Source organism: Ambystoma mexicanum, chromosome 7q (assembly GCF_040938575.1).
Source record: "Ambystoma mexicanum isolate Mex_15411 chromosome 7q, UKY_AmexF1_1, whole genome shotgun sequence".
Taxonomy (NCBI): domain Eukaryota; kingdom Metazoa; phylum Chordata; class Amphibia; order Caudata; family Ambystomatidae; genus Ambystoma; species Ambystoma mexicanum.
This window is the reverse complement of record NC_090941.1, coordinates 1,159,051,936-1,159,324,131: the sequence shown is the minus strand read 5'-3', so window position 1 is coordinate 1,159,324,131 and position 272,196 is coordinate 1,159,051,936. Positions and strand designations below refer to the sequence as shown.

Here is a 272,196-nt window from a genome sequence, read left to right as displayed (position 1 = left end):
TTTGCATGGAAGAAAAGAAAGAAAGAAAGAAAGAAAGAAAGAAAGAAAGAAAGAAAGAAAGAAAGAAAGAAAGAAAGAAAGAAAGAAAGAAAGAAAGAAAGAAAGAAAGAAAGAAAGAAAGAAAGAAAGAAAGAAAGAAAGAAAGAAAGCTGGCTCATATCAGAAAACCTTTGTACCATGAAAAATGCAGTTTGGCATGTTATTAGCAGCAGAGCAAAAATTGTCCCGAGTGCAAGGATGTGGCGGTAACTGTGCCGTTGATACCGGTGGGTTGCCGCTGAACCCGAAATGATGTACCAGCGCCGGACTTCCCGGTGCCACCAGGGGATTACAAACCCCGTGGCCCGGAAAATCAGGCGCCTGTACATTGTAAGTCTGTGGTCCCCACTCTATGGCAGTGGGGACCACGGAAGCACCCTTCCGTGAAAACTGGCAGGTCTGACCTCCTGTGCGGGATGGCACCCACCTACAGAGTTTTAATGTGCCGGTCCAGAAACAGCGTTGCCAGTTAGTTTACCGGCACCGTTGTTTCCGGACTGGCTCACTTGGAATGAGGCCCAAAGTCATTTCATTTTACCAACAGTGCAAACTTTGCCCTAGTGCTAATACCATGCAACCTTGCACTTGCTGTGGTGCAAGGTTTCTGTAATCTGGCCCCTGGAGTGGGTAATGCATGTGTGCAACAGGCATAATCAGCAGAAGTGGGCACATTTTCCTGATGTCACACTGTTTTCCTGTTTTGCAATTTCTCATCTACGGGTATTAGCATCTATTAGACAATTGAAGGGACATGATGACCGCCCACAGAGATTGAACGGGGCATCTCATTGTCCTGAGCTTAGATCGCGCCTGGGCAAGGCAGGAAGTGTTGTGTCTACTTCCCGATGGCCTTATAGTGCCATCGAGCCTGTTTTCTTTGGAGGTCTTGAGGCAGTGAGGCAAGCAACTTTGCAGTTTTTCAAATGTTAATAGAATTTACAGGGCTTAAGGAGAAACCTTAGTTCCGGAACGGTTTCCTTTTAAAATAAAAGTGTAGGAAGAAGTTGAAGGTTGCATTTCAGTGCAATGCACTGAACATTCGCTTAAATAATAGGTGTGTTTGTTTGGGGGTTTGGACTGTGTGTGGGAGGGGCACAGCGATGGGGTTTGTGGAGAGTGGAGCAGACTGGCAAGAAACATAGCTCCACTACTTCTTTTCGTACACTTCGACCACTGACTGTCCAGCTTCTATGGGTGACTCCCCTCCCCCTCCATTCTTCTGACTCCCCTACAACATCTCTTTCTACAAACATTTTGTCCTTAATCCTCGAGGGGCTTTGGACGTCCGCCCCGGCTCCCTGACTAAGACTTAAAGACTCATAACAAATGGTAATGCGTGAAAGATTATCTGTTTGTGTTTCAATGTTTGACAAAGGCATGCTTCATATGCAATGGCAGGAACACATTCTTTTCTGCCTAAAATACACGTGTTTTGGTCTATTTAATATGAACATGTAAAAATAAGGCAGTTAGTTTAAAACTGTTTTCTTTGATATAGTTAAATGTCATTTAGGAAACATAGATTTATGCTGTTAACTGCCACTTTGCAGTCCAACACAGACACGTTAATAACATATTGTCCAAACCAATGGTCTCTTAAGTGAGCCATCATTTGTTGTGGGCTGTAATCAAAGGTCCCAAACCAACGGAACTGAAGGGCCCACTGGGGAAATGGCCTGCCTGCATTCAGACGCCTGATTGTGAACGCTATTATTGGGCGGCACCGGCACACACTTTGTGAGACCGCATGTCCAAGTTGAACAGGCTTTGATGACAGCCAGCTTGCTAAGAGCAGTAATTGTGGGAGAGCTCTGGGTCCCACCGGACATGCTAAATGTGGTGCTGATCACATATATGATATGGAAAAGGATGGCCGGGAGGTGCAGCATCCCCGGCCTGAACTCACCCCTCCTGTCAGCGAAGCACATCGCTGGGTTACTCATAACGATTGAGCAGGTTATATTTGCAATGGACAGATACGCTAAGAATGTAGACCTTGGGTGACTTGTTTGTAGATTTTATTTTTGTTTACAATTTGATAAGCAAAAGAACAGGGAGCCGTCTCGGCCCTTGACATATTCCTGTATTTTCGGCTCTGATACACTTTCAAGACATTCTTTCCCACATTCCCAGCACAGCCACTAGTATGGCATCTACTACGGGGTGATCGAAGACACAAGGGGAAGGTCGGTTGATTTAATGGATCTATAGTGATCTGATGAAAGATGGGACCGGAGGGATGGAGATCCCGAAGAGGAGGTGGGAAACAACCACAGGAGATACCGCTGATGAAGAAGAGAGGGCCTATATTATGTGGCAAATCCAGACGGTTTCCCTCAATTCTAAGTATAAACATATCCATTTCAATGTTGTACACTAGGTGTACCACACCCCAGCCAGACTACACAGACACTTCCCTTCCATCCCAGATGCATGCATTAGATGCGGCTACATCCCAACAGGCTTCCTCCACCTGGCGTGGGAGTGCCCGAGGGTAGGTCAGTTCTGGTCCGAGGTGCTGCCCAAGATTTCACTGATCGTTGGGCAACCTCTGGAGATTGAGCCCACTCACTGCACGATTGGGATGTACAAAACCTCTATAGTCTGCTGTGAGGCGACTAGCGGGATTGCTTTTAGCACTAGTGTGCAGGTGAGTTGCCATGGCATGGGGGAGGGGTCACCCCCCCCACTCAGTATTCAGTTGTGGCTCCAGGATGTTGTCTACTGTCATGACATGGAAACTGCCTTCATCAGGACTCTTCCCGTACATGCATGTCCCCCAGACGTTTGGGGTCCTTATGTTCAGTATATGATAACTGTTGCAGATTGATAAAAAGGTACAAGCTGATAATGTTAAGTAATGCTTTGTATCCTCACCAATGTGACTCATATGTGCTGCTGTCATTGTGTATACATCGAGGACACAGGGCGGAGGGGGAATTGGACTTCATGTTGTGTTGTTTGTTGATGTTGACAAATGCAAAAAGAAAGTATTAAAAAATATATCGAAAGCCCACTAGGAGATGTAAACAAACGGTTTGTGGGTGCCATGAGGCCACAGCGCAGAGCTATGGGTAAAGGTTGAGCTAGTGCCTCCTCTTGATCATTTACAGTACTGTTGAAGTCATGAGATAGGCATATTGGCCGTCCTTCAAGATGTTGTTAGTTGCTTCTTTTTAACGGCTTCCAAGATCTGAGCTACCTGAGTGTGTCAGAATAAACATGCTGTTAGTGGCTTGGGCTTCAGCTCATGGATGGGTGGTCTAGAGCCATCCCTGTGTACACTTTGTAAATCCAGAGCGGGAGAGAAAGTAATTTTCTACAGTGATGGGAGACACTTTTCCAACCAAGACGCTGGGCTGATCCTTCAACTTTTTCCAGCATTCCGAACAGTCTGATTTTATTTAGTCTATTTCTTTCCTCCTATTCAGTGACGCGGCTTCCAGCTCCGACGGTCTGCCTTAGAGCCTGTCTTAGAGTTGCTCCCTGCCCTCAGGTCTGTCTTTCAAAGGGGGCATTCTCTCTTTCTCTCTTCTGAATGTCCAAACTGCTCCATAAATAGGCTAATTTTATAGGCAATCAATTTCCTCATGGACCACTTGGGTGTGCCCATCGATTGATGACCTGGTTTTTTGAATGATAGGAAATTGATCCAAGACAATACTGTGGCGGTTCTGTGAGTGTACATTCATCTTGGAGGAGGATATTGAACCTTGGCTGGGAGATGAAGCTTTCCTCTTCCTGTCATCATGTTGTAGTGCTTTCTTCAATTACATATTGTCAACAGTTACTTACAGGTTGTCTAGTACAGTAGTGTACATTCTTTCACAGCAATCTGCTTAAATACATTTTTTATCAACAGCATTTAGACATTCCTAAAGGTAGGTACTACATATACTCTTTATGCGCCGTGTCTGTTCCAAGATGGCCGCAGACTTTACTATAGAGGAGGCAGCAAAGTAATGGAATAGGGACTACTTCAGTGTGGTTTCGTTATCTCCTTCTCTTATCGGTGCAGCAGATAAAGGGCTAACAGCTTTCACGACTTGGCTCCTCGCCTCTCCTGATCCACGGTGCCTACGCTGTCCACACAAGGACTCTATCACCTCCCTCATCAATTCACTTGTGCAGCCAATGCTGGTGCACCACGTCGACCCTTTGCTTTGGCTCCTCTGGTCACGGCAGGCTTCAATAGTCCTCCTTCCTCTGGAACGCCACACCACCAAATCACTGTGGCTCCAGGGGACCTCCGCCTCCTCCCTGCTCTGGAACGCCACCCCTCCACATCACTGTGGCTCCCGGAGACCTCCGCCTCCTTCCTCCTCTGTAATGCCAAACCACCACATCACTGTGGCTCCCGGAGACCTCCGCCTCCTCCCTCCTCTGGAACGCCGCACCTCCACATCACTGTGGCTCCCGGAGACCTCTGCCTCCTCCCTGCTCTGGAACGCCGCACCTCCACATCACTGTGGCTCCCGGAGACCTCTGCCTCCTCCCTGCTCTGGAACGCCGCACCTCCACATCACTGTGGCTCCCGGAGACCTCCGCCTCCTCCCCCCTCTGGAATGCCACACCACCACATCACTGTGGCTCCCGGAGACCTCCGCCTCCTCCCTCCTCTGGAACGCCACACCGCCACATCACTGTGGCTCCCGGAGACCTCCGCCTCCTCCCTCCTCTGGAACGCCACACCGCCACATCACTGTGGCTCCCGGAGACCTCCGCCTCCTCCTTCCTCTGGAACGCCACACCACAAAATCACTATGGCTCCAGGGGACCTCCGCCTCCTCCCTGCTCTGGAACACCACACTACCACATCACTGTGGCTCCCGGAGACCTCTGCCTCCTCCCTGCTCTGGAACGCCGCACCTCCACATCACTGTGGCTCCCGGAGACCTCCGCCTCCTTCCTCCTCTGTAATGCCAAACCACCACATCACTGTGGCTCCCGGAGACCTCCGCCTCCTCCCCCCTCTGGAATGCCACACCACCACATCACTGTGGCTCCCGGAGACCTCCGCCTCCTCCCTCCTCTGGAACGCCACACCACCACATCACTGTGGCTCCCGGAGACCTCTGCCTCCTCCCCCCTCTGGAACGCCACACCGCCACATCACTGTGGCTCCCGGAGACCTCCGCCTCCTCCCTCCTCTGGAACGCCACACCGCCACATCACTGTGGCTCCCGGAGACCTCCGCCTCCTCCCTCCTCTGGAGCGCCACACCACCACATCACTGTGGCTCCCGGAGACCTCCGCCTCCTCCCTCCTCTGGAATGCCACACCACCACATCTCTGTGGCTCCCGGAGACCTCCGCCTCCTTCTTCCTCTGTAATGCCAAACCGCCACATCACTGTGGCTCCCGAAGACCTCCGCCTCCTCCCCCCTCTGGAATGCCACACCGCCACATCACTGTGGCTCCCGGAGACCTCCGCCTCCTCCCTCCTCTGGAGCGCCACACCACCACATCACTGTGGCTCCCGGAGACCTCTGTCTCCTCCCTCCTCTGGAATGCCACACCGCCACATCACTGTGGCTCCCGGAGACCTCTGCCTCCTCCCTCCTCTGGAACGCCACACCGCCACATCACTGTGGCTCCTGGAGACCTCTGCCTCCTCCCCCCTCTGGAACGCCACACCGCCACATCACTGTGGCTCCCGGAGACCTCCGCCTCCTCCCTCCTCTGGAACGCCACACCGCCACATCACTGTGGCTCCCGGAGACCTCTGCCTCCTCCTTCCTCTGGAACGCCACACCGCCACATCACTGTGGCTCCTGGAGACCTCTGCCTCCTCCCCCCTCTGGAATGCCACACCGCCACATCACTGTGGCTCCCGGAGACCTCTGCCTCCTCCCTCCTCTGGAGCGCCACACCGCCACATCACTGTGGCTCCCGGAGACCTCTGCCTCCTCCCTCCTCATCGTCCATTATGGAGCACCTATAAAGGTAGGTGAGCTCTCTTAAAGAGGGGCATCCACTGAGATATGGAGCAGATGTAAGTTTGGCGTACAGTTCCCTGGGCATAACTGGCCATCTTGTGGGCAATGGACCAAGCCTGCAAAGCTCTCGTCCTAGTTTAGGCCTCATGTTATACCACTTGGTGTGCAAAATGGGTCTGTTGGTTCAGCTCTTTCTATTAAATGTGATTGAAGGGAACCCCAAGAATGTAGAGGATTTTAGCATGTTGCTTGGCATGTTATGTTGCGTGCGGTTGAACATGCTACCGGGTGTTCCGAGTTTGATGCATTCCTAAATAAGTAGCGACTTCAGCAGTTTTAGTGATTTTGATGTATGTTCACAAGTGACCAGAAATAGGTTGTATACTTTGTTCTGAACAAGGTGCCGTTCTTTTAGCTGCTGTTTTGGCAGCCCCAGATAAAGGGTCTTGCATAAATCCGATTTGCTTGGCTTTAGGGACTACAGGATGCAAAGTGCTTGAATTAGAAATGTCAAAGAAAAAAAGGTGTGACGAGTCAGTATGTATCATTACTTCTGTGGACCATAGACACATGCTAAAGTCACTCTTTTGAGTTGATGGATTCACTGGCAGCAGCGAACATAGTCTTGCACATGTAAGAGAGGATGGAGGCAGAAGGAAGACAGCAAGAAGGCAAGATGGGGAGCTATCAGCAGACGCAGGGCAGCAGGATTGCTGGAGGTTCTGGAACACCCCCTCCGGTGATGCGGGCACAGCTCTCTCTCTCGGTCGCATTCCTCACCCAGCAACTATGGAAATGTGGGTACTCTTTGCAGGCTGCAGGTTAATAGGATGATGTTGGCGAAACAAAATCCACACTTTTCTTTGGAACTACACCTTTGTTCATTCTTAGTACTTATTTGATACTGTCTTGTCTTAAACTTCTCCCAGGTGGTAAGTGGTTAATCTTTGTATAAGAATGCCAGATAGCTCAATGGCTCAATGCACCACCTGCGTGGAGATTTGCTCAGCCTCTCCATTACCGGCTTGAATTTGGCAGGCCAGCTATGCTAATGCCCACATTCTGTATGTGTCTGGCTCTGAAACATGGTCAGATGGCATTGGCATAGTGCCATAACAGTTTGCATCAAGATATTTGTATCTGAACTTAAGAACTTGGAAGCAAGGTTATATATGTACCTCGAGACATTTGCACAGGTCAGATCCACAGTGCTTTCTCCTCGCCTGCACTGACTGCTAGAGGGCACTTGCACAGTGCAAATAAACCCAGAGAGGTCTCCAGAAGCAGCTTCTGAAGGATCAGGCCGACTCTAATCCTTAGTAATTGAACGATGTTGCTTGGTGCTGTGTCACATGATCGCACGCAGTTACGCTACACATCTCCCCATGCTGTGTTCAGAGCACAGCGGGACCTGTCAGACTAACATCAGTGAACACATCCTCATTGTCGCGCGGTGCTGTGCTACCAGGCCTCCATCCACACGCTCCATAACACCGGCAACGAGGACGTCCAGGACGCGCATCTGCCAGTCCAGCAGACCTGCAGTGTCTGGACTTCCGATTACCACAGCCTGCTGTCACTCAGCCCGCCACTAGCATGCACTGTGTTCTACATGAGCCAGTAAGAGGCTCCTCAGGCATTCAGTTGATGGCCTCTGCCTTAATTATTGGGACATCCCAGCCTACTCCTGCCCCCACAGTCCCAAACAAGGCCACCACAAAACAAGGGAAGGTGAAGCTCTCCCCGCAGAGAGCTCGTGCTCCACCCTCATCCGCTGTTCACAGCGGGTTGTGGCGCCCCTCTCCAGGAGTGCCTGTGCACCGGATGTGCAGCAACAGCGGATCCACCACCACCGCCTGTGCACCCATCCTCGTCAGCCCACTCCCTTGACAGGTCCCACATCCCACAGGGAAGATGTCTGCCGATGACGCTGCCGCGCCTGCACCACAACCAGAGGGGGGAACATCTCATCAACGGCGGTCACTCGCGCCTCTGTGTGAGTTCAACGTAGACAGGCAGCCAGCCAACTTGAGGCTGTGGTGGGAATGCCTGGACATGTACTTTAAGGCCACTGGGAAAAAGGATGACCTAACGAAGAAATGCACGCCGATATATTCAGCAGGCCCAGTGGCCCACAAGCTATTTGAGACTCTGCACTCCTCCGATGACTCAGACGGTGCTGCTGTCATATTACTTAGCTCCCATGGTTAAAAACAATTACGAAAAAGAGTAATGAGAGCCTTGACAAATACCACAGTCGCCTGAGGCAGCTAGCCTCAACCTGTGCCTGGGAAAATGAGGCGGAAGAGGTGAGGCTCCAAATCATCATTGAATGCCGTTCTGTTCAACTGCAGAGGCAAATCCTTCGCAAACCAGGACTGACCCTCCCCAGGATCATTGAAATTGGAAGGTCTCATGCGGTGGCAGAATCAGGGCCTCCAAAATGGAGTCTGCGTTGAAGTCAGTCAAGCTAGAAGAGGAAAAACAGTCGCCGAAAAGCCAAGGATCAAGAGGCGCCTGGCGACAAAGGAATCACTGGAACCCCTCTATCCAAGCACTCTGCCCATAATGTGGGTATGACCTCCCCGGCACAGAGCTCGAAAGGCGGTACCCCACCCCTGAACTGAGAGGGCCCCCAGATACGCCTACAGGACTACGACCTAGGCACTAGAAATCAGACATCAGAAGAAGTCAAAGACCGTAGCCTTTGAGTGGCTTTGAGGTCAGTACAATAATTTGGCGTTTCTAATACATGTGTTCTGTTTGCCAGGTCACCAGGTAAAAGTTTGTTGTTATATGAATTGGGAGGAGTGTTGCTAGACTAGTTCAGTAGGGCGTAGGATCGGGGAGGCAGCGAGCGACTGGGCAATCAGAGTAGTAGATTCTGCGCACACAGTACTGTGTGACACGTTCAGTTATTAGAAAGTGGGGCACCACCCGCAACAGGTCACTGAATCCGGCCACAGTTTCTGGCGCTACTTGCATCAGTTGTGTAGACATAATGGAGACAGGGTGTTTTGGCATGGCATGCTTGGTGTTGCCACTATATTGCATCCTAGCCCTGTGAAGTGCTGTGATAGCTTCCCTCCCCTGCACCGCTGCTGGAGGGGGTGGTGGTTGCAGCTAGTTTGCTAGCAGGTTCCGCACGAGAAGGGGCCCCATTTGCTGGTAAATATTCTTGTGCCAGTAGCAGACATTAGCCTGAGGCTGTCATTCCAAGGGCACAGCAGTTGCCTTTTACTTTCTGCACACAGTTTACCCTCTTCCGACCAAGCTCTCCCCCCCATATCAGCCTTTCTCTGATGGCAGGGTAAAATAGTCCCTCACCCAGGCCCATGTGGACTGTCTAGTGGGGTGGAGGTCACTGCTTTGTGGGACCCCTCATGTGTTTGGCTTGCCACCTCTGCAATGGCAGGTGCAGACATATTCTCTGTGTATACCATCTACTTCTCCCCCTACTCCTTCTCAGGTAGTTCCACCACGTGCAGGGGCATGTCCCCAACCTGATCCTCTCCCAGGTCCTCCTGATGGACCTTCCCCTTGTCTTGAATGAACTGGCTCTGCTGGTTGGGGACCGCTTCCTCCTAAATATCCATCACCCAGATAGGAGCTGCCTCATAACATTCCTTTCAGTAGCTTGCTGCAAACACCCCCACCCCGATATGGGGAACACGCCCTACATAACCTTCCCTGGCATGCCTCTGTGGGGGCCTCAGGGTGTGCAAGAAGGGCACATAAAAGGGAAAAGACAGGGGAGTAGAGGATACATTTATGTTATATTGGGGAAATTAGCATCACACTGAACAAGCACTAAAACAAAGGGGCACAAATAAGTCCAACAAACTAGACAAACACATTCACACCAGACAGTTATAACTCGCAAACCTGTGTGAAAATGTGCTACAATTATCCAAAACCCCTCACACCATGCTCCAAGTGTAAGCATTTTCTGTGCCCCTCTTCACTAACAGTCTAGCCAATACCATTACAGAATATTCCCCACAGTGGGAATCACAGATTACATTTAGACAGATGTATAAACATACAATTATTTATTTTTGAACAAAACACAATATATAAAAATGACTACTAGTAGGTATCTTTTCACACAACACTATAAAACTAAATGCATACATGCATTCACTTTGTTATAGGGTATGATACACATCAGAAGCTCCTGCAAAGGAAAGGTTAAAACAATATTATGTACAAAAAGGTCCACAGAGCAGAGATGGCCCCTAACTAATATTGTCCAGCCTTACGTAGTTTGGGGCCTTTTGCCCAATAGTTCAGGTTAAAGTTCCACAGAAGGTAGGAGGCAGAAGAAAAATGCAGGTAGGGGCTCTGGGGTCCAGTGAAGGGTTCTTATGGTTAGGGTTCAAGTTGGACTAATGCCTTAAAGTAACCCCAATGGTCAGATGTCTTGTGCAAGCAAGCAATTGCTAAGACAAAAGTGTTATAATTAAGCTGTACTATAAGCCCATTGATTTATAATGGGAGTATAGGGGTAGGTTAGAAACTCTGTAACTTACCCTCGTATTCTGATTCGTCCCCAAACTTGGCAGGACAAAAAAGAGGCTCCGAAGTTGCTTTTCCCGCCGAAAGTCACAGTCCATGATTCACAGGGGTTTCAGGTTTGAGCCGATCTCCGTTTGTTGTATTTTACTATTGCAAGGACTCTTCCTCAAAGAATGCAGAAAGACCAAATGCAGCACCTCTCTCAGGACTGGACTTGGGTCACATAAGCTATTTTGGATGGTGGTCATCTCAGTAGGGAGACGCAAAAAGACTCTGCACCCGCTGTCAGACTTTCCCTCCTATCTCGGGTCCCATCCTTGATGCTATGGTGCAGGAATTTCGCAGGAGGTAGTCTCATAGGGCCAGCTGCGGATCCCCCATATTTCAGGCCAAAACTTGGTACGGTGACGCCAGCAGCACGGCAGCTCAAAAGCAAAGCTGGTCAGCCACAGGGCAGTTCCAGGGCACTTCCAAAGGCTTCCTTTGGCGGGGCGCCGAGCAGATATAGGGAATAGATGGTCCCTCCACTTCAAGGGTCGCAGCTCCTTCCCAGGACTACTAAAGATCACAAGTGAGACTGGGCTCCTCCAGGACAGCAGCAGAAGTTGTTCACCAGGCCTCCTTCAGTCAGGTCTCAAGTTTCTTCGCATGTCTCACAGCTGGACAGGATACTTGGCGCTTTCAGGTTTCTCCAGGTTCTCTGAAGAATCGCTGCAGGGGTCTTCTCTTTTCTTATCCTAAAAGCCAGGTAAGATCTGAAACTCCCACTAGCCAATAGCAGGACTAGCCCACATACACCCCAGCAGTGGTCCAATCATGGGTCAAAGAGTCATTGTCCAGAAGATTAGGAGGAATATATGTGCAGCAAGAGCTGTCTATGTTCTGTCGCCACCCCTGCCCCCCTCCCCGCCCCCCTGCAGCCAATGCTGTGCTGGAAGGAGGTCCAAAATATACCTTTTTTGACAAGGTCAATTATCTCTGTGTTACTTGGATCCCCAAATGGAGCTTAGTTGACCAAGTTAATAATCGTCCTTCTTCTGCCGCCACATCATGAGATGCATGTTCCCTTACATCCCAGACACAGCAGATGCTGTGGTGGTTGGTCAATGGGCATTCATGACCAGAGTATGCCAATGGATTGTTTGCTGGATTTTCAAACTATCTGTTGAACTATCCCAGAACAACACAAATGTGGCTGTTCATCTTATGTTCACACTGACCAGATGAGCTTTTCAGCAACTGCCTATACAATACATCACTTTTAAGATTCTGTGTCCCATTTTTAAGTGCATTCCCAAAAAATATCCCCTTTAGCAGCCTGTCTGCCTACTTTGCACTACACCTTTACATTTGCCTCTTGCTATATAAACAGAGGAGACAGACACGCTTTCACACTGGGCCTTCGCCTGCAGAACAAGTGTTCCGCTCCTCCTTCAGTCCGTGAAGTCCTTCTGAGTCTTTCAAAAAGATTTGAAAAGCTATTTCTTCTCATAAACATATCCTGTTCCTCAGCTACAATTATTCACAGCTAGCTTCTTCTTGGAATTGTATTCCATCTGTGCACAGATGCAGTTATTAGTGTCTGGTAACTTGTAGTGTTGCACCCAATACATTCCCAATCAATCAATCAATTCATCAAATAACAATCCAATGGCTAGAAAAAAATACAATACTGTTATCTATGCCAATGATTGCTCTACTTGCCTGTGTCTCCGCTATGCTTTTTCATTGTGTTGGTTCTATAGAGTCTTATCTGTGCACCCCCCTCCACCGTGCAGCTTGTAAGGGCCTACCCTCTGATAGTAGGGGCTGCCATTCACTATGCTTCCCATCCCCCTTTCACCCATGGCATGCCTTTCCCCCCTGTCAGCCTGTCCAGCTGGGCAGCACATCCATCTAAAGTGGGGTAATGAAATGTCCCAGAGCAGAGGTAGTGAGTAGTGTCAGGCACGAGGCAAAAGTGAGCTGGACAATTCCATGTCACCACGTATTGGGCCTCATTACAAGTCTGGTGGTATCTGGGTGCTAAATCCGCCCAGATACCACCAAACTGAATTACCGTTACCGCCACTTGGTCCAGCGGAATTTCCGCCGGATTACAAGTGGCGGTGGCGGTGTAATTCCCCATTGGACTCAATGGGGCTTTTTTGGTGGAATTACCGTGGCGGAATTACCACTGAGTTAATTTAGCCGATTCGGCCAATTTTTCTGCAGTTATGTGGAGTCTTTACCTCTGGGAATCCTCCACTTCAGGCCAAAATTCGGAAATTCGGAAATTTGGTGTAGTGTTAAAGTTGGCGGTAAGCCCGACTGTCTGGCTCTAAGTAGGAGGTGATCCTCTAGTAATTGATGCACACGTACATATGCAATGCGGCCTGGTATCTTGAGGAGGAAGGGCACGGTATTGATGGGGCGGTAGTTAGTAGGCATAGCTGGGTCTAGAGAGGGTTTTTTAAGGACTGGCGTGGCCCAGGCTGATTTGATACTGCTGGGGACGTGGCATGCTTTGAAGGAAGCAGTGAAAAAAGTCTGTAATAATGGCGGTCACGGTGGAGGGGCAGTGCTTGCTGATATGCGCGGGCAGGCATCTCCCTTGCAGTGGGAGGGTTTTAGTGTTTGGATGGTCCCCAAGGCCATCATCTGAGATACTTGGGAGAAGGAGAAGGGGACAGTAGTAGCTGGTATAGCTGGGGCTAATCCTCTTTGGGTGGCCAGAGTGGTGAGTTTGGCTGCAAGTTGCATTTTCTGGAGGTTGATTTTATTGGAAAGTATGTCGATGTTATTAGCAAAGGCATCTTGAACTGTGGAGCACCAGTGATGATCAAGTCTAGTGTGGGTATTGGGTACCACAGGAGTCTCCGATTCTCTTAGTATGGTGAAGAGCTCTTTAGTATCGGAACTCGCGTTTGAGGGTCATAGGTAGGTCCCCGATGATTACTCCTACCTTGGTCTATGAGGATTAAGTGTGACCAAGAGAGAGGCTCACTCCCTTCTGAACGGAAATGAGAACATTTAAAAGAAAACAAGCACAGTCAGAGGACCCACAGTGGTATCTTTGTGAACTCGGAAGCACTGCATCACAGTGCAAAAGGGACCCCCAATGGCTCTCCAGGCCCCCTGTCAGTGTATGCCAAAATAGGGAATAATTATATATTTTCTTTACCTGCCCTACTCTGAGGAGATCAAGCAAACATTAAACGGTATCTTGAATATTATTTTACTTAGAATTCTGCAGGTGTTTTTTTGGCATGTTAGTACTCATTCCAAATTAAAGGTGCACAAGCAAACAGGGCGGTTCCACTTTTTGACTGAAGTGATGCATGTGTTTGCACAGCCAGCACTCACACTCAGACAGGGAAGTACACGGCGTCTTGGATGTGTTTGTCTGCCCATACACAGGGTGGGGAGGCATTGCAAATCCTTCCACTTCTCTTGCCAGGGCACTGCGACCTTTCGCAATCCCAGACACTTCCAGCCCATTTTAATACAAAGGGTCAACAATCATTCTTGGGCTGTTTTAGGAATTGTATCCACTTGATTGTAGACCCAGGCAAACATATTAGTGCACACTCTGACCAAATCGTGTATTTCTGCGGAACTTTCTAAGCCTATCAGGGGAGCTGCTTCTGCGAGTTTAGCCTTGCAGTCTATAGAAGGCTCCAACAGTGAGCAGTCTTGTAGACAGAAGCCGGAGGTTGCTGGCGGTTCGACTGACGTAGCTAGACAGAGAAAACACACATGAATTGTTGTGTATCTTTTACAATTCCAGAGTTAGTTAGAAGCACATTACCTTCGGAGGCTGTGTAACACGCATGTCTTCTATTAGGGACTAGAGAGTAGACGTGCCTACCTTGAGTGTCCACAGCCTCATAGACCATGGACATGCAAGAGGATGGGCAGCTGCTCTGTGCCCTGGAGAGGTTAGACCTGTCTGCTAAATGACAGGCATCCATCTTGCATGTAGCCTCGTCTGCCAGCCTTTCCCTCTAGGTACTACAGTATTGCAGCCAGAGGGTTAGAAGGCACTTCACCCCGCTATCTCTTGGACAGAAGAGGGGGAGATGTAGATTGCATCAGTGCAGAGTAGGAAGACATGGGAGGCATCTGGTCCCCACCCACTGATGCTCACAAGGCAGACGATGCCACAGATCCATAGGAAAGGGTGCTACATACAAGCCTGGAAGCCTGAAAGTGCAAGACAGAGTGGGTGGTTTCATAGTGTCAGACTTGGGCTCAGACTGTTGTGCTTGTGGGTCTTGCCAGGTTTGAAAGCGACGAATCGCAATGATCCCTGCAGCGAGTCAGTGTCGTCAGTGTTGTGTCGGGTGCTTCATGCGGTTCGAAGGCAGCGTCATGCTCCCTTGTGTGATTGCCTCGAGGCCCAGTTTGGGTCTTGAGCACTCCATTGCCAGGCCCATCCTGGGCTGTCCCTTGCCTGGACCTTCCTCCTCTCCCCCTCCTGCTCCCTCCTACTGTCTGACTACTAGGTCACATGATCAGAGCATATATCTTCAGGGGATCCTCCATGGCAGCCTTGGCCAATGGCACCTCCATCACCTGTGTTCCTGTTTGCCCTGGGCACCCAGCAAGCCTTTAAAAGCTGTCTGCAGCAACCTCCAGGTAAGAGAAAACAATTTGATCTCATATTCACTGTTGTGTTTTGTGACCTCTTGACACTCCCTTGTATCTACCTGAACTATAGCGTTACCACGGTTAATGTCTTGTTGCAATCTTGAGTTTTTGCCATTATGTTACATCTCACTGCACTCTGAGTACCCCCTTGTGTTGAAATGAGCCACGTCTGAAGATAGCCACTGTTCAATATTTTTTAACATAGCCTTTGCTTCATACATAGCTGCATTTTTAGTATGGCCGCTGTGTATTTTAGAGATCACCCATGTGTCATAGTTAGCTGCATTATAGAGTACATCCACTGTGCATTTTAGAGATCACCCATGTGTCATATTTAACTGCAGTTTAGAGTGCATCCACTGTGTTATATTTAGTTCCTTTTTTGAGTATAGACACTAGTACATTTCATCTGGAATAGCGAGTACATCCACTGTGTCATATTTGTCCACTTTTTTGCGTTTACCCACTATTATATTTAGCTGCATTTTGAGTATAGTCTCGGAGTATAATCTAGCCTGGCTTAAAGCTCACCCCGATGTATACATATCTGACTTTGAGTATAGCCACTGTAGACTATTCAGATTCAGTTTAGAGCACACCCTCTCTGTTATATTTATATGCATTTTGAGTACAGCCACAGTGTTATACTTAGCTGCTTTTTTGAGTATATCTGCTGAGTATTATTTAGTTGCATTCCTGAGTATAGCAACTGAGAAATGTAGCTGCATTTCTGAGTATAGCCACCAAGTTTAATTCAGCTGCAGTTTGAATACAGCCGTACATTTGATTCACCCACTTCTAAACCCAGCTTCATCTACAAAACTTAGAAACCAGCCAAGACACACGGGTATGTATCACAGTCCATGGAAGATAGCAGAAGGCACGGCCACTCACACGCACACATCTGTTATCATACAATACTCTAAGACACATCACCCAACACCTCTGCCACAGGAATGCAGCTATCCCCATGGCAGCAACCCAGTCTAGCTGCACATATAATGAGATGTCTGCTCTCACATATTCTCCAGACTACCTCACATCAACCATCCACATGCCAGCTTGACATGGGTAGCTAGCAGGGGGTAGCTAGCAGGGGGTAGCTAGCAGGGACTTGGCCACCTCTACTTATTTTCGTATTGGCTAAAATTCACATAAACATTCCAAAGCTATCTGTCAATGTACAAGGGAACCACATTATTTATTTTGCAAAACATGGTCAGCTATTGAATGACAAATTAGACTGCATCATAAAACAGGTTAACGGATGTGATCTGGAAAGGTTATATTCCCCAGATGACTTTGTGAATTCTATTTGGCATCACAATCCACCTCGATCTAAACCAATAAATAATGTTAAAATCCACATCCACGCATTCCATCTACTGACTCATGCCAAAAACAAGTTTTTTTAAAAACTTGCACTCCCTAAAATCAGCACATCTTGATTCAAAGTCCTTTCTTGCGAAAATGTCAAGGCTAATCAATAGTTACAAACACTGTTTGCGTGAGAATAGAATGCGGAAGAACATTCAAGAGGGGAAAAATATGTTAAATTCCCTCTTACATTCTCATGTAAAAAATATTTGGGCTTTAATACGTTCCACAAATGGGTAAAATATTTCACTGACCATAACTGTGCCTCCTCGTGTCTCGACTTGATCATTGAGGACTAAACACCATGGTCTCTCAATATTTGTTAAGATGATTTATTGAACACAATTGTACACTCTTCTAAATCTCGTGTGGCCGGTCCGAATGCATAAACAAATAACAACTCAGGATCAGAACCAGAAATCTGGGCAGGAATATTAGGCAATCTCTTCGAACAAATAATCAAAAACCAAAAATTCCCGGCCTCTTGGAAACGAGCAATAGTCATCCCCATCTATAAGAAGGGTCTCAGATCAGATCCTGCAAACTATCGGCCTATTGCCTTGATGGATTGAGAAAGCAAGATCTTCGCTAGATTATTATTGCTGGACCTCGAAGCATGGGTTGACAGCAAGGGAATCCTGTCCAGATTTGAAGTTAGTTTCCGTAAAGGCCTCTCCACATTATGGAATGACACAATACTTAACACCATAAAGGATCAGTCATATAAGACCAGTGCTCATCCTACTTACATAGCACTAATTGATCTATCTGAAGCCTTTGACCTTGTCAACAGATCCAAACTTTGGTACAAATTGAGATCCTGGGGCATCCCAGAAAACTCGTTGCAACTTCTCATTGCTATGCATTTTAACACTACTATTAGGATCTGTCTAAATGAAGCTTGCGATCTATCCTCCACTATTCCCATAACTAAAGGAGTTAGGCAAGGCTGCCTCTGAGCCGCCCTTCTTTTTAGCTTATATTTGTCTGATTTGGTCCCCTTTCTTTCACTTTTGTTTCCCCTCTCATTGGGGATACCAAAATCCATCTGTTGGCATATGCAGGTGACATTGACATTATTGGCTAGGGAAAGTAGGGTATTTTCATCTTTATTTTGAATAAACACTTTTAGAAATGAGGAACCCTGGTCTGTCTCATCCTTCTGACCAGCCACAGCATCTTGGTCTCCTGTTTTGGCGAGTGGGTGTGCACTCCTTGCATGCAAGATGGTGAGCAGGTGCAAGTGGATCTTGGTCACCTGGCCAAAGCCCCGCCCACCTGGCGCATTCCTGGTTACCTCTCTTTTTCCCCACTTAGCAAACCCCGCCCAACTGGTGCCTTCCTGGTTGCCACTCTTTTTCCCCACTTAGCAAGCCCCGCCCACCTGGTGCCTTCCTGGTTGCCACTCTTTTTCCCCACTTAGCAAGCCCCGCCCACCTGGTGCCTTCCTGGTTGCTGCTCTTTTTCCCCACTTAGCAAGCCCCGCCCACCTGGTGCCTTCCTGGTTGCTGCTCTTTTTCCCCACTTAGCAAGCCCCGCCCACCTGGTGCCTTCCTGGTTGCTGCTCTTTTTCCCTACTTAAGGAGTCCTCCAGCCTCTTTTCCTTTGCAGATGGGGAGTAGGTGCAAGTGGATCTTGGTCACCTGGCCTAAGCACCGCCCACCTTCTTAACCCTGCCTCTTCCTTCCTTCTCTTAACTTTTAGGTCAAGGGCGTCTCTCGCCTGGGCGTCCAAAGCGAAGGGCAGTCGAAGAAAAGGGGAATTTCTGTTTGGACCTGTTCAGCCCAGGAGGATCCAGGGACCGAACCTCTGCACAAACAGCAGGTAAGCATGCACCCATTTGTGTTTACTCCTTCTGTCCCCACAGGCAATCCCCACCCATCTGGTCCCCCCGTGATGTTCCCTTGAGCCCCCCTTCTCGCACACAGGTGTTGTCTGTTTTGCTTGATTCTTCTACCCTGCTCCCCACTCTGCAGGAATCTGTCCTGATACATTCTGGTTTCACCATCACTGTCTCGGGGCCAATGCTGGATTTGACTTTTATGGACTTCATTGATTCACGGTGTGTCACCCTTCTCATGGTGGCCCTGAATCATGCTGTTCCCATCTTCATCTTGTATCCTGGCTTGCAACATTATGTGTTACTACTGACTTCTGCAATTATATCCGCTCTCCTCTCTTGCTTCTCCACTCTTTTTGACTGCTTACTCTCTGTTCTCTTCTCCTCTCCCTTTCTCCCTTTTCCTATCTCCTCCCCTCCGCCCCTTACTTTCCTCTTTGCACTTACTCTATCAGAATTGTCCCTGGACCTAGTATGATAGCAACTTCGTCTGTCTCGTCCACCCTCCCCTTCCTTGTCACCCCCCCTGCACTAACTGAAATGCCACTTGTTTTGTTCCTCCCCTACCTTTCTGTACCCCTCCCCCTCATCTCTTGTTTTTCTTTGCCTCTACCAGAAATGTCGTCAGGCCTCATACTGTAGTCGATTGTCTGTTTCCATTTCCTTCCCACTCTCCCCCTCCCTTCCTTGTCTTAGCTCTTGCACTATCTGAAATGTCGTCAGGCTGAGCATGATAGCTAATTTCACATCCTTACTGTTCATGGCCTGTAAGAATGTCATTGGGCCTGATCACGAGCTCGGCGGTAATGCTAACGCTATTAGCGCGGGGGCTACTAGCGCGACAGCCATAGCTCCCGGCGCTAATAGCGCAGGATCACGAGTTGGGCGGACTTGGAAGTCCCCATTCCCCATTGAGCCCATTCCCCATTGGGCTCAATGGGGAAAATTCACGCTCTTACCGCCGGCGGATTTCCCGCCGGCGTTAATAGCGCAAATTTTGGGCGGATTTCCCTCCAGCCAAGAGCTGGGGCGAAATCTGCCAAAGTCCTGATTCGGCGGACCCTTAAATCCGGCGGTAATAGTGCTACTGCCGGATTTAAAGGTTACCGCCGAGGTTGTGATCAGGCCCATTGTCTTTTCCCTTATTCCCTCCCTTGCCTTTAAGCGCTTTGAAACACATTGTGTATAGGTGCTATATAAATAAACTATCATATCATATCATCTGCTCATCAACCAGAAACCTGGGGTGATAATGGCCAACAGCTCAAGGTACGAGCAACGTGCAGAGGCACGATCACTTGCTTAACACTTTAGGTCAACATAAATGATCATTTTAAAATGTTTTCAGCAATATTCATGTACCGCTGGCGTATTCATTTAATAAAGACATCCAAACGATACAACCTTTGAAATATTTACAACATTTGAAAGATTTGTAGCAGGAGGTCACATGCATTGGCAACGCCAATTCTTTTTGTCGCATGCATTTGTTTTTTGCATTTTACATGCAGAGGCATGCATTTGTGTAGAATCCATAGCAAAAGGGTCCAGCTCAAAGAAGATGAAAGCAACCTAAAGAACCGGCCACCACTTGACTCAATGAGCTGTTATCATCTGCTGGCAGATTAGAACTTCTGGGATTTTACATCAGCAGCTGAGGCACGAAGCCTGCAGGTTACACAGCCTTCAACGGATCCCCATAACATGCTATTAATTTCTGAACCATCTTGCCACACGTCTTCGATAGTGCTAAAATGCAAATTCAAATCCCAATTTTATCAACTATTAATGATGTCCAACAGAACAGTATTGCCCCTAACAATCCATTAACTATGGTGATAAAAAGTAGGGGCGTACTACTCCGAAATAGAATAAAGACATAGGGCCTCATTACGAGAATGGAGGTAATGAAAAAAGGAAGGCGGAATGGAAATAGCGGCATTGTTAACGGGTCCGGGTCATTACGACCCGACAACCCACCAATACCGGCAGGGACGCGAACACGTGCCCCTTCGGGGAGCAAATACCGGCATGCCGGTAATTGGAGGACATCACAAACCACGCGGGCATGCAAATAGCGGCATCCCGAAGGCGGTAATCAGGGGCTGCACCATGGCGGTCATGCAGGCATCACGGACTACCCGTAAACAGCAACCAGCAATCAAGTCAACTGCCACAGGTGCATACAATCACCACAGGTGGACTCAATGGAGATTGGCCCAGTGTAAAAGGAGTACACCCACACACCACACTGCTTCCTACAGCAAAATGATACCACTTGCTGTTGCAATCATGGCACTGGAGGACATGCCTATGCTGCTACAACTACAGCAACAACAGCAACTACAACAACAACTACAGCAGCAACAACAGGCAGCACAGAGGAGACGCAGGAGGAGAAGGAGGGCGAGACAGGCCCAGCAATTACCACCAGTGCAGCCAGTAGTTCCTCATAGGCAGCCACCAATCCCTCGCATCAGACCCAGGCCATTCAATCTAACCCCTGAGCAGATCCACACCCTGTACCGGTTGGACCGGGACACCATCACCACCACAGTGCACATGATAGGCAATGACATTGCCAGCCTCATAGAAACATGCACTGCCACCCCCCGCTACTAAAGGGGGTGTCTGTGCTCCACTTCCTGGCCACAGGCACTACCAGCACACAGTGGGCCAGCTGCATGGCATTTTGCAACCACTATTTTCACGCATGCTGAACCAAGTGCTGGATGCCCTCCTGAAGCACGCTAGCACCCACATATCCCTACCATGGACTGGCCAGGAGATAGCTGACACCAAAGTAGGCTTCCATGCACTGGCAGGCATGCCCAATTGTGTTGGTGCGTTGGACTGCACCCATGTAGAATTGGTAGTCCCCCATGCCGTAGAGGCGGTGTAGCGCAATCACAAGCTATACCCCTCCATCAATGTGCAGATGGTATGTGACTCTAGCAAGATCATCACACATTGCTGCGCCCGATTTCCCGGATCAACACATGATTCCATGGTTTGCGTAACTCCACACTACCTTGCTACATGGAGCGACATGCTGGACCACGTGCCTGGCTGCTTGGTGAGTTGCCTGACTGGCTCATGGCAATGCTTTGGGGTAGTGATGTGTGGGGATGCATACCCCACCTGGGTGGGAATGGGTGGATGCATACACCACCTGGGTGGGAATGGTGGGGGTGCATACTCCACCTGGGTGGGAAAGGGGGGGTGCATACTCCACCTGGGTGGGAATGGGTCGGGTGCATACTCCACCTGGGTGGGAAAGGGGGGGTGCATACTCCACCTGGGTGGGAATGGGCCGGGTGCATACTCCACCTGTGTGGGAATGGGGGGGTGCATACTCCACCTGGGTGGAAGGGGGGGGTGAATACTCCACCTGGGTGGGAATGGGGGGTGCATACTGCACCTGGGTGGGAATGGGAGGATGCATACTCCACCTGGGTGGGAAGGGGGGGGGTGAATACTCCACCTGGGTGGGAATGGGGCGGGTGCATACTCCACCTGGGTGGGAATGGGGGGATGCATACTCCACCTGGGTGGGAATGGGGGGGATGCATACTCCACCTGGGTGGGAATGGGGGGGATGCATACTCCACCTGGGTAGGAATGGGGGGATGCATACTCCACCTGGGTGGGAATGGGGGGGATGCATACTCCACCTGGATGGGAAAGGGGGGTTCATACTCCACCTGGGTAGGAATGGGGGGATGCATACTCCACCTGGGTGGGAATGGGGGGGATGCATACTCCACCTGGGTGAGAAAGGGGGGTGCATACTCCACCTGGGTGGGAATGGACAGTGAGTGGAGTATGCACGCAGAGCTAAACACTCCTGGCCTGTACCTCCCAACCCCAACATTACACATCACTGGCACACATTTGACCATTTACGTATATCAATGACAACATGTAAGACGCACAACCTGCCCACCATGTGATGTGTATGTCAAGCAATGCATGACTAAGCAGGATCGCAACTGTGCCAATGTGGCTAGTGTGACCATGCACAGTGTAGTATACACAGCATAAATGGGAGGCTAAACATTATCGTACAACCACAGTACATCCGCCACAGCATGCATTATTTCACCCTTCATCGTCTATTGAATGCCATCCAGACTACCACACCACATAGCAGTATAGTATGCATCTAGATTACATTTGCGCATACGTACAGAGACATGTGCATATCCACACTAAATAGCTGTGGGCATGACTGTGAATCCTGAAGTTGCAGCTCAGAGTGACACACACCTATTTGTATTTGCTTGCAGGTGATGGAGGATATCCCTTGAAGCCGTGGCTAATTACCCCTGTGCGGAAACCGCGGAACAGCCATGAAGAGGAGTACAATCGGGTTCACACCCGTACCCGTGTTGTGATTGAGCAGACCTTTGGCCTGTTGAAGGCGTGGCTCCACTGCCTAAGCAGGTCTGGTGGAGCACTCCTTTATAGGCCTGAGAAGGTGGCCTGTGTCATGCTGCACAACCTGTGCGTCCGGAGAAATGTACCACTGCCACCTGACATTGACACCGGGTGAGGATGATGAGGATGGAGATGGAGGAGAAGCAGCACCTCTGCCAGTACGTGATGCACAGGATGGCTATACAGTACGCTAATCACTGATTCATGAATACTTCTGAACCACAGGGACTCTGATAGATATGTGTCAGTGACACACTGGGTCCATGTGGACATGAACACAGGGAATGTTTGGAGTTGGGCACTGAACACTGTCATACATTAAATGGATACACATGAAATGAACTCCTTCTCGTAGTATGCGCAGGGCTGGGGGGTCCAGAGGAAGTGGGGACAGAGAAAGCAGGTGTGTTGGCTGGTGAGGAGTAGGTGGGGATGTCCACTCCTGCTGCAAGTCGTGGCTGCTGCATGTGCAGCAAGATGGATGTCAGGACCTGTGTGATGGCCCCCAGACAGTCTCTCATCAACACTGCCAAGGCATTGACTGCGGCTGTGTTGGCCGTTATGGTGGCTGTGGTCCCCGCTATGGCTGTGGCTATCTCCCGCCTGGTGTCCTCGCTATCTGCAATGTATTGGTGCAGCTGGTCCAACATTGACTCCTGTCGGGCCTCCACCCTCACCAGCTGTACCTCAAGGCTGTTGGTGGGAGCAGCAGTGGTCGAGGTTGCTGTCACGGGGCCTGCATTATCAGGGATGGGGCTCAGGTCGGAATCGTGCAGGCAGGGATCGGCACTGCTGTAGGTGGATGAGGGCTCAGTTTAGGGTGGGGGGTGGACACGGGGCTTAGGGTGTGTGCACATGCCACATGCGTGACTCCTTCCTGGTCCACATACTCCTCCACGTCATCTTCGGTGGTGGCCAGTGGTTCTAGGGCCTCATCTTCCACTGATGTAGGTGTGGGCAGCTGGGTGTCCACAGTGTTAGGTCCACTGGGTGTAGGTGTGGGCTGCAAGGCTGCCCTGGAGGTGGTGGTGTCGGTTGCCGTTTTCTGTGGCCGGGACGTGGATGCCCTTGTGGTGGTATCCTGGCTGGCATCTTCTCCATCGGTGCTTGAGGGGGTAGAAGAGACGCAGGGCATCAGTGATGGTGTTACATGCTAGATGCATCATATGGTGCTGTGGAGTATTTCATTTATCATGCATTCATGTCTTACAGGTGTATCACACAGGGTAGTATGAGGGGGCATTTTGGCATTTGCTGCCTTGTATTGGGGTTTGTGTGATGTATTACGTGTGTGTTGGCTGTGTGTTGGTAATGGGATTGGCACTCATCATGCTTTTCAGTGTGGCAGGGTTTGGCCCTCCATCTGCATAAGGATATGTTAATGTGTGTGTTGGCACATGCATTGCCTTGCCTTTGCATTGGGGTTTGTGTGATGTATTACATGGGCACGGTCCGTGTGTGTTGGCTGTGTGTTGGTAATGGGATTGGCACTCAGCATGCATTTCAGTGTGGCAGGGTTTGGCCCTCCATCTGCATAAGGATATGTTCATGTGGGTGTTGGGACATGCATTGCCTTGCCTAGACTCTCTTCCACATCACTGGTGCTACGTCATGGTTTCCCCTGCAGAGATCTGCAGGGTCACTCACCTCCTTCTGCTGATGTTGCCACACCTGTCTCCATCTCCCCAAATCCCTCGATGGACTCCATATTGATGAAGGTGCTTGCCGTCTCCTCCCAGGTTGTCAGTTTGGCAGGAGAGTGGGGACCCCCGCCTGTAGCTATGGCCTCACTCCTGTTGCTTGCAAGGATATTACAGACCCTGAGGCGGAGGTCATCCCAACTCTTCTTGCAATCCCTCACTGTCTGTGGGGTGGTTCCAACAGCGGAGACCTTGCAGGCTACCTCCTGCCAGATCTCCTTCTTGCGCTGCTGCACCTCACGCTTCAGGTTCTGATCTTTTATCACATCAGCATGTGCGGCAAGGGTATCCGCAAGCATGTTCAATTCTGCATCAGAAAAGTGTTTTTTCCACAGGCGGGGGATAGTCTTCAGGGTTGCCTTGGACATGGTGTAAGTTTTGCCACTGGTCTCTCCTGTAAACTACTGTTGGTTTGGGAGGATTTCAATGGATTGTGTTTTTAAAGATGGCCGCCGGCGCATTTCCCGTTCCGACGCAATGATGTTACTTCCAGGTCCGGTATTACGAGCCCGGTATTAGCATGTTGTTATTACCGGGTCGGTATTAAGGGTTCCTCCTAGGCGGAGGCGGTGTCTGCGGGTCCCGTGATGGCACTATCGGGGGGTTGGAGGGTCTTTAGTGGCTTGCTGGTATGGCCATTACCGGCATGGGGGTGCCGTGGGTGCTCGAGCACTCGTAATCACCCGCTATTAGCGGTGTCATACAAGCACGGACCCGCTCGTATCTCCATGCCGGTAATGACCCCGTTTTTACCGCGCTATTCGTAATGAGGCCCATACACATATGAGACCATGTACAGGGAGGCATGTACTGCTTAGTAACTAATATTAAGGAGAAGGACTGGGAATAAAGAAAAGGGAAAAGACTGGGACGATGGAGAAAATGACTGCAGAGGAGTACTGTGGTAAAAGGAGGTGTGTGATAAAAGAAAAGAAGGAAAATGAAGATTGATTGGGATGAAGAAGACATTAAATGACTAAGGTAAAGGAGAAGGAGAAGGAGTGGGGAAAAGGAGAATGAGAGGGATCAAGGAGTCAAATAAGTACTTGGGTAAGGGAGAAGGTCTTGATAAAACAGAAGGGCTGTGACAATGAGAAGGACCTAGACGAAGGAGAATGAGAAGGCCTGAGGCAGAGGAGAAGTATTGGGGTACGAGAGAAGGAGAAAGAATGAACAAGTAAAAACTGCAAAACATGAGAGGATAGACTGGGAGGAATGATGATTGAACTACAAGGAAGTATAAGGACTGAGATGAAGGAGAAGGACTTGGATGAAGGAGAAAAGGAAGGACCTGTTTAAATAAAGAAGAAGAAGTATGACTGGAGGAAAATGGACTTGGACAAGTGAGAAAGACAATGATGGAAGGAAAATGTAATGCACTCAGACAGAGAAGAAGGAGAAGGTTTGGAGCAAATGAGAAGGAGTAAGAATATGAGAAAAAAAGAGGGACAGTGAAGAAAGAGAAGGAGAAGGACGGGGGCAAATAATAAGTAGAACGCATAGAATGTAGGTGATGGAGAAGGTTTGGGATGAAGGAGAAGAAGTTGGATGAAAGAGAGGGACTGGGATGAATGACTAGAAAGGCTCATGTGAAGAGGAAAGAAGGTGAAAGACTTGGAAGAAGGAACAAGGTGAAGGACTTGGACAATGGATGAAGAGTGCGACAGAGGAGAAGGATTATTACAATAAAGGAGAATTAGGTGTGGAATAAAAAGAAGAAGTGAGACAAAGGAGAAGGAGAGGTGCTGGGATGAAGGGGAGGGATAACAACTGTGGCAACTGAGAAAAAGTGGGACAAAGGAGAAAGAGAAGGGATGGAACAATTAAAAGGAAGAACCGGAAAAAGTCTGAGACAGGCTTTGGTGTAGGGCAACGATTTTAACAAATGAAAAGGACACGTGGGGTAACGAAAAAGTAGAAGGAATATGATGAAGCAAAAGTAGGAGTGGGATAAAGAAAAATGACTGCAACGAAGGAAAAGAAGTACTTGGATGAAGGAAAATGACTTAAGAGAATGACTGAGGCAAAGGAGAAAGAGAAGGACTGGTACAAAGCTGAACAGCTGGGATAAGAGAGAATGAGAAGGTATAGGATAAAATGATGATAATAATAATAATAATAATAATAATAATAATAATAATAATAATAATAATAATAATAATAATAATAATAATAATAATAGAGAAGGGCTGTGACAAAGCAGAAGGAGCTATGGGTGGAAGGAGCAGAATGACTCTGACGGGGAAAGGGCTACGATGAATGGAAGGACTGGGACAAAGGAGTATTAGAAAGTATGTGAAGAAGGAAAAGTAGAATAAAGGAGTAGAACTGGGATGAAGGATACAAATTACAGGGATAAAGGAGAAGAACTGGTAGCAAGGTGAAGCGCGGGCAGGAAGGAGAAGCAGGACTAGGATGAATGTGAAGGTATTGGACAAAGGAGAAGACTCACAGTGAAGGAGGAAAGGGAAAGCAGAGAAAGACTGGGGTGAATGAGAAGGATTGTAATGAAGGAAACTGAGCAGGGGTGTGTTACATGAGAAGAAGGGGAATGTATTAGAATTATTCAGATGAAGAATAAGTCAAATGACTGAAGTAAAGTAGAAGTAAAAAAAGGAGGAAGGAGAAAATGGAGGAAGGAGAAGCAATGGGACAGCGGAGGGATAGAACAAACAAGGAGATAGATTGGGAGAAAGGAGAATGAGAAATACTTGGCCAAACAAGACATGGATCACTAAAAACAGGCTTGCTGTGGGCCAATCCACTGTAGTAGTTTGCCATTATAAAGAGGGGGGTGGGGGGCTTAACTAGTTCTGATTCATGTATGTACGCTCAGAAGGAAAAAGATCACTGGAACTCTGTTGGGAAAACAGTCTGTTCCGAAGCGTTCTACTAGAGAGTTGAAGACAGAAGGCTCCAAGGCTTAGGAAATATCTGTTACCCGCACTTCCGAAAGGGCACAATTGGGGTGACCATGTGGGTGCACCAGGCAGACTGTAACTGAGACACAGCCCAGGATCCGGCTCACTGGAGGTTTCAGAACCCTGTAAGTATGCTCTAGAAACCTAGTGGTTGGGAAGTGCAGTAAGAAAGGACTCACCTGGCCCGGGGAGATCCTGGAATGGATCTTCCCGTCACCCAGAAGTCGTGGACAAGCTCTATATCCTATTTCCCAGCGTTGATACATTTTGAGCTAGCCTGGCCACTTTGAGACTATTTTAGAGCTTCTGTGAACATCAGCAGCTGTTTTTGACACTCAACAATTTCTGATCTGCTGTTGATCGGCCCAGCTGCTGACTCGTCCCATAACCTATCTGCGCTCCAGCACCTTTGGGCTCATCACTGTGAAATTACTGCAGCTTGCTGTTGGACCTCCTTGACTGACTCAACTGATTGAGATGCAAACTCAACCCATTGCTTACCCGTGCATCCCCGAGCTAGACAATTATCACTGCAGAGACTGCACCAGACCATGAGACAGCTTTAAGCAACTCGTGCTCGCTCAACGGCGCCATCTGCTCAGAAACACAGATTTGAAAGTCTTTGATGATTAATCAAGCCAGTAAAAGGCCCAAGAATCCTTTCTCATAGTGTTGAACCACCAAGACAATCAATGATAGTGTTTCCAGTGGTCTGGCGCCACTGGGCTCCCTTGAAGAGCCAGCGGAGGCTAATAATACCGCGGCCCCCAGCCTGTTCTAGATACCTTTAAGTACTTGTGACCTTTTCCCTCAAAGTCTGCCTTCTCTGTATTTCCTTCAGATGGATGTCTCTTTAGTGTTTTATTTTCTGATGCACATTCCTCCTATTCTTGCAGAACCTTACTGGGGCATTCTTGTATTTTTGGACCACTGCACCTTTATTTTCTGTTTTTCATCTGTACCAGCTCACCCACCTCCTGAAGAGTGTAGCCTTCCCACTGACAACATTCCCCTTTATGATTGATAGCAATGCAGGTTTAGCAGTAGTGGGGGGTGAGTAGGCATTTTAGACACTACTCATCCCTGTTCTCCTGCAGCAGATGCCATTTCATCTTTCACACACATGCACACACACAACCCCCCCCACACACACACACACACAACCCCCCCCCACACACACACACACGGTATGACACATACTACATGTCTGCCACGACAAGGAACACGATTGCAAATAATTAAGCATGAGAAAGAGAAAGCCACTTTGCAAAGCCAATGACTGTATTTTAATAGCCAATGTTTAAATAATTGTGAATATCCTTAAACTGAGCCAGAAAAAGTGTTACAAAGGATTAAAAACAGATATATTCCAAGCAGGCAGGCATGGGGTGGTGGTTTTATGTCGAAAGTCATCAGAAAATGGTCACCCACCGTGAGGCATCATAGAATTGATCAGAAAATGGCCACTTCTCCAGACTGAGACATCGGGAAAGGGGCACTCAACACAGTGTCAAACATCTGGAGGTAGCATTATGAATCCCTCTGGGTACAGTGGTCCGGCATCTGGAGGTGGCACTATTGGTCCATCTGGGTACGGTGGTCTGGCATCTGGAGGTGGCACTATTGGTCTGCCTGGGTACGGTGGTCCGGCATCTGGAGGTGGCACTATTGGTACTTTTGGGTACGGTGGCTTGGTAGCTGGACGTGGAAATATTGGTCCGTCTGGGTACGGTGGTTTATAGGGAGAGATACCTGCACACAGAAACACATAAGGTTAACAAGGACATAAGGAAATGGTTTATTTGTCTAGTGTCACAGATGTGTGCCGCAATGCTAAGAAGCACTTGTTCATTTAGTGAATGACACAGGATTAGGGCATGCAAATATCCACAGCAAACATGGTGATTATGTAAATACTTAAATAAACATATATAACCAATGTCAGTCAGTCAGCTATGTTTATCTCGGAAAATGAACCAAATTCCATAAAAGTACAACACACGAATATAAATATTATAACATTAAAATAATCACATACAAAATAAATGTTCCAATAATGAATACATTCTTATAAATCAAGTAACAATGAAAAGCTTGTTCTTCATAAGGCGGGTCCATACTGTGTACTGTCACTTATTAATGATGAACCTTTTGCTCCTTACACAATGTGCACGTTCAATTTAGAGATAACCTACATTTGCTGAGTATTGGTCAGGGAGAAAGAGTAGAGTATGGAGCTCAAGATTGGTCAGGGGGTACGAGTAGAGTATGGAACTCAAGATTGGTCAGAGGGTACGAGTAGAGTATGGAACTCAAGATTGGTCAGAGGGTACGAGTGGAGTATGGAACTCAAGATTGGTCAGAGGGTACGAGTGGAGTATGGAACTCAAGATTGGTCAGAGGGTACGAGTAGAGTATGGAACTCAAGATTGGTCAGAGAGTACGAGTAGAGTATGGAACTCAAGATGGGTCAGAGGGTACGAGTAGAGTATGGAACTCAAGATTGGTCAGAGGGTACGAGTAGAGTATGGAACTCAAGATTGGTCAGAGGGTACGAGTAGAGTATGGAACTCAAGATTGGTCAGAGGGTACGAGTAGAGTATGGAACTCAAGATTGGTCAGAGGGTACGAGTAGAGTATGGAACTCAAGATTGGTCAGGGGGTACGAGTGGAGTATGGAACTCAAGGCCATCTCTACGCAGATAGTACTTACATTTCTAAAAAAAAGGGAATTAAGCACCTTCTTGCTGAGCTGTAAAATGTGCAGAACAGATAAAAAGTGAATTAAGTCTTCATTTGAAATATTGTTATGAAGACGATTGCCATTACACCCTGGCCTGGTATTCCATCGTCTATTGGATGTGGCTCAGGGTAGGATTGGCCCCTCAGCCTTTCCGTGGCCGGGCCGAAATAGTCGTGGGGAGTGGGGGCTGGTTTGGGAGAAAATAAATTGATTTTTTTTTGTTCAATTCTTTTTTTCACAAAGCCTTCTTAGGTCGATAAATGAGTACCAACACAGGTTGGGTGATTTTGTATGCATATTTGTTCTATAAAAAAGAGCTTAAGCAAAAGTGCTATACAATACCATATCATCATTTGGCCTTGGACGTCTGCTTGAATTCACAGTAATTTAATGTACTTAGGAACAATGCTATTTGATGCCACTTCCTGTTTTGTCAAGAGGTGAAGGGTTGTGTTTCATCGCTTCCCGGGATGTCACTTTGGGGTAGGGTGAAATGACATCACTTCCGGTGATGTCATCAGAGGTCAAGGGTCGCGAGGCGAGGGGTGGGCCACTTTTCTTTTTTAGGTGACCGGGCCTATTTCTTGTCCCAGTCCGACATTTTTAGTTTTGTGCAAAGTGCTCTGTGCCTTAACTTGACCAACCAGTCCATATATGTATTGTCATTCAATATCACTGTAGGTTAAACAGGCTGGACCTGTTCTCTCGGCTTCCCCATAGCCAATAACATTTGCTGTCGCATCTCCCTGTGTGTTACTCTCATGCCTGCCTCATTAAGAGCCTCGTCTTAACAAGAGCAGCTGGAAGAAGATACCATGTTTCAAACAAGCTGCCGTGTTCATTTTAGATTGGTGTGTTCCCATAGTTTAGCCCAACATTAAAGAGGGCCGAGGGCAGTCATGTCTGTAATGCAACTAAGGGTTAGTTCTCGGTGAAGTGGGCAGGCAGGGCACTGGAGGGTGTCATAGGGTGCGAAAGGACTCTCCTGGGTGAGATGATGATTCTGGCATGAAGGCCACATGTGAGAACTGTAGCTAGCAATTCAGTATAAATCACATGATACTTCCTAAGGTGATCTGAAGTGGATATATTGTTTGGGTGCTTGCTCAGGTCTGCCTTTGTGCTGGCCATTTTGCGCCCAACAAAGGTCACTTGGTTCCTCCACGTTAACCTTTCTGCCACCCAAACACCTGTTAAGAGAAACGTCAGCTGCACAAACTAATGTTTTGTTATTAATTATTTGCTTAGTACGTTTTATTCAGTCTGCTCTTTCCTCGCTTAAGAATTACACATTGGAAGTTCTTTACGTTTCATTACAATTGCAGTATTAAACACCCTGTTTCTTGCAGTATTCCTATCATCTGTAAAGCCTGTTGGATTGCCACGGCATCCTGAACACCTGGCTCTGCAAATTAGATGCTTTGCATATGACCCAGCTTCAGAGAAAGCACAATTCGGAAGGGTGCCCATTGCCTTCCCAAAAAACGTAATTCTTACAAGTCCTACATTTAGAAAGGAAATATCAATATGGGATTGATTTAACACACATATCCAAATTTAATCCAGATGATTGATTTCTTGCAAAAATCATTAATTAGTGAAATCTAAGGATTATGTTGTGTGCAGCACCCAAATACAGAAGCTAATCCTCATTACTCTTAACCCGCACATTCGTCGCAGTCCTGATGAAATGACGGCTCTGTGCTTTCCCAGACTAAAACCATTCCAGAATGTCCCCCTGCTCTCTTAGCGGATTATAAAGCCCCGCCCATTATGGTCCTCTTCCTGTGTTCTTAGTATTCCCAGATAAGGAGGCAGAAGAAGGCTGGAGGGAGAGACAAAACGGACTAGGAAGAGAGGGGTGACGATTACATGTCCTTCTGCCCACCCATGTCTCATTGCAGTCCTGACTTAAGGAAGACATACACAGCAGGCCATGATGGCTTTGGGCAACCGTGCGCTATGCAAGTACTCATAACATAACATAACGTGTCCACGGTCGCTGGAGGAAGCCATTTATGAAAAAGCCCTTTAGGAAGGATCCGCGCGATGCACAAGTGACCCGAGCATTTGAGAGAGAGTCTTCACATGACATCTCAACTACTCTTGGAATAAACATGGATCTACGCAGACATACTGGTAGCTGTGTTTGTAAGTGTGCTATGAGCATTGTCTAGGAGGTAGCGCTACCTGTGGCAAATGAGTCTGGTGACACTTGGGATGATGAACAGATTTCCATTCAACCAATGCCACTAAAATGCCCGCCTTGACATGCTGAGAGAAGCCCTGAACATTTCAAGGTACCTGCCCTGTGCAGGATATTATATTATAGTGATCGACAAATAATATCCTTACCGCTGAGGAGCCGTTGTTGAAAGCTACTCACCCATGAGTTGCTTCACTGATCTCTGGAGGATAGCTCAGGGAGCTACGTGCTTGCCTTGGAAGCAAGACGACATGGAGCACCAAAGGGTCGATCCATGGGTCCGCGCTTAGAAACCTCTGGGTATTAAGCGCGTTATAAATAACCCATCATATCATAAGTACGCCCCGTATCCCACCGAAGCAAAATGTGCCTTGGACTGGCCACCCCATGAGCGTGGCTACCAGATCTTATCAGGCAATACCTGAAGTTAATATCTGCCCCTGATAGTTGGTATGGACTTGTATTGATGGGTAGTCATGGACCATGAAGCAACACATTCAGAATGACCCTCCACGAGCAAGTATTTACAGCATGAAAACAGTCAAGGAATATGAGTCATTAGACTTCCCTGCAGACACCGCAAACATTCAGAAATATATTTTCAATGAAAAAACCTTGGTTAAGCGACAGTTCAATGTGATTAGATTTAAGGTAACACAACCCCAGAAATTCAGCAATCACATTTCGAGCAAGTCCACCTTAGCTGTGTGCCCCCTGTTGTGCAGACTATAACCACAATGATGACATTTCAGGGGTTATTGCATTGAATCTGGTCACCATTATCTCTTCCTTAACCAAGGTGTTTTTCACTGAATTTCAAAGGTTTTGTTGATAGGTATTTTTCATGTGAAATGAGATCACCTTAGCTCTCTTCTAACTAATTTTTTTTCACTGGATTTCAAGGGTTTTATTATACAATAGTTTCTTCGTGGCCCATTAGCCATGGCCTTCGGCTGTGGCCACTGAACATTTGCACCAATAGGTTTCTTTAGGGCCCATTAGCCAAGGCCTTTGGCTGGAAGATTTCCGCATCACCTACCTCGATGACGTTGTTGTATTCAGCAATACCAGGGAAAACCATCTACCTGACTTGGAACAGGTGCTTCAAGCCATGCGGATGGGTGTGCAATCACCAGATAGCATAGGGTACTGTAACTTACCTCAGACACTAGGTTGGTGGTGGTAAGAAAGAGCCTCTTCAGGCCAAAGTCCAGGCAGTGATGGACTGGGACGTCCCAACAACCCAGACTCACGTGAGGGTCTTATTGGGCATCATGGGCTATTACCAGCCATTTATAAAGGGGAACAGGAATCTAGCCCTTCCCGTGAACGATGCATATTCCAAGAAGCTGCGGAAAAAGGTCACTTGGACCCCTGCCTGTCAGTAATCCATCCACATCTTGAAGGCTGTCTTGTGCAAGGCCCTGGTTCTTGAGATTAGCAGATTTCGACAAAGAGGTTGCAAATTTGGAATTGGTGCGGTGCTAGCACAACTGAACTCTGTGGGAGGAGAACAATCTTGTGCATACCTGAATAGGCACTTGCCCATGCGAGGGCGCGACAAGGCCACCATTGGAAAAGAGGTGTCTGTGGTAGTTTGGGTGGTATAGAAGCTGAAAACCTACATCTTTGGGTCTCACTTCACTGTCCAAACCGACCACAGATCTCCGAGGTGGCTTGTGGCCATGCATGGCAAGAACACCAAGTTACTGCTTTGGGCCATTTCCCTACAAGGATCAGACATGTACATCCACCACAAATCGAGGGTGCAGCACTCCAATGGGTACCTATGTGGCTGGGGAATGGGGGGGCATGTTGAGTAATCACCAGCTGGCACTGGTGCAAATCCAGGGCTTTTTTGATTGTTAGTACCTAAATTGATGCAGCTGGTTTCTTCTCCAGATAACATGCTAACCAGATCCCTCTGTGTCACAATTCCCTGCCAAAAGCTAGTGCACTTGTGCCCGGCTTCATCAGTAGCCTGGTCCACAGTACGCGCTCGGCTAGTGGTGTAGAGCAGGCTCAAAGTTCACAAGATGCCCATCCGACTGCCACAGTGACGGCAAAGTCACTGCAGCAGAGGGGCAACATTTAAGATATGCCCCCTGGATCCAAACTATGACAATCATGAGGTCCCCATGCTGGTGGCAGGGTCATTCTGAGAATAAGCTATGCCTGAGTTTAGGCATAGTTCATGGCAGAACTTGTGATCATTGCCACCACAAACCAATTAATATTGCACAGCCCTCAGCTCTTGTGAGTCAGCTCTGCGGTGAAAGGGAATGTATATTAGGGTCAGACTGGCCAATAATGCCACCCGGCAGGACAGAAACCAAGAGGATTTGATTCTTTGATTGAATCAATTCTCTTTGTGAAGGCCGGTAACCCACTTCCCTAGAAACTACCACACAGAAGGCAGCAACCCTGTGTCCAGGTATAAAGGGGGCACACCCATTCAGGAGGAGTCATCACATACCAGGGTACTGCATATCTAAAGGTCTTTTGTTGTCAATACCAGGTAACTCAGGCGAGAGTAGGATAAGCAGCAGTGCTCTGGGCAATGAAAGAAGCCTTCCACCATCTTGTTTCTCCCTTTCTCTCATGCTCTTTCCTGTCTCCTCCGCTTCCCCTGGAGCAAAGCACTTTGGATGCAAGATCAAGAGAGCAAAGTTCACTCCCGCCAGGAGCAGGGATCGGTCCCCTAAAGCAGGCTAACTTTAGAAAAATCAATTGAAGACTTATGCCCTTAAAAGAAGGAGTTGCAAATGCTTCCAAGAGAATACCTTCCATTCCTTGAGGATCCTTTAAGGCTGAAGAGATATTCTGTGGACTCTCGCCTGGACTTCCTTTGGGACAGATGCAATGTTCAAAGCTCTCTGCCAAGTTGAAGAAGGGGCCGTCCAAGACAAAATGATTATCTTATCCTAACCACTCCCACAGACGATCAAGAGTGACCAGTGCTGTGGACTAGGACCAACCTATCCGCAACAGATCTTAAATGCCAGAAGAGCAGACTCTGAAGTGGAGTATCCTGTCCCTTAGTCATTTCTAAAGGCCTCACAGCAACCCAGAGGGCCAGACCAGCCAAAGCTCCCTGTTCATCTGCACCAAACCAGTCAGTGTTCCCGGGATTCTGAACGAGATGGTAGGAGCAGGTGCTGGTGTCTGTGTTCCTCCAACCTTCCAAATGATTGCTCTGCATCTCGATCAGCCTGACACTAGACCTTGTCCTAGCAGAGTCCGTCAACTGCCAAGCCTGCAGAATCTGCTCAATGCTGGAAATGGGACCGAATCTCTGGAGTGGCACTCGTTGGTCCTAACTGGAGGTTACTACATGGCTCGGCCCAGCTAGCCCGTCACCACCGCCTCATTGCTTGTACCTCAATTCCCCCTTGATCCCCAATTTAGAAATGCCGCCCGCTGACTTGTCCTTCTGGAGTGTCACTCCCCACTCTCTGGCTGTGGCCAAAGCCTGACTCTGCCTGGCCAACACAGAATCATTCTTGGGACTGCCACAACCTGCAGTACTTGTAACACTGCCGTTCGACCACATCAAGCACACGCATTTGACCCGACTCAGTGCTTGCGTGCAGCCAGGGACTCTGCGATCCTACATGCCCAACTGAACCTGACCAGTTCGCATTAGTGTCCAACCTGGGTCTGATGTGGCAGCCCACCAAGAACCGAATTCAGGTACTGTGACACTGAACTGTCCCTCCTCCACCCTCTATATTCCTCCCCCGGTCCAACTGGGCCCTAGAGATCGGTGCGGTCACGACCGTCCCTGTCTTCCCCAAGATATCCTTTTTGGTAGTAACTTACCTACCATCACTGGGACTAAACTGAAGTGCTACTTCCTCCAGTCGGATGCATCCTATCTGTTCTTCATTTGGTGTGGGTTTTTGTACAGTTTTTTTTATTCACTCTACATGCAGATGGTGTGTTTAATTGAAGTATATATATTGTTATAGAGCACTGGCAAGAGAGAACATGGCGTACGAGAGGTTATTCAAAAAATGAAACAGAGCAGAGGCAAGAGGTGGCATTAATAACTTAATTGCAATGAACATTCACTTAATAAATGATATTTCTCATACTAGTGGGGTCTATTTCCTGACATGGGAATGTGCCAAGAAGCCATTTCCACTGTGTATTTAGAATACCTGGCCATTGGTCGACACATCTCAGGACACAGTTTTCCGGACAGCACTTCTTATTCCATGAACATTGTTCTTCATTAGAACACTGGTGTGGGAACGATGGCTGGAGTAAAGGACCTCGCGATCTACATCCTGGATCTGGTGGACACCTGCCAGAGGGGGGCCCTGTCATAAAACATGAAATAGATGGTCAAGCCACGTGCATGGACACACTTGTATGATGCAAGCTACTGAGGACAAACATGGACACAGTCATATGATGCAAGCCAATGAGGACTAACCGATGCTTTATAGTTTTGTAAAGCAACAATTTGTAACATCGCACTTTGAGCACTCAGAAATAACACAGTAGGGACAGTAATAACAGTGTGGGGGGGGGGTCAGACAAACAATAATAGGGACATTGAAGTTCAACAATAACAGTGCAACAATGTTCATGTCTAGTTAACATAAAGGTAAACCACATATGAGGAGCGCTACAATGGGGGTCCGGCTCCCAGAACATTTTGATCCCACCCCACCTAATCCAGAAATTAAAATAAACTGTGTGAAAAGTCATAAGGTTAAGCCCACATGTAATCACGTGCTGGACGTCAGTTCTCCATTCAAATAATGTTGCCGGACAGTTAAATTTCACCTTTGTGATAGAAACGTCTTCAAGACATTTTTGGATCTAATAAATGAGGGTTCCTGGCTGAAAGGCCGAAGGAAGAGCGTTACATCTATTCCTTCTATTGTATTTATTTATTTATTTATGTATTTATTTATTTATTTACATTTTTATAGCGCACCCAATGCCCATGGGCATCAGGGCGCACACAGAAAAACAACAAGGCAAGGTCAAAGAATCAGTGGCCAGGAGGTAGGATCAAGTAGACCCATCCTTAACCTGGATTAAGATTGAATAGATGATGTTGAACTGGGCGAGGGTGTTGACCAAGTGTATAGGGGAGGGCATTCCAGAGCAAGAGAGCATGAATATCAAAGGTTGTCCCACCAAACTGAGCTATCTTCTATCTAGGCTGAACAAGCGTTGGATATGCAGAGGATTGGAGTTGGGTTCCTGAGGTGAGGACAGGTGTTGGGTGGGCAGAGGATTGGAGTTGTGTTCCTGAGGTGTGGACAGGTGTTGGGTGGGCAAAGGATCAGAGTTGTCTCCCTGAGGTGTGGAAAGGTGTTGGATGGGCAGAGGATTGGAGTTGGGTTCCTGAGGTGTGGACAGTTGTTGGATGGGCAGAGGATTGGAGTTGTCTCCCTGAGGTGTGGACAGGTGTTGGATGGGCAGAGGATTGGAGTTGTCTCCCTGAGTTGTGGACAGGTGTTGGATGGGCAGAGGATTGGAGTTGTCTCCCTGAGGTGTGGACAGGTGTTGGATGGACAGAGGATTGGAGTTGGGTTCCTGAGGTGTGGACAGGTGTTGGATGGGCAGAGGATTGGAGTTGGGTTCCTGAGGTGTGGACAGCTGTTGGATGGGCAGAGGATTGGAGTTGGGTTCCTGAATTGTGGACAGGTGTTCGGTGGGCAGAGGATTGGAGTTGGGTTACTGAGGTGTGGACACGTGTTTGATGGGCAGAGGATTGGAGTTGGGTTCCTGAGGTGTGGACAGGTGTTGGATGGGCAGAGGATTTGAGTTGTTTCCCTGAGGTGTGGACAGGTGTTGGATATGCAGAGGTTTGGAGTTGGGTTCCTGAGGTGAGGACAGATGTTGGATGGGCAGAGGATTGGAGTTGGGTTCTTGAGGTGTGAACAGGTGTTGGATGGGCAGATGATTGGAGTTGGCTCCCTGAGGTGTGGACAGGTGTTGGATGGGCAGAGGATTGGAGTTGAGTTCCTGAGGTGTGGACAGGTGTTGGATGGGCAGAGGATTGGAGTTGAGTTCCTGAGGTGTGGACAGGTGTTGGATGGGCAGAGGATTGGAGTTGGGTTCCTGAGGTGTGAACAGGTGTTGGATGGGCAGAGGATTGGAGTTGTCTCCCTGAAGTGTGGACAGGTGTTGGATTGACAGAGGATTGGAGTTGGGTTCCTGAGGTGTGGACAGGTGTTGGATGGGCAGAGGATTGGAGTTGGGTTCCTGAGGTGTGAACAGGTGTTGGATGGGCAGAGGATTGGAGTTGTCTCCCTGAAGTGTGGACAGGTGTTGGATTGACAGAGGATTGGAGTTGGGTTCCTGAGGTGTGGACAGGTGTTGGATGGGCAGAGGATTGGAGTTGGGTTCCTGAGGTGTGGACAGGTGTTGGATGGGCAGAGGATTGGTGTTGGGTTCCTGAGGTATGGACAGGTGTTGCATAGGCAGAGGATTGGAGTTGTGTTCCTGAGGTGTGGACAGGTGTTGGATATGAAGAGGATTGGTATTGTCTCCCTGTGGTGTGGACAGGTGTTGTATGGGCAGAGGATTTGGAGTTGTCTCCCTGAGGTGTGGACAGGAGTTGGATGGGCAGAGGATTGGAGTTGGGTTCCTGAGGTGTGTACAGGTGTTGGATGGGCAGAGGATTTGAGTTGTCTCACTGAGGTTGTGGGATGTATTTACCCATGCATCCTAGCCCTACCTCAAAACTGTGCAGTACTGACATGAAAACATCATGATGGCCAGAGCTTCCCAGAAAATGCACAGGGAAATGCATGAAGAATAGGCTGCCACTCATTTTTGCCGATGTTATGGGCACAGAAGGACACTGCCTAAAACCACCATTGGACTACCCGCACAGTAGTCTGAAACCATTGGGAATGGCAATGCTGATTGCCAAATGCAACCTAGAATTGTGGGGAATTCATTTCTTAAATCCCAAAAATGGGTGCAGTACCAGTACTCACCACTATCCAAAAGCCGGCGTTTTAAAACCACTCTGTTTCCCTGAAGGCAAGTCAAAATGCCTATTTTCAAACATTGCAATATGTGCAAAATATTTACTGAACACCAGCAGACATTTGGCAGAATGGAGTTTTGTGTGCCTACAAAATCTGGGAAATGAAGATCATAAGACAAGGTTTATAACAAGACTGGCTGCGCTGTGGATTTCAGCAGTTTAAGTTGCACTGGATTGAAAGACACTAAAAAAAAAAATCTAAATGTTTAAATTGACTGAGTGACCTACTTTTGAGTGTCACATAGGTTGCAATTGTTTAAATGTCATAGTTTTGCACTTAGAATCAGCATTCTAGCTGCATGTGTAAAATTGCAAGTTAATTTAAAAAGCAACAAATAACATGACAGTAGCTGAAAGTCTGGCTTAAGGAACTTGATTCTGCCTGGCAACTACCCCCATCAGCAGTGAAACTTGAGTCACCACTGTGTTCCCAGGCCAACCTTCCTTTTGCTGCCCACACTAAGGATATGCCATCTATCTGATAACTGAATTACCTGGGCTCTGCAAGAGAGTGGACAAAGCCCTCTTCACTCAGGCAAAGGTTTTTATTACCGCAGTCGTAAAATGTAGCTTCCTCTTGGCAAGAGCTGGGAGGGGCACTGCCTGTGAGAGCAAGCTGGCTTGGCAGAAACTGGAAAGACTGGTTTCTATACCATGTGACCTGGGAAACCACACCCCTTTGGAGCCAGAACATAACTTTAAAAAGATGAATAACTCATAGAGCGGACATGTGAAAATTTTATAAATGACACCATAATTCTTGTGATTTTTCTGCCCACATTTTAAGAGGTTTTTCGACCCGGTGGCGTGTTCAGGGGGGTTTTAGCGGAAAAGTGGATATAACTCTAAATGTATGCATGTTAAAAATCTGAAACTTCATCAGTTAATGTCCGTACTCCCGGCACACATGTATGTAAAGTTGGGTCAATGTCAGAAATTGCAAAATCAGTTAAAAAGTGAAATATGTGCCAGTTCTGAATGCAAGCTCCCAGGAAGAGCAGAGTTTGAACAGGGGATACCTCCTGTAATGCATGATGGGTGCATATGATTTTAAAACAATATGTACCTCTGCAAATATGTATTTGTTTCAAATCTAGATTTGTGTGTAAGTTGACAGGAGGAGTGGACTTTCTGCAGGCTGTAAAATGACATCACTCTGACTCACAGTTCATTCCCCAATCAAATGATAAATGGAAGTTTGACCAATTAGAAGCTGAGAGAGAGGTAGGGTCAGTGATGCTAGAACACACCCACATTCTAAACACATAAAAGCAGACACATAAGGACAGATAGGACCTTCCAAATCCATCTGCAGCGGGACGCTCTGCCGGAAAAATCCATACTTACCTCCATACAACATCCAGAGATCCAGACTTCAAATTCATCAATCTATCCAGAACTAAGAGACCAGACCAAAGAGAAAGCAGTGCTGTACCCAGAGAGACCCAGACCAGCAGAGAGAGTGACCAGAGCCCAGTCTAAAACCCTGACCAGATCCGTGATGAGGCCCATTTAATTCAAGAATATAGTGTGAGTACCCAGCAGAACTGTGTAGAACCAATCTCTTAGTTTAAATTCATCTAATTCAATCTATTTAACCTAAGTAGAACTGCCTCCTAGCTGTCACCTGTCATTTCTAGTTGCAAGCTGCACTTGTCATTTTGAGCTTTTGAAATTTGCAAACCCAAAAACGACCTTTATTAAATCGCTCATATCTCCGCGACCGTTTGGGCTAGAGACTTGCAGTAACTTTCCTCTGATAGCTTAGAATCGTAGCTTTGAATCGCACCAAGAACCGCATTCCTACCCCTGATAGTTTTACCGCAATCGCGGAACACGCATCCGCGAATTTTACCGCGATTTGCAATTTCTTCACAGGTAAAAACTGCTGCTGCTTGCCTTCAATTTGGCAGAAATTCGTTTAACCTGCTAACTATCCCTGCATCATTGCTAGTGTGAGCCTGGACTAATATTAACTAGATACCACTCACCCTGAACCTCTGAAAGGGAATCAAAAAGCATTTCCAGCATATTTCTCATCCATTGCTAGCACATATCAAAGCATTTGGGCCTGTGTTTTCAAAACTCCTATCTGTGTTTTAAACTTCGGTTGTCTAAGCTTGGGGGGGGATTGAACTGATTACATTGATTGCATTTCTGAGAACTGTGTGCTTTCCTCCCATTCCCTTGCATTGCATAAAGAGGGGGGGAGTGAATAGCCAGAGAAAAGTGATTACATTGTTTTGTTGAAATCATATTGAGTATTTTCTATACTGCATTTCATTCATTCAACCTTGCATTTCCTTGAACCCTATAAAGCATTTTCTACCACATTATACTTCTGTACCTATTTACCAGTGTGCTACCTTATCCATTTCATCTCCACTCCTTAGTAATTATAAAGAAGTGTGCTAGTGCCAGACTATCCATTATTGATCTTTATCATATCAGATTAAGTGTGCTATTCAATTATTAATTTATTATAAAGTATCATATATATATCTATTGTTTAAATCATCAAATAAACCCTTTTAACTTGCAAAACAGAACTACTTCTTGGCTCAGTGGGGTCAGGGGGATTCCAAGAGAGGGGTGTTATATAAGGGTAGTCATCCAGAACGCATGAACTGGACCTAAAGATATATCAATAAGGGTTTTCATTCAGTATTATAGACTAGGCGTTGACTTAGCTGTAGGGTTGAATTGAATCCTCTTACAAATTGGGGGCTCGAGCCGAGACGTTGGGTTAGATTTACCACTTGTGCAGCTTAATACAGTGTGCTAACTGACGGGATACATACATCCGGTCGGATCACCACGCTGCATTACGCTGTGAAGCATTCCTCAAAAGGGACACTCCAAGAAAAGTTCTGTTCTGCAAAAATAAAATACAAACTTCTGTAAGTCAGGACAGAGACCAATCTCTAGAATGACGACCTTAGTAGACATGAAAATGGCCAGAGAGCACCTCTTGCATAAGCTATTTGTGAGAGGTGAATGGACCGAACAGGGCCAGGATGCGTGGTTGCAGGCCATCACACAACAGGTCACTGAAACAGGGTCAGATATATATAGAGATCAGGGTCCCTTACATGTGGCCCTGAGTGAACTATACATGGCTCCTAAAGCCAAAGATGAACACAATAAGATTGCCAGGATAGCAGCATACCTGTTCCTATACATGGGAGACATGCAGGATAGATGTGCTGAAAGCCAAAATCTGGCAAAATAGGCAACAGATGGCATTACAGAAGGCCCAATCTGATCTGGACTCTTCTGAGCAAAGGCTGCACAGAAGCCAGGAGTCAGAAAATGAGACCAGACAGTACATCACTAAAATAAAGGAGGATATGGATGTGCTGCAAAAGGAAAAGTCAGAACAGGATACCAGATTTCTGGCCCTGCAGAAGGAGCACCAAGACAGTTTGGACTCCTTACTGCAGAGCCAGAAAAAGCTGGAGCAACAATTAGACTTTAACAGGGCATGCACGGAGCAGGTAGCCACCCTGCAAAGTCATCTAGATAGAGTGAAGGTAGAGAGCAACAAGCTGATTTTGAAAGACCTGGATACCCAGGCAGAGTTTGATGAAGAACGCCAGAAAGCTGGTGCCTTCCAAAGGCAAAGGGACGACCTGGCGGCACAAATGCAGGCTCTTAGTCAGGAAAGAGACGCCTTAGGCCAGGAAGTCTGCCATTTAAAAAGAAAAATGGAAGAAAATCACCCTGCCCACCAGGGACTGGGTGATCTCCAAAAAGAACACCAGAACTTGTTAGAGCACACCAGGAGGGTGGAGGATGCTCTAGCAAGAAAGGAGCAGGCCAATAGGGACACAGCTCAGGAGGTAACCCTCCTGCAGCAAAGACTGGCCCAGTTCTCCAGGACCAACCAGGAAGCACAGAGGGAAAACGAGGCCCTCTGTGAACACAATGATAGGCTCCAGCAACAGGTAGCGATGCAGGAGAAACTGATAGAGTCCAGTAAGGCCTTAACTGAAGAACTGAAGGCACAAATGCAGGCTCTTGCATTGCAACAGGGAGCAGGGGCGGATAGAGATGAGGTTCGCTGGGAAAGGGAAACCCCGGAGCATAACCTCAGGAGCCCTAGTACCAGAGGCCCTCATACCTCTCAGTCCCTGGACTCTGCCACCCCCATGTTCCCTGGCGCACATGAGCACAGGGCCACAGGGATGGCAGATTACTATCCAGCTAAGAGTATGGGGCTCATAGGCCAGAACCACTCAGGAATGGAGGGGTGGGCATCCGGGTATGGGCACCCAAGTACAGTACAGTTCAATGGGGAACCCCAGGAGAGTAGGCCCATTAAGGGCATCCTGAAAACCTCTGCCCAGTTAGGTCAGTGGAGGGGGTACCCATCAAATCCTGGCAGCAAGGAGGAATCTGAAGACCCCTCTGAACTGCGCAGGACACAGGAGACCAGGTCCCCACATTCTGCCAGCCATTCCCAGGCTCGCAGAATCCGGGAAAACCTGGAAGAACAGACAGGAACCTCTGGGAGCAGTGCCTCTGAGTCCGAGGAAGAATGGACAAGGGTTACCCGAACCAAAAAGGCCAATAAGGCAAAAAGGGCCTTGCTTAAGGACCCTTTAAAGCAGATTAAGGCGATCAGGAGCGTCATCACGCCTTACCATAAGAACGCTAAGTATTCTGTTTGGGAGCACTTAGAGTTGTTTGAGCAAATGATGGAGACTTTCCATATGAAGGACAGCCAAAGCTGTATTCAATATGTAAAGTGGACCTTCTCCCCGGAATACTCCAGTTTCTTTGCGGGGCTGGAGGACCAAAATCATTTAAGATGGTCCACATATAAGGCGGCCATCCTGAAACATTTTTCTGTTCACAGATATCCTCAAGAGGCTCGCAAGGCGGCCTACAATTTGCAATGTGGGAAGGATCAGGCCCCACGAGAATTTGTGCAGGAGTTAAAGCGTGCTTTTGCGCAAACCACCAGAAGGGTGCGCACAGATAGTAGAGAGTTTGTCAATACGTTTTTCCATGCCTTGCCCAAATATATAATGACCCAGCTCGTGAGAGATTTTCATGAGAAAAGATCTTTAGACTGGGTCATTGAACAGGCTACCCGGATCTATGAGGTGCAGAAGCCCATAGAAAATAAAAGCAATGCCCAGAAAAACCCCAAAGCCAACAGCACCCCTGCTGCTGCCAAGGTGGCAGAGGTAAAGGTCACCCCTGTTTTGGATTTGGAGATGGGGGGGCCTAAAAACCTACCTGCACCTAATAATGCTAGGCCCAGAAGGTCCTCGGGCCAGTCACAGACAGGGAGCCAGGGAGGCAGCCCCACAAATGGGGTCCCTCGCTCTCCTGACTATGTAAGTCCTCGCTACAAAGGTAACAGACCCCTCCTGGGTTATGTGTGGCCTCCTCCAGCCCAAGGGGGGGGATCCAGCCAAGCACCTAACCCAGGGAACTTCCCTCCAAACTTCCCACCGGAGGGCAGAAATTTACCAAACCCTGGGCAGAACTTTTTCCCCAGATATCCACCCGACTTTCAGCCCCAAAACCATCCATCCTTCTTTCCCCAATTCCCTGAGCCCAGACCACTGAATCCGGGAGAGGGGAGGCCAAGGGTGGAGGGGTACCCAAATCTTCCCAACCCGGGGTATTACCAGAGGAGGGACAGCTACCCTTCCCGGGATCAGCCCAGGGGAGAAAACAGGGCCCCGTATCAGCCTGAGCGGGTTTCCCAGTTAGAGCGCCAGGTTCAAAACATGGCGCGGGATATGGGTCATATACTGAGGGCGCAGCAGAACCCTCAGATCAGCATGCCGGCGCAGAACGCACCCAACTCTGGACCTGGTGCTCCAGAACAATGACGGGGGCAGCACCCCGATAACTCACCGGTTCCCAGGGAGGAGGCACAAAGGGAAGGGGGGTGTAAAGCCTTGGAGGAAGCTTCCTTCCTCACTTGTAAACAGCCCCTGGAAACCCAGGAACCGGAAACGAAATCTCTTGCCCCTGAAAGTCTGCCTCCTAAGGAGCAGAGGGGGGGTAGGAGAAACAAAAGACCCAAACAGACTCAGGTTGAGGAGGAGGTACAGATCTTCCAATTTGAGGGAGAGGGATCCTCAGAGGATCCTGAGAAAAGGATCTTCTCCTTCAGAGAGGGGGGAACTCCTCCCAAAGAAAAATGGGTCCCTAGGGATGCAAATCCAGACTGGGGAGATGTGGAGACTGAGCTACCGCCGCCCACCATCTCATCCCAGAACCAACAGCAAGAAAATCCCCTGGTTCTAACCCATCCTGGTGACTGCCTCCAAAAAGGGGGGGGCGGCCCGGAACCGGAGCCAGGGGAACCCACAATGGCTCTGATCTCCAGTTGCCAACATTTTCTTTCAGATTCCCAAGACTCTCCACAGAATTCTGCCCAAATCTCTTCGCTATCGATGTCCAAAACCAGAAAGTTAGCCCACCAGTTGTCCAAAAATGTACATTATCTGTGCCCCCTTGAGGAGAAGGAGGGAAGATATTATGCCCCGGTACAAGTACAGGGGCAGGGTACAATCTCGGCACTGGTGGACACTGGATCTCAAGCTACCCTTCTGTCCAGAAGGGCCTTTGATGAACTGAATGCAGGAAGGGGAGAGGATTACCAAATTCCTCTCACCTCTCTTCCGGGACAACTACAGAACTTTGACGGGAAGGAAATTCCCGTTGAGGGGACTGCAGACTTGGACATTAAAATTGGGCGACACAAGTTGAAACACCCGGTCATAGTTGTGACCCCGGAGGGCACCCCTTGTTTACTAGGGAATGACCTCCTGAGAAGGTTGTCACCCCTAATAGATTGCGTAAACAAGGTCCTCTGGACCCAGACTAGCCGACCAATAAAATTAAAACAGAGTGTCAACCATGTTAGTTTAAACGGCACATGCCACATGGTTGAACAAAAATCAGACCAAGTAGAATTCCACTTCCAGAACAACCAAATTCCAGACGTGACAGTAATAGCAGTAGGACAACAGACTGGTGATGGGGGGTCCTCTCTATTTCTGAAAATCAACCTTCCTTCCAGTCTAAAGTGGTATTCCACGCTGGAAGGAAACACTCTGAAATTCTATACTAATCCACAATCAGAAACTCCCACTCCTATAGTCCAGAAAGATGTGAAATCAGCTCAGAGTCTGGCTGATATTCAGCAAATTGGAGAGCAGTTGTTCATCCCTGTTCAGTTAAATGATGGGAAGGACTCTGTTCTCGCTCGAGTGTGTGTGAACAACGGTAAGAGCTTCATCAGCGAAGCCATGTTCCGCCAACTCCCAAAAGATCCAGCCATTCCCACCTTCAAACTGATAGACAAATGGGAGATGGACCTGGAAGCACCTAATTCCAAACATCTCCTGCCAAGCAGGTGTATGCTCAAAATCTCCATTGGCAACAAGAGCATAGTCCATAATTGTTGGGTCGTGCGAGACGTCACTGCCGCCTTTTACTTAGGCAGTGACATTCTCAATCGCTTTGCCATTAGTTTGGACCTAATAAACTTCAAAGCTTGGTCCCGATTAGCGGATAATCCCATGGGCTTTGATGATCCAGAAAAAGCATTTAGGTCAGCTCAATTGCTACCTTATGCAGTTGAAATTCAGGTTAAAGAGGAAGTCACCATCCCAGAAAGGACCCGACAATTCTCCCTGGAAGTGAAAGTTAAAAGGGGACAAGAGTTGAAAAACCCTGATGCTTACATACATCTAAATGCTTCTCTCCAACAGCAAGGGTTGGGGGTAAACCCAACTCCATTAGTCAACCTAGAACATGACACCATTCCAATAGAGGTGGATAACAGCGACTTAAAGAGTATTACTCTAGCCGCAGGCACCATTGTTGGAATGGCGGTTGATGACCGACATTTTTCCATGGATTTAGGTAACGAACTGTTAGGACCAATCCCCAAGGACTGTTTTGACAGTGACAGTGATGACAATACAACACCAGACAGGATTTTTACCCGGCATGGGGGGAACTTCCTGGTGTACACTTCCTGCCCCTATGGTAAGGAAGATGTGACTTGTGACTTCAGGAGGGATGAGGTGATTTTCCAGGTACATGAGGGCTGCCTTTCCCACCTGAAGCCTCCGGTCCAAATCAGCACTCTGACCAGGGACTTCTCCACCCAGTTGGAGGAGACCGCTGAGATAGCCAAACCAGAAGTCTTTCCAGGCTTCAGGCAGATGGTGGAAGAGAGAGTCAACCTAGCTGATGCCTGTGTGACTCTGGAACAAAAGCAAAAGTTGAAACAAGTTTTCTTGGATTTCCAAGATCTCTTTGCGGTAGACTCATATGACTGTGGTCGCACCGACATCCACACCACAACAATCCCCACGGACCCTGGCATGACTCCTGTGTTTGTGAAGCAATATCGCTTGCCTCTCGCATCAATGGAGTCCCTTACTGAAATAATTAAGAACCTTGAGTCCCGGGGAATAATCCGTCCAGTCCACAGCACCTTCAATAATCCGGTGCTGGGGATATTAAAGCCAAACGGCCAGTGGAGACTCTGCGCCGACCTCAGGGAGCTCAACAAACGGGTCCATACTTCCCGATGGCCTCTGCCCTACATTGACCAAGGGCTGGCCCAGATCCAGGGGTCACAGGTATTCACTGCAATAGACCTGACCAATGGATACTGGACCGTGCCTGTCAGCAGGGAGGACCAATACAAACTGGCTTTTACCTTTGGGGGCCAGCAGTATACATGGACCCGGACTCCCTTCGGATACCTCAACTCCGGCAATGAATTCAACATTTTCCTACATAAGGCCATGCCCGACCTGGGTGCGAGGGGTAACCTGGCTTATGTAGATGATGTCCTCATCAAAAGTTCATCTGTGGAGGAACATATAGCGGAGATCCGTTATGTTCTGACACAGTTGAGGGCCGCCGGAGCAAAACTTTCCTTTCAGAAAGCACAGTGGTGTAGAACCCGTGTTAATTTCTTGGGGCATGAGATTACTCCTCAGGGTCTTTGTCCCCAGGAAAAGAAAGTGGAAGCACTTCAGAAACTGAAAGACCCCACAACCCTGCGGGAACTAAGGAGCCTCCTTGGACTGACTAATTACAGCAGAAAGTTCATTGAGGGCTACGCAGAGATCACCAGACCCCTGATTCATCTCCTGAAGGGGGGGGTCAAGTGGGAATGGGGTCCAGAACAAGCCGAGGCAGTAAAACAACTCAAGAGAAGCCTCTCACAAGCGCCTTGCCTAGCTTACCCTGTCAGAAACAAGGAGTTCTTCCTGGAGACAGGGTTCTCTAATACGTGCTTGACGGCAGTATTATACCAAAAGCATGACAAGGTCAATAAAGTAATCTCCTATGCGAGCAAAACTTTATCCTCTGTGGAGGAAAAATTCAACGATTGTGAGAAGGCACTCCTGGCAACGGTGTGGGCATTGAAGAATTACCGCCCGTTTATCCAGGGGGAACACATCATAGTGGAGACTCCACACCAGCCTCTGCAATATCTCCAAAGTGACAGAATCCGGGCCGGAAATGTGAGTAATTCCCGAATTACTTCCTGGATTCTGTCAATGCAAGGCTTTCCTGTGGAGGTCAGATATGGCCAAAACAAGAAGAGTCCCCTCGCGCAAGGTCTGGCTGACTTGCATGATTGTGCCAGAGAAAACTGTCTCGAGGACGAAAGTCTAAAAATAAAGGACAACATGGAGGCATACCTTAATTCCCCACACAAAGTCTTTGAAGAGGACAAGTGTGAGGGAATGCCCACTGTGTATGTGGATGGATGCTCTTACCATGTTGACAACAACGGGGAGAAAGAACTAGTGGCCGGCGTAGGGAATGCATGGGTGAATGAGTCCCCAGAACCCTCCGCCGGATACAAAATTGGTCCCCGAAGTAGTCAGGTGGCAGAATTGATGGCTGTGCATCAAGCCATCCTCACTGCTGTCCAGCATCAACTCCACGAACTGGTCATAATCACAGATTCGGATTATGTACGGAACGGGTTCGTGGAGCACCTGGTTAATTGGAAAACCAGAGGCATGTTATGTGCTAACAACAAACCCTTGAAACATGGGAAGTTGATCCAAAACATTGATGATCTGGTCACCTCGAATGAGATGACCATTTATTGGAAGAAGATCAAGGGTCATTCCAAAGTAGAGGGACCAGACAAAACTGGAAATGACTTAGCTGATCAGCTGGCCAAAACCGGGGCCATCCAAGGGGATCTAATTGAGATTGAGTCCCTGTTGGGGGAAATCCAGGTCACTGCCATCACTAGGTCCCAGACAAATGCTCACAACGACCTTTCAATTGCACAATGGAGTAAGGAGACCCCTGATGCTGATTTGATTACTGCTCAGAAGGGGGATCCAATAATTGGTAAATTTTACCAGCACCTTGAGGACCCTGAGAACTTTCCCCTGACGGATACCGATTACATTGGGAAAGAGGACCTAAGAGTGTTGATGAAATGTCCAAAAATGTTCCGGAACCAAGACGGTTTGCTGGTAAGGAAATCCAAAGCTGGCCACGATCAGTGGGTGGTTCCTACCTCATTCCAAAGCCTGATGTTAAGTCACGCCCATGATGCGGCCACTGCCGGTCATGGGGGTTTCACACAACATTGGAAATCTTAAGAGAGGTTGCATACTGGCCACACATGGGCCAGGACCTCAACCAATATTTGAAGGGTTGTCTTGTGTGTGCACAATTTCAGCCGACATCCCTCACACACCGGGCGCCTTTCCAAAAGAGGGGAATGACACTGCCATGGTCAGATTTACAAATCGACTTTGTAGGCCCTGTGATTCGCTTGGCTAGGGGGAATAAGTACATGTTGACCGTGACATGCTTGTTTACCAAGTGGGTGGAATGTCTCCCAGCCCCAAATTGCAAGGCAGAAACTGCAGCTGCCTTGATGATTAACCACATCTTTTCCCGTTTTGGTCTACCTCAAAGGATTGAGTCAGACAGAGGTAGCCACTTCACCAGTGAAGTAATGACAAAGATGTGGGAGAAACTGGGGGTCAAGAGAAAGCTGCATATTGCTTATAGACCAGCTTCTTTTGGGGCAGTAGAGAGATATAACCGGACAATTGTGAGCATATTAAAGAAGTTTGTGGCAGATTCTGGGCCAAGTTGGGATATCCGATTACCTCTGGTCCTAATGGCCATCAGATCTACCCCTTCATCTGCAACCAAAATGTCACCATTTGAGTTGATGACTGGGCGCAAGATGGTGCTTCCTCAGCATTTGCTCTACAGGACCCAAGAGCAGACACTGATAAATGCCTCCACTACTCATGAGTATGTAGAGAATTTAAGGAAACACCTTCAACATGCTTTTGCTTATGCTCAGCGGAATCTAGAAAGATCAGCTGATAGCATGAAGACCCATTATGACCTGAAAACTTCCTGGAAGGAATATCAGGTGGGAGACCGGGTCTATCTATACAACTTCCAAAGGAACCAGGCCAAGCAGCGCAAATTTTTGCCTACATGGAAGGGACCCTTTGAGATCGTCGATAAGATCTCCCCTGTGGCCTACAAGATCCGCATCCCCAAAGGCGGTTCGGCAGAGGGGGAAGACAAGTGGGTACACATAAACCAGTTGAAATGTTGCCATCCCAGGCACACTCTGCAACAACTGGAGGAATCCTCTGGAATCCTAGCGGGTACTGTATCAGACTAATTCAGTTCCAATCATAAAACATACTGTGATTTGCATGAAACTGTCTCTTAGTTATACTGTTTTTATTTTTTCAAAATAAGAATGTAATGTTTCGTGATGATGAAATGCATATGCTGCCCCACTATCTCAACAGTGGTGGAAAAAAAAAAAAAAAAAAAAAAAAATCGTCTATGAGTAGATATTGCCTCTTTTCCTTTGTCGTCCTAGGAGAAAGAAAACCTGAAGACGGGCCAAGGAGGATGATACGGAGACCGGGAACGAAGATCCAATGGGCCCAGTGGACCGCCCAATATTCCCATCAGGACCGGCGAGGAGAACTGATCGATCAGTACCGGATGGAGGAAAAGATGCTGAACTGTGCCATCTATTGGAAGAAGATGAGGAAACATCCCAGATCTTGCGAGTCCCATCAGTGAAACCGAATGGCCATCGCAAGAGGGGGGCTTGTGGGATGTATTTACCCATGCATCCTAGCCCTACCTCAAAACTGTGCAGTACTGACATGAAAACATCATGATGGCCAGAGCTTCCCAGAAAATGCACAGGGAAATGCATGAAGAATAGGCTGCCACTCATTTTTGCCGATGTTATGGGCACAGAAGGACACTGCCTAAAACCACCATTGGACTACCCGCACAGTAGTCTGAAACCATTGGGAATGGCAATGCTGATTGCCAAATGCAACCTAGAATTGTGGGGAATTCATTTCTTAAATCCCAAAAATGGGTGCAGTACCAGTACTCACCACTATCCAAAAGCCGGCGTTTTAAAACCACTCTGTTTCCCTGAAGGCAAGTCAAAATGCCTATTTTCAAACATTGCAATATGTGCAAAATATTTACTGAACACCAGCAGACATTTGGCAGAATGGAGTTTTGTGTGCCTACAAAATCTGGGAAATGAAGATCATAAGACAAGGTTTATAACAAGACTGGCTGCGCTGTGGATTTCAGCAGTTTAAGTTGCACTGGATTGAAAGACACTAAAAAAAAAAATCTAAATGTTTAAATTGACTGAGTGACCTACTTTTGAGTGTCACATAGGTTGCAATTGTTTAAATGTCATAGTTTTGCACTTAGAATCAGCATTCTAGCTGCATGTGTAAAATTGCAAGTTAATTTAAAAAGCAACAAATAACATGACAGTAGCTGAAAGTCTGGCTTAAGGAACTTGATTCTGCCTGGCAACTACCCCCATCAGCAGTGAAACTTGAGTCACCACTGTGTTCCCAGGCCAACCTTCCTTTTGCTGCCCACACTAAGGATATGCCATCTATCTGATAACTGAATTACCTGGGCTCTGCAAGAGAGTGGACAAAGCCCTCTTCACTCAGGCAAAGGTTTTTATTACCGCAGTCGTAAAATGTAGCTTCCTCTTGGCAAGAGCTGGGAGGGGCACTGCCTGTGAGAGCAAGCTGGCTTGGCAGAAACTGGAAAGACTGGTTTCTATACCATGTGACCTGGGAAACCACACCCCTTTGGAGCCAGAACATAACTTTAAAAAGATGAATAACTCATAGAGCGGACATGTGAAAATTTTATAAATGACACCATAATTCTTGTGATTTTTCTGCCCACATTTTAAGAGGTTTTTCGACCCGGTGGCGTGTTCAGGGGGGTTTTAGCGGAAAAGTGGATATAACTCTAAATGTATGCATGTTAAAAATCTGAAACTTCATCAGTTAATGTCCGTACTCCCGGCACACATGTATGTAAAGTTGGGTCAATGTCAGAAATTGCAAAATCAGTTAAAAAGTGAAATATGTGCCAGTTCTGAATGCAAGCTCCCAGGAAGAGCAGAGTTTGAACAAGGGATACCTCCTGTAATGCATGATGGGTGCATATGATTTTAAAACAATATGTACCTCTGCAAATATGGATTTGTTTCAAATCTAGATTTGTGTGTAAGTTGACAGGAGGAGTGGACTTTCTGCAGGCTGTAAAATGACATCACTCTGACTCACAGTTCATTCCCCAATCAAATGATAAATGGAAGTTTGACCAATTAGAAGCTGAGAGAGAGGTAGGGTCAGTGATGCTAGAACACACCCACATTCTAAACACATAAAAGCAGACACATAAGGACAGATAGGACCTTCCAAATCCATCTGCAGCGGGACGCTCTGCCGGAAAAATCCATACTTACCTCCATACAACATCCAGAGATCCAGACTTCAAATTCATCAATCTATCCAGAACTAAGAGACCAGACCAAAGAGAAAGCAGTGCTGTACCCAGAGAGACCCAGACCAGCAGAGAGAGTGACCAGAGCCCAGTCTAAAACCCTGACCAGATCCGTGATGAGGCCCATTTAATTCAAGAATATAGTGTGAGTACCCAGCAGAACTGTGTAGAACCAATCTCTTAGTTTAAATTCATCTAATTCAATCTATTTAACCTAAGTAGAACTGCCTCCTAGCTGTCACCTGTCATTTCTAGTTGCAAGCTGCACTTGTCATTTTGAGCTTTTGAAATTTGCAAACCCAAAAACGACCTTTATTAAATCGCTCATATCTCCGCGACCGTTTGGGCTAGAGACTTGCAGTAACTTTCCTCTGATAGCTTAGAATCGTAGCTTTGAATCGCACCAAGAACCGCATTCCTACCCCTGATAGTTTTACCGCAATCGCGGAACACGCATCCGCGAATTTTACCGCGATTTGCAATTTCTTCACATGTAAAAACTGCTGCTGCTTGCCTTCCATTTGCCAGAAATTCGTTTAACCTGCTAACTATCCCTGCATCATTGCTAGTGTGAGCCTGGACTAATATTAACTAGATACCACTCACCCTGAACCTCTGAAAGGGAATCAAAAAGCATTTCCAGCATATTTCTCATCCATTGCTAGCACATATCAAAGCATTTGGGCCTGTGTTTTCAAAACTCCTATCTGTGTTTTAAACTTCGGTTGTCTAAGCTTGGGGGGGGATTGAACTGATTACATTGATTGCATTTCTGAGAACTGTGTGCTTTCCTCCCATTCCCTTGCATTGCATAAAGAGGGGGGGAGTGAATAGCCAGAGAAAAGTGATTACATTGTTTTGTTGAAATCATATTGAGTATTTTCTATACTGCATTTCATTCATTCAACCTTGCATTTCCTTGAACCCTATAAAGCATTTTCTACCACATTATACTTCTGTACCTATTTACCAGTGTGCTACCTTATCCATTTCATCTCAACTCCTTAGTAATTATAAAGAAGTGTGCTAGTGCCAGACTATCCATTATTGATCTTTATCATATCAGATTAAGTGTGCTATTCAATTATTAATTTATTATAAAGTATCATATATATATCTATTGTTTAAATCATCAAATAAACCCTTTTAACTTGCAAAACAGAACTACTTCTTGGCTCAGTGGGGTCAGGGGGATTCCAAGAGAGGGGTGTTATATAAGGGTAGTCATCCAGAACGCATGAACTGGACCTAAAGATATATCAATAAGGGTTTTCATTCAGTATTATAGACTAGGCGTTGACTTAGCTGTAGGGTTGAATTGAATCCTCTTACAAATTGGGGGCTCGAGCCGAGACGTTGGGTTAGATTTACCACTTGTGCAGCTTAATACAGTGTGCTAACTGACGGGATACATACATCCGGTCGGATCACCACGCTGCATTACGCTGTGAAGCATTCCTCAAAAGGGACACTCCAAGAAAAGTTCTGTTCTGCAAAAATAAAATACAAACTTCTGTAAGTCAGGACAGAGACCAATCTCTAGAATGACGACCTTAGTAGACATGAAAATGGCCAGAGAGCACCTCTTGCATAAGCTATTTGTGAGAGGTGAATGGACCGAACAGGGCCAGGATGCGTGGTTGCAGGCCATCACACAACAGGTCACTGAAACAGGGTCAGATATATATAGAGATCAGGGTCCCTTACATGTGGCCCTGAGTGAACTATATATGGCTCCTAAAGCCAAAGATGAACACAATAAGATTGCCAGGATAGCAGCATACCTGTACCTATATATGGGAGACATGCAGGATAGATGTGCGGAAAGCCAAAATCTGGCAAATAGGCAACAGATGGTGTTAGAGAAGGCCCAATCTGACCTGGTCTCTTCTGAGCAGAGGCTGCAGAGGAGCCAGGAGTCAGAAAATGACAGCAGACGGTACATCACTAAAATAAAGGAGGATATGGATAGACTGCAACAGGAAAAGGCTGACCAGGATACCAGATTTCTGGCCCTGCAGAAGGAGCACCAAGACAGTTTGGACTCCTTACTGCAGAGCCAGAAAAAGCTGGAGCAACAATTAGACTTTAACAGGGCATGCACGGAGCAGGTAGCCACCCTGCAAAGTCATCTAGATAGAGTGAAGGTAGAGAGCAACAAGCTGATTTTGAAAGACCTGGATACCCAGGCAGAGTTTGATGAGGAGCGCCAGAAAGCTGGTGCCTTCCAAAGGCAAAGGGACGACCTGGCAGCACAAATGCAGGCTCTTAGTCAGGAAAGAGACGCCTTAGGCCAGGAAGTCTGCCATTTAAAAAGAAAAATGGAAGAAAATCACCCTGCCCACCAGGGACTGGGTGATCTCCAAAAAGAACACCAGAACTTGTTAGAGCACACCAGGAGGGTGGAGGATGCTCTAGCAAGAAAGGAGCAGGCCAATAGGGACACAGCTCAGGAGGTAACCCTCCTGCAGCAAAGACTGGCCCAGTTCTCCAGGACCAACCAGGAAGCACAGAGGGAAAACGAGGCCCTCTGTGAACACAATGATAGGCTCCAACAACAGGTAGCGATGCAGGAGAGACTGATAGAGTCCAGTAAGGCCTTAACTGAAGAACTGAAGGCACAAATGCAGGCTCTTGCATTGCAACAGGGAGCAGGGGCGGATAGAGATGAGGTTCGCTGGGAAAGGGAAACCCCGGAGCATAACCTCAGGAGCCCTAGTACCAGAGGCCCTCATACCTCTCAGTCCCTGGACTCTGCCACCCCCATGTTCCCTGGCGCACATGAGCACAGGGCCACAGGGATGGCAGATTACTATCCAGCTAAGAGTATGGGGCTCATAGGCCAGAACCACTCAGGAATGGAGGGGTGGGCATCCGGGTATGGGCACCCAAGTACAGTACAGTTCAATGGGGAACCCCAGGAGAGTAGGCCCATTAAGGGCATCCTGAAAACCTCTGCCCAGTTAGGTCAGTGGAGGGGGTACCCATCAAATCCTGGCAGCAAGGAGGAATCTGAAGACCCCTCTGAACTGCGCAGGACACAGGAGACCAGGTCCCCACATTCTGCCAGCCATTCCCAGGCTCGCAGAATCCGGGAAAACCTGGAAGAACAGACGGGAACCTCTGGGAGCAGTGCCTCTGAGTCCGAGGAAGAATGGACAAGGGTTACCCGAACCAAAAAGGCCAATAAGGCAAAAAGGGCCTTGCTTAAGGACCCTTTAAAGCAGATTAAGGCGATCAGGAGCGTCATCACGCCTTACCATAAGAACGCTAAGTATTCTGTTTGGGAGCACTTAGAGTTGTTTGAGCAAATGATGGAGACTTTCCATATGAAGGACAGCCAAAGCTGTATTCAATATGTAAAGTGGACCTTCTCCCCGGAATACTCCAGTTTCTTTGCGGGGCTGGAGGACCAAAATCATTTAAGATGGTCCACATATAAGGCGGCCATCCTGAAACATTTTTCTGTTCACAGAAATCCTCAAGAGGCTCGCAAGGCGGCCTACAATTTGCAATGTGGGAAGGATCAGGCCCCACGAGAATTTGTGCAGGAGTTAAAGCGTGCTTTTGCGCAAACCACCAGAAGGGTGCGCACAGATAGTAGAGAGTTTGTCAATACGTTTTTCCATGCCTTGCCCAAATATATAATGACCCAGCTCGTGAGAGATTTTCATGAGAAAAGATCTTTAGACTGGGTCATTGAACAGGCTACCCGGATCTATGAGGTGCAGAAGCCCATAGAAAATAAAAGCAATGCCCAGAAAAACCCCAAAGCCAACAGCACCCCTGCTGCTGCCAAGGTGGCAGAGGTAAAGGTCACCCCCGTTTTGGATTTGGAGATGGGGGGGCCTAAAAACCTACCTGCACCTAATAATGCTAGGCCCAGAAGGTCCTCGGGCCAGTCACAGACAGGGAGCCAGGGAGGCAGCCCCACAAATGGGGTCCCTCGCTCTCCTGACTATGTAAGTCCTCGCTACAAAGGTAACAGACCCATCCTGGGTTATGTGTGGACTCCTCCAGCCCAAGGGGGGGGGATCCAGCCAAGCACCTAACCCAGGGAACTTCCCTCCAAACTTCCCACCGGAGGGCAGAAATTTACCAAACCCTGGGCAGAACTTTTTCCCCAGATATCCACTCGACTTTCAGCCCCAAAACCATCCATCCTTCTTTCCCCAATTCCCTGAGCCCAGACCACTGAATCCGGGAGAGGGGAGGCCAAGGGTGGAGGGGTACCCAAATCTTCCCAACCCGGGGTATTACCAGAGGAGGGACAGCTACCCTTCCCGGGATCAGCCCAGGGGAGAAAACAGGGCCCCGTATCAGCCTGAGCGGGTTTCCCAGTTAGAGCGCCAGGTTCAAAACATGGCGCGGGATATGGGTCATATACTGAGGGCGCAGCAGAACCCTCAGATCAGCATGCCGGCGCAGAACGCACCCAACTCTGGACCTGGTGCTCCAGAACAATGACGGGGGCAGCACCCCGATAACTCACCGGTTCCCAGGGAGGAGGCACAAAGGGAAGGGGGGTGTAAAGCCTTGGAGGAAGCTTCCTTCCTCACTTGTAAACAGCCCCTGGAAACCCAGGAACCGGAAACGAAATCTCTTGCCCCTGAAAGTCTGCCTCCTAAGGAGCAGAGGGGGGGTAGGAGAAACAAAAGACCCAAACAGACTCAGGTTGAGGAGGAGGTACAGATCTTCCAATTTGAGGGAGAGGGATCCTCAGAGGATCCTGAGAAAAGGATCTTCTCCTTCAGAGAGGGGGGAACTCCTCCCAAAGAAAAATGGGTCCCTAGGGATGCAAATCCAGACTGGGGAGATGTGGAGACTGAGCTACCGCCGCCCACCATCTCATCCCAGAACCAACAGCAAGAAAATCCCCTGGTTCTAACCCATCCTGGTGACTGCCTCCAAAAAGGGGGGGGCGGCCCGGAACCGGAGCCAGGGGAACCCACAATGGCTCTGATCTCCAGTTGCCAACATTTTCTTTCAGATTCCCAAGACTCTCCACAGAATTCTGCCCAAATCTCTTCGCTATCGATGTCCAAAACCAGAAAGTTAGCCCACCAGTTGTCCAAAAATGTACATTATCTGTGCCCCCTTGAGGAGAAGGAGGGAAGATATTATGCCCCGGTACAAGTACAGGGGCAGGGTACAATCTCGGCACTGGTGGACACTGGATCTCAAGCTACCCTTCTGTCCAGAAGGGCCTTTGATGAACTGAATGCAGGAAGGGGAGAGGATTACCAAATTCCTCTCACCTCTCTTCCGGGACAACTACAGAACTTTGACGGGAAGGAAATTCCCGTTGAGGGGACTGCAGACTTGGACATTAAAATTGGGCGACACAAGTTGAAACACCCGGTCATAGTTGTGACCCCGGAGGGCACCCCTTGTTTACTAGGGAATGACCTCCTGAGAAGGTTGTCACCCCTAATAGATTGCGTAAACAAGGTCCTCTGGACCCAGACTAGCCGACCAATAAAATTAAAACAGAGTGTCAACCATGTTAGTTTAAACGGCACATGCCACATGGTTGAACAAAAATCAGACCAAGTAGAATTCCACTTCCAGAACAACCAAATTCCAGACGTGACAGTAATAGCAGTAGGACAACAGACTGGTGATGGGGGGTCCTCTCTATTTCTGAAAATCAACCTTCCTTCCAGTCTAAAGTGGTATTCCACGCTGGAAGGAAACACTCTGAAATTCTATACTAATCCACAATCAGAAACTCCCACTCCTATAGTCCAGAAAGATGTGAAATCAGCTCAGAGTCTGGCTGATATTCAGCAAATTGGAGAGCAGTTGTTCATCCCTGTTCAGTTAAATGATGGGAAGGACTCTGTTCTCGCTCGAGTGTGTGTGAACAACGGTAAGAGCTTCATCAGCGAAGCCATGTTCCGCCAACTCCCAAAAGATCCAGCCATTCCCACCTTCAAACTGATAGACAAATGGGAGATGGACCTGGAAGCACCTAATTCCAAACATCTCCTGCCAAGCAGGTGTATGCTCAAAATCTCCATTGGCAACAAGAGCATAGTCCATAATTGTTGGGTCGTGCGAGACGTCACTGCCGCCTTTTACTTAGGCAGTGACATTCTCAATCGCTTTGCCATTAGTTTGGACCTAATAAACTTCAAAGCTTGGTCCCGATTAGCGGATAATCCCATGGGCTTTGATGATCCAGAAAAAGCATTTAGGTCAGCTCAATTGCTACCTTATGCAGTTGAAATTCAGGTTAAAGAGGAAGTCACCATCCCAGAAAGGACCCGACAATTCTCCCTGGAAGTGAAAGTTAAAAGGGGACAAGAGTTGAAAAACCCTGATGCTTACATACATCTAAATGCTTCTCTCCAACAGCAAGGGTTGGGGGTAAACCCAACTCCATTAGTCAACCTAGAACATGACACCATTCCAATAGAGGTGGATAACAGCGACTTAAAGAGTATTACTCTAGCCGCAGGCACCATTGTTGGAATGGCGGTTGATGACCGACATTTTTCCATGGATTTAGGTAACGAACTGTTAGGACCAATCCCCAAGGACTGTTTTGACAGTGACAGTGATGACAATACAACACCAGACAGGATTTTTACCCGGCATGGGGGGAACTTCCTGGTGTACACTTCCTGCCCCTATGGTAAGGAAGATGTGACTTGTGACTTCAGGAGGGATGAGGTGATTTTCCAGGTACATGAGGGCTGCCTTTCCCACCTGAAGCCTCCGGTCCAAATCAGCACTCTGACCAGGGACTTCTCCACCCAGTTGGAGGAGACCGCTGAGATAGCCAAACCAGAAGTCTTTCCAGGCTTCAGGCAGATGGTGGAAGAGAGAGTCAACCTAGCTGATGCCTGTGTGACTCTGGAACAAAAGCAAAAGTTGAAACAAGTTTTCTTGGATTTCCAAGATCTCTTTGCGGTAGACTCATATGACTGTGGTCGCACCGACATCCACACCACAACAATCCCCACGGACCCTGGCATGACTCCTGTGTTTGTGAAGCAATATCGCTTGCCTCTCGCATCAATGGAGTCCCTTACTGAAATAATTAAGAACCTTGAGTCCCGGGGAATAATCCGTCCAGTCCACAGCACCTTCAATAATCCGGTGCTGGGGATATTAAAGCCAAACGGCCAGTGGAGACTCTGCGCCGACCTCAGGGAGCTCAACAAACGGGTCCATACTTCCCGATGGCCTCTGCCCTACATTGACCAAGGGCTGGCCCAGATCCAGGGGTCACAGGTATTCACTGCAATAGACCTGACCAATGGATACTGGACCGTGCCTGTCAGCAGGGAGGACCAATACAAACTGGCTTTTACCTTTGGGGGCCAGCAGTATACATGGACCCGGACTCCCTTCGGATACCTCAACTCCGGCAATGAATTCAACATTTTCCTACATAAGGCCATGCCCGACCTGGGTGCGAGGGGTAACCTGGCTTATGTAGATGATGTCCTCATCAAAAGTTCATCTGTGGAGGAACATATAGCGGAGATCCGTTATGTTCTGACACAGTTGAGGGCCGCCGGAGCAAAACTTTCCTTTCAGAAAGCACAGTGGTGTAGAACCCGTGTTAATTTCTTGGGGCATGAGATTACTCCTCAGGGTCTTTGTCCCCAGGAAAAGAAAGTGGAAGCACTTCAGAAACTGAAAGACCCCACAACCCTGCGGGAACTAAGGAGCCTCCTTGGACTGACTAATTACAGCAGAAAGTTCATTGAGGGCTACGCAGAGATCACCAGACCCCTGATTCATCTCCTGAAGGGGGGGGTCAAGTGGGAATGGGGTCCAGAACAAGCCGAGGCAGTAAAACAACTCAAGAGAAGCCTCTCACAAGCGCCTTGCCTAGCTTACCCTGTCAGAAACAAGGAGTTCTTCCTGGAGACAGGGTTCTCTAATACGTGCTTGACGGCAGTATTATACCAAAAGCATGACAAGGTCAATAAAGTAATCTCCTATGCGAGCAAAACTTTATCCTCTGTGGAGGAAAAATTCAACGATTGTGAGAAGGCACTCCTGGCAACGGTGTGGGCATTGAAGAATTACCGCCCGTTTATCCAGGGGGAACACATCATAGTGGAGACTCCACACCAGCCTCTGCAATATCTCCAAAGTGACAGAATCCGGGCCGGAAATGTGAGTAATTCCCGAATTACTTCCTGGATTCTGTCAATGCAAGGCTTTCCTGTGGAGGTCAGATATGGCCAAAACAAGAAGAGTCCCCTCGCGCAAGGTCTGGCTGACTTGCATGATTGTGCCAGAGAAAACTGTCTCGAGGACGAAAGTCTAAAAATAAAGGACAACATGGAGGCATACCTTAATTCCCCACACAAAGTCTTTGAAGAGGACAAGTGTGAGGGAATGCCCACTGTGTATGTGGATGGATGCTCTTACCATGTTGACAACAACGGGGAGAAAGAACTAGTGGCCGGCGTAGGGAATGCATGGGTGAATGAGTCCCCAGAACCCTCCGCCAGATACAAAATTGGTCCCCGAAGTAGTCAGGTGGCAGAATTGATGGCTGTGCATCAAGCCATCCTCACTGCTGTCCAGCATCAACTCCACGAACTGGTCATAATCACAGATTCGGATTATGTACGGAACGGGTTCGTGGAGCACCTGGTTAATTGGAAAACCAGAGGCATGTTATGTGCTAACAACAAACCCTTGAAACATGGGAAGTTGATCCAAAACATTGATGATCTGGTCACCTCGAATGAGATGACCATTTATTGGAAGAAGATCAAGGGTCATTCCAAAGTAGAGGGACCAGACAAAACTGGAAATGACTTAGCTGATCAGCTGGCCAAAACCGGGGCCATCCAAGGGGATCTAATTGAGATTGAGTCCCTGTTGGGGGAAATCCAGGTCACTGCCATCACTAGGTCCCAGACAAATGCTCACAACGACCTTTCAATTGCACAATGGAGTAAGGAGACCCCTGATGCTGATTTGATTACTGCTCAGAAGGGGGATCCAATAATTGGTAAATTTTACCAGCACCTTGAGGACCCTGAGAACTTTCCCCTGACGGATACCGATTACATTGGGAAAGAGGACCTAAGAGTGTTGATGAAATGTCCAAAAATGTTCCGGAACCAAGACGGTTTGCTGGTAAGGAAATCCAAAGCTGGCCACGATCAGTGGGTGGTTCCTACCTCATTCCAAAGCCTGATGTTAAGTCACGCCCATGATGCGGCCACTGCCGGTCACAGGGGGTTTCACACAACATTGGAAATCTTAAGAGAGGTTGCATACTGGCCACACATGGGCCAGGACCTCAACCAATATTTGAAGGGTTGTCTTGTGTGTGCACAATTTCAGCCGACATCCCTCACACACCGGGCGCCTTTCCAAAAGAGGGGAATGACACTGCCATGGTCAGATTTACAAATCGACTTTGTAGGCCCTGTGATTCGCTTGGCTAGGGGGAATAAGTACATGTTGACCGTGACATGCTTGTTTACCAAGTGGGTGGAATGTCTCCCAGCCCCAAATTGCAAGGCAGAAACTGCAGCTGCCTTGATGATTAACCACATCTTTTCCCGTTTTGGTCTACCTCAAAGGATTGAGTCAGACAGAGGTAGCCACTTCACCAGTGAAGTAATGACAAAGATGTGGGAGAAACTGGGGGTCAAGAGAAAGCTGCATATTGCTTATAGACCAGCTTCTTTTGGGGCAGTAGAGAGATATAACCGGACAATTGTGAGCATATTAAAGAAGTTTGTGGCAGATTCTGGGCCAAGTTGGGATATCCGATTACCTCTGGTCCTAATGGCCATCAGATCTACCCCTTCATCTGCAACCAAAATGTCACCATTTGAGTTGATGACTGGGCGCAAGATGGTGCTTCCTCAGCATTTGCTCTACAGGACCCAAGAGCAGACACTGATAAATGCCTCCACTACTCATGAGTATGTAGAGAATTTAAGGAAACACCTTCAACATGCTTTTGCTTATGCTCAGCGGAATCTAGAAAGATCAGCTGATAGCATGAAGACCCATTATGACCTGAAAACTTCCTGGAAGGAATATCAGGTGGGAGACCGGGTCTATCTATACAACTTCCAAAGGAACCAGGCCAAGCAGCGCAAATTTTTGCCTACATGGAAGGGACCCTTTGAGATCGTCGATAAGATCTCCCCTGTGGCCTACAAGATCCGCATCCCCAAAGGCGGTTCGGCAGAGGGGGAAGACAAGTGGGTACACATAAACCAGTTGAAATGTTGCCATCCCAGGCACACTCTGCAACAACTGGAGGAATCCTCTGGAATCCTAGCGGGTACTGTATCAGACTAATTCAGTTCCAATCATAAAACATACTGTGATTTGCATGAAACTGTCTCTTAGTTATACTGTTTTTATTTTTTCAAAATAAGAATGTAATGTTTCGTGATGATGAAATGCATATGCTGCCCCACTATCTCAACAGTGGTGGAAAAAAAAAAAAAAAAAAAAAAAAATCGTCTATGAGTAGATATTGCCTCTTTTCCTTTGTCGTCCTAGGAGAAAGAAAACCTGAAGACGGGCCAAGGAGGATGATACGGAGACCGGGAACGAAGATCCAATGGGCCCAGTGGACCGCCCAATATTCCCATCAGGACCGGCGAGGAGAACTGATCGATCAGTACCGGATGGAGGAAAAGATGCTGAACTGTGCCATCTATTGGAAGAAGATGAGGAAACATCCCAGATCTTGCGAGTCCCATCAGTGAAACCGAATGGCCATCGCAAGAGGGGGGCTTGTGGGATGTATTTACCCATGCATCCTAGCCCTACCTCAAAACTGTGCAGTACTGACATGAAAACATCATGATGGCCAGAGCTTCCCAGAAAATGCACAGGGAAATGCATGAAGAATAGGCTGCCACTCATTTTTGCCGATGTTATGGGCACAGAAGGACACTGCCTAAAACCACCATTGGACTACCCGCACAGTAGTCTGAAACCATTGGGAATGGCAATGCTGATTGCCAAATGCAACCTAGAATTGTGGGGAATTCATTTCTTAAATCCCAAAAATGGGTGCAGTACCAGTACTCACCACTATCCAAAAGCCGGCGTTTTAAAACCACTCTGTTTCCCTGAAGGCAAGTCAAAATGCCTATTTTCAAACATTGCAATATGTGCAAAATATTTACTGAACACCAGCAGACATTTGGCAGAATGGAGTTTTGTGTGCCTACAAAATCTGGGAAATGAAGATCATAAGACAAGGTTTATAACAAGACTGGCTGCGCTGTGGATTTCAGCAGTTTAAGTTGCACTGGATTGAAAGACACTAAAAAAAAAAATCTAAATGTTTAAATTGACTGAGTGACCTACTTTTGAGTGTCACATAGGTTGCAATTGTTTAAATGTCATAGTTTTGCACTTAGAATCAGCATTCTAGCTGCATGTGTAAAATTGCAAGTTAATTTAAAAAGCAACAAATAACATGACAGTAGCTGAAAGTCTGGCTTAAGGAACTTGATTCTGCCTGGCAACTACCCCCATCAGCAGTGAAACTTGAGTCACCACTGTGTTCCCAGGCCAACCTTCCTTTTGCTGCCCACACTAAGGATATGCCATCTATCTGATAACTGAATTACCTGGGCTCTGCAAGAGAGTGGACAAAGCCCTCTTCACTCAGGCAAAGGTTTTTATTACCGCAGTCGTAAAATGTAGCTTCCTCTTGGCAAGAGCTGGGAGGGGCACTGCCTGTGAGAGCAAGCTGGCTTGGCAGAAACTGGAAAGACTGGTTTCTATACCATGTGACCTGGGAAACCACACCCCTTTGGAGCCAGAACATAACTTTAAAAAGATGAATAACTCATAGAGCGGACATGTGAAAATTTTATAAATGACACCATAATTCTTGTGATTTTTCTGCCCACATTTTAAGAGGTTTTTCGACCCGGTGGCGTGTTCAGGGGGGTTTTAGCGGAAAAGTGGATATAACTCTAAATGTATGCATGTTAAAAATCTGAAACTTCATCAGTTAATGTCCGTACTCCCGGCACACATGTATGTAAAGTTGGGTCAATGTCAGAAATTGCAAAATCAGTTAAAAAGTGAAATATGTGCCAGTTCTGAATGCAAGCTCCCAGGAAGAGCAGAGTTTGAACAGGGGATACCTCCTGTAATGCATGATGGGTGCATATGATTTTAAAACAATATGTACCTCTGCAAATATGGATTTGTTTCAAATCTAGATTTGTGTGTAAGTTGACAGGAGGAGTGGACTTTCTGCAGGCTGTAAAATGACATCACTCTGACTCACAGTTCATTCCCCAATCAAATGATAAATGGAAGTTTGACCAATTAGAAGCTGAGAGAGAGGTAGGGTCAGTGATGCTAGAACACACCCACATTCTAAACACATAAAAGCAGACACATAAGGACAGATAGGACCTTCCAAATCCATCTGCAGCGGGACGCTCTGCCGGAAAAATCCATACTTACCTCCATACAACATCCAGAGATCCAGACTTCAAATTCATCAATCTATCCAGAACTAAGAGACCAGACCAAAGAGAAAGCAGTGCTGTACCCAGAGAGACCCAGACCAGCAGAGAGAGTGACCAGAGCCCAGTCTAAAACCCTGACCAGATCCGTGATGAGGCCCATTTAATTCAAGAATATAGTGTGAGTACCCAGCAGAACTGTGTAGAACCAATCTCTTAGTTTAAATTCATCTAATTCAATCTATTTAACCTAAGTAGAACTGCCTCCTAGCTGTCACCTGTCATTTCTAGTTGCAAGCTGCACTTGTCATTTTGAGCTTTTGAAATTTGCAAACCCAAAAATGACCTTTATTAAATCGCTCATATCTCCGCGACCGTTTGGGCTAGAGACTTGCAGTAACTTTCCTCTGATAGCTTAGAATCGTAGCTTTGAATCGCACCAAGAACCGCATTCCTACCCCTGATAGTTTTACCGCAATCGCGGAACACGCATCCGCGAATTTTACCGCGATTTGCAATTTCTTCACATGTAAAAACTGCTGCTGCTTGCCTTCCATTTGCCAGAAATTCGTTTAACCTGCTAACTATCCCTGCATCATTGCTAGTGTGAGCCTGGACTAATATTAACTAGATACCACTCACCCTGAACCTCTGAAAGGGAATCAAAAAGCATTTCCAGCATATTTCTCATCCATTGCTAGCACATATCAAAGCATTTGGGCCTGTGTTTTCAAAACTCCTATCTGTGTTTTAAACTTCGGTTGTCTAAGCTTGGGGGGGGATTGAACTGATTACATTGATTGCATTTCTGAGAACTGTGTGCTTTCCTCCCATTCCCTTGCATTGCATAAAGAGGGGGGGAGTGAATAGCCAGAGAAAAGTGATTACATTGTTTTGTTGAAATCATATTGAGTATTTTCTATACTGCATTTCATTCATTCAACCTTGCATTTCCTTGAACCCTATAAAGCATTTTCTACCACATTATACTTCTGTACCTATTTACCAGTGTGCTACCTTATCCATTTCATCTCAACTCCTTAGTAATTATAAAGAAGTGTGCTAGTGCCAGACTATCCATTATTGATCTTTATCATATCAGATTAAGTGTGCTATTCAATTATTAATTTATTATAAAGTATCATATATATATCTATTGTTTAAATCATCAAATAAACCCTTTTAACTTGCAAAACAGAACTACTTCTTGGCTCAGTGGGGTCAGGGGGATTCCAAGAGAGGGGTGTTATATAAGGGTAGTCATCCAGAACGCATGAACTGGACCTAAAGATATATCAATAAGGGTTTTCATTCAGTATTATAGACTAGGCGTTGACTTAGCTGTAGGGTTGAATTGAATCCTCTTACAAATTTGGGGCTCGAGCCGAGACGTTGGGTTAGATTTACCACTTGTGCAGCTTAATACAGTGTGCTAACTGACGGGATACATACATCCGGTCGGATCACCACGCTGCATTACGCTGTGAAGCATTCCTCAAAAGGGACACTCCAAGAAAAGTTCTGTTCTGCAAAAATAAAATACAAACTTCTGTAAGTCAGGACAGAGACCAATCTCTAGAATGACGACCTTAGTAGACATGAAAATGGCCAGAGAGCACCTCTTGCATAAGCTATTTGTGAGAGGTGAATGGACCGAACAGGGCCAGGATGCGTGGTTGCAGGCCATCACACAACAGGTCACTGAAACAGGGTCAGATATATATAGAGATCAGGGTCCCTTACATGTGGCCCTGAGTGAACTATATATGGCTCCTAAAGCCAAAGATGAACACAATAAGATTGCCAGGATAGCAGCATACCTGTACCTATATATGGGAGACATGCAGGATAGATGTGCGGAAAGCCAAAATCTGGCAAATAGGCAACAGATGGTGTTAGAGAAGGCCCAATCTGACCTGGTCTCTTCTGAGCAGAGGCTGCAGAGGAGCCAGGAGTCAGAAAATGACAGCAGACGGTACATCACTAAAATAAAGGAGGATATGGATAGACTGCAACAGGAAAAGGCTGACCAGGATACCAGATTTCTGGCCCTGCAGAAGGAGCACCAAGACAGTTTGGACTCCTTACTGCAGAGCCAGAAAAATCTGGAGCAACAATTAGACTTTAACAGGGCATGCACAGAGCAGGTAGCCACCCTGCAAAGTCATCTAGATAGAGTGAAGGTAGAGAGCAACAAGCTGATCTTGAAAGACCTGGATACCCAGGCAGAGTTTGATGAGGAGCGCCAGAAAGCTGGTGCCTTCCAAAGGCAAAGGGACGACCTGGCGGCACAAATGCAGGCTCTTAGTCAGGAAAGAGACGCCTTAGGCCAGGAAGTCTGCCATTTAAAAAGAAAAATGGAAGAAAATCACCCTGCCCACCAGGGACTGGGTGATCTCCAAAAAGAACACCAGAACTTGTTAGAGCACACCAGGAGGGTGGAGGATGCTCTAGCAAGAAAGGAGCAGGCCAATAGGGACACAGCTCAGGAGGTAACCCTCCTGCAGCAAAGACTGGCCCAGTTCTCCAGGACCAACCAGGAAGCACAGAGGGAAAACGAGGCCCTCTGTGAACACAATGATAGGCTCCAACAACAGGTAGCGATGCAGGAGAGACTGATAGAGTCCAGTAAGGCCTTAACTGAAGAACTGAAGGCACAAATGCAGGCTCTTGCATTGCAACAGGGAGCAGGGGCGGATAGAGATGAGGTTCGCTGGGAAAGGGAAACCCCGGAGCATAACCTCAGGAGCCCTAGTACCAGAGGCCCTCATACCTCTCAGTCCCTGGACTCTGCCACCCCCATGTTCCCTGGCGCACATGAGCACAGGGCCACAGGGATGGCAGATTACTATCCAGCTAAGAGTATGGGGCTCATAGGCCAGAACCACTCAGGAATGGAGGGGTGGGCATCCGGGTATGGGCACCCAAGTACAGTACAGTTCAATGGGGAACCCCAGGAGAGTAGGCCCATTAAGGGCATCCTGAAAACCTCTGGCCAGTTAGGTCAGTGGAGGGGGTACCCATCAAATCCTGGCAGCAAGGAGGAATCTGAAGACCCCTCTGAACTGCGCAGGACACAGGAGACCAGGTCCCCACATTCTGCCAGCCATTCCCAGGCTCGCAGAATCCGGGAAAACCTGGAAGAACAGACGGGAACCTCTGGGAGCAGTGCCTCTGAGTCCGAGGAAGAATGGACAAGGGTTACCCGAACCAAAAAGGCCAATAAGGCAAAAAGGGCCTTGCTTAAGGACCCTTTAAAGCAGATTAAGGCGATCAGGAGCGTCATCACGCCTTACCATAAGAACGCTAAGTATTCTGTTTGGGAGCACTTAGAGTTGTTTGAGCAAATGATGGAGACTTTCCATATGAAGGACAGCCAAAGCTGTATTCAATATGTAAAGTGGACCTTCTCCCCGGAATACTCCAGTTTCTTTGCGGGGCTGGAGGACCAAAATCATTTAAGATGGTCCACATATAAGGCGGCCATCCTGAAACATTTTTCTGTTCACAGAAATCCTCAAGAGGCTCGCAAGGCGGCCTACAATTTGCAATGTGGGAAGGATCAGGCCCCACGAGAATTTGTGCAGGAGTTAAAGCGTGCTTTTGCGCAAACCACCAGAAGGGTGCGCACAGATAGTAGAGAGTTTGTCAATACGTTTTTCCATGCCTTGCCCAAATATATAATGACCCAGCTCGTGAGAGATTTTCATGAGAAAAGATCTTTAGACTGGGTCATTGAACAGGCTACCCGGATCTATGAGGTGCAGAAGCCCATAGAAAATAAAAGCAATGCCCAGAAAAACCCCAAAGCCAACAGCACCCCTGCTGCTGCCAAGGTGGCAGAGGTAAAGGTCACCCCCGTTTTGGATTTGGAGATGGGGGGGCCTAAAAACCTACCTGCACCTAATAATGCTAGGCCCAGAAGGTCCTCGGGCCAGTCACAGACAGGGAGCCAGGGAGGCAGCCCCACAAATGGGGTCCCTCGCTCTCCTGACTATGTAAGTCCTCGCTACAAAGGTAACAGACCCATCCTGGGTTATGTGTGGACTCCTCCAGCCCAAGGGGGGGGATCCAGCCAAGCACCTAACTCAGGGAACTTCCCTCCAAACTTCCCACCGGAGGGCAGAAATTTACCAAACCCTGGGCAGAACTTTTTCCCCAGATATCCACTCGACTTTCAGCCCCAAAACCATCCATCCTTCTTTCCCCAATTCCCTGAGCCCAGACCACTGAATCCGGGAGAGGGGAGGCCAAGGGTGGAGGGGTACCCAAATCTTCCCAACCCGGGGTATTACCAGAGGAGGGACAGCTACCCTTCCCGGGATCAGCCCAGGGGAGAAAACAGGGCCCCGTATCAGCCTGAGCGGGTTTCCCAGTTAGAGCGCCAGGTTCAAAACATGGCGCGGGATATGGGTCATATACTGAGGGCGCAGCAGAACCCTCAGATCAGCATGCCGGCGCAGAACGCACCCAACTCTGGACCTGGTGCTCCAGAACAATGACGGGGGCAGCACCCCGATAACTCACCGGTTCCCAGGGAGGAGGCACAAAGGGAAGGGGGGTGTAAAGCCTTGGAGGAAGCTTCCTTCCTCACTTGTAAACAGCCCCTGGAAACCCAGGAACCGGAAACGAAATCTCTTGCCCCTGAAAGTCTGCCTCCTAAGGAGCAGAGGGGGGGTAGGAGAAACAAAAGACCCAAACAGACTCAGGTTGAGGAGGAGGTACAGATCTTCCAATTTGAGGGAGAGGGATCCTCAGAGGATCCTGAGAAAAGGATCTTCTCCTTCAGAGAGGGGGGAACTCCTCCCAAAGAAAAATGGGTCCCTAGGGATGCAAATCCAGACTGGGGAGATGTGGAGACTGAGCTACCGCCGCCCACCATCTCATCCCAGAACCAACAGCAAGAAAATCCCCTGGTTCTAACCCATCCTGGTGACTGCCTCCAAAAAGGGGGGGGCGGCCCGGAACCGGAGCCAGGGGAACCCACAATGGCTCTGATCTCCAGTTGCCAACATTTTCTTTCAGATTCCCAAGACTCTCCACAGAATTCTGCCCAAATCTCTTCGCTATCGATGTCCAAAACCAGAAAGTTAGCCCACCAGTTGTCCAAAAATGTACATTATCTGTGCCCCCTTGAGGAGAAGGAGGGAAGATATTATGCCTGCCCCGGTACAAGTACAGGGGCAGGGTACAATCTCGGCACTGGTGGACACTGGATCTCAAGCTACCCTTCTGTCCAGAAGGGCCTTTGATGAACTGAATGCAGGAAGGGGAGAGGATTACCAAATTCCTCTCACCTCTCTTCCGGGACAACTACAGAACTTTGACGGGAAGGAAATTCCCGTTGAGGGGACTGCAGACTTGGACATTAAAATTGGGCGACACAAGTTGAAACACCCGGTCATAGTTGTGACCCCGGAGGGCACCCCTTGTTTACTAGGGAATGACCTCCTGAGAAGGTTGTCACCCCTAATAGATTGCGTAAACAAGGTCCTCTGGACCCAGACTAGCCGACCAATAAAATTAACCATGTTAGTTTAAACGGCACATGCCACATGGTTGAACAAAAATCAGACCAAGTAGAATTCCACTTCCAGAACAACCAAATTCCAGACGTGACAGTAATAGCAGTAGGACAACAGACTGGTGATGGGGGGTCCTCTCTATTTCTGAAAATCAACCTTCCTTCCAGTCTAAAGTGTTATTCCACGCTGGAAGGAAACACTCTGAAATTCTATACTAATCCACAATCAGAAAATCCCACTCCTATAGTCCAGAAAGATGTGAAATCAGCTCAGAGTCTGGCTGATATTCAGCAAATTGGAGAGCAGTTGTTCATCCCTGTTCAGTTAAATGATGGGAAGGACTCTGTTCTCGCTCGAGTGTGTGTGAACAACGGTAAGAGCTTCATCAGCGAAGCCATGTTCCGCCAACTCCCAAAAGATCCAGCCATTCCCACCTTCAAACTGATAGACAAATGGGAGATGGACCTGGAAGCACCTAATTCCAAACATCTCCTGCCAAGCATGTGTATGCTCAAAATCTCCATTGGCAACAAGAGCATAGTCCATAATTGTTGGGTCGTGCGAGACGTCACTGCCGCCTTTTACTTAGGCAGTGACATTCTCAATCGCTTTGCCATTAGTTTGGACCTAATAAACTTCAAAGCTTGGTCCCGATTAGCGGATAATCCCATGGGCTTTGATGATCCAGAAAAAGCATTTAGGTCAGCTCAATTGCTACCTTATGCAGTTGAAATTCAGGTTAAAGAGGAAGTCACCATCCCAGAAAGGACCCGACAATTCTCCCTGGAAGTGAAAGTTAAAAGGGGACAAGAGTTGAAAAACCCTGATGCTTACATACATCTAAATGCTTCTCTCCAACAGCAAGGGTTGGGGGTAAACCCAACTCCATTAGTCAACCTAGAACATGACACCATTCCAATAGAGGTGGATAACAGCGACTTAAAGAGTATTACTCTAGCCGCAGGCACCATTGTTGGAATGGCGGTTGATGACCGACATTTTTCCATGGATTTAGGTAACGAACTGTTAGGACCAATCCCCAAGGACTGTTTTGACAGTGACAGTGATGACAATACAACACCAGACAGGATTTTTACCCGGCATGGGGGGAACTTCCTGGTGTACACTTCCTACCCCTATGGTAAGGAAGATGTGACTTGTGACTTCAGGAGGGATGAGGTGATTTTCCAGGTACATGAGGGCTGCCTTTCCCACCTGAAGCCTCCGGTCCAAATCAGCACTCTGACCAGGGACTTCTCCACCCAGTTGGAGGAGACCGCTGAGATAGCCAAACCAGAAGTCTTTCCAGGCTTCAGGCAGATGGTGGAAGAGAGAGTCAACCTAGCTGATGCCTGTGTGACTCTGGAACAAAAGCAAAAGTTGAAACAAGTTTTCTTGGATTTCCAAGATCTCTTTGCGGTAGACTCATATGACTGTGGTCGCACCGACATCCACACCACAACAATCCCCACGGACCCTGGCATGACTCCTGTGTTTGTGAAGCAATATCGCTTGCCTCTCGCATCAATGGAGTCCCTTACTGAAATAATTAAGAACCTTGAGTCCCGGGGAATAATCCGTCCAGTCCACAGCACCTTCAATAATCCGGTGCTGGGGATATTAAAGCCAAACGGCCAGTGGAGACTCTGCGCCGACCTCAGGGAGCTCAACAAACGGGTCCATACTTCCCGATGGCCTCTGCCCTACATTGACCAAGGGCTGGCCCAGATCCAGGGGTCACAGGTATTCACTGCAATAGACCTGACCAATGGATACTGGACCGTGCCTGTCAGCAGGGAGGACCAATACAAACTGGCTTTTACCTTTGGGGGCCAGCAGTATACATGGACCCGGACTCCCTTCGGATACCTCAACTCCGGCAATGAATTCAACATTTTCCTACATAAGGCCATGCCCGACCTGGGTGCGAGGGGTAACCTGGCTTATGTAGATGATGTCCTCATCAAAAGTTCATCTGTGGAGGAACATATAGCGGAGATCCGTTATGTTCTGACACAGTTGAGGGCCGCCGGAGCAAAACTTTCCTTTCAGAAAGCACAGTGGTGTAGAACCCGTGTTAATTTCTTGGGGCATGAGATTACTCCTCAGGGTCTTTGTCCCCAGGAAAAGAAAGTGGAAGCACTTCAGAAACTGAAAGACCCCACAACCCTGCGGGAACTAAGGAGCCTCCTTGGACTGACTAATTACAGCAGAAAGTTCATTGAGGGCTACGCAGAGATCACCAGACCCCTGATTCATCTCCTGAAGGGGGGGGTCAAGTGGGAATGGGGTCCAGAACAAGCCGAGGCAGTAAAACAACTCAAGAGAAGCCTCTCACAAGCGCCTTGCCTAGCTTACCCTGTCAGAAACAAGGAGTTCTTCCTGGAGACAGGGTTCTCTAATACGTGCTTGACGGCAGTATTATACCAAAAGCATGACAAGGTCAATAAAGTAATCTCCTATGCGAGCAAAACTTTATCCTCTGTGGAGGAAAAATTCAATGATTGTGAGAAGGCACTCCTGGCAACGGTGTGGGCATTGAAGAATTACCGCCCGTTTATCCAGGGGGAACACATCATAGTGGAGACTCCACACCAGCCTCTGCAATATCTCCAAAGTGACAGAATCCGGGCCGGAAATGTGAGTAATTCCCGAATTACTTCCTGGATTCTGTCAATGCAAGGCTTTCCTGTGGAGGTCAGATATGGCCAAAACAAGAAGAGTCCCCTCGCGCAAGGTCTGGCTGACTTGCATGATTGTGCCAGAGAAAACTGTCTCGAGGACGAAAGTCTAAAAATAAAGGACAACATGGAGGCATACCTTAATTCCCCACACAAAGTCTTTGAAGAGGACAAGTGTGAGGGAATGCCCACTGTGTATGTGGATGGATGCTCTTACCATGTTGACAACAACGGGGAGAAAGAACTAGTGGCCGGCGTAGGGAATGCATGGGTGAATGAGTCCCCAGAACCCTCCGCCGGATACAAAATTGGTCCCCGAAGTAGTCAGGTGGCAGAATTGATGGCTGTGCATCAAGCCATCCTCACTGCTGTCCAGCATCAACTCCACGAACTGGTCATAATCACAGATTCGGATTATGTACGGAACGGGTTCGTGGAGCACCTGGTTAATTGGAAAACCAGAGGCATGTTATGTGCTAACAACAAACCCTTGAAACATGGGAAGTTGATCCAAAACATTGATGATCTGGTCACCTCGAATGAGATGACCATTTATTGGAAGAAGATCAAGGGTCATTCCAAAGTAGAGGGACCAGACAAAACTGGAAATGACTTAGCTGATCAGCTGGCCAAAACCGGGGCCATCCAAGGGGATCTAATTGAGATTGAGTCCCTGTTGGGGGAAATCCAGGTCACTGCCATCACTAGGTCCCAGACAAATGCTCACAACGACCTTTCAATTGCACAATGGAGTAAGGAGACCCCTGATGCTGATTTGATTACTGCTCAGAAGGGGGATCCAATAATTGGTAAATTTTACCAGCACCTTGAGGACCCTGAGAACTTTCCCCTGACGGATACCGATTACATTGGGAAAGAGGACCTAAGAGTGTTGATGAAATGTCCAAAAATGTTCCGGATCCAAGACGGTTTGCTGGTAAGGAAATCCAAAGCTGGCCACGATCAGTGGGTGGTTCCTACCTCATTCCAAAGCCTGATGTTAAGTCACGCCCATGATGCGGCCACTGCCGGTCACAGGGGGTTTCACACAACATTGGAAATCTTAAGAGAGGTTGCATACTGGCCACACATGGGCCAGGACCTCAACCAATATTTGAAGGGTAGTCTTGTGTGTGCACAATTTCAGCCGACATCCCTCACACACCGGGCGCCTTTCCAAAAGAGGGGAATGACACTGCCATGGTCAGATTTACAAATCGACTTTGTAGGCCCTGTGATTCGCTCGGCTAGGGGGAATAAGTACATGTTGACCGTGACATGCTTGTTTACCAAGTGGGTGGAATGTCTCCCAGCCCCAAATTGCAAGGCAGAAACTGCAGCTGCCTTGATGATTAACCACATCTTTTCCCGTTTTGGTCTACCTCAAAGGATTGAGTCAGACAGAGGTAGCCACTTCACCAGTGAAGTAATGACAAAGATGTGGGAGATACTGGGGGTCAAGAGAAAGCTGCATATTGCTTATAGACCAGCTTCTTCTGGGGCAGTAGAGAGATATAACCGGACAATTGTGAGCATATTAAAGAAGTTTGTGGCAGATTCTGGGCCAAGTTGGGATATCCGATTACCTCTGGTCCTAATGGCCATCAGATCTACCCCTTCATCTGCAACCAAAATGTCACCATTTGAGTTGATGACTGGGCGCAAGATGGTGCTTCCTCAGCATTTGCTCTACAGGACCCAAGAGCAGACACTGATAAATGCCTCCACTACTCATGAGTATGTAGAGAATTTAAGGAAACACCTTCAACATGCTTTTGCTTATGCTCAGCGGAATCTAGAAAGATCAGCTGATAGCATGAAGACCCATTATGACCTGAAAACTTCCAGGAAGGAATATCAGGTGGGAGACCGGGTCTATCTATACAACTTCCAAAGGAACCAGGCCAAGCAGCGCAAATTTTTGCCTACATGGAAGGGACCCTTTGAGATCGTCGATAAGATCTCCCCTGTGGCCTACAAGATCCGCATCCCCAAAGGCGGTTCGGCAGAGGGGGAAGACAAGTGGGTACACATAAACCAGTTGAAATGTTGCCATCCCAGGCACACTCTGCAACAACTGGAGGAATCCTCTGGAATCCTAGCGGGTACTGTATCAGACTAATTCAGTTCCAATCATAAAACATACTGTGATTTGCATGAAACTGTCTCTTAGTTATACTGTTTTTATTTTTTCAAAATAAGAATGTAATGTTTCGTGATGATGAAATGCATATGCTGCCCCACTATCTCAACAGTGGTGGAAAAAAAAAAAAAAAAAAAAAAAAATCGTCTATGAGTAGATATTGCCTCTTTTCCTTTGTCGTCCTAGGAGAAAGAAAACCTGAAGACGGGCCAAGGAGGATGATACGGAGACCGGGAACGAAGATCCAATGGGCCCAGTGGACCGCCCAATATTCCCATCAGGACCGGCGAGGAGAACTGATCGATCAGTACCGGATGGAGGAAAAGATGCTGAACTGTGCCATCTATTGGAAGAAGATGAGGAAACATCCCAGATCTTGCGAGTCCCATCAGTGAAACCGAATGGCCATCGCAAGAGGGGGGCTTGTGGGATGTATTTACCCATGCATCCTAGCCCTACCTCAAAACTGTGCAGTACTGACATGAAAACATCATGATGGCCAGAGCTTCCCAGAAAATGCACAGGGAAATGCATGAAGAATAGGCTGCCACTCATTTTTCCCGATGTTATGGGCACAGAAGGACACTGCCTAAAACCACCATTGGACTACCCGCACAGTAGTCTGAAACCATTGGGAATGGCAATGCTGATTGCCAAATGCAACCTAGAATTGTGGGGAATTCATTCCTTAAATCCCAAAAATGGGTGCAGTACCAGTACTCACCACTATCCAAAAGCCGGCGTTTTAAAACCACTCTGTTTCCCTGAAGGCAAGTCAAAATGCCTATTTTCAAACATTGCAATATGTGCAAAATATTTACTGAACACCAGCAGACATTTGGCAGAATGGAGTTTTGTGTGCCTACAAAATCTGGGAAATGAAGATCATAAGACAAGGTTTATAACAAGACTGGCTGCGCTGTGGATTTCAGCAGTTTAAGTTGCACTGGATTGAAAGACACTAAAAAAAAAAATCTAAATGTTTAAATTGACTGAGTGACCTACTTTTGAGTGTCACATAGGTTGCAATTGTTTAAATGTCATAGTTTTGCACTTAGAATCAGCATTCTAGCTGCATGTGTAAAATTGCAAGTTAATTTAAAAAGCAACAAATAACATGACAGTAGCTGAAAGTCTGGCTTAAGGAACTTGATTCTGCCTGGCAACTACCCCCATCAGCAGTGAAACTTGAGTCACCACTGTGTTCCCAGGCCAACCTTCCTTTTGCTGCCCACACTAAGGATATGCCATCTATCTGATAACTGAATTACCTGGGCTCTGCAAGAGAGTGGACAAAGCCCTCTTCACTCAGGCAAAGGTTTTTATTACCGCAGTCGTAAAATGTAGCTTCCTCTTGGCAAGAGCTGGGAGGGGCACTGCCTGTGAGAGCAAGCTGGCTTGGCAGAAACTGGAAAGACTGGTTTCTATACCATGTGACCTGGGAAACCACACCCCTTTGGAGCCAGAACATAACTTTAAAAAGATGAATAACTCATAGAGCGGACATGTGAAAATTTTATAAATGACACCATAATTCTTGTGATTTTTCTGCCCACATTTTAAGAGGTTTTTCGACCCGGTGGCGTGTTCAGGGGGGTTTTAGCGGAAAAGTGGATATAACTCTAAATGTATGCATGTTAAAAATCTGAAACTTCATCAGTTAATGTCCGTACTCCCGGCACACATGTATGTAAAGTTGGGTCAATGTCAGAAATTGCAAAATCAGTTAAAAAGTGAAATATGTGCCAGTTCTGAATGCAAGCTCCCAGGAAGAGCAGAGTTTGAACAGGGGATACCTCCTGTAATGCATGATGGGTGCATATGATTTTAAAACAATATGTACCTCTGCAAATATGGATTTGTTTCAAATCTAGATTTGTGTGTAAGTTGACAGGAGGAGTGGACTTTCTGCAGGCTGTAAAATGACATCACTCTGACTCACAGTTCATTCCCCAATCAAATGATAAATGGAAGTTTGACCAATTAGAAGCTGAGAGAGAGGTAGGGTCAGTGATGCTAGAACACACCCACATTCTAAACACATAAAAGCAGACACATAAGGACAGATAGGACCTTCCAAATCCATCTGCAGCGGGACGCTCTGCCGGAAAAATCCATACTTACCTCCATACAACATCCAGAGATCCAGACTTCAAATTCATCAATCTATCCAGAACTAAGAGACCAGACCAAAGAGAAAGCAGTGCTGTACCCAGAGAGACCCAGACCAGCAGAGAGAGTGACCAGAGCCCAGTCTAAAACCCTGACCAGATCCGTGATGAGGCCCATTTAATTCAAGAATATAGTGTGAGTACCCAGCAGAACTGTGTAGAACCAATCTCTTAGTTTAAATTCATCTAATTCAATCTATTTAACCTAAGTAGAACTGCCTCCTAGCTGTCACCTGTCATTTCTAGTTGCAAGCTGCACTTGTCATTTTGAGCATTTGAAATTTGCAAACCCAAAAACGACCTTTATTAAATCGCTCATATCTCCGCGACCGTTTGGGCTAGAGACTTGCAGTAACTTTCCTCTGATAGCTTAGAATCGTAGCTTTGAATCGCACCAAGAACCGCATTCCTACCCCTGATAGTTTTACCGCAATCGCGGAACACGCATCCGCGAATTTTACCGCGATTTGCAATTTCTTCACATGTAAAAACTGCTGCTGCTTGCCTTCCATTTGCCAGAAATTCGTTTAACCTGCTAACTATCCCTGCATCATTGCTAGTGTGAGCCTGGACTAATATTAACTAGATACCACTCACCCTGAACCTCTGAAAGGGAATCAAAAAGCATTTCCAGCATATTTCTCATCCATTGCTAGCACATATCAAAGCATTTGGGCCTGTGTTTTCAAAACTCCTATCTGTGTTTTAAACTTCGGTTGTCTAAGCTTGGGGGGGGGATTGAACTGATTACATTGATTGCATTTCTGAGAACTGTGTGCTTTCCTCCCATTCCCTTGCATTGCATAAAGAGGGGGGGAGTGAATAGCCAGAGAAAAGTGATTACATTGTTTTGTTGAAATCATATTGAGTATTTTCTATACTGCATTTCATTCATTCAACCTTGCATTTCCTTGAACCCTATAAAGCATTTTCTACCACATTATACTTCTGTACCTATTTACCAGTGTGCTACCTTATCCATTTCATCTCAACTCCTTAGTAATTATAAAGAAGTGTGCTAGTGCCAGACTATCCATTATTGATCTTTATCATATCAGATTAAGTGTGCTATTCAATTATTAATTTATTATAAAGTATCATATATATATCTATTGTTTAAATCATCAAATAAACCCTTTTAACTTGCAAAACAGAACTACTTCTTGTCTCAGTGGGGTCAGGGGGATTCCAAGAGAGGGGTGCTATATAAGGGTAGTCATCCAGAACGCATGAACTGGACCTAAAGATATATCAATAAGGGTTTTCATTCAGTATTATAGACTAGGCGTTGACTTAGCTGTAGGGTTGAATTGAATCCTCTTACAAGGTGTGGACAGGTGTTGGATATACAGAGGATTGGAGTTGAGTTCCTGAGGTGTGGATATGTGTTGGATGGGCAGAGGATTGGAGTTGGGTTCCTGAGGTGTGGACAGGTGTTCGATGGGCAGAGGATAGGAGTTGTCTCCCTGAGGTGTGGACAGGTGTTGGATGGGCAGAGGATTGGAGTTGGGTTCCTGAGGTGTGGACAGGTGTTGGATGGGCAGAGGATTGGAGTTGTCTCCCTGAGGTGTGGACAGGTGTTGTATGGGCAGAGGATTTGGAGTTGTCTCCCTGAGGTGTGGACAGGAGTTGGATGGGCAGAGGATTGGAGTTGGGTTCCTGAGGTGCGTACAGGTGTTGGATGGGCAGAGGATTGGAGTTGTCTCCCTGAGGTGTGGACAGGTGTTGGATATACAGAGGATTGGAGTTGGGTTCCTGAGGTGTGGACAGGTGTTGGATGGGCAGAGGATTGGAGTTGAGTTCCTGAGGTGTGGATATGTGTTGGATGGGCAGAGGATTGGAGTTGGGTTCCTGAGGTGTGGACAGGTGTTCGATGGGCAGAGGATAGGAGTTGTCTCCCTGAGGTGTGGACAGGTGTTGGATGGGCAGAGGATTGGAGTTGGGTTCCTGAGGTGTGGACAGGTGTTGGATGGGCAGAGGATTGGAGTTGTCTCCCTGAGGTGTGGACAGGTGTTGGATGGGCAGAGGATAGGAGTTGGGTTCCTGAGGTGTGGACAGGTGTTGGATGGGCAGAGGATTGTAGTTGGGTTCCTGAGGTGTGGACAGGTGTTGGGTGGGCAGAGGATTGGAGTTGTCTCCCTGAGGTGTGGACAGGTGTTGGATATGCAGAGGATTGGAGTTGTCTCCCTGAGGTGTGGACAGGTGTTGGATATACAGAGGATTGGAGTTGGGTTCCTGAGGTGTGGACAGGTGTTGGATGGGCAGAGGATTGGAGTTGAGTTCCTGAGGTGTGGATATGTGTAGGATGGGCAGAGGATTGGAGTTGGGTCCGTGAGGTGTGGACAGGTGTTGGATGGGCAGAGGATAGGAGTTGTCTCCCTGAGGTGTGGACAGGTGTTGGATGGGCAGAGGATTGGAGTTGTTTCCCTCAGGTGTGGACAGGTGTTGGATATGCAGAAGATTGGAGTTGTGTCCCTGAGGTGTGGACTGGTGTTGGATATACAGAGGATTGGAGTTTGGTTCCTGAGGTGTGAACAGGTGTTGGATGGGCAGATGATTGGAGTTGGCACCCTGAGGTGTGGACAGGTGTTGGATGGGCAAAGGATTGGAGTTGGGTTCCTGAGGTGTGGACAGGTGTTGGATGGGCAGAGGATTGGAGTTGAGTTCCTGAGGTGTGGATATGTGTTGGATGGGCAGAGGATTGGAGTTGGGTTCCTGAGGTGTGGACAGGTGTTGGATATGCAGAGGATTGGAGTTGTCTCCCTGAGGTGTGGACAGGTGTTGGATGGGCAGAGGATTGGAGTTGGGTTCCTGAGGTGTGGACAGGTGTTGGATGGGCAGAGGATTGGAGTTGTCTCCCTGAGGTGTGGACAGGTGTTGGATGGGCAGAGGATAGGAGTTGGGTTCCTGAGGTGTGGACAGGTGTTGGATGGGCAGAGGATTGTAGTTGGGTTCCTGAGGTGTGGACAGGTGTTGGGTGGGCAGAGGATTGGAGTTGTCTCCCTGAGGTGTGGACAGGTGTTGGATATGCAGAGGATTGGAGTTGTCTCCCTGAGGTGTGGACAGGTGTTGGATATACAGAGGATTGGAGTTGGGTTCCTGAGGTGTGGACAGGTGTTGGATGGGCAGAGGATTGGAGTTGAGTTCCTGAGGTGTGGATATGTGTAGGATGGGCAGAGGATTGGAGTTGGGTCCATGAGGTGTGGACAGGTGTTGGATGGGCAGAGGATAGGAGTTGTCTCCCTGAGGTGTGGACAGGTGTTGGATATGCAGAAGATTGGAGTTGTGTCCCTGAGGTGTGGACTGGTGTTGGATATACAGAGGATTGGAGTTTGGTTCCTGAGGTGTGAACAGGTGTTGGATGGGCAGATGATTGGAGTTGGCTCCCTGAGGTGTGGACAGGTGTTGGATGGGCAAAGGATTGGAGTTGGGTTCCTGAGGTGTGGACAGGTGTTGGATGGGCAGAGGATTGGAGTTGAGTTCCTGAGGTGTGGATATGTGTTGGATGGGCAGAGGATTGGAGTTGGGTTCCTGAGGTGTGGACAGGTGTTGGATATGCAGAGGATTGGAGTTGTCTCCCTGAGGTGTGGACAGGTGTTGGATGGGCAGAGGATTGGAGTTGTTTCCCTCAGGTGTGGACAGGTGTTGGATATGCAGACGATTGGAGTTGTGTCCCTGAGGTGTGGACTGGTGTTGGATATACAGAGGATTGGAGTTGGGTTCCTGAGGTGTGGACAGGTGTTGGATGGGCAGAGGATTGGAGTTGAGTTCCTGAGGTGTGGATATGTGTTGGATGGGCAGAGGATTGGAGTTAGGTTCCTGAGGTGTGGACAGGTGTTGGATGGGCAGAGGATAGGAGTTGTCTCCCTGAGGTGTGGACAGGTGTTGGATGGGCAGAGGATTGGAGTTGGGTTCCTGAGGTGTGGACAGGTGTTGGATGGGCAGAGGATTGGAGTTGTCTCCCTGAGGTGTGGACAGGTGTTGGATGGGCAGAGGATAGGAGTTGTCTCCCTGAGGTGTGGACAGGTGTTGGATGGGCAGAGGATTGGAGTTGGGTTACTGAGGTGTGGACTGGTGTTGGATTGGCAGAGGATTGGAGTTGTCTCCCTGAGGTGTGGACAGGTGTCGGATGGGCAGAGGATTGGAGTTGGGTTCCTGAGGTGTGGACAGGTGTTGGATGGGCAGAGGATTGTAGTTGGGTTCCTGAGGTGTGGACAGGTGTTGGGTGGGCAGAGGATTGGAGTTGTCTCCCTGAGGTGTGGACAGGTGTTGGATATGCAGAGGATTGGAGTTGTCTCCCTGAGGTGTGGACAGGTGTTGGATATACAGAGGATTGGAGTTGGGTTCCTGAGATGTGGACAGGTGTTGGATGGGCAGAGGATTGGAGATGAGTTCCTGAGGTGTGGATATGTGTTGGATGGGCAGAGGATTGGAGTTGGGTTCGTGAGGTGTGGACAGGTGTTGGATGGGCAGAGGATAGGAGTTGTCTCCCTGAGGTGTGGACAGGGTTTGGATGGGCAGAGGATTGGAGTTGGGTTCCTGAGGTGTGGACAGGTGTTGGATGGGCAGAGGATTGGAGTTGTCTCCCTGAGGTGTGGACAGGTGTTGGATGGACAGAGGATTGGAGTTGGGTTCCTGAAGTGTGGACAGGTGTTGGATGGGCAGAGGATTGGAGTTGGGTTCCTGTGGTGTGGACAGGTGTTGGATGGGCAGAGGATTGGAGTTGGTTTCCTGAGGTGTGGACAGGTGTTGGATGGGCAGAGGATTGGAGTTGGGTTACTGAGGTGTGGACAGGTGTTGGATGGGCAGAGGATTTGAGTTGGGTTCCTTAGGTGTGGACAGGTGTTGGATGGGCAGAGGATTTGAGTTGTTTCCCTGAGGTGTGGACAGGTGTTGGATATGCAGAGGTTTGGAGTTGGGTTCCTGAGGTGAGGACAGGTGTTGGATGGGCTGAGGATTGGAGTTGGGTTCCTGAGGTGTGGACAGGTGTTGGATGGGCAGATGATTGGAGTTGGCTCCCTGAGGTGTGGACAGGTGTTGGATGGGCAGAGGATGGGAGTTGGGTTCCTGAGGTGTGGACAGGTGTTGGATGGGCACAGGATTGGAGTTGGGTTACTGAGGTGTGGACTGGTGTTGGATTGGCAGAGGATTGGCGTTGTCTCCCTGAGGTGTGGACAGGTGTTGGATGGGCTAAGGATTGGAGTTGGGTTCCTGAGGTGTGGACAGGTGGTGGATGGGCAGAGGATTGGAGTTGTCTCCCTGAGGTGTGGACAGGTGTTGGATATGCAGAGGATTGGACTTGTCACCCTGAGGTGTGGACAGGTGTTAGATATACAGAGGATTGGAGTTGGGTTCCTGAGGTGTGGACAGGTGTTGGATGGGCAGAGGATTGGAGTTGGGTTCCTGAGGTGTGGACATGTGTTGGATGGGCAGAGGATTGGAGTTGGGTTCCTGAGGTGTGGACAGGTGTTGGATGGGCAGAGATTAGGAGTTGTCTCCCTGAGGTGTGGACAGGTGTTGGATGGGCAGAGGATTAGAGTTGGGTTCCTGAGGTGTGGACAGGTGTTGGATGGGCAGAGGATTGGAGTTGGGTTCCTGCGGTGGTGACAGGTGTTGGATGGGCAGATGCTTCTAGTTGGGTTCCTGAAGTGTGGACAGGTGTTGGATGGTGTAACGCTCACCTGGTTCCGTCGGAGGCGCTGGTCTTGGGCTGGGCGCTGCAAACGTCTTCAAAGTTAGGCGTAGGGTTCGTTTGGCTCCCGGATTTGGCCCCTTGCTCACCGAAAGCTTGACCTGCAGAGTGAGGTGTCTGCAAGTGGAAAATCAAGGTATTAGTGGCTGGAAGGATGGGAGAAGTTCTAGCCCCTCTCTCCCTTTCTCCCCGTGGTACTCAGATGATTGTTGTGCTCACCTTAAGTAAGTGAATGTTGAGCTCTCCATCCTGCGTCTTGTGCAGGGGCGCGGGGTCCAGTTACTTCACTGGATGTGAGTTCCGCCTCTTGATTGCAGAGGGAAGGTGAGAGCGATGCCGCCGTTTTGCTGCACGAGCGTGACTTGTAAGTATTAAAGTTCTCCTTGGATTGCTCTCTTTAAATGTCTTTTTCCTTATGTCTATGTCTTTTGCTTTTAGGATGCTGTCGATGCCCAAGAAGATGCTCTCCCAGATTCGTGGCAGAGAGCGTAACAAGAAGATGGTGAATTCGAAGGCACGTAAGTAGGAAGACTGCTTTAGGGCCGTAGAATGCACCTTAATGTCCCCTTTTGTTTTTACAGGTGCCGGAATGCAGCGCGAACAAAGTTGGAGCAAGCGCAACACAGGTAAGCAGTATTGTAACTGAACGTTACTAACCAATGTTCTTTGTCTTTGCAGGCCCGATGCCGGACGCGGAATGCAGAAAAGAAAACGACTTGGATGCTGCCGATGGCTCGGGTGAGTTGAAGCGCTAACTTTGCCTTTGTCTAACCTGTGCCTTTTGTTTTGCAGGAGCTGCTGAAGATTGAAGATTGGTTCCCAGCAGGTAATTTTCGTAACTACAGGATCCGGAGCTGAAGATTCGCTGGAGCTGACGCGGTGAGCGTCCTGCTGCAGATGCAGAATAACGCGAAGCATGTGGTACCAATCGGGTGTGGTTTAAATAGCCCATAGGAGTACTTAGGTGTCTTCTTCCACCGCAGCCGCGCCCAGGTAAAAGAGTTCCTGCTTCCAGAAGAGTTCCAGCATCAGTAATCCAGGGAGTGGTGCCTGCCCCACCCAGAAAGAAAAGTAGTCCCTGTTAGAAGAGAGTAAAGCATCATCTGGCTGGTAAGTAAGCAGCATGGTCTGCTTCAGGTAGGTTCACCCAAGCACTTTTACACTTGATATGAGCCCGGCGCTTTCTGTGCCGGGACGGGTCCTTACTATGAGCCTGGCACCACCGGTGCCAGGACAAGGTCCAAAAGGTCCCTATTGGGACTTGCTGGTGCCGATAAGGCATGTTATGAGCCTGTTTCCAAGGGTGTTGGGTAGGTCCTGACTCCTTGAAAGCAGTGATCATGACAGCACCCCCCCTCAAGGCCCCTCCCAAATTTGTTCCCTCCGGGGGTCTTGGTTTATCAGGAAAAGTTCGATGAAATTTCTTAACCAGACGGGGTGCATGAACATGTTCCGACGGTTCCCAAGATCGTTCCTGGGGGCCATAACCTTTCCAGTCAATCAAATAGTATAATTTAGATTTGGAAATCTTGGAGTCTAATATGTCTTGTATTTTGAATTCTAGTTCTCCGTCCACGAGAATAGGGTCTGGAGATTTGGTCAAATGGGTTCCAGGTTGCATGGGTTTCAGTAGTGAAACATGGAAAACTGGATGTATTTTCATATGAGCAGGTAGGCCCAATTTTACCGCCACTGGATTGATTATGGCAGTGATTGGGTAAGGCCCCAGGTATCGTGGATTGAAAGTACGCGGTCCTTTTAGGGGTAAATGTTTGGTGGACAGCCAGACCTGATCTCCCACAAGATATTGAGGAGCTTCCTTTCGATGTAGATCCGCACTCTTTTTATATTGTTCCTTGGCCTGCTTAAGGTGAGATGTGGCCTCCTTAAAGGCTTGAGTGATTGTCGAATGCAGATGATCTACAGCGGGTGTTCCAAGAGTCTGAGGTGGGTCAAGATTTGAGGTGCGAGGGTGGATTCCATATGAAAGAAAAAACAGAGTTTTTCCTGTTCCGGCGTGGACTGAGTTATTATAAGCGTACTCCGCAATCCAGAGAATGTCTTTCCAAGTGCCCTCTGATTGTTGTAACATGCAGCGTAGATACTGTTCCAAGGTTTGATTGGTCCTCTCGGTCTGCCCGTCGGTCTGGGGATGGTGGCTGGTCGACAGCCTTATGTCAATTTGGGCTAGACGACAACAACTCCGCCAGAAGTGAGAAATAAATTGACTCCCTCTATCTGAGATTAAAATTGAAGGAAAGCCGTGCAACCGAACGATGTTTTCGAGAAATTCTCGGGCCAAAATTGGAGCTGTAGGTAACCCTTTCAATGGGATGAAATGAGCCATTTTCGAGAATAGGTCCACAATCACTAAGATTGTATTAAATCCGGAGCATGGTGGTAAATCCGTGATGAAGTCCATGGAGAGAGTATGCCATGGATGTGGAGGAATGTCTATTGGATGTAGGAGACCTGCTGGTTTCTCCTTCTGGCCTTTGCTTTGAGCGCACACGCCACAAGAATTAATGAAGTCCTTAATGTCCTTTCTCCAAGATGGCCACCAAAAATGTCTCTTTATCTTTTCCAACGTTTTGGTAATGCCGGGATGTCCTTCCATTAAGGAGTCATGGTAACAAGAGATCACCTGTCTTTGGAAATCGGTACATGGTAGATATAATCTTCCTCGAAAGTATAATAGGTTCTTATCCATTGTGAAATCATTTCCCTTGAGCTGCCAGTCTTGCACTTCTGCTGGAGTCAGAAGATCTTTAACTTTAGTTTCAATGTCTTCAATGGATTGTGCATCTATTAAACCCAGGATTCTCTGTTCCGGAATTATAGGTACGGGTTCAAGATTGGTCGTGAGTTCATCTACTCCAATTCGGGAGAGAGCGTCTGCTTTACCATTCTTGTTGCCTGGTCGGTAAGTTATCACAAAGTCGAATTCGGCGAAAAACAATGCCCAGCGAAGTTGTCTAGAGGATTGAGCTTTGGCTGATTTAAGGTACTGTAAATTACGATGATCCGTGATGACGGTGACTGTGTGTCGGGCTCCCAAGAGATAATGCCGCCAAGCTTTAAAGGCGGACTTAATCGCCAAAAGTTCCTTATCTGTGATGGTATAGTTGATTTCAGGAGCTGAAAATTTGCGGGACCAAAATGCCACTGGGTGTAACTGATTTGTTTCCGGGTCTCTTTGCGAAAGCACTGCTCCCATTGCGAGACTGGAAGCATCAGTCTCTACGATATAGGGAAGTTCCGGGCGAGGATGTTTTAGAACTGGAGCCGAGGTGAATTTTGTTTTTAGTTCCAGAAAGGCTTGTTCAGCCTCTGTAGACCACTCGAAACGTTTATTCTTTCTGAGGAGGGCTGTAATGGGTTGGACAACTCGAGAAAAATCTGGGATAAATCTTCGATAAAAGTTAGCAAAGCCCAACATGCTTTGAACTCCTTTCACTGACGTTGGTGAGGGCCACTTAATGATAGCGTCCACTTTTCTTGAGTCCATGTGGACTCCATTTGGTGACAAAATGAATCCCAAAAATTCGACCTCCGTGACGTGAAAAACGCATTTTTCCAATTTTGCAAAGAGTCTGTGTTTTCGGAGCCGCTCCAGTACTGCGGTGACATGTTTTCGATGTTCCGCCTCAGAGGACGAGTAGACCAGAATGTCATCAATATAGACAACTACACATACATCAATGAGCTCTCTGAGGACGTCATTCATAAAATACTGAAAGGCTGCCGGAGTGTTGCAAAGCCCAAAGGGCATTACTTGATACTCGAACAGTCCATATTTAGTACGAAAGGCCGTCTTCCATTCATCGCCCTCCTTTATTCGTACTAAATGGTAAGCTCCTCTGAGGTCCAGCTTTGTGTAGATACAGGCACTTTTAACTTGGTCAAGAAGTTCAGGGATCAATGGTAACGGATATCTGTTCTTAATCGTAATCTGGTTCAAGGCACGGTAATCTATGCATGTTCTTAGGTCTCCCTCTTTTTTTGGCACGAAGAACAAAGCTGAAGAGGCTGGGGACTTCGAGGGACGGATAAATCCATTAGCCAGGTACTGATCCAAATACTGCCTTAGGTGAAGATTTTCAGGTTCTGTGAGGGCATAAATTCGACTGCATGGAGGAGTGGATCCTGGAACCAAGTCTATTTGGCAGTCGTATGATCTGTGAGGAGGCAGTGAATTAGCTTGATCTTTTCGAAAGACATCCTGAAATTCCCGGTATTCAGGAGGCAGGTGAGGACTCTCAGAAGCAGTTGCAGCTAGTTTCGTGGGGGGCTGCGGATAGCAGGTAGGTGCGCATTCTGGAAACCGGATTGTCTTTGCTCGCCAATCAATTTGAGGATTGTGTTTTTCCAGCCAAGGGATTCCCAGGATAACTTGAAACTGTGGAGCCTTGATCACGTCAAACACGATTTTCTCTTGATGTCCATCTTGGCTTACCAACGTCACTTCCATGGTGGTGTGAGTAACTGGTCCGGAAGCTATTTCCGTACCATCCACGGTGGTGATGACGTCTTTCACCGACTTAGGACAAAGAGACAGATTCATCCTGGCGGCCAATTCACAGTCCACGTAATTGCCGATTGCGCCACTATCAATGTATGCTTTAATGGCATGCATACGATTGGGTTGTTCCGGACTCACGAGGACCATGGGCATGGTAAAATGCGAGGTCAAAGAACTGGTTTTTACGCTCGGCAAGCGGACCTCTACACTTGTCGGGCGAGGTCGTTTTCCGACTCTGAACCTTTGGCACCCTTATCGGAAGCTCCTACTGTCTTCTTCTTTGGTTTCACTGGACAATCTTGGAGGAAGTGCCCTGAGTTCCCGCAATAGAGGCACAATTGTAGTTGTCTTCTCCTTTCTCTTTCCTTTTGGGTTAGAGGTCCTTTCACCACCCCAATCTGCATGGGTTCCACGGTATCATTTCCTTTAACGGAGCTCTGTGGTCTTGAAAAAACTTGATTTTCAAACCTGGAATGATCGGCTTTTCGATTTTGTATCCTATGATCTAATTGCACCACCAGATCAATGTATTCGGAACAGTCTTGTGGTGGATTCACCACCTGGGCCAGAACGTCTTTAAGTTCTCCACGAAGGCCTCTATAGAAAAGGGTGATTCTCTTATCCTCAGGCCATCCGGTTTCAACCACTAGTCTGTTAAATGATGCAATGTAGGCCAGAAGATCTTGATTGCCCTGTCGTAGTGAAAGAAGTTCATTGTCCAGAGCCTGTCCCTGAGAATGCCTTGCGAACAATCTTTCCATACTAGCTTGGAAGTCCTGGAAATTATAAAGGATAGGGTTATCCTGAGTCACTAAAGGAATAGACCAATCTGCGGCGCTGCCACTAAGATTTGAGAGCACAGAGGCTACCTTAGCCTGGTCTGTTGGAAAAGCAGCAGGTCTACATAGAAAGTGCAAACGACACTGATTGATGAACACAGCAAACCTTTTCGGATCACCTGAAAAGCGTTCGGGCGGAGCCAAAGGTACATTTCCTGGTAGATTGATTTGCACCGGATAAGAGGAAGCCGTTGGGGCTTGGCTTCCACCAGGGGTAGGCAGAGGAGTCTGTCCCGCTTGGGCTTGTAACAATTGTCTAGCCAAGTCGTCTGTTCGCTCCTTAGAAATCACTAGCTCTCTCCTTAGGGCATTTGTTTCCTGGCGTGCTGCGTGTACTTCTGCTCTCAACTCCCCGAGCAACTGGGCCAATTGGTCTGTGTCTGAAGTCTCCATTGCGCCTGGGCGGGAAATGTTTGGGAGGCTTCGCGTTCTGTAACGCTCACCTGGTTCCCTCGGAGGCGCTGGTCTTGGGCTGGGCGCTGCAAACGTCTTCAAAGTTAGGCGTAGGGTTCGTTTGGCTCCCGGATTTGGCCCCTTGCTCACCGAAAGCTTGACCTGCAGAGTGAGGTGTCTGCAAGTGGAAAATCAAGGTATTAGTGGCTGGAAGGATGGGAGAAGTTCTAGCCCCTCTCTCCCTTTCTCCCCGTGGTACTCAGATGATTGTTGTGCTCACCTTAAGTAAGTGAATGTTGAGCTCTCCATCCTGCGTCTTGTGCAGGGGCGCGGGGTCCAGTTACTTCACTGGATGTGAGTTCCGCCTCTTGATTGCAGAGGGAAGGTGAGAGCGATGCCGCCGTTTTGCTGCACGAGCGTGACTTGTAAGTATTAAAGTTCTCCTTGGATTGCTCTCTTTAAATGTCTTTTTCCTTATGTCTATGTCTTTTGCTTTTAGGATGCTGTCGATGCCCAAGAAGATGCTCTCCCAGATTCGTGGCAGAGAGCGTAACAAGAAGATGGTGAATTCGAAGGCACGTAAGTAGGAAGGCTGCTTTAGGGCCGTAGAATGCACCTTAATGTCCCCTTTTGTTTTTACAGGTGCCGGAATGCAGCGCGAACAAAGTTGGAGCAAGCGCAACACAGGTAAGCAGTATTGTAACTGAACGTTACTAACCAATGTTCTTTGTCTTTGCAGGCCCGATGCCGGACGCGGAATGCAGAAAAGAAAACGACTTGGATGCTGCCGAAGGCTCGGGTGAGTTGAAGCGCTAACTTTGCCTTTGTCTAACCTGTGCCTTTTGTTTTGCAGGAGCTGCTGAAGATTGAAGATTGGTTCCCAGCAGGTAATTTTCGTAACTACAGGATCCGGAGCTGAAGATTCGCTGGAGCTGACGCGGTGAGCGTCCTGCTGCAGATGCAGAATAACGCGAAGCATGTGGTACCAATCGGGTGTGGTTTAAATAGCCCATAGGAGTACTTAGGTGTCTTCTTCCACCGCAGCCGCGCCCAGGTAAAAGAGTTCCTGCTTCCAGAAGAGTTCCAGCATCAGTAATCCAGGGAGTGGTGCCTGCCCCACCCAGAAAGAAAAGTAGTCCCTGTTAGAAGAGAGTAAAGCATCATCTGGCTGGTAAGTAAGCAGCATGGTCTGCTTCAGGTAGGTTCACCCAAGCACTTTTACACTTGATATGAGCCCGGCGCTTCCTGTGCCGGGACGGGTCCTTACTATGAGCCTGGCACCACCGGTGCCAGGACAAGGTCCAAAAGGTCCCTATTGGGACTTGCTGGTGCCGATAAGGCATGTTATGAGCCTGTTTCCAAGGGTGTTGGGTAGGTCCTGACTCCTTGAAAGCAGTGATCATGACAGATGGGCAGAGGATTGGAGTTGAGTTCCTGAGGTGTGGACAGTTGTTGGATGGGCAGATGATTGGAGTTGGGTTCCTGAAGTGTGGACAGGTGTTGGATGGGCAGAGGATAGGAGTTGTCTCCCTGCGGTGTGGACAGGTGTTGGATGGGCAGAGGATTGGAGTTGGGTTCCTGAGGTGTGGACAGGTGTTGGATGGGCAGAGGATTGGAGTTGGGTTCCTGAGGTGTGGACAGGTGTTGGATGGGCAGAGGATTGGAGTTGGGTTCCTGAGGTGTGGACAGGTGTTGGATGGGCAGAGGATTGGAGTTGTCTCCCTGAGGTGTGGACAGGTGTTGGATGGGCAGAGGATTGGAGTTGGGTTCCTGAGGTGTGGACAGGTGTTGGATGGGCAGAGGATTGGAGTTGGGTTCCTGCGGTGTGGACAGGTGTTGGATGGGCATAGGATTGGAGTTGTCTTCCTGAGGTGTGGACAGGTGTTGGATGGGCAGAGGATTGGAATTGGGTTCCTGATGTGTGGACAGGTGCTGGATGGGCAGAGGATTGTAGTTGGGTTTCTGAGGTGTGGACAGGTGTTGGATGGGCAGAGGATTGGAGTTGAGTTCCTGAGGTGAAGACAGGTGTTGGATGGGCAGAGGATCTGAGTTGGGTTCCTGAGGTGTGGACAGGTGTTGGATGGGCAGAGGATTGGAGTTGGGTTCCTGAGGTGTGGACAGGTGTTGGATGGGCAGAGGATTTGAGTTGTCTCCCTGAAGTGTGGACAGGTGTTGGATTGGCAGAGGATTGGAGTTGGGTTCCTGAGGTGTGGACAGGTATTGGATGGGAAGAGGATTGGAGTTGGGTTCCTGAGGTGTGGACAGGTGTTGGATATGCAGAGGATTGGAGTTGTCTCCCTGAGGTGTGGACTGGTGTTGGATTGGCAGAGGATTTGAGTTGGGTTCCTGAGGTGTGGACAGGTGTTGGATTGACAGAGGATTGGAGTTGGGTTCCTGAGGTGTGGACAGGTGTTGGATGGGCAGAGGTTTGGAGTTGGGTTCCTGAGGTGTGGACAGGTGTTGGATATGCAGAGGATTGGAGTTGTCTCCCTGAGGTGTGGACAGGTGTTGGATGGGCAGAGGATTGGAGTTGGGTTCCTGAGGTGTGGACAGGTGTTGGATGGGCATAGGATTGGAGTTGTCTCCCTGGGGTGTGGACAGGTGTTGGATGGGCAGAGGATTTGAGTTGGGTTCCTGAGGTGTGGACAGGTGTTGGATCGGCAGAGGATTGGAGTTGGGTTCCTGAGGTGTGGACAGGTGTTGGATGGGCAGAGGATTGGAGTTGTCTCCCTGAGGTGTGGACAGGTGTTGGATGGGCAGAGGATTGGAGTTGGGTTCCTGAGGTGTGGACAGGTGTTGGATGGGCAGAGGACTGGAGTTGGGTTCCTGAGGTGTGGACAGGTGTTGGATGGGCATAGGATTGGAGTTGTCTCCCTGAGGTGTGGACAGGTGTTGGATGGGCAGAGGATTGGAGTTGGGTTCCTGAGGTGTGGACAGGTGTTGGATGGGCAGAGGATTGGAGTTGGGTTTCTGAGGTGTGGACAGGTGTTGGATGGGCAGAGGATTGGAGTTGGGTTCCTGAGGTGAAGACAGGTGTTGGATGGGCAGAGGATTGGAGTTGGGTTCCTGAGGTGTGGACAGGTGTTGGATGGGCAGAGGATTGGAGTTGGGTTCCTGAGGTGTGGACAGGTGGTGGATGGGCAGAGGATTGGAGTTGGGTTCCTGAGGTGTGGACAGGTGTTGGATGGGCAGAGGATTTGAGTTGTCTCCCTGAAGTGTGGACAGGTGTTGGATTGGCAGAGGATTGGAGTTGGGTTCTTGAGGTGTGGACAGGTATTGGATGGGAAGAGGATTGGAGTTGGGTTCCTGAGGTGTGGACAGGTGTTGGATATGCAGAGGATTGGAGTTGTCTCCCTGAGGTGTGGACTGGTGTTGGATTGGTAGAGGATTTGAGTGGGGTTCCTGAGGTGTGGACAGGTGTTGGATTGACAGAGGATTGGAGTTGGGTTCCTGAGGTGTGGACAGGTGTTGGATGGGAAGAGGTTTGGAGTTGGGTTCCTGAGGTGTGGACAGGTGTTGGATATGCAGAGGATTGGAGTTGTCTCCCTGAGGTGTGGACAGGTGTTGGATGGGCAGAGGATTGGAGTTGGGTTCCTGAGGTGTGGACAGGTGTTGGGTGGGCATAGGATTGGAGTTTTCTCCCTAAGGTGTGGACAGGTGTTGGATGGGCAGATGATTGGAGTTGGGTTCCTGAGGTGTGGACAGGTGTTGGATGGGCAGAGGATTGGAGTTGGGTTCCTGAGGTGTGGACAGGTGTTGGATGGGCAGAGGATTTGAGTTGTCTCCCTGAAGTGTGGGCAGGTGTTGGATTGGCAGAGGATTGGAGTTGGGTTCCTGAGGTGTGGACAGGTGTTGGATGGGCAGAGGATTGGAGTTGGGTTCCTGAGGTGTGGACAGGTGTTGGATGGGCAGAGGATTGGAGTTGGGTTCCTGAGGTGTGGACAGGTGTTGGATGGGCAGAGGATTGAAGTTGTCTCCCTGAAGTGTGGGCAGGTGTTGGATTGGCAGAGGATTGGAGTTGGGTTCCTGAGGTGTGGACAGGTGTTGGATGGGCAGAGGATTGGAGTTGGGTTCCTGAGGTGTGGACAGGTGTTGGATGGGCAGAGGATTGGAGTTGGGTTCCTGAGGTGTGGACAGGTGTTGGATGGGCAGAGGATTGGAGTTGGGTTCCTGAGGTGTGGACAGGTGTTGGATGGGCAGAGGATTTGAGTTGTCTCCCTGAAGTGTGGACAGGTGTTGGATTGGCAGAGGATTGGAGTTGGGTCCCTGAGGTGTGGACAGGTATTGGATGGGAAGAGGATTGGAGATGGGTTCCTGAGGTGTGGACAGGTGTTGGATATGCAGAGGATTGGAGTTGTCTCCCTGAGGTGTGGACTGGTGTTGGATTGGCAGAGGATTTGAGTTGGGTTCCTGAGGTGTGGACAGGTGTTGGATGGGCAGAGGATTTGAGTTGTCTCCCTGAAGTGTGGGCAGGTGTTGGATTGGCAGAGGATTGGAGTTGGGTTCCTGAGGTGTGGACAGGTGTTGGATGGGCAGAGGATTGGAGTTGGGTTCCTGAGGTGTGGACAGGTGTTGGATGGGCAGAGGATTGGAGTTGGGTTCCTGAGGTGTGGACAGGTGTTGGATGGGCAGAGGATTGAAGTTGTCTCCCTGAAGTGTGGGCAGGTGTTGGATTGGCAGAGGATTGGAGTTGGGTTCCTGAGGTGTGGACAGGTGTTGGATGGGCAGAGGATTGGAGTTGGGTTCCTGAGGTGTGGACAGGTGTTGGATGGGCAGAGGATTGGAGTTGGGTTCCTGAGGTGTGGACAGGTGTTGGATGGGCAGAGGATTGGAGTTGGGTTCCTGAGGTGTGGACAGGTGTTGGATGGGCAGAGGATTTGAGTTGTCTCCCTGAAGTGTGGACAGGTGTTGGATTGGCAGAGGATTGGAGTTGGGTCCCTGAGGTGTGGACAGGTATTGGATGGGAAGAGGATTGGAGATGGGTTCCTGAGGTGTGGACAGGTGTTGGATATGCAGAGGATTGGAGTTGTCTCCCTGAGGTGTGGACTGGTGTTGGATTGGCAGAGGATTTGAGTTGGGTTCCTGAGGTGTGGACAGGTGTTGGATTGACAGAGGATTGGAGTTGGGTTCCTGAGGTGTGGACAGGTGTTGGATGGGCAGAGGTTTGGAGTTGGGTTCCTGAGGTGTGGACAGGTGTTGGATATGCAGAGGATTGGAGTTGTCTCCCAGAGGTGTGGACAGGTGTTGGATGGGCATAGGATTGGAGTTGGGTTCCTGAGGTGTGGACAGGTGTTGGATGGGCATGGGATTGGAGTTGTCTCCCTGAGGTGTGTACAGGTGTTGGATGGGCAGAGGATTTGAGTTGGGTTCCTGAGGGGTGGACAGGTGTTGGATGGGCAGAGGATTGGAGTTGGGTTCCTGAGGTGTGGACAGGTGTTGGATGGGCAGAGGATTGGAGTTGTCTCCCTGAGGTGTGGACAGGTGTTGGATGGGCAGATAATTGGAGTTAGGTTCCTGAGGTGTGGACAGGTGTTGGATGGGCAGAGGATTGGAGTTGGGTTCCTGAGGTGTGGACAGGTGTTGGATGGGCATAGGATTGGAGTTGTCTCCCTGAGGTGTGGACAGGTGTTGGATGGGCAGAGGATTGGAGTTGGGTTCCTGAGGTGTGGACAGGTGTTGGATGGGCAGAGGATTGGAGTTGGGTTTCTGACAGGTGTTGGATGGGCAGAGGATTGGAGTTGGGTTCCTGAGGTGAAGCCAGGTGTTGGATGGGCAGAGGATTGGAGTTGGGTTCCTGAGGTGTGGACAGGTGTTGGATGGGCAGAGGATTGGAGTTGGGTTCCTGAGGTGTGGACAGGTGTTGGATGGGTAGAGGATTGGAGTTGGGTTCCTGAGGTGTGGACAGGTGTTGGATGGGCAGAGGATTTGCGTTGTCTCCCTGAAGTGTGGACAGGTGTTGGATTGGCAGAGGATTGGAGTTGGGTTCCTGAGGTGTGGACAGGTATTGGATGGGAAGAGGATTGGAGTTGGGTTCCTGAGGTGTGGACAGGTGTTGGATATGCAGAGGGTTGGAGTTGTCTCCCTGAGGTATGGACTGGTGTTGGATTGGCAGAGGATTTGAGAAGATTTGAGTGGGGTTCCTGAGGTGTGGACCGGTGTTGGATTGACAGAGGATTGGAGTTGGGTTCCTGAGGTGTGGACAGGTGTTGGATGGGCAGAGGTTTGGAGTTGGGTTCCTGAGGTGTGGACAGGTGTTGGATATGCAGAGGATTGGAGTTGTCTCCCTGAGGTGTGGACAGGTGTTGGATGGGCAGAGGATTGGAGTTGGGTTCCTGAGGTGTGGACAGGTGTTGGATGGGCATAGGATTGGAGTTTTCTCCCTGAGGTGTGGACAGGTGTTGGATGGGCAGAGGATTGGAGTTGGGTTCCTGAGGTGTGGACAGGTGTTGGATGGGCAGAGGATTGGAGTTGGGTTTCTGAGGTGTGGACAGGTGTTGGATGGGCAGAGGATTGGAGTTGGGTTCCTGAGGTGAGGACAGGTGTTGGATGGGCAGAGGATTGGAGTTGGGTTCCTGAGGTGTGGACAGGTGTTGGATGGGCAGAGGATTGGCGTTGGGTTCCTGAGGTGTGGACAGGTGTTGGATGGGCAGAGGATTGGCGTTGGGATCCTGAGGTGTGGACAGGTGTTGGATGGGCAGAGGATTTGAGTTGTCTCCCTGAAGTGTGGGCAGGTGTTGGATTGGCAGAGGATTGGAGTTGGGTTCCTGAGCTGTGGACAGGTGTTGGATGGGAAGAGGATTGAAGTTGGGTTCCTGAGGTGTGAACAGGTGTTGGATATGCAGAGGATTGGAGTTGTCTACCTGAGGTGTGGACAGGTGTTGGATTGGCAGAGCATTTGAGTTGGGTTCCTGAGGTGTGGACAGGTGTTGGATTGGCAGAGGATGGGAGTTGGGTTCCTGAGGTGTTGACAGGTGTTGGATGGGCAGAGGATTGGAGTTGGGTTCCTGAGGTGTGGACAGGTGTTGGATATGCAGAGGATTGGAGTTGTCTACCTGAGGTGTGGACTGGTGTTGGATTGACAGAGGATTGGAGTTGTCTCCCTGAAGTGTGGACAGGTGTTGGATTGGCAGAGGATTGGAGTTGGGTTCCTGAGGTTTGGACAGGTGTTGGATGGCCAGAGGATTGGAGTTGTCTCCCTGAGGTGTGGACATGTGTTGGATGGGCAGAGGATTGGAGTTGTCTCCCTGAGGTGTGGACAGGTGTTGGATGGACAGAGGATTGGAGTTGGGTTCCTGAAGTGTGGACAGGTGTTGGATGGGCAGAGGATTGGAGTTAGGTTCCTGAGGTGTGGACATGTGTTGGATGGGCAGAGGATTGGAGTTGGTTTCCTGAGGTGTGGACAGGTGTTGGATGGGCAGAGGATAGGAGTTGTCTCCCTGAGGTATGGACAGGTGTTGGATGGGCAGAGGATTGGAGTTGGGTTCCTGAGGTGTGGACAGGTGTTGGATGGGCAGAGGATTGGAGTTGGGTTCCTGCGGTATGGACAGGTGTTGGGTGGGCAGATGCTTGGAGTTGGGTTCCTGAAGTGTGGACAGGTGTTGGATGAGCAGAGGATTTGCGTTGTCTCCCTGAAGTGTGGACAGGTGTTGGATTGGCAGAGGATTGGAGTTGGGTTCCTGAGGTGTGGACAGGTATTGGATGGGAAGAGGATTGGAGTTGGGTTCCTGAGGTGTGGACAGGTGTTGGATATGCAGAGGGTTGGAGTTGTCTCCCTGAGGTATGGACTGGTGTTGGATTGGCAGAGGATTTGAGAAGATTTGAGTGGGGTTCCTGAGGTGTGGACCGGTGTTGGATTGACAGAGGATTGGAGTTGGGTTCCTGAGGTGTGGACAGGTGTTGGATGGGCAGAGGTTTGGAGTTGGGTTCCTGAGGTGTGGACAGGTGTTGGAAATGCAGAGGATTGGAGTTGTCTCCCTGAGGTGTGGACAGGTGTTGGATGGGCAGAGGATTGGAGTTGGGTTCCTGAGGTGTGGACAGGTGTTGGATGGGCATAGGATTGGAGTTTTCTCCCTGAGGTGTGGACAGGTGTTGGATGGGCAGAGGATTGGAGTTGGGTTCCTGAGGTGTGGACAGGTGTTGGATGGGCAGAGGATTGGAGTTGGGTTTTTGAGGTGTGGACAGGTGTTGGATGGGCAGAGGATTGGAGTTGGGTTCCTGAGGTGAGGACAGGTGTTGGATGGGAAGAGGATTGGAGTTGGGTTCCTGAGGTGTGGACAGGTGTTGGATGGGCAGAGGATTGGCGTTGGGTTCCTGAGGTGTGGACAGGTGTTGGATGGGCAGAGGATTGGCGTTGGGATCCTGAGGTGTGGACAGGTGTTGGATGGGCAGAGGATTTGAGTTGTCTCCCTGAAGTGTGGGCAGGTGTTGGATTGGCAGAGGATTGGAGTTGGGTTCCTGAGGTGTGGACAGGTGTTGGATGGGAAGAGGATTGAAGTTGGGTTCCTGAGGTGTGGACAGGTGTTGGATATGCAGAGGATTGGAGTTGTCTACCTGAGGTGTGGACAGGTGTTGGATTGGCAGAGGATTTGAGTTGGGTTCCTGAGGTGTGGACAGGTGTTGGATTGGCAGAGGATGGGAGTTGGGTTCCTGAGGTGTTGACAGGTGTTGGATGGGCAGAGGATTGGAGTTGGGTTCCTGAGGTGTGGACAGGTGTTGGATTTGCAGAGGATTGGAGTTGTCTACCTGAGGTGTGGACTGGTGTTGGATTGACAGAGGATTGGAGTTGTCTCCCTGAAGTGTGGACAGGTGTTGGATTGGCAGAGGATTGGAGTTGGGTTCCTGAGGTTTGGACAGGTGTTGGATGGCCAGAGGATTGGAGTTGTCTCCCTGAGGTGTGGACATGTGTTGGATGGGCAGAGGATTGGAGTTGTCTCCCTGAGGTGTGGACAGGTGTTGGATGGACAGAGGATTGGAGTTGGGTTCCTGAAGTGTGGACAGGTGTTGGATGGGCAGAGGATTGGAGTTAGGTTCCTGAGGTGTGGACATGTGTTGGATGGGCAGAGGATTGGAGTTGGTTTCCTGAGGTGTGGACAGGTGTTGGATGGGCAGAGGATAGGAGTTGTCTCCCTGAGGTATGGACAGGTGTTGGATGGGCAGAGGATTGGAGTTGGGTTCCTGAGGTGTGGACAGGTGTTGGATGGGCAGAGGATTGGAGTTGGGTTCCTGCGGTATGGGCAGGTGTTGGGTGGGCAGATGCTTGGAGTTGGGTTCCTGAAGTGTGGACAGGTGTTGGATGAGCAGAGGATTGGAGTTGAGTTCCTGAGGTGTGGACAGTTGTTGGATGGGCAGATTATTGGAGTTGGGTTCCTGAAATGTGGACAGGTGTTGGATGGGCAGAGGATAGGAGTTGTCTCCCTGCGGTGTGGACAGGTGTTGGATGGGCAGAGGATTGGAGTTGGGTTCCTGAGGTGTGGACAGGTGTTGGATGGGCAGAGGATTGGAGTTGGGTTCCTGAGGTGTGGACAGGTGTTGGATGGGCAGAGGATTGGAGTTGTCTCCCTGAGGTGTGGACAGGTGTTGGATAGGCAGAGGATTGGAGTTAGGTTCCTGAGGTGTGGACAGGTGTTGGATGGGCAGAGGATTGGAGTTGGGTTCCTGAGGTGTGGACAGGTGTTGGATGGGCATAAGATTGGAGTTGTCTCCCTGAGGTGTGGACAGGTGTTGGATGGGCAGAGGATTGGAGTTGTCTCCCTGAGGTGTGGACAGGTGCTGGATGGGCAGAGGATTGGAGTTAGGTTCCTGAGGTGTGGACAGGTTTTGGATGGGCAGAGGATTGGAGTTGGGTTCCTGAGGTGTGGACAGGTGTTGGATGGGCATAGGATTGGAGTTGTCTCCCTGAGGTGTGGACAGGTGTTGGATGGGCAGAGGATTGGAGTTGGGTTCCTGAGGTGTGGACAGGTGTTGGATGGGCAGAGGATTGGAGTTGGGTTCCTGAGGTGAAGACAGGTGTTGGATGGGCAGAGGATTGGAGTTGGGTTCCTGAGGTGTGGACAGGTGTTGGATGGGCATAGGATTGGAGTTGTCTCCCTGAGGTGTGGACAGGTGTTGGATGGGCAGAGGATTGGAGTTGGGTTTCTGAGGTGTGGACAGGTGTTTGATGGGCAGAGGATTGGAGTTGGGTTCCTGAGGTGAAGACAGGTGTTGGATGGGCAGAGGATTGGAATTGGGTTCCTGAGGTGTGGACAGGTGTTGGATGGGCAGAGGATTGGAGTTGGGTTCCTGAGGTGTGGACAGGTGTTGGATTGGCAGAGGATTGGAGTTGGGTTCCTGAGGTGTGGACAGGTATTGGACGGGAAGAGGATTGGAGTTGGGTTCCTGAGGTGTGGACAGGTGTTGGATATGCAGAGGGTTGGAGTTGTCTCCCTGAGGTGTGGACTGGTGTTGGATTGGCAGAGGATTTGAGTGGGGTTCCTGAGGTGTTGACAGGTGTTGGATTGACAGAGGATTGGAGTTGGGTTCCTGAGGTGTGGACAGGTGTTGGATGGGCAGAGGTTTGGAGTTGGGTTCCTGAGGTGTGGACAGGTGTTGGATATGCAGAGGATTGGAGTTGTCTCCCTGAGGTGTGGACAGGTGTTGGATGGGCAGAGGATTGGAGTTGGGTTCCTGAGGTGTGGACAGGTGTTGGATGGGCATAGGATTGGAGTTTTCTCCCTGAGGTGTGGACAGGTGTTGGATGGGCAGAGGATTGGAGTTGGGTTCCTGAGGTGTGGACAGGTGTTGGATGGGCAGAGGATTGGAGTTGGGTTTCTGAGGTGTGGACAGGTGTTGGATGGGCAGAGGATTGGAGTTGGGTTCCTGAGGTGAGGACAGGTGTTGGATGGGCAGAGGATTGGAGTTGGGTTCCTGAGGTGTGGACAGGTGTTGGATGGGCAGAGGATTGGAGTTGGGTTCCTGAGGTGTGGACAGGTGTTGGATGGGCAGAGGATTGGCGTTGGGATCCTGAGGTGTGGACAGGTGTTGGATGGGCAGAGGATTTGAGTTGTCTCCCTGAAGTGTGGGCAGGTGTTGGATTGGCAGAGGATTGGAGTTGGGTTCCTGAGGTGTGGACAGGTGTTGGATATGCAGAGGATTGGAGTTGTCTACCTGAGGTGTGGACAGGTGTTGGATTGGCAGAGGATTTGAGTTGGGTTCCTGAGGTGTGGACAGGTGTTGGATTGGCAGAGGATGGGATTTGGGTTCCTGAGGTGTTGACAGGTGTTGGATGGGCAGAGGATTGGAGTTGGGTTCCTGAGGTGTGGACAGGTGTTGGATATGCAGAGGATTGGAGTTGTCTGCCTGAGGTGTGGACTGGTGTTGGATTGACAGAGGATTGGAGTTGTCTCCCTGAAGTGTGGACAGGTGTTGGATTGGCAGAGGATTGGAGTTGGGTTCCTGAAGTTTGGACAGGTGTTGGATGGCCAGAGGATTGGAGTTGTCTCCCTGAGGTGTGGACATGTGTTGGATGGGCAGAGGATTGGAGTTGTCTCCCTGAGGTGTGGACAGGTGTTGGATGGACAGAGGATTGGAGTTGGGTTCCTGAAGTGTGGACAGGTGTTGGATGGGCAGAGGATTGGAGTTGGGTTCCTGAGGTGTGGACATGTGTTGGATGGGCAGAGGATTGGAGTTGGTTTCCTGAGGTGTGGACAGGTGTTGGATGGGCAGAGGATAGGAGTTGTCTCCCTGAGGTGTGGACAGGTGTTGGATGGGCAGAGGATTGGAGTTGGGTTCCTGAGGTGTGGACAGGTGTTGGATGGGCAGAGGATTGGAGTTGGGTTCCTGCGGTGTGGACAGGTGTTGGGTGGGCAGATGCTTGGAGTTGGGTTCCTGAAGTGTGGACAGGTGTTGGATAGGCAGAGGATTGGAGTTGAGTTCCTGAGGTGTGGACAGTTGTTGGATGGACAGATGATTGGAGTTGGGTTCCTGAAATGTGGACAGGTGTTGGATGGGCAGAGGATAGGAGTTGTCTCCCTGCGGTGTGGACAGGTGTTGGATGGGCAGAGGATTGGAGTTGGGTTCCTGAGGTGTGGACAGGTGTTGGATGGGCAGAGGATTTGAGTTGGGTTCCTGAGGTGTGGACAGGTGTTGGATGGGCAGAGGATTGGAGTTGGGTTCCTGAGGTGTGGACAGGTGTTGGATGGGCAGAGGATTGGAGTTGTCTCCCTGAGGTGTGGACAGGTGTTGGATAGGCAGAGGATTGGAGTTAGGTTCCTGAGGTGTGGACAGGTGTTGGATGGGCAGAGGATTGGAGTTGGGTTCCTGAGGTGTGGACAGGTGTTGGATGGGCATAAGATTGGAGTTGTCTCCCTGAGGTGTGGACAGGTGTTGGATGGGCAGAGGATTGGAGTTGGGTTCCTGAGGTGTGGACAGGTGTTGGATGGGCAGAGGATTGGAGTTGGATTTCTGAGGTGTGGACTGTTGTTGGATGGGCACAGGATTGGAGTTGGGTTCCTGAGGTGAAGACAGGTGTTGGATGGGCAGAGGATTGGAGTTGGGTTCCTGAGGTGTGGACAGGTGTTGGATGGGCAGAGGATTGGAGTTGGGTTCCTGAGGTGTGGACAGGTGTTGGATGGGCTGAGGATTGGAGTTGGGTTCCTGAGGTGTGGACGGGTGTTGGATGGGCAGAGGATTTGAGTTGTCTCCCTGAAGTGTGGACAGGTGTTGGATTGGCAGAGGATCGGAGTTGGGTTCCTGAGGTGTGGACAGGTATTGCATGGGAAGAGTATTGGAGTTGGGTTCCTGAGGTGTGGACAGGTGTTGGATATGCAGAGGATTGGAGTTGTCTCCCTGAGGTGTGGACTGGTGTTGGATTGGCAGAGGATTTGAGTGGGGTTCCTGAGGTGTGGACAGGTGTTGGATTGACAGAGGATTGGAGTTGGGTTCCTGAGGTGTGGACAGGTGTTGGATGGGCAGAGGTTTGGAGTTGGGTTCCTGAGGTGTGGACAGGTGTTGGATATGCAGAGGATTGGAGTTGTCTCCCTGAGGTGTGGATAGGTGTTGGATGGGCAGAGGATTGGAGTTGGGTTCCTGAGGTGTGGACAGGTGTTGGATGGGCATAGGATTGGAGTTGTCTCCCTGAGGTGTGGACAGGTGTTGGATGGGCAGAGGATTGGAGTTGGGTTCCTGAGGTGTGGACAGGTGTTGGGTGGGCAGATGATTGGAGTTGGGTTTCTGAGGTGTGGACAGGTGTTGGATGGGCAGAGGATTGGAGTTGGGTTCCTGAGGTGAGGACAGGTGTTGGATGGGCAGAGGATTGGAGTTGAGTCCCTGAGGTGTGGACAGGTGTTGGATGGGCAGAGGATTGGAGTTGGGTTCCTGAGGTGTGGACAGATGTTGGATGGGCAGAGGATTGGCGTTGGGATCCTGAGGTGTGGACAGGTGTTGGATGGGCAGAGTATTTGAGTTGTCTCCCTGAAGTGTGGGCAGGTGTTGGATTGGCAGAGGATTGGAGTTGGGTTCCTGAGGTGTGGACAGGTGTTGGATGGGAAGAGGATTGGAGTTGGGTTCCTGAGGTGTGGACAGGTGTTGGATTGGCAGAGGATTTGAGTTGGGTTCCTGAGGTGTGGTCAGGTGTTGGATTGGCAGAGGATGGGAGTTGGGTTCCTGAGGTGTTGACAGGTGTTGGATGGGCAGAGGATTGGAGTTGGGTTCCTGAGTTGTGGACAGGTGTTGGATATGCAGAGGATTGGAGTTGTCTACCTGAGGTGTGGACTGGTGATGGATTGACAGAGGATTGGAGTTGTCTCCCTGAAGTGTGGACAGGTGTTGGATTGGCAGAGGATTGGAGTTGGGTTCCTGAGGTTTGGACAGGTGTTGGATGGCCAGAGGATTGGAGTTGTCTCCCTGAGGTGTGGACAGGTGTTGGATGGGCAGAGGATTGGAGTTGCCTCCCTGAGGTGTGGACAGGTGTTGGATGGACAGAGGATTGGAGTTGGGTTCCTGAAGTGTGGACAGGTGTTGGATGGGCAGAGGATTGGAGTTGGGTTCCTGAGGTGTGGAGAGCTGTTTGATGGGCAGAGGATTGGAGTTGGGTTCCTGAGGTGTGGACTGGTGTTGGGTGGGCAGAGGATTGGAGTTGGGTTACTGAGGTGTGGACAGGTGTTTGATGGGCAGAGGATTGGAGTTGGGTTCCTGAGGTGTGGACAGGTGTTGGATGGGTGGAGGATTTGAGTTGTTTCCCTGAGGTGTGGACAGGTGTTGGATATGCAGAGGTTTGGAGTTGGGTTCCTGAGGTGAGGACAGGTGTTGGATGGGCAGAGGATTGAAGTTGGGTTACTGAGGTGTGAACAGGTGTTGGATGGGCATATGATTGGAGTTGGCTCCCTGAGGTGTGGACAGGTGTTGGATGGGCAGAGGATTGGACTTGGGTTCCGGAGGTGTGGACAGGTGTTGGATGGGCAGAGGATTGGAGTTGGGTTACTGAGGTGTGGACTGGTGTTGGATTGGCAGAGGATTGGAGTTGTCTCCCTGAGGTGTGGACAGGTGTCTGTTGGGCAGAGGATTGGAGTTGGGTTCCTGAGGTGTGGACAGGTGTTGGGTGGGCAGAGGATTGGAGCTGTCTCCCTGAGGTGTGGACAGGTGTTGGATATGCAGAGGATTGGAGTTGTCTACCTGAGGTGTGGACTGGTGTTGGATTGACAGAGGATTGGAGTTGTCTCCCTGAAGTGTGGACAGGTGTTGGATTGGCAGAGGATTGGAATTGGGTTCCTGAGGTTTGGACAGGTGTTGGATGGGCAGAGGATTGGAGTTGTCTCCCTGAGGTGTGGAGAGGTGTTGGATGGGCAGATGATTGGAGTTGTCTCCCTGAGGTGTGGACAGGTGTTGGATGGACAGAGGATTGGAGTTGGGTTCCTGAAGTGTGGACAGGTGTTGGATGGGCAGAGGATTGGAGTTGGGTTCCTGAGGTGTGGACAGCTGTTGGATGGGCAGAGGATTGGAGTTGGGTTCCTGAGGTGTGGACAGGTGTTGGGTAGGCAGATGATTGGCGTTGTCTCCCTGAGGTGTGGACAGGTGTTGGATGGGCAGAGGATTGGAGTTGGGTTCCTGAGGTGTGGACAGGTGTTGGATGGGCAGAGGATTGGAGTTGGGTTCCTGAGGTGAGGACAGGTGTTGGATGGGCAGAGGATTGGAGTTGGGTTCCTGAGGTGTGGACAGGTGTTGGATGGGCAGAGGATTGGAGTTGGGTTCCTGAGGTGTGGACAGGTGTTGGATGGGCAGAGGATTGGCGTTGGGATCCTGAGGTGTGGACAGGTGTTGGATGGGCAGAGTATTTGAGTTGTCTCCCTGAAGTGTGGGCAGGTGTTGGATTGGCAGAGGATTGGAGTTGGGTTCCTGAGGTGTGGACAGGTGTTGGATGGGAAGAGGATTGGAGTTGGGTTCCTGAGGTGTGGACAGGTGTTGGATATGCAGAGGATTGGAGTTGTCTACCTGAGGTGTGGACAGGTGTTGGATTGGCAGAGGATTTGAGTTGGGTTCCTGAGGTGTGGACAGGTGTTGGATTGGCAGAGGATGGGAGTTGGGTTCCTGAGGTGTTGACAGGTGTTGGATGGGCAGAGGATTGGAGTTGGGTTCCTGAGGTGTGGACAGGTGTTGGATATGCAGAGGATTGGAGTTGTCTACCTGAGGTGTGGACTGGTGATGGATTGACAGAGGATTGGAGTTGTCTCCCTGAAGTGTGGACAGGTGTTGGATTGGCAGAGGATTGGAGTTGGGTTCCCGAGGTTTGGACAGGTGTTGGATGGCCAGAGGATTGGAGTAGTCTCCCTGAGGTGTGGACAGGTGTTGGATGGGCAGAGGATTGGAGTTGTCTCCCTGAGGTGTGGACAGGTGTTGGATGGACAGAGGATTGGAGTTGGGTTCCTGAAGTGTGGACAGGTGTTGGATGGGCAGAGGATTGGAGTTGGGTTCCTGAGGTGTGGAGAGCTGTTTGATGGGCAGAGGATTGGAGTTGGGTTCCTGAGGTGTGGACAGGTGTTGGGTGGGCAGAGGATTGGAGTTGGGTTACTGAGGTGTGGACAGGTGTTTGATGGGCAGAGGATTGGAGTTGGGTTCCTGAGGTGTGGACAGGTGTTGGATGGGCAGAGGATTTGAGTTGTTTCCCTGAGGTGTGGACAGGTGTTGGATATGCAGAGGTTTGGAGTTGGGTTCCTGAGGTGAGGACAGGTGTTGGATGGGCAGAGGATTGAAGTTTGGTTACTGAGGTGTGAACAGGTGTTGGATGGGCATATGATTGGAGTTGGCTCCCTGAGGTGTGGACAGGTATTGGATGGGCAGAGGATTGGACTTGGGTTCCTGAGGTGTGGACAGGTGTTGGATGGGCAGAGGATTGGAGTTGGGTTCCTGAGGTGTGGACAGGTGTTGGGTGGGCAGAGGATTGGAGCTGTCTCCCTGAGGTGTGGACAGGTGTTGGATATGCAGAGGATTGGAGTTGTCTACCTGAGGTGTGGACTGGTGTTGGATTGACAGAGGATTGGAGTTGTCTCCCTGAAGTGTGGAGAGGTGTTGGATTGGCAGAGGATTGGAGTTGGGTTCCTGAGGTTTGGACAGGTGTTGGATGGCCAGAGGATTGGAGTTGTCTCCCTGAGGTGTGGACAGGTGTTGGATGGGCAGAGGATTGGAGTTGTCTCCCTGAGGTGTGGACAGGTGTTGGATGGACAGAGGATTGGAGTTGGGTTCCTGAAGTGTGGACAGGTGTTGGATGGGTAGAGGATTGGAGTTGGGTTCCTGAGGTGTGGAGAGCTGTTTGATGGGCTGAAGATTGGAGTTGGGTTCCTGAGGTGTGGACAGGTGTTGGGTGGGCAGAGGATTGGAGTTGGGTTACTGAGGTGTGGACAGGTGTCTGATGGGCAGAGGATTGGAGTTGGGTTCCTGAGGTGTGGACAGGTGTTGGATGGGCAGAGGATTTGAGTTGTTTCCCTGAGGTGTGGACAGGTGTTGGATATGCAGAGGTTTGGAGTTGGGTTCCTGAGGTGAGGACAGGTGTTGGATGGGCAGAGGATTGAAGTTGGGTTCCTGAGGTGTGGACAGGTGTTGGATATGCAGAGGATTGGAGTTGTCTCCCTGAGGTGTGGACAGGTGTTGGATGGGCAGAGGATTGGAGTTGGGTTCCTGAGGTGTGGACAGGTGTTGGATGGGCATAGGATTGGAGTTTTCTCCCTGAGGTGTGGACAGGTGTTGGATGGGCAGAGGATTGGAGTTGGGTTCCTGAGGTGTGGACAGGTGTTGGATGGGCAGAGGATTGGAGTTGGGTTTATGAGGTGTGGACAGGTGTTGGATGGGCAGAGGATTGGAGTTGGGTTTCCTTAGGTGAGGACAGGTGTTGGATGGGCAGAGGATTGGAGTTGGGTTCCTGAGGTGTGGACAGGTGTTGGATGGGCAGAGGATTGGAGTTGGGTTCCTGAGGTGTGGACAGGTGTTGGATGGGAAGAGGATTGGCGTTGGGATCCTGAGGTGTGGACAGGTGTTGGATGGGCAGAGGATTTGAGTTGTCTCCCTGAAGTGTGGGCAGGTGTTGGATTGGCAGAGGATTGGAGTTGGGTTCCTGAGGTGTGGACAGGTGTTGGATATGCAGAGGATTGGAGTTGTCTACCTGAGGTGTGGACAGGTGTTGGATTGGCAGAGGATTTGAGTTGGGTTCCTGAGGTGTGGACAGGTGTTGGATTGGCAGAGGATGGGATTTGGGTTCCTGAGGTGTTGACAGGTGTTGGATGGGCAGAGGATTGGAGTTGGGTTCCTGAGGTGTGGACAGGTGTTGGATATGCAGAGGATTGGAGTTGTCTGCCTGAGGTGTGGACTGGTGTTGGATTGACAGAGGATTGGAGTTGTCTCCCTGAAGTGTGGACAGGTGTTGGATTGGCAGAGGATTGGAGTTGGGTTCCTGAAGTTTGGACAGGTGTTGGATGGCCAGAGGATTGGAGTTGTCTCCCTGAGGTGTGGACATGTGTTGGATGGGCAGAGGATTGGAGCTGTCTCCCTGAGGTGTGGACAGGTGTTGGATGGACAGAGGATTGGAGTTGGGTTCCTGAAGTGTGGACAGGTGTTGGATGGGCAGAGGATTGGAGTTGGGTTCCTGAGGTGTGGACATGTGTTGGATGGGCAGAGGAATGGAGTTGGTTTCCTGAGGTGTGGACAGGTGTTGGATGGGCAGAGGATAGGAGTTGTCTCCCTGAGGTGTGGACAGGTGTTGGATGGGCAGAGGATTGGAGTTGGGTTCCTGAGGTGTGGACAGGTGTTGGATGGGCAGAGGATTGGAGTTGGGTTCCTGCGGTGTGGACAGGTGTTGGGTGGGCAGATGCTTGGAGTTGGGTTCCTGAAGTGTGGACAGGTGTTGGATAGGCAGAGGATTGGAGTTGAGTTCCTGAGGTGTGGACAGTTGTTGGATGGACAGATGATTGGAGTTGGGTTCCTGAAATGTGGACAGGTGTTGGATGGGCAGAGGATAGGAGTTGTCTCCCTGCGGTGTGGACAGGTGTTGGATGGGCAGAGGATTGGAGTTGGGTTCCTGAGGTGTGGACAGGTGTTGGATGGGCAGAGGATTTGAGTTGGGTTCCTGAGGTGTGGACAGGTGTTGGATGGGCAGAGGATTGGAGTTGGGTTCCTGAGGTGTGGACAGGTGTTGGATGGGCAGAGGATTGGAGTTGTCTCCCTGAGGTGTGGACAGGTGTTGGATAGGCAGAGGATTGGAGTTAGGTTCCTGAGGTGTGGACAGGTGTTGGATGGGCAGAGGATTGGAGTTGGGTTCCTGAGGTGTGGACAGGTGTTGGATGGGCATAAGATTGGAGTTGTCTCCCTGAGGTGTGGACAGGTGTTGGATGGGCAGAGGATTGGAGTTGGGTTACTGAGGTGTGGACAGGTGTTGGATGGGCAGAGGATTGGAGTTGGATTTCTGAGGTGTGGACAGGTGTTGGATGGGCACAGGATTGGAGTTGGGTTCCTGAGGTGAAGACAGGTGTTGGATGGGCAGAGGATTGGAGTTGGGTTCCTGAGGTGTGGACAGGTGTTGGATGGGCAGAGGATTGGAGTTGGGTTCCTGAGGTGTGGACAGGTGTTGGATGGGCAGAGGATTGGAGTTGGGTTCCTGAGGTGTGGACGGGTGTTGGATGGGCAGAGGATTTGAGTTGTCTCCCTGAAGTGTGGACAGGTGTTGGATTGGCAGAGGATCGGAGTTGGGTTCCTGAGGTGTGGACAGGTATTGCATGGGAATAGTATTGGAGTTGGGTTCCTGAGGTGTGGACAGGTGTTGGATATGCAGAGGATTGGAGTTGTCTCCCTGAGGTGTGGACTGGTGTTGGATTGGCAGAGGATTGGAGTTGGGTTACTGAGGTGTGGACAGGTGTCTGATGGGCAGAGGATTGGAGTTGGGTTCCTGAGGTGTGGACAGGTGTTGGATGGGCAGAGGATTTGAGTTGTTTCCCTGAGGTGTGGACAGGTGTTGGATATGCAGAGGTTTGGAGTTGGGTTCCTGAGGTGTGGACAGGTGTTGGGTGGGCAGAGGATTGGAGTTGGGTTACTGAGGTGTGGACAGGTGTCTGATGGGCAGAGGATTGGAGTTGGGTTCCTGAGGTGTGGACAGGTGTTGGATGGGCAGAGGATTTGAGTTGTTTCCCTGAGGTGTGGACAGGTGTTGGATATGCAGAGGTTTGGAGTTGGGTTCCTGAGGTGAGGACAGGTGTTGGATGGGCAGAGGATTGAAGTTGGGTTCCTGAGGTGTGGACAGGTGTTGGATATGCAGAGGATTGGAGTTGTCTCCCTGAGGTGTGGACAGGTGTTGGATGGGCAGAGGATTGGAGTTGGGTTCCTGAGGTGTGGACAGGTGTTGGATGGGCATAGGATTGGAGTTTTCTCCCTGAGGTGTGGACAGGTGTTGGATGGGCAGAGGATTGGAGTTGGGTTCCTGAGGTGTGGACAGGTGTTGGATGGGCAGAGGATTGGAGTTGGGTTTCTGAGGTGTGGACAGGTGTTGGATGGGCAGAGGATTGGAGTTGGGTTCCTGAGGTGTGGACAGGTGTTGGATGGGCAGAGGATTGGAGTTGGGTTCCTGAGGTGTGGACAGGTGTTGGATGGGCAGAGGATTGGCGTTGGGATCCTGAGGTGTGGACAGGTGTTGGATGGGCAGAGGATTTGAGTTGTCTCCCTGAAGTGTGGGCAGGTGTTGGATTGGCAGAGGATTGGAGTTGGGTTCCTGAGGTGTGGACAGGTGTTGGATATGCAGAGGATTGGAGTTGTCTACCTGAGGTGTGGACAGGTGTTGGATTGGCAGAGGATTTGAGTTGGGATCCTGAGGTGTGGACAGGTGTTGGATTGGCAGAGGATGGGATTTGGGTTCCTGAGGTGTTGACAGGTGTTGGATGGGCAGAGGATTGGAGTTGGGTTCCTGAGGTGTGTACAGGTGTTGGATATGCAGAGGATTGGAGTTGTCTGCCTGAGGTGTGGACTGGTGTTGGATTGACAGAGGATTGGAGTTGTCTCCCTGAAGTGTGGACAGGTGTTGGATTGGCAGAGGATTGGAGTTGGGTTCCTGAAGTTTGGACAGGTGTTGGATGGCCAGAGGATTGGAGTTGTCTCCCTGAGGTGTGGACATGTGTTGGATGGGCAGAGGATTGGAGTTGTCTCCCTGAGGTGTGGACAGGTGTTGGATGGACAGAGGATTGGAGTTGGGTTCCTGAAGTGTGGACAGGTGTTGGATGGGCAGAGGATTGGAGTTGGGTTCCTGAGGTGTGGACATGTGTTGGATGGGCAGAGGATTGGAGTTGGTTTCCTGAGGTGTGGACAGGTGTTGGATGGGCAGAGGATAGGAGTTGTCTCCCTGAGGTGTGGACAGGTGTTGGATGGGCAGAGGATTGGAGTTGGGTTCCTGAGGTGTGGACAGGTGTTGGATGGGCAGAGGATTGGAGTTGGGTTCCTGCGGTGTGGACAGGTGTTGGGTGGGCAGATGCTTGGAGTTGGGTTCCTGAAGTGTGGACAGGTGTTGGATAGGCAGAGGATTGGAGTTGAGTTCCTGAGGTGTGGACAGTTGTTGGATGGACAGATGATTGGAGTTGGGTTCCTGAAATGTGGACAGGTGTTGGATGGGAAGAGGATAGGAGTTGTCTCCCTGCGGTGTGGACAGGTGTTGGATGGGCAGAGGATTGGAGTTGGGTTCCTGAGGTGTGGACAGGTGTTGGATGGGCAGAGGATTTGAGTTGGGTTCCTGAGGTGTGGACAGGTGTTGGATGGGCAGAGGATTGGAGTTGGGTTACTGAGGTGTGGACAGGTGTTGGATGGGCAGAGGATTGGAGTTGTCTCCCTGAGGTGTGGACAGGTGTTGGATAGGCAGAGGATTGGAGTTAGGTTCCTGAGGTGTGGACAGGTGTTGGATGGGCAGAGGATTGGAGTTGGGTTCCTGAGGTGTGGACAGGTGTTGGATGGGCATAAGATTGGAGTTGTCTCCCTGAGGTGTGGACAGGTGTTGGATGGGCAGAGGATTGGAGTTGGGTTCCTGAGGTGTGGACAGGTGTTGGATGGGCAGAGGATTGGAGTTGGATTTCTGAGGTGTGGACAGGTGTTGGATGGGCACAGGATTGGAGTTGGGTTCCTGATGTGAAGACAGGTGTTGGATGGGCAGAGGATTGGAGTTGGGTTCCTGAGGTGTGGACAGGTGTTGGATGGGCAGAGGATTGGAGTTGGGTTCCTGAGGTGTGGACAGGTGTTGGATGGGCAGAGGATTGGAGTTGGGTTCCTGAGGTGTGGACGGGTGTTGGATGGGCAGAGGATTTGAGTTGTCTCCCTGAAGTGTGGACAGGTGTTGGATTGGCAGAGGATCGGAGTTGGGTTCCTGAGGTGTGGACAGGTATTGCATGGGAAGAGTATTGGAGTTGGGTTCCTGAGGTGTGGACAGGTGTTGGATATGCAGAGGATTGGAGTTGTCTCCCTGAGGTGTGGACTGGTGTTGGATTGGCAGAGGATTTGAGTGGGGTTCCTGAGGTGTGGACAGGTGTTGGATTGACAGAGGATTGGAGTTGGGTTCCTGAGGTGTGGACAGGTGTTGGATGGGCAGAGGTTTGGAGTTGGGTTCCTGAGGTGTGGACAGGTGTTGGATATGCAGAGGATTGGAGTTGTCTCCCTGAGGTGTGGATAGGTGTTGGATGGGCAGAGGATTGGAGTTGGGTTCCTGAGGTGTGGACAGGTGTTGGATGGGCATAGGATTGGAGTTGTCTCCCTGAGGTGTGGACAGGTGTTGGATGGGCAGAGGATTGGAGTTGGGTTCCTGAGGTGTGGACAGGTGTTGGATGGGCAGATGATTGGAGTTGGGTTTCTGAGGTGTGGACAGGTGTTGGATGGGCAGAGGATTGGAGTTGGGTTCCTGAGGTGAGGACAGGTGTTGGATGGGCAGAGGATTGGAGTTGGGTCCCTGAGGTGTGGACAGGTGTTGGATGGGCAGAGGATTGGAGTTGGGTTCCTGAGGTGTGGACAGGTGTTGGATGGGCAGAGGATTGGCGTTGGGATCCTGAGGTGTGGACAGGTGTTGGATGGGCAGAGTATTTGAGTTGTCTCCCTGAAGTGTGGGCAGGTGTTGGATTGGCAGAGGATTGGAGTTGGGTTCCTGAGGTGTGGACAGGTGTTGGATGGGAAGAGGATTGGAGTTGGGTTCCTGAGGTGTGGACAGGTGTTGGATTGGCAGAGGATTTGAGTTGAGTTCCTGAGGTGTGGTCAGGTGTTGGATTGGCAGAGGATGGGAGTTGGGTTCCTGAGGTGTTGACAGGTGTTGGATGGGCAGAGGATTGGAGTTGGGTTCCTGAGGTGTGGACAGGTGTTGGATATGCAGAGGATTGGAGTTGTCTACCTGAGGTGTGGACTGGTGATGGATTGACAGAGGATTGGAGTTGTCTCCCTGAAGTGTAGACAGGTGTTGGATTGGCAGAGGATTGGAGTTGGGTTCCTGAGGTTTGGACAGGTGTTGGATGGCCAGAGGATTGGAGTTGTCTCCCTGAGGTGTGGACAGGTGTTGGATGGGCAGAGGATTGGAGTTGCCTCCCTGAGGTGTGGACAGGTGTTGGATGGACAGAGGATTGGAGTTGGGTTCCTGAAGTGTGGACAGGTGTTGGATGGGCAGAGGATTGGAGTTGGGTTCCTGAGGTGTGGAGAGCTGTTTGATGGGCAGAGGATTGGAGTTGGGTTCCTGAGGTGTGGACTGGTGTTGGGTGGGCAGAGGATTGGAGTTGGGTTACTGAGGTGTGGACAGGTGTTTGATGGGCAGAGGATTGGAGTTGGGTTCCTGAGGTGTGGACAGGTGTTGGATGGGCGGAGGATTTGAGTTGTTTCCCTGAGGTGTGGACAGGTGTTGGATATGCAGAGGTTTGGAGTTGGGTTCCTGAGGTGAGGACAGGTGTTGGATGGGCAGAGGATTGAAGTTGGGTTACTGAGGTGTGAACAGGTGTTGGATGGGCATATGATTGGAGTTGGCTCCCTGAGGTGTGGACAGGTGTTGGATGGGCAGAGGATTGGACTTGGGTTCCGGAGGTGTGGACAGGTGTTGGATGGGCAGAGGATTGGAGTTTGGTTACTGAGGTGTGGACTGGTGTTGGATTGGCAGAGGATTGGAGTTGTCTCCCTGAGGTGTGGACAGGTGTCTGTTGGGCAGAGGATTGGAGTTGGGTTCCTGAGGTGTGGACAGGTGTTGGGTGGGCAGAGGATTGGAGCTGTCTCCCTGAGGTGTGGACAGGTGTTGGATATGCAGAGGATTGGAGTTGTCTACCTGAGGTGTGGACTGGTGTTGGATTGACAGAGGATTGGAGTTGTCTCCCTGAAGTGTGGACAGGTGTTGGATTGGCAGAGGATTGGAGTTGGGTTCCTGAGGTTTGGACAGGTGTTGGATGGGCAGAGGATTGGAGTTGTCTCCCTGAGGTGTGGAGAGGTGTTGGATGGGCAGATGATTGGAGTTGTCTCCCTGAGGTGTGGACAGGTGTTGGATGGACAGAGGATTGGAGTTGGGTTCCTGAAGTGTGGACAGGTGTTGGATGGGCAGAGGATTGGAGTTGGGTTCCTGAGGTGTGGACAGCTGTTGGATGGGCAGAGGATTGGAGTTGGGTTCCTGAGGTGTGGACAGGAGTTGGGTAGGCAGATGATTGGCGTTGTCTCCCTGAGGTATGGACAGGTGTTGGATGGGCAGAGGATTGGAGTTGGGTTCCTGAGGTGTGGACAGGTGTTGGATGGGCAGAGGATTGGAGTTGGGTTTCTGAGGTGTGGACAGGTGTTGGATGGGCAGAGGATTGGAGTTGGGTTCCTGAGGTGAGGACAGGTGTTGGATGGGCAGAGGATTGGAGTTGGGTTCCTGAGGTGTGGACAGGTGTTGGATGGGCAGAGGATTGGCGTTGGGATCCTGAGGTGTGGACAGGTGTTGGATGGGCAGAGTATTTGAGTTGTCTCCCTGAAGTGTGGGCAGGTGTTGGATTGGCAGAGGATTGGAGTTGGGTTCCTGAGGTGTGGACAGGTGTTGGATGGGAAGAGGATTGGAGTTGGGTTCCTGAGGTGTGGACAGGTGTTGGATATGCAGAGGATTTGAGTTGGGTTCCTGAGGTGTGGACAGGTGTTGGATGGGCAGAGGATTGGAGTTGGGTTCCTGAGGTGTGGACAGGTGTTGGATGGGCAGAGGATTGGAGTTGTCTCCCTGAGGTGTGGACAGGTGTTGGATAGGCAGAGGATTGGAGTTAGGTTCCTGAGGTGTGGACAGGTGTTGGATGGGCAGAGGATTGGAGTTGGGTTCCTGAGGTGTGGACAGGTGTTGGATGGGCATAAGATTGGAGTTGTCTCCCTGAGGTGTGGACAGGTGTTGGATGGGCAGAGGATTGGAGTTGGGTTCCTGAGGTGTGGACAGGTGTTGGATGGGCAGAGGATTGGAGTTGGATTTCTGAGGTGTGGACAGGTGTTGGATGGGCACAGGATTGGAGTTGGGTTCCTGATGTGAAGACAGGTGTTGGATGGGCAGAGGATTGGAGTTGGGTTCCTGAGGTGTGGACAGGTGTTGGATGGGCAGAGGATTGGTGTTGGGTTCCTGAGGTGTGGACAGGTGTTGGATGGGCAGAGGATTGGAGTTGGGTTCCTGAGGTGTGGACGGGTGTTGGATGGGCAGAGGATTTGAGTTGTCTCCCTGAAGTGTGGACAGGTGTTGGATTGGCAGAGGATCGGAGTTGGGTTCCTGAGGTGTGGACAGGTATTGCATGGGAAGAGTATTGGAGTTGGGTTCCTGAGGTGTGGACAGGTGTTGGATATGCAGAGGATTGGAGTTGTCTCCCTGAGGTGTGGACTGGTGTTGGATTGGCAGAGGATTTGAGTGGGGTTCCTGAGGTGTGGACAGGTGTTGGATTGACAGAGGATTGGAGTTGGGTTCCTGAGGTGTGGACAGGTGTTGGATGGGCAGAGGTTTGGAGTTGGGTTCCTGAGGTGTGGACAGGTGTTGGATATGCAGAGGATTGGAGTTGTCTCCCTGAGGTGTGGATAGGTGTTGGATGGGCAGAGGATTGGAGTTGGGTTCCTGAGGTGTGGACAGGTGTTGGATGGGCATAGGATTGGAGTTGTCTCCCTGAGGTGTGGACAGGTGTTGGATGGGCAGAGGATTGGAGTTGGGTTCCTGAGGTGTGGACAGGTGTTGGATGGGCAGATGATTGGAGTTGGGTTTCTGAGGTTATTTACAGGTGTTGGATGGGCAGAGGATTGGAGTTGGGTTCCTGAGGTGAGGACAGGTGTTGGATGGGCAGAGGATTGGAGTTGGGTCCCTGAGGTGTGGACAGGTGTTGGATGGGCAGAGGATTGGAGTTGGGTTCCTGAGGTGTGGACAGGTGTTGGATGGGCAGAGGATTGGCGTTGGGATCCTGAGGTGTGGACAGGTGTTGGATGGGCAGAGGATTGGAGTTGGGTTTCTGAGGTGTGGACAGGTGTTGGATGGGCAGAGGATTGGAGTTGGGTTCCTGAGGTGAGGACAGGTGTTGGATGGGCAGAGGATTGGAGTTGGGTTCCTGAGGTGTGGACAGGTGTTGGATGGGCAGAGGATTGGCGTTGGGATCCTGAGGTGTGGACAGGTGTTGGATGGGCAGAGTATTTGAGTTGTCTCCCTGAAGTGTGGGCAGGTGTTGGATTGGCAGAGGATTGGAGTTGGGTTCCTGAGGTGTGGACAGGTGTTGGATGGGAAGAGGATTGGAGTTGGGTTCCTGAGGTGTGGACAGGTGTTGGATATGCAGAGGATTTGAGTTGGGTTCCTGAGGTGTGGACAGGTGTTGGATGGGCAGAGGATTGGAGTTGGGTTCCTGAGGTGTGGACAGGTGTTGGATGGGCAGAGGATTGGAGTTGTCTCCCTGAGGTGTGGACAGGTGTTGGATAGGCAGAGGATTGGAGTTAGGTTCCTGAGGTGTGGACAGGTGTTGGATGGGCAGAGGATTGGAGTTGGGTTCCTGAGGTGTGGACAGGTGTTGGATGGGCATAAGATTGGAGTTGTCTCCCTGAGGTGTGGACAGGTGTTGGATGGGCAGAGGATTGGAGTTGGGTTCCTGAGGTGTGGACAGGTGTTGGATGGGCAGAGGATTGGAGTTGGATTTCTGAGGTGTGGACAGGTGTTGGATGGGCACAGGATTGGAGTTGGGTTCCTGATGTGAAGACAGGTGTTGGATGGGCAGAGGATTGGAGTTGGGTTCCTGAGGTGTGGACAGGTGTTGGATGGGCAGAGGATTGGTGTTGGGTTCCTGAGGTGTGGACAGGTGTTGGATGGGCAGAGGATTGGAGTTGGGTTCCTGAGGTGTGGACGGGTGTTGGATGGGCAGAGGATTTGAGTTGTCTCCCTGAAGTGTGGACAGGTGTTGGATTGGCAGAGGATCGGAGTTGGGTTCCTGAGGTGTGGACAGGTATTGCATGGGAAGAGTATTGGAGTTGGGTTCCTGAGGTGTGGACAGGTGTTGGATATGCAGAGGATTGGAGTTGTCTCCCTGAGGTGTGGACTGGTGTTGGATTGGCAGAGGATTTGAGTGGGGTTCCTGAGGTGTGGACAGGTGTTGGATTGACAGAGGATTGGAGTTGGGTTCCTGAGGTGTGGACAGGTGTTGGATGGGCAGAGGTTTGGAGTTGGGTTCCTGAGGTGTGGACAGGTGTTGGATATGCAGAGGATTGGAGTTGTCTCCCTGAGGTGTGGATAGGTGTTGGATGGGCAGAGGATTGGAGTTGGGTTCCTGAGGTGTGGACAGGTGTTGGATGGGCATAGGATTGGAGTTGTCTCCCTGAGGTGTGGACAGGTGTTGGATGGGCAGAGGATTGGAGTTGGGTTCCTGAGGTGTGGACAGGTGTTGGATGGGCAGATGATTGGAGTTGGGTTTCTGAGGTTATTTACAGGTGTTGGATGGGCAGAGGATTGGAGTTGGGTTCCTGAGGTGAGGACAGGTGTTGGATGGGCAGAGGATTGGAGTTGGGTCCCTGAGGTGTGGACAGGTGTTGGATGGGCAGAGGATTGGAGTTGGGTTCCTGAGGTGTGGACAGGTGTTGGATGGGCAGAGGATTGGCGTTGGGATCCTGAGGTGTGGACAGGTGTTGGATGGGCAGAGTATTTGAGTTGTCTCCCTGAAGTGTGGGCAGGTGTTGGATTGGCAGAGGATTGGAGTTGGGTTCCTGAGGTGTGGACAGGTGTTGGATGGGAAGAGGATTGGAGTTGGGTTCCTGAGGTGTGGACAGGTGTTGGATTGGCAGAGGATTTGAGTTGAGTTCCTGAGGTGTGGTCAGGTGTTGGATTGGCAGAGGATGGGAGTTGGGTTCCTGAGGTGTTGACAGGTGTTGGATGGGCAGAGGATTGGAGTTGGGTTCCTGAGGTGTGGACAGGTGTTGGATATGCAGAGGATTGGAGTTGTCTACCTGAGGTGTGGACTGGTGATGGATTGACAGAGGATTGGAGTTGTCTCCCTGAAGTGTAGACAGGTGTTGGATTGGCAGAGGATTGGAGTTGGGTTCCTGAGGTTTGGACAGGTGTTGGATGGCCAGAGGATTGGAGTTGTCTCCCTGAGGTGTGGACAGGTGTTGGATGGGCAGAGGATTGGAGTTGCCTCCCTGAGGTGTGGACAGGTGTTGGATGGACAGAGGATTGGAGTTGGGTTCCTGAAGTGTGGACAGGTGTTGGATGGGCAGAGGATTGGAGTTGGGTTCCTGAGGTGTGGAGAGCTGTTTGATGGGCAGAGGATTGGAGTTGGGTTCCTGAGGTGTGGACTGGTGTTGGGTGGGCAGAGGATTGGAGTTGGGTTACTGAGGTGTGGACAGGTGTTTGATGGGCAGAGGATTGGAGTTGGGTTCCTGAGGTGTGGACAGGTGTTGGATGGGCGGAGGATTTGAGTTGTTTCCCTGAGGTGTGGACAGGTGTTGGATATGCAGAGGTTTGGAGTTGGGTTCCTGAGGTGAGGACAGGTGTTGGATGGGCAGAGGATTGAAGTTGGGTTACTGAGGTGTGAACAGGTGTTGGATGGGCATATGATTGGAGTTGGCTCCCTGAGGTGTGGACAGGTGTTGGATGGGCAGAGGATTGGACTTGGGTTCCGGAGGTGTGGACAGGTGTTGGATGGGCAGAGGATTGGAGTTTGGTTACTGAGGTGTGGACTGGTGTTGGATTGGCAGAGGATTGGAGTTGTCTCCCTGAGGTGTGGACAGGTGTCTGTTGGGCAGAGGATTGGAGTTGGGTTCCTGAGGTGTGGACAGGTGTTGGGTGGGCAGAGGATTGGAGCTGTCTCCCTGAGGTGTGGACAGGTGTTGGATATGCAGAGGATTGGAGTTGTCTACCTGAGGTGTGGACTGGTGTTGGATTGACAGAGGATTGGAGTTGTCTCCCTGAAGTGTGGACAGGTGTTGGATTGGCAGAGGATTGGAGTTGGGTTCCTGAGGTTTGGACAGGTGTTGGATGGGCAGAGGATTGGAGTTGTCTCCCTGAGGTGTGGAGAGGTGTTGGATGGGCAGATGATTGGAGTTGTCTCCCTGAGGTGTGGACAGGTGTTGGATGGACAGAGGATTGGAGTTGGGTTCCTGAAGTGTGGACAGGTGTTGGATGGGCAGAGGATTGGAGTTGGGTTCCTGAGGTGTGGACAGCTGTTGGATGGGCAGAGGATTGGAGTTGGGTTCCTGAGGTGTGGACAGGTGTTGGGTAGGCAGATGATTGGCGTTGTCTCCCTGAGGTGTGGACAGGTGTTGGATGGGCAGAGGATTGGAGTTGGGTTCCTGAGGTGTGGACAGGTGTTGGATGGGCAGAGGATTGGAGTTGGGTTTCTGAGGTGTGGACAGGTGTTGGATGGGCAGAGGATTGGAGTTGGGTTCCTGAGGTGAGGACAGGTGTTGGATGGGCAGAGGATTGGAGTTGGGTTCCTGAGGTGTGGACAGGTGTTGGATGGGCAGAGGATTGGCGTTGGGATCCTGAGGTGTGGACAGGTGTTGGATGGGCAGAGTATTTGAGTTGTCTCCCTGAAGTGTGGGCAGGTGTTGGATTGGCAGAGGATTGGAGTTGGGTTCCTGAGGTGTGGACAGGTGTTGGATGGGAAGAGGATTGGAGTTGGGTTCCTGAGGTGTGGACAGGTGTTGGATATGCAGAGGATTGGAGTTGTCTACCTGAGGTGTGGACAGGTGTTGGATTGGCAGAGGATTTGAGTTGGGTTCCTGAGGTGTGGACAGGTGTTGGATTGGCAGAGGATGGGAGTTGGGTTCTTGAGGTGTTGACAGGTGTTGGATGGGCAGAGGATTGGAGTTGGGTTCCTGAGGTGTGGACAGGTGTTGGATATGCAGAGGATTGGAGTTGTCTACCTGAGGTGTGGACTGGTGATGGATTGACAGAGGATTGGAGTTGTCTCCCTGAAGTGTGGACAGGTGTTGGATTGGCAGAGGATTGGAGTTGGGTTCCCGAGGTTTGGACAGGTGTTGGATGGCCAGAGGATTGGAGTTGTCTCCCTGAGGTGTGGACAGGTGTTGGATGGGCAGAGGATTGGAGTTGTCTCCCTGAGGTGTGGACAGGTGTTGGATGGACAGAGGATTGGAGTTGGGTTCCTGAAGTGTGGACAGGTGTTGGATGGGCAGAGGATTGGAGTTGGGTTCCTGAGGTGTGGAGAGCTGTTTGATGGGCAGAGGATTGGAGTTGGGTTCCTGAGGTGTGGACAGGTGTTGGGTGGGCAGAGGATTGGAGTTGGGTTACTGAGGTGTGGACAGGTGTGTGATGGGCAGAGGATTGGAGTTGGGTTCCTGAGGTGTGGACAGGTGTTGGATGGGCAGAGGATTTGAGTTGTTTCCCTGAGGTGTGGACAGGTGTTGGATATGCAGAGGTTTGGAGTTGGGTTCCTGAGGTGAGGACAGGTGTTGGATGGGCAGAGGATTGAAGTTTGGTTACTGAGGTGTGAACAGGTGTTGGATGGGCATATGATTGGAGTTGGCTCCCTGAGGTGTGGACAGGTATTGGATGGGCAGAGGATTGGACTTGGGTTCCTGAGGTGTGGACAGGTGTTGGATGGGCAGAGGATTGGAGTTGGGTTCCTGAGGTGTGGACAGGTGTTGGGTGGGCAGAGGATTGGAGCTGTCTCCCTGAGGTGTGGACAGGTGTTGGATATGCAGAGGATTGGAGTTGTCTACCTGAGGTGTGGACTGGTGTTGGATTGACAGAGGATTGGAGTTGTCTCCCTGAAGTGTGGACAGGTGTTGGATTGGCAGAGGATTGGAGTTGGGTTCCTGAGGTTTGGACAGGTGTTGGATGGCCAGAGGATTGGAGTTGTCTCCCTGAGGTGTGGACAGGTGTTGGATGGGCAGAGGATTGGAGTTGTCTCCCTGAGGTGTGGACAGGTGTTGGATGGACAGAGGATTGGAGTTGGGTTCCTGAAGTGTGGACAGGTGTTGGATGGGTAGAGGATTGGAGTTGGGTTCCTGAGGTGTGGAGAGCTGTTTGATGGGCAGAAGATTGGAGTTGGGTTCCTGAGGTGTGGACAGGTGTTGGGTGGGCAGAGGATTGGAGTTGGGTTACTGAGGTGTGGACAGGTGTCTGATGGGCAGAGGATTGGAGTTGGGTTCCTGAGGTGTGGACAGGTGTTGGATGGGCAGAGGATTTGAGTTGTTTCCCTGAGGTGTGGACAGGTGTTGGATATGCAGAGGTTTGGAGTTGGGTTCCTGAGGTGAGGACAGGTGTTGGATGGGCAGAGGATTGAAGTTGGGTTACTGAGGTGTGAACAGGTGTTGGATGGGCATATGATTGGAGTTGGCTCCCTGAGGTGTGGACAGGTGTTGCATGGGCAGAGGATTGGACTTGGGTTCCTGAGGTGTGGACAGGTGTTGGATGGGCAGAGGATTGGAGTTGGGTTACTGAGGTGTGGACTGGTGTTGGATTGGCAGAGGATTGGAGTTGTCTCCCTGAGGTGTGGACAGGTGTCTGATGGGCAGAGGATTGGAGTTGGGTTCCTGAGGTGTGGACAGGTGTTGGGTGGGCAGATGATTGGAGCTGTCTCCCTGAGGTGTGGACAGGTGTTGGATATGCAGAGGATTGGAGTTGTCTACCTGAGGTGTGGACTGGTGTTGGATTGACAGAGGATTGGAGTTGTCTCCCTGAAGTGTGGACAGGTGTTGGATTGGCAGAGGATTGGAGTTGGGTTCCTGAGGTTTGGACAGGTGTTGGATGGGCAGAGGATTGGAGTTGTCTCCCTGAGGTGTGGACAGGTGTTGGATGGGCAGATGATTGGAGTTGTCTCCCTCAGGTGTGGACAGGTGTTGGATGGACAGAGGATTGGAGTTGGGTTCCTGAAGTGTGGACAGGTGTTGGATGGGCAGAGGATTGGAGTTGGGTTCCTGAGGTGTGGACAGCTGTTGGATGGGCAGAGGATTGGAGTTGGGTTCCTGAGGTGTGGACAGGTGTTGGGTAGGCAGATGATTGGCGTTGTCTCCCTGAGGTGTGGACAGGTGTTGGATGGACAGAGGATTGGAGTTGGGTTCCTGAAGTGTGGACAGGTGTTGGATGGGCAGAGGATTGGTGTTGGGTTCCTGAGGTGTGGACTTGTGTTGGATGGGCAGAGGATTGGAGTTGGGTCCCTGGGGTGTGGACAGGTGTTGTATGGGCAGAGGATTGGAGTTGTTTCCCTGAGGTGTGGACAGGTGTTGGATGGGCAGAGGATTGGTGTTATGTTCCTGAGGTGTGGACTTGTGTTGGATGGCCAGAGGATTGGAGTTGGGTTCCTGAGGTGTGGACAGGTGTTGGATGGGCAGAGGATTGAAGTTGGGTTCCTGAGGTGTGGACAGGTGTTGGGTGGGAAAAGGATCGGAGTTGTCTCCCTGAGGTGTGGACAGGTGTTGGATGGGCAGAGGATTGGAGTTGGGTTCCTAATGTGTGGACAGGTGTTGGATGGGTAGAGGATCGGAGTTGGGTTCCTGAGGTGTGGGCAGGTGTTGGATGGGCAGAGGATTGGAGTTGGGCTCCTGAGGTGTGGGCAGGTGCTGGGTGGGCAGAGGATCAAAGTTGTCTCCCTGAGGATTGGACAGGTGTTGCATATGCAGAGGATCAGAGTTGTCTCCCTGAGGTGTGTACATGTGTTGGATGGGCAGAGGATCAAAGTTGCCTCCCTAAGGATTGGACAGGTGTTGGATGGGCAGATGATTGGAGTTGTCTCCCTGTGGTGTGGACATGTATTGGATGGGCAGAGGATCAAAGTTGTCTCCCTAAGGGTTGGACAGGTGTTGGATGGGCAGAGGATTGGAGTTGGGTTCCTGAAGTGTGGACAGGTGTTGGATGGGCAGAGGATTGGAGTTGTCTCCCTGAGGTGTGCACAGGTGTTGGATATGCAGATGATTGGAGTTGGGTTCCTGAGGTGTGGACAGGTGTTGGATGGGCAGAGGATTGGAATTGTCTCCCTGAGGTGTGGACAGGTGTTGGATGGGCAGAGGATTGGAGTTGGGTTCCTGAGGTGTGGGCAGGTGCTGGTTGGGCAGAGGATTGGAGTTGTCTCCCTGAGGTGTGGACAGGTGTTGGATATGCAGATGATTGGAGTTGGGTTCCTGAGGTGTGGACAGGTGTTGGATGGGCAGAGGATTGGAATTGTCTCCCTGAGGTGTGGACAGGTGTTGGATGGGCAGAGGATTGGAGTTGGGTTCCTGAGGTGTGAACAGGTGTTGGATAGGCAGATGATTGGAGTTGGGTTCCTGAGGTGTGGACAGGTGTTGGATGGGCAGAGGATTGGAGTTGGGTTCCTGAAATGTGGACAGGTGTTGGATGGGCAGATGATTGGAATTGTCTCCCTGATGTGTGGACAGGTGTTAGATAGGCAGAGAAATGGAGTTTTCTCCCTGAGGTGTGGATAGGTGTTGGATGGGCAGAGGATTGGAGTTAGGTTCCTGAGGTGTGGACAGGTGTTGGATTTGCAAAGGATTTGAGTTGGGTTCTTGAGGAGCGGACAGGTGTTGGATAGGCAGGGGATTGGTGTTTTCTCCCTGAGGTGTGAATAGGTTTTGGATGGGCAGAGGATTGGAGTTGTCTCCCTGAGGTGTGGACAGGTTTTGGATATGCAGAGGATTGGAGTTGGGTTCCTTAGGTGTGGACAGGTGTTGGATAGGCAGATGATTGGCGTTGTCTCCCTGAGGTGTGGACAGGTGTTGGATGGGCAGAGGATTGGAGTTGGGTTCCTGAGGTGTGGACAGGTGTTGGATGGGCAGAGGATTGGAGTTGGGTTCCTGAGGTGTGGACAGGTGTTGGATGGGCCGAGGATTGGAGTTGGGTTGCTGAGGTGTGGACAGGTGTTGGATGGGCAGAGGATTTGAGTTGTTTCCCTGAGGTGTGGACAGGTGTTGGATATGTAGAGGATTGGAGTTGGGTTCCTGAGGTGAGGACAGGTGTTGGATGGGCAGAAGATTGGAGTTGTCTCACTGATGTGTGGACATGTGTTGGATATGCAGATGATTGGAGTTGGGTTCCTGAGGTGTGAACAGGTGTTGGATGGGCAGAGGATTGGAGTTGGGTTTCTGAGGTGTGCACAGGTGTTGGATGGGCAGAGGATTTGAGTTGTCTAACTGAGGTGTGGACATGTGTTGGATGGGCAGAGGATTTGAGTTGGGTTCCTGAGGTGTGGACAGGTGTTGGATGGGCAGAGGATTGGAGTTGAGTTCCTGAGGTGTGGACAGGTTTTGGATAGGCAGAGGATTGGTGTTGGGTTCCTGAGGTGTGGACTTGTGTTGGATGGGCAGAGGATTGGAGTTGGGTTCCTGAGGTGTGGACAGGTGTTGGATGGGCAGAGGATTTGAGTTGTTTCCCTGAGGTGTGGACAGGTGTTGGATATGCAGAGGTTTGGAGTTGGGTTCCTGAGGTGAGGACAGGTGTTGGATGGGCAGAGGATTGAAGTTGGGTTACTGAGGTGTGAACAGGTGTTGGATGGGCATATGATTGGAGTTGGCTCCCTGAGGTGTGGACAGGTGTTGCATGGGCAGAGGATTGGACTTGGGTTCCTGAGGTGTGGACAGGTGTTGGATGGGCAGAGGATTGGAGTTGGGTTACTGAGGTGTGGACTGGTGTTGGATTGGCAGAGGATTGGAGTTGTCTCCCTGAGGTGTGGACAGGTGTCTGATGGGCAGAGGATTGGAGTTGGGTTCCTGAGGTGTGGACAGGTGTTGGGTGGGCAGATGATTGGAGCTGTCTCCCTGAGGTGTGGACAGGTGTTGGATATGCAGAGGATTGGAGTTGTCTACCTGAGGTGTGGACTGGTGTTGGATTGACAGAGGATTGGAGTTGTCTCCCTGAAGTGTGGACAGGTGTTGGATTGGCAGAGGATTGGAGTTGGGTTCCTGAGGTTTGGACAGGTGTTGGATGGGCAGAGGATTGGAGTTGTCTCCCTGAGGTGTGGACAGGTGTTGGATGGGCAGATGATTGGAGTTGTCTCCCTCAGGTGTGGACAGGTGTTGGATGGACAGAGGATTGGAGTTGGGTTCCTGAAGTGTGGACAGGTGTTGGATGGGCAGAGGATTGGAGTTGGGTTCCTGAGGTGTGGACAGCTGTTGGATGGGCAGAGGATTGGAGTTGGGTTCCTGAGGTGTGGACAGGTGTTGGGTAGGCAGATGATTGGCGTTGTCTCCCTGAGGTGTGGACAGGTGTTGGATGGACAGAGGATTGGAGTTGGGTTCCTGAAGTGTGGACAGGTGTTGGATGGGCAGAGGATTGGTGTTGGGTTCCTGAGGTGTGGACTTGTGTTGGATGGGCAGAGGATTGGAGTTGGGTCCCTGGGGTGTGGACAGGTGTTGTATGGGCAGAGGATTGGAGTTGTTTCCCTGAGGTGTGGACAGGTGTTGGATGGGCAGAGGATTGGTGTTATGTTCCTGAGGTGTGGACTTGTGTTGGATGGCCAGAGGATTGGAGTTGGGTTCCTGAGGTGTGGACAGGTGTTGGATGGGCAGAGGATTGAAGTTGGGTTCCTGAGGTGTGGACAGGTGTTGGGTGGGAAAAGGATCGGAGTTGTCTCCCTGAGGTGTGGACAGGTGTTGGATGGGCAGAGGATTGGAGTTGGGTTCCTAATGTGTGGACAGGTGTTGGATGGGTAGAGGATCGGAGTTGGGTTCCTGAGGTGTGGGCAGGTGTTGGATGGGCAGAGGATTGGAGTTGGGCTCCTGAGGTGTGGGCAGGTGCTGGGTGGGCAGAGGATCAAAGTTGTCTCCCTGAGGATTGGACAGGTGTTGCATATGCAGAGGATCAGAGTTGTCTCCCTGAGGTGTGTACATGTGTTGGATGGGCAGAGGATCAAAGTTGCCTCCCTAAGGATTGGACAGGTGTTGGATGGGCAGATGATTGGAGTTGTCTCCCTGTGGTGTGGACATGTATTGGATGGGCAGAGGATCAAAGTTGTCTCGCTAAGGGTTGGACAGGTGTTGGATGGGCAGAGGATTGGAGTTGGGTTCCTGAAGTGTGGACAGGTGTTGGATGGGCAGAGGATTGGAGTTGTCTCCCTGAGGTGTGCACAGGTGTTGGATATGCAGATGATTGGAGTTGGGTTCCTGAGGTGTGGACAGGTGTTGGATGGGCAGAGGATTGGAATTGTCTCCCTGAGGTGTGGACAGGTGTTGGATGGGCAGAGGATTGGAGTTGGGTTCCTGAGGTGTGGGCAGGTGCTGGTTGGGCAGAGGATTGGAGTTGTCTCCCTGAGGTGTGGACAGGTGTTGGATATGCAGATGATTGGAGTTGGGTTCCTGAGGTGTGGACAGGTGTTGGATGGGCAGAGGATTGGAATTGTCTCCCTGAGGTGTGGACAGGTGTTGGATGGGCAGAGGATTGGAGTTGGGTTCCTGAGGTGTGAACAGGTGTTGGATAGGCAGATGATTGGAGTTGGGTTCCTGAGGTGTGGACAGGTGTTGGATGGGCAGAGGATTGGAGTTGGGTTCCTGAAATGTGGACAGGTGTTGGATGGGCAGATGATTGGAATTGTCTCCCTGATGTGTGGACAGGTGTTAGATAGGCAGAGAAATGGAGTTTTCTCCCTGAGGTGTGGATAGGTGTTGGATGGGCAGAGGATTGGAGTTAGGTTCCTGAGGTGTGGACAGGTGTTGGATTTGCAAAGGATTTGAGTTGGGTTCTTGAGGAGCGGACAGGTGTTGGATAGGCAGGGGATTGGTGTTGTCTCCCTGAGGTGTGAATAGGTTTTGGATGGGCAGAGGATTGGAGTTGTCTCCCTGAGGTGTGGACAGGTTTTGGATATGCAGAGGATTGGAGTTGGGTTCCTTAGGTGTGGACAGGTGTTGGATAGGCAGATGATTGGCGTTGTCTCCCTGAGGTGTGGACAGGTGTTGGATGGGCAGAGGATTGGAGTTGGGTTCCTGAGGTGTGGACAGGTGTTGGATGGGCAGAGGATTGGAGTTGGGTTCCTGAGGTGTGGACAGGTGTTGGATGGGCCGAGGATTGGAGTTGGGTTGCTGAGGTGTGGACAGGTGTTGGATGGGCAGAGGATTTGAGTTGTTTCCCTGAGGTGTGGACAGGTGTTGGATATGTAGAGGATTGGAGTTGGGTTCCTGAGGTGAGGACAGGTGTTGGATGGGCAGAAGATTGGAGTTGTCTCACTGATGTGTGGACATGTGTTGGATATGCAGATGATTGGAGTTGGGTTCCTGAGGTGTGAACAGGTGTTGGATGGGCAGAGGATTGGAGTTGGGTTTCTGAGGTGTGCACAGGTGTTGGATGGGCAGAGGATTTGAGTTGTCTAACTGAGGTGTGGACATGTGTTGGATGGGCAGAGGATTTGAGTTGGGTTCCTGAGGTGTGGACAGGTGTTGGATGGGCAGAGGATTGGAGTTGAGTTCCTGAGGTGTGGACAGGTTTTGGATAGGCAGAGGATTGGTGTTGGGTTCCTGAGGTGTGGACTTGTGTTGGATGGGCAGAGGATTGGAGTTGGGTTCCTGAGGTGTGGACAGGTGTTGTATGGGCAGAGGATTGGAGTTGTTTCCCTGAGGTGTGGACAGGTGTTGGATGGGCAGAGGATTGGTGTTGGGTTCCTGAGGTGTGGACTTGTGTTGGATGGGCAGAGGATTAGAGTTGGGTTCCTGGGGTGTGGACAGGTGTTGGATGGGCAGAGGATTGGAGTTGGATTCCTAAGGTGTGGACAGGTGTTGGATGGTCAGAGGATCGGAGTTGGGTTCCTGAGGTGTGGGCAGGTGTTGGATGGGCAGAGGATTGGAGTTTGGTTCCTGAGGTGTGGACAGGTGTTGGATGGGCAGAGGATTGGAGTTGGGTTCCTGAGGTGTGGACAGATGTTGGATGGGCAGAGGATTGGAGTTGGGTTCCTGAAGTGTGGACAGGTGTTTGATGGGCAGAGGATTGGAATTGGGTTCCTGAGGTGTGGACAGGTGTTGGATGGGCAAATGATTGGAGTTGGGTTCGTGAGGTGTGGACAGGTGTTGGATGGGCAGAGGATTGGAGTTGGGTTCCTGAAGTGTGGACAGGTGTTGGATGGGCAGATGATTGGAGTTGGGTTCCTGAGGTGTGGACAGGTATTGGATGGGCAGAGGATTGGAGTTGGGTTCCTGAGGTGTGGACAGTTGTTGGATGGCAGAGGATTGGAGTTGTCTCCCTGAGGTGTGGACATGTGTTGGATGGGCGGAGGATTGGAGTTGGGTTCCTGAGGTGTGGACAGGTGTTGGATGGGCAGAGGATTGGAGTTGGTTTCCTGAGGTGTGGACAGGTGTTGGATGGGCAGAGGATTGGAGTTGGGTTACTGAGGTGTGGACAGGTGTTGGATGGGCAGAGGATTGGAGTTGGGTTCCTGAGGTGTGGACATGTGTTGGATGGGCAGAGGATTGGAGTTGGTTTCCTGAGGTGTGGACAGGTGTTGGATGGGCAGAGGATAGGAGTTGTCTCCCTGAGGTGTGGACAGGTGTTGGATGGGCAGAGGATTGGAGTTGGGTTCCTGAGGTGTGGACAGGTGTTGGATGGGCAGAGGATTGGAGTTGGGTTCCTGCGGTGTGGACAGGTGTTGGGTGGGCAGATGCTTGGAGTTGGGTTCCTGAAGTGTGGACAGGTGTTGGATAGGCAGAGGATTGGAGTTGAGTTCCTGAGGTGTGGACAGTTGTTGGATGGACAGATGATTGGAGTTGGGTTCCTGAAATGTGGACAGGTGTTGGATGGGCAGAGGATAGGAGTTGTCTCCCTGCGGTGTGGACAGGTGTTGGATGGGCATAGGATTGGAGTTGGGTTCCTGAGGTGTGGACAGGTGTTGGATGGGCAGAGGATTTGAGTTGGGTTCCTGAGGTGTGGACAGGTGTTGGATGGGCAGAGGATTGGAGTTGGGATCCTGAGGTGTGGACAGGTGTTGGATGGGCAGAGGATTGGAGTTGTCTCCCTGAGGTGTGGACAGGTGTTGGATAGGCAGAGGATTGGAGTTAGGTTCCTGAGGTGTGGACAGGTGTTGGATGGGCAGAGGATTGGAGTTGGGTTCCTGAGGTGTGGACAGGTGTTGGATGGGCATAAGATTGGAGTTGTCTCCCTGAGGTGTGGACAGGTGTTGGATGGGCAGAGGATTGGAGTTGGGTTCCTGAGGTGTGGACAGGTGTTGGATGGGCAGAGGATTGGAGTTGGGTTTCTGAGGTGTGGACAGGTGTTGGATGGGCACAGGATTGGAGTTGGGTTCCTGAGGTGAAGACAGGTGTTGGATGGGCAGAGGATTGGAGTTGGGTTCCTGAGGTGTGGACAGGTGTTGGATGGGCAGAGGATTGGAGTTGGGTTCCTGAGGTGTGGACAGGTGTTGGATGGGCAGAGGATTGGAGTTGGGTTCCTGAGGTGTGGACGGGTGTTGGATGGGCAGAGGATTTGAGTTGTCTCCCTAAAGTGTGGACAGGTGTTGGATTGGCAGAGGATCGGAGTTGGGTTCCTGAGGTGTGGACAGGTATTGCATGGGAAGAGTATTGGAGTTGGGTTCCTGAGGTGTGGACAGGTGTTGGATATGCAGAGGATTGGAGTTGTCTCCCTGAGGTGTGGACTGGTGTTGGATTGGCAGAGGATTTGAGTGGGATTCCTGAGGTGTGGACAGGTGTTGGATTGACAGAGGATTGAGTTGGGTTCCTGAGGTGTGGACAGGTGTTGGATGGGCAGAGGTTTGGAGTTGGGTTCCTGAGGTGTGGACAGGTGTTGGATGGGCAGAGGATTTGAGTTGTCTAACTGAGGTGTGGACATGTGTTGGATGGGCAGAGGATTTGAGTTGGGTTCCTGAGGTGTGGACAGGTGTTGGATGGGCAGAGGATTGGAGTTGAGTTCCTGAGGTGTGGACAGGTTTTGGATAGGCAGAGGATTGGTTTTGGGTTCCTGAGGTGTGGACTTGTGTTGGATGGGCAGAGGATTGGAGTTGGGTTCCTGAGGTGTGGACAGGTGTTGTATGGGCAGAGGATTGGAGTTGTTTCCCTGAGGTGTGGACAGGTGTTGGATGGGCAGAGGATTGGTGTTGGGTTCCTGAGGTGTGGACTTGTGTTGGATGGGCAGAGGATTAGAGTTGGGTTCCTGGGGTGTGGACAGGTGTTGGATGGGCAGAGGATTGGAGTTGGATTCCTAAGGTGTGGACAGGTGTGGGATGGTCAGAGGATCGGAGTTGGGTTCCTGAGGTGTGGGCAGGTGTTGGATGGGCAGAGGATTGGAGTTTGGTTCCTGAGGTGTGGACAGGTGTTGGATGGGCAGAGGATTGGAGTTGGGTTCCTGAGGTGTGGACAGATGTTGGATGGGCAGAGGATTGGAGTTGGGTTCCTGAAGTGTGGACAGGTGTTTGATGGGCAGAGGATTGGAATTGGGTTCCTGAGGTGTGGACAGGTGTTGGATGGGCAAATGATTGGAGTTAGGTTCGTGAGGTGTGGACAGGTGTTGGATGGGCAGAGGATTGGAGTTGGGTTCCTGAAGTGTGGACAGGTGTTGGATGGGCAGATGATTGGAGTTGTGTTCCTGAGGTGTGGACAGGTATTGGATGGGCAGAGGATTGGAGTTGGGTTCCTGAGGTGAGGACAGGTGTTGGATGGGCAGAGGATTGAAGTTTGGTTACTGAGGTGTGAACAGGTGTTGGATGGGCATATGATTGGAGTTGGCTCCCTGAGGTGTGGACAGGTATTGGATGGGCAGAGGATTGGACTTGGGTTCCTGAGGTGTGGACAGGTGTTGGATGGGCAGAGGATTGGAGTTGGGTTCCTGAGGTGTGGACAGGTGTTGGGTGGGCAGAGGATTGGAGTTGGGTTACTGAGGTGTGGACAGGTGTTTGATGGGCAGAGGATTGGAGTTGGGTTCCTGAGGTGTGGACAGGTGTTGGATGGGCAGAGGATTTGAGTTGTTTCCCTGAGGTGTGGACAGGTGTTGGATATGCAGAGGTTTGGAGTTGGGTTCCTGAGGTGAGGACAGGTGTTGGATGGGCAGAGGATTGAAGTTTGGTTACTGAGGTGTGAACAGGTGTTGGATGGGCATATGATTGGAGTTGGCTCCCTGAGGTGTGGACAGGTATTGGATGGGCAGAGGATTGGACTTGGGTTCCTGAGGTGTGGACAGGTGTTGGATGGGCAGAGGATTGGAGTTGGGTTCCTGAGGTGTGGACAGGTGTTGGGTGGGCAGAGGATTGGAGCTGTCTCCCTGAGGTGTGGACAGGTGTTGGATATGCAGAGGATTGGAGTTGTCTACCTGAGGTGTGGACTGGTGTTGGATTGACAGAGGATTGGAGTTGTCTCCCTGAAGTGTGGACAGGTGTTGGATTGGCAGAGGATTGGAGTTGGGTTCCTGAGGTTTGGACAGGTGTTGGATGGCCAGAGGATTGGAGTTGTCTCCCTGAGGTGTGGACAGGTGTTGGATGGGCAGAGGATTGGAGTTGTCTCCCTGAGGTGTGGACAGGTGTTGGATGGACAGAGGATTGGAGTTGGGTTCCTGAAGTGTGGACAGGTGTTGGATGGGTAGAGGATTGGAGTTGGGTTCCTGAGGTGTGGAGAGCTGTTTGATGGGCAGAAGATTGGAGTTGGGTTCCTGAGGTGTGGACAGGTGTTGGGTGGGCAGAGGATTGGAGTTGGGTTACTGAGGTGTGGACAGGTGTCTGATGGGCAGAGGATTGGAGTTGGGTTCCTGAGGTGTGGACAGGTGTTGGATGGGCAGAGGATTTGAGTTGTTTCCCTGAGTTGTGGACAGGTGTTGGATATGCAGAGGTTTGGAGTTGGGTTCCTGAGGTGAGGACAGGTGTTGGATGGGCAGAGGATTGAAGTTGGGTTACTGAGGTGTGAACAGGTGTTGGATGGGCATATGATTGGAGTTGGCTCCCTGAGGTGTGGACAGGTGTTGCATGGGCAGAGGATTGGACTTGGGTTCCTGAGGTGTGGACAGGTGTTGGATGGGCAGAGGATTGGAGTTGGGTTACTGAGGTGTGGACTGGTGTTGGATTGGCAGAGGATTGGAGTTGTCTCCCTGAGGTGTGGACAGGTGTCTGATGGGCAGAGGATTGGAGTTGGGTTCCTGAGGTGTGGACAGGTGTTGGGTGGGCAGATGATTGGAGCTGTCTCCCTGAGGTGTGGACAGGTGTTGGATATGCAGAGGATTGGAGTTGTCTACCTGAGGTGTGGACTGGTGTTGGATTGACAGAGGATTGGAGTTGTCCCCCTGAAGTGTGGACAGGTGTTGGATTGGCAGAGGATTGGAGTTGGGTTCCTGAGGTTTGGACAGGTGTTGGATGGGCAGAGGATTGGAGTTGTCTCCCTGAGGTGTGGACAGGTGTTGGATGGGCAGATGATTGGAGTTGTCTCCCTCAGGTGTGGACAGGTGTTGGATGGACAGAGGATTGGAGTTGGGTTCCTGAAGTGTGGACAGGTGTTGGATGGGCAGAGGATTGGAGTTGGGTTCCTGAGGTGTGGACAGCTGTTGGATGGGCAGAGGATTGGAGTTGGGTTCCTGAGGTGTGGACAGGTGTTGGGTAGGCAGATGATTGGCGTTGTCTCCCTGAGGTGTGGACAGGTGTTGGATGGACAGAGGATTGGAGTTGGGTTCCTGAAGTGTGGACAGGTGTTGGATGGGCAGAGGATTGGTGTTGGGTTCCTGAGGTGTGGACTTGTGTTGGATGGGCAGAGGATTGGAGTTGGGTCCCTGGGGTGTGGACAGGTGTTGTATGGGCAGAGGATTGGAGTTGTTTCCCTGAGGTGTGGACAGGTGTTGGATGGGCAGAGGATTGGTGTTATGTTCCTGAGGTGTGGACTTGTGTTGGATGGCCAGAGGATTGGAGTTGGGTTCCTGAGGTGTGGACAGGTGTTGGATGGGCAGAGGATTGAAGTTGGGTTCCTGAGGTGTGGACAGGTGTTGGGTGGGAAAAGGATCGGAGTTGTCTCCCTGAGGTGTGGACAGGTGTTGGATGGGCAGAGGATTGGAGTTGGGTTCCTAATGTGTGGACAGGTGTTGGATGGGTAGAGGATCGGAGTTGGGTTCCTGAGGTGTGGGCAGGTGTTGGATGGGCAGAGGATTGGAGTTGGGCTCCTGAGGTGTGGGCAGGTGCTGGGTGGGCAGAGGATCAAAGTTGTCTCCCTGAGGATTGGACAGGTGTTGCATATGCAGAGGATCAGAGTTGTCTCCCTGAGGTGTGTACATGTGTTGGATGGGCAGAGGATCAAAGTTGCCTCCCTAAGGATTGGACAGGTGTTGGATGGGCAGATGATTGGAGTTGTCTCCCTGTGGTGTGGACATGTATTGGATGGGCAGAGGATCAAAGTTGTCTCCCTAAGGGTTGGACAGGTGTTGGATGGGCAGAGGATTGGAGTTGGGTTCCTGAAGTGTGGACAGGTGTTGGATGGGCAGAGGATTGGAGTTGTCTCCCTGAGGTGTGCACAGGTGTTGGATATGCAGATGATTGGAGTTGGGTTCCTGAGGTGTGGACAGGTGTTGGATGGGCAGAGGATTGGAATTGTCTCCCTGAGGTGTGGACAGGTGTTGGATGGGCAGAGGATTGGAGTTGGGTTCCTGAGGTGTGGGCAGGTGCTGGTTGGGCAGAGGATTGGAGTTGTCTCCCTGAGGTGTGGACAGGTGTTGGATATGCAGATGATTGGAGTTGGGTTCCTGAGGTGTGGACAGGTGTTGGATGGGCAGAGGATTGGAATTGTCTCCCTGAGGTGTGGACAGGTGTTGGATGGGCAGAGGATTGGAGTTGGGTTCCTGAGGTGTGAACAGGTGTTGGATAGGCAGATGATTGGAGTTGGGTTCCTGAGGTGTGGACAGGTGTTGGATGGGCAGAGGATTGGAGTTGGGTTCCTGAAATGTGGACAGGTGTTGGATGGGCAGATGATTGGAATTGTCTCCCTGATGTGTGGACAGGTGTTAGATAGGCAGAGAAATGGAGTTTTCTCCCTGAGGTGTGGATAGGTGTTGGATGGGCAGAGGATTGGAGTTAGGTTCCTGAGGTGTGGACAGGTGTTGGATTTGCAAAGGATTTGAGTTGGGTTCTTGAGGAGCGGACAGGTGTTGGATAGGCAGGGGATTGGTGTTGTCTCCCTGAGGTGTGAATAGGTTTTGGATGGGCAGAGGATTGGAGTTGTCTCCCTGAGGTGTGGACAGGTTTTGGATATGCAGAGGATTGGAGTTGGGTTCCTTAGGTGTGGACAGGTGTTGGATAGGCAGATGATTGGCGTTGTCTCCCTGAGGTGTGGACAGGTGTTGGATGGGCAGAGGATTGGAGTTGGGTTCCTGAGGTGTGGACAGGTGTTGGATGGGCAGAGGATTGGAGTTGGGTTCCTGAGGTGTGGACAGGTGTTGGATGGGCCGAGGATTGGAGTTGGGTTGCTGAGGTGTGGACAGGTGTTGGATGGGCAGAGGATTTGAGTTGTTTCCCTGAGGTGTGGACAGGTGTTGGATATGTAGAGGATTGGAGTTGGGTTCCTGAGGTGAGGACAGGTGTTGGATGGGCAGAAGATTGGAGTTGTCTCACTGATGTGTGGACATGTGTTGGATATGCAGATGATTGGAGTTGGGTTCCTGAGGTGTGAACAGGTGTTGGATGGGCAGAGGATTGGAGTTGGGTTTCTGAGGTGTGCACAGGTGTTGGATGGGCAGAGGATTTGAGTTGTCTAACTGAGGTGTGGACATGTGTTGGATGGGCAGAGGATTTGAGTTGGGTTCCTGAGGTGTGGACAGGTGTTGGATGGGCAGAGGATTGGAGTTGAGTTCCTGAGGTGTGGACAGGTTTTGGATAGGCAGAGGATTGGTGTTGGGTTCCTGAGGTGTGGACTTGTGTTGGATGGGCAGAGGATTGGAGTTGGGTTCCTGAGGTGTGGACAGGTGTTGTATGGGCAGAGGATTGGAGTTGTTTCCCTGAGGTGTGGACAGGTGTTGGATGGGCAGAGGATTGGTGTTGGGTTCCTGAGGTGTGGACTTGTGTTGGATGGGCAGAGGATTAGAGTTGGGTTCCTGGGGTGTGGACAGGTGTTGGATGGGCAGAGGATTGGAGTTGGATTCCTAAGGTGTGGACAGGTGTTGGATGGTCAGAGGATCGGAGTTGGGTTCCTGAGGTGTGGGCAGGTGTTGGATGGGCTGAGGATTGGAGTTTGGTTCCTGAGGTGTGGACAGGTGTTGGATGGGCAGAGGATTGGAGTTGGGTTCCTGAGGTGTGGACAGATGTTGGATGGGCAGAGGATTGGAGTTGGGTTCCTGAAGTGTGGACAGGTGTTTGATGGGCAGAGGATTGGAATTGGGTTCCTGAGGTGTGGACAGGTGTTGGATGGGCAAATGATTGGAGTTGGGTTCGTGAGGTGTGGACAGGTGTTGGATGGGCAGAGGATTGGAGTTGGGTTCCTGAAGTGTGGACAGGTGTTGGATGGGCAGATGATTGGAGTTGGGTTCCTGAGGTGTGGACAGGTATTGGATGGGCAGAGGATTGGAGTTGGGTTCCTGAGGTGTGGACAGTTGTTGGATGGCAGAGGATTGGAGTTGTCTCCCTGAGGTGTGGACATGTGTTGGATGGGCGGAGGATTGGAGTTGGGTTCCTGAGGTGTGGACAGGTGTTGGATGGGCAGAGGATTGGAGTTGGTTTCCTGAGGTGTGGACAGGTGTTGGATGGGCAGAGGATTGGAGTTGGGTTACTGAGGTGTGGACAGGTGTTGGATGGGCAGAGGATTGGAGTTGGGTTCCTGAGGTGTGGACATGTGTTGGATGGGCAGAGGATTGGAGTTGGTTTCCTGAGGTGTGGACAGGTGTTGGATGGGCAGAGGATAGGAGTTGTCTCCCTGAGGTGTGGACAGGTGTTGGATGGGCAGAGGATTGGAGTTGGGTTCCTGAGGTGTGGACAGGTGTTGGATGGGCAGAGGATTGGAGTTGGGTTCCTGCGGTGTGGACAGGTGTTGGGTGGGCAGATGCTTGGAGTTGGGTTCCTGAAGTGTGGACAGGTGTTGGATAGGCAGAGGATTGGAGTTGAGTTCCTGAGGTGTGGACAGTTGTTGGATGGACAGATGATTGGAGTTGGGTTCCTGAAATGTGGACAGGTGTTGGATGGGCAGAGGATAGGAGTTGTCTCCCTGCGGTGTGGACAGGTGTTGGATGGGCATAGGATTGGAGTTGGGTTCCTGAGGTGTGGACAGGTGTTGGATGGGCAGAGGATTTGAGTTGGGTTCCTGAGGTGTGGACAGGTGTTGGATGGGCAGAGGATTGGAGTTGGGATCCTGAGGTGTGGACAGGTGTTGGATGGGCAGAGGATTGGAGTTGTCTCCCTGAGGTGTGGACAGGTGTTGGATAGGCAGAGGATTGGAGTTAGGTTCCTGAGGTGTGGACAGGTGTTGGATGGGCAGAGGATTGGAGTTGGGTTCCTGAGGTGTGGACAGGTGTGGGATGGGCATAAGATTGGAGTTGTCTCCCTGAGGTGTGGACAGGTGTTGGATGGGCAGAGGATTGGAGTTGGGTTCCTGAGGTGTGGACAGGTGTCGGATGGGCAGAGGATTGGAGTTGGGTTTCTGAGGTGTGGACAGGTGTTGGATGGGCACAGGATTGGAGTTGGGTTCCTGAGGTGAAGACAGGTGTTGGATGGGCAGAGGATTGGAGTTGGGTTCCTGAGGTGTGGACAGGTGTTGGATGGGCAGAGGATTGGAGTTGGGTTCCTGAGGTGTGGACAGGTGTTGGATGGGCAGAGGATTGGAGTTGGGTTCCTGAGGTGTGGACGGGTGTTGGATGGGCAGAGGATTTGAGTTGTCTCCCTGAAGTGTGGACAGGTGTTGGATTGGCAGAGGATCGGAGTTGGGTTCCTGAGGTGTGGACAGGTATTGCATGGGAAGAGTATTGGAGTTGGGTTCCTGAGGTGTGGACAGGTGTTGGATATGCAGAGGATTGGAGTTGTCTCCCTGAGGTGTGGACTGGTGTTGGATTGGCAGAGGATTTGAGTGGGATTCCTGAGGTGTGGACAGGTGTTGGATTGACAGAGGATTGAGTTGGGTTCCTGAGGTGTGGACAGGTGTTGGATGGGCAGAGGTTTGGAGTTGGGTTCCTGAGGTGTGGACAGGTGTTGGATGGGCAGAGGATTTGAGTTGTCTAACTGAGGTGTGGACATGTGTTGGATGGGCAGAGGATTTGAGTTGGGTTCCTGAGGTGTGGACAGGTGTTGGATGGGCAGAGGATTGGAGTTGAGTTCCTGAGGTGTGGACAGGTTTTGGATAGGCAGAGGATTGGTGTTGGGTTCCTGAGGTGTGGACTTGTGTTGGATGGGCAGAGGATTGGAGTTGGGTTCCTGAGGTGTGGACAGGTGTTGTATGGGCAGAGGATTGGAGTTGTTTCCCTGAGGTGTGGACAGGTGTTGGATGGGCAGAGGATTGGTGTTGGGTTCCTGAGGTGTGGACTTGTGTTGGATGGGCAGAGGATTAGAGTTGGGTTCCTGGGGTGTGGACAGGTGTTGGATGGGCAGAGGATTGGAGTTGGATTCCTAAGGTGTGGACAGGTGTGGGATGGTCAGAGGATCGGAGTTGGGTTCCTGAGGTGTGGGCAGGTGTTGGATGGGCAGAGGATTGGAGTTTGGTTCCTGAGGTGTGGACAGGTGTTGGATGGGCAGAGGATTGGAGTTGGGTTCCTGAGGTGTGGACAGATGTTGGATGGGCAGAGGATTGGAGTTGGGTTCCTGAAGTGTGGACAGGTGTTTGATGGGCAGAGGATTGGAATTGGGTTCCTGAGGTGTGGACAGGTGTTGGATGGGCAAATGATTGGAGTTGGGTTCGTGAGGTGTGGACAGGTGTTGGATGGGCAGAGGATTGGAGTTGGGTTCCTGAAGTGTGGACAGGTGTTGGATGGGCAGATGATTGGAGTTGTGTTCCTGAGGTGTGGACAGGTATTGGATGGGCAGAGGATTGGAGTTGGGTTCCTGAGGTGTGGACAGTTGTTGGATGGCAGAGGATTGGAGTTGTCTCCCTGAGGTGTGGACATGTGTTGGATGGGCGGAGGATTGGAGTTGGGTTCCTGAGGTGTGGACAGGTGTTGGATGGGCAGAGGATTGGAGTTGGTTTCCTGAGGTGTGGACAGGTGTTGGATGGGCAGAGGATTGGAGTTGGGTTACTGAGGTGTGGACAGGTGTTGGATGGGCAGAGGATTGGAGTTGGGTTCCTGAGGTGTGGACATGTGTTGGATGGGCAGAGGATTGGAGTTGGTTTCCTGAGGTGTGGACAGGTGTTGGATGGGCAGAGGAAAGGAGTTGTCTCCCTGAGGTGTGGACAGGTGTTGGATGGGCAGAGGATTGGAGTTGGGTTCCTGAGGTGTGGACAGGTGTTGGATGGGCAGAGGATTGGAGTTGGGTTCCTACGGTGTGGACAGGTGTTGGGTGGGCAGATGCTTGGAGTTGGGTTCCTGAAGTGTGGACAGGTGTTGGATAGGCAGAGGATTGGAGTTGAGTTCCTGAGGTGTGGACAGTTGTTGGATGGACAGATGATTGGAGTTGGGTTCCTGAAATGTGGACAGGTGTTGGATGGGCAGAGGATAGGAGTTGTCTCCCTGCGGTGTGGACAGGTGTTGGATGGGCAGAGGATTGGAGTTGGGTTCCTGAGGTGTGGACAGGTGTTGGATGGGCAGAGGATTTGAGTTGGGTTCCTGAGGTGTGGACAGGTGTTGGATGGGCAGAGGATTGGAGTTGGGATCCTGAGGTGTGGACAGGTGTTGGATGGGCAGAGGATTGGAGTTGGGTCCCTGGGGTGTGGACAGGTGTTGTATGGGCAGAGGATTGGAGTTGTTTCCCTGAGGTGTGGACAGGTGTTGGATGGGCAGAGGATTGGTGTTATGTTCCTGAGGTGTGGACTTGTGTTGGATGGCCAGAGGATTGGAGTTGGGTTCCTGAGGTGTGGACAGGTGTTGGATGGGCAGAGGATTGAAGTTGGGTTCCTGAGGTGTGGACAGGTGTTGGGTGGGAAAAGGATCGGAGTTGTCTCCCTGAGGTGTGGACAGGTGTTGGATGGGCAGAGGATTGGAGTTGGGTTCCTAATGTGTGGACAGGTGTTGGATGGGTAGAGGATCGGAGTTGGGTTCCTGAGGTGTGGGCAGGTGTTGGATGGGCAGAGGATTGGAGTTGGGCTCCTGAGGTGTGGGCAGGTGCTGGGTGGGCAGAGGATCAAAGTTGTCTCCCTGAGGATTGGACAGGTGTTGCATATGCAGAGGATCAGAGTTGTCTCCCTGAGGTGTGTACATGTGTTGGATGGGCAGAGGATCAAAGTTGCCTCCCTAAGGATTGGACAGGTGTTGGATGGGCAGATGATTGGAGTTGTCTCCCTGTGGTGTGGACATGTATTGGATGGGCAGAGGATCAAAGTTGTCTCCCTAAGGGTTGGACAGGTGTTGGATGGGCAGAGGATTGGAGTTGGGTTCCTGAAGTGTGGACAGGTGTTGGATGGGCAGAGGATTGGAGTTGTCTCCCTGAGGTGTGCACAGGTGTTGGATATGCAGATGATTGGAGTTGGGTTCCTGAGGTGTGGACAGGTGTTGGATGGGCAGAGGATTGGAATTGTCTCCCTGAGGTGTGGACAGGTGTTGGATGGGCAGAGGATTGGAGTTGGGTTCCTGAGGTGTGGGCAGGTGCTGGTTGGGCAGAGGATTGGAGTTGTCTCCCTGAGGTGTGGACAGGTGTTGGATATGCAGATGATTGGAGTTGGGTTCCTGAGGTGTGGACAGGTGTTGGATGGGCAGAGGATTGGAATTGTCTCCCTGAGGTGTGGACAGGTGTTGGATGGGCAGAGGATTGGAGTTGGGTTCCTGAGGTGTGAACAGGTGTTGGATAGGCAGATGATTGGAGTTGGGTTCCTGAGGTGTGGACAGGTGTTGGATGGGCAGAGGATTGGAGTTGGGTTCCTGAAATGTGGACAGGTGTTGGATGGGCAGATGATTGGAATTGTCTCCCTGATGTGTGGACAGGTGTTAGATAGGCAGAGAAATGGAGTTTTCTCCCTGAGGTGTGGATAGGTGTTGGATGGGCAGAGGATTGGAGTTAGGTTCCTGAGGTGTGGACAGGTGTTGGATTTGCAAAGGATTTGAGTTGGGTTCTTGAGGAGCGGACAGGTGTTGGATAGGCAGGGGATTGGTGTTGTCTCCCTGAGGTGTGAATAGGTTTTGGATGGGCAGAGGATTGGAGTTGTCTCCCTGAGGTGTGGACAGGTTTTGGATATGCAGAGGATTGGAGTTGGGTTCCTTAGGTGTGGACAGGTGTTGGATAGGCAGATGATTGGCGTTGTCTCCCTGAGGTGTGGACAGGTGTTGGATGGGCAGAGGATTGGAGTTGGGTTCCTGAGGTGTGGACAGGTGTTGGATGGGCAGAGGATTGGAGTTGGGTTCCTGAGGTGTGGACAGGTGTTGGATGGGCCGAGGATTGGAGTTGGGTTGCTGAGGTGTGGACAGGTGTTGGATGGGCAGAGGATTTTAGTTGTTTCCCTGAGGTGTGGACAGGTGTTGGATATGTAGAGGATTGGAGTTGGGTTCCTGAGGTGAGGACAGGTGTTGGATGGGCAGAAGATTGGAGTTGTCTCACTGATGTGTGGACATGTGTTGGATATGCAGATGATTGGAGTTGGGTTCCTGAGGTGTGAACAGGTGTTGGATGGGCAGAGGATTGGAGTTGGGTTTCTGAGGTGTGCACAGGTGTTGGATGGTCAGAGGATCGGAGTTGGGTTCCTGAGGTGTGGGCAGGTGTTGGATGGGCAGAGGATTGGAGTTTGGTTCCTGAGGTGTGGACAGGTGTTGGATGGGCAGAGGATTGGAGTTGGGTTCCTGAGGTGTGGACAGATGTTGGATGGGCAGAGGATTGGAGTTGGGTTCCTGAAGTGTGGACAGGTGTTTGATGGGCAGAGGATTGGAATTGGGTTCCTGAGGTGTGGACAGGTGTTGGATGGGCAAATGATTGGAGTTGGGTTCGTGAGGTGTGGACAGGTGTTGGATGGGCAGAGGATTGGAGTTGGGTTCCTGAAGTGTGGACAGGTGTTGGATGGGCAGATGATTGGAGTTGGGTTCCTGAGGTGTGGACAGGTATTGGATGGGCAGAGGATTGGAGTTGGGTTCCTGAGGTGTGGACAGTTGTTGGATGGCAGAGGATTGGAGTTGTCTCCCTGAGGTGTGGACATGTGTTGGATGGGCGGAGGATTGGAGTTGGGTTCCTGAGGTGTGGACAGGTGTTGGATGGGCAGAGGATTGGAGTTGGTTTCCTGAGGTGTGGACAGGTGTTGGATGGGCAGAGGATTGGAGTTGGGTTACTGAGGTGTGGACAGGTGTTGGATGGGCAGAGGATTGGAGTTGGGTTCCTGAGGTGTGGACATGTGTTGGATGGGCAGAGGATTGGAGTTGGTTTCCTGAGGTGTGGACAGGTTTTGGATGGGCAGAGGATAGGAGTTGTCTCCCTGAGGTGTGGACAGGTGTTGGATGGGCAGAGGATTGGAGTTGGGTTCCTGAGGTGTGGACAGGTGTTGGATGGGCAGAGGATTGGAGTTGGGTTCCTGCGGTGTGGACAGGTGTTGGGTGGGCAGATGCTTGGAGTTGGGTTCCTGAAGTGTGGACAGGTGTTGGATAGGCAGAGGATTGGAGTTGAGTTCCTGAGGTGTGGACAGTTGTTGGATGGACAGATGATTGGAGTTGGGTTCCTGAAATGTGGACAGGTGTTGGATGGGCAGAGGATAGGAGTTGTCTCCCTGCGGTGTGGACAGGTGTTGGATGGGCAGAGGATTGGATTTGGGTTCCTGAGGTGTGGACAGGTGTTGGATGGGCAGAGGATTTGAGTTGGGTTCCTGAGGTGTGGACAGGTGTTGGATGGGCAGAGGATTGGAGTTGGGATCCTGAGGTGTGGACAGGTGTTGGATGGGCAGAGGATTGGAGTTGTCTCCCTGAGGTGTGGACAGGTGTTGGATAGGCAGAGGATTGGAGTTAGGTTCCTGAGGTGTGGACAGGTGTTGGATGGGCAGAGGATTGGAGTTGGGTTCCTGAGGTGTGGACAGGTGTTGGATGGGCATAAGATTGGAGTTGTCTCCCTGAGGTGTGGACAGGTGTTGGATGGGCAGAGGATTGGAGTTGGGTTCCTGAGGTGTGGACAGGTGTTGGATGGGCAGAGGATTGGAGTTGGGTTTCTGAGGTGTGGACAGGTGTTGGATGGGCACAGGATTGGAGTTGGGTTCCTGAGGTGAAGACAGGTGTTGGATGGGCAGAGGATTGGAGTTGGGTTCCTGAGGTGTGGACAGGTGTTGGATGGGCAGAGGATTGGAGTTGGGTTCCTGAGGTGTGGACAGGTGTTGGATGGGCAGAGGATTGGAGTTGGGTTCCTGAGGTGTGGACGGGTGTTGGATGGGCAGAGGATTTGAGTTGTCTCCCTGAAGTGTGGACAGGTGTTGGATTGGCAGAGGATCGGAGTTGGGTTCCTGAGGTGTGGACAGGTATTGCATGGGAAGAGTATTGGAGTTGGGTTCCTGAGGTGTGGACAGGTGTTGGATATGCAGAGGATTGGAGTTGTCTCCCTGAGGTGTGGACTGGTGTTGGATTGGCAGAGGATTTGAGTGGGATTCCTGAGGTGTGGACAGGTGTTGGATTGACAGAGGATTGAGTTGGGTTCCTGAGGTGTGGACAGGTGTTGGATGGGCAGAGGTTTGGAGTTGGGTTCCTGAGGTGTGGACAGGTGTTGGATGGGCAGAGGATTTGAGTTGTCTAACTGAGGTGTGGACATGTGTTGGATGGGCAGAGGATTTGAGTTGGGTTCCTGAGGTGTGGACAGGTGTTGGATGGGCAGAGGATTGGAGTTGAGTTCCTGAGGTGTGGACAGGTTTTGGATAGGCAGAGGATTGGTGTTGGGTTCCTGAGGTGTGGACTTGTGTTGGATGGGCAGAGGATTGGAGTTGGGTTCCTGAGGTGTGGACAGGTGTTGTATGGGCAGAGGATTGGAGTTGTTTCCCTGAGGTGTGGACAGGTGTTGGATGGGCAGAGGATTGGTGTTGGGTTCCTGAGGTGTGGACTTGTGTTGGATGGGCAGAGGATTAGAGTTGGGTTCCTGGGGTGTGGACAGGTGTTGGATGGGCAGAGGATTGGAGTTGGATTCCTAAGGTGTGGACAGGTGTGGGATGGTCAGAGGATCGGAGTTGGGTTCCTGAGGTGTGGGCAGGTGTTGGATGGGCAGAGGATTGGAGTTTGGTTCCTGAGGTGTGGACAGGTGTTGGATGGGCAGAGGATTGGAGTTGGGTTCCTGAGGTGTGGACAGATGTTGGATGGGCAGAGGATTGGAGTTGGGTTCCTGAAGTGTGGACAGGTGTTTGATGGGCAGAGGATTGGAATTGGGTTCCTGAGGTGTGGACAGGTGTTGGATGGGCAAATGATTGGAGTTGGGTTCGTGAGGTGTGGACAGGTGTTGGATGGGCAGAGGATTGGAGTTGGGTTCCTGAAGTGTGGACAGGTGTTGGATGGGCAGATGATTGGAGTTGGGTTCCTGAGGTGTGGACAGGTATTGGATGGGCAGAGGATTGGAGTTGGGTTCCTGAGGTGTGGACAGTTGTTGGATGGCAGAGGATTGGAGTTGTCTCCCTGAGGTGTGGACATGTGTTGGATGGGCGGAGGATTGGAGTTGGGTTCCTGAGGTGTGGACAGGTGTTGGATGGGCAGAGGATTGGAGTTGGTTTCCTGAGGTGTGGACAGGTGTTGGATGGGCAGAGGATTGGAGTTGGGTTACTGAGGTGTGGACAGGTGTTGGATGGGCAGAGGATTGGAGTTGGGTTCCTGAGGTGTGGACATGTGTTGGATGGGCAGAGGATTGGAGTTGGTTTCCTGAGGTGTGGACAGGTGTTGGATGGGCAGAGGAAAGGAGTTGTCTCCCTGAGGTGTGGACAGGTGTTGGATGGGCAGAGGATTGGAGTTGGGTTCCTGAGGTGTGGACAGGTGTTGGATGGGCAGAGGATTGGAGTTGGGTTCCTACGGTGTGGACAGGTGTTGGGTGGGCAGATGCTTGGAGTTGGGTTCCTGAAGTGTGGACAGGTGTTGGATAGGCAGAGGATTGGAGTTGAGTTCCTGAGGTGTGGACAGTTGTTGGATGGACAGATGATTGGAGTTGGGTTCCTGAAATGTGGACAGGTGTTGGATGGGCAGAGGATAGGAGTTGTCTCCCTGCGGTGTGGACAGGTGTTGGATGGGCAGAGGATTGGAGTTGGGTTCCTGAGGTGTGGACAGGTGTTGGATGGGCAGAGGATTTGAGTTGGGTTCCTGAGGTGTGGACAGGTGTTGGATGGGCAGAGGATTGGAGTTGGGATCCTGAGGTGTGGACAGGTGTTGGATGGGCAGAGGATTGGAGTTGTCTCCCTGAGGTGTGGACAGGTGTTGGATAGGCAGAGGATTGGAGTTAGGTTCCTGAGGTGTGGACAGGTGTTGGATGGGCAGAGGATTGGAGTTGGGTTCCTGAGGTGTGGACAGGTGTTGGATGGGCATAAGATTGGAGTTGTCTCCCTGAGGTGCGGACAGGTGTTGGATGGGCAGAGGATTGGAGTTGGGTTCCTGAGGTGTGGACAGGTGTTGGATGGGCAGAGGATTGGAGTTGGGTTTCTGAGGTGTGGACAGGTGTTGGATGGGCACAGGATTGGAGTTGGGTTCCTGAGGTGAAGACAGGTGTTGGATGGGCAGAGGATTGGAGTTGGGTTCCTGAGGTGTGGACAGGTGTTGGATGGGCAGAGGATTGGAGTTGGGTTCCTGAGGTGTGGACAGGTGTTGGATGGGCAGAGGATTGGAGTTGGGTTCCTGAGGTGTGGACGGGTGTTGGATGGGCAGAGGATTTGAGTTGTCTCCCTGAAGTGTGGACAGGTGTTGGATTGGCAGAGGATCAGAGTTGGGTTCCTGAGGTGTGGACAGGTATTGCATGGGAAGAGTATTGGAGTTGGGTTCCTGAGGTGTGGACAGGTGTTGGATATGCAGAAGATTGGAGTTGTCTCCCTGAGGTTTGGACTGGTGTTGGATTGGCAGAGGATTTGAGTGGGGTTCCTGAGGTGTGGACAGGTGTTGGATTGACAGAGGATTGGAGTCAGGGTTCCTGAGGTGTGGACAGGTGTTGGATGGGCAGAGGTTTGGAGTTGGGTTCCTGAGGTGTGGACAGGTGTTGGATATGCAGAGGATTGGAGTTGTCTCCCTGAGGTGTGGATAGGTGTTGGATGGGCAGAGGATTGGAGTTGGGTTCCTGAGGTGTGGACAGGTGTTGGATGGGCATAGGATTGGAGTTGTCTCCCTGAGGTGTGGACAGGTGTTGGATGGGCAGAGGATTGGAGTTGGGTTCCTGAGGTGTGGACAGGTGTTGGATGGGCAGAGGATTGGAGTTGGGTTTCTGAGGTGTGGACAGGTGTTGGATGGGCAGAGGATTGGAGTTGGGTTCCTGAGGTGAGGACAGGTGTTGGATGGGCAGAGGATTGGAGTTGGGTTCCTGAGGTGTGGACAGGTGTTGGATGGGCAGAGGATTGGAGTTGGGTTCCTGAGGTGTGGACAGGTGTTGGATGGGCAGAGGATTGGCGTTGGGATCCTGAGGTGTGGACAGGTGTTGGATGGGCAGAGTATTTGAGTTGTCTCCCTGAAATGTGGGCAGGTGTTGGATTGGCAGAGGATTGGAGTTGGGTTCCTGAGGTGTGGACAGGTGTTGGATGGGAAGAGGATTGGAGTTGGGTTCCTGAGGTGTGGACAGGTGTTGGATATGCAGAGGATTGGAGTTGTCTACCTGAGGTGTGGACAGGTGTTGGATTGGCAGAGGATTTGAGTTGGGTTCCTGAGGTGTGGACAGGTGTTGGATTGGCAGAGGATGGGAATTGGGTTCCTGAGGTGTTGACAGGTGTTGGATGGGCAGAGGATTGGAGTTGGGTTCCTGAGGTGTGGACAGGTGTTGGATATGCAGAGGATAGGAGTTGTCTACCTGAGGTGTGGACTGGTGATGGATTGACAGAGGATTGGAGTTGTCTCCCTGAAGTGTGGACAGGTGTTGGATATGCAGATGATTGGAGTTGGGTTCCTGAGGTGTGGACAGGTGTTGGATGGGCAGAGGATTGGAATTGTCTCCCTGAGGTGTGGACAGGTGTTGGATGGGCAGAGGATTGGAGTTGGGTTCCTGAGGTGTGAACAGGTGTTGGATAGGCAGATGATTGGAGTTGGGTTCCTGAGGTGTGGACAGGTGTTGGATGGGCAGAGGATTGGAGTTGGGTTCCTGAAATGTGGACAGGTGTTGGATGGGCAGATGATTGGAATTGTCTCCCTGATGTGTGGACAGGTGTTAGATAGGCAGAGAAATGGAGTTTTCTCCCTGAGGTGTGGATAGGTGTTGGATGGGCAGAGGATTGGAGTTAGGTTCCTGAGGTGTGGACAGGTGTTGGATTTGCAAAGCATTTGAGTTGGGTTCTTGAGGAGCGGACAGGTGTTGGATAGGCAGGGGATTGGTGTTGTCTCCCTGAGGTGTGAATAGGTTTTGGATGGGCAGAGGATTGGAGTTGTCTCCCTGAGGTGTGGACAGGTGTTGGATATGCAGAGGATTGGAGTTGGGTTCCTGAGGTGTGGACAGGTGTTGGATAGGCAGATGATTGGCGTTGTCTCCCTGAGGTGTGGGTAGGTGTTGGATGGGCAGAGGATTGGAGTTGGGTTCCTGAGGTGTGGACAGGTGTTGGATGGGCAGAGGATTGGAGTTGGGTTCCTGAGGTGTGGACAGGTGTTGGATGGGCCGAGGATTGGAGTTGGGTTGCTGAGGTGTGGACAGGTGTTGGATGGGCAGAGGATTTGAGTTGTTTCCCTGAGGTGTGGACAGGTGTTGGATATGTAGAGGATTGGAGTTGGGTTCCTGAGGTGAGGACAGGTGTTGGATGGGCAGAAGATTGGAGTTGTCTCACTGATGTGTGGACATGTGTTGGATATGCAGATGATTGGAGTTGGGTTCCTGAGGTGTGAACAGGTGTTGGATGGGCAGAGGATTGGAGTTGGGTTTCTGAGGTGTGCACAGGTGTTGGATGGGCAGAGGATTTGAGTTGTCTAACTGAGGTGTGGACATGTGTTGGATGGGCAGAGGATTTGAGTTGGGTTCCTGAGGTGTGGACAGGTGTTGGATGGGCAGAGGATTGGAGTTGAGTTCCTGAGGTGTGGACAGGTTTTGGATAGGCAGAGGATTGGTGTTGGGTTCCTGAGGTGTGGACTTGTGTTGGATGGGCAGAGGATTGGAGTTGGGTTCCTGAGGTGTGGACAGGTGTTGTATGGGCAGAGGATTGGAGTTGTTTCCCTGAGGTGTGGACAGGTGTTGGATGGGCAGAGGATTGGTGTTGGGTTCCTGAGGTGTGGACTTGTGTTGGATGGGCAGAGGATTAGAGTTGGGTTCCTGGGGTGTGGACAGGTGTTGGATGGGCAGAGGATTGGAGTTGGATTCCTAAGGTGTGGACAGGTGTTGGATGGTCAGAGGATCGGAGTTGGGTTCCTGAGGTGTGGGCAGGTGTTGGATGGGCAGAGGATTGGAGTTTGGTTCCTGAGGTGTGGACAGGTGTTGGATGGGCAGAGGATTGGAGTTGGGTTCCTGAGGTGTGGACAGATGTTGGATGGGCAGAGGATTGGAGTTGGGTTCCTGAAGTGTGGACAGGTGTTTGATGGGCAGAGGATTGGAATTGGGTTCCTGAGGTGTGGACAGGTGTTGGATGGGCAAATGATTGGAGTTGGGTTCGTGAGGTGTGGACAGGTGTTGGATGGGCAGAGGATTGGAGTTGGGTTCCTGAAGTGTGGACAGGTGTTGGATGGGCAGATGATTGGAGTTGGGTTCCTGAGGTGTGGACAGGTATTGGATGGGCAGAGGATTGGAGTTGGGTTCCTGAGGTGTGGACAGTTGTTGGATGGCAGAGGATTGGAGTTGTCTCCCTGAGGTGTGGACATGTGTTGGATGGGCGGAGGATTGGAGTTGGGTTCCTGAGGTGTGGACAGGTGTTGGATGGGCAGAGGATTGGAGTTGGTTTCCTGAGGTGTGGACAGGTGTTGGATGGGCAGAGGATTGGAGTTGGGTTACTGAGGTGTGGACAGGTGTTGGATGGGCAGAGGATTGGAGTTGGGTTCCTGAGGTGTGGACATGTGTTGGATGGGCAGAGGATTGGAGTTGGTTTCCTGAGGTGTGGACAGGTGTTGGATGGGCAGAGGATAGGAGTTGTCTCCCTGAGGTGTGGACAGGTGTTGGATGGGCAGAGGATTGGAGTTGGGTTCCTGAGGTGTGGACAGGTGTTGGATGGGCAGAGGATTGGAGTTGGGTTCCTGCGGTGTGGACAGGTGTTGGGTGGGCAGATGCTTGGAGTTGGGTTCCTGAAGTGTGGACAGGTGTTGGATAGTCAGAGGATTGGAGTTGAGTTCCTGAGGTGAGGACAGTTGTTGGATGGACAGATGATTGGAGTTGGGTTCCTGAAATGTGGACAGGTGTTGGATGGGCAGAGGATAGGAGTTGTCTCCCTGCGGTGTGGACAGGTGTTGGATGGGCAGAGGATTGGAGTTGGGTTCCTGAGGTGTGGACAGGTGTTGGATGGGCAGAGGATTTGAGTTGGGTTCCTGAGGTGTGGACAGGTGTTGGATGGGCAGAGGATTGGAGTTGGGATCCTGAGGTGTGGACAGGTGTTGGATGGGCAGAGGATTGGAGTTGTCTCCCTGAGGTGTGGACAGGTGTTGGATAGGCAGAGGATTGGAGTTAGGTTCCTGAGGTGTGGACAGGTGTTGGATGGGCAGAGGATTGGAGTTGGGTTCCTGAGGTGTGGACAGGTGTTGGATGGGCATAAGATTGGAGTTGTCTCCCTGAGGTGTGGACAGGTGTTGGATGGGCAGAGGATTGGAGTTGGGTTCCTGAGGTGTGGACAGGTGTTGGATGGGCAGAGGATTGGAGTTGGGTTTCTGAGGTGTGGACAGGTGTTGGATGGGCACAGGATTGGAGTTGGGTTCCTGAGGTGAAGACAGGTGTTGGATGGGCAGAGGATTGGAGTTGGGTTCCTGAGGTGTGGACAGGTGTTGGATGGGCAGAGGATTGGAGTTGGGTTCCTGAGGTGTGGACAGGTGTTGGATGGGCAGAGGATTGGAGTTGGGTTCCTGAGGTGTGGACGGGTGTTGGATGGGCAGAGGATTTGAGTTGTCTCCCTGAAGTGTGGACAGGTGTTGGATTGGCAGAGGATCGGAGTTGGGTTCCTGAGGTGTGGACAGGTATTGCATGGGAAGAGTATTGGAGTTGGGTTCCTGAGGTGTGGACAGGTGTTGGATATGCAGAGGATTGGAGTTGTCTCCCTGAGGTGTGGACTGGTGTTGGATTGGCAGAGGATTTGAGTGGGGTTCCTGAGGTGTGGACAGGTGTTGGATTGACAGAGGATTGGAGTTGGGTTCCTGAGGTGTGGACAGGTGTTGGATGGGCAGAGGTTTGGAGTTGGGTTCCTGAGGTGTGGACAGGTGTTGGATATGCAGAGGATTGGAGTTGTCTCCCTGAGGTGTGGATAGGTGTTGGATGGGCAGAGGATTGGAGTTGGGTTCCTGAGGTGTGGACAGGTGTTGGATGGGCATAGGATTGGAGTTGTCTCCCTGAGGTGTGGACAGGTGTTGGATGGGCAGAGGATTGGAGTTGGGTTCCTGAGGTGTGGACAGGTGTTGGATGGGCAGAGGATTGGAGTTGGGTTTCTGAGGTGTGGACAGGTGTTGGATGGGCAGAGGATTGGAGTTGGGTTCCTGAGGTGAGGACAGGTGTTGGATGGGCAGAGGATTGGAGTTGGGTTCCTGAGGTGTGGACAGGTGTTGGATGGGCAGAGGATTGGAGTTGGGTTCCTGAGGTGTGGACAGGTGTTGGATGGGCAGAGGATTGGCGTTGGGATCCTGAGGTGTGGACAGGTGTTGGATGGGCAGAGTATTTGAGTTGTCTCCCTGAAGTGTGGGCAGGTGTTGGATTGGCAGAGGATTGGAGTTGGGTTCCTGAGGTGTGGACAGGTGTTGGATGGGAAGAGGATTGGAGTTGGGTTCCTGAGGTGTGGACAGGTGTTGGATATGCAGAGGATTGGAGTTGTCTACCTGAGGTGTGGACAGGTGTTGGATTGGCAGAGGATTTGAGTTGGGTTCCTGAGGTGTGGACAGGTGTTGGATTGGCAGAGGATGGGAATTGGGTTCCTGAGGTGTTGACAGGTGTTGGATGGGCAGAGGATTGGAGTTGGGTTCCTGAGGTGTGGACAGGTGTTGGATATGCAGAGGATAGGAGTTGTCTACCTGAGGTGTGGACTGGTGATGGATTGACAGAGGATTGGAGTTGTCTCCCTGAAGTGTGGACAGGTGTTGGATTGGCAGAGGATTGGAGTTGGGTTCCTGAGGTTTGGACAGGTGTTGGATGGCCAGAGGATTGGAGTTGTCTCCCTGAGGTGTGGACAGGTGTTGGATGGGCAGAGGATTGGAGTTGTCTCCCTGAGGTGTGGACAGGTGTTGGATGGACAGAGGATTGGAGTTGGGTTCCTGAAGTGTGGACAGGTGTTGGATGGGCAGAGGATTGGAGTTGGGATCCTGAGGTGTGGACAGGTGTTGGATGGGCAGAGGATTGGAGTTGTCTCCCTGAGGTGTGGACAGGTGTTGGATAGGCAGAGGATTGGAGTTAGGTTCCTGAGGTGTGGACAGGTGTTGGATGGGCAGAGGATTGGAGTTGGGTTCCTGAGGTGTGGACAGGTGTTGGATGGGCATAAGATTGGAGTTGTCTCCCTGAGGTGTGGACAGGTGTTGGATGGGCAGAGGATTGGAGTTGGGTTTCTGAGGTGTGGACAGGTGTTGGATGGGCACAGGATTGGAGTTGGGTTCCTGAGGTGAAGACAGGTGTTGGATGTGCAAAGGGTTGGAGTTGGGTTCCTGAGGTGTGGACAGGTGTTGGATGGGCAGAGGATTGGAGTTGGGTTCCTGAGGTGTGGACAGGTGTTGGATGGGCAGAGGATTGGAGTTGGGTTCCTGAGGTGTGGACGGGTGTTGGATGGGCAGAGGATTTGAGTTGTCTCCCTGAAGTGTGGACAGGTGTTGGATTGGCAGAGGATCGGAGTTGGGTTCCTGAGGTGTGGACAGGTATTGCATGGGAAGAGTATTGGAGTTGGGTTCCTGAGGTGTGGACAGGTGTTGGATATGCAGAGGATTGGAGTTGTCTCCCTGAGGTGTGGACTGGTGTTGGATTGGCAGAGGATTTGAGTGGGGTTCCTGAGGTGTGGACAGGTGTTGGATTGACAGAGGATTGGAGTTGGGTTCCTGAGGTGTGGACAGGTGTTGGATGGGCAGAGGTTTGGAGTTGGGTTCCTGAGGTGTGGACAGGTGTTGGATATGCAGAGGATTGGAGTTGTCTCCCTGAGGTGTGGGTAGGTGTTGGATGGGCAGAGGATTGGAGTTGGGTTCCTGAGGTGTGGACAGGTGTTGGATGGGCATAGGATTGGAGTTGTCTCCCTGAGGTGTGGACAGGTGTTGGATGGGCAGAGGATTGGAGTTGGGTTCCTGAGGTGTGGACAGGTGTTGGATGGGCAGAGGATTGGAGTTGGGTTTCTGAGGTGTGGACAGGTGTTGGATGGGCAGAGGATTGGAGTTGGGTTCCTGAGGTGAGGACAGGTGTTGGATGGGCAGAGGATTGGAGTTGGGTTCCTGAGGTGTGGACAGGTGTTGGATGGGCAGAGGATTGGAGTTGGGTTCCTGAGGTGTGGACAGGTGTTGGATGGGCAGAGGATTGGTGTTGGGATCCTGAGGTGTGGACAGGTGTTGGATGGGCAGAGTATTTGAGTTGTCTCCCTGAAGTGTGGGCAGGTGTTGGATTGGCAGAGGATTGGAGTTGGGTTCCTGAGGTGTGGACAGGTGTTGGATGGGAAGAGGATTGGAGTTGGGTTCCTGAGGTGTGGACAGGTGTTGGATATGCAGAGGATTGGAGTTGTCTACCTGAGGTGTGGACAGGTGTTGGATTGGCAGAGAATTTGAGTTGGGTTCCTGAGGTGTGGACAGGTGTTGGATTGGCAGAGGATGGGAATTGGGTTCCTGAGGTGTTGACAGGTGTTGGATGGGCAGAGGATTGGAGTTGGGTTCCTGAGGTGTGGACAGGTGTTGGATATGCAGAGGATAGGAGTTGTCTACCTGAGGTGTGGACTGGTGATGGATTGAGAGAGGATTGGAGTTGTCTCCCTGAAGTGTGGACAGGTGTTGGATTGGCAGAGGATTGGAGTTGGGTTCCTGAGGTTTGGACAGGTGTTGGATGGCCAGAGGATTGGAGTTGTCTCCCTGAGGTGTGGACAGGTGTTGGATGGGCAGAGGATTGGAGTTGTCTCCCTGAGGTGTGGACAGGTGTTGGATGGACAGAGGATTGGAGTTGGGTTCCTGAAGTGTGGACAGGTGTTGGATGGGCAGAGGATTGGAGTTGGGTTCCTGAGGTGTGGACAGGTGTTGGATGGGCAGAGGATTGGAGTTGGGTTCCTGAGGTGTGGACAGGTGTTGGATGGGCAGAGGATTGGCGTTGGGATCCTGAGGTGTGGACAGGTGTTGGATGGGCAGAGTATTTGAGTTGTCTCCCTGAAGTGTGGGCAGGTGTTGGATTGGCAGAGGATTGGAGTTGGGTTCCTGAGGTGTGGACAGGTGTTGGATGGGAAGAGGATTGGAGTTGGGTTCCTGAGGTGTGGACAGGTGTTGGATATGCAGAGGATTGGAGTTGTCTACCTGAGGTGTGGACAGGTGTTGGATTGGCAGAGGATTTGAGTTGGGTTCCTGAGGTGTGGACAGGTGTTGGATTGGCAGAGGATGGGAATTGGGTTCCTGAGGTGTTGACAGGTGTTGGATGGGCAGTGGATTGGAGTTGGGTTCCTGAGGTGTGGACAGGTGTTGGATATGCAGAGGATAGGAGTTGTCTACCTGAGGTGTGGACTGGTGATGGATTGACAGAGGATTGGAGTTGTCTCCCTGAAGTGTGGACAGGTGTTGGATTGGCAGAGGATTGGAGTTGGGTTCCTGAGGTTTGGACAGGTGTTGGATGGCCAGAGGATTGGAGTTGTCTCCCTGAGGTGTGGACAGGTGTTGGATTGGCAGAGGTTTGGAGTTGTCTCCCTGAGGTGTGGACAGGTGTTGGATGGACAGAGGATTGGAGTTGGGTTCCTGAAGTGTGGACAGGTGTTGGATGGGCAGAGGATTGGAGTTGGGTTCCTGAGGTGTGGAGAGCTGTTTGATGGGCAGAGGATTGGAGTTGGGTTCCTGAGGTGTGGACAGGTGTTGGGTGGGCAGAGGATTGGAGTTGGGTTACTGAGGTGTGGACAGGTGTTTGATGGGCAGAGGATTGGAGTTGGGTTCCTGAGGTGTGGACAGGTGTTGGATGGGCAGAGGATTTGAGTTGTTTCCCTGAGGTGTGGACAGGTGTTGGATATGCAGAGGTTTGGAGTTGGGTTCCTGAGGTGAGGACAGGTGTTGGATGGGCAGAGGATTGAAGTTGGGTTACTGAGGTGTGAACAGGTGTTGGATGGGCATATGATTGGAGTTGGCTCCCTGAGGTGTGGACAGGTGTTGGATGGGCAGAGTATTGGACTTGGGTTCCGGAGGTGTGGACAGGTGTTGGATGGGCAGAGGATTGGAGTTGGGTTACTGAGGTGTGGACTGGTGTTGGATTGGCAGAGGATTGGAGTTGTCTCCCTGAGGTGTGGACAGGTGTCTGTTGGGCAGAGGATTGGAGTTGGGTTCCTGAGGTGTGGACAGGTGTTGGGTGGGCAGAGGATTGGAGCTGTCTCCCTGAGGTGTGGACAGGTGTTGGATATGCAGAGGATTGGAGTTGTCTACCTGAGGTGTGGACTGGTGTTGGATTGACAGAGGATTGGGGTTGTCTCCCTGAAGTGTGGACAGGTGTTGGATTGGCAGAGGATTGGAGTTGGGTTCCTGAGGTTTGGACAGGTGTTGGATGGGCAGAGGATTGGAGTTGTCTCCCTGAGGTGTGGAGAGGTGTTGGATGGGCAGATGATTGGAGTTGTCTCCCTGAGGTGTGGACAGGTGTTGGATGGACAGAGGATTGGAGTTGGGTTCCTGAAGTGTGGACAGGTGTTGGATGGGCAGAGGATTGGAGTTGGGTTCCTGAGGTGTGGACAGCTGTTGGATGGGCAGAGGATTGGAGTTGGGTTCCTGAGGTGTGGACAGGTGTTGGGTAGGCAGATGATTGGCGTTGTCTCCCTGAGGTGTGGACAGGTGTTGGATGGGCAGAGGATTGGAGTTGGGTTCCTGAGGTGTGGACAGGTGTTGGATGGGCAGAGGATTGGAGTTGGGTTTCTGAGGTGTGGACAGGTGTTGGATGGGCAGAGGATTGGAGTTGGGTTCCTGAGGTGAGGACAGGTGTTGGATGGGCAGAGGATTGGAGTTGGGTTCCTGAGGTGTGGACAGGTGTTGGATGGGCAGAGGATTGGAGTTGGGTTCCTGAGGTGTGGACATGTGTTGGATGGGCAGAGGATTGGCGTTGGGATCCTGAGTTGTGGACAGGTGTTGGATGGGCAGGGTATTTGAGTTGTCTCCCTGAAGTGTGGGCAGGTGTTGGATTGGCAGAGGATTGGAGTTGGGTTCCTGAGGTGTGGACAGGTGTTGGATGGGAAGAGGATTGGAGTTGGGTTCCTGAGGTGTGGACAGGTGTTGGATATGCAGAGGATTGGAGTTGTCTACCTGAGGTGTGGACAGGTGTTGGATTGGCAGAGGATTTGAGTTGGGTTCCTGAGGTGTGGACAGGTGTTGGATTGGCAGAGGATGGGAGTTGGGTTCCTGAGGTGTTGACAGGTGTTGGATGGGCAGAGGATTGGAGTTGGGTTCCTGAGGTGTGGACAGGTGTTGGATATGCAGAGGATTGGAGTTGTCTACCTGAGGTGTGGACTGGTGATGGATTGAAAGAGGATTGGAGTTGTCTCCCTGAAGTGTGGACAGGTGTTGGATTGGCAGAGGATTGGAGTTGGGTTCCCGAGGTTTGGACAGGTGTTGGATGGCCAGAGGATTGGAGTTGTCTCCCTGAGGTGTGGACAGGTGTTGGATGGGCAGAGGATTGGAGTTGTCTCCCTGAGGTGTGGACAGGTGTTGGATGGACAGAGGATTGGAGTTGGGTTCCTGAAGTGTGGACAGGTGTTGGATGGGCAGAGGATTGGAGTTGGGTTCCTGAGGTGTGGAGAGCTGTTTGATGGGCAGAGGATTGGAGTTGGGTTCCTGAGGTGTGGACAGGTGTTGGGTGGGCAGAGGATTGGAGTTGGGTTACTGAGGTGTGGACAGGTGTTTGATGGGCAGAGGATTGGAGTTGGGTTCCTGAGGTGTGGACAGGTGTTGGATGGGCAGAGGATTTGAGTTGTTTCCCTGAGGTGTGGACAGGTGTTGGATATGCAGAGGTTTGGAGTTGGGTTCCTGAGGTGAGGACAGGTGTTGGATGGGCAGAGGATTGAAGTTTGGTTACTGAGGTGTGAATAGGTGTTGGATGGGCATATGATTGGAGTTGGCTCCCTGAGGTGTGGACAGGTGTTGGATGGGCAGAGGATTGGAGTTGGGTTACTGAGGTGTGGACTGGTGTTGGATTGGCAGAGGATTGGAGTTGTCTCCCTGAGGTGTGGACAGGTGTCTGATGGGCAGAGGATTGGAGTTGGGTTCCTGAGGTGTGGACAGGTGTTGGGTGGGCAGAGGATTGGAGATGTCTCCCTGAGGTGTGGACAGGTGTTGGATATGCAGAGGATTGGAGTTGTCTACCTGAGGTGTGGACTGGTGTTGGATTGACAGAGGATTGGAGCTGTCTCCCTGAAGTGTGGACAGGTGTTGGATTGGCAGAGGATTGGAGTTGGGTTCCTGAGGTTTGGACAGGTGTTGGATGGCCAGAGGATTGGAGTTGTCTCCCTGAGGTGTGGACAGGTGTTGGATGGGCAGAGGATTGGAGTTGTCTCCCTGAGGTGTGGACAGGTGTTGGATGGGCAGAGGATTGGAGTTGGGTTCCTGAGGTGTGGAGAGCTGTTTGATGGGCAGAAGATTGGAGTTGGTTTCCTGAGGTGTGGACAGGTGTTGGGTGGGCAGAGGATTGGAGTTGGGTTACTGAGGTGTGGACAGGTGTCTGATGGGCAGAGGATTGGAGTTGGGTTCCTGAGGTGTGGACAGGTGTTGGATGGGCAGAGGATTTGAGTTGTTTCCCTGAGGTGTGGACAGGTGTTGGATATGCAGAGGTTTGGAGTTGGGTTCCTGAGGTGAGGACAGGTGTTGGATGGGCAGAGGATTGAAGTTGGGTTACTGAGGTGTGAACAGGTGTTGGATGGGCATATGATTGGAGTTGGCTCCCTGAGGTGTGGACAGGAGTTGCATGGGCAGAGGATTGGACTTGGGTTCCTGAGGTGTGGACAGGTGTTGGATGGGCAGAGGATTGGAGTTGGGTTACTGAGGTGTGGACTGTTGTTGGATTGGCAGAGGATTGGAGTTGTCTCCCTGAGATGTGGAAAGGTGTCTGATGGGCAGAGGATTGGAGTTGGGTTCCTGAGGTGTGGACAGGTGTTGGGTGGGCAGATGATTGGAGCTGTCTCCCTGAGGTGTGGACAGGTGTTGGATATGCAGAGGATTGGAGTTGTCTACCTGAGGTGTGGACTGGTGTTGGATTGACAGAGGATTGAAGTTGTCTCCCTGAAGTGTGGACAGGTGTTGGATTGGCAGAGGATTGGAGTTGGGTTCCTGAGGTTTGGACAGGTGTTGGATGGGCAGAGGATTGGAGTTGTCTCCCTGAGGTGTGGACAGGTGTTGGATGGGCAGATGATTGGAGTTGTCTCCCTCAGGTGTGGACAGGTGTTGGATGGACAGAGGATTGGAGTTGGGTTCCTGAAGTGTGGACAGGTGTTGGATGGGCAGAGGATTGGAGTTGGGTTCCTGAGGTGTGGACAGCTGTTGGATGGGCAGAGGATTGGAGTTGGGTTCCTGAGGTGTGGACAGGTGTTGGGTAGGCAGATGATTGGCTTTGTCTCCCTGAGGTGTGGACAGGTGTTGGATGGACAGAGGATTGGAGTTGGGTTCCTGAAGTGTGGACAGGTGTTGGATGGGCAGAGGATTGGTGTTGGGTTCCTGAGGTGTGGACTTGTGTTGGATGGGCAGAGGATTGGAGTTGGGTTCCTGGGGTGTGGACAGGTGTTGTATGGGCAGAGGATTGGAGTTGTTTCCCTGAGGTGTGGACAGGTGTTGGATGGGCAGAGGATTGGTGTTATGTTCCTGAGGTGTGGACTTGTGTTGGATGGCCAGAGGATTGGAGTTGGGTTCCTGAGGTGTGGACAGGTGTTGGATGGGCAGAGGATTGAAGTTGGGTTCCTGAGGTGTGGACAGGTGTTGGGTGGGAAAAGGATCGGAGTTGTCTCCCTGAGGTGTGGACAGGTGTTGGATGGGCAGAGGATTGGAGTTGGGTTCCTAATGTGTGGACAGGTGTTGGATGGGTAGAGGATCGGAGTTGGGTTCCTGAGGTGTGGGCAGGTGTTGGATGGGCAGAGGATTGGAGTTGGGCTCCTGAGGTGTGGGCAGGTGCTGGGTGGGCAGAGGATCAAAGTTGTCTCCCTGAGGATTGGACAGGTGTTGCATATGCAGAGGATCAGAGTTGTCTCCCTGAGGTGTGTACATGTGTTGGATGGGCAGAGGATCAAAGTTGCCTCCCTAAGGATTGGACAGGTGTTGGATGGGCAGAGGATTGGAGTTGTCTCCCTGTGGTGTGGACATGTATTGGATGGGCAGAGGATCAAAGTTGTCTCCCTAAGGGTTGGACAGGTGTTGGATGGGCAGAGGATTGGAGTTGGGTTCCTGAAGTGTGGACAGGTGTTGGATGGGCAGAGGATTGGAGTTGTCTCCCTGAGGTGTGGACAGGTGTTGGATATGCAGATGATTGGAGTTGGGTTCCTGAGGTGTGGACAGGTGTTGGATGGGCAGAGGATTGGAATTGTCTCCCTGAGGTGTGGACAGGTGTTGGATGGGCAGAGGATTGGAGTTGGGTTCCTGAGGTGTGGGCAGGTGCTGGGTGGGCAGAGGATCAAAGTTGTCTCCCTGAGGATTGGACAGGTGTTGCATATGCAGAGGATCAGAGTTGTCTCCCTGAGGTGTGTACATGTGTTGGATGGGCAGAGGATCAAAGTTGCCTCCCTAAGGATTGGACAGGTGTTGGATGGGCAGAGGATTGGAGTTGTCTCCCTGTGGTGTGGACATGTATTGGATGGGCAGAGGATCGAAGTTGTCTCCCTAAGGGTTGGACAGGTGTTGGATGGGCAGAGGATTGGAGTTGGGTTCCTGAAGTGTGGACAGGTGTTGGATGGGCAGAGGATTGGAGTTGTCTCCCTGAGGTGTGGACAGGTATTGGATATGCAGATGATTGGAGTTGGGTTCCTGAGGTGTGGACAGGTGTTGGATGGGCAGAGGATTGGAATTGTCTCCCTGAGGTGTGGACAGATGTTGGATGGGCAGAGGATTGGAGTTGGGTTCCTGAGGTGTGAACAGGTGTTGGATAGGCAGATGATTGGAGTTGGGTTCCTGAGGTGTGGACAGGTGTTGGATGGGCAGAGGATTGGAGTTGGGTTCCTGAAATGTGGACAGGTGTTGGATGGGCAGATGATTGGAATTGTCTCCCTGATGTGTGGACAGGTGTTAGATAGGCAGAGAAATGGAGTTTTCTCCCTGAGGTGTGGATAGGTGTTGGATGGGCAGAGGATTGGAGTTAGGTTCCTGAGGTGTGGACAGGTGTTGGATTTGCAAAGGATTTGAGTTGGGTTCTTGAGGAGCGGACAGGTGTTGGATAGGCAGGGGATTGGTGTTGTCTCCCTGAGGTGTGAATAGGTTTTGGATGGGCAGAGGATTGGAGTTGTCTCCCTGAGGTGTGGACAGGTGTTGGATATGCAGAGGATTGGAGTTGGGTTCCTGAGGTGTGGACAGGTGTTGGATAGGCAGATGATTGGCGTTGTCTCCCTGAGGTGTGGATAGGTGTTGGATGGGCAGAGGATTGGAGTTGGGTTCCTGAGGTGTGGACAGGTGTTGGATGGGCAGAGGATTGGAGTTGGGTTCCTGAGGTGTGGACAGGTGTTGGATGGGCCGAGGATTGGAGTTGGGTTGCTGAGGTGTGGACAGGTGTTGGATGGGCAGAGGATTTGAGTTGTTTCCCTGAGGTGTGGACAGGTGTTGGATATGTAGAGGATTGGAGTTGGGTTCCTGAGGTGAGGACAGGTGTTGGATGGGCAGAAGATTGGAGTTGTCTCACTGATGTGTGGACATGTGTTGGATATGCAGATGATTGGAGTTGGGTTCCTGAGGTGTGAACAGGTGTTGGATGGGCAGAGGATTGGAGTTGGGTTTCTGAGGTGTGCACAGGTGTTGGATGGGCAGAGGATTTGAGTTGTCTAACTGAGGTGTGGACATGTGTTGGATGGGCAGAGGATTTGAGTTGTGTTCCTGAGGTGTGGACAGGTGTTGGATGGGCAGAGGATTGGAGTTGAGTTCCTGAGGTGTGGACAGGTTTTGGATAGGCAGAGGATTGGTGTTGGGTTCCTGAGGTGTGGACTTGTGTTGGATGGGCAGAGGATTGGAGTTGGGTTCCTGAGGTGTGGACAGGTGTTGTATGGGCAGAGGATTGGAGTTGTTTCCCTGAGGTGTGGACAGGTGTTGGATGGGCAGAGGATTGGTGTTGGGTTCCTGAGGTGTGGACTTGTGTTGGATGGGCAGAGGATTAGAGTTGGGTTCCTGGGGTGTGGACAGGTGTTGGATGGGCAGAGGATTGGAGTTGGATTCCTAAGGTGTGGACAGGTGTTGGATGGTCAGAGGATCGGAGTTGGGTTCCTGAGGTGTGGGCAGGTGTTGGATGGGCAGAGGATTGGAGTTTGGTTCCTGAGGTGTGGACAGGTGTTGGATGGGCAGAGGATTGGAGTTGGGTTCCTGAGGTGTGGACAGATGTTGGATGGGCAGAGGATTGGAGTTGGGTTCCTGAAGTGTGGACAGGTGTTTGATGGGCAGAGGATTGGAATTGGGTTCCTGAGGTGTGGACAGGTGTTGGATGGGCAAATGATTGGAGTTGGGTTTGTGAGGTGTGGACAGGTGTTGGATGGGCAGAGGATTGGAGTTGGGTTCCTGAAGTGTGGACAGGTGTTGGATGGGCAGATGATTGGAGTTGGGTTCCTGAGGTGTGGACAGGTATTGGATGGGCAGAGGATTGGAGTTGGGTTCCTGAGGTGTGGACAGTTGTTGGATGGCAGAGGATTGGAGTTGTCTCCCTGAGGTGTGGACATGTGTTGGATGGGCGGAGGATTGGAGTTGGGTTCCTGAGGTGTGGACAGGTGTTGGATGGGCAGAGGATTGGAGTTGGTTTCCTGAGGTGTGGACAGGTGTTGGATGGGCAGAGGATTGGAGTTGGGTTACTGAGGTGTGGACAGGTGTTGGATGGGCAGAGGATTGGAGTTGGGTTCCTGAGGTGTGGGCAGGTGTTTGATGGGCAGAGGATTTCAGTTGTATTCCTGAGGTGTGGACAGGTGTTGGATATGCAGAGGTTTGGAGTTGGGTTCCTGAGGTGAGGACAGGTGTTCGATGGGCAGAGGATTGGAGTTGTCTCCCTGAGGTGTGGACATGTGTTGGATATGCAGAGGATTGGAGTTGGATTCCTGAGGTGTGAACAGGTGTTGGATGGGCAGAGGATTGGAGGTGGGTTCCTGAGGTGTAGACAGGTGTTGGATGGGCAGAGGATTGGAGTTTTCTCCCTGAGGTGTGGACATGTGTTGGATGGGCAGAGGTTTGGCGTTGGGTTCCTGAGGTGTGGACAGGTGTTGGATGGGCAGAGGATTGGAGTTGGGTTCCTGAGGTGTGGACAGGTGTTGGGTGGGCAAAGTATCGGAGTTGTCTCCCTGAGATTGGACAGGTGTTGGATATGCAGAGGATTGGAGTTGGGTTCCTGAGGTGTGGACAGGTGTTGGATGGGCAGAGGATTGGCGTTGGGTTCCTGAGGTGTGGACAGCTGTTGGATGGGCAGAGGATTGGAGTTGGGTTCCTGAGGTGGGAACATGTTTTGGATGGGCAGGGTTTTGGAGTTGGGTTTCAGAAGTGTTGACAGGTGTTGGATTGGCAGAGGATTGGAGTTGGGTTCCTGAGGTGTGGACAGGTGTTGGATGGGCAGAGGATTCTAGTTGTCTCCTTGAGGTGTGGACAGGTGTTGGATGGGCAGAGGATTGGAGTTGGATTCCTGAGGTGTGGACAGGTGTTGGATGGGCAGAGGATTGGAGTTGGGTTCCTGAGGAGAGGACAGGTGTTGGGTGGGCATAGGATTGGAGTGGGGTTCCTGAGGTGTGGACAGGTGCTAGATGGGCAGAGGATTGGAGTTGGGTTCCTGAGGTGAGGGCAGAGGATTGGAGTTGTCTCCCTGAGGTGTGGACAGGTGTTGGATGGGCAGAGGATTGGAGTTGTTTCCCTGAGGTGTGGACAGGTGTTGGATAGGCAGAGGATTGGAGTTGTCTCCCTGAGGTGTGGGCATTGGTTGGATGGGCAGAGGATTGGAGTTGGGTTCCTGAGGTGTGGACAGGTGTTGGATTGGCAGAGGATTGGAGTTGTTTCCCTGAGGTGTGGACAGGTGTTGGATGGGCAGATGATTGGAGTTGTGTTCCTGAGGTGTGGACAGGTGTTGGGTGGGCAGAGGATTGGAGTTGTTTCCCTGAGGTGTGGACAGGTGTTGGATGGGCAGAGGATTGGAGTTGTCTCCATGAGGGGTGGGGATATTAGTTGGATGGGCAGAGGATTGTAGTTGGGTTCCTGAGGTGTGGACAGGTGTTGGGTGGGCAGAGGATTGGAGTTGTCTCCCTGAGGTGTGGACAGGTGTTGGATATGCAGAGGATTGGAGTTGTCTCCCTGGGGTGTGGACAGGTGTTGGATATACAGAGGATTGGAGTTGGATTCCTTAAGTGTGGACAGGTGTTGATGGGCATAGGATTGGAGTTGGGTTCCTGAGGTGTGGACAGCTGTTGGATGGGCAGAGGATTGGAATTGGTTTCCTGAGGTGTGGACAGGTGTTGGATGGGCAGAGGATTGGAGTTGGGTACTGAGGTGTGGACAGGTGTTGGATGGACAGAGGATTGGAGTTGGGTTCCTGAGGTGTGGGCAGGTGTTTGATGGGCAGAGGATTTGAGTTGTATTCCTGAGGTGTGGACAGGTGTTGGATATGCAGAGGTTTGGAGTTGGGTTCCTGAGGTGAGGACAGGTGTTCGATGGGCAGAGGATTGGAGTTGTCTCCCTGAGGTGTGGACATGTGTTGGATATGCAGAGGATTGGAGTTGGGTTCCTGAGGTGTGAACAGGTGTTGGATCGGCAGAGGATTGGAGTTGGGTTCCTGAGGTGTGAACAGGTTATGGATGGGCAGAGGATTGGAGTTGGGCTCCTGAGGTGTGGGCAGGTGCTGGGTGGGCAGAGGATCAAAGTTGTCTCCCTGAGGATTGGACAGGTGTTGCATATGCAGAGGATCAGAGTTGTCTCCCTGAGGTGTGTACATGTGTTGGATGGGCAGAGGATCAAAGTTGCCTCCCTATGGATTGGACAGGTGTTGGATGGGCAGAGGATTGGAGTTGTCTCCCTGTGGTGTGGACATGTATTGGATGGGCAGAGGATCAAAGTTGTCTCCCTAAGGGTTGGACAGGTGTTGGATGGGCAGAGGATTGGAGTTGGGTTCCTGAAGTGTGGACAGGTGTTGGATGGGCAGAGGATTGGAGTTGTCTCCCTGAGGTGTGGACAGGTGTTGGATATGCAGATGATTGGAGTTGGGTTCCTGAGGTGTGGACAGGTGTTGGATGGGCAGAGGATTGGAATTGTCTCCCTGAGGTGTGGACAGGTGTTGGATGGGCAGAGGATTGGAGTTGGGTTCCTGAGGTGTGGACAGGTGTTGGATAGGCAGATGATTGGAGTTGGGTTTCTGAGGTGTGGACAGGTGTTGGATGGGCAGAGGATTGGAGTTGGGTTCCTGAAGTGTGGACAGGTGTTGGATGGGCAGATGATTGGAATTGTCTCCCTGATGTGTGGACAGGTGTTAGATAGGCAGAGAAATGGAGTATTCTCCCTGAGGTGTGGATAGGTGTTGGATGGGCAGAGGATTGGAGTTGGGTTCCTGAGGAGAGGACAGGTGTTGGGTGGGCATAGGATTGGAGTGGGGTTCCTGAGGTGTGGACAGGTGCTAGATGGGCAGAGGATTGGAGTTGGGTTCCTGAGGTGAGGGCAGAGGATTGGAGTTGTCTCCCTGAGGTGTGGACAGGTGTTGGATGGGCAGAGGATTGGAGTTGTTTCCCTGAGGTGTGGACAGGTGTTGGATAGGCAGAGGATTGGAGTTGTCTCCCTGAGGTGTGGGCATTGGTTGGATGGGCAGAGGATTGGAGTTGGGTTCCTGAGGTGTGGACAGGTGTTGGATTGGCAGAGGATTGGAGTTGTTTCCCTGAGGTGTGGACATGTATTGGATGGGCAGAGGATCAAAGTTGTCTCCCTAAGGGTTGGACAGGTGTTGGATGGGCAGAGGATTGGAGTTGGGTTCCTGAAGTGTGGACAGGTGTTGGATGGGCAGAGGATTGGAGTTGTCTCCCTGAGGTGTGGACAGGTGTTGGATATGCAGATGATTGGAGTTGGGTTCCTGAGGTGTGGACAGGTGTTGGATGGGCAGAGGATTGGAATTGTCTCCCTGAGGTGTGGACAGGTGTTGGATGGGCAGAGGATTGGAGTTGGGTTCCTGAGGTGTGGAGAGGTGTTGGATAGGCAGATGATTGGAGTTGGGTTCCTGAGGTGTGGACAGGTGTTGGATGGGCAGAGGATTGGAGTTGGGTTCCTGAAGTGTGGACAGGTGTTGGATGGGCAGATGATTGGAATTGTCTCCCTGATGTGTGGACAGGTGTTAGATAGGCAGAGAAATGGAGTATTCTCCCTGAGGTGTGGATAGGTGTTGGATGGGCAGAGGATTGGAGTTGGGTTCCTGAGGAGAGGACAGGTGTTGGGTGGGCATAGGATTGGAGTGGGGTTCCTGAGGTGTGGACAGGTGCTAGATGGGCAGAGGATTGGAGTTGGGTTCCTGAGGTGAGGGCAGAGGATTGGAGTTGTCTCCCTGAGGTGTGGACAGGTGTTGGATGGGCAGAGGATTGGAGTTGTTTCCCTGAGGTGTGGACAGGTGTTGGATAGGCAGAGGATTGGAGTTGTCTCCCTGAGGTGTGGGCATTGGTTGGATGGGCAGAGGATTGGAGTTGGGTTCCTGAGGTGTGGACAGGTGTTGGATTGGCAGAGGATTGGAGTTGTTTCCCTGAGGTGTGGACAGGTGTTGGATGGGCAGATGATTGGAGTTGTGTTCCTGAGGTGTGGACAGGTGTTGGGTGGGCAGAGGATTGGAGTTGTTTCCCTGAGGTGTGGACAGGTGTTGGATGGGCAGAGGATTGGAGTTGTCTCCATGAGGGGTGGGGATATTAGTTGGATGGGCAGAGGATTGTAGTTGGGTTCCTGAGGTGTGGACAGGTGTTGGGTGGGCAGAGGATTGGAGTTGTCTCCCTGAGGTGTGGACAGGTGTTGGATATGCAGAGGATTGGAGTTGTCTCCCTGGGGTGTGGACAGGTGTTGGATATACAGAGGATTGGAGTTGGGTTCCTGAAGTGTGGACAGGTGTTGATGGGCATAGGATTGGAGTTGGGTTCCTGAGGTGTGGACAGCTGTTGGATGGGCAGAGGATTGGAGTTGGTTTCCTGAGGTGTGGACAGGTGTTGGATGGGCAGAGGATTGGAGTTGGGTACTGAGGTGTGGACAGGTGTTGGATGGGCAGAGGATTGGAGTTGGGTTCCTGAGGTGTGGGCAGGTGTTTGATGGGCAGAGGATTTGAGTTGTATTCCTGAGGTGTGGACAGGTGTTGGATATGCAGAGGTTTGGAGTTGGGTTCCTGAGGTGAGGACAGGTGTTCGATGGGCAGAGGATTGGAGTTGTCTCCCTGAGGTGTGGACATGTGTTGGATATGCAGAGGATTGGAGTTGGGTTCCTGAGGTGTGAACAGGTGTTGGATCGGCAGAGGATTGGAGTTGGGTTCCTGAGGTGTGAACAGGTTATGGATGGGCAGAGGATTGGAGTTGGGCTCCTGAGGTGTGGGCAGGTGCTGGGTGGGCAGAGGATCAAAGTTGTCTCCCTGAGGATTGGACAGGTGTTGCATATGCAGAGGATCAGAGTTGTCTCCCTGAGGTGTGTACATGTGTTGGATGGGCAGAGGATCAAAGTTGCCTCCCTATGGATTGGACAGGTGTTGGATGGGCAGAGGATTGGAGTTGTCTCCCTGTGGTGTGGACATGTATTGGATGGGCAGAGGATCAAAGTTGTCTCCCTAAGGGTTGGACAGGTGTTGGATGGGCAGAGGATTGGAGTTGGGTTCCTGAAGTGTGGACAGGTGTTGGATGGGCAGAGGATTGGAGTTGTCTCCCTGAGGTGTGGACAGGTGTTGGATATGCAGATGATTGGAGTTGGGTTCCTGAGGTGTGGACAGGTGTTGGATGGGCAGAGGATTGGAATTGTCTCCCTGAGGTGTGGACAGGTGTTGGATGGGCAGAGGATTGGAGTTGGGTTCCTGAGGTGTGGACAGGTGTTGGATAGGCAGATGATTGGAGTTGGGTTCCTGAGGTGTGGACAGGTGTTGGATGGGCAGAGGATTGGAGTTGGGTTCCTGAAGTGTGGACAGGTGTTGGATGGGCAGATGATTGGAATTGTCTACCTGATGTGTGGACAGGTGTTAGATAGGCAGAGAAATGGAGTATTCTCCCTGAGGTGTGGATAGGTGTTGGATGGGCAGAGGATTGGAGTTAGGTTCCTGAGGTGTGGACAGGTGTTGGATTTGCAAAGGATTTGAGTTGGGTTCTTGAGGAGCGGACAGGTGTTGGATAGGCAGGGGATTGGTGTTGTCTCCCTGAGGTGTGAACAGGTTTTGGATGGGCAGAGGATTGGAGTTGTCTCCCTGAGGTGTGGACAGGTGTTGGATATGCAGAGGATTGGAGTTGGGTTCCTGAGGTGTGGACAGGTGTTGGATAGGCAGATGATTGGCATTGTCTCCCTGAGGTGTGGATAGGTGTTGGATGGGCAGAGGATTGGAGTTGGGTTCCTGAGGTGTGGACAGGTGTTGGATGGGCAGAGGATTGGAGTTGGGTTCCTGAGGTGTGGACAGGTGTTGGATGGGCAGAGGATTGGAGTTGAGTTGCTGAGGTGTGGACAGGTTTTTGATGGGCAGAGGATTTGAGTTGTTTCCCTGAGGTGTGGACTGGTGTTGGATATGTAGAGGATTGGAGTTGGGTTCCTGAGGTGAGGACAGGTGTTGGATGGGCAGAGGATTGGAGTTGTCTCACTGATGTGTGGACATGTGTTGGATATGCAGATGATTGGAGTTGGGTTCCTGAGGTGTGAACAGGTGTTGGATGGGCAGAGGATTGGAGTTGGGTTTCTGAGGTGTGCACAGGTGTTGGATGGGCAGAGGATTTGAGTTGTCTAACTGAGGTGTGGACATGTGTTGGATGGGCAGAGGATTGGAGTTGGGTTCCTGAGGTGTGGACAGGTGTTGGATGGGCAGAGGATTGGAGTTGAGTTCCTGAGGTGTGGACAGGTTTTGCATAGGCAGAGGATTGGTGTTGGGTTCCTGAGGTGTGGACTTGTGTTGGATGGGCAGAGGATTGGAGTTGGGTTCCTGAGGTGTGGACAGGTGTTGTATGGGCAGAGGATTGGAGTTGTTTCCCTGAGGTGTGGACAGGTGTTGGATGGGCAGAGGATTGGTGTTGGGTTCCTGAGGTGTGGACTTGTGTTGGATGGGCAGAGGATTAGAGTTGGATTCCTGGGGTGTGGACAGGTGTTGGATGGGCAGAGGATTGGAGTTGGATTCCTAAGGTGTGGACAGGTGTTGGATGGTCAGAGGATCGGAGTTAGTTTCCTGAGGTATGGGCAGGTGTTGGATGGGCAGAGGATTGGAGTTTGGTTCCTGAGGTGTGGACAGGTGTTGGATGGGCAGAGGATTGGAGTTGGGTTCCTGAGGTGTGGACAGATGTTGGATAGGCAGAGGATTGGAGTTGGGTTCCTGAAGTGTGGACAGGTGTTTGATGGGCAGAGGATTGGAATTGGGTTCCTGAGGTGTGGACAGGTGTTGGATGGGCAAATGATTGGAGTTGGGTTCGTGAGGTGTGGACAGGTGTTGGATGGGCAGAGGATTGGAGTTGGGTTCCTGAAGTGTGGACAGGTGTTGGATGGGCAGATGATTGGAGTTGGGTTCCTGAGTTGTGGACAGGTGTTGGATGGGCAGAGGATTGGAGTTGGGTTCCTGAGGTGTGGACAGTTGTTGGATGGCAGAGGATTGGAGTTGTCTCCCTGAGTTGTGGACATGTGTTGGATGGGCGGAGGATTGGAGTTGGGTTCCTGAAGTGTGGACAGGTGTTGGATGGGCAGATGATTGGAGTTGGGTTCCTGAGTTGTGGACAGGTGTTGGATGGGCAGAGGATTGGAGTTGGGTTCCTGAGGTGTGGACAGGTGTTGGATGGGCAGAGGATTGGAGTTGAGTTGCTGAGGTGTGGACAGGTTTTTGATGGGCAGAGGATTTGAGTTGTTTCCCTGAGGTGTGGACTGGTGTTGGATATGTAGAGGATTGGAGTTGGGTTCCTGAGGTGAGGACAGGTGTTGGATGGGCAGAGGATTGGAGTTGTCTCACTGATGTGTGGACATGTGTTGGATATGCAGATGATTGGAGTTGGGTTCCTGAGGTGTGAACAGGTGTTGGATGGGCAGAGGATTGGAGTTGGGTTTCTGAGGTGTGCACAGGTGTTGGATGGGCAGAGGATTTGAGTTGTCTAACTGAGGTGTGGACATGTGTTGGATGGGCAGAGGATTGGAGTTGGGTTCCTGAGGTGTGGACAGGTGTTGGATGGGCAGAGGATTGGAGTTGAGTTCCTGAGGTGTGGACAGGTTTTGCATAGGCAGAGGATTGGTGTTGGGTTCCTGAAGTGTGGACTTGTGTTGGATGGGCAGAGGATTGGAGTTGGGTTCCTGAGGTGTGGACAGGTGTTGTATGGGCAGAGGATTGGAGTTGTTTCCCTGAGGTGTGGACAGGTGTTGGATGGGCAGAGGATTGGTGTTGGGTTCCTGAGGTGTGGACTTGTGTTGGATGGGCAGAGGATTAGAGTTGGATTCCTGGGGTGTGGACAGGTGTTCAATGGGCAGAGGATTGGAGTTGGATTCCTAAGGTGTGGACAGGTGTTGGATGGTCAGAGGATCGGAGTTGGTTTCCTGAGGTGTGGGCAGGTGTTGGATGGGCAGAGGATTGGAGTTTGGTTCCTGAGGTGTGGACAGGTGTTGGATGGGCAGAGGATTGGAGTTGGGTTCCTGAGGTGTGGACAGATGTTGGATAGGCAGAGGATTGGAGTTGGGTTCCTGAAGTGTGGACAGGTGTTTGATGGGCAGAGGATTGGAATTGGGTTCCTGAGGTGTGGACAGGTGTTGGATGGGCAAATGATTGGAGTTGGGTTCGTGAGGTGTGGACAGGTGTTGGATGGGCAGAGGATTGGAGTTGGGTTCCTGAAGTGTGGACAGGTGTTGGATGGGCAGATGATTGGAGTTGGGTTCCTGAGTTGTGGACAGGTGTTGGATGGGCAGAGGATTGGAGTTGGGTTCCTGAGGTGTGGACAGTTGTTGGATGGCAGAGGATTGGAGTTGTCTCCCTGAGTTGTGGACATGTGTTGGATGGGCGGAGGATTGGAGTTGGGTTCCTGAGGTGTGGACAGGCGTTGGATGGGCAGAGGATTGGAGTTGGTTTCCTGAGGTGTGGACAGGTGTTGGATGGGCAGAGGATTGGAGTTGGGTTACTGAGGTGTGGACAGGTGTTGGATGGGCAGAGGATTGGAGTTGGGTTCCTGAGGTGTGGGCAGGTGTTTGATGGGCAGAGGATTTCAGTTGTATTCCTGAGGTGTGGACAGGTGTTGGATATGCAGAGGTTTGGAGTTGGGTTCCTGAGGTGAGGACAGGTGTTCGATGGGCAGAGGATTGGAGTTGTCTCCCTGAGGTGTGGACATGTGTTGGATATGCAGAGGATTGGAGTTGGATTCCTGAGGTGTGAACAGGTGTTGGATGGGCAGAGGATTGGAGGTGGGTTCCTGAGGTATAGACAGGTGTTGGATGGGCAGAGGATTGGAGTTTTCTCCCTGAGGTGTGGACATGTGTTGGATGGGCAGAGGTTTGGAGTTGGGTTCCTGAGGTGTGGACAGGTGTTGGATGGGCAGAGGATTGGAGTTGGGTTCCTGAGGTGTGGACAGGTGTTGGGTGGGCAAAGTATCGGAGTTGTCTCCCTGAGATTGGACAGGTGTTGGATATGCAGAGGATTGGAGTTTGGTTCCTGAGGTGTGGACAGGTGTTGGATGGGCAGAGGATTGGCGTTGGGTTCCTGAGGTGTGGACAGGTGTTGGATGGACAGAGGATTGGAGTTGGGTTCCTGAGGTGTGGACAGGTGTTGGATGGGGAGAGGATTGGAGTTGGGTTCCTGAGGTGGGAACAGGTTTTGGATGGGCAGGGTTTTGGAGTTAGGTTTCAGAAGTGTGGACAGGTGTTGGATTGGCAGAGGATTGGAGTTGGGTTCCTGAGGTGTGGACAGGTGTTGGATGGGCAGAGGATTCCAGTTGTCTCCCTGAGGTGTGGACAGGTGTTGGATGGGCAGAGGATTGGAGTTGGATTCCTGAGGTGTGGACAGGTGTTGGATGGGCAGAGGATTGGAGTTGGGTTCCTGAGGAGAGGACAGGTGTTGGGTGGGCAGAAGATTGGAGTGGGGTTCCTGAGGTGTGGACAGGTGCTAGATGGGCAGATGATTGGAGTTGGATTCCTGAGGTGAGGGCAGAGGATTGGAGTTGTCTCCCTGAGGTTTTGACAGGTGTTGGATGGGCAGAGGATTGGAGTTGTTTCCCTGAGGTGTGGACAGGTGTTGGATGGGCAGCTGATTGGAGTTGTGTTCCTGAGGTGTGGACAGGTGTTGGGTGGGCAGAGGATTGGAGTTGTTTCCCTGAGGTGTGGACAGGTGTTGGATGGGCAGAGGATTGGAGTTGTCTCCATGAGGGGTGGGGACATTGGTTGGATGGGCAGAGGATTGTAGTTGGGTTCCTGAGGTTTGGACAGGTGTTGGGTGGGCAGAGGATTGGAGTTGTCTCCCTGAGGTGTGGACAGGTGTTGGATATGCAGAGGATTGGAGTTGTCTCCCTGGGGTGTGGACAGGTGTTGGATATACAGAGGATTGGAGTTGGGTTCCTGAAGTGTGGACAGGTGTTGGATGGGCATAGGATTGGAGTTGGGTTCCTGAGGTGTGGACAGCTGTTGGATGGGCAGAGGATTGGAGTTGGTTTCCTGAGGTGTGGACAGGTGTTGGATGGGCAGAGGATTGGAGTTGGGTTACTGAGGTGTGGACAGGTGTTGGATGGGCAGAGGATTGGAGTTGGGTTCCTGAGGTGTGGGCAGGTGTTTGATGGGCAGAGGATTTGAGTTGTATTCCTGAGGTGTGGACAGGTGTTGGATATGCAGAGGTTTGGAGTTGGGTTCCTGAGGTGAGGACAGGTGTTCAATGGGCAGAGGATTGGAGTTGTCTCCCTGAGGTGTGGACATGTGTTGGATATGCAGAGGATTGGAGTTGGGTTCCTGAGGTGTGAACAGGTGTTGGATCGGCAGAGGATTGGAGTTGGGTTCCTGAGGTGTGAACAGGTTATGGATGGGCAGAGGATTGGAGTTGTCTCTCTGAGGTGTGGACAGGTGTTGGATATGCAGAGGATTGGAGTTGGGTCCGTGAGGTGTGGACAGGTGTTGGATATGCAGAGGATTGGAGTTGTCTCCCTGAGGTGTGGACAGGTGTTGGATGGGCAGAGGATTTGAGTTGGGTTCCTGAGGTGTGGACAGGTGTTGGATATGCAGAGGATTGGAGTTGGGTTCCTGAGTTGTGGACATGTGTTGGATGGGCAGAGGATTGGAGTTGGGTTACTGAGGTGTGGACAGGTGTTGGATGTGCAGAGGATTGGAGTTGTCTCCCTGAGGTGTGGACAGGTGTTGGATGGGCAGAGGATTGGAGTTGGGTTCCTGAGGTATGGACAGGTGTTGGATATGCAGAGGATTGTAGTTGTCTCCCTGAGGTGTGGACAGGTGTTGGATATGCAGAGGATTGGAGTTGGGTTCCTGAGGTGTGGACAGGTGTTGGATGTGCAGAGGATTGGCGTTGTCTCCCTGAGGTGTAGACAGGTGTTAGATGGGCACAGGATTGGAGTTGGGTTCCTGAGGTGTGGACAGATGTTGGATGGGCAGAGGATTGGAGTTGTCTCCCTGAGGTGTGGACAGGTGTTGGATGGGCAGAGGATTGGAGTTAGGTTCCTGAGGTGTGGACAGGTGCTGGATGGGCAGAGGATTGGAGTTGTTTCCCTGAGGTGTGGACAGGTGTTGGATATGCAGAGGATTGGAGTTGGGTTCCTCAGGTGTGGACAGGTGTTGGATAGGCAGAGGATTGGAGTTGTCTTCCTGAGGTGTGGACAGGTGTTGGATAGGCAGAGGATTGGAGTTGTCTCCCTGAGGTGTGGATAGGTTTTGGATGGGCAGAGGATTGGAGTTGGGTTCCTGAGGTGTGGACAGGTGTTGGATGGGCAGAGGATTAGAGTTGTCTCCCTGAGGTGTGGACAAGTGTTGGATAGGCAGAGGATTGGAGTTGTCTTCCTGGGGTGTGGACAGGTGTTGGATGTGCAGAGGATTGGAGTTGTCTCCCTGAGGTGTAGACAGGTGTTAGATGGGCACAGGATTGGAGTTGGGTTCCTGAGGTGTGGACAGATGTTGGATGGGCAGAGGATTGGAGTTGTCTCCCTGAGGTGTGGACAGGTGTTGGATGGGCAGAGGATTGGAGTTAGGTTCCTGAGGTGTGGACAGGTGTTGGATGGGCAGAGGATTGGTGTTGTCTCCCTGAGGTGTGGATAGGTGTTGGATATGCAGAGGATTGGAGTTGGGTTCCTCAGGTGTGGACAGGTGTTGGATAGGCAGAGGATTGGAGTTGTCTTCCTGAGGTGTGGACAGGTGTTGGATAGGCAGAGGATTGGAGTTGTCTCCCTGAGGTGTGGACAGGTTTTGGATGGGCAGAGGATTGGAGTTGGGTTCCTGAGGTGTGGACAGGTGTTGGATGGGCAGAGGATTAGAGTTGTCTCCCTGAGGTGTGGACAAGTGTTGGATAGGCAGAGGATTGGAGTTGTCTTCCTGGGGTGTGGACAGGTGTTGGAAATTCAGAGGATTGCCATTATCTCCCTTAGGTGTGGACAGGTGTTGGATGGGCAAAGGATTGGAGTTGTCTCCCTGAGGTGTGGACAAGTGATGGATGCGCAGAGGATTGGAGTTGGGTTCCTGAGGTGTGGACAGGTGTTGGATGGGCAGAGGATTTGAGTTGGGTTCCTGAGGTGTGTACAGGTGTTGGGTGGGCAGAGGATTAGAGTTGTCTCCCTGAGGTGTGGACAAGTGTTGTATAGGCAGAGGATTGGAGTTGTCTTCCTGGGGTGTGGACAGGTGTTGGAAATTCAGAGCATTGCCATTATCTCCCTTGGGTATGGACAGGTGTTGGATGGGCAAAGGATTGGAGTTGTCTCCCTGAGGTGTGGACAAGTGTTGGATGGGCAGAGGATTGGAGTTGCGTTCCTGAGGTGTGGACAGGTGTTGGATGGGCAGAGGATTTGAGTTGGGTTCCTGAGGTGTGTACAGGTGTTGGATGGGCAGAGGATTGGAGTTGTCTCCCTGAGGTGTGGACAAGTGTTGGATGGGCAGAGGATTGGAGTTGGGTTCCTGAGGTGTGGACAGGTGTTGGATATGCAGAGGATTGGAATTGTCTCCCTGAGGTGTGGACAGGTGTTGGATATGCAGAGGATTGGAGTTGGGTTCCTGATGTGTGGACAGGTGTTGGATGGGCAGAGGACTGGGGTTGTCTCCATGAGGTGTGGATAGGTTTTGGATGGGCAGAGGATTGGAGTTGGGTTCCTCAGGTGTGGACAGGTGTTGCATGGGCAGAGGATTAGAGTTGTCTCCCTGAGGTGTGGACAAGTGTTGGATAGGCAGAGGATTGGAGTTGTCTTCCTGGGGTGTGGACAGGTGTTGGAAATTCAGAGGATTGCCATTATCTCCCTTAGGTGTGGACAGGTGTTGGATGGGCAAAGGATTGGAGTTGTCTCCCTGAGGTGTGGACAAGTGTTGGATGGGCAGAGGATTGGAGTTGCGTTCCTGATGTGTGGACAGGTGTTGGATGGGCAGAGGATTTGAGTTGGGTTCCTGAGGTGTGTACAGGTGTTGGATGGGCAGAGGATTGGAGTTGTCTCCCTGAGGTGTGGACAGGTGTTGGATGGGCAGAGGATTGGAGTTGGGTTCCTGAGGTGTGGACAGGTGTTGGATATGCAGAGGATTGGAATTGTCTCCCTGAGGTGTGGACAGGTGATGGATATGCAGAGGATTGGATTTGGGTTCCTGAGGTGTGGACAGGTGTTGGATGGGCAGAGGATTTGAGTTGGGTTCCTGAGGTGTGTACAGGTGTTGGATGGGCAGAGGATTGGAGTTGTCTCCCTGAGGTGTGGACAGGTGTTGGATGGGCAGAGGATTGGAGTTGGGTTCCTGAGGTGTGGACAGGTGTTGGATATGCAGAGGATTGGAATTGTCTCCCTGAGGTGTGGACAGGTGTTGGATGGGCAGAGGATTGGAGTTGGGTTCCTGAGGTGTGGACAGGTGTTGAATGGGCAGAGGATTGGAGTTGTCTCCCTGAGGTGTGGACAAGTTTTGGATGGGCAGAGGATTGGAGTTGCGTTCCTGAGGTGTGTACAGGTGTTGGATGGGCAGAGGATTGGAGTTGGGTTCCTGAGGTGTGGACAGGTATTGAATGGGCAGAGGATTGGAGTTGTCTCCCTGAGGTGTGGACAGGTGTTGGATGGGCAGAGGATTGAAGTTGGGTTCCTGAGGTGTGGACAGGTGTTGGATATGCAGAGGATCGGAGTTGTCTCCCTGAGGTGTGGACAGGTGTTGGATATGCAGAGGAATGGAGTTGGGTTCCTGAGGTGTGGACAGGTGTTGGATGGGCAGAGGATTGGAGTTGGGTTCCTGAGGTGTGGACAGGTGTTGGATGGGCAGAGGATTGGAGTTGGGTTCCTGAGGATTGGACAGGTGTTGGATGGGCAGAGGATCAAAGTTGTCTCACTGAGGATTGGACAGGTGTTGGATATGCATAGGATTGGAGTTCGGTTCCTGAGGTGTGGACAGGTGTTGGATGGGCAGAGGATTGGAGTTGTCTCCCTAAGGTGTGGACAGGTGTTGGATGGGCAGAGGATTTCTAGTTGGGTTCCTGAGGTGTGGACAGGTGTTGGATGGGCAGAGGATTGGAGTTGTCTCCCTGAGGTGTGGACATGTGTTGGATATGCAGAGGATTGGAGTTGGATTCCTGAGGTGTGAACAGGTGTTGGATGGGCAGAGGATTGGAGGTGGGTTCCTGAGGTATAGACAGGTGTTGGATGGGCAGAGGATTGGAGTTTTCTCCCTGAGGTGTGGACATGTGTTGGATGGGCAGAGGTTTGGAGTTGGGTTCCTGAGGTGTGGACAGGTGTTGGATGGGCAGATGATTGGAGTTGGGTTCCTGAGGTGTGGACAGGTGTTGGGTGGGCAGAGGATTGGAGTTGGGTTCCTGAGGTGTGGACAGGTGTTGGATGGGGAGAGGATTGGAGTTGGGTTCCTGAGGTGGGAACAGGTTTTGGATGGGCAGGGTTTTGGAGTTGGGTTTCAGAAGTGTGGACAGGTGTTGGATTGGCAGAGGATTGGAGTTGGGTTCCTGAGGTGTGGACAGGTGTTGGATGGGCAGAGGATTCTAGTTGTCTCCCTGAGGTGTGGACAGGTGTTGGATGGGCAGAGGATTGGAGTTGGATTCCTGAGGTGTGGACAGGTGTTGGATGGGCAGAGGATTGGAGTTGGGTTCCTGAGGAGAGGACAGGTGTTGGGTGGAAAGAGGATTGGAGTGGGGTTCCTGAGGTGTGGACAGGTGCTAGATGGGCAGAGGATTGGAGTTGGGTTCCTGAGGTGAGGGCAGAGGATTGGAGTTGTCTCCCTGAGGTGTGGACAGGTGTTGGATGGGCAGAGGATTGGAGTTGTCTCCCTGAGGTGTGGGCATTGGTTGGATGGGCAGAGGATTGGAGTTGGGTTCCTGAGGTGTGGACAGGTGTTGGATTGGCAGAGGATTGGAGTTGTTTCCCTGAGGTGTGGGCAGGTGTTGGATGGGCAGATGATTGGAGTTGTGTTCCTGAGGTGTACACAGGTGTTGGGTGGGCAGAGGATTGGAGTTGTTTCCCTGAGGTGTGGACAGGTGTTGGATGGGCAGAGGATTGGAGTTTTCTCCATGAAGGGTGGGGACATTGGTTGGATGGGCAGAGGATTGTAGTTGGGTTCCTGAGGTGTGGACAGGTGTTGGGTGGGCAGAGGATTGGAGTTGTCTCCCTGAGGTGTGGACAGGTGTTGGATATGCAGAGGATTGGAGTTGTCTCCCTGGGGTGTGGACAGGTGTTGGATATACAGAGGATTGGAGTTGGGTTCCTGAAGTGTGGACAGGTGTTGGATGGGCATAGGATTGGAGTTGGGTTCCTGAGGTGTGGACAGGTGTTGGGTGGGCAAAGTATCGGAGTTGTCTCCCTGAGATTGGACAGGTGTTGGATATGCAGAGGATTGGAGTTTGGTTCCTGAGGTGTGGACAGGTGTTGGATGGGCAGAGGATTGGCGTTGGGTTCCTGAGGTGTGGACAGGTGTTGGATGGGCAGAGGATTGGAGTTGGGTTCCTGAGGTGTGGACAGGTGTTGGATGGGGAGAGGATTGGAGTTGGGTTCCTGAGGTGGGAACAGGTTTTGGATGGGCAGGGTTTTGGAGTTGGGTTTCAGAAGTGTGGACAGGTGTTGGATTGGCAGAGGATTGGAGTTGGGTTCCTGAGGTGTGGACAGGTGTTGGATGGGCAGAGGATTCTAGTTGTCTCCCTGAGGTGTGGACAGGTGTTGGATGGGCAGAAGATTGGAGTTGGATTCCTGAGGTGTGGACAGGTGTTGGATGGGCAGAGGATTGGAGTTGGGTTCCTGAGGAGAGGACAGGTGTTGGGTGGAAAGAGGATTGGAGTGGGGTTCCTGAGGTGTGGACAGGTGCTAGATGGGCAGAGGATTGGAGTTGGGTTCCTGAGGTGAGGGCAGAGGATTGGAGTTGTCTCCCTGAGGTGTGGACAGGTGTTGGATGGGCAGAGGATTGGAGTTGTTTCCCTGAGGTGTGGACAGGTGTTGGATAGGCAGAGGATTGGAGTTGTCTCCCTGAGGTGTGGGCATTGGTTGGATGGGCAGAGGATTGGAGTTGGGTTCCTGAGGTGTGGACAGGTGTTGGATTGGCAGAGGATTGGAGTTGTTTCCCTGAGGTGTGGGCAGGTGTTGGATGGGCAGATGATTGGAGTTGTGTTCCTGAGGTGTACACAGGTGTTGGGTAGGCAGAGGATTGGAGTTGTTTCCCTGAGGTGTGGACAGGTGTTGGATGGGCAGAGGATTGGAGTTGTCTCCATGAAGGGTGGGGACATTGGTTGGATGGGCAGAGGATTGTAGTTGGGTTCCTGAGGTGTGGACAGGTGTTGGGTGGGCAGAGGATTGGAGTTGTCTCCCTGAGGTGTGGACAGGTGTTGGATATGCAGAGGATTGGAGTTGTCTCCCTGGGGTGTGGACAGGTGTTGGATATACAGAGGATTGGAGTTGGGTTCCTGAAGTGTGGACAGGTGTTGGATGGGCATAGGATTGGAGTTGGGTTCCTGAGGTGTGGACAGCTGTTGGATGGGCAGAGGATTGGAGTTGGTTTCCTGAGGTGTGGACAGGTGTTGGATGTGCAGAGGATTGGAGTTGGGTTACTGAGGTGTGGAAAGGTGTTGGATGGGCAGAGGATTGGAGTTGGGTTCCTGAGGTGTGGGCAGGCGTTTGATGGGCAGAGGATTTGAGTTGTATTCCTGAGGTGTGGACAGGTGGTGGATATGCAGAGGTTTGGAGTTGGGTTCCTGAGGTGAGGACAGGTGTTCGATGGGCAGAGGATTGGAGTTGTCTCCCTGAGGTGTGGACATGTGTTGGATATGCAGAGGATTGGAGTTGGGTTCCTGAGGTGTGAACAGGTGTTTGATCGGCAGAGGATTGGAGTTGGGTTCCTGAGGTGTGAACAGGTTATGGATGGGCAGAGGATTGGAGTTGTCTCTCTGAGGTGTGGACAGGTGTTGGATATGCAGAGGATTGGAGTTGGGTCCGTGAGGTGTGGACAGGTGTTGGATATGCAGAGGATTGGAGTTGTCTCCCTGAGGTGTGGACAGGTGTTGGATGGGCAGAGGATTGGAGTTGGGTTCCTGAGGTGTGGACAGGTGTTGGATATGCAGAGGATTGGAGTTGGGTTCCTGAGTTGTGGACAGGTGTTGGATGGGCAGAGGATTGGAGTTGGGTTACTGAGGTGTGCACAGGTGTTGGATGTGCATAGGATTGGAGTTGTCTCCCTGAGGTGTGGACAGGTGTTGGATGGGCAGAGGATTGGAGTTGGGTTCCTGAGGTGTGGACAGGTGTTGGATATGCAGAGGATTGGAGTTGGGTTCCTGAGTTGTGGACAGGTGTTGGATGGGCAGAGGATTGGAGTTGGGTTACTGAGGTGTGGACAGGTGTTGGATGTGCATAGGATTGGAGTTGTCTCCCTGAGGTGTGGACAGGTGTTGGATGGGCAGAGGATTGGAGTTGGGTTCCTGAGGTGTGGACAGGTGTTGGATATGCAGAGGATTGGAGTTGTCTCCCTGAGGTGTGGACAGGTGTTGGATATGCAGAGGATTGGAGTTGGGTTCCTGAGGTGTGGACAGGTGTTGGATGTGCAGAGGATTGGAGTTGTCTCCCTGAGGTGTAGACAGGTGTTAGATGGGCACAGGATTGGAGTTGGGTTCCTGAGGTGTGGACAGATGTTGGATGGGCAGAGGATTGGAGTTGTCTCCCTGAGGTGTGGATAGGTGTTGGATATGCAGAGGATTGGAGTTGGGTTCCTCAGGTGTGGACAGGTGTTGGATAGGCAGAGGATTGGAGTTGTCTTCCTGAGGTGTGGACAGGTGTTGGATAGGCAGAGGATTGGAGTTGTCTCCCTGAGGTGTGGCTAGGTTTTGGATGGGCAGAGGATTGGAGTTGGGTTCCTGAGGTGTGGACAGGTGTTGGATGGGCAGAGGATTAGAGTTGTCTCCCTGAGGTGTGGACAAGTGTTGGATAGGCAGAGGATTGGAGTTGTCTTCCTGGGGTGTGGACAGGTGTTGGAAATTCAGAGGATTGCCATTATCTCCCTTAGGTGTGGACAGGTGTTGGATGGGCAAAGGATTGGAGTTGTCTCCCTGAGGTGTGGACAAGTGTTGGATGGGCAGAGGATTGGAGTTGCGTTCCTGAGGTGTGGACAGGTGTTGGATGGGCAGAGGATTTGAGTTGGGTTCCTGAGGTGTGTACAGGTGTTGGATGGGCAGAGGATTGGAGTTGTCTCCCTGAGGTGTGGACAGGTGTTGGATGGGCAGAGGATTGGAGTTGGGTTCCTGAGGTGTGGACAGGTGTTGGATATACAGAGGATTGGAATTGTCTCCCTGAGGTGTGGACAGGTGTTGGATATGCAGAGGATTGGAGTTGGGTTCCTGAGGTGTGGACAGGTGTTGGATGGTCAGAGGACTGGAGTTGTCTCCTGAGGTGTGGATAGGTTTTAGATGGGCAGAGGATTGGAGTTGGGTTCCTGAGGTGTGGACAGGTGTTGAATGGGCAGAGGATTAGAGTTGTCTCCCTGAGGTGTGGACAAGTGTTGGATAGGCAGAGGATTGGAGTTGTCTTCCTGGGGTGTGGACAGGTTTTGGAAATTCAGAGGATTGCCATTATCTACCTTAGGTGTGGACAGGTGTTGGATGGGCAAAGGATTGGAGTTGTCTCCCTGAGGTGTGGACAAGTGATGGATGCGCAGAGGATTGGAGTTGCGTTCCTGAGGTGTGGACAGGTGTTGGATGGGCAGAGGATTTGAGTTGGGTTCCTGAGGTGTGTACAGGTGTTGGATGGGCAGAGGATTAGAGTTGTCTCCCTGAGGTGTGGACAGGTGTTGGATAGGCAGAGGATTTGAGTTGGGTTCCTGAGGTGTGTACAGGTGTTGGATGGGCAGAGGATTGGAGTTGTCTCCCTGAGGTGTGGACAGGTGTTGGATAGGCAGAGGATTGGAGTTGTCTTCCTGGGGTGTGGACAGGTGTTGGAAATTCAGAGCATTGCCATTATCTCCCTTGTGTATGGACAGGTGTTGGATGGTCAAAGGATTGGAGTTGTCTCCCTGAGGTGTGGATATGTCCTGTTGGATGGCAGAGGATTGGAGTTGCGTTCCTGAGGTGTGGACAGGTGTTGGATAGGCAGAGGATTTGAGTTGGGTTCCTGAGGTGTGTACAGGTGTTGGATGGGCAGAGGATTGGAGTTGTCTCCCTGAGGTGTGGACAGGTGTTGGATGGGCAGAGGATTGGAGTTGGGTTCCTGAGGTGTGGGCAGGTGTTGGATATGCAGAGGATTGGAGTTGGGTTCCTGAGGTGTGGACAGGTGTTGGATGGGCAGAGGACTGGGGTTGTCTCCCTGAGATGTGGATAGGTGTTGGATATGCAGAGGATTGGAGTTGGGTTCCTCAGGTGTGGACAGGTGTTGGATAGGCAGAGGATTGGAGTTGTCTTCCTGAGGTGTGGACAGGTGTTGGATAGGCAGAGGATTGGAGTTGTCTCCCTGAGGTGTGGATAGGTTTTGGATGGGCAGAGGATTGGAGTTGGGTTCCTGAGGTGTGGACAGGTGTTGGATGGGCAGAGGATTAGAGTTGTCTCCCTGAGGTGTGGACAAGTGTTGGATAGGCAGAGGATTGGAGTTGTCTTCCTGGGGTGTGGACAGGTGTTGGAAATTCAGAGGATTGCCATTATCTCCCTTAGGTGTGGACAGGTGTTGGATGGGCAAAGGATTGGAGTTGTCTCCCTGAGGTGTGGACAAGTGTTGGATGGGCAGAGGATTGGAGTTGCGTTCCTGAGGTGTGGACAGGTGTTGGATGGGCAGAGGATTTGAGTTGGGTTCCTGAGGTGTGTACAGGTGTTGGATGGGCAGAGGATTGGAGTTGTCTCCCTGAGGTGTGGACAGGTGTTGGATGGGCAGAGGATTGGAGTTGGGTTCCTGAGGTGTGGACAGGTGTTGGATATGCAGAGGATTGGAATTGTCTCCCTGAGGTGTGGACAGGTGTTGGATATGCAGAGGATTGGAGTTGGGTTCCTGAGGTGTGGACAGGTGTTGGATGGGCAGAGGACTGGGGTTGTCTCCATGAGGTGTGGATAGGTTTTGGATGGGCAGAGGATTGGAGTTGGGTTCCTGAGGTGTGGACAGGTGTTGGATGGGCAGAGGATTAGAGTTGTCTCCCTGAGGTGTGGACAAGTGTTGGATAGGCAGAGGATTGGAGTTGTCTTCCTGGGGTGTGGACAGGTGTTGGAAATTCAGAGGATTGCCATTATCTCCCTTAGGTGTGGACAGGTGTTGGATGGGCAAAGGATTGGAGTTGTCTCCCTGAGGTGTGGACAAGTGTTGGATGGGCAGAGGATTGGAGTTGCGTTCCTGAGGTGTGGACAGGTGTTGGATGGGCAGAGGATTTGAGTTGGGTTCCTGAGGTGTGTACAGGTGTAGGATGGGCAGAGGATTGGAGTTGTCTCCCTGAGGTGTGGACAGGTGTTGGATGGGCAGAGGATTGGAGTTGGGTTCCTGAGGTGTGGACAGGTGTTGGAAATTCAGAGCATTGCCATTATCTCCCTTGGGTATGGACAGGTGTTTGATGGGCAAAGGATTGGAGTTGTCTCCCTGAGGTGTGGACAAGTGTTGGATGGGCAGAGGATTGGAGTTGCGTTCCTGAGGTGTGGACAGGTGTTGGATGGGCAGAGGATTTGAGTTGGGTTCCTGAGGTGTGTACAGGTGTTGGATGGGCAGAGGATTGGAGTTGTCTCCCTGAGGTGTGGACAGGTGTTGGATGGGCAGAGGATTGGAGTTGGGTTCCTGAGGTGTGGACAGGTGTTGGATATGCAGAGGATTGGAATTGTTTCCCTGAGGTGTGGACAGGTGTTGGATATGCAGAGGATTGGAGTTGGGTTCCTGAGGTGTGGACAGGTGTTGGATGGGCAGAGGACTGGGGTTGTCTCCATGAGGTGTGGATAGGTTTTGGATGGGCAGAGGATTGGAGTTGGGTTCCTGAGGTGTGGACAGGTGTTGGATGGGCAGAGGATTAGAGTTGTCTCCCTGAGGTGTGGACAAGTGTTGGATAGGCAGAGGATTGGAGTTGTCTTCCTGGGGTGTAGACAGGTGTTGGAAATTCAGAGGATTGCCATTATCTCCCTTAGGTTTGGACAGGTGTTGGATGGGCAAAGGATTGGAGTTGTCTCCCTGAGGTGTGGACAAGTGTTGGATGGGCAGAGGATTGGAGTTGCGTTCCTGAGGTGTGGACAGGTGTTGGATGGGCAGAGGATTTGAGTTGGGTTCCTGAGGTGTGTACAGGTGTTGGATGGGCAGAGGATTGGAGTTGTCTCCCTGAGGTGTGGACAGGTGTTGGGTGGGCAGAGGATTGGAGTTGGGTTCCTGAGGTGTGGACAGGTGTTGGATATGCAGAGGATTGGAATTGTCTCCCTGAGGTGTGGACAGGTGATGGATATGCAGAGGATTGGATTTGGGTTCCTGAGGTGTGGACAGGTGTTGGATGGGCAGAGGATTTGAGTTGGGTTCCTGAGGTGTGTACAGGTGTTGGATGGGCAGAGGATTGGAGTTGTCTCCCTGAGGTGTGGACAGGTGTTGGATGGGCAGAGGATTGGAGTTGGGTTCCTGAGGTGTGGACAGGTGTTGGATATGCAGAGGATTGGAATTGTCTCCCTGAGGTGTGGACAGGTGTTGGATGGGCAGAGGATTGGAGTTGGGTTCCTGAGGTGTGGACAGGTGTTGAATGGGCAGAGGATTGGAGTTGTCTCCCTGAGGTGTGGACAAGTTTTGGATGGGCAGAGGATTGGAGTTGCGTTCCTGAGGTGTGTACAGGTGTTGGATGGGCAGAGGATTGGAGTTGGGTTCCTGAGGTGTGGACAGGTATTGAATGGGCAGAGGATTGGAGTTGTCTCCCTGAGGTGTGGACAGGTGTTGGATGGGCAGAGGATTGAAGTTGGGTTCCTGAGGTGTGGACAGGTGTTGGATATGCAGAGGATCGGAGTTGTCTCTCTGAGGTGTGGACAGGTGTTGGATATGCAGAGGATTGGAGTTGGGTTCCTGAGGTGTGGACAGGTGTTGGATGGGCAGAGGATTGGAGTTGGGTTCCTGAGGTGTGGACAGGTGTTGGATGGGCAGAGGATTGGAGTTGGGTTCCTGAGGATTGGACAGGTGTTGGATGGGCAGAGGATCAAAGTTGTCTCACTGAGGATTGGACAGGTGTTGGATATGCAGAGGATTGGAGTTCGGTTCCTGAGGTGTGGACAGGTGTTGGATGGGCAGAGGATTGGAGTTGTCTCCCTAAGGTGTGGACAGGTGTTGGATGGGCAGAGGATTTCTAGTTGGGTTCCTGAGGTGTGGACAGGTGTTGGATGGGCAGAGGATTGGAGTTGTTTCCCTGAGGTGTGGACAGGTGTTGGATGGGCAGAGGATTGGTGTTGTCTCCCTGAGGTGTGGACAGGTGTTGGATATGCAGAGGATTGGAGTTGGGTTCCTGAGTTGTGGACAGGTGTTGGATAGGCAGAGGATTGGAGTTGTCTTCCTGAGGTGTGGACAGGTGTTGGATATGAAGAGGATTGGAGTTGGGTTCCTGAGTTGTGGACAGGTGTTGGATGGGCAGAGGATTGGAGTTGGGTTCCTCAGGTGTGGACATGTATTGGATGGGCAGAGGATCAAAGTTGTCTCTCTAAGGATTGGACAGGTGTTGGATGGGCAGAGGATTGGAGTTGGGTTCCTGAAGTGTGGATAGGTGTCGCATGGGCAGAGGATTGGAGTTGGGTTCCTGAGGTGTGGACAGGTGTTGGATGGGCAGAGGATTGGAGTTGTCTCCCTGAGGTGTGGATAGGTGTTGGATGGGCAGAGGATTGGAGTTGGGTTCCTGAGGTGTGGACAGTTGTTGGATGGGCAGAGGATAGGAGTTGTCTCCCTGAGGTGTGGACAGGTGTTGGATAGGCAGAGGATTTGCGTTGTCTTCCTGGGGTGTGGACAGGTGTTGGATATGCAGAGGATTTGCGTTGTCTCCCTTAGGTGTGGACAGATGTTGGATCTGCAGAGGATTGGAGTAGTCTCCCTGAGGTGTGGACAAGTGTTGGATTTGCAGAGGATTGGAGTTGTCTCCTTGAGGTGTGGGCAGGTGTTGGATAGGCAGAGGATTGGAGTTGTCTTCCTGGGGTGAGGACAGGTGTTGGATATGTAGAGGATTGGCGTTGTCTCCCTTAGGTGTGGACAGGTGTTGGATGGGCAGAGGATTGGAGTTGTCTCCCTGAGGTTTGGCCAGGTGTTGGATATGCAGAGGATTGGAGTTGTCTCCCTGAGGTGTGGACGGGTGTTGGATATGCAGAGGATTGGAGTTGTCTCCCTGAGGTATGGACGGGTGTTGGATATGCAGAGGATTGGAGTTGGGTTCCTGAGGTGTGGACAGGTGTTGGATGGGCAGAGTATTGGAGTTGGGTTCCTGAGCTGTGGACATGTGTTGGATGGGCAGAGGATTGGAGTTGGGTTCCTGAGGTGTGGACAGGTGTTGGAGAGCAGAGTATTTGAGTTGGGCTCCTGAGGTGTGGACAGGTATTGGATGGGCAGAGGATTGGAGTTTTCTCCCTGAGGTGTGGACAGGTATTGGATGGGCAGAGGATTGCAGTTGTCTCCTTGAGGTGTGGACAGCTGTTGGATATGCAGAGGATTTGAGTTGGGTTCCTGAGGTGCGGACAGGTGTTGGATGGGCAGGGTTTTGGAGTTGGGTTCCTGAAGTGTGGACAGGTGTTGGATTGGCAGAGGATTGGAGTTGGGTTCCTGAGGTGTGGACAGGTGAGGTGTGGACAGGTGTAGGATGGGCAGAGGATTGGAGTTGTCTCCCTGAGGTGTGGACAGGTGTTGGATGGGCAGAGGTTTGGAGTTGCGTTCCTGAGGTGTGGACAGGTGTAGGATGGGCTGAGGATTGGAGTTGTCTCCCTGAGGTGTGGACAGGTTTTGGATGGGCAGAGGATTGGAGTTGAGTTCTTGAGGTGTGGACAGGTGAGGTGTGGACAGGTGTAGGATGGGCAGAGGATTGGAGTTGTCTCCCTGAGGTGTGGACAGGTGTTGGATGGGCAGAGTTTTGGAGTTGCGTTCCTGAGGTGTGGACAGGTGTAGGATGGGCAGAGGATTGGAGTTGACTCCCTGAGGTGTGGACAGGTTTTGGATGGGCAGAGGATTGGAGTTGGGTTCTTGAGGTGTGGACAGGTGTTGGATGGGCAGAGGATTGGAGTTGAGTTCCTGAGCTGTGGACATGTGTTGGATGGGCAGAGGATTGGAGTTGGGTTCCTTAGGTGTGGACAGGTGTTGGAGAGCAGAGTATTTGAGTTGGGCTCCTGAGGTGTGGACAGGTGTTGGATGGGCAGAGGATTGGAGTTGTCTCCCTGAGGTGTGGACAGGTATTGGATGGGCAGAGGATTGCAGTTGTCTCCTTGAGGTGTGGACAGCTGTTGGATATTCAGAGGATTGGAGTTGGGTTCCTGAGGTGTGGACAGGTGTTGGATGGGCAGAGGATTGTAGTTGTGTTCCTGAGGTGTGGACAGGTGTTGGATGGGCAGAGGATTGGAGTTGGGTTCCTGAGGTGCGGACAGGTGTTGGATGGGCAGGGTTTTGGAGTTGGGTTCCTGAAGTGTGGACAGGTGTTGGATTGGCAGAGGATTGGAGTTGGGTTCCTGAGGTGTGGACAGGTGAGGTGTGGACAGGTGTAGGATGGGCAGAGGATTGGAGTTGTCTCCCTGAGGTGTGGACAGGTGTTGGATGGGCAGAGGTTTGGAGTTGCGTTCCTGAGGTGTGGACAGGTGTAGGATGGGCAGAGGATTGGAGTTGTCTCCCTGAGGTGTGGACAGGTTTTGGATGGGCAGAGGATTGGAGTTGGGTTCTTGAGGTCTGGACAGGTGTTGTGTGGGCACAGGATTGGAATTGGGTTCCTGAGGTGTGGACAGGTGTTGGATGGGCAGAGGATTGGAGTTGTTTCCCTGAGGTGTGGACAGGTGTTGGATGGGCAGAGGATTGGTGTTATCTCCCTGAGGTGTGGACAGGTGTTGGATATGGAGAGGATTTGAGTTGGGTTCCTGAGGTGTGGACAGGTGTTGGATAGGCAGAGGATTGGAGTTGTCTTCCTGAGATGTGGACAGGTGTTGGATATGCAGAGGATTGGAGTTGGGTTCCTCAGGTGTGGACAGGTATTGGATGGGCAGAGGATTGGAGTTGTATTCCTCAGGTGTGGACATGTATTGGATGGGCAGAGGATCAAAGTTGTCTCTCTAAGGATTGGACAGGTGTTGGATGGGCAGAGGATTTGAGTTGGGTTCCTGAAGTGTGGACAGGTGTTGGATGGGCAGAGGATTGGAGTTGTCTCCCTGAGGTGTGGACAGGTGTTGAATATGCAGAGGATTGGAGTTGGGTTCCTGAGGTGTGGACAGGTGTTGGATGGGCAGAGGATTGGAGTTGTCTCCCTGAGGTGTGGATAGGTGTTGGATGGGCAGAGGATTGGAGTTGGGTTCCTGAGGTGTGGACAGTTGTTGGATGGGCAGAGAATTGGAGTTGTCTCCCTGAGGTGTGGACAGGTGTTGGATAGGCAGAGGATTGGAGTTGTCTTCCTCGGGTGTGGACAGGTGTTGGATATGTAGAGGATTGGCGTTATCTCCCTTAGGTGTGGACAGGTGTTGGATGGGCAGATGATTGGAGTTGTCTCCCTGAGGTGTGGACAAGTGTTGGATGGGCAGAGGATTGGAGTTGGGTTCCTGAGGTGTGGACAGGTGTTGGATGGGCAGATGATTGGAGTTGTCTCCCTGAGGTGTGGACAAGTGTTGGATGGGCAGAGGATTGGAGTTGGGTTCCTGAGGTGTGGACAGGTGTTGGATATGCAGAGGATTGGAGTTGTCTCCCTGAGGTGTGGACGGGTGTTGGATATGCAGAGGATTGGAGTTGGGTTCCTGAGGTGTGGACAGGTGTTGGATGTGCAAAGGATTGGAGTTGTCTCCCTGAGGTGTGGACAGGTGTTGGATATGCAGAGGATTGGCGTTGGGTTCCTGAGGTGTGGACAGGTGTTGGATGGGCAGAGGATTGGAGTTGGGTTCCTGAGGTGTGGACATGTGTTGGATGGGCAGAGGATTGGAGTTGGGTTCCTGAGGTGTGGACAGGTGTTGGAGGGCAGAGGATTTGAGTTGGGCTCCTGAGGTGTGGACAGGTGTTGGATGGGCGGAGGATTGGAGTTGTCTCCCTGAGGTGTGGACAGGTGTTGGATGGGCAGAGGATTGCAGTTGTCTCCCTGAGGTGTGGACAGCTGTTGGATATGCAGAGGATTGGAGTTGGGTTCCTGAGGTGTGGACAGGTTTTGGATGGGCAGAGGATTGGAGTTGGGTTCCTGAGGTGTGGACAGGTGTTGGATGGGCAGAGGATTGGAGTTGGGTTCCTGAGGTGCGGACAGGTGTTGGATGGGCAGGGTTTTGGAGTTGGGTTCCAGAAGTGTGGACAGGTGTTGGATTGGCAGAGGATTGGAGTTGGGTTCCTGAGGTGTGGACAGGTGTTGGATGGGCAAAGGATTGGAGTTGTCTCCCTGAGGTGTGGACAGGTGTTGGATGGGCAGAGGATTGGAGTTGCGTTCCTGAGGTGTGGACAGGTGTAGGATGGGCAGAGGATTGGACGTGTCTCCCTGAGCTGTGGACAGTTGTTGGATGGGCAGAGGATTGGAGTTGCGTTCCTAAGGTGTGGACAGGTGTAGGATGGGCAGAGGATTGGAGTTGTCTCCCTGAGGTGTGAACAGGTTTTGGATGGTCAGAGGATTGGAGTTGGGTTCCTGAGGTGTGGACAGGTGTTGGATGGGCAGAGGATTGGAGTTGGGTTCCTGAGGGTAGGAAAGGTGTTGGATGGGCAGAGGATTTTAGTTGGGTTCCTGAGGTGTGGACAGGTGTTGGATGGGCAGAGGATTGGAGTTGTCTCCCTGAGGTGTGGGCAGGTGATGGATGGGCACAGGATTTGACTTGGGTTCCTGAGGTGTGGATAGGTGTTGGGTGGGCAGAGGATTGGAGTTGTCTCCCTGAGGTGTGGACAGGTGTTAGATGGGCAGAGGATTGGAGTTGGGTTCCTGAGGTGTGGACAGGTGTTGGGTGGGCAGAGGATTGGAGTTGTCTCCCTGAGGTGTGGACATTTGTTGGATGGGCAGAGGATTGGAGTTGGGTTCCTGAGGTGTGGACAGGTGTTGGATGGGCAGCGGATTGGAGTTGGGTTCCTGAGGTGTGGACAGGTGTTGGGTGGGCAGAGGATTGGAGTTGTCTCCCTGAGGTGTGGACAGGTGTTGGATGGGCAGAGGATTGGATTTGGATTCTTGAGGTGTGGACAGGTGCTGGGTGGGCAGAGGATTGGAGTCGTTTCCCTGAGGTGTGGACAGGTGTTGGATGGGCAGAGGATTGGAGTTGTCTTCCTGAGGTGTGGACATTGGTTGGATGGGCAGAGGATTGGAGTTGGGTTCCTCAAGTGTGGACAGGTGTTGGATGGGCAGAGGATTGGAGTTGGGTTCTTGAGGTGTGGACAGGTGCTGGGTGGGCAGAGGATTGGAGTTGTTTCCCTGAGGTGTTGACAGGGTTTGGATATGCAGAGGATTGGAGTTGTCTCCCTGAGGTGTGGAATGGTGGTGGATATGCAGAGGATTGGAGTTGGGTTCCTGAGGTGTGGACAGGTGTTGGATGGGCAGAGGATTGGAGTTGGGTTCCTGAGGTGTGGACAGGTGTTGGATGGGCAGAGGATTGGAGTTGGGGTCCTGAGGTGTGGACAGGTGTTGGATGGGCAGAGGATTGGAGTTGTCTCCCTGAGGTGTTGACAGGTGTTGGATGGGCAGAGGATTGGTGTTGGGTTCCTGAGGTGTGGACAGGTGTTGGATGGGCAGAGGATTGGAGTTGGCCTCCTGAGGTGTGGACAGGTGCTGGGTGGGCAGATAATCCAATTTGTCTCCCTGAGGATTGGACAGGTGTTGGATATGCAGAGGATCAGAGTTGTCTCCCTGAGGTGTATACATGTGTTGGATGGGCAGAGGATCAACGTTGTCTCCCTGAGGATTGGACAGGTGTTGGATAGAGGTTTGGAGTTGTCTCCTTGAGGTGTAGACATGTATTGGATGGGCAGAGGATTGGAGTTGTCTCCCTGAGGTGTGGACAGGTGTTGGATGGGCAGGGGATTGGAGTTGGGTTCCTGAGGTGTGGACAGGTGTTGGATATGCAGAGGATTGGAGTTGTCTCCTTGAGGTGTAGACATGCATTGGATGGGCAGAGGATTGGAGTTGTCTCCCTGAGGTGTGGACAGGTGTTGGATATGCAGAGGATTGGAGTTGTCTCCCTGAGGTGTGGACAGGTGTTGGATGGGCAGGGGATTGGAGTTGGGTTCCTGAGGTGTGAACAGGTGTTGGATAGGCAGATGATTGGATTTGTCTCCCTGAGGTGTGGACAGGTGTTGGATGGGCAGAGGATTGGAGTTGCCTCCCTGAGGTGTGGACAGGTGTTGTATGGGCAGAGGATTGAAGTTGTTTCCCTGAGGTGTGGACAGGTGTTGGATGTGCAGCGGATTGGAGTTGGGTTCCTGAGCTGTGGACAGGTGTTGGATATGCAGAGGATTTGAGTTGGGTTCCTGAGGAGTGGACAGGTGTTGGATAGACAGAGGATTGGCGTTGTCTCCCTGAGGTGTGAACAGGTTATGGATGGGCAGAGGATTGGAGTTGTCTTCCTGAGGTGTGGACAGGTGTTGAATAGGCACATGATTGGAGTTGTCTCCCTGAGGTGTGGATAGGTTTTGGATGGGCAGATGATTGAAGCAGGGTCCTGAGGTGTGGACAGGTGTTGGATGGGCAGAGGATTGGAGTTGTCTCCCTGAGGTGTGGACAAGTGTTGGATGGGCAGAGGATTGGAGTTGCATTCCTGAGGTGTGGACAGGTGTTGGATGGGCAGAGGATTGGAGTTGGGTTCCTGAGGTGTGGGCAGGTGTTGGATGGGCAGAGGATTGGAGTTGGGTTCCTGAGGTGTGGACAGGTCTTGGATATGCAGAGGATTGGACTTGGATTCCCGAGGTGTGGACAGGTGTTGGATGGGCAGAGGATTGGAGTTGTCTCCCTGAGGTGTAGAAAGGTGTTAGATGGGCACAGGATTGGAGTTGGGTTCCTGAGGTGTGGACAGGTGTTGGATGGGCAGAGGATTGGAGTTGTCTCCCTGAGGTGTAGACAGGTGTTAGATGGGCAGAGGATTGGAGTTGGGTTCCTGAGGTGTGGACAGGTGTTGGATGGCAGAGGATTGGAGTTGTCTCCCTGAGGTGTGGACATGTGTTGGATGGGCAGAGCTTTGGAGTTGTCTCCCTGAGGTGTGGACAGGTGTTGGATGGGCAGAGGATTGGAGTTGGGTTCCTGAGGTGTGGACAGGTGTTGGATGGCAGAGGATTGGAGTTGTCTCCCTGAGGTGTGGACATGTGTTGGATGGGCAGAGCTTTGGAGTTGGGTTCCTGAGGTGTGGATAGGTGTTGGATCGGCAGAGGATTGGAGTTGTCTCCCTGAGGTGTGGACAGGTTTTGGATGGGCAGAGGATTGGAGTTGTCTTCCTGGGGTGTGGACAGGTGTTGGATATGTAGAGGATTGGCGTTGTCTCCCTTAGGTGTGGACATGTGTTGGATGGGCAGAGGATTGGAGTTGGGTTCCTGAGGTGTGGACAGGTGTTGGATTGGCAGAGGATTGGAGTTGGGTTCCTGAGGTGTGGACAGGTTTTGGATGGGCAGAGGATTGGAGTTGGGTTCCTGAGGATTGGACAGGTGTTGGATGGGCAGAGGATCAAAGTTGTCTCACTGAGGATTGGACAGGTGTTGGATATGCAGAGGATCGGAGTTGTCTCACTGAGGTGTGGACAGGTGTTGGATGGCCAGAGGATTGGTGTTGTCTCCCTGAGGTGTGGACAGGTGTTGGATATGCAGGGGATTGGAGTTGGGTTCCTGAGGTGTGGACAGGTGTTGGATAGGCAGAGGATTGGAGTTGTCCTCCTGAAGTGTGGACAGATGTTGGATAGGCAGCGGTTTGGAGTTGTCTCCCTGAGGTGTGGATAGTTGTTGGATGGGCAGAGGATTGGAGTCGGGTTCCTGAGGTGTGGACAGGTGTTGGATGGGCAGAAGTTTGGAGTTGTCTCCCTGAGGTGTGGACAGGTGTTGGATAGGCAGAGGATTGGAGTTGTCTTCCTGGGGTGTGGACAGGTGTTGGATATGCAGAGGATTGCCGTTGTCTCCCTTAGGTGTGGACAGGTGTTGGATGGGCAAAGGATGGCAGTTGTCTCCCTGAGGTGTGGACAAGTGTTGGATGGGCAGAGGAATGGAGTTGTGTTCCTGAGGTGTGGACAGGTGTTGGATGGGCAGAGGATTGGAGTTGGGTTCCTGACTTGTGTACAGGTGTTGGATGGGCAGAGGATTGGAGTTGTCTCCCTGAGGTGTAGACAGGTGTTTAATGGGCAGAGGATTGGAGTTGGGTTCCTGAGGTGTGGACAGGTGTTGGATTTGCAGAGGATTGGAGTTGTCTCCCTGAGGTGTGGACAGGTGTTGGGTATGCAGAGGATTGGAGTTGGGTTCCTGAGGTGTGGATAGGTGTTGGATCGGCAGAGGATTGGAGTTGTCTCCCTGAGGTGTGGACAGGTGTTGGATGGGCAGAGGATTGGAGTTGTCTCCCTGAGGTGTGGACAGGTGTTGGGTATGCAGAGGATTGGAGTTGGGTTCCTGAGGTGTGGATAGGTGTTGGATCGGCAGAGGATTGGAGTTGTCTCCCTGAGGTGTGGACAGGTGTTGGGTATGCAGAGGATTGGAGTTGGGTTCCTGAGGTGTGGATAGGTGTTGGATCGGCAGAGGATTGGAGTTGGGTTCCTGAGGTGTGGACAGGTGTTGGATTTGCAGAGGATTGGAGTTGTCTCCCTGAGGTGTGGACAGGTGTTGGATATGCAGAGGATTGGAGTTGGGTTCCTGAGGTGTGGATAGGTGTTGGATCGGCAGAGGATTGGAGTTGTCTCCCTGAGGTGTGGACAGGTGTTGGGTATGCAGAGGATTGGAGTTGTCTCCCTGAGGTGTGGACAGGTGTTGGGTATGCAGAGGATTGGAGTTGTCTCCCTGAGGTGTGGACAGGTGTTGGGTATGCAGAGTATTGGAGTTGGGTTCCTGAGGTATGGATATGTGTTGGATCGGCAGAGGATTGGAGTTGTCTCCCTGAGGTGTGGACAGGTGTTGGATGGGCAGAGGATTGGAGTTGTCTCCCTGAGGTGTGGACAGGTGTTGGGTATGCAGAGGATTGGAGTTGGGTTCCTGAGGTGTGGATAGGTGTTGGATCGGCAGAGGATTGGAGTTGTCTCCCTGAGGTGTGGACAGGTGTTGGGTATGCAGAGGATTGGAGTTGGGTTCCTGAGGTGTGGACAGGTGTTGGATGGGCAGAGGATTGGAGTTGGGTTCCTGAGGTGTGGACAGGTGTTGGATTTGCAGAGGATTGGAGTTGTCTCCCTGAGGTGTGGACAGGTGTTGGGTATGCAGAGGATTGTAGTTGGGTTCCTGAGGTGTGGATAGGTGTTGGATCGGCAGAGGATTGGAGTTGTCTCCCTGAGGTGTGGACAGGTGTTGGATGGGCAGAGGATTGGAGTTGTCTCCCTTAGGTGTGGACATGTGTTGGATGGGCAGAGGATTGGTGTTGTCTCCCTGAGGTGTGGACAGGTGTTGGATATGCAGAGGATCGGAGTTGTCTCACTGAGGTGTGGACAACCTTCAGACCTTCGCCTGCCAAGCCATTACAGAAGGGGAAAAACCATATGCAAATCAGGCTTGGTCCCACCCAAAAAGGGGCAGTCCAGCCCAAACTGCTAGGTCGCATCCCTTCGAGACCACGCGCATCCCCAAACATGTTTCGGCCTTGTTGGGCCTCATCAGTGAGGAGTAGCTTGGGTCTCTAGGCCCAGCAGGCACTTGACCCACGTCTGGGCATACCCGTCCCACTCGGGGTGACAAAACAAAAACAAAGAGGTGATGGCTGGAAGATTGGGGTGGCACCAAGCCTGATTTGCATATGGTCTTTCCCCTTCTGTAATGGCTTGGCAGGCGAAGAATGGTGGTCCTGAGGGTTGCCCAGAGCAATGCCTACGGTTAAGATTCATTCTAAACCTTCCAGCCATCACCTCTTTGTTTTTACAGTAGCACCCCAGCCATGATTAGTGGTGTGATGCGGTAGAGCCTCAACTTAAAATGATTGCTTAGCAGAGACTGGACATTAGTCTCCGCCCCGGGCATAGACATCTCAGTCACATATGGCAAGTCGTGCATGAGGAGGGCGGGGGGCGTACACTGGCCTGAGAATAAGAACAGGATTCACAAGACCAGACTGTGGCTCCTTGCGCATGAGGGAGCAGCATAAAGAAGGTGTCACGATGGTAGGCTGGACAGAATTGCGCGGTCATAGAATGCTGCCTTCAAACCACGCCCCTGAAGGTTGCAGGATGTTCTGTGAGGAAACTGATTTTTCATCATGTAAAACACTAAGCGCATCCTACACTTTTGATATATAGCCTGCAATGTGCACAAGCCCTGTTCAATAGCTGCTCAGGGCCACATTGTCAGGATGGGGACACTCTGTCAGACTCTCTGTCCTTTTCCCTACAGCCTAATATACATATATCGTGACTGTTGCTGCTTGCATGGATGGTGTTCGATGCATCAAGCCGGTAGACCCACACCACCCAGGTGTCCATTGGGATTCTATTCTTCCTTTTATCACCCTCTTTTCTGCTGCCTTTAAGGACTAACAAATAAGTACATTGAAGATTGTTATTTAAACCCTGGCTATCACTTTAAATGTAGAAGGTGTGTGGCCGCCATCACCCACAGACCCAGAGAGATGACTGCATGTGTTTCCAGTAAGTAGAGGGCAATACGCCTGCTCACCTTACATTCAGAAGCTGGTGCATATTTTATATTTATGTAGTGTTCGATTTTCTTAATGTTCAGGTTATTTGGGGGTCTCCATGCAGCAGGACTCTACCTAGGATGGTCCCTCTACTGGCTGCCTCTGGAAACATCTCCTCGCTTCCTGGACATCAATGCTTCTCCCAGGAAACATCTCAAGCGGATGCAATCTGGTTCTGCTCCTAAGCACTGGACTCCCTTCTGCTCCAGACCCAGTCTGAAATAGGCCTCGACTAGGTGCCTTCAGAGCCTCCATTCCACAGGCTCCTTCCTTTCTCCTGTGAGAAACCAGGCTGTGTCCATGCAGGGTCCCTGGCATTCTCATTGTAATGCGTTTTGCTTCTTTTGCTTGTGGCACATTCAGGACCTTCAGTCAGTGATGGAGTTCATCCATTATTGGGTCATCCATCTGGAAGAAATTCTGTTGGTTATTCCTAAAGAAAGGGCTAGAAAGTTTTGTTTTAATGTGGGATATTGATACAGAGAATCTAAGGATTCCCATGTACTCTTTAAGATGATTCCAATTCCTTCTATCTCCTAGTGTTCCTCTTGGTGTGTATTCTGACGTCACCTCAATCATTGGCTCAGAGGGTCCCTCTGTTGTTCTTACAGAGGGCGGCAGCTTTTCAGCTGGCTAATAAACACCTAGTGTTCTTCTCTCGGCTCCCTTTTAGGGGCTAGTATGTGTTGCTTGCGACACCTATCGGCCTAAAGTGCAGCTAGGGAGGAATGGCATATGAGGAGGGACACACAGTCTGTAGATGTTTTTTTGGCAATGAGCCCACTCATTGACTGCCCATGCTCATGCTAATCCATATGGCCATTTCCACCCATTCCTGCCTGTCCCCGCCCAAAACTCCTCCTCGTGGGAACTCTTTGAGCTTGCTTTAATCAAGCCTTACCATCAGGCTTTGCACTCAGCTGCCTTCCAGGGTTTCTTCAAAGCAGTCTTCGGAGAATGAATGACTTCATTGCAGTTGTAAACATGCTGGTGGTGTCATAAAGACATTTTACCCGGGTGGCCTTCACCACTCGATTTCTAAGTACTCTGCATGTCCTTCAGTGAAGTCTTGTTAAAAAGTCCAAGCTGGCCAGGGCTGGCCAAGCATTGGCTGTATGGAATGGATCGAAAGTCCAAGCTGGCCAGGGCTGGCCAAGCATTGGCTGTATGGAATGGATCGAAAGTCCAAGCTGGCCAGGGCTGGCCAAGCATTGGCTGTATGGAATGGATCGTGTCTGCTGGCCAGACAGAGGAGGAATGCACAGAGGAACTCTGTTTTATTTATGTGTGTGCCCCTCCTCCGCACTGTCACTTCTTCAAAATGGGGCAGAGCATTAAATGGAGCTGTACAGTCATTGCACCCCCATTTAAAAATACATGCCAACAATATTCATTCCATCCGGGAGATAGTCCAAGTCCTGGTTTTAACTTTTCATTTTGTGACTTGTTGTTTAGCTTCTTGTTTTTCAGAATGAAAGTGTCAAACAGGTTAATGGCTTGCACCTGGCTGTAACTTTAATATAGTCATGGACATGTGTTCTGTGTTTTCAGATGAACTTAACACATGTGCTGAAGAGATATGTTGCATGTTTTCCCCGGCACAATGATCACAACTATGCGACGCTACCGACTGAGTTGCACTGTTTGTTCAAAATCAGAGGCTTGAAAGTCTGTACTGTGAATTCTTGTCACGTGACGCCCTTCCCTCCTGACCCACCCGCGTTATTGACTCGCAGCTATGGCCTCTCGTTGCTATGACATCATGTATCCCTCTAGTACTCATGGAAGCCCACTCTGCACCTAACGCATGACTGACTCTTCCTCGGCCCTCCAGAACTGTCAGTGGCCCCCGTGCTTGTACTGTCATATTAGAAACCTCAGCATCACTCCCCTCGGAGTGATGCAACGCAGACACATGCGTGACTCTGTCTATCTGAGCTGAAGTATTTGCAGGCTCACTGCAACTTCACTAATTCTGTGTACTTCAGGAGTATTAAAGAATGGGTTGTTCTTACAGAGCTTCAGCTCTGCGATCTGCATGTTACATATACGTCCCTGCAGCAGGTGCATTAACCCACACGCATATCCTCCTGCAGAGTGTGATACTCTGTTCTGTCTGGATGCAGGGGAAGTTGTCAAGGACGTCACTTCCTCTGGCTACTTCTCCCGCCTCTTCCGCTGCTAGGTCCCAGACATTGGCCGGTTACCTGGAGAATACGATGGCACCCCTGGCAGTTGCCGAGCACTGGACCAGTGAGGCCGCACCTGGTGATAGGTGGCAACAGATGGCACTGCATGGCAATTAGGCTATCACGTGATGGAGCTGCCTTGCAAAGGAGGGCACACCTGCACATGTGATGTCAGTTTGCAGCAACCGAGGGTGGGGTTAAGATGGATCCAAGGTTGTGAATACACCCTAACCCCTGGCATTGCTCAGAGCAACCCATCCAAACATTATTATTTTTTATCCTACGATGCTGTTTAGGAAGATAGAGGATGATATGAAAATTAGGCCTAGTCCCTCCCCAAAAGGGCAACTCTTGGGTCACATCATTTTTAAATGAGAAGAAATGCAATCCCTTTTTCTCAAGCCAATGCACGGTTGGCACCAATTCTGGGCACACCGGCCCCCTTCTGGACGATTGATGCCAAACTACAGAGTTATTGACTTTTGAATACATGGTAAGCACTTGCATTGCTCTGAGCAGCAGCCGGAAGCTACATCCTCAGCTCCCTGCGCCATTACAGAGGCGTACATGGCAGACGCAAAGGAGCCTTGCACTTACCGTGAAAGAGAGCGGCTTGGCCACATCCGCCCCGCACGAGACCGCACACAGCCCCAGGCATCTCGCATCCTCATGGACTCTGGCCAGTGCAAGCGCAGGCTCTCATCTGGGCATTGGCCATTCCGCCTTCAGGGACCAGTGCAAGCCTGAGAGTCCTGTGCAGTCCTCATCAATGGGGGAAACACAGGGGGTCTTTGTGATGCTGGAAATGTATCAGAGGGACAGGGCCTCTGAATCCTTGTCCTTTTCTGCCTTTTATCGTGTGTTCTGTTATGTTTTCTGCCCAGGAATCCATTTGGGACTCCTGGCAGTGCAGCTCTCTCTTTTGGTTTGGTGAACAGACCCATGGGATACCCTTATGGCACCCATGGGTAGGGGTACAACCCTGTGCCCCTAGTGTATGTTTTTGGGCACCTGTGGGTGGCCCACAGAGCAGGGTATGGGCTGGTGGCAGCTCCATGCTGAATTGGACAGGTGCTCTGGGTGTCCTCCATTTTGGGATACCCAGGCCCTGCCATTGGGATCAGTTGATTCCTGATAGAAACAAGATGGCCCCTGTGGCCTCTTGCTTTCTATTGCCTGTTGTCTTGTTTTCCCAAAGTCCTGGGATGCCCTGACTCTGTCCCTTCCCCCTGACTGGCTGTTGGGTGGAAGTTCCATATATGGTGTTGTTGTGAAGGCCCAGCTAGACTGACTGGAGCCTTCCCAGTGACTGTATGTTGTGGGTACCTCCTGTGGGTGGGACCTGGGTGAATGGAGTGTGTGACCAATATACACTCCTTGTTGTGGTTGTCTGGTTTCTGGCATGAGAGACAAAGACTGAGACAGCCCTGCCCGAAACTGGCCTGAATGCAGTGTGTAGTGTTGAATGGCTGGGTACTTGTCCCAATCCACATTCCGTGTTGTGAGTGTCTGAAAGGGAGGAGTGTGGCCTGAATGCACTGTGTGCCTGATTGGCTGACTGACTGCATGAATGCCCTTCTGTGTGATTGGCTGCTGTGTGTGTGCCAGCAGTGTGGATGAGAGACAGAATAGTATATCTGGGGACCTCTCACCACTGGAAATTGTTCAGAAGCATTCAGAAGCTGAGTCTCCACTCAAGAGTAACTGGATTTGCTGATCCTCGACGTCCAGCTGGAAGAAGAAGACTTGCTGTGGCATTTGCTTCGACGGAACTGAAGGTTGTCGAAATCGTCGAGGACTGACCCGAGAGAGGACCTGGTAAGGCGCCCTCTTCCCGTGCTCCGAGGGACCATCGAGCACCGCTGAATCTTCGCCGAAGCGCCCTGGAAGTCAGACCCTCGAAAGGCTGCCGACCCGAGACGGGACCGCCGAGGAGATCGAAGTGAAGCACCCGGACATCGACGCCGTCGAAGTCCATTGCCGTCGACCAGGGTTCGCAGGTCTGTGTAACCGCTGGAGGCCCGTCGAAGTTGTGTGCCCAGCCGTGGGAACCACTTGACGCCGTGCCGCCGACGACCGGAGCCGTCCGCTCCTTGCCTAAGAACATTTGAATCGAAGGACTCCCTCGACCGCATCGTCGACCGCTTATCCTGCCGGAGAAAGTCGAGGACGACCAACGCGCCGAGGAGAAATCCGCCGGTGGGTTTCCCGCCACCTCACGATCCCAAAGACTCGAGCGACTCGACGCCCTTGCTGGGCTCCCGTCTCTACAATCTTTGCGGTCCAGAACTATTGTCATCGAGGTGCCCCGCACACCTCCGCCGTGCAGGACGCCGACGCCCCGACGCCGACGAGCACCGCTCGGACGAAGCTGCCGCCTCTTCGACATCGTTCTACCTCGTTCGTCGACGGACGTTCGACGCCCCGTGCCTCCCGCTTGAAAGGGAAGGCATTCAAGAAGGGCCGTCGATTCCCCGTCGCCGAACCCCGAGGTCTTCGACGTTTCTCTACGCCTCTCGACGATCCGTGACTCCTGCTAAAAAGGGGGTCATTCAAGAAGGATCTGTCGACGCCTCTTCGAAGAACTCGACTCCACCAGGTACATTGGGGGGGTAAAAACATTGTAGGAGAGAATAAGACTGTTGAACAATATATGGACTGGGCTTGTGTCATATCCCTTTATTTTACAGGTTGCCCAGGTGGGGGGATCTCCACACAGAACTGTGTCCAGTGGTAGGGGCCAGTATTCTGCCTATTGTTTCAACCCTCTGTTATCTCTCCTCTCTCTATTGCTGGTTTCCTTCTTATTGATCTGTGTGCCATTTTAACAGTATTGTGAATGCACTTTAATGAGGTCTAATATTAGTGGTACCACTTTAGAATTGTAGATATTTACCATTGCTGATTTTCCTGAGCACAAAGTGCGTTATTGTGATAAGTGTACATAACCCTTGAATATTAATTATATAAAGACTGTGTTTTCAGTAATACAGTGTGTGGACATTCCTTTGTGGGGGCTTGGGGATACACTGTACTTAAGAACCAGCCTGCATCACCTCCTGAGAAGCTAGGCCTTGATTGCTCGCCCATCGCTACCGTATTAGAGAATCTTGGCTGGGGTCCTCTGTGCCTCCCCTCTACCATATAGAGAGCAGAAGTACAGACCCCCCCACCGGTCTTCTTTACAAAGCTGGTGGCAGCGGTGGGATGCTTATGGTTTTAAGACTCAGTGTATAACCGTGCCACTTACAAAATATCCGCACTTTTATTAGATTAAGGTTTGGGTGTGTACCAAATAACTGCATTACAAGCAATGGAGGCCATTGCAAATGGTAAATTGACTCGGATGAGCTTAGAGGCTCTCCAGAGTGCTTGTGAAGCCAGGGAGTTAGACTTTGTGGATAAGTCTAGGGCTGAGCTGATAGCTGCCCTGGTGGATTACCAGACTGATGGTGAAACTCTTGAGGAAGGGGGGGATGCAACCAGTGAGGACTCTGCCCCTGGGGTTGTCGCTGAATCTGTTTCTGGGAATGCCACCATTCCTGCTGCCTCTGTTCCAAACCCCAGCAATTCCATGGAACTTGAGTTATTGAGGATGAAGTTAGCCTTTGAATATCGCAAGTTGGAAATAGAAGCTGAGCTTAAGAAAGAGGAGCTGGCACAGCAAGTGGAACTCAAGAATAGGGATCTTGAACTCAGAAATAAGGACCTTGAACTCAAAAGCCAGGACACTGAATGTCAGAGAATCCAGCTAGAGAAAGCTAGAGTGGAGACTTCAGCTAGATCCAGTGAGAGTGTCAGGTCCCCAGCCACCAAGTTTATGAAAGATTTGGTTGGTGTGTTTGTGGAGGGTTCAGATATCCTCCAATGGATTGAAGCGTTTGAAATGGCTTGTGCAATTCATGATGTAGATAAAAGAGATTGGGCTAAGTGTTTGTTAAGCAGAGTGCCTCAAACTGGATATGACTGTATTCTGAAGCTGAGTGTGGAAGAAAGGGGTCAGTATGAGTGTATGAAGTCTGCTTTGATTGCCAAGTTTGGCAAGACACCTGCCCAATACCTTAAAAGGTTCAGGGAATTTAAGAAAAGAGAGAATGTGTCTTGGGTTGACTGGGTGAGTACTGCGCACATGAACATGATGGGGTGGATTGATGGATACAAGGTGAAAACTTTTGTTGAGTTGTCCCACCTCTTGTTTTTTGAGCATTTTTCTGAAGCCTGTTCACCAGAGCTGCGTCAGTATGTGGCTGACCAGAACATTTTGGACCCCTTTAAGCTGGCTAGGTTGGCTGACAAGTGGGTCTCCCACCGGGTGTCCCCTAAGGACTCCAGTGGGAAGGACAAGGACAAAGAAAAGGGGGCCTCTCAGAAAGCTGAGGAGTCCCAAAAGCAGTCACAGTCGGGTAAACCAAAACCTTCCTCTCCTAAGACCCAAAAATCTAGTGGGGATAAGTCCTCTGTGGGTGGGAATAAGAGTAGTGGTCCACCTGCTGCAAAGCAGGCTCCCAGTGGTTCCAGTACCGTACCCCGCACTCCTGGCACTTGTTGGGATTGTGGGGCTCTGGATCACAAAAGGGGTGACCCCAAGTGTAAAGGTAAGGCACTTGGAGTACAGGCTGTCAGCCTGACCTACCCTTACCCCGTGTCTGAGGTGGAGGCCACTGTCCTCCCCTCCTCTACAGGAATCACATTTGGTGCTCCAGTAGAGATTTCCTTAGTGTCCCTTGGGGCCTGGGACCAGTACGCAGAAGTACTGGCGACTATCCCACAGAACACCCGTAGATTTTTGAGAAGTGTCCTCTTGAATGGCCAGCCTTCTACTGGTTTGAGAGACACTGGGGCAAGCATGACAGTGGTGGACAGGACCCTGCTCAAGCCAGAGGACTATGTAGGTGCTCCTCTGAGAACCACCAGGTTAGCTGGTGGGCCTCCCAAATTATCGCCTGTAGCCCTAGTCACACTCATGATTGGAGACAAGACAGCAAAGCTTCCTGTCCTGGTTCAGGACAATGTCCCTGCTAACATTCTGTTAGGAAATGATCTAGTAGAGTTGGGGTTGATCTCGGATGGTCTTCCCATGACTGCTGCTGCAGTCACTAGGTCACAGGTGACACCGGGTCTGGCTGTGAGTCAGGTACCCGAGCCAAAGGCGAGGCCTAAGGCAAGAAGAAGGAAGACCAAGAAGGCCACCTCTGTGGAGGGAACACCTTCTCTTCCTGCTGTTCCGACAGCACCCAATGGGATCCATGCTCCGGACGGGCTGGGTCCAGCGGAAAACCCAAACTCAACTCCTGTGGGAGAAGAGACAGAAGACTCTCCTGTGGGAGAGGTTCTCAACCCGGAGGATCATCCCGACCTTCAATGCTTGTTAGCTGAAGGGGGACCCTCCCGGGCAGACTTCTGTAAGGGACAGAGAGAGTGCCACTCTCTCGAGGGCCTGAGGAAACAGGCCCTGTCCCAGGCACAAGGTGAAGTGCCTAGGACATTCAAGATTTATTGGGAGGGTGAGCTCCTTGTTAGTGAGCCCACTAAGCCCGAACCTGGTGCCCGCAAGAGGTTGGTGGTACCCCAGGTTTACAGGCCCTTCCTACTGCAGTTGGCGCATGAGGTGCCCTTGGCTGGTCATCTTGGGACCAAGAAGACTAAGCAGAGGCTCTCTGCCCATTTCTACTGGCCACGGATGGGAGTAGAGGTGGAGTCCCACTGCAGGACCTGCCCAACTTGTCAGTTGTCTGGCAAGACTGGAGGCAGGGTCATTGCCCCACTGCAGCCATTACCAGTGGTTGGCACCCCATTTGAGAGGGTGGGCATCGACATCGTCGGTCCCCTTGACCCTCCCACTTCAGGTGGACATCGGTTCATCCTGGTCTTGGTAGATCATGCCACCAGGTACCCTGAGGCAATACCCCTTCGGACTGTTACTGCCAAGGTGGTTGCCAGGGCTCTCCTGGGCATTTTCACCCGTGTTGGATTCCCCAAGGAGGTTGTCTCTGACCGAGGATCCAACTTCATGTCTAGTTACATGAAAACCATGTGGAAAGAGTGCGGGGTAACCTACAAGTTCTCCACCTCTTACCACCCCCAGACCAATGGTCTGGTTGAGAGATTTAACAAAACTCTCAAGGGCATGCTAGGTGCTTTGGAAGAGCCCCTAAGGAGGAAATGGGATCTCCTCCTGCCATGCCTGCTGTTTGCTTACAGAGAGGTACCTCAAGAGGGTGTTGGTTTCAGCCCCTTTGAGTTACTCTTTGGACATCCCGTGAGGGGGCCCCTCGCCTTGATCCGAGAAGGCTTGGAAGCCACCCCTCCAGGTCCCGCCAAGCAAGTGGGGGACTATGTGTTAGGCCTCAGGCGGAGGATGACACAAATGATGGGTCAGGCAACAGCAAATCTCAAGGCCAGCCAGGAATTGAATAAGTACTGGCATGACCTGAAAGCTTCGCAAGTGGATTGGACTCCGGGACAGGAAATCCTTGTGATGGAGCCTACCAAGCCTAGAGCTTTGGCAGACAAGTGGACTGGACCCTTCAGGATCATCTCCAAGATGGGCGAAGTCAATTATCTGGTGGACATGGGAGCCTCTGGGGTAGCCCCCCAGGTATTCCATGTCAACAGGCTCAAGCCTTTCCACAGGCGAGCAGAGGTCTCATGTCTCTTGCTAGCTTCAGGGCAAGAAGAGGATGAGAGTGAGCCCCTTCCTGATTTGCTGCATAGCAACCCTCAGGATGGCTCAGTGGAGGGAGTACAACTCTCTCCCGATTTGACAACAGAGCAGCAGAGGGCCTGCCGGGCTTTGCTCCAGCAGTATGCCCCTCTGTTTTCACTGACACCGGGCCTTACACCGTGGTGTAAGCACGAAATTGACACTGGTGACAGTGTGCCTGTCAAAAGCAGGAGCTATCGTATGTCAGATACCGTCAAAAACCACATCCAGGCTGAGGTCGCCAAGATGTTGGATCTGGGTGTTATTGAACCCTCCACCAGTCCCTGGTCCAGTCCAGTGGTCCTTGTCCCCAAGGCAAGTTCCCCGGCGGGTACCAAGGATTGGAGGTTCTGTGTGGACTACCGAGGAGTCAATGCCGTCACCAAAACTGACGCGCACCCATTGCCCAGGGCTGATGAGCTCGTGGACACTATAGGTGCTGCCAAATTTGTGAGCACCTTTGACCTTACCTCAGGCTATTGGCAAATAGCTCTGACGGACCATGCCAAGGAAAAGACGGCATTCTCCACACCTGAGGGACTCTACCAGTTTAGGGTCATGCCCTTTGGGTTGAAGAATGCCCCTGCCACCTTCCAGAGATTGGTCAACCATGCGCTCAGTGGGCTGGAAGCCTTTTGTGTGGCTTACTTAGACGACATTGCCGTCTACAGTTCCACCTGGGAAGAGCATTTGACACATCTGGATAAGGTGTTGCAGGCCTTGAAAAGGGCTAACCTCACTATCAAGGCCACCAAGTGCCAGATAGCTCAGGGGAAAGTTACCTATCTTGGTCATGAGGTAGGAGGGGGTCAAATCCAACCTCTCTCCAGTAAAGTACAGGACGTACAGAACTGGGAGACTCCCACTACTCAAACCCAGGTGAGAGCCTTTTTGGGCCTCACTGGGTACTATCGCAATTTCATGGCAGACTATGGAACCATAGCTGCACCCCTGACAGCTCTAACTTCACCCAAACAGCCTAGGAAGGTTAATTGGACTGAAGACTGTCAGAGGGCCTTTGATGGCTTGAAAGAAAGTCTGTGTAGGGCACCTGTGTTGAGTGCGCCTGACTACAGCCGACCCTTTATCGTCCAGACGGATGCCTGCGACACCGGAATTGGAGCTGTCTTGTCCCAGTTAGATGACAAAGGGAGAGAACATCCTATCATATTCATCAGTAGACAACTCAAGGGTAGAGAACTTAGGTGGGCTACTGTTGAAAAGGAATGTTTTAGTATAGTTTGGAGCCTTAGGCGTTTTAGGCCCTACCTTACGGGGTCTACCTTCAAGGTCCAAACAGATCATAAGCCCCTGAAGTGGCTTATGCAGATGAAGGGTGAGAACCCGAAATTGCTCAGGTGGTCCATTAGCCTGCAAGGGCTAGACTTCACCATAGAGCACAGACCAGGGAAGAGTCACGATAATGCAGATGGCCTTTCCAGAAGGTATGTTGACCGTCTGGATGAGGGTGTCTATCCCGTGGGAGATTAGACACCCTCCACCTCAGTCTGGGGGGGGCGACTGTGATGCTGGAAATGTATCAGAGGGACAGGGCCTCTGAATCCTTGTCCTTTTCTGCCTTTTATCGTGTGTTCTGTTATGTTTTCTGCCCAGGAATCCATTTGGGACTCCTGGCAGTGCAGCTCTCTCTTTTGGTTTGGTGAACAGACCCATGGGATACCCTTATGGCACCCATGGGTAGGGGTACAACCCTGTGCCCCTAGTGTATGTTTTTGGGCACCTGTGGGTGGCCCACAGAGCAGGGTATGGGCTGGTGGCAGCTCCATGCTGAATTGGACAGGTGCTCTGGGTGTCCTCCATTTTGGGATACCCAGGCCCTGCCATTGGGATCAGTTGATTCCTGATAGAAACAAGATGGCCCCTGTGGCCTCTTGCTTTCTATTGCCTGTTGTCTTGTTTTCCCAAAGTCCTGGGATGCCCTGACTCTGTCCCTTCCCCCTGACTGGCTGTTGGGTGGAAGTTCCATATATGGTGTTGTTGTGAAGGCCCAGCTAGACTGACTGGAGCCTTCCCAGTGACTGTATGTTGTGGGTACCTCCTGTGGGTGGGACCTGGGTGAATGGAGTGTGTGACCAATATACACTCCTTGTTGTGGTTGTCTGGTTTCTGGCATGAGAGACAAAGACTGAGACAGCCCTGCCCGAAACTGGCCTGAATGCAGTGTGTAGTGTTGAATGGCTGGGTACTTGTCCCAATCCACATTCCGTGTTGTGAGTGTCTGAAAGGGAGGAGTGTGGCCTGAATGCACTGTGTGCCTGATTGGCTGACTGACTGCATGAATGCCCTTCTGTGTGATTGGCTGCTGTGTGTGTGCCAGCAGTGTGGATGAGAGACAGAATAGTATATCTGGGGACCTCTCACCACTGGAAATTGTTCAGAAGCATTCAGAAGCTGAGTCTCCACTCAAGAGTAACTGGATTTGCTGATCCTCGACGTCCAGCTGGAAGAAGAAGACTTGCTGTGGCATTTGCTTCGACGGAACTGAAGGTTGTCGAAATCGTCGAGGACTGACCCGAGAGAGGACCTGGTAAGGCGCCCTCTTCCCGTGCTCCGAGGGACCATCGAGCACCGCTGAATCTTCGCCGAAGCGCCCTGGAAGTCAGACCCTCGAAAGGCTGCCGACCCGAGACGGGACCGCCGAGGAGATCGAAGTGAAGCACCCGGACATCGACGCCGTCGAAGTCCATTGCCGTCGACCAGGGTTCGCAGGTCTGTGTAACCGCTGGAGGCCCGTCGAAGTTGTGTGCCCAGCCGTGGGAACCACTTGACGCCGTGCCGCCGACGACCGGAGCCGTCCGCTCCTTGCCTAAGAACATTTGAATCGAAGGACTCCCTCGACCGCATCGTCGACCGCTTATCCTGCCGGAGAAAGTCGAGGACGACCAACGCGCCGAGGAGAAATCCGCCGGTGGGTTTCCCGCCACCTCACGATCCCAAAGACTCGAGCGACTCGACGCCCTTGCTGGGCTCCCGTCTCTACAATCTTTGCGGTCCAGAACTATTGTCATCGAGGTGCCCCGCACACCTCCGCCGTGCAGGACGCCGACGCCCCGACGCCGACGAGCACCGCTCGGACGAAGCTGCCGCCTCTTCGACATCGTTCTACCTCGTTCGTCGACGGACGTTCGACGCCCCGTGCCTCCCGCTTGAAAGGGAAGGCATTCAAGAAGGGCCGTCGATTCCCCGTCGCCGAACCCCGAGGTCTTCGACGTTTCTCTACGCCTCTCGACGATCCGTGACTCCTGCTAAAAAGGGGGTCATTCAAGAAGGATCTGTCGACGCCTCTTCGAAGAACTCGACTCCACCAGGTACATTGGGGGGGTAAAAACATTGTAGGAGAGAATAAGACTGTTGAACAATATATGGACTGGGCTTGTGTCATATCCCTTTATTTTACAGGTTGCCCAGGTGGGGGGATCTCCACACAGAACTGTGTCCAGTGGTAGGGGCCAGTATTCTGCCTATTGTTTCAACCCTCTGTTATCTCTCCTCTCTCTATTGCTGGTTTCCTTCTTATTGATCTGTGTGCCATTTTAACAGTATTGTGAATGCACTTTAATGAGGTCTAATATTAGTGGTACCACTTTAGAATTGTAGATATTTACCATTGCTGATTTTCCTGAGCACAAAGTGCGTTATTGTGATAAGTGTACATAACCCTTGAATATTAATTATATAAAGACTGTGTTTTCAGTAATACAGTGTGTGGACATTCCTTTGTGGGGGCTTGGGGATACACTGTACTTAAGAACCAGCCTGCATCACCTCCTGAGAAGCTAGGCCTTGATTGCTCGCCCATCGCTACCGTATTAGAGAATCTTGGCTGGGGTCCTCTGTGCCTCCCCTCTACCATATAGAGAGCAGAAGTACAGACCCCCCCACCGGTCTTCTTTACAGTCTTATGTTACTTATAGGGAAGGGGGGGGGGCGGGTCACTTCGGCGGGCAAGCACACGCGACTGTGATGGCAATGCCTGGCAAAGGCGTGAGAGTCACAGTCCAGCGACTGGCATCTCCATGGCGCTATGAGAGGAGCACCCGGCCATGCGAGGCGCGGTGCAGGCGCGGGCTAGCACAAACCCTGCACATATTGGCTTTAAGTGGGCCGGGGCCTGCTGGGGCTGGGCCCCGGCAGGCTCCGAAATTTCGTTTTGAGGCGGGGCCCTGCCGGGGCCCACTAATCTCCCCGGGCATCCCCGGCCACTACACGAAAGGCATTTTTTTCTACAGCCTGAAGCTCTCGCTCGTGTGCGAGAGCTTCAGGCTTCAGAAAAAAATGCCTTTCAGCTATAATGGTGGCGCCGCACCTGCGAGGCATCCCTTTAATCAAGGGATGCACGTGGGCCGGCGCCACCATTATGGAGAAACGTGAGGCCGCTGGAAGCAGAGGCCTGGCTTTCTAAATACTGAAGCTCCCACGGATTCGCGGGAGTTTCAGTCTTTAGGAAAAAGGCCTCTGCTTCCAGTGGCCTCACCCTTTCAGCCTTAATGGTGACGCTGCCCCTCCCCAGCTGGCGAGGGGCAGCACCACCATTAAGGCTGAATAGGCGAGGCGCTGTCCCCTGCCAGGCAAGCCTATAGAAAATAAATGCAGAGATCAGCACCCTCTCCCCCATAGGGGAGAGGGTGCTAATCTCTACAAAAGGCTGCCTGACAGGGGTGCCAGTAGCCCATTGAGCCGGGGCTCGTCAAGGGGGCGTGGCCTAACGGCCCATCAAGACCCCGTTGTTAGGCCACGCCCCCTCGATGGGCCCCGGCTCGATTTGTAGTGCCACTTAAGGCACTGGTTATGACCGTTTGCATCTGTACATGTTATGGCAAACCCTGGCACGTGATGTGATCACCTGAGCCTTTGAAAGCAAAGCCTTGCAAATGAGGTGCTTCTTGGGCATTGGCAGGCCTGTGGTGTGGGTGGGGGGTTCCCCCCAAGCCCTGTTTCCCACCCCTAAAAACCCACCCGAACCATTTCCCACAAGACGTAACCCTTTACCCCACCCACACACATTTTTGTTACGTTTTTCATTCTAAAATGTTCATTATAAAGGCTGTACACCTATGAAGAGCTTGCAATGCAACAGGGGACTGCGTGCTGTCCTCAGGAAGGAGCTGCCTCTTACCTACTGGTGTGGATGAAGCCCCCCCTGCCCAGAGGGTGAGAGCGGCGAGGAGGACGCTGCCCGCTGCGGCCCTCATGGTGATGCTGCCTTCTGCCGCGTAGGCCCTCTGGCTCGTCCCTTGGTTGGGTCTGAAGCTTTGCAATGGGTGGTTCACACAACCATGCACTCTTCATGACACATGCCTGCCACTCCTACATCTACGTGTCTGGAGTTGTTTTGGTGAGATTAGAAACTCCCAGCAGGACTGGATCCTCCTGTCTGCTCTCACCTCCTGCGGTGGAGCACATTAACCCCTGCACCACTGCCTGCAGCTGGGGAGTTTCCAATAGGCCTATCTGCCAAGTGCCAGGTGGAAACTCTAGAACAATCAGCTCTCTCTGCCCTGGTGATCTGCTGGCATCAGGGGACAGCCACCCATCTCTCAATGGGTGATTCTTGAGGCTGTTCACTCTTTCCTGATACATGTCGTCCACTTGCTGGTACTTTGCAATGCAGTGGGAGGGGCAAAGCGTTACACGTGAAAGGGGGCCTGGACTGCAGAGCAGCAACGTCCCAGATTATGCTTGAAGAATCCAACTACATTGAGCAGGGTGGAGTCTGAAGTTTGGGACGGGTGGGGGCTCTTTTCAGCCGGTAGGTCTAGATGAGTTTCCTGAGGTCTTTGGACACGGGTGGCTTGGTGGAGTCTGAGGTTTGGGACGGGTGGGGTCTCTTTTTGGCCGGTAGGTCTAGATGAGTTTCCTGAGGTCTTCGGACATGTGTGGCTTGGTGGAGTCTGAAGTTTGGGACGGGTGGGGTCTCTTTTTGGCCGGTAGGTCTAGATGAATTTCCTGAGGTCTTCGGACACGGGTGGCTTGGTGGAGTCTGAGGTTTGGGACGGGTGGGGTCTCTTTTCGGCCGGTAGGTCTAGATGAGTTTCCTGAGGTCTTTGAACACGGGTGGCTTGGTGGAGTCTGAGGTTTGGGACGGGTGGGGTCTCTTTTTGGCCGGCAGGTCTAGATGAATTTCCTGAGGTCTTCGGACATGGGTGGCTTGGTGGAGACTGAAGTTTGGGATAGGTGGGGGCTCTCTTTGACCGGTAGGTCTAGATGAGTTTCCTGAGGTCTTCGGACATGGGTGGCTTGGTGGAGTCTGAAGTTTGGGACGTGTGGGGGCTCTTTTTGGCCGGTAGGTCTGGATGAATTTCCTGAGGTCTTTGGGCATGGGTGGCTTGGTGGAGTCTGAAGTTTGGGACGTGTGGGGGCTCTTTTTGGCTGGTAGGTCTGGATGAATTTCCTGAGGTCTTTGGGCATGGGTGGCTTGGTGGACACTGAAGTTTGGGATGTGTGGGCCCTCTTTTTGGCTTGTAGGTCTAGATGAGTTTGCTGAGGTCTTTGGACATGGGTGGATTGGTGGAGTCTGAAGTTTGGGACACGTGGGGGCTCTCTTTGGCCGGTAGGTCTAGATGAGTTTCCTGAGGTCTTTGGACATGTGTGGCTTGGTGGAGTCTGACGTTTGGGACGGGTGGGTGCTCTTTTTGGCCGGTAGGTCTAGATGAGTTTCCTGAGGTCTTCGGACATGTGTGGCTTGGTGGAATCTGAAGTTTAGGATGGGTGGGCGCTCTTTTTGGCTGGTAGGTCTAGATGAGTTTCCTGAGGTCTTTGGTCATCGGTGGCTTGTTGGAGTCTAAAATTCGGGACGGGTGTGTGCTCTTTTTGGCTGGTAGGTCTAGATGAGTTTCCTGAGGTCTTTAGACATGGGTGGCTTGGTCGAGTTTGAAGTTTGGGACGGGTGGGCGCTCTTTTTAGCCGGTAGGTCTAGATGAGTTTCCTGAGGTCTTTGGACATTGGTGGCTTTGTGGAGTCTGAAGTTTGGGATGGTTGGAAGTTCTTTTTGGCTGGTAGGTCTAGTTGAATTTCCTGATGTCTTTGTACAGGGGTGGCTTGGTGGGTCAGACAGAGAAGCAGGTGTAGTGTGATTGAGCATGCTCTGAATTGTATGGTACCCGATAGCCAGCAGATTCCTTGTGCGTGTCTCCCCCTACAGTGCGCTTTTCTGGCTCCAACGGTTGTTGACAGCTTTTGTGTATGACTATAATGGGGTCTCAACCGATGTTCCCTCCGTGCATCCCCGCATAGGACCCATGTGCAACATCCATTACAAAGCCTAACGTTGCGCCCTGCAGCAGTGATTGTATTGGTGTTGCCATATGTGGTCATGGCCTCTGCTTGCCTCAGTGCTGCCAGAAACTGTTATGGCTGAATGCTTGAATGACATCTGCATTCAGTCTTAAACGTGCACCAGAAGGAGAAGCTAAGGAAGATGCCTGCTGTTAGGGAGAATTCTCATTTATGGCTAATTTCCCTCACCTAGTGAGTCCCCCAGCAGCTTTTCTGGACTTCTGGAGTTTATTTTTTTTTCCACTTGGTAAGAGTGAGAGCTTTTCCCCCACTCTTACCTGTGTTTTGCTATGTGTTTCTACTTGTTTTTATGATTGTGGACTCTGAAGTACACCACTTCAGTAGCCCCCTTCTTTTTGTGTGTCACACAGCACCTTCAGTGCCTTGACACAGGGTTGTCTTTGAGACTTCCCTCAACTCCATTTCTGAGGCGACTACTGTCCCCCAGAAAAGGGTAAAGTTACCATTAACTTTACTTACTCAATCTACCACAGATCCAGTACACCCCATCTTCCATGGAGTACTGGAAAGTTTTAACTCGTATCCCTTTATATCTGTACCTCCTAGAGCATTATTTCACTCTTTTAACATTTAGACTTGGCTGGCGGCAGTGGTATCTATCCTAACTTTTCTACCGCGATTATATTAGATAAACGTGGTACTGTTCTTGGTACTGTTCTTGGCCGAACATAAACCCGCTTGACCAAATCGTCTTTCTCTTGGCTCCGGTTGGGTTTATTCACCATTTCTTTTTGTTAAAGCCCTTCTTGTGTTTTACTTTGCGCGGCAAACTAGGTTTGCCTTCTTTGTTCACTGTCATTTGGCGGGCTTCTGCAGAGAAGCCCTCCTCAAGGCGCCTGGGTGTCTAGGTGGGCTGAATGTCAGGGAGGGGTGTAGTCACCCCCTGCACATGGTATCCTAGGAAACCCAAGTCGCACTTTGTCATGATCGGCCAGAGTAGTTGCCCGGGCTGGACAGCCCCCCTGCTGGGTGATTGACAGCCAGGCTGTGTGAATGGGGGTTTTTCGCATAAAAGGCAGGTCTCTTGGGCTGCAAGTCAGAGAGTCACCACTGGAACTACAAGGAACCGAAGAGAAGCAGAGAGAACGACGGCTGCTGCAACTACCCCGTCCCGGTGAAGCCCTGCTGCAGTCCTGTGCTTTCTGCCCTTCAACGACTCAGAAAATATCCAGTCCGCAGCCTTCTTTTCTTGAGCTTGGTGGGGATAACCAGCTCATCTTCTGCAGCCAGTGGATCCTCTTCCGTGGTCGAAATCACTGCACACTGCTGTAGTGGTCCGGATAGCCACCTGAAGAGCCTCTCCTGTTTTTAAGGAGCGCACCTTTTATTCATTGTCGCTGCTGCCGGCCTCATCCCTGTGTGGTGCAGACCCTCTTCAGACATCCTTCCTTCTCAACGAAGCTCCAGGAATCGTGGGTCTGCGGGAAACCAACAGGAACATCTGCCAGGGAACCAGCTGCACCACTGGAACAAGGTACTGTGTTCTGTTGGGGAAACTGGGTGAATCCCTTTTCTTCATTTCCAAGGCTTGCCCTTGTCTTCCCTCATTCTTATAACTTTTGCTTCCGAACATTGACAATATCGAAGTACTTTTGGCTACGTTGAATTGTGAACTGTTAGACCGTCTGATCTTCGGCAACTGGCCCCGGTGTCTTTCGACCCTGGCTCCGGCCCTTTGACTTTTGACCTCCTGTCTGTGAGTGTTTCTTGATTCTGCCTGCCTAACCAAAATATTGCGTGTGATTTTTGCCTCCAACTCCCTTTGGGCATCTCAAGTGCTAAGTGTGTTTTTGCCCCGGTAGCATTTCATGTCACGGATACGCATTTGTTTAGTAGAACGTACTGTCAAAAAGTGATTGCAATTGTATTTGTGGTAATGTGTTTTGTTCATAACACCGGTTCATATAAACACAGGGTACTTACCTTGAGACTTACTGTACAAAGCAAACTGGTTAGTTGTAGTATATTTAACGTGTGGTTTTTATTGAAGTTTTATAGAAGTGTTGTGTTTATAACGAATGGTTTAAAAATAAATGTACTTATATTTTTCTACCTGAAACCTTGAGTCAGTGTTTGCTTGAGTCACAGTAATTGCGGTCCCTTTGTGTAATCTCTGCTACTGACCATATACTCTTGAGATAAGCCTGGCTGCTCCGCCACTGCTACCACTCTGACATAGTAGTACAGGCTTGTACCAAAGGTAGAACTTGTATTGCCACCTGTAGTCTTAATTGTGTGTAGTGGTCCCTAAGGGCACTGCACGGGATTCTGCCTAACACCTGCAAAAGGTGGCAACCATCACTGGTTAGGTGGGAGCCCAAACTTTGAATGGATACCGCATTGCGATTGATAAATCTCCCAAGATTGCTCTTTAATAGTAGCGTGTGTATGCCCACCTTGCTGCGTCTGAGCACCAGCAGAAGAACTGGAGATGAACCTTAATGGAGGTCTATCTGACATGCATGTGCCACTTTAAATCTTCCTGGCTGATGGCGAAGATTTGACTGTCCTTCCTTCCTTGACCAGAGGAGGACCAGCCCATTGCCTTCTTCCCTTGACTCAGCAGGGCCAGCAGGGCCAGCAGGGCCAGTGGAGCTGGAGACCCTCAAACCTCCATGTCTTGATACACCTGGCTGTGAACCTTGCATGGGTATATCCTCAGGAGGAGAGGGCACTGTGCAGAAGATCGAACCAGAATACAGAGGTCGCACTGTGCCAAGAACTATCAAAGACACTGTCCAGACGGTCTGCAGCTTAGAGGGTGTGCCCAAGGGCTCATCTTTTGGGAAGGCCAACCTATCCAATTCTGTGGCAAGCCATGCAATTGCACTTGTCCTGGCAACAATAGGGTGTGCATCAAATATACAGTTTGAAACCCTAGGGAAAACCTGTTTGGAAGTCCCTCAAAAGTAAAATGACAGCAAGAAGAAAGCACCAACAAAACAACACGTGACTAAAGTGGGGTGCGTCATGAAATAAAGACCCGCGCTCGGGATATGGAAGTGTGGCCCCAGAGAGCCTATTGCTACAATGGAACACTGTCCTTTGGGTCAATCTGAAGATGGCTTTGATTCAGAGAATTAGCAGCTTTGATGCCAAGCCCACCTAAAAAAGAGAAGAGAGGAAACAGGGCAACGAACAAATTAATCCATCAGTGCCAATTGCGTTTGCGAATATGAGATATTAAGGCAGTTGTATAGCGTCTCGCTAGAGTCATTACATTAATTTGTCAACGTGACAGTCTGGGCAATAAATATAAGGATACCGCACTTGCGAGGGAGTAAATGTACGCACTATTATCTAGACACTCTTTACATTTATGAACAAAAAACTGCTAACATCGGCATCATGACAAATCAACTATGCTAATACTTATACTATTTATATATTGTATACTTGCAGTCTAACCAAACAACTATAAGATCAACTACATCAGATTTATTCCATACAATGTACTCAACCTGAATTTATATAGAAAGCAAATTCTGTTGAGGAACCTTTTCCCAATGGACACTTATCAGCGCCCTTCAGTTTGTCGAAAAGCTAATGTTTGTCTCATGAATTGTGTAACAACGGAGAAAACGTGGTTCCTCCACTCCGTTTTGTGAACTAATAGTAAAAATATAGTTACAGCTTCTCATTCATGCGCCAGCTTGACAAAGAGAAATCCACTCAGTTGGAATATAGCTATTAAGACTGTGTATTAGTTTTAGCGGATGCCCTTTGTGATGACACATGTTTCAACGGACTTTGCCGTCTTTCTGAAATCAGGGCTAATTTTTGATACAAATTCAAATCAAAAAGTAGGCAGTGCCATTCTTAAGGTGGAGGTGGGAGTATGGACCTGCTATGCCCCAACCCCCTGGTGGGATATGGTAGGTTATTAACCTAAATGTTGACTCACACAGAAGACTATCAACATAATCTCCTGGAATATAGCCAGTCTAAGGAAACACCTCATAGATCCCGTCTGGTGTAGTCTAATAAGGGGCTTTGATGTAACATGTTTACAGGGAACTAGAGAAATACAATTGCTTTGTTTTCAGGGATGTGACATACATGAAATCCCTGCAGACAAGGGAAAAAAAGGGAGACCTTTTGGTGGGTTGTCAACATGGATAACGTTACTGTTGGAATCCAACTTCCCTTAAAAACCAGATTCTGGAGTGCCAACCATGGGGCGGTGAATTGTTAATATTGGTCAATGTTTACAATCAGGTCTCTTATAACCATTCAGGCAACATGATTAACGCAATTAGAAAATCTATAGAATCCTGGCAATTTAGGATGGGCACAACACCAAGGATTATGATGGTGAGGGATCTGAATTTACAAATCCAACCACTGGTGGATCTGGAGGGATTGTGGGATGATTCTGATGAAGCATGGCATATCCCTGTCCTGGAAACCCACAGGCCAAGCTAGGAACGAACATCCACAGGCCATGGGTTCTGTTTCAATGCTCCTGTGAATGGGCCTGAGGGCATGTAGTGGGTGGTTTACAGAGCATCAGCCGGACAGACCCACATACATAGGACTTGACAGAGCCACGCACATAGACTATGTCCTTTTATCGATGAGACAGTGGCCATTTCTATAGCCTTAAACGCCCTTAACATTCAGGGTAGTGATCATAGACCTTTATCCCTGTGATTGATGTATATGGGCACGGGCAAGATCTTTTCTCAGCATAGGCCCAGTAACCTGATACACATTCAAGGCCAAGCGAATAAAAGGATCAAGTGCACAGACCTTGATTTACAAGCCATCAAGCCTGGGATTTATGAATCAATCCTCATAGACCTTGAATCCTTGCAAATCCAGACACACTAGATGACGAAGTATCTCTTGCATATGATAGGCTAATCCTGGCCATACTGTCATTTGTAACCGAACCATACCAAAAGATCAAAAAACATGTTATCAAAGGAGCTTGTTGGTATGATGCCGAGTGTAAAAGAACCAAGCTTGATCTCTTGACTTGTCTAAAGAGTGGCCTAGCAGTAGACCGGGTAGAAGTGAAAACCTGCTGAACGCTCTACAGACAAATTATAAAAACAAAAAAGGATGAGTCAATATGACAAGAGTGGGTGGAACTTGAAAGCTGGCATTCCCTACAATTACAGTACAATAACCAAATAAGAGACACTAATGGGCACACCCCAGGAGGGAATGAGACCAGGACCAAGTGCAAGTTACGTAAAAGATAAGTTTTATATAAAGTAAAATGGGGCACGCAGAGGACTCTGCTACTCCTAGAGCACTCTGCCTAAAAACACAAAAGATACACGTTATATTACAGAAACACGTCATCTTTGACATGTGCTATAGAGGATACAGTCAGTAACGTTCATTGTACAAAGGGGGTTGGTCAGAATGTTGCACATATGGATGGTGTTCCCGGGTTGGTCAGCTTCAGATTGTAAGTTTGTGGAGTACGCAGGACAGCTGGGCTCATCTGGGAGGGTTGCAGGGTAAGGCGATGTCCATGTTGCTGTAATTTAGACTATCGAACATTTGCCCTTTTGGCCACACATATCTTAACATTATTCATAAATCTCAACATGCAATTTATATCATTAGACTATTAACCGGAACAATACAAAGTAAGGGTACATGGGTCCAGGTGTCTTATCTAACAGAATAATTTGGTAGTACATATATCAAGTATCTCCTTAGATCTAATGAGGGTGTTTTACCGTTTGTTAGTAGAAGAAGAATATACAGCCTCATGGGATTAGTGATAGGGGGTGAAATGGAGTGGCACACAGTCGAGGGGCAAGCAACTGTTACATCAAAAGAGGTGTGGGGTTAGGGGGCTTGTGGTCTATATTTCTTTGGACACGGCCTGTAAGTGCTAAGGCAGATTTGTGGAGACGGATGGTTTTATCCAGGACCAGGCTCTGGCCCGGTCACACACAGGGCAGTGATGTAAAAGGAAGATGAGAGATACAGTGTTTAGCTTGTTACTTTTCACGCCCAATCTTCCCTGAGAACAGGGCACCTGCAGAGACAGCAGAGGGGAGGATGTTGAGGGTTGGCCTGCTGGCTGTGCACGGACAATGAAGGGGAGAGGTGCAGGCCTGCATGCAGTGTCTTCATGCAGCCTAATAAAACATGGAGTCAATAACTAAACAAAATGGAGTCTCGTGGCTTGTAGGCCATGCACAGTTATGGGTCATTCAATGGATACTCCACACCTTGGCCACAGGTGTGTTGTCAAGCATATTGTGTGCATTTAGTAGTAATGAAGGGGGGCCTGGGAGACCCTTCCTCCCTTCTAAACTTAAGAAAGCAGCAAACCAGATGATTCCAAACTGTTCTAGGGATAGTCAGTGGGAGTAAAGAGGCTATTAGTAATGGCCCTGCCGACAATATTGCCCCATCTGTGTGGAGGGACCACTTTCAGAAATTGTATGGAGCAGTATATTGATCTGAGCACCAAGGCATAGGAGCAATGGCAGAAAGTAGAGAGTGCATTGAACACCCCCTACAGATAGAGCTCAAGGAGTTTGTGATGCAATTCTACTGCAACAATGGGGCTAGGCCCCAGGACCAGACTTCCTGCCTACTGCCACGTGGCACCTGTTTGATGTGATCCTTAGAGCCAACAAAGTCCCTCTGTCTTGATAGGAAGCTGCAATAATACCATTATATAAAATAGGAGGAAGGGACGACCCACCCCTTCTAGGTGGGGTAGGGAAGATATTCACTAGAATTATTTATGAACATCTCCAGACATGGGGGGCCTCATTGACAACCTTCAGGTGGGAAATTGCCCTAGGCTAAGCACCACAGACCAGGTATTGTGCACGAGCTTGATTACACAGAAACACGCGACCCTGAGGATGATGAAGCTGTACTCCGTGTTCGTGGACCTCAGGACCACGTTTGACCGCGTTCCACAGGATAAGCTGTGATCCATTATATTCAGAAGGAGAATACCGGAAAACCTCCTCCAGATCATTGTACATCTGTATACAAATAACATAGCAAGTGTCCACTGGGGCCTGGGTGGAGAACTAACTGAACCTTTTACTGTAACAAGAGGGGTGAGAGAGGGGTGTGTCCTTGGCCCACTTTTGTTTCTTCTACGTATTGATGAAGTCGTACACTATGTTAGGCAAAGGAGCCTCAATCAGCACAAAGTAGGGTTGGAACCTATCCCCACCCTCCTCTTTGCGAATTATGCTGTCCTCTTCTCGACATAGATCAAAGGTCTACAAGTCACCTTGGGAGCCTTTGTTGAAAAGTGTAACGATCTGCAGATGGAGGTTAATATTGGGAAAACCAAGGCAATGGTCTCCTTGCCTAAATTTAAAAACTGTACTAAAATTCAACTCCACATTAATGGCATCTCCATGGAGCAAGTATGCAGCTTTGACTATCTTGGTATACGATTGCAGGATAGGGGTGGCTGGACCCCACGGGCCCCACAGCTAGCTAAATAATGCACAGCCCTGGACGTGGGCTATTTCACCCACTCTGACCATATATACAGCCCAAGCCGAGATCTGGGGCCATGCTCCAGTTAAAAAGCTGGACATGGTTGTGAGAGGAATCTTTAAGCGGATGCTTGGCCTACCACTCCAGTGTCCGGGCATACCAATTTATTTAGAACTTGGGCACAATGCACTAGGTGCTGATACTGCCCTTAAGCCCGTTCTGTACTGGATCAGGGCATGAACCACACCAGACCTCATGTTGTAACGTGAGGCTATATCACATCTGCTGGATCCAGAGGGTTGTTGCTCCTTGCCCTGGTTTGTATATGTTAAAAGGTACCTGAGTAGTCTTCATTTGGAATTCTATTGGACAAACACATTAGACATACCACCAGACACAGTTAACAGGTTAAAGAGCATGGTGCGGGAGGCCACTACAGCAGATATGATTAATGCCTGTGGTAATTTGGTTACAGGGGATGATTATCTGTAATGCAAACGGTGCCTGGGGTTTGAACCTTACCTGGATGTGGTCACACACTCCTATGCTAGATGCCTGTATACAAAGTTTAGGCTGGGCCAACTTAACCTGGCTTACCGGACAAGTAAATGGGAAGCAGGGGGGAATGACCTTTGCAAGACTTGTGGCCAGGCCAAAGAGACCTTATGCCATTTCTTGTTATTTTGTGAGAAGTATACTGATATGAGAAACAAGTACTGAAAAACACTCTGTAGCAACTATGGCATACGCAGAACAAGGGATGCTCTAATATTATTTTGTCATTCCCCGAATATTAACACTGTATACATTGTGGAGTCCTACCTCTTCCAGGCATGGCGTGTGAGGTCAAGGGATCTTAACAGTGTTGGGTCCCGGTAATGTATTGGTGTTAAGCCTAGGTATGGCTCAACTGTTCCCACATTTATCATGACCTGACCTAAAAGCATACCAACAGGCTCATTGTTTTTGACCAGTAATTCACTTGACTTTGACCTATTGTCGAACGGAAAATTACATTGTGACTCCTATACTGTATGAATATATGTATATTGGCCTACGCCAAGCTGCTCATAAGCCACTTGCCAGGAAATCCACGTTGCAAAGTCTTGACCTTAGATCAGTGTAAGCCGCCATTTTAGGTCTATCCGCCATTTTAGATCCTCCCTCTAAAGTCACACTGTGTTCTAAAATGGTGGACAATGTCATTTCAAATGCAACATGGCAATCTTGACCTCTGTGTATAAACTAATGTATAACTTGCCTGCAGGCTAAATGTTGGGGTCATGAACTGAGACCTTGTCCTTCGTTGACCTGTGTGTAGAGGATTACTTGTGCCAATGAAGCTAATCCGTGAGCATATGTTAAGAGCAATGTATCCAAATAATGAACTGAGAACACTTGTTTAAACTACATTGTATAGATGTTTGAGAAGGCTCAACATGAAATCCTGAAATACTGTTACTATTTAGGCGTGTTGGCGAATGTATTAAAGGTGAACCCTAAGTGCACAGATAAGTGAACTCGGCATGAACCCTAGATCCATAATGTATTAACCAATATTAACTTACAGAAGGGTTGAACATCATGTTTTCGAAGGTATATAAAGTGTGACTATTCTAATGTACAGCCCCACTCACTGAACACACAGAACCACGCTGGAGTTTGCTGTGTTGTACTGAGGGCCGATAGCTATCTTTTGCTTTGTCCTTTGAAACTGTTCAGTATAAAATAAAGATCTCTTTATGTTCCTTTGTAACCCGTGTTCGGTGTATTTCCTTTTGGGGTACTCAGCCTCGATATCTTCTTTTTGTTTTCACAGTTGGTGACCGAATAGGGACCCTCAAGATTGATGCCGGATTGTCGATGGTTGACACATGCTATCGGACCGGGATCGCACGGTGTAAATGGGGCCCCCTTTTCTGAAAGAGACACGACACGTCTGTCAATCTGGTAAAATGAATACCCTTCATTTGAATGATAGACGTAACTTGATGGCCGTGGGCCAACCGTCTTATGCACCAAATTGTAGAAATATAAACTGCCATGCTTGACCGACGAGCGGCCATTTTAAATGTAGCAAGAATCGCCATTTTGCTTGTTAACCATTGCTCATTGCTTTCTGTCTAAAAACTGCTTTGCAGCTTGCAATTCTTGCGAATTCTGCTTACTCTGCTCAACTGTTAACATTGTTTTCTGAATATGAAAGGACAAGGTCGCGGGACCGAAGAGTTTGCTGAAACTCCTCATGAGTAGCCCAGAGAGGAATGACCACGCTCCCTCTCTGTAGCCTTGGGAGGAAGCTGCAGGGCATTTAATCACTTCACAGCTGCCAGCCAGTCTCGTACGATGGTAGAATATGTTAGAATAATACAGTTAATGGCTTGAATTATGCTTCTCTTACGGCCCCCTTTCGCAAAACCCTTTAGAACGTGTCGGCTCCCAGGACACGAATAGTACCTCATAGATAGCAAAGCTTGGAATGTTGCTCTTCCCCCGTGTACAGATTGCTTCCAAGAACAGAACCACTGTGTTCTAAAAGATGCCTCCGCACTTTCTAAATTGCACATTGTTACTAGAATAGACATCGAAAGCATTATAATCGTCATACTCGTCGGATATGTCCATCGTCATCCCGAGTTCAAAGGAACTTAATGCAGAGGGGCGTTGAACATGACTTTGCTGATTGTATGATATGCATTTTGTATATATGTAATTCACTCTCTTGCATCCCTCAAGGTCTAGGAAACTCACGCTGCGGGGCGTGAGATCAGAATTAGCCAATTGATACTATTTTTTTGCTTGCAATAAACCCTAGCATTGGGAATTTGAAACCTTGTGTCTGGAGCATCTTTTCGTGTATGGTCATTGCCTTGTTTCCATAGCACGAGGGACCCCTAGGGGCCCTTTCACCTCAACAGCGCTTCACGACCCGATCCCTGGACGATTAGCTTGTGGTCCGAGACGGCATCTTGATGAGGGTCCACTTATTGAGGCGGGCAGATTTGCCGAAATCACCAAACCCGAGGTAAGATTAGTTAGAAAAGAATCTTTGTAATCCAATCGGACCTCCTTAGGATTGATCAGGTGAGTCGTGACCCGATTCTTAAGTATCCTGATAATTTGTTTTGGCGCATTGTATCTGCAAATACAATTATTGACCAGGTAACACCAATATTTTGATATGCCTGGGAAATTGTCTACCTGCTTCAGGACGTTATTCCGCGGTTATAGGCAATCTTTGGAATTTAGCCATCCAGCACCACAGGTGGGGTCGCCAGCTTGCACTATGTACTGTAAGCATGGCATTGGTAGTATAGTGTTTAATGATATCTGGCACAGACAAACCATACATGATTCCGAACTTCAGGGGCCGATCGATGGTAGGTTTGAAATCCCTCGCATTGAGTATTTAGAATCCATTTTATTAAAGGAAAAGGCTAGACCTGCAGCATTCGATGTTTTACAGAATTAGAAGAAAGAAGCTTTGTCACAGCTTAAGAGTAGAGAAAAACATGCGCTCCGTCATTAGACGAACACCAAAAAAGCGTTGTTATATGATCAAGATAAACAGTCTGAGTCGACTAGGAATATGGATAGGGCTTTCTCACTTGGCATTCAGAAAATATATCCTTCTAAAGACTTTCATGTTTCTGATGAATTTATTGACAAATTGTTAAATGAACAAAGGCCTGGTGCCTCTGTGCCACCTCCATATGTTCCTCTTCCTGCCACTTTGCCTCTTCCTGCTATTATTCCTGCTCTTCCTGCTGTTGTTCCTGTTGTTCCTGCTCCTCCTAATGTGCCTCTTCCTCCAGTCGTTGTTCCTCCACCTGTTCCTCCATCTCTTCCTATTGCACCAGTAATAGTACCTCCATTGAATTCACCTGCTCTTCCTCTTCCAAGTGGTCCTGCACCGCTTGTAGTTCATCAGGGTGCGGGGTCAAGGGTTGTCACTTGCAATATTGTACCTCGAGAAAAGAAACGTGATTTGATTGCATGGGCTAAGCATTGTATGGAGAGAGATGATCGAGCTAATGTTTTTGCCACACTTTCTAATATGGATAATTTTCCTGAGAAAAATGTTTTTATTGAAGGTTTAGGGATTCATTTATGTGTAATGTGGGGCAGACTAAATAATGCAGACCTCCCTCAAGGGTTGAGAGATCTGAACACTTTAGTGCTTTCTAGAGACACTGTAGAGAAAGTACAAGAGCATGTTGAGAGGATATTTGAGTATAGAAAGGAGTTGGAAAGGTTACAGAATGAGGATGACAAGGATAGTATGTATGTACAGAAACAGCTCCTTCCTTGTTGCAAATCGATATCCAAAGAAACACGAATTTGTACGATAGATGCGATTAGATGGATTTCAGACATATCAATAACTCCAGTTGAAGTGTGTGATACGTATAGTCAGTATATGCTAGAAATGCAGAGGAAAGTGATACAGGTAATGGTAGAGTACCTGCAGGATGAATGTGTGAAAAGAAAGATTTGTTGTCCCAGAGAATTATTGAGTATTTATAAGAGAGCTTTTTCACTTGACACTTCTTCGACTGCTTCAGAGCTCGACTTGGCTCTGTTGCTTAGTAAACGTACAGAGTTGCCTACTTCTCAGTTGCCTATGAGAGAGGTTCCTCCGACATATTTCCCGAAAACTGAGATTGCGGCTGATGCTGTAGTAGGTATACCTGCCCAAGAAATTCCTGCACATTATGTGTCGCAGTTTGTTCACGTCCCGTTCTCAAGACAGGAAGTGAACACCGTTAGACAATCTATTCCTGACATTAGGAAAAATCCGACAGGATTCTATAAAGAAATGGAGTCTGTCTTACAATCCTCGGTATTCACTTTGGGTGATATTGATCTGTTATTTCCTGTACTCCTGCCCGTAGATTTGTGGAAACAAGTTAGGACTATAGACGACGTACCAGGGTTGGGAGATACATGGGCTTACATAATTAGACTCGATGGAGAAAGGCCAGCTGGCGAGAGACCGCCTCAGGTGATACTAACTTTACCCGATAGAATCATTGCAAAATTGAAAACCATAATTCCCGAAAAGAGAATTATTTGGGACAAGCTTACGGTCTGTGTCCAAGGGAAGTCTGAGGGTGCTACCGAGTTCTTTAATCGGTTCGAACAGGTATTCTCGGATTTCAGTGGACAAGACTCAGGCACAGAGTCTGGGAAAATATTATTTGTAGAGAAATTTGTGCTTGGATTGTTGCCTGACATCTAGTCGCAAATTATGTCTTCTGAGAGCGCTTGGCAAGCGAAGTCTCAATCAGAAGTACTGCACATGGCTCAGTACTGTGAGAATCGTATCAATAATGAAAAGGAAAGAGTCGAGAAGAGAAAAGGTGATTTAAAGACTAAAGTATTATTACAGCAAGTTGTTAGAGGCCCTAGAGGGGGTAATTCGCAGATTAGAGGTCAGTATGTTCCACAAGGAATTATGATCTTGGGTCCTGTAAACCTTAACCAGTGTGCCTATTGTAGGCAAGAAGGCCATAGGCGTGCACAATGCCCAATCCTTCGACAAAGGTCAAATAATGCATTTGGAAACATGGGTAGACGATCCAGAGGTCGCCCGGGTGTAGCGGGCCCTGGTAGAAGCCATTTTACACAGGATACACAGCAACCTTTTTCACAGCATAATCAGGTACCAAGTGTGGATACTAGAAACATATTTGACCATCCTTCTACTGCTTACCTCTCTGAAGAACTTCCCTTTGATGATATATTGTTTCGCTAGGATTGCCCGAAGCAGGGTTTGGAACTGACGCCTATTCCCATTAATCAGAAAGGTCCCTACTTTGAAATGATAGTGGGAAATAGGAAACATCTATTCTTGGTAAATACAGGGGCACAGAAGTGTTCCATTGATCATTCTCGAGTTCCAGACATTCCACTGTCAGGGCAAACCAATGTTTCTGTAGGGTTTTCTGGCACACCAGTTGTTTGTCCAGTTTCTTCGTCGGTACCTATTTCTTTGGGTCCCTTTACGGACCACTGTCCATTGCTTTTGACTTCGAATTGTGGAGAGAATTTGCTAGGGTTGAATCTGTTGAAAGAATTAAATGTGGTAATTCATTGTTCTTCTGACGGAGTGCGTGTAACGATTTCACCACAGCAACTTTCTGTCTCTCAATTCTTGAATAGACCTTTTCCGCCCGAATTCAGTGATGTACCAGAGAGTTTATGGGCAATTGACGACAATGATGTCGGTGTTTTACATATCGAGCCTGTTAAAATAGTCTTGAAACATGGAGTACAGCTGCCACGTATTCCACAATATAAGATTTCAGTTGAGGGTGAACAAGCTTTGAAATGCATTGTTTCCAATTTGGTGCATCAAGGGGTGATTGATGAAATTGCAGGTAGTTTGTGCAATAGTCCAATTTTGCCCATGTACAAAAAAGGCGATAATGCAATTCCTTTTCATTTCATAACTGATCTACGTGCCATCAATAAGGTCGTTGCACCACAATTTCCAATTGTGCCTGATGTGACGACGATATTAACTTTGATTCCGTCTTCAGCTACTTACTTTAGTGTTGTGGATCTGAAGAATGCTTTCTTCAGTATTCCTATACACAAGGACAGTAGATATTTGTTCGCGTTCACCTTAGGGGGACGCTCGTTCACCTTTACCCGTGCACTGCAAGGTTACACGGAAAGTCCTAGCATCTACAGTTGGGCTTTGAAAGAACAGCTTTATACCCTTGAATTGCCCTCTACATGTACATTGCTTCATTGATGACTTGCTTTTAGCTGCAGACTCTGAGAGTGCTTGTAAGGAGGGCACTGTGCTATTGCTTATTCATCTGGCTAAACATGGTTACAAAGCTTCGCTTAAAAAGTTTCAATATTGTTGTCAGGAGGTCGCCTATTTAGGCTATCTCCAGTCAAAGGAGGGAAGAAGATTGGCACCTGAAAGAATAAAACTAATTTCTGACATGTCTGTCCCAAATACACAGAAGGAAGTTAGAGCCTTGATAGGTATGGCTTCTTACTGGAGGTTGTGGATCCCAAACTTCTCACTAGTGATTAAGCCGATGTTGGCTTTGACGAAGAAGGGCATTTCTCCGTCATTGCCGTGGAACACGGAACACCAGCAATCATTTCATCTGCTCAAGACTGCATTGTGCTTGGCACCTGTTTTGGGCACACCAAACTATGAAAAGGCCTTTGTGTTGTTTGTGCATGAATGTGATGGATATGCTTTAGCTGTATTAACGCCCTTGATCCTGTAGCATGCACTTTGTCAAGATGTTTGTGAGCTGTCGCTACTGCTGCTGCGTCTGTAAAACAGAGTGAGGGAATGGTCCTAAGCCATGATCTAACCCTGATGGTGCCTCACTCTGTAGATGTTCTGCTGAACAGAACTCAAACGCAACACCTCACTTCCGCACGGTTGACGAGATATGAATTGATCTTGTTTGCTCCCCACATACAAATCAAGAGGTGTTGTGTTCTTTCGGCTGAACTCTTACCTTTCCCGGAAGGTACTGCTTGCAGTGACGAAGAGTCACATGACTCTCTGTACACTACTGAACAAGAGACAAAGGGTAGAATCGATCTAAAGGACACTCATTTGACTAATCCACAAGAGGAGCTGTTTTGCGATAGCTCCTGCTTCAAACTTCTGGATGGTATATCCACAGCTGCTTATGCAATCACCACATTAAGCACAGTCGTGGAAACCAAGAGAATCACGCATAACTCCGCACAGGCCGCAGAGATTATAGCATTGACCTGAGCTTGTGAAGTTTCCGAAGGGCTTACAGAAAAAAATATATACTGATAGTCAGTATGCCTTTGGGGTGGGTCACAACTTTGGTAGACTTTGGTCAGAAAGAGGGTTCTTAACATCACATGGTACAAAGATTCAGCATGGCTCCCTAATAGTACAACTGCTCTCAGTGCTTGCACTCCCTACTCAGTTAGCTGTCGTGAAATGTGCAGCACATCGAAAGATTATGGATGATAGAGGAAAAGGGAATGCTTTCGCTGATCAGATAGCTAAACAGACTGCCACCAATCTGTCTACAGAGATGTACATTTCAAGGGAGACCGTAAATGCCTATGTAATGGATAAGGGTGTCGACTCTGTAAAGGACATCCAAGCCGCTGCCACACTAGAAGAATCTAAGAGATGGGCAGAAGGCTTGGGGAAACTTGATGATGATGAGTGTTGGGTGGATGAAGTTGAAGGAAAATGGCTACTTCCAGACGCATGCTTGATGATGACGGTCATTATGGCTCATGGCCCTACCCATATATGTGCCCAGAAGCTTACACAAATGTTGGAGAAAGTTTGGGCAAATGACAAAATCTCTAAAATAGCTGAGCGTTATGTTCAGAATTGTATAATTTGCTTACAGCACAATGTGGGAAAGGGAACATCAACTCCCAGGGGAAGTTTTGGTCCACCTTCTGTCCCCTTTGAGGTTATACACTTTGATTTGATCAAAATGGAACGGTGTAATAACTTGAAATATGTGTTAGTTGTCATCTGTGCTTTCAGCAAATGGGTCGAGGATTTCCCTGTTAAGGACGCTGCAGCCACGACTACTGCAAAAACTACGTTAAAAGAATATTTCACTAGGTTAGGGCTACCAAGAGTCATCTGGTCAGACAATGGTCCACATTGTGTCGCTGCTGTAATTCTGCAGATATGTGTGGTATTACAAATCGACAAACGGTTCCATTCGGCCAGACATGCTCAGAGTGCCGGATTAGTAGAAAGACACAACGGCATCATCAAGAACAAGCTCGCTAAGACGTGTGCCGGCACCAAACTAAAATGGCCGGACCCCTTATTGATCGTGTTACTAGCTATGCGTACAACCGCTCAAACTAAGACTGGGCTCTCTCCATTTGAGGTGGTCATGGGGAGACCTGCCAATATCTGGAACCTTCCAAAATGTCGGTCTTTAAGGAATGTTGAAAATGTATTTCTTTCAGATTACTATAGCCAGTTGACTAAAAACCTGTATTTGATTTATCACCAGGTGTGAGAGGCTTTACCTGTGCGATATGAGGGCGGGTGTTAACCAAGGCCTTTGAGCGTTCTTCTTGCCTTGCACCTCGGTGGCGGGGTCCATTCCAGGATCTGCTGGTCACACAGACTGCAGTGCATGTCACAGGCAGAAAACATTGGATCCACGCGATGCATGTCAAGAGGCTTCCACACCCGGTGCCATACGATACAGAAGAAACAGAACGCCTCACCAATACTGCAACCAATGATCCCGAAGCAGCAAACAGCAACGAGAGTGCATCAGAGATTCTCTCTGAGCCTGTGAGGCCTGGGGAACCAGCCATCTTGTCTCCACACTCGTTTCCAGAAGTTGTTCCAGATCTTGCATCTTCACTTCCTCTTGATACGTCGCTTCTGACGGGAAGTGACGACATATTGTTCTTGGATCAATCAGTACCGAGGACAACAGGTACAATTTGCGTCCAAGAAAATAGACTTATGGCACGGTTCGGCTGTGCATTCGACGAAGAAAGGAAACTTATGAAGGGCTTGCTTTTTGCTCAAGTAATTGTTTGAGAAAGGGGATTCTGTTGGCTAGGGTTGTGGAAGGACTAAGAAGTCGCTCGGCCCGGATGTCGCCAGCAAATAACATTGGGGTTTTTTGTTTGAAGATTGCAATGCCTACAACCGCTACCGCTTGTAGAGGACTGATAAATGATCATGTGACCAGCAGTGACAATGGACACCTTATTTGGGCCCCGAAAACGTACTGCTGTCTTTTTATAATGTCAATTGGTTTTGTAATAGTAACTGTGCTAAATTTTTGGTACCTGGAAGAATTTGAAACCTTGTTACCGACTGAAAATGTACCCACTGTCCCTACTCCTTTTGTGCATTTACATACTCTGTCTCCTAGAGACTCCCGGCATAGACAAAGATATTACAACAATACCTTGTTACTTATCATGAACGCTACACATGCCATTTTTAATAAATCCAACTGCTGGGTCTGCTTGTATTTACCGCAACACAGGGATAAGGGGCTAGGTTGGTATATTCATCCTTTACCTTTGACAACTGCTTTTTATGCTTCTCTTAGAGCACTATTCTTTGGCCCTTGGAACGATAGCATCTCAGGGAACTTTGATGGTACTAATTTGAATAATTTTGAGAAACGTGTTCTTACACCTTTGGGATGCTCGCTTTTCACAAAGAGGAGCAAGCTCAACGTTGCTTCTATTAGGCCTTCTGACAGACTGTCTCGTCCTTTTCAATCTTTGATTTCTTTTAAGATGGCTCCTATAGGCAATAAGGATGACATGCCTCCATCGTACACTGTTAACCATAGCCCCGATTCAGTTTCTTTCTTCATATAGAGGAATGGTACTAAGTCAGTGGGAAATTTTAAAGGTTGTGCTAACGTTGCGAAATTGACTGGGGAAGACAGACCTTTGTATGTAGGCGAACCTGTCTACTTTGTTTGCGGTAATGTAGCATTTCCATGGTTACCCAGGGATTGGCAGGGAACCTGTTATTTAGGCATCTTGTTACCCGGGGTATTCATAGCCAGTACTGTAGAGATTTCAAAGGCTCGTCCATGGCGGGACGAGAATGGTGACACTCCAGCACAGGTTCTGGGGGACGTAGTGAAATCCCTTGTGCCATTTTGGTGACAAATAGCAAACTCTGAAAACATCAGGAGACTAGCAAGAGTACTGGAGAGAACCATCAACTGGACCACGGAAATACTCTACAATATGACGGTAGAACAGAAAGCAATAAGATTAGTAGCACTTCAGAACCGGATGGCATTAGATGTCATACAGGCTGAATGTGGTGGAGTGTGTAAATTAGTGGGGTCCGCTTGCTGTGTTTTCGTGCCAGATTCCTCCCCAATTATCTTCAAGGCAATACAGAATCTGCACGTCCTTAGTTCAGAAGTGCATGTTCCCGAGGGAAACTGGGATCTTAGCGCTTGGTTCTGGGACTTCTTGAGATCTTAGGGTTGGAAGGTGCTTTCGGTCTTACTGTTCATTTTGGGAATTCTTTTGTTTCTTTGTTATTGTAGACAGTGTTTACCTAGTATATGTTCGATGCTAGGGGGATGTTGCGCACAAGCGATAGGTATAGGTATAAGGACACAAGTATATGCCCCAGATAAGAGTTCCAAACAGTATGTGCTGGAAGAGATTTTGATAGACGATCTAATGGCAATATATATTTCTGACAGTGATTCAGGGTGTATGGATGTTAAGATGTGGAGTTGTTCGTAAAGTGACCAGAAGTAGTTAGCGCTTGACATAGGCCAAAAGGAGGGTTTGTCGAACGGAAAATTATATCGTGACTCCTGTACTGAATGAATAAATGTATATTGGCCTACACCAAGCTGCTTATAAGCCACTTGCCAGTAAATCTGCGTAGCAAGGTCTTGACCTTAGATCAGTGTAAGCCGCCATTTTAGGTCTATCCGCCATTTTAGATTCTCCCTCTAAAGTCACCCTGTGTTCTAAAATGGTGGACAATGTCATTTCGAATGCAACATGGCCGTCTTGACCTCTGTGTATAAACGAATGTATAACTTGCCTGCAGACTATATGTAGGGGCCATGAACTGAGACCTTGTCCTTCGTTGACCTGTGTGTAGAGGATTACTTGTGCCAATGAAGCTAATCCGCAAGCATATGTTAAGAACAATGTATCCAAATAATGAACTGAGAACATTTGTTTAAACTCCATTGTATAGATGTTTGAGAAGGCTCAACATGAAATCCTAAGATATACTGTTACTAATTAGGCGTGTTGGCGAATGTATTAAAGGTGAACCCTAAGTGCACAGATAAATGAACTCGGCATGAACCCTAGATCCATAATGTATTAACCAATATTAACTTACAGAAGAGTTGAACATCATGTTTTCGAAGGTATATAAAGTGCGACTATTCTAATGTACAGTCCCACTCACTGAGCACACCGAACCATGCTGGAGTTCGCTGTGTTGTACTGAGGGCCGATAGCTATCTGTTGCTTTGTCCTTTGAAACTGTTCAGTATAAAATAAAGATCTCTGTATGTTCCTTTGTAACCCATGTTTGGTGTATTTCCTTTTGGGGTACTCAGCCTCAATATCTTCTTTTTGTTTTCACACTATAGAGAGCATAAGATATGCACCAAAAATGCACACAAGCATTCTATGCTGACATAGACATAATCTGCTTATATAAATGATATTGTATGAAGGACTGTGCATAAGCCAAAATATACAGTATTCAACAGGAAAAGGGTTCCCTTATTGATGGATGTATTGTTCTGTTTTTTACTACAAGTTCTGGTTTCTAATGCATTCATTGATTGAACACTTTTATGAGCTCTTAAATCCACATCTTTTTATAAACAAATTCCTATATGACTACCTTTGAATCATCTATGTACAATTGTGTATTATTATTTTTTGTATTGTTGCTAATGACTAAGTTGAATAACAGCCTTATGATGAAAAGTCATAAGGTAAACTATATTTATTTGCTGGCTGATTTTTGTTACTTAACATATTATTGTTAGTCGCATTTTTACATAAACATCAAGAATGGACTTACAAAATCCAGATGTTGCATAGTTTCTTCTGATTCCTTCTTTTCAGCATCTTTTTTTTAATTTATTTCCCAGTAGGATAGTTTTCCTCCGACCACCCCATGTAGTTTTCCATGGTATTATGACAGAGAACAACACTGCTTATCACCTCAGATATTATAATGAACAATATAAGAAGATTAATTGAGGAGAGAAGGTGGAATTCTTGTATTTACTTTCTGATTGGTTGTTCAATGTCTGTGTGGTGGGTGGCTGCCAGTTAAATGTCAAGTACCTCAGATGCCGTTCAACTGTTAAGCCTATCAGACAAAATGTACATTTTTTTGAGTGATGATGTGATGATTATATGTGCCAGTATAATTTATTTTATTATGTCATTTTATTTGAAGATTGTAGACATTTTAATAGGCCTTGTAGGGCAAGATGCTATGTAATGGCATAAGACATGATTTTAACTGTGATTTCATTGATGTTAATGAAGTTGCTCTCCAATATGTAGTATGTAATATGTGTTGTTTGTCTGTATACAAAGCTATGTGTCTGTAACTATACTAATAAAAACTATTACCAATATGTGCCAATAAAACTGTAGATTACATAGTATAATAATATTAAGATAATTACTATATAATACGTTTGCATTGCCTGAGAGTGAGGTGTGCTTTTAGGAGATTGTGCCATTAAAGGGGCCATATGTATTGTTTCATTGGATACTTCAACAATGGAGCTAATTTCAGAAGTAGAGGAATCTCATTGTTCAGAAAACTGTGGATGATTTGATAGTTTTGAGAATGGAACTAATAGCGACATTGCAGTGTGTGATTAGGCTGTTCGTTGACATGGTTACAAGCAATGCGTTGACCCGAAACAACAGTGCATGATTCCATTGGCTGGCGCATCATGTGCGAAGATGCACAGCCTCGTCAATTGAGCACAAACTCCAATTAATACATGTCACATGCATGGATTTTGTCATACGGTGCCGGCATAACCGTTTCAATACCATTTAGTGTGTGATTGGATCTTTCGTTGACGCAGTTAAGAGTGTAACTACTGCTCGTGATACGATTGGCTGGGAAAAAAGGCACAAAGCTGAGTAGCACATCAATAAAACTCCCAAGGTGATTGGCCCTTTCCTTGACCCGAGTACGGCCATATGCAGGCGTGCCTTCTCATTGAGCCATGTGATTGGTCAAAAATGACCTAAGAAAACTTTTGTAAAAGGTCTGGAAAAGCTGAGACCATATTGGCAGAAATGGCAGTGTCCAGCATGTAAATAAAAGTGCCAAGATTGTAGGCATCTCTGCGCAACAGAAAGGAGCTTTCACTGTGACAGTAATAATTGTGCACACAAACAGTTTTCCCTTCATGTTAAAGACATGCTCTTCAAAATGTGTGCAAAAGTGTAAAAGGAACTGTACGTTTGTTCATCATGAGCCCATCTCGAGAAGACACAATAATTCACATAAACTTCATGGAGATTTGAAGTTTCAGCAGAGTGAAAGCCATTCACAGCTGCAAGTGACAAAAGACATTTCAAATTGGGCCATCAAAATCAACACTTGAAGTATTCACATGTACAGCTAAAGTCTTTAAATATATATTAGGTTGCCTTTCTGTAATCACTGTTTGCAGGAAATCACTTTTGCATGCTTTTAAATGTCCAGAGTTTGTACATTTTCTTAGGTTGGATTAATTGTAAAATGCTGTTCAGCAGTGGGGGGAAAAGACCACATTTTAGTTTCATTTCCCCCAAGTGTGATACTAGCTTTTCCAAGATCTGTTGTCAGGGGGACGAGTTGAGGAATGCTCCTGCTCTCCAGGTTTAATGACGAAAAACCACATAGGCCATCATAAAACTGGACATCAGCCTTTGAAGCAGTGGGCTAACCTAAACAAAAGCCCCCCCCCCTTGATGTCAGAGCTAAAAACCAGATCTCCTCAATGAGAGGGGGGTAGATTGAAGGCAGAGCTCCACACCTATTCCACAGAACATGAGATATGCTGTTAAGGGGATAACTTGGGAAATATTAATCATACACAAGTCAGGGTTGGATTTCTGAAAAACTGTCCAAGAGCTGCATCTGGAGGAGCAACACGATTTTGGTGATACTAACATACCAAATGTTATGAGAAAAAAAATGACTGTGACCTCTGCATAAATGTGACAACCACAAACATTTGAGAAAATGCGTGACAGGTGATCAATATTCTACCCATTGAATGCCATATTTTTCCTTACTATCGTTGGGCGTAAATGAGAAAATACTGTAGCTTTGCCCCAGTAGGTCACACAGACATCAAACAAGGTTTATGCGACTCCCTAAAAATATAGTAGTAAACATTGCTGGCATATGTGGCATAATATGATGAGAAAGGGCATGTTTTTTTTCACAATGTGTGATTTCCATGTGCAACACCCAGATCCAACCCCCTGTCTCAGTTAGATAATGGTTGGTGTATCCACCTTTGGCATCCCAGAGCACTCCCATTTTCTTTGGACCTATCGGCCTACAGAAGGGAGGTAACCCTGGAACATTGCCCTATCAATTGTGCGAGGAAGAAGACAAATATGTGATGTCATCTGCCTTATAAATAGGTCACTCCTCCTCCAATGAGGAATCTCTCCCTACCAACTCTGAGGTGTGCAGCTGACCAAATTCTCAAACTATACTTGCAGAGAGGGGCCTGAATTTGGAGTGAAGCCAGGAACTGTAGTAGCTGGAGCAGGACTCTTTTGGAGGACAGAGACAAGCTTTGACTGACCCCATGATTGTCCCTACAGTGAGGACCTGGTGCCCCTTGATGTCCATCAAGCCCTTTCCAGTATATACATCAGCACCCATAGATTAAAATAAGCCCTATCTTATTTAGCAAAGCCATATAGATATTCAATTGAAAATCTTCTTTGTTTGTATAAGTCAGTCATTTTCTCATTGGAACATATTGCCCTTGTTTGTGCATTGTGGTGATAGTTCCCATTGAAAATCCTTTGTTTGCGCGTGCAACTCTGTCATTTCCCATTGAAAAATCTCTTGTTGTTTGTGTAAATCCCTAATTTATTTTGACAGTAAATCAATTAATTGCCACATTATTTCATGGGATTGAGAGAGTTAGAATTCAAAAGACTCTCTTCCTAGTGTCTTGTGAGTCAGATAGTCATAAAGTGCTTCGCCAAAGAATTGAATTCATTATGAGCTAAAAACTAATTTATCTGTGTTTAAATTGTGTGTTACCAAACAAATTTCTATTTGCATCTGTCATTTTAAGCCCAAACCAATTTCGTTATTGTGAGCAATCCTTTGCCCAGACGTTTACTTGTTATGTGCCACTGTAATTTTAACTGACAACTGTTTTTCCTATGTGAGTTCCCCATTGCTTAAAGCGTGCCTGTCATTTGCAGCCTCAGCAAAAACTAGTGTGATTTGCATTTTCGTTTTCATAAATATTTCACTTAAGCTTTTGAAAACTGTTTTCCTAATCAGTAACTCTTCCCCTACCATATTTTGATAATGGATTTTCAAATTGCATTTTCTTTCCCTTGCCTAGAGGTTGCCTGTTTCACAGCCTTAGTAAAAACGAGTGTTATTTGCGTTTTCGTTTTTCTTTAAATTTTGCTTAACCTGTTTACAACTGTTTTTCCTAGTCTACCCCACTTCCCCTATTATAATTTGATAATGGATTTAAAATTGCATTCCCTTTTTTATTTTTCCATGTGTTGCATGTACTGAAATCTAATTTCCTATGGTTTGCTAGCTAGTCTGTTCTGAAACCCAATTTGTTTTTTATTCTAAGCAGCACGAAGAACCTTTGTGCGCTGTCCCATAGCAATTGTCCTAATAAAGTGAAAACCCATTTTACCTGGTGCAGAATAACGAATTGTCCCATTCATTGCTGGCCTCATAGTGTTTTTGAAAACCCCATTCAAAATAAGTTTTTAACCTGGCGTCCCCAGTCCCTGCCACTGCCTTCCATCCCAAGCTGACAAAGCTAGTGGAGGTCTAGGGGGGCTGAGGTTTGCTGGGGCCCCAGAATCCTTAGTGTGCGCATGCACTTTCCTGTGGGTTGCATTCGTTTTCATGGTGTTTTGAACTGTTGATAGTAGTGGTGAAGTCAGTGAAGTAAATCCTGGTGCTATACATGTTTGATCTGTCTTGATGTGCTAATTGACGAATATTCTGAAGTCTGTGTTACCAAACCTTGGTGGTTCTTGTAATTGTTCATTCAATTTTTCCATGAAATCACAAATTGATATAATATTCATTGATAACGGACCGGCCTGGTTCCTGGTCTACTGAGCATGGGGTGCTTGTAGAGGTTGGGTGCAAGACGGGTTGGAGGCCTCCTTAAAAAAGAATTGGGATTGTAAAAATAAAAAGCGGTTTTATTGTGCACGGGAAAGAGATCCCTGACTGGCGTGTGCTGCATAATATATCGTGACAGATGGGACCTTCAAACAAGGCATCACAATGTTTGGGATCCTCAACATTGATATAACTTCATGTGCACGCACATTGGGATGTGGCGGATGAATCATATACGACGGCTTGTGTGAATCATAAAGCCCAAGCGCATGGAGCAAAATTCACACACCGGTATTTATCATCTGTGCCAAAGTGTTCCAATATGATCTATTTTCCACCAACTAACGCCCAACTTCATCCCATCCTGCCTGCGCCCGATCTTTCAAACTGTTTGGTACTCTGCACAACCGGATCGATGTGGGAGATACCACTGTAGACGGTTTGGGCAAGGCTGTTTCAGAACACCAGGTCATTTGCTAGGAATATTATTAAGTGGGTATTTTATTTTACCCCATTCTTTAGAAAAAGAACACAAACAAATTTACAAAACATAAAATGTTCCTTATTGTACCCTTTGTTATATGTTTGAATCCTAATGTTTTTGCCTTCCAAGTTCCTATTGCTTTTTATCCTATCCCCCAAAATTGTCATTTTCAGGGCCAACTTTTCAGTTATAAAAATATATAATATGAACACACACTGTATAAATAGAACAACAACCATTAATTGATCCTTTGAATGGCAGGGAGAGTTAAAAAAAAAGGACATACGCTTATATATTTTAATGTAACCACGGGTACAATGACCACCTATGGTGATCAGTACCCCCGGCTATGAAAAAATGTGTAAAGAAATATATATATATATATATATATATAATATGTACACACATGTGTGGGAGGCACCCATACTTATGAATTTGTCCTTTTCCAAGATAAGTTCTTTAACAAATAAATCAGCCACCACATTGGCTTTCATTGAAGACAAATCCAATAGCATTCTATCACTGATATCTGACATAAATAGAGAGACCACTTCAACAGAAAATCCTGACCGACTTATCTTTAAACTCGAGTGACTGATAAGAAGAGAGATCTCACAAAATCTTCATTCTACCAACTTAGCTCATTATTATAAGGCCCAGAGGGTACCAAGGGGTGCCAGGGGTTACCTTAGGCCAACACTTTGCAAGGAGAACCAGGAATTTGTAAAACGATGGAAGCAAATTATAAATAAATTCTCTGTGGACAAATAGAGGAATTGTCCAAATCAATGATGACAATACACCAGGAGATGGACGAAATCAAAAAACAACTACTTATACTCGGTTCAGGGGAAGATCTCAATAAGATATTGGAGGATGTTAACCGAAATCTTGACAATTACAAAAAAGAGAGAGAGCTGAGGAAAATCCTTAAATTTCGCAGTGACACATTGGATTACGCTAGAGATATTGTGTGTATACCTGGCAAGAGTTTCACATCTCCAATAGACAATTACCAACAAGACGACAAAGACCTACTCCCAATACTTTTGCCACTGACAGCAGTAATGTCATCAGTGGTGAGAGAGAGAACACTCCCACTATTAGAGTAGCTGTTCTGGTTACAAACATCGAGACACACCTGAAACAACCCACTACCAGCACCACATGGTCTGTCATAACTCTGCTCTCTGTTTTAGAGGGAGGGAGACAAGAAGAGGGAAAGTGAAAACAAATGGTTCAGAATAAAAAATAGAATCCATAGTGATGAACATCTGGTCTAATGCGCTATAAATAAATACAATATCATATCATAACCACCTCACAAGTTGATACACTTATTTTAGGCCTGTGCTTCATTCCAGTTCACAACAGTTCTAGCTTTGAAGAGGAGATCAATCTATTTAGACTGATCAGATAAATGGAGTTGAAGGTTTTCTTTGAATCACTACCTGATATACAGGAACAGTGCATCTCATTTGAATCAAACCTAAACACATATTCCATCCACAGGTTCATAATCCCATCATAGATATGTTCAAACTGAGGACTACCAAAGATTTGAGGAAGATTAGGTATAACCCATATACACGCAACAACTTATGCAAACATCAAACTCAGCTACTGAAGGAATTAGCCAAAGATACTTCCATCATAAAGAAGCCCGCAGATAAGGGCAGTGACTTGGTAATAACAGATTCCAATCAAAGCTGCTTAGGACTGTTACAGGACACCAGGATATATTTGGAGTTGGTCCATGATCCGATAAAAGCCATTATAACCTTTATTGAGACAACCATCACAAAAGCAGAGGACATGGAGTGGATAACACCATGCACTAGAGAGTACTTGATTAATAAACATCCATTGTATGTTATGCGCTCCCTAAGGTACAACAAATTCCACAAACCCACCATTCAGACCCATTGTAGCAGGCACAGGTAGTGTACTCAGTTCCGTAGCAGATTACCTGGATACTGCACTACAGCCACTGGTAAAGCTTACCCCCGCTTACCTCAAGGACACCTCTCACTGTTTACAGCTATCAGGAGAATTACAAGTTACTGATCCTGACTTGATTTTCTTCTCAGTAGATATATTAATAGTCTGTACACCTTGATTTCCCCATGGAGAAGGTAGAGAAGCCATGGAGTGTTTTTTTTATTTTTTATTAAGACATTCAAATCTATGCATACACAAGGTTCTAGCGACTGAACTCATCAACATTATTCTCTATAACAACTTTTTCAGATATGAAGGGAAATACCTCCTGCAGATCTCAGGTACCTCTACGGGGTCATCATATTCTAATATTGTTCTGTTTTATTTTGAGACAACACACATTCTTGACAAGGAACCCTGGCCATCCAAGGACGATTTTGGAAACAATACATTGATGGCGTATTTGCTATTTGGAAGGGCAGTAGAGTTGAACTGTCACATTTTTTCGAATACCTCAACCTTTGCCATGACCATGTTAAGTTCACACCTGAAGTGCGGGATTCACACCTACAATTCTTAGATGTCATGATCTCTTTCAAGGACAATGAGTTCTCGACTACCATCTACCGAAAGTCAACTGATGTGAATAACACCTTGCATTTTGAAAGTTTCTATCCCAAACTGCTACAGGAAAGTTTCCCTTACAGTCAGTTTCTTAGGCTTAAGAGGATAGTTTCAAACACAACTACATTTGAGGAAAAATGCAATCAAATGTTTGAGAGATTTAAGAAAAGAGGGTATCCATCTGAAGTTCTGGACACTGCTACCACTATTGTGGAGAGCCATAAGAGGGAAGACCTCGTGAGGCCAAAACCAAATAGGGAAAATACAAGGCTGATGCACACATAGAGACACTCAGCACAAAGCCACCAGATGGCCAGGACAATCAAAAAGAACTGGAAATTTATTAGATAAGATCCATTTCTAAAAATATTATTCCCAGAACCCCCAATGGTGGCTTATGAGAGGGGCAAAAACTTTAGAGACTCACTGACCAAGGCAGAACACATCAGAAAGCCACTGTAGAGCATTTTACAGAAACCTCCGTTGGGAACATTCCCCTGCCTCAACTGTCAGCACTATTCCAACCATAATTAAGGGAGACAATATTCAGCACCCTAATACAGCAGAAAAATTACACTGCCTCACTTTGCAACCTTTGAAACACAAAATTACATCTATGCACTCAAATGCCTATGTGGGAAATACTATGTGGATCAAACGATAAGGCGAGCAAAAGATTGCTTGATCGAACATAAATCCAGTATCAGGACAGCCAATGGTAAATCACCAGTATATAGACACTTGTGTTATACTGGAGGTGATCCACCCATTACCAAGGACAGGTGATCTACAGAAGGAATTATCACAAAAAGAAATATATTGGATCTACCATTTGGATGCAATCAGTCCCCTGGGCATGAATGACAAATTGTACCTGGGACCTTACATCTAGACCCATAACCATTAACACTATTGGCTTGGGAGAATGGCTACTGGCTATGGCCTCACAATAGCTACACATGTATATTTTGATAATTAGGCATATACTGTCCACACATTAACCAATGGATAAGAAGTGATTTAATGTAGCGTTCCATTTAGGTACTGCTTGAAGGAAAATCAATGAAAGAAGACTGATTGTATGTAAATTCCACTTGGAACTGTATTTTCTTTACAATATGTAACACTTTATGCTTGCTCAATTACCTCATGGCATCTTCCTGATTACCCAAGGTGACATCACCAGAGTGCATTTACAGAGGTATACAAGTATTGTTTTTGTACACCTCATAATCAGACATGAACAGTTGGTTTCCTTTTTTAATGGTCTTCTAGTAAACACCAGTCCCATTCTTCCGATAAGAGAATTTAGTCACATAACTGGGGCATGAGGAAGTACATATTTCGCCTGGGGACACATAGATCTGTACTCTATAATGTCAATACATTCCTTTAGTGAAAACTCAGTTGGAAGGTAGATGCTTTAAGACTCACCCATATATCACAGTGTCATATTAGGACCATTATACAAATGGGCCTCATTAACCTTTAACACGTACTGTACGATTTAGAGCACCATATTTACGAGTAGGAGCACTGGATACCAACTCCCACCAGCCCAATGACATCACAGATAGCACTCGGTCATTGGGTGCTCTCTGACATTATCTGTCATTTTTACAGACACTCCATGTTGTGGCACACGTCTGCACATTTCATGTACTATAACTCAACATGTTTTCTCATGCAATTTCATCTCATATCACAATAGTATTGACCTCAGAAGATGGTGCACCCCTGCGTGACATCCTCCACGATAGTGAACATCCCAACACAGTGCACACATTAAAAGCAACATTTGATTACGTGCGCTACGACATCATCATATCTCGCGTATGCCCTATTTACACTGGCAGCCATTTTTGAGCCGCGCAAATTCCTTTGCTGATGAATGTCGAGAATGAGTGGATACCGTGAGGCTGGACAGCCATCCCCTCCTGGGTAAGTGACACTGTCACTGCTTTTTGAAAACCCTTTTTACCTGAAGTGTTTGCTCACTCTTTACTGCCAGAAGTCTGTCTGACTAAGTCAATTCATTCTCTGTCCTGTAGATTATGATTAGAGAACAAACATACTCCACACAGACTCGCCAATACTTACTACTTCTAGATGTCTACTTATCAATAGAAGACACAGGTGAGATGTTCCATTTAACTATGTAAGGATGCACACAGCGTTGCCATCACAACAGATTTAAAGAGCACTTATCATTAATGTTACCCCTAGTTGCCTAAACGTGTGGTCTAAGAAGAATATTCCATATCAAGTACACTACTTCTGATTCCTTCACATCTTCATGAAAATTATTTGGTAAGACACCAAGGTTATGATGGAAGGTTGTTTAGACACCTTTGAAATATTAGGACTTAGAGACATTTGGAATTGTACCTCAGAGGAATGATGTGATATTTTGACAATATTACCAAGTATAATCTTGGATACAATCATCACGGTGGTCAGGAACATTCTATACACTTACCAGAATATACTTTCATTGTATGAACATCGGTCCCTTAATAGACTGGTAGCTACACATTTTTAAAAAGATACATAGGTCAAAATGCCTTTTACCCCTTTTATCCTCCAAATCAATGGTCACACCGGTTGATAAGACTCTGGCATTGTACATAGATTACACACACCACCAGAGGATTTCTGATTTTTAATTTTAAAGGTAAATTATCAAGCTTAAGGTGATCTTGAAAAAAGGTATAACAATTGTATTGGAAGAACAGCATCTGCAAGTGTTTTCATTGGCACTTTCTTGTTGTTCAGTTGTAGTATTCTTCACAGTAAAGTACCCCTGATGAAGAGTGTTAGATCTCGAAACACATTGGGTATCCTATTAATCCAGAATCTGTGAAGATAAAAGAATGTTGTGAAATTCGTTTTACTGAAGAATGTTTGTTTGAACATGTATTTTATTGAGTTAATTTTGAAATGTATTTACTTTATGTGCTTGAAAGTATATATGATAATGCTTTGGCTGACATCTTGCCCCTGAAGGTGTGCTGGGGATGGGAGTTCCCATACATTTGGAAACTTACTTTTAACATCACTAATGACATTGCAACTAAATGTGACAGAGAGGACTGTGTCTGTAGGCTGTGACCCCTCCAGAGAACACATCACTATGTGTTTGCTGTGCAGTGAGCAGTGGAAAATGTGTGCGGATTAGCCCAACACATTTTCTGAGGTTGATCTCCCATCATTCATTTTCATTACACAACTTAAAATAAAGTCCAGGCGAGTGCATACAACCTGTGCAGATGGTCGAATTCCTCACAGTTAGACCCCTGAGGGTGTCAGCAGTTAAACTGGGTCAGTGTGCATCAGAATGCATTAACATCTATGACCAATCAGTTAGTAAGGGAATTTGGCATTTCACGGCTGAACACTGTACTTCTAATTCATGAAGCCATTGACTGAGGATGTTGTGCTGGACTGCATCAGAAGTGGCTGCAGGGCCAGTTGCTAGTCCATCCTCATCGGCTGATTTTTTCAGGCTGCCCAGTATAGTCATTATAACCAAGTATGTGCCTGTGTGCTGGTAAGGAGTTACTCACCAATCTTTCCTGAACCTTCAATATCTAGGGATCCTTTGGCCTAAATCCTCGCTCTGAATGTGGTTGAACTTCCTATTGAACGCCTTTAGGAAAAAAGAGCAATACTCAAGCTCTTGCCTTCACCTGCAGAGATCAAGAAGGCGAGACTATAAAAACTCCTATGCAGCAAATAAGGACTAATTGTACTCTAAACATGGTCAGAATGAAACTAAGAAGTTAGGGGAACAAGAAGGGATGTGACCAGTCACATTACATTTGACCAAGTGGCTATACACCCATTGCTCCCCTTCAGAAGACAAAAAACAATGTTCAGTTCAACCAGAAGACTAATCTAGAGCATCAGGAATGGCCAACCAGTATCTGCCCACCTCTGCAGGATCCACTGGCTCTCCTTTCAATTGGAAATCCAGTTGAGGATTATGTGGGCAACTCTTTGAACTGGATCCTGTATGTATTACCGCCCTACCTGCACATAATTCTGAACCATTTTGCCAGGCACATGTGCAGTGCAATATTTAAATAACCCTGTAACCCACCATGGAGTTTTGCTCTGCTACATATTGGATGCAATCTTCACATGTCAAGGTGACCAACCGGTGAATGCTGTCTTTCAAGCACAAGTAACACAGTCCAACCAAAGCACGCATCTGTGGGGGTATGATACGGGCTGATATATATGGCATATGTGTTCCACTGATCATTGAGGCCAAAACCACCTGCCGTCGAGGTAATCTGTGGTAAGGCAACCTGTGTATGTGCTATGCCACCTACAATCCCTCCACAAATCAGTCTGCCCTTCATCTGCATGGGCTTGAAGCCCAATGCAGATGTTAGGTTTATAATGCCCACATCAACACAATAGTGGCCTTGTCCAAACGCTGATGAGTTGTGACCCTGTGAAATGAATTAGAGGGGGTGATAGAAAAGAGGAATTTGCAAGGGAGCAACACATTCAGAGGGGGAAAACAATTGGAATCGTCTGGAGGGGATATGGTTTTGACAGTAGGAATCAGTTTTTCTTAACTGGAAATAGTTATCGGCGGGCATGAGAGAAAGACTCAAGCACGACAACCTCGTCACCAATGGGGGAATAACCCTGGCTGGAGGAGAAAGCAAAAACTGCAACACAAATGCACATTTTGCTGGGAAGCAGGGTTGTTGTTAGGTCTGGAAAAGATCTTAGGCTACGCTAATGTAGGGACTGTTGGGAGTCTGAGTTGCCTAGCCCTTTGGTTATAGCCCCTGAGCTTCTATCCAGGGCTACAGCCAAAAGACCTGGGGCAATAGGCCCCCCCTCTGCCCCAATACCCCTAATGATGCCTCTCAGCTCCCAGATCCAATCGGCCTGGAGGGGGTGTAGCCCTTATCTTCCCTGAGTGGTTCCCTGCCTCTCTCATTCCCACTCAAGCTTACTCCTCGTTTGAATGCCTAGTCTGCAGGCTCTCTCTCTCTCCTAGCCACTCTCCTACTGTTGCTACTCTCTACTGGCCCCCTGGTCAAATCACTTCTTTTCTCTCTGAGTGGGCTGACCTCTCCTCTTCCCTCTTGGCCTCCACCACTCAACTTCTCCTCCTTGGTGACCTCAACATTCATCTTGATTCTACCTGTCCCTCATCTTCACTCTTTCGCGACCTCTGCGATACACTCTCCGGCCCTACTCACTTGGCTGGCCTCCCCCTCTCTACACCCCTTGCCACTCCTCTCTCCTGGAGTGATCACTGCCTCCTCTCCTCTCATCTCTCCATCTCCTCCCCCCAAGCCAAGCCCACTCCTAGATTGCCACCCACCTTCTCAGATATCCGGCCCATGAAGCGTGTGTCAGTCGAGGCCTTTGCTGCAACCTTCTCCCCCCCTCCTCCACCCCAGGCTGACTCACACCCTGACACAGCCCACTCTCTTCTCTACTCCTCTATTTCTGCTACTCTTGATACTCTTGCCCCCGTCATGAGGATCCGTTTGAAGTCCAAAGCCAAGTGCAATTCTTGGTATGACTCTGACCTAGCTACACTTAAACGGAAGTGTAGGGTGGCTGAGAGGAAATTGAGGGCTTCTTGCTCATCCTCTGACAAACTGGCCTGCCGCCTGCTCCAAAGGCAATACCGACTTGCAGTCCACACTAAGAAGAGAGTCCACATACAAGCCCGCGTCTCTGCGGCATCTAACAACTCGGCCGAACTTTTCAAAATCTGCATGGAGCTGGCCAACCCTGCTGCAGTCTCCACCCCTCCTCTCTCCTCCCAGGATCTTTGCAATGCCCTTGCCTCTCACTTTATCTCTAAAACCCAGGACATCCTGTCCACCCTCTCCTCTGCTCCCCCTCCTCCTCCCTCTCCTTCTCAGCCTGCTGACCCTCCTTCAGCTACCCCTCATCCCCCTTTCTCCTCCATTCCTCTTTTCTCCCCTGATGCGATATCTAGACAAGTCCAATCTATGAAAACCTCATCAAAACAGGTCCTTCCCTGTTCCTCTAAATCCATTAAGAACCACATTGATACCCTTCCACCAGCCTTTGCTGATTTCTACAACCTCTCCTTTGCATCTGGCTCTTTCCCCACCGCTCTTAAACACTCCCTTGTGCATCCTCTCCTCAAGAAATCCACTGCTGATCCGTCATGTTCGGCAAACTACCGCCCAATTTCCAGTACTCCCTTTTTGGGCAAGCTCCTGGAAAAGCTGGCCATCTCTCAGCTTAATCTCCATTCTGACTCTGTTGGCTCCCTCCATGACCACCAATCTGGCTTCAGAGCTGCCAGAAGTACGGAAACTGCTCTCCTGAACATCCATGAAAACCTGCTCTCCAACCTTGATTCTAACATTCCCTATGTCCTTATCCTACTTGACCTCTCCTCCGCGTTTGACATGCTCAACCATACCACCCTGCTCAATTGTCTTCGTGACAACCTCTGTATCACTATTCAGGCTCTGGCCTGGTTGACCTCTTTTCTTTCTGATCGACCCTCCCAGGTACAACTTGGGTCCTTCTTATCTTCTATTTCCCTCTCCACATGTGGTGTTCCCCAGGGGTCTATCCTCTCGCCTTGGCTTTTCAACCAATACGTGGCAACTCTCGCTTACTGCATCTCAATGTTCTGCTCAACTTTCCAGTGCTATGCTGATGACACCCAACTCATTTTCAGGCTTCCCTCAGCTCCTCCTCTCCTTCCCACATCTCAGATTGTCTAATCGCCATTCAAAATTGGTGTGCCGCCAATGATCTTTGTCTAAATGCCAACAAGACTGAGATCCTCCTTATTGGTACACCACCTCCATCCTTTCCTCTCACTCTATGGCCGGCCTCCCTTGGCCCTGCTCCCACCCCCACTTGCGCAGCAAAGTACCTTGGGGTTATCTTTGACTCTACACTTTCCTTCTCCGCACACATCTCTGATGTCTCCAAAAAATCGAACTTTTTACTTCACCTCCTTAGAAGAACTCTACCTTTCCTATCCTTCCCTCAAAAGCTCATGGTCTCCCAAGCTCTGGTTCTTTCCAAACTTGATTACTGTAACAGCCTCTTCCTAAATCTACCTGCCTCCACTCTCCGCCTTCTACAGCTAATTCAGAACAGGACTGCGAGACTTGTCCTTGGCCTCAAGCCCTGGGATCGTATCTCTCCATCCTTGAAATCCCTTCATTGGCTCCCAGTGGATGCAAGGATTACATTTAAAACCCTCTGCATTGTCCACAAGACTTTCTGGGGCCTGGATCCAATATATCTTCAACTATCCCTCCGTAAATACCTCCCCTCTCGAGCCCTTCGCTCCTCTACTTCTAACTCCCTCACGGTTAGTCGTTTTGCAAAAAAATGAGCTTGGGGTAGATCCCTGTCTTCGGCTGGTGCCTCCCTTTGGAACAGCCTCCCAGCCACCTTGAAACTTGAGTAAAAACATCTTTGGTTCTGGAAACTTCTCAAGACCTTCCTCATTGCTTCTGCCTTTGCCCCCCTTCTCCCCTGTTGATTTGTTTCTTCTCATGGCATTGTGCACCTGGCCACCCCCTGTTCTTTCGGGCCCAGGTATCTGGTCAGCCTGCCACCCTCCTGCACTGCCTCCAGGCCACCATCTTCACTAGGGTTCTGTATCTGTACCCATACAGTCCCCCTCCCACGTTTCATCTGCACTTATCAGATATACCTTTCTGACTAACTTTCACCTGCCACTTGCTGGCTGCACTACAATGGTTTAAAGCCCTTATGTATTATTTATTCTATTTAATATTTATGTGTTTTTCTCTCCTCTGCTTCGCACTTTTCCCCCATTTTCCTTTCCCATGCACTTGTGCTTTCTTAAATGTCACTGTGCCTAGTAAGATCGCTGTTTTTTTCTGTTTTATCTCTCCCTTGTTCCCCTCCCTTTTTGCCTGGTTGCGCTCTGAAACACTTGTGTACGAGCACGATATAAATAAAATATCATTTCATTTAATTTCTCTGCTGGGAAGGACCTTCCTCCCTGGGATGCATAGAATTGGTCACTCACATTGACATACACACTGGATTCAACCTCTATATTAACAAAAGCAAGAGAGATAATTTGCAAGGGGGACATGTTAACAAGGACTACACCATATACTAACATACACTTCTTCAGTATTTTCTTAATGGTGTTCTCTGATGTATTCTCAAACGAATGTGATCCTTATATCTCCTTGGGGATGTGCAGTTCAATCCTTCAAAGATAGGTTGGATTCGCCCATGACCTGTGTGTGCACGACAAGAGCAGAGCGTTGTACCATGGTTGCTCTAGAGAAAGAAAGGGGCACCGTGGAGTGCAACAATTCAATCTAATGGCAGCCATTTTGGAACATACGCAATATGAACACTCACCTTACAATTGAAGATGCACTCAGTCTTAACGCACCAATGAAATTTCACACATTATTGCGCAGATTGCACTGCCGCCGTCACGACGTTTCACTGAAACAGGATGAATGGAATCACATTTTTGATAGGAACATTGTAAGTACGTCATTTATTACTGTTTTGTATCATAATATCTAGGGGTGTACCAAACTCTTGCCGAATACTTTGACATTCTCATTTGAATACAATGCAACATTAACTCAAAAAGGCAAATATAGACTCCAGTTTGCAAAACTGAATAGAATTAGATCAGACAAATTGCTATCACACAGCTGAAAAATATCTTATATTGTAATCTGCTCTTTAGGGCATGTTTTGTTACAGATTCTTAGACATAAAAGGTGCTCATCTTTTATGCCTAGCCTGCAACAATACAGGAAAATCTTTTCTTTTGGCGAATGGTTATATGCAATGTGCACTTTTTTCAGTTGGAAAAGACAAACAGAAAGAAATGTGCATAGATACTTTCAGTTCCTGTCATTTCACTTCCCATTGCGTACGTCATAGTCCCCCCTATTCTTTTTTTAACTACTTGAGTCCTGAGTTTAACATTATCTGATATTTTATCAGGAATGATAAATTGCATATGTGTGTGTATTGGCGAGAAGGAGTGGCTAAGATAAGTGAAAAGTGATCAGCATTTGTTTGGGTGGGGTGAATAGCTGTGAGATAGAGTTCACACATTTCAGATTTCCTCTTGACTTGTGTCCTGTATGAGCCGACATGAACCATTTTATTCATTTCTATGTGAGCTGCAAAGAAGTTTCAAAACTCGACCGCATCGACTTCGCAACTGGTTAGAGAATGCAATGCATCTGATTCACAAAGGCAGTCCATTTGCATTTGTGAAGCCACCTACTTTAACTGGCACGGAATATGCAACAATCCTCTCTAAATTTGGTCCCTTCATTTTGGTTAAATCTGCTTTATTTCTGGCTTTTATGCATTAAATAAAGATGCTACATTAATTACAATGAGGAGAAATAAAAGTATAGAATGCATTTAAATGGTGCTTTATTTGTTTTTTTTAATAAGTGTGTTTTTTGAAGTTTGCAACATGATTTATTAAATAAAGCAACTATTCGGCTTCATATTCGGCTTCGGCCGAATTCAGCCGAATACTAAATATGCTATTCAGTACAGCCCTAATAATATCTACTGACGCTGAATCATGGTTGGTACATGCATTAGATGGCATTGTCAGAATAACCTCAATTCCCATTACACCTCATTGAGGACATCTCAAAGCATATCCCTTGTATGGCAGTAATGACTGTGGGCGCCTCCACTGCGTTGCTATTCATTGCCCTGAAAGTGAGAACCTGTGTTCTTTCTTCTGTTTGAGCTGCACATGTGCACCAGTTTAAACCTTGCAACACTGGGGTTCTTCGTCCTGTCTCTCTCCAGATGCTTTGCACTATGGCTGCCATGATCCCCCTCCAGTGACCAGGCTGGATGGGGATGTGGCCAATATGTCATACAAAACATGCAGAGATTCAAATATTGCAGACCCCTGGTGTAAGCCTTGCTCTTTTGCTTTCTGCATTTGTGATCTCCTTTCTGGCATGCTTTCATACCTTTAAGGAATTACTTGTTTTAACACCAACATTCGTCTAGGTGCACATTGCGCTATGTTTTTATTTTATTTGATTGTATCTCTTATAGCATGAACCTAGCACAAGAGCTTCATAACATTTACTGGGACTGAGTTCCAGATGGTGGGGGCATGACAGAAGAAGGACGGCTTGCACGTCTTCTCTTTGCGGGCTAGCTTTCTCTCCAACCTTTTGATCATTTTACCACGTGAGGTGCAAGAGTCTTCCAAGGTGTGGAGTTTAGCCACCAAATATGTTGGTGTTCCATTAGAGATGGCTTTGTAGGTGTTGCATGAAGCTTTGAATATGATCCTGCCAGGAAGGGGGAGCCAGGGAAGCTTGCACAGTGTTGGAGAGATACATTCGAATTGGTGAGCACCTGTAATTAGGCGGGCTGCAGCGTGGAGAGCTTCTTGGAGGGGGACCAGGTGTATGGCTTGAAGCCCAGCAAAGAGGGCACTTCCCACAATGACGAGTGGGATAACGAGGTTTTGGACCACTGTGCGGAATTTGTTTTTGGGAATGAAGGGTTTAATATGGCAGAGTGTGTGGATCTGTAGCTGTGCAGTTTGTGCCATTTTTGCTATGTTCTTTTAAAAAGGAAAGGTTACTGTCAACAGTGAAGCCCAGGGATTTGACTGAGTTTGACAGCTGAGGGGTGAATCCTTTCAGCACGTGTCATCCAACCATTGTTGCACGAGTTGTTGTTTGGTGTGGGGACTGATCAGGACAAATTAGGTCTTGGCCAGGTTCAGTTTGAGGTAAGTGTTTGACATCCATGTTTGGATAGTAACCAGGCATTCGTGGAGGGAAGCAATTTCCTGGGGACCACTGGCTTAAGGTACAGCTGAGTGTCTTTGGTGTACTGATGTTTCACCATGTTGAGGTCATTTAGGAGAGTTCGCAAGGGTTCCATGTAAAGATTAAACATGATTGGGGAAAGAATGCAACCTTGGGGGGCCCCACACATGAGGGGGAGTTGGCTGCATCGGAATGAGCCCACCTGTACCACCTGGAGACTACCGGATAAGTAGGATGAAAACCATTTTACGAAAGCTCCAGAGAAACCCATCCTAACAGAGAGGAGGGAAAGGATTATTTGTTGGTGTTAGGAAAGATTTCATATTGTATGTAATTTTCCCTCCATGTGGCAACCCCCAAACTTTTTGCTGTTGCTTTACATCCTGATCTAGACTTTGCCAGAGAAGTGCAGCCTTCTGCCGCACTCCTCTAGGCTTTCGCTCAATTCTTATGGGGAATCTGACATGCTCTTAAGACAGTCAGTACTGGGAGACTTTGTTTCCCTTAGTCCTTTCCTCATGTTGCAGCTTTTGTGCAACATGAAACAAGAGTGCACTGTATCCTACTTTACCGCGCTCTTGGGTCTCTTGTCATTCCAAAGGCCCTAGAAACTCTCGCTGGACTTATCATGAACTGTGCAAGTGTGTCACGGACAGGACTGGTGGCAGCTATCGTTTCTTTTGTGTTTTGAACCCTTTTTTGCCATGTTATCCACGCTTACTGCGTTTGGCACAAGTAAGTGCCCTGGCTCCAAGATGGCCATGCCACGAGGTTCTTTGTCCTGTCCGCTGACCGTCTTGCCCCTTCACCTTCCCCCAGGTCGAGCCGACCCGGGGCAGTCCTTATTTGGTCATGCACTTTCCCGCAAAACACCACGCTTTTGCGGGTTTCTGCATGCCTTGTGTGTGCCTCCAAGATGTGGGCTGAGATGTCTGTTCCCAGTACACATCCTGGGTGCCAGAGAGTCTGGAGTGTCCTGAATGCCTGGGACCACCGTGGTCCATGATAGGTCCACATATGGTGTGAGTGTTTGTGAGCAGTTCTCCCATTGGGTCCTCTCCGTTTTGGCGCAAAGGGAACTTTGGATAAGAAGAGGCTGAAAACACCACGACCATGTCGATCTCCTGAGTTCACACCGCACAAGGGATAAGGAGCCAAGTATCCTGCAACAAGAAGCTGAGTCGAGAAATGGCTGGTGACCTGCTGAAGGTTTGACACCCTGAACTGCTGTCGGCCTGCGAGAACCCTCTGCATCTGATCATCCTAGAAGGTCTGCAAAGGCGCTTCGACCCATTGGAATAGTGGGATCAACTATTCCTGGCACCTTCATCAAACCCTGCAAGTAAGCCTCTTCGTAAGTGTCCCTGGGCCAACCCCGTGGCTGAACAGCTTACGCAGGACGCTTTGCTCTGTCTCCGCCGCCGTTTCGGGGAAGCCCTCGAAACTTGGTCTACTGCTTGCTCTGCGTCCACGGCATCCTCACACCGAATTTCGTACACTTGGCATTCCCAGGTATGAAGTGAGACGAGTGCGCCCGGACTAGAGTGAACACGGTTGCCATGTTGCCCTGCTGTGGTAACAACCTGTGCACGTCCGCTGCATTTGGGACACCCTCGACCCTGCATCCTGCTGCGCAGAATCTACACATGTCGAGACGTCCTGATCATCGCAGCTGAACCTGCCAGCAACGTGAACTGAACTGGAGAAGTCTGGGTCTGCCTGCGTCAGGGATAGGTGAGTAGTCCATACCCAAACCGGTGGCCCCTCACGCAGGAGCCCGTTTCTTTTCTACCGCTGTTACGAAATAGTGACTGTATCCCGCACTCTCACCCTGCCTCTGCCCCCAAATGCAGGCCCTGCTTGAGTAGTGGGGACGTGTTCCGCATCGCTTCATTCACCTTCTTGAACTGCCTGATATCCTTGAAGAGGCCCTCTTTTGTGCCTTGGCACCAGCGCGTGCAGGTACTTTTGAGCATAAGGCTCCTCTCTTCGTAGGGCTCGGACTTCCTCCTAGTTAGGTGCATTTTAGATGCCGAACTGGGCCTAATGATTACTTACACTGCCGGTTTTCCTCCCCATTTAGGTGGTCTACACATTACGTGCTGCTAACTCCTTAGACCCCTCGGTCTTGTATAAATATTGTATTGATTGTGATGTGTTGGTTTAGTTAGTACTATTGTGATTCTTTGCTACGGTCAATGTTACAAAGGCCTTGTAATAAATGTGTCTATATTTTTCAAATAACACCTGTCTGGAGTAATTTGTAAGTGTCCTTGCTTTGTGTGCTCATTGAGGTCTTTCAGTCACCCTCCTTCACTGCCACCATCGCTACCCTGATTGGTCTGGCTTGCCCAGAGGTTACCCTGTTCCAAGAAACTAGGCTTGCCTTCTGAACCTCTGCCCCTCCAGGTCCGAGTTCAGAAATCCATCTTAACAAATTGGTGTACAGCGGTGGGATACGACTGAAGGTATCCAGTGTTGCACACGAACGAAGGCATTTCAAGTTATTCCTACAAGGACACATAGTGAATTATCGTAGTATAACTTTTTAAAGGCCATAGTCCTATCTATACAGTATGGAAACAAGTACCTTGTTAACTTTAAATGCTTCTAAATCCGAAACATTGAAAAAGATGTGTGCTGAGAGGCACCAAAATGAAAATGATCCAAAGAATCATGGCGTGGCAAGAAGCTCAGCTTAGCGCTATAGCTTCAGAGGACAGTGCAGAAGGAGGTGGGGCTGCGCTCACTGGTAGAACTGACAGTTCTGCTGCTGCTCTGGTCCACAGCGACCATGAGGACAGGGAGGATGAAATGTCCAATGTTTCCTCTGCCAGTGTTGATGGGGAGGCCATACTTGAATTCAAGAAGCAAGAACTGCTGTTTAGGCAGAAGGAGCTTGATTTCAATATGGCCAAACTAAAAAATCGAACAGGCAGAAAAACAGAAAGACAGGGATCACCAGTTGGAACTAGCCAAGCTTCAAGTTGCCAATGGATCCAAGGGTCCTGGACATGGGACTGGGGCTCCTCGCATCCAAGGTTTCCAAAAGATCTGCTCAGTGTGTATGAGGAAAAGAATGACATTATGGACTGGCTGAATACACTTGAGTATGCATGTGAAGTTCGACAAGTTGACAATGCTGATAAAATTGCCTGGTTACTTATAAGACTGCCCCATTCTGGCTGCAGTGCCATTATGGAAATGTCAAAAGCTGAGAGAGCAGATTTTGCAATGTTGAAGCAGAATCTCATTTTAAAGTTTGGAAAGACTCCTGCCCAATACTTTAAAAGATTCAGAGAGTATATGGAAAAAGAAGGTGGTATTTGGGTTTCTTATGTAACTGAATCCTTAAAAGACTTGACTGGCTGGGTCGAAGGTTATAAGGTTCCTACCTTTGAAGGTATGATAAGTCTTGTCATGCTGGAACATATTTTTGCATCTTCTTCCCCTGAGCTTAAGCAGCATTTGGCAGCTTCAAAGGAGATAGATCCTAAGAAACGTGCCGGTGAAGCAGATTTATGGGTGTCACATCGAGTGTCCCATAAGGACAAGACTCATCCTGGTAAGCAGGAGGAAGGGAAAAAGTCCAAAGATAAGGAGGGTGGGGAAACTGATAAATCTTCTTCCCAAAAGGGCCACAACAAGAAAAATAAGGGTAAGACACAAGAGAACTCAAAGGATAGTGGAGTTCAGACTCTGAAACAGAACTCTGGTTATAATAAGCCTCTCTATGTAAACAGACCCAATGGATCGTGTTTTGATTGTGGAGCAACTGACCACATGAACGGGGATCCCAGCTGTAAGGTCAAAACTTTGGGGGTCCACTCTGCTGTTCCGGCCCTCTCCTCCTACGAGGAAGAAGAGATTACTGGAGCATCCTTCTCCTCTGACTCCTTCCTCAGTGGGATAGAAGCTGAGGTACCTTTAGTTTCCCTGGGTTCCTGGGAGCCTAAAGTCACAGAGGCTTATGCTAGGATTCCAGATAACACCAAGCACTACTTTAAAGACAGTGTGCTGATCAATGGAGTAGATACTCCAGCTCTTAGGGATAGTGGGTGTAGTCGAACTGTAGTGGATTCTACCTTGGTAGACTCAGAGGAAGTTGACAGAGCTACTCTGATGCCCACTAAGTTGGCTGACGGCCCACCTCTCATGTTCCCAGTAATACCTGTAAATCTTACTATCAATGGTACAGCAGTCAGGACTCCAGTGAGCATTCAGAGGAGTGTCCCAGGAAAGGTCTTGTTGGGCAAAGATACTGCTGACAGACCCTGCACAAGGTCTCAAACGAGGGCTGAATTGGCCAAGACTAATGCCCTGCCCCAGCCAAAGGGGAAACCCAAGGCTAAAGGAGTCAGAAAACCAAAAAGAGGGAAAGAAAATATTCCCCCTAACTCACCTACCACTGCGGTGGAGGTAGTTGGTCAATCACCCGGACCTGACGAGGAGGTGGTCACCAGCCATTCCTCGACTCAGCTTCTTGTTGCAGGATACTTGGCTCCTTATCCCTTGTGCGGTGTGAACTCAGGAGATCGACATGGTTGTAGTGTTTTCAGCCTCCTCTTATCCAAAGTTCCCTTTGTGCCAAAACGGAGAGGACCCAATGGGAGATCTGCTCACAAACACTCACACCATATGAGGCGGTGGTGATGGCTGAAGTATTTGACCCCAATGACCATCCTGAACTAAACGATTTGTTAATAGAAGGTGGTCCTGACAGGGAAGAATTCAGTAAAGGCCAACCTGAGTGCCCATCTCTGGAAGGCCTAAGGAGACAGGCCTGCTCCCATCTTGAGGGTGAACCTCTTGAGAAGCATCAGATTTATTGGGAAGGTGGACTCCTGTATAGTGAGCCCACAGAGTCTACAGAAGGAGACCATATGAGGTTGGTGGTTCCCCTTGCTGTAAGACCCTTCCTGCTGCAGTTGGCACATGAAGTGCCCCGTGCTGGTCACCTTGGTATTAAGAGGACAAAGCAAAGGTTATCCATGCACTTCTACTGGCCCAAGATGGGGGTGCAAGTAGAAAGTCACTGCAGGAGTTGTGCATCCTGCCAGTTATCTGGTAACATTGGTTCAACAATCCAAGCTCCATTGGTACCTCTCCCAGTTGTGGGAGTACCATTCGAGAGGGTAAGGATCGGCGTTGTTGGTCCCCTTGACTCCCAAAGAAGTTGAGTGCAGAAGGAGGTGGGGCTGATAAAATTGCTGGTTACTTAGAAGACTGCCCCATTCTGGCTGCAGTGCCATTATGGAAATGTCAAAAGCTGAGAGAGCAGATTTTGCAATGTTGAAGCAGAATCTCATTTTAAAGTTTGGAAAGACTCCTGCCCAATACTTTAAAAGATTCTGAGAGTATATGGAAAAAGAAGGTGGTATTTGGGTTTCTTATGTAACTGAATCCTTAAAAACCTTGACTGGCTGGGTCGAAGGTTATAAGGTTCCTACCTTTGAAGGTATGATAAGTCTTGTCATGCTGGAACATATTTTTGCATCTTTTTCCCCTGAGCTTAAGCAGCATTTGGCAGATTCAAAGGAGATAGATCCTAAGAAACGTGCCGGTGAAGCAGATTTATGGGTGTCACATCGAGTGTCCCATAAGGCCAAGACTCATCCTGGTAAGCAGGAGGAAGGGAAAAAGTCCAAAGATAAGGAGGGTGGGGAAACTGATAAATCTTCTTCCCAAAAGGGCCACAAAAAGAAAAATAAGGGTAAGACACAAGAGAACTCAAAGGGTAGTGGAGTTCAGACTCTGAAACAGAACTCTGGTTATAATAAGCCTCTCTATGTAAACAGACCCAATGGATCGTGTTTTGATTGTGGCTTCCCTAAAGAAGTTGTGTCTGACAGAGGCAGCAACATTATGTCGAAGTATATGCAGGTTCTGTGGACAGAATGTGGGGTCACCTACAAGTTTTCCTCCGCATACCACCCCCAGACCAATGGTCTGGTGGAACGGTTTAATAGGACCTTAAAAAGTATGATTGGGGCTCTGGAAGAACCTCAAAGAAGAAAATGGGATCTTCTTTTACCATGCTTACTGTTTGCCTACCGAGAGGTACCACAGGAGGGTGTTGGCTTCAGCCCCTTCGAACTTCTGTTTGGTCACCCTGTTCGGGGACCCTTAGACACAGTCAAGGAGGGATGGGAGATGCCCACTCCCCCTATCACTACCAACATAGTAGACTATGTGTTAGGGCTCAGGAAAAGGATGGTACTCCTGAGGGGTCTGGCTAGTGATATGTTGAAGGCAGGACAAGCCCTGGTGAAACGTTGGTATGACCAGAAAGCTTCCCTCATCAACTTCACACCTGGTCAGCAAGTCCTGATCATGAATCCCATAAGGCCTAGAGCTTTACAGGATAAGTGGTCAGGCCCTTACACAGTGGTGGAGTCACTGGGTGAGGTCAACTATTTAGTGGACCTTGGAAGGCCTGGACAGGCTCCAAAAGTGTTCCGCGTAAATAGGCTGAAGGCTTTCATCCCAAGAGTTGAACTCGCAGCACTGCTATTGGCTTCTGATGTTGAGGAAGAGTAGTCTGAACCTCTCCCTGACCTGTTTCAAAGCAGTTCTTCAGATGCTCCTTTGAGGGTGTCCGAGTGGCCCCTCACCTGACTTCTGATCAGCAGGCTGAGGTGAACAAGTTGCTTAGGCAATTTCCCCCCCTGTTTTCACAGTCTCCTGGTTTGACACCTTGGTGCAAACATAACATAGACACAGGAGACAGCGTACCTACCAAATGTAGGGGGTACAGGATGTCAGACAAAGTACGGTCTTACATTAAGACGGAGATCAACAAAATGTTAGATCTTGGGGTGATTGAGCCCTCTATTAGTCCGTGGTCCAGCTCTGTGGTTTTGGTTCCAAAAGCAGGTACTTCCGAATTGGGGTTCTGCATGGATTACAGGGCTCTGAATGCTGTCACCAAGACAGATGCACACCCCTTGCCTCGAACAGATGAGCTGCTGGATACCTTGGGTGCCTCCAAGTACCTCAGCACGTTTGACCTCACTGCAGGCTATTGGCAAATAGCCCTCGCAGAACATGCCAAGGAGAAGACAGCGTTCTCAACTCCAGAAGGTCTTTACCAGTTCAGGGTAATGCCTTTTGGGTTGAAGAATGCACCTGCCACTTTCCAGAGGCTTGTGAATCATGTGTAGAATGGGTTGGATGAATTCTGTCTTGCATATCTGGATGATATAGCAGTTTTCAGTGCCACCTGGGAAGACCATGTGAAACACCTTGGGATTTTGTTACAGGCTCTTCAGAAAGCCCACTTGACCATAAAGGCTCAGTGGTTTACCTTGGACATGAAGTAGATGGAGGGAGGATATAGCCTCTACCCAGTAACGTACAAGCAGTCGAAGACTGGCCTACCCCCACTGCACAGACCCAAGTTAGAGCCTTCTTAGGACTCACTGGGTATTACAGAAATGTCATGGCAAACTATGGCACCCTAGCTGCCCCTCTGACTGTTCTCACCACTCCGAAATCCACCAGTATACTGGCAAATGCTATTACTGTCTTGAGCACTCGATCAGTGGCATTGCCGCCATATTACGAGTGCCGGTGTGATGGTGTAAATCTCCAATTATGGACCTTTTAGCTGGCGGTAACTCAGGTGCCCCACAGGCAAAACAGTATTCGGACGGTCTGGTAAATTGCTGGTATACGTTAATACCGGACAGGCCGACTTGTAATGAAGCCCAATGTCTTTTAATCCAAGCTCAAGCCTGAGAAATACACTTGGGCACCACGTGGGAGTGCGAGCAATGATCTGAAAATAGCTTTTTGGTTCCTCTGCTTCATTTCTAGACTTTAGCCTTTCACTGTCCCAAAGTTGGGCTTCATAAGAAGCAGCTGCTAATACTGGGGCTCAGTACATGTCCAGAGGGTTTCCAATGCTCCCCTCCACCCCCCACATCATTGAAGAAGACGCCCCTGCTTTTCTTGCTAAAGTATGAACACTCTTTCCTAGGTATGCTGTCCATATGCTCCTTTCACTAGTAAGCATGCACTAATAATACAAAATAACCCTTTCAATGCCAATGACTCCATGTTTCACTGATATGTGTGTTGCTCTCTTTGGACGTCGTGCACAGCATTTTATTTAGAAGCCCATATTGGTGCCCAGGTTACCAAACATATCTGGCGCGTTCTGCTGTCCAATAGGAGCACTGGAAATCAACAGAGCATCACCTGTGAAGAGCAACATCCCAATGTGTCCCCGCCGGGAACGGGGCACCCCAGCGGGATGCTTTGAGTAGCTTCTGCTCAGGGATTGCAGCCAGAGTTTGGTAATGCCCCCTCGCTAACTCATCCAGACACTTGACAGATGAGCGTAGATTGCACCCCCAAACCTTGACGTATATTTTGGTTACTTCAGAGATTGACACATTAAGAGGGGGCATAGTGATGAGGAGACCCTCCTAGGAGCAACCATACCTACTTCTCTAGCCACATAAAGTTATTACACAGACTCTGGAGACACTGCCTTGGTCGGGTGGGCCTTCTTTCTTGCATAGATGGGCCTTTGAAACACCCTCGTCACGATCTTTTCAGCAGGGGTGTGGATACTCGCCTGCATAAAATAACCACGTCAGGGATTGCAGTACCATGCCCCTCTGTCAGCACGCCCAATGGCTTACCAACCATCTGAACTGACACTCTTGGGGTGTCATCAGTTTGCTCCCACTCCTTGAGGTCACCTTCAACTCCCTCCATCGAGAAGGACTCCACGGAAAACGCACACATCCCCTCATATCTCCTTCTCAGCATAAATGGTTATCTATCGCTGTTTGTATAACATATTCATTTGCACCAGAGTGTTCCTAGCCATCTCCGGATCCCACCTCCCCGCATCCACCAGTAGACCAGTAGAGATTCTGTTCCAGTGACCAGGACCTTGGCTTTGGTAATTAGTGCCAATATATGAGGACTTCTATTCTTTGTGAAGAGGGAACATTGTTGAAACAGCTCATCTTTTGACCACTTGTCCCGGCACTGGCACTGATTTCACCAGTAAGCTTAACACCGAGCAACACTCCTTCCCCAACCTAGAGCTACTGGCATTGCTCTATGGGAATGTGACAGCTGACATCTGAGGGGTTATGAATTAGGATCAGGGCGCCTGGCAGACCTCCTGGAGGGGTCATCAGGGCTGCACCTTCTCCCAGTTAGGTGTCACTCTGATCACGCTTCACCCACCCAGGCCCACCGCCACATCTGTATGCGGACGACGCACAGCTATATCTTAAGGTGTATAGTACAAAGGGCATCTCCCACATTCAGGGACTGTCTCACAACCATCCAGACCTGGACGGAGAGAACACACCTGGACCTAAATCCCTTACAATATAAGGCCATGCAAGTTTGGCTGAATGATATGCAAAGGGACTCTCGCGCATATTGCTCCTCAGCCAAACTGCTCAGCATCAACAGCAATGTATCCTTCCGCCAATAAATGCCTGGTGCCAACTAGCTCCCCTGTCAAAGGTGGAACCTTTTCTCCATCAGTGAGACCAGAGCTCAGCCCTTGTCATGTCACCCCCGGATGATCCAAATGCGATCTTTGGATAGGTGCCTCACACCTCATGCACCCTCCCCACCCGCGCCAGATGTCGTCCAGTGTTCTGCAGCCAGCCGACTCACCGTCACCAGAAGATATGACCACATATCACATATCCTAAAGCATTCCAGCCAGGCTTCTGTTCAAGGCAGCATGCATTAGACATTAGCCCATGACCCGCCTGATGTTAGCCCGTCTTGCCATGAAAATATCCAGTCTGGCACTTTCACACATGTACTCATCACACCATCCCCAGGCTCGGAGCAAACCAACCCACAAGGACAACACAAGAAAACAGTCATTGTGGTCCTTTGCCTCAGCCAAGTCGATCAACATCCCATGCCCAACTGGATCAATATCCCATGCCCAACTGGATCAATATCCCTTGCCCAACTGGATTGGCTCTGACACGTCTTCAGTTTAGGAAACGGCTTCAGACTTTGCTCTTTAAAGAATACCTTAGAGCCATAACTCGGACCTCACTCCCACCTCGGGTTCAGAACCCCATATTCAGTCGGACCGGTAAACCAAGCTGTAATGGGATTTCAATCTATTACTGAAGCTGGCACTGACATCATAAGAATCCCATTGGTCCCCTTTAACAATAAACAGATGGAAAAGGTGAGCCAGGTGGCCTTCTTTATATTACAGCAATACAATATCATATTTTCCTAAGAAGACTTAGTATTGCATGTAATCCCCGAATATAGTTCTACATTCTTTTCACATACATTTGAGCATTATCAATGTCACTGGGCCTAGTAAGATCGCTGTGTTGTTCCCCTTGTTGCCCTCCCTTGCCTTGTCGCGTTCTGAAGCACCTGTGTGTGAGCGCGATAGAAATATCAATATCAATACCAATTCTTTCTATGGTAGTTTTCTCCCATTTAATCTGTGTTAAAGCCTTCAAGGTATGAATTATTTCATGATCAAATTACCCGTGAAAGATGTTGAAGTGCAAAAGTATGTTCCCCACAGTATTGATATGATATGATAAGCGCACTGGAGGCTCTTGAGTTCACCGTAAATCCTATGCCCTATGCCCATATTCTGATATCAGTAACTTTGGATGCACGGCATATCACAGCGGTCTGTGACTTCTGGCTCTCCAGGTGCACACCCCTGGAGTATCAACACTCACCTCGATTTGGTTGGCAGACCTCTCCACAACGTTCGCTTTTGACACATTTTTGATTGTGCGGGCACGGCTTTGTAGGCCCACACAACATTGGACATAATCCTGAAATTGGATCACGATTCCCTGAAATAGAAACAATAATAAGGTAATGCATCCACTGATATAAATCATTGTTTGTATTACACTATTTAATCGGGAATATCGTTGTTGCCCTCATGGTCCTTGGCATTATAGAAACCTGATCTTAAGATACTTTGCCACTTTCATAGGTTCCATCCTGCCCCCTGAATTTAGGATGTCCCTCAAAAACAGAAAGGCCAAGTGGGATAAAAGTGTGGGCCTGAACATCTCCCAGTAGACCCCCCTCAGGGCATTTTCCAATCCATCATAGAACCTTTATTTAAGCACATATGGATGAAGATCTATTCCAATCCTAAAACCACCATCTCCTTAAAGACCACCTACCAGCCACCTTGCTACGGTAAGAACTTCCAAGACAATTGGTCTGGTCTGTTGACCAGTGCAATGAAAACATCCCAGAACGGTATCATCAAAGGAGACTGTAACCTTGAGATACACGACCAAACTAAAAGAAAACAGCTTGCACTGTTATAACTTGCATGGAACCACTGGGCTTCCCGCTCAATACAGGTGTGCGCATGCACACGGGAGGCCTAATCCTCAACCAGATGTTCCCCAGTAACGTGCAATGGAGACCACATCTGTATCATCGTAGAGCATCTACCTCAAACTAGTGCCATCCCTCCTCCCACTGGAAGCTATTAAAATTAGACGGACTCTCAACATCCGCTCCTTGAACGTCTTCAGACCCCCGCAAAATTGCCCTAGAAATATTCTCTACGGTAGTTAGTGGCAAAATAATAGACATGAATGACAGACTGTTACCAGTTGATCAGATCAGTGCGTCTGGGCAGCTGACGCGGACTAATGGGAATGTAATCTGAGTCATGCTTTTCATTGTCTCCATTTATTCGAGGAATGGTCTCATCTGCACGGACATGGCAAGGCCGAAGCGCACTGCAGAATCCACTGAATCATGCATGGGCTGAGGGGCTCTGGGTAGAAGGCACTATGCATGCCTCGTCGCCAGGCGGTGCGGTGATACCAGCTGAACATGGGCACAGCACGTGGAGCCTTTGCAATTGGTTGCAAGCTTTGGATTGGAGTCTTGAAGACCATAGGGTGTATTTAAGGGAAAGGAGTAGGGTCGGAGGGCAGAGCGCTTCACCCACCATCGCAGAGCCCTGCTCTACCTAATGCCGTGCAGACCCTTACTGCAAAGTCTGACAAAGGTCATGGGGTTCATGAATAGATCAATTCAGGGTGCCATTACCCCACCAGATGCCATCCTTGATAACCTCCACAGAGAGATCACTGGATTACTGTGTTACCCCAATATAGAACACACACTGTCAGAGAAAAACCAATGGTTTCATGATGAACTGCTCTCCCTTTAGAGAGTACGGAGGAATCCTATGACAAATGTGTGAAACAAACTTCTGGAGAAAGAAAAGGTTCTCCAGATGAACACAAAAATAACAATCAAGCATTTAAAGCCTGAACCGGAAGGAGCCCCAGGATATCACTGAATATTCTAGGATATCCCAGAGCAATAGTGCGTGTAATATCATTCCGGGAGGCGCAGATCCAATTCTGAGCATTCACAATCATTCGCGGATGACACAGCTGCATTTTCCATACAGAAAATAGTGGATATTAAAATGACGATCCTTCCGGTCACTCACATGTTTGGCGGAACGGTTCAGTTACCCCGGCCACATTCATCTCTTTCGACCATGTTTCCAGCCAGAGCAGGATTGAAAGCATTAGGGGATGGAGGAGGGGCGGCATGACCCTTGCCCTGTCACATTCTAGAAATGAGAACTAAACTCCCTGCCATTCCTTCACTACGGGGTGCATCGCATCGGACCTCAAAAGATGACCATTTCTGACCCAACACAACTAGTCAATGACTGCACCTTAGATAAGCTGACCCACAAGGCTAACATCTCAGAGAAGGGCACAGCCTCACAAAACCAGCTATTCAAAGCTGCTTCATGGCTGGAAATCAGGATTTAGACTTGGGGCATGGGGACCAACCTGGATGACACCCATGAGGACTTGCTCCTAATTCCAGACTCCATCCAGCATGCAGCTTTGATCCTATGCAATCTGTCAGCTGCTACAATACAGTGGACCATGAAGTTCCTACTCCAGGAGTCCTCAGTACAGTAGGACCTGCACTACAGGGGTGCTGCTCTCTCCTGAGATGCCTTACCTAACCTTCTCATGAAACCTCCTCGTGGCCCACCCAAGGATTAGCCACATCCTCTTGGCAATTGTGCTAAGCCAGAATCGCAATACGGGGGACAAGGTGGTTGTACAGAACTCGCAAGATCTTGGCAAGGCCGAAGTCTCGTGATATCTCGCGGCAAAATGCTCATTCCCGTGCAAAGCGAGAAAAGGAGATTAATAAGGCACCACAACATGGAGCAGTCGACTCCCGGCGCTCCTCTAATACTGCCACACAGCCTGGAGGGAATCCCTGAGGCCCCAGACACTGCCTGCCCTACATCTGTAGGCCACTGACTCTCTGTGGACTCAGTTACCAGTTATGCCTGTTGGTGTAAAAGAAGAATAAAGAAAAGCCTGTTGCCACAAGTCACTGTGTACCCGATTAATATACAACATATTTGGCGACGAGGATGGGATCCGGACACCCGCACATCATCATACAAGGAGCAATGCCTCCCACGCCGTTTCTGCAAACACCAGGTAGGCCTGCCATCCCATGGCCACAATGGGAACCCCTATTCACGACGTATGTGGAGGCACTAGGAGGTGCAGGGTATACAGCTGCGAGTCACAGAGCAATGTTATTGATTGCCCTCAGAGAAGAAGGGCAGCACGTTTTCGAAGGCCTTACGCCCGAAGCAGGTGGTGAGAACGACAATGTGTACAAGGAGGCTGTGAGATGAATTGTGAAGCGGTTTGCCAGCAAGGAAAATACAGTGCTGCACAGGATTTGATTCTTTGGACGCAAACAAGAAGCGCCAGAGCCCCTGGACGATTATTTAACCAAGTTAAGGGAACTAGCCGCACTATGCAACTTTGGAAATAATACAGAAGCTATGATCTGCGTCATGTTGACAATCCACACCAACAGCAGGAAGGTGCGAGATAAGTTTATATTAGAGAAAGAACTCCAGCTCGACAAAGCCGTACAGATAGCCAGTGCCATAGAAGAGACCGCAGGTGAAGGAAAGTGTTTGCAGGCAGCTCTGCCCCAGCAGAAGTCCAGGTGATCACCAATAAAAATAGAAAAGAATAGAAAGCGACTGACGCAAGAGAAGGGAAGTGGGGAAGAAAGGTGCCACTGAAGTGCCACGGGTGCACCAGCACCAAACAGCTAGCCAATGACAGAGAATGTCCAGCGAGGGACAAAGAGTGCTCTGTATGCAAGAAAGAACACTTTGCCTTGGTTTGCAGATGTTGCATCAAAAAAGTGACAACCATAAATGCAGAACACAACGGAGAAGCCAATTCCTCACCAGAAGAAGGAGGCAGTCCCATGGCAGTCATCACCCCGTATGGGACGTACCAGTTCACCAAGGTGCCTTTCGGACTATCATCAGCAGCCTCAGCATTCGAGAGTATGATGAACTCACTACTGGGAGGTATAGGTAATGTCTCCTCATTCCAGGACAACCTACTTGATGAGGACACACATGATGCCTCATTGAGAAAAGTGCAGAATGAGGCGGAGAAGCTACGATGTGAGAGGTGCGTCCTAAAAGCACATGAAGTGGAATGCCTGGGGTACAAGATATCCGCCAGAGGAATCCCCCCTAAGACCCTTGTCAGAGCTCCAGAGCCTGCCAGCAAAGGTGAAGTAAGATTGTTTCTGGGAATTGCGGAATACTATGCCAAGTTTATCCCCAACTTTTCGGTAATCACTGCAACACTTTGAGAACTGGTCAAGAAGAGAGTGGAGTTCACCTGGTCTGAAGCCCAGAAGGAGGCCATGGAATATCATAAAAGGAAGGATAGTAGAAGAACTGTGCTGCAGCCGTTCAATCCCCCAAGTGACCACCACGGATGCCAGCGCGTGTGGACGAGGCGCTGTGCTCACCCAGAGAAATGCTGATACTGACTATGTGGTAGCATTAGCTTCCAAAGCCCTATCCAAAGCTGAGAGGAACTACTCCACCATTGTAAACGAGATGTTAGCCTGTGCCTGGGCGGTACAACATTTCAGGACTTACATATGCAGCACTAAATTCAAATTGGTTACCGACCATAAGCCCCTGATCCACATGCTCAGCCCAGGAGGAACAAATTCGCCACACCCCGCCTAGTGCACATTGCGGCAATACCTCAGGAATATATGTTCGAGATAACCCACATAGCCGTCTGGAAGAATGCTCAAGCGGACTGTATGTCCAGCCTCCCCAGTAACAAAGAGAGAGCCACCACATTCTTCCAAGACAAGTGTATCGTCACATCCATCCAAGATCTGAGATGTCCAGAGTTCCTTGAGATGAGTGAAGGTCACTGGAACGAGGAGGACAGTAAAGACCCCGCCATGGAGAGGGTCAGAGAATGGGTCAGGAGAGGGTGGCCAGAAGAAAGAGCCATTCCCAAAGGCATGAGGCCCTACTGGAAGGTAGGGGAAGAAATATCAGAGGCAGAAGGACTGATTCTCAAGGGCAACCAAATAATACCCCCTACGGGAATGAGAATGGTCATCATGTGCAGGGGCCACTCAAGGCATTTGGGGAACTCCATGAAGCACCAGCGAGTAAGAGAAGCATACTGGTGGGCAGCCACGGATCAGGACATTCGCTCCATGATTGAGAGATGCCATGAATGGAGGAACAGTGATGCATGTTTAAAGATCAGACAGGCCCCCATGATTCCCTCAGAGATCCCTGAAGCAGTCTGGCACAAAGTAGGATTGGATTTCATCGGTCCATTAGAAGCGATGGCTCCCGAGCATCGGTATGGAATAGTAATGCTTGACTATCTGTCAAGATGGGTGGAGGAGAAATGTGTCCCCAATAGCACTACCGCAACAGTTATAGAAGTACTCATGTCCATCTTTCTGAGAGAAGGTCTCCCAAAGGACACTGTCACTGACAACAGAGTTCAACAAGTCTCACGAGAAATTGAGCCATTTATGCAGAGGCACTTCATAAGGCAAAGAATGGCTGTCTTGTACCACCCCCAGGCAAATAGACTGGTTGAGAGAGACAACAGGGTCATCAGGGGGGAAATCCAGTTAGCAACTGCATCAGGAATGGATCCCTTGAAAATGAGGGCCGTAGCAGCCCACAGATTAACCCCCAATGGTGTCACCCAAGTATCGCCCTTTGGCATGCGGAGGGGGAGAAGAGTGGCGTGCACATTGGTACCGCCGTGGTTGACGTGAGCATGGAAGAGGTCATCTGGAGGTTGGAGAGTAACAAAGCATGAATTAAACAATGGGACGAGAAGTGCGACCCAGGGTTGTGATGTCAGGAAAGGAGGCTGGATGAAAATGTGCCTACCTTACAAGGATCAAAAAACAGAATCAAAGTTCAGCAAGCTCATGAAGGTTATACACAGAGGAACCAATCACGTCCACACGGCAGATGGCCACACGTGGAACATGGAACATGTGGCAATGTTTGAGAAGCAACGGAGCACTGAGGAAACGCAAGATGAGACTCATCCTGACAACCACAAAGACCGTGATGCAAGGAAAGAAGAAGAGCGAAAAGCATCAGTGGAAGAGGTCCTTCCTTCCTTCCTTCCTTCCTTCCTTCCTTCCTTCCTTCCTTCCTTCCTTCCTTCCTTCCTTCCTTCCTTCCTTCCTTCCTTCCTTCCTTCCTTCCTTCTTTTTTCTTCCTCCCTCCTTCCTTCTCCTTCCTTCTTTTTCCTTCTTCCCTCCTTCCTTCCTTCCTTCCTTCCTTCCTTCCTTCCTTCCTTCCTTCCTTCCTTCCTTCCTTCCTTCCTTCCTTCCTTCCTTCCTTCTTTTTCTTCCTTCCTTCCTTCCTTCCTTCCTTCCTTCCTTCCTTCCTTCCTTCCTTCCTTCCTTCCTTCCTTCCTTCCTTCCTTCCTTCCTTCCTTCCTTCCTTCCTTCCTTCCTTCCTTCCTTCCTTCCTTCCTTCCTTCCTTCCTTCCTTCCTTCCTTCCTTCCTTCCTTCCTTCCTTCCTTCCTTCCTTCCTTCCTCCCTCCCTCCCTCCTTCCATTCCTTCCTTCCTGTCTCGCCCCACCTTGGGGTGTATCTGCTTACACCCTGTTGTGGGGTGTTTGCTTCTCACCCTTGCAGTTTGTTTGTTCTCACCCTATCTTGGAGTTTCTCTTGGCCGTTCTTTCATCCTCCTGGATTCCCTTAGCCACTGCAAACCTTTTGTCTGGATGTCATGCTCCTCGGTGGGTGGGTCTAGTAGGCCGATGTGGTCTCTCCATTCAGCTTCCTCTGTGTCTGCCGGTGTTCCCCTCCCACTTTCTTCAGCAAGTGAATGTTCTGGCAGCTCATTGGATGGCTTGTGAAATGCCCAGCGGTTCCTCCACATGTGGAAGCAGCACACCGGGCGTATGCTTCCTTTTCTCAGCCACACCTTGCAAGAGGACGTTCCTCCTGTGTAGCTCCAAGGGCTTCTCTCTTCTTTTCCACCAATGTTGATGGGTTTCCTTCCTTTTTTGCAACGAGATGACAAGTTTATCTCTCGTTCCCCATGGAGGACGGTGCCTGAATAGGGTCAGAAACCATACCAGCAATTGGCAATTGATGCGGTAACGAACAAATGTATTCGATTCCTCTTCAGACAAGGGAGGATAACACATATCACTGTCTAGGGACTGTCTGCTCTCTAAGGGGGGTTGGGGGATCACCCCCAGTGGGATCCCCCTTGCCCTAGTCCCAAAGAGGGTGGCTCCCGCTTGGGGAGCGGGAACTCATTCCCCGTATTTGTCACACTATCAGACCACCCATATAAAGCCTCTGACTACCCTACATGATTCCATCCTTTGCTCGAACTAATGTGGTCTGGTCGATGTCCAGATCCTCAGTCATATGAATATGTACTCCCCAATTCTATTACTCAGCGAGCATCTTCGGACTAAACAGGGGCATGATGGACGTTATGACACTCAGCCTAAAGAAGAATACTCCCTCTGTTGACCAGGCTCCGCGAAGAACCCCCAACTCACTCTTAGAAATAGCAAACCCTCTATCCTGCACCAGAACTGTAATATTCACTTCTTTGTGCCTAATATTCCGGAAGTCCACCCTTGAGTGTGTCACGATCATTATAATACCAAGTCCTTGATCCTTGCCCCTCCTACTTTTGTGCCTGCAATTCAGAGTCTCTTCCTTAAAACATAGCACATTCTGAATCCACCATAAAATAAAATGAAAAATGACCAATAGAAATCTATGGGCGGTGCATGAAGTAGTTGCCATTATAATCATTCTCTCTGCAGAAGAACCTCACATTTCATTGAGCTCTAATCGCATTCTATGAATAACTCTTAACCATTCGTGGCATTTGCAGTTTGAGCCTCAAGCAGCAGTCTGAGGCCTTCATCATTCCATGTTCAGTGAAAATGAATGCTGTCAAACTGTGGTCACTTAAGAAAACATACACAAGCCTCAGTTTCTTGAGGTTAAAACAATGCAGGTTCCTGAGTTCAGCTTAGAGTGCAAGAGGGAATCCTGTGGCCTTAGTACTGCCATTCCTCCATGCTGAGAGCCGCCATTTTGGACTGAATGAGTGATCAGCACTCACCTGCTTTTGGAGAGCATTGAGTTCCCCCGCAGGAGTTTTTCACACATTCGTCGCCTTCCTTGCACACAATTGCAGCCCAACTCCCTGAAATAGGAACATTAATAAAAGCATTTTAAATTAACATTTTTTTTTTATTTGTAGGTGTCTTATTAACACCTTTACAAAAAGAGAAGAGGAAACAAAAAACATACAGAATACATACAATACTGTTATGACACAAATGAACATTCTGTTACAAGGCGACGAGAGGTACAGGTGTTATGCAATGGTCGATAAAATGCATCCAGAAGACGTATGAAGAACAACGTGCGGTTATTCAGTGCGTGTGCCTGTTACTCAGATGTTAATTAAATACCCAAGAGGAATATGAATGTTTACATTCATGGATACAAGCTCATCCAAAGTACATATTAAGGACAGTATCCAGTGTAAAGTCCATGTGCCATTTGGTCAGATGTTAGTTAATGCCAAGGACAGTATTAATATATAATATGGCAACGATGAATAAAGAGGTATGTCTACCATTTAGAATTCTCTCCCAAGAATGTGTGTGAATGCAGCCGGATTTCCGATCTGACTTAGGCGTGTGTGTACGCAGTGTACTGAGGTGCAGGAATGGTCGAGGTTTTACCCAAGTTACAATAAATCGTACGCATGTTGCCAGGGTGCCGGTAATAGTCACAGGGGACCCTGCGCAGGTTCCTTGAGATGCGGGCCTGCTTGCGGGGGACCCCACGCACAGTTTGAAGGGTGCATGCATTTTTGCTTGGGGGAGCACGTAAATGTAGCTGTTCTGGCTGTTTTTGCTGTGTGTGGGGGCGTGCCAGGGGAATTCCAAATACGACTTGCGCACAGGGCTACTTTGCGTGGACTATTCCATGTATACTCAAGGCTTGCAGATTTCCATATGTGCGGCGGGCGGTGCAGTGTCGTTCTCGTTGTGCAGGCTCTGCGGACTATATGCACCCTTTTCCATGAATCAGGCCCATAACTGTTTAAGGGATTCTACAATTCCACAATCCTTGGCCTTTAAAGCGGTCTTCTTACTGGATCCTCATTATTCTCTACTGGGTAGAAGATTTAGTCCTAATCTCACTGTATATTAAGTGATTGCTTTAGATAGGTAGGTAATTGATTTAACTTTCCCCAGCCTCTCCCAGCCCCATGCGCTCTCCAGGTCGATGCCTGTGTGTTTACGTTCCTTATCTCCCCTCCCGTTCCTCTTCCCTCCCCTGATTTACCAACGGGCCCCATAAGTATCAAACTGCTAGGGCAGGCCTCTGCCTGTGGCAGCCCCTGTGGCTAAGGGCCGCAAGGCAAAGGGCTGCTCCTTCAGTAGCGTCTCCAGACAGTGTCTGCAGGTGTCAGCAGGGGAGGCCAGTGGCCAGCCATCAACCAGCAGCGACCATCAAGGTAGGTGTGGCCTGGGATGGGAGTACAGCAATCACTTTACTCCGGAAGCCCTGCCACTCTACCTACCCTCACAACAAAGCACAGCAGACTATTAGTACTAGCCAGCTTCACAGCTAGTGAGAATTGTGATTATTACCTGAGTCGCACCAAGAGAGGACTGTGAATATTGGCCTGCACCACATTGAGATAGAACTGTGAATATTGGCCTGCACCACATTGAGATAGAACTGTGAATACTAGTCTGCGTCGCACTCAGAGAGAATTGTTAATGTTGCCTGAATCACATCTAGAGAATGCCACATTTAGATAGAACTGTGAATATTAGCTGTGCCACATTGAGATAGAATGGTGAATATTAGCCTGCGCAACATTGAAATAGAACTGTGAATATTAGCCTGCGTCGCACTCAGAGAGAATTGTTAATGTTGCCTGAATTACATCTAGAGAGTGCTGCATTGAGATAGCACTGTGAATATTAGCCTGCGTCACAGGCCTCTGCCAGATTAAGATGGAACTATGAAGACAAGCCGGTGCCACACTGAGATAGAACTGTGAATACTGGCCTGCACTGCATTGAGATAGAACTGTGAATACTGGCCTGCATTGTACTAAGAGAGAATTGTTAATGTTGCCTTGAATCATATCTAGAGAGTGCTGCATTTAGATGGAACTGTGAATATTAGCCTGTGTCACAGGCCTCTGCCAGATTAAGATAGAACTATGAAGACTAGCCGGTGCCACACTGATATGATATGATATGATATGGCATTTGTAACGTGCCTATACACAAGTGTTTCAAGGCCAGATAGAACTGAGATAGAACTGTGAATATTAGCCTGCATCGCACTCAGAGAGAATTGTGAACATTGCCTTGTGTCACATCTGGAGTGGATTGTGACCATTAGTCTCTGCCACACTAATTTAGAACTGCGAAACATAGCCCTCTGCCAGTATTTCAACGTGTCTCAAATCTAGTTCTAATCACTGCCTCCTCGCTGTGAAGCCAAGGACGTTCTGTTGTTGTCTAGGTGTCTCAAATCTTGGTGTGTTAATTACTTCCTGACATTCTGCGAAACCTAGGCCTCTCTCCCGTTACCTAGGTGTCTCAAATCTAAGTGTTTAATTACTGCCTGCCTTTCTGTGAATCATAGGGTTCTCTCCCGTTATCTAGGTGTCCCAAATCCTGGTATTTGATCACTGCCTTCCACTCTGTGAAGCCTAGGCTTCACTAACCCACTAACCCAAATGCTCACATTTCTGCATACATAACTCTCACAGAAATTCACACAACCACCTTCTTGCACAGCAAACCGCACGCTCTTCACCGCACCGCGACAACAAACGACACATAAACCACACCAACAGCACACGAGGACTCGCATCGTTCCAATAATCACACACAAGCTCAGCGAACGGTGAGAACCGAACTGAAGATGCCAGCAGGACACCACGTTTCTCACTTTCCTGCTCCCTCTTCACCCGACTAACCCCACCCCACCTTCTTGTTTGCAGACCACTCAACCTCACTGACCCACACTTCTCGCAATGTATTTATTTCTTTTGGGGATTCCCCACTGCCATGTCCCGATCTACAACCTGGACGTCGCTCAACCAATCACCCTCCCCTGTTGCATTCACACCTAAACCACTAATCACGCCCCACACAGAACATGGCAGCAACGTCACCCTCGTGTGACCCAGTACACCCGGCTCATAAACCCAGGCCACAGGCCATGTTGCCCCACTCACCCTCACTTTTCCCCACATCCAAAGATCACTAGCCTCCTACACCCATCCAATAGCCTTAGTTACACTCGACCTGCAACAATTAAACTCAATCGCCCCCACCCCACCGTGACTCTGCTGGTCACATGACCATTGCATGAAAGAGCGCAACAGGCTGGAAAGTCTAAATCTCTCCCAATCCATGATCTGATCCACACAGTCATGGGTCACTGCCTTACATCCTGGACTAAGGCCCCTCCTTCTATCTCCTTGCCTCTCCCACTGCTGCACTTGAACGATGAACTCTCTCCGCCCCGGGCAGGCCACGTGGGCCATGTGCCTTCACATGACAGGACAGCGGACTCATAAGCCCAGGCCGATGACCGCGTCATCCCGCTCTCCTGCACTTATCCGATCTGGTGCTCCAGACTTTCTGTGGCCGCACATGGTGAGGCAGGACCCCCTATATTCCTGCCCCTAATCCTGGGCCCTGCAATGCATGTGAGCTACGTGACCCTCACATACCCAGAACCCCATCCCATTAGTGCAGGCCACTGACCACTCCACACCTTCTCAGCTGCGCTGCCAACAAGCTCCGATCCGCAATCTGGACTCCACCCAACCTAGACTTACCCCAACCTATCGTCCTCCCTGGTACATTCCTACTAGTACCCACTGCCACACACTCCAGAGACCGTGCCAGTCTTGTACATACCTGCCAACCGTTTGAGTTGCAAGGCAGGTGAAAATATAGGATCATGCTTTTGCAGATGTGAGATCGATTGACACCTATGTATGGGGCAAAGGGTTTGGCAGGAGAGTGAATTGACTCAATGTTGAGTGTCATCTGCCAAAATCAGGTGAGTATTCAGGTGTTCATGTGACCTTCGTGTCATCCAGCACACCGTGCTCATAAGCCTAGGGCATCAGATCCTTCACTGCGCTCACCCTCTCTTCTCCCAATCCATTTTCTTTCAAACTTCCCAATGCCATGCACCAATGTCTTACAACTCTCGCCCCCTTCTTCCCTCTGCTGCACTCGCACCAGCGGGAATTGTAATTTGTTATTTATAAAACGCTTCATACCCAGAGGTTTCTAAGCGTGGACCTGGGGATCGACCCTGTGTTGCTCCACGTCGCCTTGCTTCCAAGACAAGCGTGTTGCCCCTGAGCTGTCCTCCCGAGACCCATGACTCCAGCAGAGTGTTCAAATTCCCTGCTGCCAAACATCACTTACTAAGAAACCACACATCACCCCTACACCCATCTGCCTGTCCCTGCTGTACCTGCATTAGAGGTGTACCTCGCGCACACCGTGCTGGTCAGGAGACCCTCACGTGACCCGGTCAGCAGGCTCATAGCTCCAGGGCATAGAATTCTCCAGACGGCTCTACATCCCTAAACCCTGATCCAGTTCTTTCTCAGAGGCGTCCTTGTCATGTGTTGCCATGTTCCATCCTGCACTTCCTGTTCTCTCTAGTACAACTTCCTACCCCCGCTGCACTCATATGAGAACCACTAGCCCACCCACCACAGAGCATCACAGTCATGTTACACGCATGGGACTCAGGACACAGGGCGCATAAGCCAAGGACAATGACCACTTTGCCTCCTCACCTGCACTTCTCTGGAACCATTGTCCGTGCTACTCTACACCACTGCCTTACATCCTCGACTCCCCTGTACCCTGATCATGTTCCTGCTGCACTCACACCAGGACTTATCAATTAATGCACATGTTCACAAAGGGGCAATGCATTGTCAGGCCCTGCTGGAGATGTGTGGGGGCCGGTTTCAACATGGTCCACATAGGGTACATACATTATAATGTTGGCAGAGGGGTAATAGCCGCCGATTATCACAAGACGGCCAGTGTGACAAATTGACTTCTGCCCTGCAGGAGCACAGTGATGAGTAGAGGCTAAAACGCCTACACAGCCCTCACACTTCTACAATCCAAGAGCCAACACAAGCATAATGGTAAAACAGGCAGAGTGGAGAATAAGCCTCCTTTGCCTTTTGTGGTAACGCGGCCCGAGGAAAGGTTAGGATGGGTGTGAATGTGACTGAGTGGCAACCCAAACAGGGAAGAATAAGAATCCCAAAATGAAGGAACGTCCAATCAAGGTTCTATAGAAATATATTGACTTTAATTAAACACACCAAGTACAATAAAAACTAACTAGAAAAACACCACACAAAATCGACCCTGAAGAAACAACACGGAACAAGCAAAGGTGGTAGATGCAACCCTCTGGGTAATGAATCGGGGATGAAAGGCAAGCAAAAGCAACAATGGTCTTGCAAAATAATATGTACTGTGAGAAAAAAAGGGGTTAAAAGTGACCTAACCAGTCTCTAGGGCACAACAAATGAACCCAGGGGGAAGTTAGCAGTCAATAGTGTCTGCTTTGCAGTTCTTGATGGTTTTGCAATGTCAAACCATACTTCTTCCTGCTGTGTGAAAATTGGGAGAGAGCAAAGGGGAGCATCCGTGGGACCTGCTGGTTCAACAGCGAAAAACCCAAGGACCCTAGCCGTCTTGGCTCTCAGGGCGCTACGTACATTCACCGACTCAGCAAAGGAGCCATGCTAATGTTGGCTAGGCATGTGGGGAATGGCCACATCTAATTGTTTAAAGCGATACATCACGATTGGCATTTATTGGCAAAATACACATTTACAGCGTATCTCCTAATGGGGCCTGCTTACAAGCCGACCTGCGAAATAGGCTGCTGTGTTTTCATTCATGGCTAACATTTAGGACCTTGTATCAGGGAGGTTTTCATAAACACTGCAAATATAACTAATTACTTGTGGGTCTCCATTGTGTTTCCTCATCCCTAGATTCAGCGACGAGTGACTTGACAATGGGAACTTTAATTAAGGATGTCCCATCCACATTTAAATCTTGATTAGGTAACAGTCATTGGACCTCATTACGAGATTGGAGGTAGCCTTGCCGGTAACACCGTCAAGGCTACCTCCAACCTCGCATCCGGGTCTGGCGCCCGCAAATGGGCAATTGCCGGACCCGGTAATTGCCCTATTGCGGTTTCCGGGCCCTGCACATTCCAATTCCCATTTGAGCCCCATAGGGCTCAATGGGAATGGGGAAGGTGGTAGCACTGGTACCGTTAATAATGGTACCAGTGCTACCATCATGTTCTGCTCGCAGGTGCCGGTACGGCCACCAGGTCAGACCTGGTGGCTGCAAGGGCATCTGCAAGCAGAACTCCTAGTATGGAGGTACGGTAGCAACAGTGCCGGTAGTGCTACCATCATGTTCTACTCAAGGGTGCCAGTACAGCCACAAGGTCAGACCTGGTGGCTGCAAGGGCATCTGCAAGCAGAACTCCTAGTATGGCGGTACGGT

At 49.6% G+C, this 272,196-nt stretch overlaps 1 long non-coding RNA gene across 1 annotated transcript; it reads right to left on the bottom strand.

Annotated features, from left to right (window-relative positions):
• Positions 1-28,665: 28,665 nt before the first annotated feature.
• Positions 28,666-206,961, bottom strand: LOC138528711 (uncharacterized). The gene is made up of 3 exons (XR_011284212.1): positions 206,803-206,961; positions 36,518-36,679; positions 28,666-29,157 (listed from the first exon to the last, which is right to left on the bottom strand). It is a non-coding gene; the product is annotated as an uncharacterized lncRNA (long non-coding RNA).
• Positions 206,962-272,196: the final 65,235 nt, after the last annotated feature.